We start from the raw sequence: 288358 nt of genomic DNA, 5'->3' as shown, positions 1-288358 counted from the left end.
TTTTAAAAAACTAAGTTTACGTTGAAAGCCGTATTTCCTTACGTAATTAAACGTATTGTGTTCATTAATTTCATGAGCCCCTCTCACACCTAAATATCTGCGAAAGCAGTTTTCAATATATATTGTTGTTTACGAAATATTTCCGGTGGTAATTTTAGGTGACTCACCCTTAACATAAAAATGGATGTATGTGTGTTTGTTCCAGCATAACTCTCGAACGCCTGAAGCAATTTCAACAAAACTTGGTACACATATCACTTGCAATTTGGAAAGAAATACTGTGGGGGTAAGACACCCTGGCATCCCTAGGAGTGTGGGTGGGAAGAGGGTGACATGGAAAAGAACCGATATTCGTTTGGAATCCATAGTTTTCGGGGCCGCTAAGATGAATGGTGACACTCCCAATGCCGTTCAACTCCAAGTTCATTTTACACTATACTTAGAATTCATTATTTTCCTGTCTAATAGAAGATTGGGATAAATAAATACCCGGGCAACACCGGGCAATCAGCTAGCATAGAATAAATTCGCAACTTACGTTTCTTCGGAATAAGTTTAAAAAATAGTCATATTTATCAATCGATAGCATCTCATCTAATCTGGCGACCAAAGTATATAAATCTCGTGAGGAGTGAATACAGGATTGGCCTTTATTTGCACAGGATGCAATAATTTGAAGTAGACCTTTCCTTCACACCTAAAGCTCTTACAAACTAAAGTTAAGTAGTCTTCTAAAATAAAATTGAAATAAAAAGTTTATTTTATACATGCTAATTTAGTTGAGGTAATGTAAAAGAATAATAAGCGACTCTGAAAATCGATATCGAATTTTAGTTGCAATGCTAGGCCATCTATGAAGTGAATATTCAATTTTAATATAAGCCAAGAATAATGGGCTTCTCTGCTGTTGTTTTTATTCGTATTTCTGAGAAGGGCGGAAATGTTAAAAAGAAACTTCTTGGAATGATTACAAAAACTGGGTACGATGCTGAATGCAGAAACTTTTCGGAGTCCATGTTTACGTCCATTCAACCTGTCATGTTGCTTGAAACAAAATGTGGAAAATTTTCATAAAATTTTCATGTTTGTAAAAGGAGGAAAATAATAGCAACCTCTTTTATTATTATTTCTCCGGAATCAGCTTTCCTTTCCATCCTGGAAACAAGTTAACGAATATTCTTCGAAAAGGGGAAACTGATAAATTTTTAATTGCTCTTCATGGTAATAATTCAGAGGATGATGCAACACCATTTGCCTTTCCACGCTGTTGCTTATTTAATCTTTTCTTCTTCCAAGTGAAACGCAATATTACAACCCTCGGTTCTTTCAGTGACGTCAGCCATGTGAAAATTATCCTCAGAATTTCCATCCTTTTCAACTTCGTGTCTGTTTCCTCTCAGCGCGAAACAATCCGGAACACAGTAATTGTGAATGTAAAGGTTCCATTATTTCCCTCCTGCCGGTGCAATCCAATTCATTTTAAGCACAATAACAACGGGTTGAATCACTGAACAAGGCAATAAGACTCGCCAAGTTTACAAGTTATGCCACTAGAGACCACTAGCTTCCTTACAGGATATGTGACGCCATTATCAAGGACTTGATGTTGAAACTTCGATGTACGTAGTGTGATAATATTGCAGGGCCAGGTCCGGATTAAGGTGGGTGCTATTGATGCTGCAGCATTAGGCCCATTCCTGAAATAGGCCGAGATGAAAACAGACGAGAATATTCCGAAAGCTCAACAGTTTTCTTTTGCTACATTAAACTGAAAAGAAATCTTAGAATGAAACTTGGAGCCACAATTTCGGACGCCTAGATACAGCGTTACTTATCATACAGTTACTAATATTCTTTGCGCTGTGACGTAACTATAACGTCGTTGTGTTTATTGTTCACCGAAGATTTCAAGCATCAGACCCAATTTCGTCTTATTCCGGCCCTGTGCAGGGCCCCACATTTTGACTCTCGAGCACCCACTATACAGTCTTGACCTGTCACAGTAAATCGCTGTCTCTTCGTATGTCTGTGGAAGCTGCTCTGAAAAATATTTCTTCTACAATGTAACTGGTGTATTTGTCTATCTATGGAACAAATACGTGAGGCAGGCCCGTACCCAGAGGGGGGTGCAAGGGTGCCATGCCCCCTGGAACCGAAATATCGTAATATTAATTTATAGAAACCTACGAGAACGATAGCAACGATTTTTTTAGATTTTGCAAGAATTTCTGGTTTTGTCATTGCTTAAATGAGTGGGTTGTTTCTGAAAAGAGGCAGGCTCCAGGAGCCTGCAGTCTACAATATTCTATTTTCTAAACATAGAATCATCATGGCTATTCAATGCTGCTGGTTACAAAACAATAAAGAAAATTTGAAAGCATTGTCAATTTAAGAAATGCAGTACTGTTCAAATACTTAAGAGATTTGAATGTAAACAATAAGCACCAAGCTCTACTCCGTGTGACAAAGAATCATGATAAAGGATTTGTTTATATGATAGCCTTGTCTGTAGGCGACTGTGTGGCTGATTCTCGGGTCAGGCAGGTCTATTGGTAAGAGTTTTCTATTTACTTTGAACCATGATACAGTAAAACCTCGTCAATCCGGACTAATGGGGGGATAAGTTGACCGATTTTACGAAAGTCCGGATTAACTTAAATAACCTAAAAGAACAGTAGAAAGTGGATTAAAACTCCGTTTATAGTAAAAACACACGTTTATTATGGTGCATTTAAAGGGCATAGGCCTAAATGCACTATACAGTACAGTACAAACTCTGCGGGAAACATAATTTCATCAGTGGTTGACTGCCTTTTCTTTGGGAAGTTCTCTTGTTGACTTCTAGCCACATTCAAAACCTTGCATTCTGCTTCTTTTTTTTTGCGTTTTACCTGTCCGTATTAAGCGAAGTCCGGCTTATCGGGGTTCGGAATAACGAGGTTTTACTGTATTGCAAATCTACAATAGTAGTCTAGCTGTAATACTGGCTTAGCCTTGGTGGTTACAACGAGGGTGCAAAATCCCGGGGGACGGAGGGATTCCCCTTCCACCAACAATCTTGTTCTAATATTTCCCCCACCAAAATTTTCCAGGGGTAGAGTTTTTGTTATAACAACAAAGATAAACAATTTGTTTATACTTTGCTATGAATAATATAAAAAAATCACATGAAGAACAGAAAACAATGCCATTCTCTGTGTGAGCGTTGCATGCATTTCCCTCCCCCCCTCTCTCCCTTTCTTTCTTTCGTTAGGCGTCTCCTGAACGCATGCGTCAATTGTGGGAAAAAGGACAGCTTGCTCTGCTACGACATTAATGAGCATTTATACATTCTAATTTCTTCATATAGGAGAAGTATTTATTTTACACAAGAGCGCTGAACTAAGCTTATTGGATCTGAAGTGAAAGAAAGTAATAATTATTTTCCCACAATTGACGCATGCGTCACTTCAGATCCAAGAAATGTAATATAATCTTAGTTGAGCGCTCTCGTGTAAAATAAATGCTTCTCCTATATGAAGAAATTAGAATGTAGAAATGCTCATTAACGTGGACCCAGAGCAAGCGGTCCTTTTTCCCACAATTGACGCATGCGTCCAGGAGACGCCTCTGGTAGCACTATAGTCATAGATTAGATTTTAAAGTTATATCAAATTGGACTAATAACAAACGGAGCAGTAGTTGCGAATGGGGCTTGGAATGGTCAGGGGGTGGTCGCCCCAGGCACTCTAACACTGAACCCTTCAATCTCAGGAACACAGAAATTAGCCCCACCTGTTATTTCTTCTCCATTTCTCTTCTTATTTCGTCATCTAGCGCAAAGTATATAAATATGTAAATACAAACATATAATAGTATTTATATCGTAACATACCCCATCGGTACGAGTAGAATCCTGCCCAGACTTGTCAGAACTTGTTTCTAGATTTTGTTGAGAAAGAGGTTTTTACACAGGAAGCGGCCGAAGCTCACCCTAGGGGAAGGTGAATGAAGTTCGGGGCAACAGGAACAAAACCAGGTAATGTAGGAAGCAAGGGGTCTTTTGATGGTCATCGCTGAGAGGAGAAACACTGCTAGGAGAGGAGAAAGTCTATTCGTACCGAACGGGGTAAGTTATCCCTTTTCCTGTAACATGCCATTCTCAGTCAGAAGGATTGGGACTTAAACATCTGTTATGTCATTTACACGTCACATCTGGCCCTTTAAAGGCCATCGCAGCCAGCAAGTGTTGTAATTCAAGGATGAGCTACAACCCCATTGGTTCGATCCCCAGTTCTACAGGGTAGAACGCTACGATATGCTAATTTTCTAAAGAAAACTTATATCTCTTAATGTCTTTGTCCCCCACCTAGTTACATATACAGGGAGGTTATTTCAGTCGTTTACCGTCAGAGCGTCGGCCGCCGAGCGCCCCCTTCATGCAACAGTTCCCGGCAAATTGACTTGCAGGAAGTCCGTAACAGAAACCGCTTGTTTTGTAATGTTTCCTCTTTTCACAATTACAGTTACAATTACAATTGAAATAAGCACGTACCTTGTCGCAAGGATGCTGGAAAAGGTGTCCTCCCAAATACAAATATTTCTGGCACCTTATTTCTGACATCTAATCTTAGATTAGACATCGCTACTTTATCCTCAGTTGTCGCGACAGCGCCGGCATCTTATCGGGGAGTTGTCAGCCGCGAGAGGGCGCTTCATACTGAACGAACGCGACACCTGTCGCCAGTGATGCCAACCGTAGGGACATCTCCCTACGCATAGGAACTTTTCACTATATTTTGCCCCGCGTAGGGACAGATTTTACCAAATAAGGGAAAACGTAAGGACTTTTTTCAATCTTGGAAAACAACATTTTATTGTGCACATAGTTTATCTGGATACTTTAGCGAGGAGGAGAAAAAAGAACTAATCAACAAATCTCCATCAGAATTTTGAAACATGTTATCGGTTACCAAGAACTTTCAAGGCAAGTTATTTTTTGAAAACATTTCCACTCTCGCGAAAATAGTGCTAACATTGCCACATTCTAACGCGGAAACGGAAAGAATATTTTCAATGTTAAGTGATATAACAACAAAAAAGACAAATAAAATGGGACAAGAATTGTTCAAGACTGCAAGAAATACAGCATCACCAACCAACATCTATCTCTTCACAGCAGCAGCATGTATGACTTAAAATAACATAATCAACAGTAAACGACTCAACGTTATTCATTAGGGGTGTGCGGGATCCCGAAAAGTCAGGACCGGGATCGGGAAAAAAATTTCCCGTCCCGATCCCGACTTTTCGGAAAATACCGAATGGTCACTTTAAAAAGTCGTTAATGCTCGACGTTTTCTGCATTGTAAGTTTCTGGAACTTATCGGAAATTGTAAGTTTTTATTCTAGAAATGAAAAAACAATCACTTAAAGTGAAAAGCAAATTTTTTCGTCCCGAATGTCGGGATTTACAAAAATTCCCGTCCTGACCAAAAAATTCTGTCCTGCACACCCCTATTATTCATTAAGGCAAGAATTTACAATACCGGACCATTCTGTAATTTCTATGCTACGTCTTATACTCACGAAATAATTAGTCCTGATGATTTATCTCAAGTTAACATGTTGGGGTGAGGTGAAAAAATTGTTCACTAACGTGTAGAAGTTATAAAATAAGCTTTTCAATTCTCGCAATGATTCTCCGTATACAAGTATGGTAGCCATATTTGTTGATATGAACAATTGACGACGTTCGCAATTAGTTACGCTGTCTACAGCGTTGCCACACTGTTGATTTCCTACTTGGAGATCATGGATTGTGTAAGAATGGCGGAAGAGAGCAGTAAAAATGTTGTTAATGTTGTACAGATTGTTAGGTGGAGTGTGCAGGAGGATGGCCGTGGGCTAATTAATAAACTTATATTGCCCAAAGAAGGTGCCTAAATGTGACATCGACAATCACGATGTAGAAGAACATGTGGAGTGTGGACTGATTTGATTACAGATAAGTTTGGCAATAGTGCATCGATCGTAAAATTGCAGGATACAAAAATGGCGTCTTTGATGATGAACGTTTGCCGTTAAAGTGCTACGAAAATAAGATTTTTTCTCGGTTCATAATCACAATTAACGCAAAACTATTCACGGATAGCCCCACTGACTATTCTAGGTAAGGTTAGGTTAAGTTAGGTTAGGCAAGGAAAACATAGTTAAAATTTGGGGTCGAAAAACCATGAACGGGTAGCCCCACAAACCATTGACGAATAGCCCCACGAACCATTCAGGTAAGGTTAGGTTAGGTTAGGAAAGGATAGGCAAACATAGTTAAAATTTGGGGTCGTAGTAATATCAGGAATGTATATTTTGTTTTTAAGTATTGGAAACACAAAATCTTCCAGTAAATAATGAGCAATCGTGCCGATCGCGGACCACTCAATTTCACTTATTTTGCAATTTCTACACGTGACCCCCAAATTTTAACTTCAAATTCGTGATTAGGAGGCCTCAATTAGTGAGTATGCGAAATATTACAAAAATCGGGGAGGGGTCCTGTATTGTAAATTCGCTCCTTCATTAATTGTGGAAGCACCGAGCAGAAAGATTTGGTAAGTAAATGTGTATATTTTATCTTCTGTTTTCCATCCTCATGAGGTGTTGTTTTTTTTTAGTCGCTTTACTTGGCTTAGGGACATTTGGTCAGTTGTAGGGACATTGCCGAAAAATGGTTAGCAACACTGTCGGCTACCAGACGTAGTGAGTGTACCGTACCTTCATGCTAACTTCTGTTTGCGTTTATCAGTACACGTGTTTTTTATACTGTGTTATTGAGTTAGTGATATTCAGTGCAAGTGCTTTATTGTGTTTTAATTGTTTTTCATTCATTAGTTATGCCGCTACACAAATATAGTCTTGAACAAAGAGTTTTTATGTACGATAATTACGTGAAAACGAATTCTTGCAGAAAAGTGGTCAGGCAATTACGAGAGACAGGATGTCTTGAACCTGAGAAATGTGTTGTATTGCTTTTAAAGGAGGTCATTTTCAACATCTCTTATAACACAGGATGTTAGTGATCATTATTATTACTTTTAAATATCATTTTACGCTTTCGGTTTGCTTTATGCGCCGGGATGCTGTCTTCCCTTTCTGTCAACTGAGGATAGAGTAGCGATGTCTAATCTAAGATTAGATGTCAGAATTAAGGTGCCAGAAATATTTGTATTTGGGAGGACACCTTTTCCAGCATCCTTGCGACAAGGTACGTGCTTATTTCAATTGTAATTGTAACTGTAATTGTGAAAAGTGGAAACATTACAAAGCAAGCGGTTTCTGTTACGGACTTCCTGCAAGTCAATTTGCCGGGAACTGTTGCATGAAGGGGGCGCTCGGCGGCCGACGCTCTGACGGTAAACGACTGAAATAACCTCCCTGTATTTCAAAGCATTAGTACGTTAGAATCTTCAAATTGCAATAGAATTTGCAGATAGCAATACCACGCAACTCTTGAATGAAGATGAAGTGAGCTGCACAACCGACTGTCCTATCAAAGTTTTCTTTTCATCGGCTTCAAAGTAAAATAGAACATTCGCACGTAACATTTCTGTAATATATAAATATGCCAGCTACATCTAGGTGGAGGAGGTGCAAATTCAGTGTGAAAATCAGTTCTCGTCCTGTGCGCTGAAATCTCTAGCTACAGCTTTGATAAGGCAATATTTCCTTTCGAGAGACCATTATTATAGATATACACCGTGATTAAAAATATTAATCCGATTTCAAAGTCATTTAACTCAGTAACCGTTAGCTAAAACAGATCGAACGACGTACTGTTAGGAAGAGGATATTCGTGAGTTTCACATGATTGCCGCCAGGTAGCAGTAGCGCCCCTCCCCGCGCTCCCTTCAGATTCAAGCAAGATGGCGACGTCGCAACAAGAAGCTTTGTGCGTACTGCGCTTTGAAGTGTGTGAATCTGTTACAACAGTGCAGCGTGAATTTCGGCGACGTCTGATGTTTAAACATTATAAGATTCAACTACTTCCGACTACTATGGATGAACTGCGAAATCGGATCACAGTAGCAGTCGCAGCAGTGACTCCAGACATGCTCGCATCTGTATAGGACGAATTCTCCTACCGTATGGACATATGCCGAGCGTCCAAGTGAAGTCACATTGAACACTTATGAACATTTTTTATATAAAAATGTATGTATAGCCGTGTAGTTTAAAAGCAATCCCAAGTTCCTGGTTTGATAAATAAAAATATATACAGCCTTTTGAAATCGGGTGATTCTTTTTTGAACACCCTGTATTAATGTGTAAACCCATTTTTGGATCTGGCCCCTCCCCCAAAAAAATCCTGGTACGGGCCTGACTTGAGGAACGTGCTGCCCCTAGAAAACATTCCGCTCCTGTCTTCTCCCTCATTTTCGTCTGGCGTCGTCACTGCCCTTGCTTTTCAGCGTCGTCAAGGTCACATTCGTCTGGAAAGAACAGGAATTACAATATGAAAGACGTTCCTGTAAACATTTCCCTCGTAAAAACAAAGGAGTGCATCGAAATCTCTGCTTTTATCTCGCATGACGTATATCTTTTGTTTGAAAACAATGGAAATAGAAAAAAACTGGACGACTCCCCCTCCCCCCCCCCACTCCTTCTCCGTGGCGACAACATGGCAGCCCTCCAAGATTTCTCTTGAAAGTTGCGGTACCGAAACTACCATTTTTCCGCCCCAAAGATTGAAGCGAAGGGATGGGGAAGACATGTCCTTAACTCACGACTAACCCAGGCCATCTTTCGGGAAGATTTAGAACCAAAGTAAGAAACTGCAAGCAGCCGGTAAATCTTCGAACGTATATACCCGCAGCTTTAAATAACCACCTTCCACCCAGGAACGAAAAAAGGGAAACTAGATGGCAGCAGTTGCCGGTTAAAGATGGCGGAGATGTATCGCAGCGGCTAAACTCGTTGGCTGGCTCCCTCTGCAGAAGTTGGGCCCCTTTTATCTGGAGGTAACGTGAGTCATGGGTTTCATTTGCGAAACGCAACACGGTACCTGAGTTTCTCGTTAAGATGCAACAGATGTTCCAAATAGATGGCGTATTTTTTAAAGCTGCATGCCGAAATAATAAGATGCCCCATTTTGTATTATAAAGCATCTCTTGAACAGGTTTCTTTCCTGGAAAATATAACGGCATAAAACTTCATTTTATTAGCATCGTCTGATGCTCGGTAGATGGTGCTTGAGAGCTGAGGTAATGAAAAGTGATGTCACTCTTTCATCAATGACTTGATGGGAACAAAGTTTCCTTATTTTTCTCCTTGAAAAATCCTACTTCAAAGGAGGCTTTTCGCTTTTACAGACATCGTTTACTGTTTCTGAAAAGTTCTTTTCTGCGTGGAAACCTAAGGTGAAACCATACAGATGGGATGATTTACTCTGGTACACGTAGCCCAAAGCACGATCATGAGAAGTGAACGTGAGTTTTGTTGGGACAATCTTTTTGAGGAATTTAGGGTATCTCACCAACCCAGCGGTCTGCAGTACTAATAAACAATCCATATCTCTTAGAACAGTAGTTTCCAACTTCAAAAGGTCCGAGGGCCAAAATTATATCCAGCAGTTGATTGGCGGGCCGCATTTTTTTTGGAGGGGGGGGGGGGGATTAAAAATTACAAAAATTGTAAGTACTGAACTGAAAATATAGTACTTTCGCATGATCTAAATTTCTAAAACTGAGGCAATAAAAACAATGGAATCACAAATCAAAATTGTATAATTACAATTTATTTCACAAAAACCCAATACTTATGGATGAATTGAAAGAATTGAAAAACACACCATACAAATAAGAATCCTCCATAGTAAGTGTTCAATGTGAAAATTGAGGCCGATCTGCTTCTTTTATTAAAGTTGGAATGTCCACTTCAATTTCTGTATTTGAAAGTCTCAGAAGGTGAAGCAGTGAAGAATCTGCCAGTCGACTTCTGTAGCGGTTCTTGATGAACTTCATTGAAGAAAAAACTCTTTCACACGTGTATGTGCTGCCGAACATCGATGTCATTTTTGTCCAAAACTACGAAGGTTTGCAAAGCGTTCCTTTGAAAGGTATTTGAAAACCTCTGGCCCCTTTTCCTGCCTAGTTTGAAGGAACACATCGCCTTGCAAATCACACAATTCAAGTTGGAGAGAAGCTATTTTCATTTTCAATCTTACGTTTTTTGGAGATATTGCTCATTTCGATATTTGCACAAACTTGAACAATCAGTCGCAGTACAATCCGAGTTGGAACACTGGAAATCTCTTCGTACTTCGTGCGTAATAAAACAGATCTCTATAGCGCCGCTCTGCAGTTTGTTTCTAAACACAAAGAGTGAATGAAGCATTCGCGGAAGCTGTGGAGTTCATTCCGCATAGCAAAGGGGTGGAATGCATGGTGTGAAGACAAAGTTACGTCACTTCAGATTCTTCTGATGATCATTATTGACTGCCAAATCAATTCTACCTGTGATATTGTCTTTCTTCACAGAGCTTTCGTTCCTTCAGTAAAAATAGAACGTATTTTAATAAAAATAAATAAAATTAATGTTTTTTGCAAACTGGTTTCGCCGGCCGCAAAAAAGACAACGGGGGCCGCCAGTTGGAAACCCCTGTCTTAGAACATGGAGTGTCCAGGCCACATTAACGAGGGTGATTCAAAAAGTAAGGTAGGAAGAGCTCTCATGGGTATCTCTCCCTCCTGTTCTTCGAATTTACCGCCAGGTTGGCAACAGAAGAGCACAGCTTTATTACACAGTCCTTAGATGGTGCATATTTCAAGTTCGATGAACGACATGAAACGCCATTAACGGTATTTGAGGATAGTAATCAATCCCCCCAAAAACACGACACTAATTCTAACATGTCACTAATCAAAGCCAGGTCATCAAGATGACATGGATGAAAAGCGGGCATCTTCCACCACGTAACGTAACCCTCGGGTACGCCACTCGCTTAGCACGTGTCACCCAAAAGGGACTGCGATGAGGTACACACTTGACCAGATTAAATAAACGAAATGAAATATGTTTATGAACCCATATACGTCATGATTGAGAATGACAGACACACAAGGGAAGATGGAACTTACCCTGTTCCGGCAAGCAGAGTCTCTAACCCCTCTCTCTCAAAACCTCCAGTTCTTCTCTCTCTCAAAGCGATCTGACCCCCTTTCCGGACATTTACCTGAAAAACTTCTGTCTCATCATCTTTGAGTTGCGAGACTCATACCTGCACCGATAGACATTCCACGATATGTTGCGTCAGACCCTCGAAATTGTTGGAAGATGGCTGCACTCACGGAAACATGGTCAAGCGTGGAAGTGCGTAGCGTGATTAGGTTTTTGCGTCTAAAGGGCACCTCACCAGCACAGTATCGTTACAGGGGAAGAAACGGGGTGCATCACCGGACACGAAGCAAGCATCCATGTCATGGAAACCCACATCGTCCCCACCTTACAAGAAATTCAGAACAGCTCTATCCGCAAAGAAAGTTATGACGACGGTCTTTTGGGACCTCAAGTGCGTGCTTTAGGTTGATATCCTCACCAGGAGAGCAACAGTTAATGCTGCCAGTTATTGTCACACACTGAGGCGGTTGCGGGAGGAAATTCTCAGAAAACGACCTGGACTTCTCTCAACACGACCACACTCAGCCAACAGCACGCGTGAATTGTTACGGCGCTTCCGGTGGAGATACTGGACTATCCTTCCTATATCCCCGACCTGGCACTAAGTGATTTCCATCTCTTCGGACCATTGAAGATGCAGCTGGGTGGTAGGCGATTCACAAGCGATAAGGAAGTTCAGCATGCCGTCGTGACGTGGCTTCAAGGACTTGACGCATCAATGCCCTCTTGTACTGTGCTAACAATTTGTTTGGAAAAACATGGTGACTATGTTGAAAAGTAATGTGTATCAGTGCAATACTACTGTGTATCAGTATGTCTGCCTGTGGACTAAAGTTTGTCCATGAGAGCTCTTGTTACCTTACTTTTTGGATCACCCTCGTATTTTCTGACATCTCTCCTTAGAATATCGATATCTTGCGTAAATATTCTCAGAGACCAGCATTCCACTAGGACAGCACTCTGCTCACAGCAAAGTTTCCATACCACTTCAAGAATGATGTCTTCAGCATAAGGACCTGACCACGATACAATGAGAACAAGTTATAAGACATTGAAATCAGCCAGGGCAGAATTCTCGCAATCTGTCCTAATTTTTATAACTATCACATCTTAATTCGTGTTTCGTGTCCTTCTCCCTTTTCCTTTCTTTTTCGTTTCTGTCTTCTCTCCCTCACTTCTTCATATCATTCTCTCTCCCTCGCTTATTTTTCCTTTATTTATATCTTCCCTTCTTCTCCTCTTCTCCTCTCTGTATTTGGATGCTAACACTGTTAAGCCTTGTTTCCATGTTTAATAAAATACTCCAACGCCGACCAAGGCATAATTTATTGTACAGGGTGGCTCAATAAGTCACTTAACACCCCCAGTACAACGCCACTGCGGCATGGAACGTGAAAATGGCGATGACCAATCGTTATCAGGCCAAGGGGTAAGCACATTGACGTCACATGCATGGTCGGCAGCCATCTTGATGTCCGCCATCTTGAATTCAACTTCAGAAATTTAAATGGGAAGGGGGTCGTGCGACATATCAAAATGGGCTAGAATTTCACCAGGAAAACAACTGTGACATTTGTTTTCACCTAACTTTAAATTTAAGGGCGATTTACGCATGGGAGAGTGACACGTCCTTTCCTTTTTGCTTAAATGTTTATTGTTCAAATAATCGTTAGTATGTGATTGTGTGGTATTTATTGTTAGACCAATCACTGAAAATGTCCGGATATTGACTTACCGGTATGTACATATCCTGTAGTATTGGTTGGCATGGGAATTACGATTGTGTTTTGTCTTTACATAAAAGTTTAAAAGAGTGATGATGTAAATTGATCGTGTCAAGAGTAGCATATTTCCTTTTTCACTGATCTGAACGAAAATGCCACTAACACGTGAGGAACGGATTGCCATCATATTGATGTCAGGGGAGAGAAGTACGCGTGACATTGCCGCAGACTTCAATAACCGCAATCCTGCAAGACAACCGGTGTCACATGTGGCCGTCAGCCAGTTGCTGGCAAAGTTCCAAGATACTGGATCTGTGGATGACAAGCCGCGACATGGACGTCCGAAAACAGCCACGGATGAGGGTACTGCTGTAGCGGTGATGGCATCATTTGCAAAGTCCCCAACCCGTAGCACACGGAGACTGGCGCTGGAAAGCGGTGTCAGCAGGGGTTCAATTCAAAGGATTGTACGTGACCACCACTGGCATCCGTATAAGATACAGCTGCAGCAGCACCTTAGTGAGGACGATCCAGACAGGCGTTTGCAGTTTTGTGAGTGGGCTATAGCACAACTGCAACGTGACCGTCGGTAGCAAGATTCTGTTTAGTGATGAGGCTAATTTTTATGTGTCGGGAGAGGTGAATAAGCAAAATCTGCGGTACTGGTCACCCGAAAATCCGCATTGGACAGATCCCAGCAAGGTGACGGGAGGCGGGAAGCTAATGGTGTGGTGTGGTACTTGGGGTTCCCGAGTTGTTGGTCCATTTTTCATTGAGGGCAACTTAAATGCAGAGGGCTACTTGCTTCTGCTACGGGAGCAGATCTTACCATCCTTACTGTCCGAGGATGGGAGCTATCCTGAATGGTTCCAGCAAGATGGTGCTCCACCGCACTATGGGATGATAGTCCGTCGGTACCTGGATCAACAATTCCCTCACCACTGGATTGGTCGCCGAGGGACTGTGGAATGGCCTGCACGCTCACCTGACCTGACACCATTGGACTTTTACCTCTAGGGACACCTGAAAGCCATGGTGTATGCTACGAAAATCAGGGATCTGGCCCACTTGCGCACACGCATTGTGGATGCCTGTACTGCAATAACTCCTGAGGTTCTTCAGAATGTGGTAAGGTCATGGGAGAGACGATTACATGTGTGTGTTGCGCAAGAGGGACGTCATATTGAGCATATGTTATAACTTTGTGCATGGGCGTCCGGAAGGGGGGCAAGGGGGGGCCGTGGCCCCCCCTGGAAAATGAAAGTCAACCAAAAAATATGTATTTCACACATATAATTTCATTTTAGCCACAATAATTTGTGTTAATTATTGCATGAACACCACAAATTCATATAAGTAATGTTTCTTAGAGAACAACACTATTTTTGGGGAAATTTTGCCTTCGTTTGCCCCCCCTGGAAAAAATATCTTCCTTGCCCCTCCCTGGAAAAAATCCTGCGGACGTCCATGACTTTGTGGTATTGTTAACTCTGCAACAATTAAAGTTAGGTGAAAACAAATGTCACAGTTGTTTTCCTGGTGAAATTCTAGCCCATTTTGATATGTCGCACGACCCCCTTCCCATTTAAATTTCTGAAGTTGAATTCAAGATGGCGGACATCAAGATGGCTGCCGACCATGCGGGTGACGTCAATGTGGTTCCCCCTTGGCCAGGAACGATTAGTCATCGCCATTTTCACGTTCCATGCCGCAGTGGCCTTGTACTGGGGGTGTTGTTACCCTGCCCCCGTGTCAGGGCAACAGTGTTTTTTTCCTTATTTAAAAATTTATTCATATGTTAATTAATTGGGTAATTACGTGTATAAACATATATATGTGTTATTAGTGTAAATCAATTTATTATGCATTTTTAGGTTCATATTATTCCATGTATAAATACCATGTAGCTCTCTGTTCTTGCTCAGTGTTTTGAACGTTCAGAAGAAAGGCGGGCAGTTTAGCTGTTAAAGATTAAAAATTTTGAAAGAAGGGCGGTTGGCAACAGACGCCAACCAAACGTATATAAACTCCCAGATGAGAGTAGAGGGGTCGGCTGTTGGATCTGAGACTTGGAAGGGAGAGGCTGTTTTTGCTTCGGTTGGCTAGGACCGGAGGACAGATCTCCCAAAACGGATGCTGTAAGAGATTGGATTGCCGGGCAAGCTAGTGCCTTGGTGTCCGATTTACAGGTAAAAAGGTAGTTTGTACTGGATGTTATTTTGAAATAATTACGGTGCGCCGGGCAGCCTAGTGCCTTGTCACCGTGGAGGTTGAGAAATGTACACGTCGGGCGGCCTAGCGCCTGTTAAGACGTTTTCTTGGAGTAACGCGAGTCTACCTTGTGACAAGCGTACTCCTGATGTAATTCATGAAATGTAAAGCATCCAGGTACAAACAATAGAGATTCCAACATCAAAATTAGAGTTTTGGCCCGATAAATAATTAGAGAAATGAACGTTCGGATACGACTTGTATATACTTTAAATTTTACGTTAATTAAACTATAGAAATTAAACAAAATTTCCGTTTTTAATTTCACACATGCTGGACAAGGTAATTTATCCCCCTGATCATAAAGGTTTCGCAAAGGTTATCCGTTGTCTCTTGTAGTTAATTATATAATTATGTTGACTTGTAGCAACCCACGTGCATTGTCGTACAAAGAAAGATACCCCTAGACAAATCTGAGCCCAGTACGAAGTGCACAGAACCTCGAGTGCGGAGGTAAAGTGGGGGGGGGGGGCAGGCAAGTAACATATTTATTTGTGGGCTCTGTCCGGGATTGAACTTATTTATTTGGGGGCTCTGTCCGCGATTGAACTTAGTTATATGAGGGCTTGTCGTAGGATATTGAACTAGATTTTTGCTTTGAAAGTTAAGGAGAGAAACGGACGAGGATCGAACCGATGATCTTGCGAAACAGAAAAGGGGAAGTTACAAGAATGTCGCTTGGTAACTCGAGCAGGTCCAGCCCGACCGAGTCAGAACTTTCTGTTGTTGAGGAACAGAGGTGCGTTCCAAGAGTGACAATGGAGGAAATTCGTTTGCCGCTTCCGACATTTGAGGGAAATGTAGGGAAGGAAGATGCTTTTTCGTATCTGGATAGGATTCAAGATTACGCGAGAACGTTGAAAATTTCTGAAGATGATCTTCTGAAGGAGTTTATTCCTCTTTCGTTACGAAATGAAGCGAGGGAGTGGTTTTTGTTCACGGAACCGTTCGGTGATTTTTCACAATTCAGGCATAAATTCTTGCAGGCTTTTCACGGATTGGATTATCAGAGAGAAGCAGAGATATTTTTGTCGCAAAGGTTTCAACTTGCTAACGAGGGATTGGCGGAATACGTTCGCAAAGTTGACAGGCATTTTAGTAGGATAAGGAATTCGGCTTCTGCGCAGGAGAGAATTGACTTTGTGAAATCGCACTGCAATCCGGTATTTAGGGATTATTTGTACAACAAGACATTCACTTCTATGAGAGAATTGAGCGAGTACGCCCTGGAACTACAAACGGAGTTTTTGGAAAGGCAGAGATTCAAGTCTTTCGTTTCTGAAGACGAAATTCGCAGCTGGTCGCTGAGGCAGGAATTCGAAGAGGAGAGGGGGAGAAAGAAATCTGATATTTTCTTGGACCCTGTGAGCATTGGTTTTGACCGCCCGAAAGTCGAGCGCCTGAGGGCTGAACATGTGGTTTCACGCCCTCCACCCTCGCGGCTTGCGGTGAGGGATGAAAACAAACAGAACCGCTTTTCGAAGGAAAATTGCCAGAGAAATAAATTATGCTACACTTGTGGACAGAAAGGTTGCAGAGCTTCAAATCACAAATCAAATCAAAACAAGATTAATGACCGTGGGAATGTAATAACAAAAAACGCGTAGAGTCGCCACGAATTTGTCAAGTTCGTGGCGTGGAAACTGCAAATTTTACACAGAAGGAAAATTTTTCACCTCACAATTTAAATGTAAAAGACGTAAGGGAACCTATCGTTTTATGCAACGTGGCTAATGTGGAAGTGCACGCATGTATTGATACGGCGTCGTCCAATAACTTTGTGTCTTTGGAGGTCTTCGAGAAGATGAAGACAAATAGAGTAAAATTGAAGGGTTGTAAAACAAAAGTAATACTTGCGGAAGGAAATGTGGAATCTTTGGGGAGCGCTTACGTGAATATTAAGTTTCACGGACACAAGGCTCGGGATCAGATATTTGTGTTATCTAATGCTAATCATGAAATGTTAATGGGAAGGACATTAATGGCTAAGCTGGGAGTTATACCCATGATTCATCGTAACGGGTGGGCAATTGAGCCTGATCTTTCGAAAATCGTGCCTTTTGATTCGCCGCCGACACGTGACAGCGTTGATGCTGTCGGTTCTAGGGGACTGGGTTCGACCACGGATGGAGTCGAAGGAGTCCGAGAGAACGTTTCTGCTTGCGGAGCGGAGACAGGTAGCAGCGACATCAAAGGGGAGGGGGTTGACGAAGAGAGAAGGATTGCCATGTTGATGGAGGGTACCGATATCTCAGAGGAAAACAAGCCGAAATTGATTGCCGTACTGAGAAGGCATATTGATGTTTTTCAAGATAAACCGGGATTAGCAAAGGATTACGAGGTTCGTTTGGATGTGAATAACGAGAAGCCGGACCGAGCGAAACCTAGGCCACTTTCTGAGCAAAAGAAGAAATTCGACCGGAAACGGAAAAGGAAAACGGAAGCGATGTTTACAGATGCAGCTGGCAACACTGTAAACGGAAGACAGAGGGACGGACAGACAGAAACTTCGCCGCCCGTAGATCTTAACGATAAAGAAATGTGGAAAGGAGAACAACAGAGTGATCCTCATTTGTCGAAATTAATTGAATGTTTAAATGGAGAAGAAGTTGAAATAAAGGATGCTCGAGAGAAGAGAAAATTTGACTTTTATCTGCAACATTCCTGTCTCGACGATGATGGACTGCTTTACCGTTTCGTTGACGAAAACACTGGACTTTATCCACCGTTTAGCTCCAGATGGAAGCTGTGGGTACCAGAAAAGTTAAAGAATGAAGTACTTAAGTCTTCGCATGATGATTTATTATCTGCGCACTTAGGACATGGAAAGACATTGTTTAAGGTCCTAGAGAATTATACTTGGGACGGAGTAGTCAAAGATGTCAGTAACTATTGCAAAAGTTGTATCACTTGTCTTCAGTATAATCCTGACAACAGCAGAAAGATGGGCTTTATGAACTCGAGAAAAGCTACTGCGCCTGGATACAAAGTGTTTCTGGACATTTTTGGACCACTGCCTACAAGTACGAAGGGGAGATACAAGTACTGTTTAGTCATTCAAGATGAGTTCTCAAGGCACATTAGTTTGACACCGCTTAGAACTACAACGGCGAGGACGATCTCGCAAGCATTCTTGAAGTACTGTTTTCAATCAGGATTTCCGAAATACGTTGTCAGTGACAACCAGAGTGTATTTCGAAGCAAACTGTATTCACAGACGTTGCGTTCTGTGAATTGCAAGCCTGTCTATATTACGCCATATAGACCGAAGGGAAATAAATCAGAAGCAGCTATTAAGATAATCAAGCAAGCACTTGGGAAGTTCTGCAAGGAACACTCGTCGTGGGCTGAAAATTTGGACGCGATAGGTTTCGCTATCAATAATGCAACGAATTCGATGACTGGATTGAAACCGTCATTCTTGTTCTTTGGACGTGATTTGTACACACCGCATGACACTCGGAAAATAGAGCTTCAGAGGGAAGATGCAACCGAGGAAGACGTCACGGCGGAGAGACAGATGGATTACGTCATGCAGTTAAAGGAAAGAATGGGCGTGGCTTTCGAATTTGCAAGAGAAAAAGAAGAAAAGACGAGGCAAAAGGCGTCAAGGGCCTACAATAAGGGCAGAAGAAGGGTTAATCTTCGTGTCGGAGATCGAGTATTGCTTCAAGAGCATAGAATTTCGTCTGCTTTTAACAAGCAAACTGCGTGCTTTTTCCCGAAATTCAAAGGGATCTACAGAATTCTGAATTTCACTACTCCAAATAATGTTGTTTTGGAAAGGGAAGGTGAGGGGAAGAGAGTTCTGGCTAACGTTGACCAGCTGAAGGTCATTCCGAGAAGAAATTTGAGAAGTGTGAGGGAAAGCACTCGTCCCTAAATTCTACCCTGAGAATCCATCTCAAGGGGAGGGGGTAGAAGGGCTGAGAAAAATGATGAAAAAGAAGCCGAAAAGTCGACTTCTAGTTTTTACAGTTAATTAAGTTCCTGATTTATTGTCTCTACACATTTGAGTTCTGGTAAATTTATTTCATGTGAATGTAAGATTTAAAATTACGGACTGTTGGATTTTATGTCAACCTTTTGCCGATAAAGGGTGGTGACAATTGTGAACATGAAGACATGAGATTTTCATCGCTAAGAGAATGCTGAGGATGGCAGTTCGATGCCCGGAAAAGGAAGGGAAAGAAAGTTTTCTTATAAATGAAAAATGTGAAAGCCATTTTAAAGTCGGGTCGTGTGATCGAACGATAGAACCTTGGAAAGCATTTGAAGCTGAAATTCGGCTGGAGTCGAACCGAGTACAGAGTACCAGACGCAAGGACTAGGGGAGTAAGGAGCCGGGGGTTCTTCGAATGGACCGAGGGGGAGGCTGAGTCGACCCTAGAGCGGGAGCCGGACGTGTTCTTTGGGAGGTGGAGGAGCTGAATCTGTCTACACCTGGGAGCAGTCCTGATGACCAGATGACCGAGATGTCCAGGAGGTTTCCAGGATTCCAGGAGGAAGAATCCGTGTGGAAGTTGGATATTTAGTGCAGTGAAATCGAGACTTTTCTTTTTCAGAGAGACGGTTGTGATGTGTAGTGAAAGAAACGTTATCAGTGAACTTTTCTTTTTCAGATACAGTGCTTAACTTTTCTCAGTGACTTTAAGACAATTCACACAGACTGAAATTTAAATTTCAGATTGAATTGTAACGCTGGGGAGGGGGAATCTGTTACCCTGCCCCCGTGTCAGGGCAACAGTGTTTTTTTCCTTATTTAAAAATTTATTCATATGTTAATTAATTGGGTAATTACGTGTATAAACATATATATGTGTTATTAGTGTAAATCAATTTATTATGCATTTTTAGGTTCATATTATTCCATGTATAAATACCATGTAGCTCTCTGTTCTTGCTTAGTGTTTTGAACGTTCAGAAGAAAGGCGGGCAGTTTAGCTGTTAAAGATTAAAAATTTTGAAAGAAGGGCGGTTGGCAACAGACGCCAACCAAACGTATATAAACTCCCAGATGAGAGTAGAGGGGTCGGCTGTTGGATCTGAGACTTGGAAGGGAGAGGCTGTTTTTGCTTCGGTTGGCTAGGACCGGAGGACAGATCTCCCAAAACGGATGCTGTAAGAGATTGGATTGCCGGGCAAGCTAGTGCCTTGGTGTCCGATTTACAGGTAAAAAGGTAGTTTGTACTGGATGTTATTTTGAAATAATTACGGTGCGCCGGGCAGCCTAGTGCCTTGTCACCGTGGAGGTTGAGAAATGTACACGTCGGGCGGCCTAGCGCCTGTTAAGACGTTTTCTTGGAGTAACGCGAGTCTACCTTGTGACAAGCGTACTCCTGATGTAATTCATGAAATGTAAAGCATCCAGGTACAAACAATAGAGATTCCAACATCAAAATTAGAGTTTTGGCCCGATAAATAATTAGAGAAATGAACGTTCGGATACGACTTGTATATACTTTAAATTTTACGTTAATTAAACTATAGAAATTAAACAAAATTTCCGTTTTTAATTTCACACATGCTGGACAAGGTAATTTATCCCCCTGATCATAAAGGTTTCGCAAAGGTTATCCGTTGTCTCTTGTAGTTAATTATATAATTATGTTGACTTGTAGCAACCCACGTGCATTGTCGTACAAAGAAAGATACCCCTAGACAAATCTGAGCCCAGTACGAAGTGCACAGAACCTCGAGTGCGGAGGTAAAGTGGGGGGGCCAGGCAAGTAACAGTGTTAAGTGACTTATTGAGCCATAACTTTGTGGTATTGTTAACTCTGCAACAATTAAAGTTAGGTGAAAACAAATGTCACTGTTGTTTTCCTGGTGAAATTCTAGCCCATTTTGATATGTCGCACGACCCCCTTCCCATTTAAATTTCTGAAGTTGAATTCAAGATGGCGGACATCAAGATGGCTGCCGACCATGCGGGTGACGTCAATGTGGTTTCCCCCTTGGCCTGATAACGATTGGTCATCGCCATTTTCACGTCCCATGCCGCAGTGGCCTTGTACTGGTGGTGTTAAGTGACTTATTGAGCCACCCTGTACATAAGAAATACAGTATAAACGTAACCTTTCCACACTCTAACAAGGTCTTCTTCAGACAAAGATTCACATTAATTGAATTTATTGTGAATCTTTGTCTGAAGAAGACTTACGTTTATACTGTATTTCTTATACAATAAATTTTGCCTTGGTAAGCGTTTGAGTGTTGTATTTGGAGGTCTTGTTTTTCGGATACCACTAAACGTAATCCCCTTGGAAGATGTTTTGTAGGCTTCTTTACATACGTAACACAAAACAAGTGAAAATCAAGTGGACAAGTTACACCACTGGCAATCCCTTAGAGTGGCAATCTGCTTGAACAGAGCTGGACAAGATCCGTTTCATTTCATTCAATGGATTCTGTAGGTTTACCCAGATGTGATAAAATCCTGAAAGGTGATTCCTGGCCGTGCCTTAGATAAAGAAGATTCATGCATAAAATTAGTTCGTCACTACCTGATGAATTGTGCCGTAAACTGCTTCGTTCATACGTTATTTAAAAGTGACTATTAAACTAAATGAAAGGGATGATATGAATTTTTCCAACATTATACACAGTGTTCATATTTGCGATGTAAGATATAGAAATATCGTCCCCATAACTTTTTGAACAGTCTGTTTAATATTGATTAATGCATAGTGTTGAACTTCTCATGAACTGTGGAAAAATGTTGCAAGAATGCTCACGTCTCCATGAATACATAGTAAGAAGACAAACTTACTTAAATGATGCAAGTGACTATTCAGATAAAGATAATACGCTTGAGAATCACCAATGATGCTAACATGTAGATTATATGGAACCAACTGATGTTTCAAGTTCAAATCAAACGTGAATTGAATTTGCGGTGACATCAGGTGTTGGTGCAAGAGCTAATTGCTCTTTAGTTTCTGAACGTTCCTCGTAGGTTTTAGGGAATCACTGCACCATTGAAGGCAAAAATTGGCCAACTTATTTCTGAATTTTGAAAATTTATCCTAACCACACTCATATGCAGCAGCTCTGAAAACTCGAAGGACTCTAGCGAATTATCGATATTCCTTTAGTCGTTTATTTTAACCACTGTGCAGTGGCGGAGATTAGGGGGGCGAGGAGGGCAGTTGCTCCCGCACTATGCTAAACCTTATATACAAAGGGAAATATACCGTCTTTGCCCCTCCCTCAGTTTTGGCACCTTGCCCCCCCTTGGTTTTGGAACCCAATCCCCGCCACTGCGGCTTTAAAAATCATAGAAAAATCTTTCTTACGTATTATAGTGCATGTTATAATGTATTATTAGCTTAGAAGTTCTAATGGAACCTTCAAAACTCAACTCTGCTTTGTTCGCACAGACTACTGACGTTCTTGCAAATTTATATTCAACCTTCCTCCAAATTCGGTGTCTTATATTTTTAATTTTCAGACATAAATGTGGTGTATGGTACTGGACAATTCGCACAATACTTTGATGGCGCAAATTACTGTCGTTCCTGCTACTCGAACTCCATTATTTTTTTAACTTTAGGATGTTCAATTACCCGTTCATCTGGGTGAATGTTTACGCTATAATGTTCAATTATTAGTTCATCCGGGTTGATTATGCGGAAGGTTGTTCAAGTATCCATTCATGTGGATGCTAGAATGTCAATTCTCGGTGAACTCGGATGTTTTTTTTTAATCTAAAGAGTTCCATTGTTCCTTCATCCAGGTTCATCCAGCATGTAATCAGGGACGGCGCCAAACAAGTCCATACTCAATAAAAAACCCAGTAAAGCCCAGTGACAGCATTGTGACATGGCGAGGAAGTGCCGCCATTAAATAAGCACTGCCCCTACTGCCTTGTAGGGAGGGGAGGGATCCCCAAAGGCTAAGGGAAGGAACACTAACAGAAAACCGGCCAACGGCTCTAGAGATGGAAAAGACTGTAGAGTCCCAACATCCTAAGAGGCGGAAGAGCTACAACCCCACTGCCTTGCGGTAAGGGTTTTGACCCGAAGGCTATGGGAGCAAACCCAGAAAGAAAACCAAGCAAGGGCAGAGGCTTAAAGGGAGCACTCCTCCCACTGCCCTAGCTTCATCGTAGGGCTAATAACCCACATGAAGTGGAATAATACATATTCAGAGAAACACAGGAATAGAAGCCGAACAGAGTAAACAACGACGCCAATGCAAGGTAAAACGGACTATGAGATTTGGAACCTGGAACATCGCCTCCCTCTCAGGAAAGGAAGTGGAGATTGTAAAGGAAATGGAGAATTACAAACTAGAAATATTAGGAATTAGTGAAATCAAAAAGAAAGGATCAGGAGAGGTTGATATGGAAAAAGGATATGTTCTCAGGTATTCAGGAGTAGAAAGAAGGAGCAGAGCAAAAGAAGGTGTGGGAATTATTGTTAGCGAAACACTGACCACTAGAGTAACTGACTGGAAAGCAGTTAACTCTAGGATAATAAGACTGGATTTGGAATTGGAATTAAACCGTAGGATTGCCATTATACAAGTATACGCTCCTACAGAGGATAAAGATGAACTAGAAAAAGAACTATATTACAACTCCCTCCAGCAAATATTAGATGAGGCTAGAAATGTAACGGAAAACGTTATTATAATGAGAGATTGGAATGCTAGAGTGGGAAATGAAATTAGACGAGGGCATGGAAGTTTGGGAAGGTATGGTGCTGAAAAGACCCGAAACAGCAATGGAGATAAAATGCTGGAGTTCTGTATTGATAACGAGCTCCGCATCGGAAACTCCTTCTTCCCGCATAAAAGAATACATCAAATTACCTTTGAAGCAATTAGCAGAGGAGCACAGAGCACAATAGATTACTGCGTATATACAAAAAACACCCATTATGATGTAATGGATGTAAGAGTTTTTGAGCTCAGTACTCAACATAGACTACTAGTAATGACGACCCGATTCAAACCACTACCTGCACCAATTAAGATAAACCTTACTAAACTTAAAATATCAACATTAGAAACCCAAAATAAAAGAAAGGAGTTTCAGAGGAAACTGAAAGAAAAACTTAGAGAAAAAGAACAAAACCATGGACAAGAATGGAATGTGGAAAATAAATGGAAAGTAATGAAAGAAAGCCTCAATGAAGTTCCAACAGAAATATGTGGAATAGTAAAGATAACAAATAAAAAGAAGCAGACAAGATGGTGGAGCGATAATGTGAAAGAAAAAGTTGCAATTAAAAAGAAAGCATGGCTAAAATACTTAAAGACCAAAATAATGGAGGACAAAGAAGCTTATATACAGGCAAGAGATACAGCAAAACGGATAGTGAGAACAGCGAAGAAGGAAACCTGGGAACAATTTTGAAAGGAAATTGAAGAAAATCATAAATATAATCCAAGAAAATTTTGGCATGTGTTGAAAAATCTGAAAGGAAAACGAGGAAAGAAAATAAGGAATATCAAAAACAAGAATAACGAGGTGAAAACCAATATGAAGGGAATTTTAGATACGTGGAATGAATATTATGCGGAAACCTTTAGAGAAGAAGAAGAGGAATTGTATGAGGAAAGACCCATGAGGGAAGAAAATGAGAACGTGGAAGCTGAGGAAGAAATCAAACTAAAAGAAGTACAAGAGGCAATTAAATCCTTAAAAACTGGTAAAGCACCCAAACATGTACAATTCTTAATATCTATATATCATATCAGTATATTTCGGAATTGTCTAACAGGTGTGTCAAATGATTTTTTATGGAAGACGTCCAAAATCTAAAGAAGCTTTATTTTACTTTCCTGTTTGTTAGTTCCGCATTCGATTACCGACAATTGCATGAGTGTTAGTGATGTTCTCTCATTTGTTTCAACGCTACAGCTATCCTTATCGTTGCAAATATTCGAGAAAGAGAAATAAGATGATACAGAATCAAAGAGTACACAAACTACTTATTCGCCAGGGGTTTCGGATTCGAATTCCGGCCTAGGCATGGGTATTTGTGAGTTTCCCTTCATCAATTCCATTGTATCATCACTCATCCATCTTCGCGATTAGCCAAAAGTGGTACAAAAGCGAAGTAAAATAAATCAAATAACAAACTACCTATTCTTTTAAATGCTAAGAATTGGAAAGATTAAAATTAGGCTCCCATGCCTGATAGGCTAGAGATAAAACTGCTGCCTTGATATCAAGGGACCCCGTGTTCGATCCCGGTGGAGGTAAACATTTCATTAAGTGGTTCGGATTCTGCTAGGCTCTCGTCCCGATTAGCCTCTGTGCATATAGTGAACCTTCATATAAATCCAATCAACTAATTATTCCAATACCGTGCGAGAATCAGCTCGCTTGGGCAAATTTATTTCTCGCATTCCTAGTCCTACATGTTAATTAATTAAAATTTGCGAAGTTAAAAAATAATTTCTGCAATACCGTCATAGTGATCAAATTTGATTCTGTGCAGGAGAATCAATCTTTGAAGCACATCTAAAACTATTGATCCAATTCTGATCAGTAGTGCGTAATATATTCTGAAATAAAATTGTTACCTTCGTACGTGAATTGGTGACGAGAGGTTGAATGCTCTATCTATTCTGTACCTTGAGAAAGAGCTTGAAAAATCCTTGTACGTATTTAAACAAAGCTCATAAAGACAGACGTATCTTATCGTAATTTCTTGCCATTGTTTATTTACTTATTTTAGCAAAAATGTACTCACACTCTTCACACAGAAATCGTCTTACGTATAGCATTTACACGTATATCCAGCTAGTTGATAATGAGTGTATTTTTATGGTATATTTCGTACTGTTCACATGAATAGTAAGTATGTAATATAATTCCACTCAATAATAGCTTAGGAAAATAAAACAATATAAGTATTGGATTTTACTTGACATAAAAGATTCGTGCCTAAAAGTATTTTTTTTATATGATGGAACAAAATGCAACATCTGTGATTTATCTTTGGCTCTGACTGTAAAATATGTCACTGGTAAAATTATACCGTAGTAAAGAATTACGTAATTACCTTTTAACCGGTATTAGTTACCCCCCCCCCCGAGAATTTGACTCCGAAATCTGTATGCCCCCCACTTTTTTCAGGCTGGGGCCGTCACTGCTTGTAATGGATTAAGGTTCACTAGCACAGATTATTGTCACTTTTCTCCTTCCACTTTTTGGCTAATCACGACGATACAGATTACTGTGATTTCAGCTGCTCCAATCTTAGTAGTGTAATTGATGCTACTATTGGCGCGATAAATGATGAACCCCCCTCAGGCAGATTTGGCTACACTTAAAACTTGCTCAACATGCCCATATGAGCTTTTTGCTCAAGTGTGGTACTCCGTCTAATCCAAGATTTTTGTAAAAATGCCCTCGGGAAGTTCCTGTGAAATCACGAGCCCCCTCAGATTGATTTGTCCACACTTACAAAAGGCACTTCTGTCAGATTGTTGTCCATAAGCTTGTTAAAAATATGCCCCTCTTGATATTTTTTTTGCCCACACCTAAAACTAAGCTCTTGCATCATGTTATGCATCAAATTATGATGCAAGAGCTTTTGTATTATGCAACAAATTATGATGCAAGAGCTTTGGCATTGTGCAACAAATTATGATGCAAGAGCTTTTGTATTATGTTGTGCAACAAATTATGATGCAAGAGCTTTTTGTATTACATATCAGTTAGTATTGTGAGAGTGGCTGAGGAGTACAGATGTGTTGTTGCAGTGCTCCTCTTATTTTTTTTAAATATAGCAGATTTGTATAAATTGAATTATAGGTTTGTTTGATTCAATATATAGAATTTTCTAATATATTGAACAAAGGGTTTATATTTGCCCTAGTTTGTTATACAAGATCAATACATGACACATGGTATCAATGCCTTTCCATGCACATCACGACATGCCTGTGCAGACATGCAATTGTGAAAGGTCAGTGCTTCAGTGGATCAATACTTATTCTATCTTTGTGCATGTAGGCTATCCTGTACAACCTGTCATAGGTTTATTAAGTATAGAGTTTTGATTTGAACCCCAAGAAATTTTATATAAATACCAAAGCCAAAAATATTAACACACATACACACATACACACACACACTAAATATACAAAACACACTGCTGAACCCAACTGATATTTTTTATTAAGCATAGAATTTTGATTTGAACCCCAGGAAATCTTATATAATAAACAACAACAAAAATGCCAAATCAAAAATATTGTAATCAATGCAATAAGAATATAACCAGCCCCAATTGGGCCAGGCATCAAAGGAATTGTAATCCAGACAAATGCAGAACTCCCACAAAAATATGCCCTAAATGCCATAGAAAATATAGCATGGAATACTTCACTTATAAACATAAAGGTACTTGCTCTGCACAGTCATCAACATTGCCCTCTCAACCATCTACATCTGGTCTGAAAAGGAAGCATGAAGCACCTGTTAATGCTAGAGCAGCAAAGCAGCCACGCTATGAACCCATCCATAGCAGTTTTAACGGCCAATTAAGGGATCACCGTTTTGTATCAGAGCCAAGATGTGACATTAAGAATTTTTTGAACAGTATAAATCCAGATGTGCAGGCAATTCTAAATGCACAAAATGGCTCTTATAAGCTGTCCCTCAAATTGTTTACACAATATAAGAAGCCAAATGGCACAAAATTTACACAGCCCCACATAACAGAAACTGTACCGGTATATTCAAATGCAAATTCAGACAAAATAATAAGCAGTTTGATAGATCAATTGAATATTAAACACTCTGAATTTGCTGGAAAAGAGTCTGGATGGAGCCTATGCGGATCTTCACACAAGTTATATATTAATATTTCTGAATTCAACCCATTACAAGGATCTACATATTTGCCTTTACCTGCCAATATTAAAAACAAAAGAGCCGTGGTTAACATAGAAAATAATGATGAGAAATGCTTTTTGTGGTGTATTTTAGCTGCTTTGTATCCAGTTTTAAGGGATCCTGAGAGAATAAGTTATTATATACAGCATGAACATGATTTTGATGAAGCAATGGAGGGTTTAGAATATCCAATGTCTGTTCAGAATATTGATAAATTTGAAAAAAAGGCCAGGGATATTAATGGTAAACAATTATCTATTAATGTATTTATTTGTTCTACTGGCCGTGGCAATTGCTTGATAGCACCTCTCAGAATCAGTACATTTGATGATGATTCTGCTGTTCCGATTGATCTGCTCTTAATTGAAGGGGATGATACACACCATTATACTCTGATACATAATCTTGAAGCTTTAGTCAGAAAACAACTAGACAAAACTCATAGAATATTCAAGTTGTGCAGAAGATGTTTGACTGTATTTGATGGTCAAAAAATGGTAAATGGGGTTCGGGAAAAAAATGCAGAAATTGCTAAAAACAAGTTAATTGAACATTTAAAATACTGTGGGAATCATAAACCTGTTCATATGCTTATGCCTAACCCAAGTGAAAATGCCAAATTCAAAAAGTTTGAAACCTTGTTGGAACACCCAGCATATATAGTGTGTGATTTTGAATCAAACCTCAAACCCCTTGCATTCTGCAGCCCAGATCCTGATGAATCCTCAATTACATCATACCAGTTACATGAACCTTCTAGTTTTTATTATGTGATTGTACAGGATGGTGTTGTTAGTAAAGAATATTTATACATGGGAGCAGATGCCATCAAAAAATTTGCACATTGAATAGAAAATGAGTGCCATGACATAGCATCTAATATCTTATTAAAATCAAAACCCATGTTGCCTTTAACAGAGAAACAGATTGAAGATTTCAACAATGCAGAAAAATGCCCGGTATGTGATTCTGAATTTTCAGATACAAATATCAAGGTGAAACACCATTCTCATATAGATGGTAAATTCTTAATGGCCCTGTGTAATAGCTGTAATATTAAGATCCAGAGACCAAAATTTGTCCCTATATTTTGCCAAGGTGCATCCAATTATGATTTTCATCATTTGATCAGGTACGAGGGGTTTGACAAGCAGAATTTAAATATTTTAGCTGAAAATAATGAAAAATATATTGCCATTAGCAAAATAATTAAAGTTAATAGTGTTCCTATTCACTTAAGATTTCTTGATTCATACAGCATTCTGTCTGCTAGCCTGGCTACACTGGCCACTCAATTATCTGATGATCAATTCAAAATCACATGTGCTTTGTTTCCAAATCAGGAGCTGAAATTAATTAGGCGGAAGGGTGTATATCCATATGATTATGTTACAGATTTTTCTAAATTTGATGAGTGTTCTCTGCCACCACAACAAGAGTTTTACAGCAAAATCAGAGCATCTGGAATCACTGATGATGATTATCACCATGCCCAATTGATGTGGAACAATTTAAAATGCCAGACATTTGGTGATTATCACAAGGCTTATTTAAAACTTGATGTGACCCTCTTAGCTGATATACTGCAGGCATTCAGAAAATCTTCCATGGAAAATTATAAGCTGGATCCAATGTATTTTTACAGTGCTCCGGGCCTAGCATGGTCTGCAATGTTTTTAAACACTAAAATGCAATTGGATCTGATCCAGGATCAAGATATGTATCTGTTTATGGAACAATGTATAAGAGGAGGCATGGTGCAATGTTCTCAGAGATATGCCAGAGCAAATAACAAATATATTCCTGATTATGATCCAGCACTGCCATCAAATTATATACTGTATGTAGATGCCAACAGCCTCTATGGTTATGTCATGATGAAAAAACTGCCATATGCAGGGCTTGAGTGGGTCGAAGATTTCAATATTGAAGATCTTCAGGATTTTGATGACAATGACTATGGGCTGTTCTTAGAAGTTGATCTGACAATTCCTGATGATTTACACAACACATTTTCTGATCTGCGCCCAATTCCTGAGGTTAAGTGTTCACCTGGCTCTAAACAGAAGAAATTGATGATGTCTCTAGAGCCAAAACAGGATTATGTCATATATTACAAAAACCTCCAGTTCCTGATGAATCATGGTGTTCAAGTGACCAAAGTTGGCAAAGTTTTGAGGTTCAGGCACTCAAGATGGTTGAATCCATATATTGATACAAACACAGTGCTTCGAACATCTGCAATGAGCCAATTTGATAAATCTTTGTTTAAATTGATGGTCAATTCTGTGTATGGCAAAACCATAGAAAATGTTAGAAAACATACTGATGTTAAATTAATTACTGACCCCAGCCGGAGCAAAAAATTGATAGCAAAGCCCAACTTCAATTACAGAAGAATTTATGATGAGAATATGGCACTTTTCAACATGAAAAAACAAAGATTAAGTTTGATAAGCCTATTTATGTAGGGGCTGTGATTACACATGTTAAAATTGTATTATGATGTGTTGAAGCCTTTTTATAAGGATCGTGTAAAACTGATGTACATGGACACAGATAGTTTTGTTCTTGATATTGAAACAGAAGATGTTTATCAAGATATAACACAGCCTGAATTGTTTAAATATTTTGATACCACTGAACATTCAAAAATTAAACACCACAACAAAAAGGTGCCTGGCAAGTTAAAAGATGAGACACTTGGTGATGTTATTGTGGCATTTGCTGGGTTAAGGGCCAAGATGTACAGTTTTGAAACATGTAGTGGCGCTGTTGCCAAAAAGGCCAAGGGCATTGGCAGAGTAACTGTTGACAAAGAGCTTGAATTTGAAGATTACAAAAATTGCCTCAAATTATGTAGCACAATCAGAACATCAGAATCCAGAATTCAGAGTGTGGATCACTTGTTGACTACAAATATTGTAAGAAAAGTGGCTCTGGACCCACATGATGATAAGAGATGCATTTTATCATGTGGCATACATACTCTACCATGGGGTCATTGTGATTTGAAAAGTGGTAATCAATGCCCAATTACAGAGCATGATTTGAAATAAATAAACATGCCTATGAACTTATTTGGGTTCAAAAAACAGGCTATTATGGACTTGCCAACACCAGCACCCTCTTCTGATATAATATCTAAACTAAGTGCTTTGTTAATTATTCATCTGAACAGCATACTTACAGATGTTGATGATGAAACAGGTAAAACATTGTACATATTTAACAATAATTTAAATCATTACCAATTACCTGTAGGTGGGCAATTACAATTTATTACAACCCCTGAGGATAATGTCAAGATTTCAGTAGGGAGAAATATTTATAGAATTAAGCACTCAAACATGGTTTCTGGCACTGTATATACTGTTTATGCTGGTGACTGCTTATATATTGAGGTCCCGGGATCCTATGACAAGCTTATACCTTTTTTTATAGAATTAAGAATTAGATATTCAATAATAAATAACCACTAAAACAAAAATGCCTAATGATATATTTGGCCATACAAGACATGAAGATCACAGTGATGAGATTCTGATGCTTGATGTCAGAGTCAAGAAATTAAGAAGTGATTTACAAGCTTTACAAACCACACTCAATGCCAGTCTTCAATTAGAAATTACAAATTTACAATCACAATGCATGGACCCTCTTCTTAAAATTGATTCTGAACTCAAATTGCTGCTTCAAAAATATACTGACTTGGCCACATTAGATAATTTTCAAAGTTTAGAAGAGGCTGTAGCAGCTCTTCAAGCCAAATTTAAGACCCAGGCCACCAACTCTGAGCAATTGAAACAACAATTGGAAGAGCAGATAAATAATGTCCAGACACAGCTCCAAACAATTGTCAAAAGCATAAAATCACAAGAAGATTTTGATCTAGTGATTTCCACTCTAAAGGAACAGATTCAATCACTCCAGATACCTAATCTGGACCCCTTGAACAATGCCATAGGCGAGGTTAAAGAAAAAATTGAGACACTTGAAAATTTTATGAACAACTTGCCATCTTCTGATGCTTTGAGTGCAATAACTCGGAGTGTTGCCAATATTAAGCTGCAACTTGAAACATATGAAGATTTTGGAAAAATTCAAAGTACCATAACCCATCTTGAGGGTACAATAGCAGCAGTGCAAAGTGATTTGACAAATGTACAAGAATCTCTAGAATCTCGCCTGCCTGGTATTGTAGACACCCTTGCCAGTGTCCAGCAACAGATCACAAAGCTTGAAAACCTCAACACTCAATCTGAGCTATCTCATTTTCATCACTTGATCGATGATATCCAAACAAAGCTTGAAATTTTACAACAATCAACACCCACTCAGGCTGATATAGCCCTGCTCCAAAATGCTATGCAAAATGTGGCTCATGCTTCTGAATTAAACAATGTGAAATTGGCACTTGAATCTTTGCAAAATACTGTATCAAATCTGCCTACATCACAGGAACTTAAAAATATTAAGAGAGCTGTGAATCGCATATTGAAATCAGAAGATATCAAGAATATCCAGACAGAGATCAAACAACTTACTCAGACAGTGGCCACTCTACCAACTAATCAACATATTAATGAACTGCATGCCCTGTTTGAGGATATCAGAAGACAGGTCCATGATCTTACTGCTCAAAATTCAAAATTGGCAGTTGTTGAAAATTTACAGCAAATTGTAGCTAATGTCAAGCAACAGCTAGGGACCATGGAATCCAATCAAGCAAATGCTTTGTCTGTTTTTTCCACCCAGCTACAAGAAATTGTGCAACAATACAAGAAACTTGTTGTGGACATAAAAATCAAGCCAGGCCATGATGATGTTGTTAGGACTATCAATGAGCACCTTGAATCTGTAACAAGCAGATTGCTTACAGCAGAAAAAGAAATAACAGGCATAATCGAGAATCCTAAACATACAGTAATTCTTGAATTGTACAGCATCCCCAACAAAGAATATGATTCACCATTTACACCAGGTGGCAAAATATATATGCTGTCCCCTGCACAATTTTATTACCAGTTTTTTGTTGGGGGCACACTGAGACCAATCAAGATCAAATATTGGCTTCAACCACAGGCACACCACTACCCTACCTTATCAATAACAAATGCTGATAACAAAGCAAAAATCACCAGTGTAGAGTTAGAGGATTTTACAGATCCCGATACATTAGAAACATCTTATGCTGAAGATGAAGGCTCTCTGGAATTTCATATACAAATAGGAGACAAACTGTAGTTAGAAAATCCTGTAGTATCAGCTGCTGAACACCCTATAGTTGCAATATTCTTGTTTACATATTATGTCTAGACAAATTATTGTTGATGAATTACACAGACAAGCCAGACATAATTATAAGAGACTGCCAGTAGTCACAAAAGGCATAGATGATTTATGGCAGTGCGACTTGATTGAGATGGCAAGTGGACAGCTGAAAAACTTAGACAAAATCAACAAGGGCTACAAGTATCTACTCACTGTCATAGATACATTTTCAAAATTTGCTGGGCTGTGCCACTCAAATCCAAGACTGGAAAATGTGTTACAGAAGCCTTCAGGACAATCATCAATCAGAGTGGAAGATCACCGCGCTATTTGCAAACAGATAATGACAAAGAATTTTATAATTCTGTGTTCCAACAATTTATTAAAAGCCAGTCAATACAACATTATTCGAGTTACAGTGATCTCAAGGCCTCAATTGTAGAGAGATTTAACAAAACTCTAAAAAATCTTATGTATAAACAATTTACACTTCAAGGTAATTATAAATGGCTTAATATTCTTCCAGAACTTCTACATAAATATAACAACTCGGTCCATTCCACAATCAACATGAAACCCTCTGAAGTAACTTCATCTGATGAGCAAAAATTGATCAGGACTGTTTATTATCCTAGATACCAGCCAACAACAAGAAAAGCCAAATACAAGGTGGGTGATCAAGTAAGAATCACCAAATATAAGCACTTATTCAAAAGAGGCTTTACAAGAAACTGGAGCACTGAATTATTTACAGTGGTTCAAGTTAAACCTGGGACCCTTAACACATATATAATAAAAGACCACCGAGGAGAAATTCTCAAAGGCCGGTTCTATGAAGAAGAACTCAACAAAACTAAACAGCCTGACACATATCTCATAGAAAAAATCATCCGCAGAAAAGGCAACAAGTTATTTGTCAAATGGCTAGGACTTCCAGAACACAGCTGGATCGATGCAGACAAAGTGATAATATGAGCACCTGGGATGTTATAAAAAGGCTGCCAGAACCTGAACAGCAGATTAAGAGAAATGGCAAGTTGCTGCCTGAAAATATTAGATGTCTTATTGTTGGGCCATCGGCTTGTGGTAAAACTACACTAATGATTGATAATTTTTTATTGGCACCCAACTGGTTAGATTGGAAAAATAGGCACTTGTATGTCTTCTCTAAGAGCTTGGAACAATTAAAATATCAGCAGCTGATGAAGCTATATGATGGATTGGATATAGCCACTTTTGAACCAGATGTTAAGCCACTCCATGAATGTCTTGATAACTCTGTTGTTGTGTTTGATGACATTATACTGGATAATCAAAACAAGGTTAGAAATTTCTTTACACAGGGGCGACACAAAAACATTGATTGTTTCTACCTGGCACAGACTTTTTCTAAAATACCGAAGCAGCTGATCCGAGACAACAGCAATTTTATATGTGTGTTTCATCAAGATCATACCAACCTCAAACACATACATGATGAATATGTAGGTGGGGACTTGAGCTACAATGATTTTTCCAAGTTTTCCAGTAGGTGCTGGAACCAGGACAGTTATGGGTTTGTCACAATTGATATGACAAGAAAACCCAATAGTGGCAAATACAGAAATAAAATCAACAATTTTCTAGACATTGAAACATATATAAATAACCATGAAAAGGCCAATTATTGATGATCTTAAATTAAAAGATTATCTTGTAAAAAGATTTAAAGGATGGAAATCAGAGAAGCGAGGAATCTATGAACAACACAAGCAAACAGAACAGCTTATTATTGATGCTATTAGTGAATTAGGTAAAAATATCAAAACTGTTACAGAGCAAAATCAAAATTTGATCACAGAGCTTGTACCTGTAGCTGCTAGGAACATATTAGATTATCCAATCACCCCACTTTCTAGTATTCATACACCTAGTCCTGTTGCTCCTCGAAGAGTTGAAGCTACTCAGGATCCTATTGAATTGGGTCTTCTTGCTCAAAAATATTTAAGCACACCTAAAGACAACAAAGATGAGGTATTTGGCTTATATGCTGACACAGAGCGTGATGGTAGCATCATACATAGAATTGGCAATTTCAGAGTAACATTTATGGGAGATGATCTCATTGTATATTCAGAATCTCATCTTGGAGAAAGAGGTGCTTTTGTTAAATATCCCGGCACACCTGGATTGTGGGAACTGATGACTAGGAAAAGGCCTGGCAGCTATACGGATCAAGATTATGAGCATTACAAAGAAATATTAATAAAATCAGATGCTCTATACCAGAACAATGATCCCACACAAAAAAGAGTCAAGTCTAGCAGTGGAGCAAAATACAACAATTTAATCAAGCCCATATGGTCACAAATTAAGACAGTCAGTGGAATCAAACAATACAACACCCTGCCTAAAGAATTTGTCTGGGTTGATGATGTCAGGAAACTTGTAGATAGGTTATTGGTGATAGCTGGGGAGGAAAATGCTGGCAACCACAATTTTTACAATGAAAAGGTTGGAATTATGGACATGATAAGCACAAAATTGTCTAATTTTATAGTGAATGACACTAAGGGGATTGGATATCTTATAAAAATTATTAATACTCTACCACCTAAATTTTGGAATATTTCTGAGGGTCGGGGGTTGGTTAATGACATTATAAACAAGCTGCCATTTGAACTACATATTCCAGGCTATCAGTATTGTGGTCCCGGTACAAAATTGGACCATAGATTAAACAGAGGGGACCCTGGTGTTAATCCCCTAGATGCTGCTTGTAGAGACCATTACATAGCATACAACACACATTCTGATCTTGACAAGAGACATGTTGCAGACAAGAAATAAGAAGAGGCTGCATTTGGTAGATTTGTAAGCAAAGATGCTTCTTTGAGTGAGAGAATAGCAGCATTGGGGACCACCATAGCTATGAACACCAAACAAAAACTGGGGGCTGTGAATATATATATATAAAATAAACCTAGAATGAAGGCCAAGGGTGTTATGTATCAAATACCTTATGCAGGTCTTAAATCTCTTAAAACTATTGATAGTATTTTAACCAAAAAGCAGCGCAAGAAAAAAAGCTCTTGTCTTGCAAAGGGCCATGGTATGAAATTGTTGCTTAGTACCCCCCAATTAAAAAAATTACAACAATCTAGAAAAAAATTGCATACAGGGGGTTTCATATTTACTATCCCGGCCATCTTAGCAACACTTGGGGCTGTTGGGAGCTTGGCTGGGGGATCAGCTGCCATAGCAAAAACAGTAATAGATGCCAAGAAGAATAGGGCAGAATTAGATGAATTGAAGCGCCATAACCTGGCCATGGAGAAACAAGGCAAAGGTGTTAAGAGAGCCATGAATAAGTTTAAAAAAAACAAGAGCCGCTTACAAACCAAGATATTGAAGCTTTAATCAAGCCACTGGGCATCAAAAATTTTAGAGGTGTGTACATGTCTGATTCTTTACCAGAACAACCACTCAACAAAGAGTGTGGCATTGTTAATTTGGATAAGTACAAAAATCAGGGCACTCACTGGATTTGTTATCTTAAATATTTAAACGATGAGGCATTTGTGTTTGATTCATTTGGAGGTGTTCCACCTGAAAATTTAATAAAATATCTAAAATCAGCTAATCTTTATTACAATAATGCCCGTGTTCAAAATTTCAAAGATGTTAATTGTGGACATCTGTGTTTATCTGTTCTTAGATATCTGTCTCAAATAAATAAACCATCAATTGAAGATTTTCAAAAAGCCTTGTGGTATTTAAAACTTCATGGGGGTATTCCATCTCACCAGCCAAAATTCAATATTGAAACTTAGATTACATGATGATATAGTGTATCCCAAAACAATAGCTCTCAGAGCATTTTATGGCATGTACTTGATCCCTAATATTACACACCACAACAACACAATTGCAGTTGGTGATCAAAAAATTGTCATTACTCCAGGGCAATATAATCTATCTACTCTAAATGCTCAGTTACCCAGAGGTATAGTTTTAACTCAAAATTCTGTCACTCACAGAGTAGAGATTGTATCTGCTACAGAAACAGTGGATCTGGGTAGTATAGGAGAGCTGTTAGGCTTTGAGAACAACACAAAACTTGAACCAGCCATCAAACACACTGCTATTAATATACCTAAATTCTTAGCCATAGAGACTCTGAATATTCACTGTAATGTGGCCGAGGGTATGATCACCAAATCAAATGGCATAGGCACTCACAAACAAACTGGCATCATTGCAACATTCAAACCTAACTCTGAATTTATGGAGCCCATCATCTACACTCCATCCCCAACATTATATTTTCCTGTGTGCCATAATAGAATAGATAACATTGAATTGATGGTCACTAATGAAAAAGAAGAATTAGTTGATTTTGCTGGAGCCACAACAACTGCAATCATAGAAATTAATATTTAAATAAAAATACATACAAAAAAATGGAAAATATTGAGAGTTATGAGCTACAATCATTCCCCCCAAACAGGAGGACATTTGCAAATTTAAATCAACCCAACACAGAGATTGAGGTTGATCTTGATGTAGGGGATGGCTTTATACACCCCCACAGAGCAGATCTATACATCAAATTTGATGTTGTAAAGCTCGATGGTACAGATTATCCGGCAAATTCAAATATAAGATTGGTGGACAATTTTGTGCCACATCTGTTCTCTGAAATTGAGATCAGAAAACATGGTGTTGTTATAAACAGAGTAGATTATCCCGGCATTACCTCCACAGCTTTGGCCACACTAGAATTATCCAAAACCGAAGCTTCTTACTACAAAATAGGTGGATTTGAGGCTGGTGATAAAATTATATCTAAGAGCCACACAGTGCTGTTCCCTATGCGCCTGTTGCCAGGATTCTTCTCAGCTTACAAAGATATTATGTGGAAGGGTGGTTTAATAATTACATTTAGAAGAGCTGCCAATGATAATAATGCTTTGATGAGGTACAGTACATTAAACTCTACAGGGGAAGCTATGCCTAATACCCTACCTGATGAAGGCAAGTGCATTATTCAGACTATGGAGCTAAGAATCCCAGTTGTTGAATATGAAGCCAGTTATGCTCTTAAATACAAAGCAGATATAATAAAAAATCCACAAGTACCTTTACAATTTTATACATATCAATGTGTACAGAAGCCTGCCACTGGTACCTATTATGAGTTTGATGCTACAAATTCATTCTCCAGTATACAATATGATATGCCGGATTTTGTGGTGGTACTGTTTCAGACTGGAAGACACAATAACCAGGAAAAAAATTCAAGTAGATTTGATAACTGCAACATCAAGAACATATATCTTAAAAATGGCAGAAATTAGGTTTTCCCCAGAGAAAATTATAATTTAGACATGTCCAAGGATGATTTCCTTAAATTATATGAAGCATTTACAGCATACAAAAGAGTCACTACTGGCAATACTGACATGTATTACACACCAGATGAATTCAAAGCACAGAGACCCATGTTTGTCATCAACACTTCAAAAAGGAAACAAGGTGTGGTTAATGACAGGACAAACATTAAAATTATCTGTGAATTCCACAATACACTCCCTGATGACACCATATGTAGTGTTATTCTCATAGGTGAAAAATCATATGTTTATGATGTAAGAAATGAGAGAGTCACAGAGCAATTCTAGAAGATTTCTGCATATTGCACAAGTTGAGCCTGGTGTATAATTAAACTTAAACCGGAAGTAAATATGTGTGTGTGTGTGTGTGTGTGTGTGTGTGTGTGTGTGTGTGTGTGTGTGTGAGGGGTGTGTGTGGGTGTGTATGTGGGTGGGTGTGGGTGAGGGTGGCTTAATTTTAGGTGTGGGCAAAAAAAATATCAAGAGGGGCATATTTTCAACAAGCTTATGGACAACAATCTGACAGAAGTGCCTTTTGTAAGTGTGGACAAATCAATCTGACGGGGCTCATCATTTCACAGGAACTTCCCGAGGGCATTTTTACAAAAATCTTGGATTAGACGGAGTACCACACTTGAGCAAAAAGCTCATATGGGCATGTTGAGCAAGTTTTAAGTGTAGCCAAATCTGCCTGAGGGTGGTTCATCATTTATCGCGCCAATAGTAGCATCAATTACACTACTAATCTTATTAACTGTTTGCTCAAAATGTTCAATTATGTGTTCATCCGGATGAATTGTAAAGCTAGAAAGTTCGATTAATTGTTCATTCTGGTTGCTTTTATGTGTGATGTTCAATTATCCGTTCATTTTAGTGAATTTACGCTTGGGTGTTCAATTATCCGTTCATCCGGGTGAATTTTAACGCTAGAATGTTCGATGGTTTGTTCATCCGAGCTGCTTGTTCTTGTGGTTTTTGGGTGAATTTACGCTACAATGTTTAATTATCCGTTCATCCGGGTTAATTTTAACGCTAGAATGTTTGATTATTTGTTCATTCTGGTTGTTTTTATGTGTGATGTTCAATTATCCGTTCATTTTAGTGAATTTACGCTTGGTTGTTCAATTGTCCGTTCATCCGGGTGAATTTTAACTCTAGAATGTTTAATTGTTCATCCGGGTTGCTTTTACGGTGGGATGTTCAATTATCCGTTCATCCGGGTGAACATTTCGAGTTTTTTGCTCTAAGACGTTCAATTGTTCCGGGTTCATCCAGCATGCGATGGTTCACCAATGTCGTCTGTTGATCCAGTGTTCATTTACAAGCTCTTTGCTTTATCCTCGGCAAAGAAGTGAAGGTGTGGCTCTGAACGAATGGGTAAGAAAGGAAAGAGGGAAAATAAACCCCACCACCGTCAAGATTTCGAATTCACAAGCAGAAGGGTGAGGTGGAGGAAAAATCGAAAGTCTGACAGAGCGCAAATTTGCTCCTCGTCTCCCTCCCATCTCCACCACCACTCTTTCCCCACCTTCGTTCAATCTTCCTGTCCATCTCCTGCTTCTCTTCTCAATTGGCAATTCACGACCGGACCTCCACCGTTCTCATCTCTTGCCCGAAGAGCACCGTAATATACCGTCGACCGGTGAATGAATACTGCCCCCCAACCCCCACCCCCTTGCTTCCGAGGGAGGTATATAGCTTGCTGCGTCGTGAGGAGACAAATGAGGCTCTCACCTTCCGCTGTCCTCAAAAGATCCACAGAGGTCATCCGAAGGTCGCATCTCCGTCCCTCCTTCCCTCGGAGGAGCCATTTTGAAAAAGGACGCGACGGAATTACCTGGTTTCTTCGTTCTCTTTCTTCGCCGTTGGGGGAGTGCAGAACGAGCTTTATTTGCACAGTTCTCCATTCCGCTTGCCGGCTTATCGGGGTATTCCGTGTCCATCCCTCGGCTATTCTTTACTGGGAATACTTGAACGAGCGTTTGGGGTGGTCAAGTGGTCAGATTCGACTAAGCAATCGTTGGATTTTAGAACGTTGCTGACGTGAAGGGTGTACTCCAGTTAGGAATTTCCAGGTGAATTATGGACACAAGCATTATCTATTTATCATTCTTTCTCTATCTATTCTCTTTCCCCGATGGCGTAGTGGTAACTTCGTAGCCTTGTAATCAAGGGGTGCTGGGTTCGATACCCGGTAAAGGCACATGGAACAGTGGTTCGGATCCCACTTTAAATTGTAGGTCCAGTCCCGATTAGTCTTTCTGTGCATAATGTGGACTTAAAACAACAATTAAATCAATCTATCTACCTCTGTCTTTCCTCTCTTTCGTTTCCTCGATTTCTTTCTTCTCTCTCTATCCTGTTTTTTTGCTCTTTATCTTCTCTATTTCTCTTTTCTTCCTCTCTTTCTCCACCTCAATTTCTGTCATATTCCATTCTCTTTTATATTTTCCTCTCTCCTCTTTGTCTCACTTATTTGCATCTTTCTATCTTCTTTCTTCCCCTACGTTTCTCCCTCTATCTCTATCCCTGTCTTACAATCTTCCTCTTTCTTTCTCTTCCTCTATATATTTTTCTATATTTCTTACTCTTTCTTCCTTACTTTCTATTTATCTGTTTCTCTCCCTTTTCTCGCATTCATATCCGACCAACTTGAATAATTCCTGCTCTACCATGCAAAACGTGATTCTGAAGATTTCTTGTATAGACTGTTTGGTTTGGCAGAAGGAGTTAGAGCCAAGAGCAGTTATCGGAATAGACATTGCAGCAAAATATTTATCCACATGACAAGCATGGAGATATTGTATTTTAGTTAATATTTCTATTAAAACTAATACCTGAATCCAACACAAACAACTTTGGTAAATCTTAGTTAGCCTTTGCCCGCCACCCTGCCACCTATGGTCAATTATAAGAAAAATAACATATTGTGCACTTACTTCAAAAATACCTAACTGCATTCCGCTAACTGTAATCATGAGCGTCGCCAGAAATTTTTGTACGGTGGTCACATCATTCATAAAAGTTTATTATTATTACTATTATTATATTTCTAGCAAGACTCTTGTACTCACCAGATGAATGAATATTTAGCACAACTGTTGTTCATTGCTTTCGTTACGTTTCATTCAGTTAATGTAACGAAATGCATAGTTACCCTATTTTGTTACTAACATTTACACACAAAAGTTAAGGAAAACTTTTAGTCATAAAGTTTATATTGTGTGTCTACACATATAAATGTAATTGTGGGAATTTTGAAAACTGTGGAACTCTTGATTCTTTGAACTAAATGGTTCCTGTATTGTACACTATTTTTTTTCGATCTAATGCAATTTTTACTTATTTTATTTTGTTTGAGTACTAACTAACTGAACCTTATTTATGTTATTAACAAAAGAATAACAAGCTTTATTCTTTTTTTGCAACTTGAAAAGAACGATGTCAATTTCGTGGGGTGGAGGTTGACGCCCTTACAGATGTCCATGACTGTGCAACGTCCCCCGGTTGTACACCAGTCGTCAGAAAGTTAGTCCGCTACTCCTTTAGTCGGGAACATGAGAATCTTTGCAAATCATCAGGGCTTGTTGGGTACAAAAGAAACACAACATTGTTTTCAAAGTTAAACGCAGTTTTATAATCACTTATCTCTCATAATCACTTATATTTCCTATCGTATGTGGACTTACAAGAAAGGTACAAATTTGCTTACGTTTCTGCCTCAAGAGACGTAAAGAACAATTCTATAGCATATTAAATCACATCACAATCACTAAACATACTTGCATATAGAATTAACGTTGGACAAGACAAACGTAAATACACGAAAGTTTTTGTACCTAATTATTATTTCCGAGTATCACCAGAATGAAACGAAAATAATTACCAATTACACTATTCGGGCATTCCATTAACCGTTACCACGTTTCTGTTGATTTCTCAACTTCACCTGTTTTCTAACTGAGTCTGTCGTCAGGTGAAAAACATTCAGGTGGGTTCACTTCCTCTGCTGAGATGAGAAAGTGACGTCAACACGAACAGATTATGACGTATTTATAAACATATATACAAGTTCCAAACACAACTGTATCAATCTAACTATAGTTGTCTGTGACAACTTTCACATTATTTGAAGTAACAAACATTTTAAAAATCTTAACTTCTTACAAATATAAAACCTTAAACGATCAGGTTCCTTACAACTGAAATCCATTATTTCACAGATGGATATTAATTCTCAACGTTGATTCTTCTGTGGCTGTTTAATTGTAGCTGGTTTAAAGAATCGTTTAAGAAATGAACATGTTTGAACGAATATTGTTCATGCACCTGCAACACTGCAAAATAATCTGAAAGAAAAAAAAACTCTCATGCCGCCGACCGTCGATCATTTCTTACAGAAGAAACGAATTGCGTAGGGAACCACGAAGTTGAGTTAATGGATTGCAAAGAAGAGAAGAGTCAGACGACGGATGGAGAGGGATCAGGCAGACAAATGACAAGCGACAGTCGTTTTCCTCTCCTGGCGCCAGAAAGTAGATCCGCGGATGGACCCTTTTGTTGATTGGTGAGCGTTATCTGGCTTTTGCAGATCTGGTTGCTACCGGAACATGACTCTATTTTTACCCGCCGAGAATGTAATTCGAGAATGATTTATTCTACTCGTAGAAATCTCGCAGCGATGAGACAACAGCAGCGGTCTTCAACTTGAATTCATGAATACAAACTTGCTTTGAGTTCTTTCAGCTTGTGATCCTTGTAAAAATTAACATTGGTTCCCGTAAACCTATTGTTTTGTACAATATGGTAAAATTTAGATTAAAAATACCTACCGTGATGAATTCGAAGGCTTTTCTTTGCCTAAACTTACTGTCATAATCCTCTTTAAAGCGAATTGTTATCGCCAGCATTGGATGACCTTGAAGGTACCTTAAATTCAAGATGGCAGTCAACACGGCTGCCATAAATTTTTAATAGCTCAAAGTTCACTGAGTTCGTACGTATTTCTGTTCGTTGAATGCAAAAATAATATCTTAATTAGTGTAAAATATTCACACAACGATATACTCAACATGATGGCCAATGAACCCATCAAAAATGGACCAGAACAATTCGAATGACTCACTCTAGTTCTTGGGGACACTGAGGAAAAAAATTATCTATAATGTTTTATGTGGATTTGATGATATTGGTAATACATTTTGCAAGGTTAGAAAACTACAGACCTGAATTATGTATTTTATCTTCGTTAATGCTTTAAGGTAATTTATTAACTATATATATATATATATATATATATATATATATATATATATATATATATATATAATGTATTCTAGACACAGTGCAGAGATGACGTCATAAGTGCACCTGCGATCACAAAGACATTGGATGCACAGAAATGCCGTAGCAGAAAAACGGGTTTATGAATGAAGGCAATCATAACACCGTGCGCTTCAATATGGTGATGGCGGTGATGGTATGAAGCAATTGAAAGTAGATATTGGTGAAGATTATAGTGTATATTAGAATGAATCACGACTAAACGTGGAGTGATCTATTTTATATTTTCCGTGCGTGCATATACAAATGAAATAATTAAATTTAAGTTACTTTAGTTAGGCCTACTTCTTTGCCTTCGTTTACTTACAATATTTATTTATTTATTTATTTATTTATTAAGAAAATTTCAGATACAGCACAGGTGGCAATTTTATTAAATTGTCAACAATGAGAAAGCAATAATTATAATAAGCATAAAAATTAAAAAATAATAAAAAAAAAAAATAAATAAAAAAATAATTAAGAGTAACAAAACAACATAAAAGTGAATAGCAGAACAGAAAAATAAGTAAAAGATGGCACTATGTGATATTAATTACAAGCATTTCTTCTGACAGAAGACCGAAAGACAAACTCGGAGGAAAATATATCAATATTTGAGGGGAGATCATTATATTGTGCTGCAAGTCTGTAAAAGAGAGATCTTTTTTTAATTTCTAGTCTAGGTTTTTTTGTATAAAATAATCTTGTGTTGCGTGTTGTGCGCATAGGTACTCGAAAGTGGAATTCCTCAAGAAGTGTGTTGCAGCGGATTTTGCCATTCACAATTTTGTTTAAATAACTGAAATCATTCTGCAAACGTCGCTGATAATCAGTTTGTAAGTTTAGAAAAGACAAGAGATGCGGAGATGAAAAATTGCGTAATGAGGGAACCCTGTGATGGACTATAGCTAGGAAGAAGTGAAGGACTGAATCGATTCTAGAGAGATGAGTGGGACACGCCGTGGACCAGACGGGAGAGCAGTATTCTATTATTGGGGAGATGAATGATTTGAAGTACACGGTGAGGGCTGAGATGTCACTAATTTCAGTGAAACGGTAGAGTAAACCTAAGAGACGCATGGCCTTTTTTGTGGTGAATAAAATATGCTCCTCAAATGTGAGCTTTTGGTCGAAAACAATGCCTAGGTCTTTGTGAGAGGATGCTGCTTTGATGTTATTGCCAGCGATGGAGTAAGATGACTAACAGATTCTTCTTGAGAGAGATAGTGAGAGTAGTACACTTGTCAGGATGTAATGTAAGGTCCCATGTCAGGCACCAGGAAGTAAATGTTGCTATGTCATTCTGAAGAAGATGAGTATCGTCGGAAGTGGAGATTTCTCTGAAAATTTTACAGTCATCTGCGAAAAGAAGGTAATTGCTAGAGGGAGCTGTGAGATGGTCGGCAAGGTCATCGACGAAAAATATGAACAAGAGAGATCCTAGAACACTACCCTGCGGAACTCCAGAGAGGACAGGAAGAAAGTTAGAAACAGTTCCTGGAAGAACGACACATTGTTGGCGATCGGTAAGGTAATCTGTGAGAAGGGTTAGAACTTACGGACATTTCGAAAAATATTGAAATTTGAGTACATAAATAACGTATTTTTTTCATATTTTACCAGTTTTACGGCATGTGAATCCGAAAGAGAATATGTTACTTATGTGCAATGTCAAATTCATTTGAATATTAGTTTCATGTTCAGTTCAAATATATAGCCTACGTTCACATCTGGTTCTAACAATTCACTATGACAATTAAGTGGAACAATGCATCAAACGACAATGTTCATTACTTCCAGAGAAATAGCATTGCATCAGAATGGAAAACAATCGTGAATTCTCTAAGTAAACACGGAACAAGCGGTTAAAAATTGCATGAAAATTACGAAGACATTCTTATCAACCTAATAGGTAAGTGAGACAATCCTATAAATTATACTCAATGACAAACTTAGAATACTAATTTTCAAAATCTACTGGCTACGTGAAGACCTACGTGACTTCCCAGCGTTGCCAATTCTTATACATAACAAGATGGAACTATTAAGGTATTATCCATATATTGTACTTCCTGGAAAGAAGTATGCGAGGTATTATCAGGAATTTTCGGAACTGGTGCTGCCATCTGAACATAAGGTGTAGGTAGTAGAGTATCTTGAAAGTTAGTGCAGAAAATTTCATGTAGGTGGGAGAAAACGCTGATCATTGTCGCCCTTTTATTTGGGTTGCGTATATGTATATGATATGTGGCGATTTCGCTAAGGGCCCGGGAAAGGAGCAGCGAGTGTACATAGCATTTTGTGCAAATCTCGGGAACAGTGCTAAGGAAACTCTGGAAGTGATAACACAAGTGTTCGGGGAAGAGGGCATGAGCCGAAAACTGGTGTTTAAATGACCTGCTCGGTTCAGGATATCGGACATCTGAACGATAAAAGTAAGCCAGGTGGAGAGCAAAGTCAAGAGCATGCTCTTCATTTTCTGTGACTTCAAGGTGACTATGCACAAAGAATTCGTCCCTGCGCGACAAACAGTCAATTTCACCTATTGCATGAAAATGTTCGAAGACGTCACCCCAAACATCGGCAACAAAAGACTGGCTTTTGCATCACACTTCCTCGTTCACCAGGGACATTTTGATCAAAAATAAAATGACAATCGTCATCCACCCACCCTACTCGCCTGACTTAACCTCTTGCGAATTTTCTCTTCCCTAACTGCTCGCCACTCGCTTAGCACATGTCCCCTAAAAAGGACTGCGTAGAGGTACACACTTGACCAGATTAAATAAACGAAATGAAATATGTTTATGAACCCATATACGTCGGGATTGAGAATGGCAGACACACAAGGAAAGATGGAACTTACCCTCTACTCTCTCTCAAAGAGATGTGATCTGCCCCCTTTTTCGATCCCTGCCGGCCCTTTTTGTCCTCGTACTTAGTAATTGCATTCCGTTAACCCCGGCAGTGACCGGAAATTTACCTGAGAAACTCCTGTCTCATCATCTTCGAGTTGCGAGACTCATACCTGCAACGACAGACATTCCACGAAACTGTTGGCCCAGTTCCGATTAGTCTTCCTGTGCTGGGCTTAAAACAGCAAATCAATCCAATCCGACTGAAGATTAAGTTGAAAGACTGTGGGTTTGACACGATTGAGATGGTCCAAACAGAAACGCAGAATAGCAGAATCGTTGGGACCGGTGTATAGGTGCGGAGGAGGGTGCTTCGAGGAATGGGCCCAAGGTGAGATTTTACCAGATGATAGCACCAGTCCAGAAAATTTTGGATACCATCTCGTATTTACAGTTAGCAAGGGAGAAGCTGATATACATGAAGATATAACCGTTGGATACTTTCCTTGGTTTCTTGAATTCTCGTGTGAGCCCCCAAAAATTTGCATAAAACATTCCGGGTACCAAGTTATGGGATACGTAAAGCGTATTTTCTTGTGTGTGTTCTAACCATTCTGCAAAAATATATAAGCTTTATAAACAATAACGAATGTGACATGAAATGATGTGAGAAAAACAACACATTCTCCAAAGAATATATTTTGTATAGTACTCCTTTTATTTCTTAGTGCAACCAGAGCAACTGCCAAACTAGCAACTTCAAGATTCCCAAAAGTGGTCAACTACAAGTGAACTACAAATTCAATCAGACTTTCTGATTTAAATACATTCACAGAGAACGCTTTTCAAATCGTTTCCTTCTAGAAATTCATAATGTCTAAGGTCCAACCAAATGTACCTATTGATTCACAATGCACACAGCAAAATATTTTGGGTACCGTCAAGTAGTTCAAGAGGAAAATTAACAGGTATACCTATCAACATATTTATAACGATATCTTTGAACTAATTTTTTTTTAAAGAAAATTAAAGTAAAGCACATAAAATTCTATTTGAATCTAACAGAAAATATTGATTTGAATGTCACGAAAGAATAGTTCCTAAAATCACGTTGTTAATTTTAAACAGGCAAAGGCGCTACTTTGAAACTGTAGCGACGGATCGAAACAAGAACAAGAAAAAAATAAGTCCACCACCCTGTATTTACGAACGTCATGGAATGAAGGCAAGTCAGAAAACGCACCATTCCGCGTTTACGAAGGTCGTGTAATGTCCACGGAGCATAAAACGCACCATTCTACGTTTGCGAAAGTCATGCAATGTCCACGGAGCAGAAAACGCACCATTCTACGTTTACGAATGTCATGTAATGTCCACGGAGCAGAAAACGTACCATTTTACGTTTACGAATGTCATGCAATGTCCACGGAGCAGAAAACGCACCATTTTACGTTTGCGAATGTCATGCAATGTCCACGGAGCAGAAAACACACCATTCTACCTTTACGAATGTCATGTAATGTCCACGGAGTAGAAAACGTACCATTTTACGTTTACGAATGTCATGCAATGTCCACGGAGCAGAAAACGCACCATTCTAAGTTTGCGAATGTCATGCAATGTCCACGGAGTAGAAAACGCACCATTTTACGTTTATGAATGTCATGCAATATCCACGGAGCAGAGAACGCACCAGTTTACGTTTACGAATGTCATGCAATGTTCATGGAGTAGAAAACGTGCCATTTTACGTTTACGAATGTCATGCAATGTCCACGGAGCAGAAAACGCATCATTTTACGTTTATGAATGTCATGCAATATCCACGGAGCAGAGAACGCACCAGTTTACGTTTACGAATGTCATGCAATGTCCACGGAGAAGAAAATGCACCATTTTACGTTTACGAATGTCATGTAATGTCCACGGACCAGAAAACGTACCATTTTACGTTTACGAATGTCATGTAATGTCCACGGAGCAGAAAACGCACCATTTTACGTTTACGAATGTCATGCAATGTCCATGGAGTAGAAAACGTGACATTTTACGTTTACGAATGTCATGCAATGTCCACGGAGCAGAAAACGCACCATTTTACGTTTGCGAATGTCATGCAATGTCCACGGAGCAGAAAACACACCATTCTACCTTTACGAATGTCATGTAATGTCCACGGAGTAGAAAACGTACCATTTTACGTTTACGAATGTCATGCAATGTCCACGGAGCAGAAAACGCACCATTCTAAGTTTGCGAATGTCATGCAATGTCCACGGAGTAGAAAACGCACCATTTTACGTTTATGAATGTCATGCAATATCCACGGAGCAGAGAACGCACCAGTTTACGTTTACGAATGTCATGCAATGTTCATGGAGTAGAAAACGTGCCATTTTACGTTTACGAATGTCATGCAATGTCCACGGAGCAGAAAACGCATCATTTTACGTTTATGAATGTCATGCAATATCCACGGAGCAGAGAACGCACCAGTTTACGTTTACGAATGTCATGCAATGTCCACGGAGAAGAAAATGCACCATTTTACGTTTACGAATGTCATGTAATGTCCACGGACCAGAAAACGTACCATTTTACGTTTACGAATGTCATGTAATGTCCACGGAGCAGAAAACGTGCCATTTTACGTTTACGAATGTCATGCAATGTCCATGGAGTAGAAAACGTGACATTTTACGTTTACGAATGTCATGCAATGTGCACGGAGCAGAAAACGCATCATTTTACGTTTACGTTTATGAATGTCATGGAATATCCACGGAGCAGAGAACGCACCAGTTTACGTTTACGAATGTCACGCAATGTCCACGGAGCAGAAAACGCACCATTTTACGTTTACGAATGTCATGCAATGTTCACGGAGCAGAAAACGCACCATTTTACGTTTACGAATGTCATGCAATGTCCATGGAGTAAAAAACGTGCCATTTTACGTTTACGAATGTCATGCAATGTCCACGGAGCAGAAAACGCATCATTTTACGTTTATGAATGTCATGCAATGTCCACGGAGCAGAAAACGCACCAGTTTACGTTTATGAATGTCATGCAATATCCACGGAGCAGAGAACGTGCCATTTTACGTTTACGAATGTCATGCAATGTCCATGGAGTAGGAAACGTGCCATTTTACGTTTACGAATGTCATGCAATGTCCACGGAGCAGAAAACGCACCATTTTACGTTTACGAATGTCATGCAATGTCCACGGAGCAGAAAACGCACCATTTTACGTTTACGAATGTCATGCAATGTTCATGGAGTAGAAAACGTGCCATTTTACGTTTACGAATGTCATGCAATGTCCTTGGAGTAGAAAAAGTGCCATTTTACGTTTACGAATGTCATGCAATGTCCACGGAGCAGAAAACGGATCATTTTACGTTTATGAATGTCATGCAATATCCACGGAGCAGAGAACGCACCAGTTTACGTTTTCGAATGTCATGCAATGTCCACGGAGCAGACAACGTGCCATTTTACGTTTACGAATGTCATGCAATGTCCACGGAGCAGAAAACGAACCATTTTACGTTTACGAATGTCATGCAATGTTCATGGAGTAGAAAACGTGCCATTTTACGTTTACGAATGTCATGCAATGTCCACGGAGCAAAAAACGCATCATTTTACGTTTATGAATGTCATGCAATATCCACGGAGCAGAAAACGCACCAGTTTACGTTTACGAATGTCATGCAATGTCCACGGAGAAGAAAATGCACCATTTTACGTTTACGAATGTCATGCAATGTCCACGGAGCAGAAAACGCACCAGTTTACGTTTTCGAATGTCATGCAATGTCCACGGAGCAGAAAATGTGCCATTTTACGTTTACGAATGTCATGTAATGTCCACGGAGCAGAAAACGTACCATTTTATGTTTACGAATGTCATGCAATGCGCTTTCTTAAATTTCTTACAAATGTAATAAAATATTATTTTATACAACCTGTTTATTTGTGTGCTTTAAATAATGGAAACAAATTTTACATTTATAACTGTCATGCAAGTCTTGCAAATGATTAATAGATATATTTACTTTTGTATCAACGCCATATTATCTTTATCTTTTGTAAGAATTGTGTCAATCGTAATGCTATTGTTTGAATTTTCCACCTCTGAGAAATATTATTTTCTTTCGTAGTCAAGTGCTTTTCTTCTTCGGACATCTTAATTGCTTTTCTTTTAATATATAAAAGTATTTGCAAAAAAATTAAAGAACAACAATAGCTACTGCAGTTCCATCTTTATGTGAGTTTTTAAATTTTAATAACTGGATTTCAATCAATTTACTTGTGACAATGATAAATAATAATTTTGGTAGAATTAAGATTAAAAATAGTCCATAATAATGTGTACAGTGTAAATTAAAGTATGGGGCTTTTCAATTTGATCCAGCCTAATGATATTGAAATTGTAATAAATATTACAATTTTAATATGTTTGGGCTAGTATAAATTTGAAAAAACCCATACTTTATATATTGGGTTGATGCATAAGTTCTTAGCGTTTTTTCACTGTGGCAAAATAATTTTTATTTTATACTAATTTGAGATGAACAAAGGAAGTAAATTAATCAGTAATATATTTTCCTTCATTGTCTATGACTGTCTACCAACGCTGGAGCAGTTTTTCAATTCATCGCCTGAAGAAATTGGCTGTTTCGGGGTTAAATGCATGGTATAGGCAAGTTTGAAGGGCATTTTCGTCAACGAAGATTGAAGATTGATGGATTGAGAGCTGAAAAGGTAGCAATCTGAGGGTGCAAGATCGGGGGAGTAAGGAAGATGTGGAATAACTACCCAACCAAGCTCCTGGATAGCAGCTTTTGTCATGTTAGCGGAGTGTGGGTGTGCATTATCGTGTCGCAGCACTTGATGCTGTCTTCTGGCTTACTTGCTGATTTGGTTGTTTTCATTTAAAGCGTGTGGTATCGTGAACCTTACCCACGGAATGCAAATATCTCACGATGGTTGAATGGTCACAGTTCAAAATATTTGCTAATTCTATAGTCGACTGATGTCGATCCTCCAATGAGTAATCACAAGCGCAACAATGCCACTCCAATTGATGAACATTAAGCGATAAAAAAAACTCCTAACACCGCAGTGTTGCCATATCAAACACAAACGCTACAAACTTATGCAAGAACCCAATATATTATAATCAATCAGCTTGCTCAGGTTCCTATAGTATCATCATTCTAGGCCTAATGGCCCGGCCCATAGTCAGTGGCGCAACATACAGGTCGACAATGAGGGCGGGCCCCAAAAAGGGTACGCATTATTCTCGTATTTCTCATGTACAGTCTCGGCAATAAAAATGGGACACCTGTATCCTGTAAGGCGTTATGTGTGTTGCCTAACTCTACGGGATAAGTAAATTTTAATAGAAAATTTTCATTGGCAACTTCTACCACCACCGTATAGTTAGACAACACACACAACGCCTTGCAGTGAAGCGAGTATTTCAGGATGTGTGTGTCCCATTTTTATTGTCTGTCACTGTACAACATCTACGCAAAATTATCACGGTAACTTGCTTGGACATTTTTACCCATTTTCCTTGTATTTTCTTTTTAATTTGTTAACAAGAAAGGAGATTTATAGTGTTCTAAAAACGCGGGAAAATAGAAAACTGTGAATTACGTTCACTGTGTAACCCAATAACTGAAGTACGACAGTTTTAAGAAACCTTAAAACAATTTATACCAGTTTTTTTGTCAAACGTTGTAACGATGGCAGATACACTGAAGAATCTTTGTCCAACCCGATGGTTTTTCGAGATTTCAATAATGTTATGCTTATGCTTGCATCGATATTATGGAGGTTATTTCGCGAATAATAATATAATCTTAAAAAGCGACTAAAATGCTAAGATTTATCATTGAAAAGACTACATTAATTTGAATTTATTATTCTGATAAGTAGAGCCCGGAAGTTCAGGCATTTATTTTCGTTAAAATAGGCAGGCAAAAAGTCATTTATAATGTGGAAAATAGGCACTAAAAATGAAAAAAAGGCAAAATAAATCGAAAAAAGGCACATTTGGAAGTCGCTTACTTTTATCTATAATTTCTGGCAAAATGCTAAAATCTAAATTGGGAAGAGCATTTCAATTTTCTCCATCTTCATTGCACATAACTACAAGGTGCTTTTTAAGTTCTGAACATTCATTGATAGTCGTCTGTCAGAGAGAATGTTTTTCATAATAGAAAATGATATTTCTACTTCGACAGAAGTTATTGGAGCATACATAAAACAAGCTAATGTAGCTGGACTCATTTCGGTAACAGCATTTTCACCTTTTATAATATCACATTGTTTTCAATTGTTTCAGGTCCTCATTTGCACTCTCTACCCGTTTGCACTTTTCCGCAACAGCTGACCCCTTTTCTCCTGGCACTTCCATCATCTGCTGCATAGATTCCTCGAACATTTTCATGGATGCTATAATTGTAATTGTCTCTGGCAATGCACCATAATGTGCAAAAATAAATTTGAATAGCACAGGGTTTTTTTTCACTTCAGGAATTGAAGCCGCTTCATTTTCTGGAATAGCATCGATCATCTCACTGATTTTTTCAAGGTTGTTAGCATAATATATAGATCCAGGTTCCCCATCTCGTCAAGACTGGTTGCTGAGGTAAACTAAGCTCAATCGCAACTTCCTGAAATTTTCGGGTTCGAGAGGGAGATTTCAGAAATATCTTCTTTGTGTTCGAAATCAACCTGTCCACTTCAGTAGTCAATCATGCACAAGAAATGTTAACCGAAAGGCAATATCCTAACTCAGCATGAAATACTTTTTTCTCACACTTTTCTCCTTCAGCGATGTTGAAACATGCGTGAGTTCAATATTACTTAAATAAGGCGAAAATTATTCACATAATAAACGAAAGAAAAATAAATGCCAAAAACGTTTTTTGGGAGAAAAATAATTTATATACACATTTTTTTAAAAAAATTGTCAAATTTCATTGAAAAAGGCAAAAAAAGGCATTATAATTAAAAAATAGGCAGTGGGGTCCCAAATAGGCAAAATTAAAAGGCTTCCAAAACATTCGAAACAACATAAGAAACGTATATCCGGAAAATGTTTATCAATATATGCAGTAGATAAAAAGAGGCATTTTGCCAAACTTCCGGGCTCTACTGATAAGGCTACAAACAAACAGTTGAAACAGTGAATTTGGAATTTCAAGTTCTGGAATCAGAAAATGCGGACTTGGAAAAAGTTTAGAAACTCGTAATACTCGTAATACAGACAGATTTCAGAAAGCATTGCCGTCGACTAAGACGGTAGCTAATACGAAGGCGTGCTGAAAAGTAATGCCTTCTATTTTTTTGTGACGGTGTAAAGACATTTTGGATTTTGAGCAACCACGCATTGTACTCTTCAAACTTTCCCCCTTCTCCATTCCAAGTTTCAAACTTACATGGTTGCTCAAAATCCAAAATGTCTTTACACCGTCACCAAAAAAAAGAAGGCATTACTTTTCAGCACGCCCTCGTATATGTGGAGTTAAACCAAATTTTAAAAATATAGAGTTTGGTATGTAAACCGTCATTTCGATGAACTACGAATTGATTAAAGATTTAGTAAATCCCAAGACATATTTTAGAAAAGCAGTATTTAATGTTTGTCCGTAAAGAGTTATAACTCAACTTCAAAACAGTTTTGTGGACCATGTACGATATTAGTCGGCTTTTCACAGTTCTTGTTCCGAACTTTCTGCAGCTTCAGACGAGTAATTTTACAGAGCACTGTTTGCCCTTTTCAGCGAGTACGAAAGTAATTTATCCTCCGAATTTCTTGAGTAATATTTAAGTTTCAGGAATGTGCTTAAATCTGAAGTAACTTCAACACCTGTCGTAATAGTTTTCCCAAATTTTCTTTTTGTTGATAACTCTACAATAGCTTGCAGTGTTTTCGATCTCTGCACCGCCTTCTGTTTGTTTCTTACGCTCCCCATGACTGCCGCTACAGCAGAACGATCTTCCTCAAAAATAAAACTTATAAAGGACTACCTCTGGAGTAGTATGACTTAGCCCAGACTTAGCAGACTCAGTATTCTCACTATTGAATTTGGAAAGGAAAGACATATTGATATGTGGTATTCTGTATAAAGTATAAAACCTACCCATGCTTTAAAAGTAGAAATTTTCAGACCTGTGTCGTGTCTAGTTTTACTGCCATAGAACTGAAATAATAAATCAAAGACAATGCCACAGTTCACACGTCTAACTGGGACTCACTTCCCTGATCACGAGACACTACAACAGAGTAATGACCAAAATCACGACTTTACAAAAACAACATTTCTCGTCTCCTCCTCCATCGATGGGAAAGATGTGTAAATCGGCACAGTGGCTATGTTGGAAGGGAGTAAAACTGCTGCCAAGACTCAACAGCACCGCTGCAAGCGTATCAAGCAATTATTTATTGAACAACCCTCGTATGTAAGATTCAACAATGAGATCGTACGTATAGAAATATGAGGAGGGCCTTCTCCTTTCAGGAATTCCTTATTTTGGTTTCGAAACAGGATCTTGCACCTTCCTTCTGGAAGTCCTCAGATATCTTTTTACGCAGATCTTTCTCTCTGGATTCTCCAGCTACCATTAGTCTCTCTTCCCCATAATTCTTTGCGAAGGAGTTTCGTTATTAATTCCTTGTTACGGTGGTCTGATTTTTTTCTCTTGGGGTCCTCGCAAATTAGATTTCCTTCTCTTCTTCTTTCGCCTGCTTATTTCACGGGGAACAGCTTAAAGCGAGGCAGAAATCGCAGTGAGGTAAAAAGGAAGAAGGGATTTATGTAAAGCATTCGACATGGTTACTAATCTTTAAACTACAATGATATATATGATGGTGATAACATAAATGTCTGCATGGTCTTACTTCTTGTCTTGCATTAAATTACAGTCACGGAAAAGCATAGATATACCATGTTAGGATTTACAGGTCCGGCATTATCAACATCGTTGTATCAACAGGTACGATATGCCACATAAATAAAAATTTTACAATACAATAACGACCTCATCGCCGAGTGACTTGTTCACTGCAGTTAGTCAACCAACAGAGTGAAATGGTCAACATTTTGCTCTGTTGGGATTTACAGAGCTGTTCTGTCATGGCTCTCTGAGCGTCCCACAATCGGCAGAAGTGAGGTATGGTTGGTGGACTACAATGTGATCCTCCCAGCTAGATCCGAGGGATCCGCTGACCAACAACAGGTGCGATCCTCCATTCATATTGGGGATTAGGCCTAGAGCTGACAACTCTGCACTGTAAAAAGACATGTCAAGAAACAGCAATATGAGGCCATGCATGTTCCCAAGGTAAAATATTCCGGAATGTTCTGAGCCTTTACCGGCCTGGGGCATTTCAGTGTACAGTTAATGAGATAGTTAAGTATAAATTAGATGTAGTAGCTGTCCAGGAAGTTAGGTGGCCAGGAGAAGGGAATTGTAAAACTAAAAATCATACTTTTTTCTATGGTGGTACTGAAAATCATAATTTTGGAACAGGCTTTTTCATAAATAATAGAATTATCTCGGCTCTTAAAACAGTAGAATTTATTAATGATAGGATATAATATGCAGTTTTACAGGGTAGGTGGTGTAAAATTATTTTAATAAACATACATGCACCAACGGAAGATAAAGATGATAATACTAAAGATGATTTTTATGCAGAGTTAGAACAGGTCTTTGATAAATTTTCTCAGTATGATATGTAAATTCTGTTAGGTGACTGTAATGCACAGATTGGGAAAGAAGAGACATTTAAACCCACGATTGGTAAAGAAAGTCTTCATGAATTAAGTAATGATAATGGTATAAGATTGATTACTTTTGCAACCTCAAAGAATTTAATTGTGAAAAGTACCACTTTTAAACATAAAGATATCCATAAATATACCTGGTCTTCTCCAGATGGTAAAACTCATAATCAGATAGATCATATTCTCATTGATAAGAGAAGGCATACTAGTATAATTGACGTTCGTACACATAGAGGTGCTGACTGTGCCAGTGGCCATTATTAGTAATTGCTAAATTAAGAGAAAGACTCTCAGTGATAAATCATAAGCAACAAAATCTAAAAGTTATAAAATTTAATACAGGAAAATTTGCTGATGAAAGAATTAAGAAAGATTATCAAATTAAACTGTCAAATAGATTTGATGTTTTGTAGGATTTAAATGATGATGGAAATATAAATGAAACAGACGTAAGAAAGAATTGAGAGCACATACGTAATGCAATAGAATCAGCAGCTAAAGAAAGTATAGGATTCCATAAACCAAGAAAAAGTAAGCCATGGTTTGATAATGAATGTCATAATCTAATAGAAATAAGAAATCAGGCTAGACTTAGGTGGTTAAATAACTCTGATGATACAAATCTAAGCAATTATAATAGAATAAAGCGAGAAGTTAACCGCACGTTTAGAAGTAAAAAAAAAGAGATTACTTGAAAAGCAAAATTAACGAAATTGAAACAAACAGCAAAAACAAAAATATCAGAGATTTATATAAAGGTGTAAATGAATTTAGAAAGGGGTGGCAACCTAAAGTAAACTTGATAAAAGATAAAGACGGTGATTTTCTAGCTGACCCAAGCGATATTCTAAATAGATGGAAGAACTACTTTAATGACCTTTTAAATGTACATGTAGGAGATAAATTAGAAGTAAATGGAGTACACACAGCAGAACCTTTAGTTCCAGAACCTAACTTGACTGAAGTTAAAGATGCTATTAAAAGGCTAAAGAATAACAAAGCACCTGGCATTGATTTAATACCAGCTGAGTTAATTAAATATGGTGGAAATTCATTAATATGTCAAATTCATAAATTAATTGATTTAATATGGAATAAAGAAGAAATCCCTCAACAGTGGAAAGAATCCATAATTGTTCCTGTGTTTAAAAAGGGTGATAAAATGAACTGCAATAATTACCGTGGAATTTCTCTACTCTCAACAACATATAAAATATTATCTAACATTCTTTTAACAAGACTAACCCCATATGCTAATGAAATTATAGGTGATTATCAATGTAGATTTAAACGTAACAGATCAACTACAAATCAAATTTTTCACATCAGACAGATACTTGAAAAAAAGTGGGAATATAATCAAAATGTCCATCAGCTATTCATTGATTTCAAAAAAGCATATGATTCAGTCAAAAGAGATAAATTATATAATATATTAGTCGAGTTTGGAATACCTAAAAAGCTTGTTAGTATGATAAAAGTATGCACCAGTGAAACAGAAAGTAAAATTCGTGTGGGTATGAATGTGTCTGACAAATTTACAATTCATGATGGGTTAAAACAAGGAGATGCATTATCTCCATTGATCTTTAATTTTGCCTTAGAATATGCTGTTAGGAAGGTAAGAGAAACTAACGAAGGACTAAAATTAAATGGTGTGACTCAGTTGTTAGCATATGCAGATGATGTAGACTTATTAGGGGATGATATAAATGCAATCAAGAATAATGCTAAAATATTTTTCAAAACTGCTAAAGAGATAGGTTTGGAAGTTAACAAAGAGAAAACTAAATATATGCTTACAGGCCGAAACCAAGTGTTAGGTAATAATCAAAATCTAATTATTGATAACAACTCGTTTGAACCAGTTTCCAAATTCAAATACTTAGGAGTAATACTAACAAATGAAACTTATAATAAAGAGGAAACAAAAAGTAGGCTTAATTCAGGAAATGCATGTTATTTCTCTCTTCATAAACTTTTGTCTTCTAGTTTAATATCTAAGAAAGTAAAAGTTAAAATATACAAAACAGTAATTTTACTTGTAGTATTATATGGGTGTGAAACTTGGTCTCTTACATTGAAAGAGGAACATAAATTGAGAGTATTTGAAAATAAGATCCTTAGGAAAATCTTTGGACCTAAAAGGGATGAGAAGACAGGTGAGTGGAGAAGGTTACATAATTTAGAACTACATAATTTGTATTGATGTCCAGATATTATTAGAATAATTAAATCAAGAAGACTTAGGTGGGCAGGCCATGTGGCACGAATGGGGGAGGAAAGAGGAGTTTACAGGATTCTTGTTGGGAAACCTGATGGTAAGAGACCTGTAGGAAGGCCATGACGAAGATGGAGGGATAACGTTGAGATGGACCTAAAGGAAATTGGTAGGGATGGAAAAGAGTATATAGATCTTGCTCAGGATAGGGACAGATGGAAGGCCTGTGTTGCTGCACCCATGAACCTTCGAGTATAAGAAGGCTAGAGATTTAGTTAGTTATACAATAACACACACCAAAAAAGAAGGTTTCATAAAATCGGACTTCATCATCTATATTCATCCATTGATATTATTAAAGCAATAAAGACTTGTTGGGCAGATCATGGGAGAGAATACAGTAGATCTTTGTTTGGGTAACATGATGGTAAGAGACCTACAGAACGTTCAAGACGAAGATAATGACAATCTTAATATGGGCGGAAAAGAAATTGGTCAAGAAGGATTTGATCGAAAACTTATGCTTTTGCAGCAGTAGACCTTCAGGTTTAGGGGTGCCAGAAACTTAGATTTAACACACGTGAATACAAGTAACCTATTTCTAGTTATGTTTACACAGAGAGAGAGAGACAAATATATGTACATGTGTGTGGGTGTGGGGGTTTGTGTGTGTGGGGGGGGTCTGTGTGTGTAAATATATATGTGTATAATGATAGAAAGAAATTAATTTAAAGGCAAATTGAAACGTCCATAAGTGACAAGATAGTAAAAATGTTGTTAGTTCAGGATGTGAATATATATAAAAAATTGATCCTCATAATACCATTATCTGTCAGTAGGTACGGTAAACATAAAAGAAAAACTCGTGTAAGTATTTTACTTATTTGCTTTTAGTATTTGGCAACACTTTCCAATGGGGTTGACCCCCACCCCCAGACCAGTTCTAAAGCTCTAAATACGACCTTGTGTCTGTCATGGTTAAAGGAAAGAAAATTTCAGATTCACTAAACTGATATCCAAAACGAAAGTTCAACTTCGACAGTATTAAACAAAAAAAGTGTTAGATTTTTATCCTTTGAAATTATAAGCAGTTTGACTGTTATTGATCGGCCCATTAGTCCAAATGGGTCCTCTCACTCTAAATTCCTGAGGACAAGTCATCCCGACGCTGTGCGACGCGTGCATTCACAATTTTTGGATCCTCCACCCACGCAAGTTTCCTTGCCCACACTCGTTCGATGCCAGCGCCTCTGGTGATCGAGGATGGAAGTGTAGGCGTGGGAAGGTGATATCTGCCGAAGACGTATACCCCTCTGAAGAATGTTTTTTTTTATATTAAATTACCCTCGCGTGGGTGATATCGTAAAGTTTATCTGTGTATTCCGTGTATCTAAAAACACGAAATGAATGTCAAAATACGTATTTTGTATACGTATGTCGTATTTTGTTCCTGAGTTCAAGTTGTACATCCTCGGACACTTCTGGGATGTATTCATCCCATAGAGAGTCAATGGAAGGTTGCAACCCAGAAATGTCCGTTACTGTACATAGGGGGGATGTGGAAGCAGACCACCCCCCATATTTTCGATCTCGGCAATTTTTTCGGAGGTAATGTGATCAGCACCACGCTACTGTTACTTTTAACCACCAGATGCTCATTTATTTGAGGCTGGGTGAACCCCTGACCCAGTTTGTAAAGGGGAAAGGCCTGAATAATTCCGACCTTGGATCACCTGCCCCGGGAATTAAACCAGGAGCTCCCGCTTGTCAGTCAGACGCCATGTCGGCTGGTTATTGGTTAGTAAGAATTGGTTAGGACGATTAGTTACTATCACTAGTAATGTCAGCAGAGCATTGTCAATATCTCCTGTTGTCTCTGTGGACTGTAGTTTGTCTCTCTCTCTCTCTCTCTCTCTCTCTCTCTCTCTCTCTCTCTCTCTCTCTCTCACTAACATAAATATAATCTGTCTAAAAGGAAACATTCATTTGTCTCCGCCTCTTGGAACCATTCTTTTTCCTTTTGAAATGTATCCATACCTTCTGTAAAGTTCCCCGTGCATTTAGCACCGAGCCAAGAAAGCACATTTAGAGGATGCGGGTGTAGAGCCCCACACGTTCCCGATCCCCATCCACGCTTCGGCCGCCTTTACCTTCAGGTAGCCATTGATTTGAGGCTGGGTGAGCCCCAGAACCGATTTATGCCGGGACAAGGCAGAAAAGATTGCGACCTAAGATCACAGATCCTGGGAATCGAACCCGGGTCTCCCGCATGGCAGTCAGACGCCCTTCTGACTAGACCACCGCGGCTCTCATATCTATGCAGAGATATTAAATTTACGGCCTTTGACTATAATATTAATTTATGCAATTGGATGTTTTTTTGCAGTAAGAAACATGCTTTGCTTTTGTAAGATCATTTTTTGCAATAATGGAAAAACACCTAACTTTTCTGACACTTTTCATTTGAATTTGCACATTTTGCACATTTTGATTGAATGGAGCTACGAAGTTTGCAAGCTGAAATATAATTATTTTATTAATGTACTTCACTCCTGCAACGAAGAGCCAGGAGCGAAATACCGGGTGATCTGTTTGAGATGTCATAAAAGTAATCCTTTATACACCAGAGGTACCTATCTCCGAGCAGCTTGTTGTAATATAAGTGGAGGTTTACTGACTTCAGCTCACCACCTTTGTTACCATGCACAGTAGCGCCGCCATGTGGCTGAAGTCTGTACACCTCCACTCATTCGAAACTTACATCCTTTCTGCTTATATTACAACAAGCTGCTCGGAGATACGTACGTTAACCTCTTGTTTATTGCAACGTACTCCAGTTTGACACTAGTCGCTACAAAGTTAGTCCGCTGTTTTTGTGTCGGTAACATGAGACTCTTTATCACTCATCAGGGCTTGCTGGGTAGAAAAGAAACACAACACGATATTCAAAGTTATACGCAATTTTATAATCACTTATCTCTCATAATCACTTATATTTCCTATCGTATGTGGACTTACAAGCAAGGTACAGATTTGCTTACGTTTCTGCCTGAAGAGCGTAAAGAACAATTCTATAGCATATCAAATCACATCACAATCACTAAACACACTTGCATATAGAATTAACGTTGGACAAGACAAACGTAAATACACGAAAGTTTCTGTACTTAATTATTATTTCCGAGTATAGCTAGAATGAAACGAAAATAATTACCAATTACACTATTCGGGTATTCCATTAACCGTTACCACGTTTCTGTTGATTTCTCACCTTCACCTGTTTTCTAACTGAGTCTGTCGTCAGGTGAAAAACATTCAGGTGGGTTCACTTCCTCTGCTGAGATGAGAAAGTGACGTCAACACGAACAGATTATGACGTATTTCTAAACATATACACAAGTTCCAACCACAACTGCATCAATCTAACAATAGTTGTCTGTGATAGCTTGCACATTATTTGAAGTAACAAACATTTAAAAAAAACTTCTTACAAATATAAAATCTTAAACGCTCAGGTTCGTTACAGTATAAAGGTTTACTTTTCTGACGTAAGTCAAAGCTACAAGTGTACAAAATTTCGTTGAAATCTGTGTCGGTGGGTAACATTTCAATTGTCTATCTATATTGTCCGTCTATCTATCCATCTATCTGGGTGAATTGACAGGGGGTGACCCATTATCAATGTGAAATAATATTTTATATGTATACTCACATTCACTGCAACGAGTTGCCTATGCTGCATTATTTAACAGCGCCAATGTTATTCTTTTATTCTCTTTTTGGGAACCTTATTTTTCCTTTTCTTCAACAATTATTAGCATCTAAACTTGTGAAGTGATATATCGTGTTTTCTCAGTCGCCATATTTAAGGCTGGGAATTTCAAGGTCCATGCTGCCTTCCTGAACTGACATGAGAACACAAAAAAAATATGGAAAATTCAATTAGATATATCATAGAGAATATTCAGGACTGAGGTAATACCATGCGAAACTGACTTTACGAATGGTGATAATTCAAGCGTCTAATATGACAATGGAGTTGACAACACTGTTTTGCATTCGAGATGATAATGTTATTAGCTCGTGCGCTGCTCTTTCCGTATCTTGTCCCAGAACGTTGCGCACGGTTCTGTGGCCGCAAATACTGAACTTTAACTCGCGAACTCGGAGTTTTGCATTTTTCAGCCGGTTCGTAACGTTCGCTCGTAGGATCTCGACAAGCTGGTAGAACATTCACGTCAGTCATGTGACAACATAATTTGGACGCTGACAATGCGCCAACCGCAAAATGGAAATTGTGGGAATACATGTCAGTCGCGAGAAGGCAATTATCCCAGCACGCTTATCTTCCAACGTGTGTGTGTGTGTGTGTGTATGTCCAGGATTCCCGTTTCGGGGGCATGACGTCAGTGGACAAGTAGACCCGTGTGATTCCTATAGACTGCAGTTTTCAAATGTGGTGTAGTACTTTACAATCCCCTTAGATGGCGTGATGTACGCTCCAACGGCATTTATGGCTTGCTTTCTTCTCTAATTCTTATAAATAAATAGTCATGCGTAAATATTTAAGAATTATATTACTAGTTCATCGTGTTGCCCGTTGAGTTCATGTCTTAAGTCTACTTTATGCACAGGGAGGCTAATAGGGAGTGGACCTACAGTTTAAAGTGGGGCCCGAACCTGTATGGACCTCCATCGAGTTTCAAATGTTGACATAAATTGATGGTTCTGTATGTTAAAACGTTCAGAAGGGAACTTCGACTTCGGTTAAAATACAAGTATTTTTACAAACTAGATAAATTTTAAATTCACCCCCCAAAAAAAAATAGTTTGCAATACTAGCGTGTGTTATGTATACAGGGTGTACCAGAAGTGATAGCGCAAACTGAAACGGTGAAAAGTACACGATAATAGAAGCAAGAAAGTCTCACTAAACATGGGAACCGTTTGCGAGATAATTGCGAATATATGGTTACTATCCACCACTGACTTGATTGTTTGTGCACATTCACCGTCCAAGATGGCGATGATAATCTTTGGGCCCTCCTTAAAAATTGTTTCTATCCCTGAGTAGCGTAGATAAAATTAAAAAATTTCAAGTCATACTTGCCTCTGCTATCAACTTATGCAAGTAATATTCTTGGAAAGGCTAATAGAAAACTTGTTAAAGTCGAAAGATTACCGAAACAAAAGTGACAAGCTGATGGAAAATGGATGGAAGACGTTGAACCATCCCTGAAGTAACAAGTGTCTCGTCTTGTGAGGCAATTTTCTCTCGACAAGAAACGCTAATGGTTCCAATTACACTCAAATTAATTGCAGGAAGCTTGGAACAAAAAAAAACAATGTTCCTTAATAATTCTATCCGTGCCATTAAGATCGAAAAGGCCTTTGTTCTAGACATTAATTCTCCCTGCTCTGAAAGAGTACACGGCAGACGGAAAGGCCTGACATTATGAAAAGATAGCAAAGTAATCAAGGCAAAGTGGATAAGATGTTGAATTTCTTTCCTAGTCTTACTGCCTTTAAAAATGTATGAGAGATGTCGCTACCATTAGTATTTCGTCTTTTCGAAAATATCTGTTAAAGAAATTCACGATTTTGTTAATAATAGTGTCGTATATAGACTTTTTCTCAGGGTAACTGATATAAATGTTTAATCTCAAGAATACACTAGTAACGCTGTCAACAAAAGCAGATTTTCTTATCTATTGTGTGTAATAATATTTTCCATAAGAGTATATTGGTGTGAAATTTCGGTGAAAAGTGAGATGGGTGTTATATTGTTTGGAGTAATATCCTACTATGTAATGCACACAAGAATAAGCCAGTAAATTCTAGTTCGATCGATAGGCGATATGTTATATCTGATGGAGACTGGAGAGATCATGTCAATGCTACTTCTCAAAGTTGCACAACTTACGTTTAAATCGCCATGGTAAATAGGGAAATTTCATACCGAAGCGACAGGCGACACGCGTGGCTTGAGGATTTCACTACTTGAACACAGGCTTGGGCGACTATGCCGCTAAGGTGTGCAATGTTGCTGTTAATTGCCTCGTTCCCAAGCGACACGTGTCTCCTGTCGCTTCGCTGTGAATTCTCCCTTAATGCCGTAAGCGTCACTAAACCTCAAATAACACACATATATATTATAACGTTGTACACATATTCTGTGTAACAATTGTGTGTGTGTTTGTGTGTAACTTACACAGTGGTCTATATATGATGTTTAACAGATCATATTTACATTAACTTCTCATTTATATTGTATCATAGTCACTGTAATTAGATATTTTCTCCTCTGTAGATAGCAAAGAAATAAATAATAATTATGCATACGGCAACACCCTTCGACTATGTTTCCTTGTACGTCTCTTGAGAGATGTGGGAGAGGTCCTGCTATTAGTTTAAGATCTTTTCCAGAAAAAAGTTTATTTCACCTTTAATTTTATCGGACTTGAATAGTTGTGTTCCATAATACAATAACAATTCGTTAAAAAATAAAAGAATCCAATCGGTATTAACAGTGGAAAATTGAACGCTCGGTGAAGATATTTGTATCAGGAAGTCAATAATATATTGTGTAGTTTGTATCTCATTTTGATGCTTTGATAGAATTAGTGTTAATAGTAATAATAAATAAATAATTTATCTCAAAGCAAATTGGATTTTGAATGTACACTTGAATCTAGTAGTGCATCGCCCCCTCCCCCAACGAAGCAAATTGCTTCATTCGCGCAATGTCTTCCCACATATGCACTGGCGTACGTAGAGGGGGGCTAATGGGGTTACAGCCCCTCCGAAAATTTCAGAAAAAATTAACATTTTCAAATACAAGCAGAGAGGAACTCTGGAAAAGTAGAGTGGTAAGTGAAAAAAATTCTTCAAATGACCCCCAATTGCTATTGTTGAGTAGAAATTCTAAATATACGAAATATTTTATTCTTATTGAATAAAAGCACCTATGTACTATCAACCTTTACAGTTCCAGCCCCTCCTGAAAAAATCCTGTGTACGCCAGTGTACATAAGAACTTAAGTTTCTAAAACTTGTAACGTGTAATACACACACAGTCAGTGACGACTCGTGACTTTTTCGGAGTGTAGGAAGAAGTTATGGTAAACCAAGAAAGGTTTGAAAAATGCGTTCAATTACATTCACGCGCATCGCTTGTACTATCCTTTGAATTTAGAATGTTAGCTGCAGGCCATGCTCAAGGTAGGGCAAGGGGCCCTTGCTCCTCACTTTGAACTATGAAATATTTAAATGTGAACCTATAAAATACGACGAAAATATCATTAAGGATATTTCAGATTTTCCAAGAATTTCGATTTTCTTCTCCCTCTCTGTCGTCGAGTGGATTCACGATAACAAAAAATGCTGCTAAAACTTCGAAATTATTCTAAATGTTTCTAAATTGTGCTAAGATTTATTATTAATTACTTTTTCGGATAATTGTAATTCTGCATCTACTTTTCTATAGTTTTGAACTTGCGTTACTTATTCTTAACAGTTATGTAATAGTATAAATTTTCCCCCAAAATTGTTTAAAATTGTGCAATAAACAACATGAGTTCAACATAGAACTTGAAAAGGTTTGAGAAAATTGTTTACCTCCAAATTTCCACCGATTTCCTACCACAAAATCTCCTGACGAACTAAATCGAGCAGCATGAAGAAAATATAGAAGACGGATCGTGACATGGTTGTAAAAAAGCTTGCCGCTGGATCGGCATACTCCCTTTCGTTTGAAACATGTCCGCTGGTGAAGTAGAAATAATATTTGGAAATAATATTTTTTCTATTTCCTGAAAACATATTCCATTGAATTCGATTTTTCCTCTCCCAGGGACTGGCGTTTGCAGATTTTACCATTATGTCAAAAGCAGGGTGCTAAGTGCCAACAAATATCAAACTGTGCTTGGTTTAGTACCATTTTGCTGGGATTGGCAACGCTGATTGAGGAACAACTTGCTGGTTCCTCAGTCCTCGCCGATCTTCGCAACCTCGACGACCCTCCCTTCACTGCCCCTTCCACCCCTCACCCATCTGTCTGTAGGATGACCGCCGTGGTTCTTCAGCGAGCGTCAGAAAGCCTGTGGCCATCGTCTTTCGGCTGCTGGTGGTGGTTGCGAAAGCAGTCAACTCTTGACAGTAGCTAATCTAGTCAATTGTACGTACATTGCGCTCATAATTTTATATCGCATTAAACTCCTATACCCCATGAGGCCTTAAAAAGATCGCTTCGCGGACTTGCAGCAGACAACAATAAGGGGGTGTGTCTGCGAGAACCAATCAGGTCCGCGAATGAGGGAGTCCGGTTGCCACAGCTAGCTCGCTGCACCCTTCTGGAAGTGTGAGTGACCTCTGACTCTTGCTACCTCGGCCTGTTTGTTCGGCTGAGGAGCAGACGACACGAGAGTATCGGCAATAGTGTGCGAGCGACGTCTACTGTTTGCCCGTGAAGTGCTCTTTCTAAGGCCTCCTGCAGTATAAAAAGTAGATAACTCGAAATAGGTACAAATGAACTGTAGGAAGTTCCTCACTTCCTACACAGTGGCGTAGCAACATATCGCCAGGTTCTGGGCGAGATTAGAATCGATACAAAATATTCAGGAATACGTCACCAATTTACGAATCATATTTAAATAATGATAATAAATTATTGACGAAAATTAGATTTAATAATTTCACTCACCCTAAAAGTGTCTTTCTCTGTTTTCCGGGAGCAGAAATAAGCAGGGAGTCGTAACGTACCGAATTTGCGTTACACGGTACGTTCCATTTTGTAGGAGGAAGAGTATGGTTCAACTGCTGGTACCCATGTAACGTAACGAAATGCAATATGTTATAGACTGACGTTACAGAGAACGTAACAAAATGTATTATGGTAGATATTAATGTTATAAAGGAACGGAACGAAATGAGCACATTGGAACATAACGTAATATGCAATATGGTATATACTACCGTTACAAGGAACGTAGTAACGAAATGCAATATGGTATATACTAGCGTTACAAAAACGTAACGAAATGCAACATGGTAGTAAATAACGGTATATAGGAACGTAATGAATGCAACCGTAACGGAATGAAGTGAAGGGCAAAATGTTAATTAACGTTACATAGGAATGTAGCAACATGTAAACCACTGTAGCGGAACGGAACAAAATGCAGTTGGGTACATACCATCTGCATAAGGAACGTAAATAAATTCAGTATGGTTGTTGTTAACGTTACAAGGAAAGAACAATTCACAAATGTTAGCTAGTAACGTTTTAGGCGCGTGACGAATATGATCTATTTAACATCAAGGAAGAAAAAGGAATAGCCCAAATATCTTACCTTTCATTGGAACATTGCGAAAAATAACTCAGTATATCGTATGGGATTAATGTGAAATAGCCGTGAAAAATATGGTTGTTTGTAAAAAAATGAATTTCAACCAGGGTTGTTAAAGGGTCAGAAATTTTAAATCAATTCAATTCCGGTTCAGCAGGGAATATTAGCAAGCATAAATGGATCTGGACTGTAAAGAGCCTTTTTATGTATTTCAATTCGTTCCAGGGACCTTTTCTCCTGATCAATTGAAATACGGCCCAGGGACCTTCTTTCCGGATCAATTTAAAGACGGTCTAATTTCCATGTTGAAATGAAAGAATACGCAACTTGGGACCGGTCTTGTTGCGGAAACCAATAGAACCCATTAGAATTTATGGGTTCGTGGACGTTTAACAACCCTGATTTGATATTAAATTACATTTTTGGCTCGAAATTGAATAAAGCTTCCAACTAGTTTAGAAATGAGTAGCAATAGGCGTGCGCACGGGGTGCAAGGGGGGGGGGGGGGCAAGAAGCACCACTTGAATTCGAAATTATCGCATTCCTGCATCCCCATTACAATAATTAATGTAAATTACTATGACAAATCAAATTATACGCGTGAAATATATACTTTTAGCTGACATTCGTTTTCTAAAGGGGAGAGGTGGCCATCCTCGCCCCCCTTCCAGATTTCCATGCCCCTATATTATTATACTTTATTCCAGAAATTTAGGGTAGAGGAATCATATCGCCGGTTATTAAACGATATTATTAATTGATTGATTGATTTAGTTTATTTTACTTCGCGTTTTGTGCCTCTAGGCTAATTTGCGAAGATGGGGATGAGTGATGAAATGATGAAATTGATGAATGGACATTCACAAACAACCAAGCCCGACCGGGATTCGAACCCGGGACCCTTGGCGTCGCAGCGCGATGTGCTAACCACTCGGCATTAAACGATATTATGCTCTTGAAGAAAATGAAGTATTTTGAAGCCGATGAAAGTTCACAAAGGAACAACGGCGGAAGAAGGTGCAGTGGCACAACCACGGGGGGCAGGGGAGATTAGCCCTCAAACATGTACAGAAATCAATTCTAGGAGGTAAGGAAGGCAAACATTGGACTATAGAAAGAAAGGTTGCAGAATCTAAGAGTAGCAAGACAAAAGGATACTCAAGATGGATTTAATTTTCACGTCTTTCGTGCACTATTTCTTCCAGACGGCCAAGAGCACCTGCAAGAGGGCACAGAGGGGCAATTGCCCCCTCTCGATTTCTATCTTTATACCAATTTAAAAATAGTTATATAAACTTGGACAGTTGCTGCTGATTACGGTGTAAGTTTTGCCCGTGTAAGGTAATAAATAGATTTATTATTAATTTTTGAAGCCACACCGTTCATTTATAAACACACTGTATATTGAGTAATTGTGAATTCGAGTCAATTTAAACATTTTGCGTTGTTGCGAGATTATCTATTAGGATAACATTTGGACATAAATAATCTAAGTTGAAAAAATGCAACTTGTATATCAAAATTGCCATGTCCATCTGATCTCCGAAAGTAGTGTTTAGCACGTCACATTTCAAGTATATGATTGATTGATTTGGTGTTATGAGTCCACTTTATGCACAGTAAGGCTAATCGGGACTGGGCCTACAGTTTGAAGTGGAATCCGAACCACTTGTGCCTCCACCGGGTATCGAACCCGGGACCCCTTGATTACTAGGCGACGACGCAACAACTGCGGCATCGGGGAGGCCATTCCAAGTATAGTCCATGATTGTATCTAGTATAGGAACGAGATGTGTCCCTCCTCTCAAACAATATGTGGCTTGTCCAACGAACGAAGTGTGTCACTTTTAAATTAAGTTTCCGAAAGCAGGCATTATGCATGAACAGAACAAAAAATACTCCTGAGAAATTACAAAAATTATAAGCCAGTTCGTGGCCGGAAGTTATTGACGTTCTCCCCCCCCCCCCCCAAACCTATCCGCTTTAGGTTCCGGGTTCGAGTCCTGGTCTGTAAATATCTTTTTTAGGTGTCTCTTCATCAATTTAATCTAATTATCATCCATCTTCATAGTTTCGATTAATTATAAAAGTGGCATAAAAGCAAAGCAAAATAAGAACAAATAAAAATAATTGCAAAATGACTACAATGTCAGAACTACATTTGAAAAATAAAATGCGAGCAGAAGATTCATTTTCAAACAGGTATTTGGGTAGAATTGTGTAGACAGACAGCATGCTCCCGAAAGTTGCCAATCCACGTGTAGCATGACCTTCGATACTGGGGTTGCGCTTTTTCAGGAAAGTTTTCTCGACCCTCCTCAAGCGTCTTATCAAGAATGCCTCGGTGTTCGCAGCATTGCCAACTTATTTTCCGTCGGAAAAAATCTTTTTCCTCCTATTTAATCTGCGGTTGCTCTACAATACATCATATTAAACAAGATACAGCAACTGAATTACGGCGAAGTAGGTTAGAAACCCTGCGTGCTCAAGAGCAGCTTCGATAAGGCACCTGAATTGTTTCAAGCTGAACCAGGAAATAGGCGATCTTTATTCCCGAAGGCCATTCCGTAAAACTAATGCCACAAGAAGTTTTCTGTGTGGATTTGAGAGCATGAAATTGTAGGTTGATGATAGTACTACAAGACGTCAAGTGGATTTTTTTTTTCTGTTTCGTTATTTTATATAGCTTTCCTACCTATATAGTTTGAATAACTAATCAATCATTTGATGAGTAGACAAACAAATTAGTTAGCGTAATACACTGCGAAGTCTAATGTCGGATGAGAAAATATGGATGGGTCATTTGTCTTTATACCACTTCCATCACCTATCACATCATTTATCATCGCGATTAACCGAAAGTGGTAGACGCGAAATAAAAATAGAACTTTTGCATGAATGTCCGAAAGAGAGGCAAGGGCACGACCCACCTGGAAAAGGAAAGTCAACCAAAAATTATATATATCGCGCAATTGCATTTTAGCTATAATAATATATGTTAATTATTGCATGAACATGATAACTTCAAATTAAAGCAATGGTTTTTGAGGAGACAACACTGTTATGGGGGAACATGCACCTTGTTTGCCCCCCCCTGGAAAAAAAAACTACCTTGCTTGCCCCTCCCTGGAAAAAAAATCCTGCAGACGTCCATGAACCTTTGGTATCGACTTCGGAGTATAAAGCTGCAACGTGCCACCACTCGTAACTCCAGGGTATGGAGATCCAAATTGGCAACACACCGCTCCTTGCTCCGGCTGGTCAGTTGGGAGCACCAGTTCTCACCCAGGGATCGGGATTAAGACGATCCACCCTTCCTCCAGGAAGGAAACCACCGAATTGCGACACGTGACAGTAAATAAAATTCCAAATACTTTATAATTAAAATGTCCAAAATCTTTAATCACGAATCGCGCGCGTACTTACTGATTCGCACAAGTTAAAAGTTATAATTTATTGGGTCATGCACGCTCGCAGGCAGTCATAAGCAATTTATTTAACACGCGAGTCCGCGCACCGTCTTCACAGTTAATAGCAAGACCTCAACTGCTACCTCAAGCGCGAGGCGCAGCATAACAAATTGTTCTAACTTACAATACAAACTCATAACATAAAATAACACAAGAAAAACTGATAATTTATATAACACATCAATGTTAATTAGCGATAGTAAGCTAAAGTTAAGGTTGGCAACAATTAAAAATGCCAACGTGGAAGTTTTTACATCGCCAAGAACACGAAGCGTGGTTCCCCCACTCCTAACATAAACAGCCAATAGGAATACGATATTTTATTGAAAACGAGGGAGAAATACTTTGCTATAATATTACAATATTAAACTATATAGAAATAACTAAACTGATTTTATCAAATAAATCATATTTGCCCTTGTACATAAAAAAAATGATTAAATAAAGATTTAGTTTATAACAAAGACAAATTACTTCAATCTTGTACATTGTTGAACAAAAATCGATATTAAGAAGAAATGTATTTAACTTGTGCTTCAAAAACAATGAAAACGTTGCATATATTATTTGGGAAAATCATTAGCCTATAAATTCTGAATAAATGTTGCAAAAATACGCGAATAATATTATAAAATATAAAAAAACGTAATATATACATGAATTATAAAAAGAATTAACTATAAATAATTTAATCCAAGTTCTTGAAAATATACGAATAAGATAAATGCCAATATACAATTGAAATCTTCCTAACATGGCGGTCGTTAGAAAGCATTGTTTCTTCAATGTATAGCGCGGCAATAGACCGCGACAGCCTCTTATTTGCCAGGAAATATCAACACGAGAACAGGGATAGGAATTCCTCTTATTTTAGATTTTCTCAAACTAATTTCAAGTATGTGGTGAAAATGCCTTCTATTTAGTATGAAAATCGTGGTTTTTAGTTTGAATGGTTTTTCCTAGAGACGATATGAGACATTGCGGATACGAAGGGCGAACTCAACAAACTTACATTGTGAGGGAAATGGGTTTCAAGTTGTCAGGCACAGTTCTAGCTCCACAAAAACTTGGTAACAGTATATCGGAATGTTTCATGCGTGATTTTCAAAGTTTTTTATGGAGTTCGTACTGTGTCTGGCAACTTGAAACGCATTTCCCTCACAATGAACTTTTTTGAGTTCGCCCTTCGTATCCGCAACACCTCATATTTTAAATTACTTTGAAGCACTTTGGACCATTCTTATTTCTATAAGCAACTGCATTAATTATACATATGATAGAATGATCTTAAACATGAAACTCATTGTTTCTTCCAATGATTAACTGTTTTCTTTGCCTTTCATTACGCATGGTCACTCAGCCGCTATCTTTGTTGTGAGCCTAGATTAAGTGTGATTGGAGCTTATCCTCTATGCTTTCTTCATACAGCATGGCTGTGGGCTACATGTTTGACATCTTAACACAACTTCTTTCAAACATCACATATGAAATGTATTTCACCTATCGTCCTACGGGAATCAGAGGAACGTAACTACAGTAATGCTGTTTTCAGTTTTGTTAGAAAAAATCCTCTGAAGAGTATTTGGAGTAAATCGACATTTTTCCACTTCTAATTCTTATCTGTAAGGCGGAGTCACGTTTAAGAGTCATATTCCTAAGAATACATTATTTCCTCTCCTATAAATTTGATAAATTGGAGTTAAGTCCCTCTGGTTCTCACACACGCTATCAGCTCCTATTTTCCAAAATTTGGCATGTTAGGTATTACGCCAGATGTGTCATTTGGGTATGATACATTCTTATTGTATGCCTGTGGAGATTCGAACAGTGTTCTCGGCTTGCGAGCCAGGTTATATCGGCGTTAGCGTCCAACGTTTGGAGCGCATACATTGCTCTAAGCAGGATGCTCTCTACCTTATGATGGGAGCAATGTATGCGCTCGAAACATTGAACGCTAACGCCGATTTCAGCTGGCTCGCAAGCCGAGAACACTTCGCCAGGAAAGCTACACTTTTTTACGCATGAAGATTATTGTCCGTGGCCTGCAAGCAAGGTTCTTGTATGTGTGACTTTTCTGTTTCTCAGACTACGTGTGACTACCTACAAATTATGTGAAACAATAACAAACAACTTCCCGACCGATTTCCAAGGCTCGTTTCACACTAGCTACAAACTACCACTTCGATCACTGCATGCACGAGTGAGTAGTGGTATTCGCGTGTCTTCCCTTTAATGCAAAACCACAATTTGCTCCACAGCATGCAAAGATTTTCGAAAGCAATACTTGTGTGTTAATTTAAATTTTGCCCTGTTTATTCATCTATACAGTATTTACTACTTCCAAATTTGTGTGCCTGTCTTGAGTTTGCATTCTCGTGGCTGCTGCCATATTGCGTAGATGAACGAAAACACACACTCAATATACCAAAATTGCTTGTATGTAGACATCAGACGATAAGAGATGAAACAATTGCAGCCTACAATTTCCCTCAATCAACTACAATTGCCATCTGAGTATGAGAAACCACTTACATTCTAGCCGGGTTCGATTCCTGGTGGAGGCACAGTGGTTCATTTCCGACTTTAAACTGTAGGTCCACTCCCAATTAGCCTATCTGTGCATACAAGTGAACTTAAAACAAGACAAGCTTCCATTCTAGCCTCAGTCACTTGTGGGAGCTGCTTAGAAGTAGTAGCGTTGCTTGCATGGTGGACTTCGGTTCTTACTTTTGCTTTTAACAGATAGATACATTTTGAATAATAGTGAAATCAAAGTAATCGATTAAAGTTATAATGGAATTGTGTTATCTCCATTACAGAACAACTACCTAATCTCATTCAATTACAGTGTTCTATCTGGTAGATAGATATATCAACCTTTGCAATGATGTAAACTTTCAGTGCAATGGCGACAAAGGTTCAATAACTATAATGTCAAACTTTAAAGGTTTCCTGACAAAATGAAAAATGGACAGATCATTTACATTCTCAATGGACATGTTGAAAAAAAGACTAATATTCATTTTTTAATTTCTTTTTTTAGCGTAGGTAAAAGGCAGTCACTTGAAAAAAGTGGGAATATAATCAAAATGTCCATCAGCTATTCATTGATTTAAAAAAAGCATATGATTCGGTCAAAAGAGATAAATTATATAATATATTAGTCGAGTTTAGATTACCTAAGAAGCTTGTTAATATGATAAAAGTATGCACCAGTGAAACAGAAAGTAAAATTCGTGTGGGTATGAATGTGTCTGACAAATTTACAATTCATAATGGGTTAAAACAAGGAGATGCATTATATCCATTGCTCTTTAATTTTGCCTTGGAATATGCTGTTAGGAAGGTAAAAGAAACTAAAGAAGGACTAAAATTAAATGGTGTGACTCAGTTGTTAGCATATGCAGATGATGTAGACTTATTAGGGGATGATATAAATACAATTAAGAATAATGCTAAAATACTTTTCGAAACTGCTAAAGACATAGGTTTGGAAGTTAACAAAGAGAAAACTAAATATATGCTTACAGGCCGAAACCAAGTATTAGGTAATAATCAAAATCTAATTATTGATAACAACTCGTTTGAATCAGTTTCCAAATTCAAATACTTAGGAGTAATATTAACAAATGAAAATTATATTAAAGAGGAAATAAAAAGTAGGCTTAATTCAGGAAATGCATGTTACTTCTCTCTTCATAAACTTTTGTCTTCTACACGTAGTTTAATAACTAAGAAACTAAAAGTTAAAATATACAAAACAGTAATTTTGTATGTAGTGCTCGTATTATATGGGTGTGAAACTTGGTCCCTTACATTGAAAGAGGAACATAAATTGAGAGTATTTGAAAATAAGGTTCTTAGGAAAATATTTGGACCTAAAAGGGATGAGGAGAGAGGTAAGTGGAGAAGGTTACATAATTTAGAACTACATAATTTGTATTCATGTCCAGATGTTATTAGACTAATTAAATCAAGAAGACAGGTGGGCAGGCCATATGACACGAATGGGAGAGGAAAGAGGAGTTTATAGGATTCTTGTTGGGAAACCTGATGGTAAGAGGCCTATAGGAAGGCCAAGACGAAGATGGAGGGACAACGTTGAGATGGACCTAAAGGAAATCGGTAGGGATGGAAAAGAGTATATAGATCTTGCTCAAGATAGGGACAGATGGAAGGCCTGTGTTGCTGCAGCCATGAACCTTCGGGTTTAAGAAAGCTTGATATGATCCATATTTTTGTGTGACGTCACAACTTTAAAATATGTCACTGATATATTATACTTTTATGAAAGGACGCGTAAATGTTGTGTTATTATATGTAATGTTGCACCCTGTTTGTAATATATTTCTTTTGTTAATGTTTATTGTATTTTATGCTCTGTTATGTATCTTCATGTTTGCAAGAGTGCACTATACGAATTTGTATTTCTAAAGATGTATAGATGTCATTTTTGTTGATAGTATCCTTTTGTAGATAGTGAGTTATTCATCTGTACTTTAATCTGTGTTCTCGAAAATAGTATAAAAGCGAGGATATCGCGTAAGAAATCATCATACTTTTTCGCCACGGATCAACGAAGCTTTTAAAATTAAAAAGAACTCCTCGGTGTTGTGCATGCGTCTTGGTATGGTAGTTCGGGGCGCAAGCTAGGCCTATGTGATCATAGGTACGCCGATAGCCATGCATTGATGCTGTGCACAATACTGCAACCATTCTACGTTAAATAGTAAAGCTAGCCTAAGGATTAATTTGGAAATAAAAGGCTAAAGAGCAAATATTGGCTCAGTTATCATTGCATATCTCTTGGTGTGGTAGTTCGGGGCGCAAGCTAGGTCTATGTGATCAGTGGCGTGCCCAGGGGGGGGGGGTTGGTGGGGGTTAAAACCCCCCCATTGGTTTCGTCATTTAAAAAAATTCAAAGCAGAAATACATTTTATTTCATAAATCGCCAATATTGTAAAATGTTTACATTTGGCAATGAGAAATGTATTTGCTTCTTCAATTACTTTTGATAATATTGGAGTTGAGTTACAGCAATGCACAAGCATTCATTCATTCCTTAGTCACTGAAAAGGAAGTAGAATTTCCTTCTCAGTATGGTCAAGAAAAGAGCCGCAACCCTTGGAATGCGAACTGAAGGAATCCCTCCTCCCCTTTCTTTCACCCACGATGACCCTCTTAGGAGAATGACCCTCCCTTTCCTGTTACGACAGTGCTGCTAACTTCCCTTTTCTTTCTTTCCCCTTCTTATACCATTTATGCCAGCAGAGCAAAGTTCTGTGAGATTTGAATCACTACAACTAGTAGGCAAAGTAAGTCAAAATCTTATTTCGCACCTGGATGCATATTTATTTCAAAATATCAATAATAATAATAATAATTGTTGCAGGCAGTAGCGAGGTATGGTTTTATGAAGGAGGCAAGCGATGTTTTGTACAATAGCATGCCGGGAGGGAGGGAGGGAGGGATGCGTTATATAGCGCAACTGGCCCAGTCAGTTTCATAAACAAAATAAAAGCAATTAATATGCCAAAATATTATACGTTTTACTCTTGTGCTCTTTACAAATTAGATATTTTTTTCTCAACCAATTTCCAGCCTTCAGTTTATTGAATTTTCTTGTAACATGTGTGAAAGATCTCACTTGAATTTGTGCGTAAATAATTTAGCAGTTGCCAACACTACTGACACTGACACTACTGGTTGCTGTCAACACTGGTGACGTAATTTGAGCTGGACCAAGTTGGATGCATGTTTCAGACATTCGACCGCCCGGTATCTTTGTCCCAAGTCCTGGTGTTCTCTGGGGTTGTAGCGAGTTGCAGTCTGCAAGGTAGCAAGTTGAAGTGGTTGTGTTGTGTGTTACGTTTCTGCGTGTGTAATAGATTTTTGACGTGGAACTAAAGATGGATAGAGAAAAGAGTAGAAATACGTATTAGATTATTTCCAAAAGAAACAAAAAATGGAAGTTGAAGCTTCACCTTCCACAAATAGAACGTCAGAAAAGGTCGATTTAAGTTCAGAGGAATTCCATCCGAATTGCGAGAGTGAAACGTGCGAACTTTCAGACTCTTGATATTCAACAAGAAGGCATAACAGAAGATATTGCAAACCTTGTTGCAACATTATGTCAAGGAACTGTCGAGGTAAGTGACGTTCATTATTTGATAGCAGATATATCCATAGACGGATTTAGAATTGTTTTTCTGGGAGGGCACAGCATGTGCTGTAAGCATACAATCGTGTGTGTGCAGGGGAGGGGGGTGCCCGCGTGTGTATGTCTGGAAGACGTGTGTAGGATGTCACCATATATCACCAATAAACTTTCGCAGGGCGAGAGAACATGAAGATGAACAAGTTCCCTCAATGATTTCAGGGGCCTCACCGATGGTGGTGTAATCAAAGAGGTCCTGGGTTTGATCCCCTGTGAAGGTGCATTGCACAGTGGTACGTATCCCGATTTAAACTTTAAGTCCAGTCCCGATTAACGTATCTGAATATAAAATGGACTTTACAATCATTTACTTTTTGTTTTGTTCACGAACCCTCGAAAAACGATAGATCCACCAAGGCATTTGAAACCCTGGCGTCGGAGCAGTGGCACTAGTGTCGCTAGTTAAAGCCACGGGGAAGCCTGTGGTTCACGTATTTTCCGAGGTCCCAGAAAGCTTGGTGCTACTATACAGTGTATATGTATGCAACCACATTATAAAATCAGTTTTATTATTTTGTAGGAAAGGGATAAAATTTGTATTACGACACGGGATAGACTAGATAGGCATCCTATTAACTGTAAATATTCCTTACAAATCTTCTGAATATTTCTCTTATACAAACGCAACAAATACAATAAGTAATATACGTGTGCAGTAATAAATTCATTTTCTGAAAGCATCTTTTCTGGCATCAGTGGTCGAAGTAGGTGATGCTGCCTCCAGTTAAGAAAGTTTCACAAATCATACCCCCAATTAGAATAATTTTCATATTGAGCATCCTCCACCTACTGTATTGTCTCCATGTTGATCCATACAAGGATGTACCCCATCGTATTTCCAAAATCGATCAAATATCCCCTCCCTTTTCGGCTACGAATTTCTATTTCGAGCACTGTCTGGCAAGATTTTGACGGGCTCAGTGACAGATCCTGTGGTGCGGTACTGGGCTTCGGAGGGGAAGGGGGGAGTGGCCCCTTCAACAGTTGGTTTCGCAGTTCCATAACGTTAACATTATACACAATTCCTCTCCATAGACCTAATATGAAAATGAATATGACACATTAATGACACTGTAGTAGAAAATGTTAATTACTGAAGGGGTTCGTATTTGTTTATCGACTGTCAAACAAATGTTTTGACCAATAATATAATAATACAATGCCAAAAATGTACACAATATTTAGCAAATCCATCTCCACAACAAGTACAATGTTGATTGAATTGATGTTTTAAATCCACTTTATGCACAGTAAGGCTAATAGGGACTGGGCCTAAAGTTTAAAGTGAGATCCGAACCACTATTAGCCTCCACCGGGTGGGTATTGAACCCGGAACACCTTGATTACAAGGCGACGACGCTCACACTGAAATGAAACTGTGGTATCGTCATCTTGCAGCAATGCAAAGACGTCCAGTAAATGCTCTTGAAGCAATTGATATATGCATTGAAGTAATATTTCCCTGGGTAAACACACGTTTGCGCATATTATGTACAATCCCGGTAACAACAACATCAAATGAGAAATCATTCTCAACTTTGAGACGGTGAAGACCTATCTTCGAAATACCATTTGCGAAGAAAGATTAAATGGGTTAGCTGCTCTGAACATTCACTGGGATATAAAAGTTTCTTGTGACGACATATTGTCAGAACTCGCACAGAAACCTCGATGCCTAAATTTCAGAATTTAAATTGTTGAACTGTGGTACCTTATTTATTACTGTCTTTAAGACATCAAGTAGTCTTAATCTCTTTAATGTTGTTACAATGTTGAGTGTACATTTTTTGTTTAAAAATTATATTTGAGCAATTAAATATAAAATATTAATAATTTGGAAATATTCAAGCAGGTGCTTTTATATGATGCAATAAAAACATGAAGCATCCATAGCAAATACATTGATTGCGTTCATTGGGGTAAAATCCAAGTATATTAATTATCTAATTTATTACAAGAAATTTGACCTGTGAACTGGAAAATGTATTGGATTCATAACCCCCCCCTTACGAAAATCCTAGGCACGCGCCTGTATGTGATCATAGGCTTGCCGATAGCCACGCATTGAGTTTATGCGTTTTAGTTGAGTCAATTCATCGACAAAGCGAAGTCCTCGCCTTCGTCTCAAGTACATTTGCATTATAATTGCAATAAATAAAGAATAAAACCTTTCAGTTTATACATACTGCAGTAATGTAGTTTTATTTCTCTGTGCTGTGAATATTGTCTTTGCCTAACTATCCCTGTACCTGAGAGAAGTCTGTGTACTTCACCGAGTCTCATCGTTCACCGCTGAGTATTATTAAGTTAATATTAATAGTATAATAATACGACGCGTGAAGTAATTGCAAGAACGTGTCAAGCTAGAGAGTTAGTTAGTTAGTTAGTTTAAAAGGAAGTAGCTAAAAATGAGTAAATAAAAAAAATATTACGTGGCAGAGTGGTTAGCACAGCGCGCTACGACGCCAGGGGTCCCGGTTTCGAATCCCAACCTGCGCATGAGTGTTCTCTGTGAGTGTCCCTTCATCAGTTTCAGCATTCGTCGCTCATACTCATCTTCACTTTCTGAACCGCCAGGTGTACAGCACGTGGCGTAGCGTTTTGCGTCCGAATTCCAGGAACAGGCAACTTACGGTTACCTGACCAAGTAGCGTTTCGTCCGAGGGCTACCATCCTAATAGTGTTTAATGAAGCAAACTCTTGCTAACACTCTTAAATGCTCCATCCAAGAAAATATTTTTTTGTTGTTTTAATATTTTTTCCCCTCTGGAAATTGCAAATCTCACCTTCATAGTTGTCAGATAGTAAGAAAGTGTTGCCATCTGCCATGACTAAAATTTCTAGATCCAAGTTCACTTCCTCTCGACGATTTGTTTTGATTTGATTTGTTGTTTTAAGTCCACTTTATGCACATTAAGGCTAATCGGGATTGGACCTACAGTTTAAAGTGGTATCCGAACCACTTGTGCCTCCACCGGGTATCGAACCCGGGACCTCTCTCTCGACAATTTGTCTGAGTCTGCACTCCCTGTGCTGCACTCCGCTGTCTATGCAATGTAGTTTTAAAAGTTGTAAACCGAGGTATACTAGTCACCAATTCCATCGCTGCCAGTGGTTAGTCAAGGTGTGACTCATCAACAGCCAGGCTCGGACGAAACGCAACTCATTAAACCGTCGCAGACGAACTGTAGCATTTTTCTAGAAATTTCGCTTTCGGACGAAACGCTGCTGAACCGTACAGCAGTCCCAATGCCTGATCCAAGTTGCACAGCTGCTTTCGGAGCCCTTGGTTTGGAAAGGGGTGGGGATGAGGAAAGGGTCTTGATTTTTATACTGAAGCTCGTTCATTTCGTTCTCCTATTTCTCTTGGTTGAATTTTCTGAGATACGGAATCCACCTCATTTTGCTTTTCATTACGTTTTATTGCGTCACCCACGGTATGCTTACATGTACTTAACATTTTCAATTTCCCTGTACCCTTTGGTTAGGTACGGTAAAAATAAATAGCTGCCGTTCGTCAAATGTTGTATTTTTGTTTTTGTTACCCATTTTTCTCGTACTGGTAACAAATGTAGTCAGGAAGTAGCATCAATTGTTCCTTCCCCGCACTGTAGTTGACCAGTAAAAAAAAAAAAACTATGTAAAGCCTCGTTTCTATTACCACAAATTTGCTGCGCAACATGACGCGCGGCATGCGACGCTGCATGTGCCAAGCATTTGTTGAAATGGAAACTGTCTGCAACATGCCGCGGCGCAAGTGCCGGGGACAAAATTCCCCCAAACGATTAAGACGCACAACATGCGCAGCGGACAATGGAAACAGCCTGCAGCAAGTTCCTGCGTACTAGAGTAGAAACAGACGACGCGACTACAATCTGTGGTCCAACAAGATTTAATAACAATGCAAAATCACTTGCAGTCATTCTTACAAAGTTTTCGTATTCACTTTGAAGACGTAAGTCTCTCATCAACGAGTTATACGCTCCTTCCGAATTTCTTTTCGCTAGAAAATTTCTAATCCACCATCTAGCTCGTTTTCGCCTCTTTTTTTTACAAGTTCATGGTACGCGCCTGCCATAACCACAAAACCCGCCATAGTTGTATTGTTCATCTTTACACAAGTTAAATCACTACCAAATTACTACAATACAAGAGAATTGATTGATTGATTGATTTAGTTTATTTTACTTCGCGTTTTGTGCCTCTTGGCTAATTTGCGAAGATGGGGATGAGTGATGAAAGGATGAAATTGATGAATGGACATTCACAAACAACCAAGCCCGACCAGGATTCGAACCCGGGACCCTTGGCGTCGCAGCGCGATGTGCTAACCATTCGGCCACAGGGTCGGGCACAATACAAGAGAAGAAACACTGACTACTCTAAAGCACAAAGGAACAACGCTATACTCAAGTCCTGCACTCCGGTGTTGTTGCGGGCGTATTTTGCAGAAGTAGTTTTGAATTGGAAACAGTGCACTAAATGACGCGCAACATGCGCCGGCACATGTTGCGCGTCATGGGTCTGGAACTTGTCAGAATGGAAACGTAGCTTAACAGAAACAGAAGGCTTTCACGATTTATCTGAATATTAAAGATATCTTTTTTCACACCCAAACATAAATAACTATTTTCATATTTGAAAACGTAACAGGGGTGTAAGGGGTGACCTTCCACGTATTACATCCAATCCTCAACTTCATTCCACGTAGTACACCCTGGACTGCTCTTTGCAGACTAACGAGACTCTGGCGACTGGCCCTATGGCCAGTATAATTCTGTGTGTTCTCCTGCTTTCTGTCATGTCTGCTGAGTGCCTCTTTACAGCCTCAGCTTTTAACCTAAGTCAGAATATTTTAATATTTCAGTTATGCGACATTACAGTCATGTTATTTGTTATGGTAAGGGGCTGCACCCCGTATAACGTTGCGGGTGCAAAATAGCCTAAGTGCTGACGCACCCAAAATTTTAAAAGAAAGTTACATATAACTTTAAGAAATGCGTATAAATAGCCTATTTCACCATCGTTTATATTTATGTACATGTTGTTAATTTTCAAATATTGTGAAGAAATGCAGCAAAATGCTACGTATTTGATTACTAATGTGAGCCACTGTATATGAACGATGTATGGTCAAACATTACTTTGCAGAGCTCCGTGGCGGAGTGGTTAGCACAGTGCAATACGACGCCACAGGTCCCGAGTTCGGATCCCAGCCTGTGCATTATTTTCTTTGTGATGTTCTTTCATCAATTTTGTCATTTCATCACCCATCCTCGTCTTCGCGATTAGCCAAAAGTGGCATAAAACCAAAGTTAAATGTAACAAATAAAAATCAAACATTACTTGGCATGACAAGAATGGATAGGTTATTTTGAAGCTGCTGTCATTAAAAGCAAATTGTATGTAGCTTTCCTAGACAGAAGTTTCACACACAGAAACTGATTGATTGGATAACGGCTGCGGATTCCTACTCGAGCAGAAAATATATATATATATTTCCATTTATTACTTACAACAATAGCAGACTGATTTCCTGCTAAATCAAAGAAAACGTACATTCACAGTTACAAATTCACGTGTTGAATGAACTTAACTAAAGATTTCTCTCACTCCAATTCTGATTAATCGAACAGCACACCACAACGTGGGTCATTATATATTTCCAACTTACTCTCGAGTTCCTCAACTAAAAATAAATTGACTGTGAGACAAAAACTCCTCTCCGATAACACATTATATGCAGAGTATATTTAAGTTGAAATTCCATCATAATAATAATTTGAATTCTTCAAGTAGTAGCTACAAATATAATTTTTCATACATATTTTCTTAACAAAATATGACGTTCCTCACTTCACAAGGATAGCATATACACAGTATTTCACAAGAGTTTTTAGTTCGAGCTAGTCGTAGGCCTAATATGAATATAAACGTCACTTCATTACTTACTTAAAAAAAGTGCCAGGCAATCAGAATTCGAGGGTATGCCTGAAATTATTTGCAGTATCTCATGTATCAAGGGGGCTTTTTAAGTAAAATGAAGGATACATACCACATTCTTTGATCAATTCAGAGTAGTAGAAACGTAATTATACTGCATGTTGCAACTGAAAGCGTAGCCTCGAAGGCCGTAGTCGTTTAGTGATCCACTCATACACTCGGTACCAAACATTTCAAGATCGAGTAGACATCTGGGCATGGCTGTTTTTTTTGTAAGCATCCCTTCATAGATTTAATATGATCATCATTCATCTTCATCGTCGCGATTATCTACAAGTGGCAGAAAAGCGATATAAAACATGAATAATAAAAAAGTATAACAAACAAAACAGGATAAAAGGATGAACTGAGTAAATGATAGGAAGTTTTATAAAATTACTGTTTCTTGAATAATCTTGTCCTTTGTTCCGATTGTATTTCTCAGTCACACGTTGCTCAATGTCCATGTCGACTGCCGTTCTTGCGTTCTTGAAAATTACTTTCTTGTCTGTCTATGCCTTTCTTTCAAACGTGGTAGGTAGGCGGGGGTTCTGTCTGTTTCTACACCAAAAAGTTTAATGCACCTCCTGTCCAAGAAGACAAGAATTACTGAAAGTAATTTTCAAAATTGTAAGCGGATGAGGGCCCTTGTAAATGATAAAATATACTGTCCTTTTATTCGCTTAGTTTTGAGAATCACTTTCCATACAATTCTTGCCTTCTTGAGAGTCCAATGGCCCTGTCTAGCTACAGACCAGTTGCACAAACGCGGTTTCGTTTGTTTCGTACAACAATTCCATCTAACATTTCGTTTCTACGTATTTTCTACTTGCCAATAGTGCCTTTCATATCGCCCCAAGGCGTTGTCTACTCGGATGCTTCGTGATCGAAAGTCACGTGTACAAAGTTTCAGGATTCAGATTTTCCGATTTTGCGTGGTGCAGCTGCTATCAGTTCGGTTCGCCTTCTCAAGGTCGCGCAACAAGCAATTATTTTTCGTCTTCCGATAGGAGAAAGCTTGCCTCTCGCTTAGGTGGACGAACGCGTGGCACGGATGATTTTTTGGCTCGACCATGGTTGGTCCTTTATGTTTCGTCCTTCAGCAACTTAATCTAAGCACGAATCATTCCCATCGCCAAACCACTGTATTTAAAAAAAATAATAAAAAAAATGATGTAACACATGTAAACAGAAAGACGGAGAGAGAGATAGATAGATAGATATAAACGTTTCCCCTCAACAATCGTATAAAGTGAACGTACATGTTAAAATTCATCTTGCATAAATAATCAAATTAGAACAAATTCACATAAAGCGATTAAGTATGCAGAAAAGAAATATATTTGTGATAAATACATAGTTAATAAGTAAATTCCAATAACCAGAACTTTTGTCACGCCGAATCTTGTTTACGGATGTTTTCAAACGTTTTGTTTTACAATTTAATTTTTTCACTGACATCCAGAACGAAAATACGTATTATAACTTAGTGACTTTCAAGGGGTCAAAGTACTGTAATGTTAGTATGCTGACGATCATAATTATGAGGCTTCTTCGAAAATGCCTTCGATAACGGTATTTGCTATTCGTAACGGATATGTGTATCACTTTTTCGAAACAGACTTTTGTGGAGGAAAAGAACTGTAACGTTACAAAAGTAACGAGCACAATTATACGAGAGACCTATGTTATTCTCTCCGGAACACGGCATCGGACACGGTATTGCACATCGGAACGTCTGTATGATACCAGCTATAAATAACGTTGTTGCTTTGAAAAAAGGAGTGTAACGTTTTTTCAGTCGTGACCTCAATTAAGTTACTGGTTAATTGTAACGTTACTATCACTTTCCACATACACTAAAGTTAATAGTCAATACGTGACGAATCTCTTTCTTACCCTGTAACGTTACTGGTTGCCGGCAATGGATGTAACGTTAAAGCGTCACCTAACGACCTACTGCTTTACAAATCAGTTATGGTTCGGTACCGTTATGCACACCTGTAACGTAATGTTTATATACCTGAGGTAACGTTTCTGTTCACGAAAAAAGTTATTCTGTTTCTGGTTGTAACATAACGGAAACCGTAATTGAAAATACCGTTCCATTTCGTTACGTTACGACTCCCTGGAAATAAGATTGTTTAAATGCCTCACACTTGCCTCCTGGCAGTTTGAGGTGCTTTGTTGTTAACATATTAAAATTCGGAGTGCAAGGTCAAGAGAAAGGTGAAAAGACAAGACAGAGTGCTTTTTGTTGGTAAAAATGGCCAAGTATGATCGTTTTTGCGTAAATGTTTCACATAACAACGATAATTTTTATTCTTTCCTGGCTTCCTTAGATCGGCGTGTATGTCGCATTCATTCAAATTATAACGTTCAACTAGAATTTAAAGACAGGTAAAAAAACAATGTTTTAATTTTATAGCCCACAAAAATTAGCCTTTTTAATATTTTTTTTCTCCTGTTTATCATATTTTTCGTATCAACCCCAAGGGACGTGACCCCCCGGGCGGTCATCCACTTCGCCAAACCCTTGCTCCGCCACTGTACACACACATCAAAACTTAAGCATGAACATCTGCACAGATAGCACATGCATACGTACAGTACGGATGATTAAATACAGTAATACCTGTCACTGACTAACACAACATATCAACTATATTGAGTACTATAGTAACTAATCATTGTCAGTGTGTGTGACATTTCCAGTATGGGGCATGCCCTCCTCTAACAGATGTGCACAATTGGCATTCGTTTGAAATGCAGGATCAGGAACAAGGTTGTCTAGCAGTTGCAACGACTGAGCAATGCTCTGGAATTGTCCGAGTTGATGAACTGTTTTCCGCTAGATGTCTCTCCAAGCATGCTCTATTGGGTTTAGATCAGGAGTGTGTTCTGCCCACTCCATTCGATAGATATATTTTCTCACAAAGTTATCTATAGCCACTGCATGATGAGTGTGAAGATTACCGTCCGTAACAAAGAAATCTGGTCTGATTTCTGCACTGATCAGGCGAACACCATGGAAGAAGACGTTGCTTGAGTTTTTAATTGCATTTACTACTAGCTTGATATTTACTTGATTTTGCAATTGTATCTTAAGGAGTATATTTGGTCAATCTATAAATTACAGCGCCTTGAATAACGTAGTGTGGAAAACGACCCAAGAAACTGGTTCCCCGAGACGATGACAAGTAGATGGCAGTGCGATCGACCCAGGTGCTAATTTTGTTATGAAAGTAATGCGGCTTAGTTAGTTTTTGGAATATATTGTGTAGATTTGTTTCTCTAGAAAGGCGGTAAGTGAATTGATGGAAACAGTTATATTTGTGGAGTGATTTGCAGTCACGAAATGGCATTAATTTGGAAAGAAAAGTAAAATAAAATTAATAAATAAATAGCATGCGTAACACAAGAAGAAACATCGCAATGTGATTCCGGACGTCAGGTCTTGGACTGTGTATTAGAGTTTACTTTTCTATGTTATTAGAATATAAATAGTATCCTGAGAGATATTTCATACCGAGGCGACAAACCACAAATGTCGCTTGAAAGCGAGCAGTCGGAAATGAATGCAGCCTTTCGAACCGTAGGGACAAAAGCTCTGACTGCACCGTTTCCTCAAGGAGATTTTACACCAAAGCGACACGCGACAAACGATACGAGGATTTCACACCAAAGCGACACGGGTACTTCGGTCCAAGGCAACTTTCATACCGAAGTGACACATGTTGCTTGGAAAGGAGCCAATCAAGAGCAACATTTCACATCGTAGCGGCATGACGGGCAACACAGGCCAGCGTTCGGTTGGTGAAATCCTCAAGCGATAAGTGTCGCGTGCCGCTTGTCGCTTTGGTGCGCAATCTCACTAAAGCAAGACACTCATTGCATCGCGTATGCGCGAACAAAAAACCACGGCAACATGTTGCAAGCTATTGAGGAAATGGCCCAGTTTGAGCGACGCAGAAGCGACAAGGCGACACGTGTGGCTTATCGTGTCGCCTAGATCTGTTGTTGTAATGTGCGGTTTATCGTGTCGCCTATCTGTTGTTCGCAAGCAACGCTTGCTAATAGACTGAAGGTCTAGCACCGGGGTCAACACCAGCGCCTCTAGCGGATCATTTTCGAGTGGAACCAACCAGAGAGCGCAGAAGCATGCCGTTTTCCACACTACGTTATTCTAGGCGCTGTAGTATAAATAATCACCTAGGCATGACTTAATATATCGCGAAGTAATGTATTTTCGTTGGTAAAAGTTTCAAGAATTGTCAACAAAATTCTCTAACGAGATAGAGTGTCTCTATCTCGGTCTTGTCTCGACAAATTCTAGTATCGATTGTTTACAAAGCAGTCTCGATCTCGCACTCGTCTGAATAGAAAGGCTTGCCTTGTATCCTTGATAATGCGCCTTGCTATTAATACATAGTCTTGTCACCGGATGTCTCTGAAACATTCCTTTCTGCCCACATAGAAGATGAAAGCTCGGTTGGTAGAGTAATGGCATGGTATATCAGAGATCCGGGTGCGAATCCTGTTCGAACCTGCATTCTTTTCTCGCTAAGATCCGAACTGTCTGGCAGAATACCCCTTGGAGTTGACGACTTGGGAAGAACAGCTGAATAGGCAGATTTTTCTCGAGAACTTCTCCATTCGAGAAATCTCAACATCGCCCTCTTGAGATAACGACAGGAAACGAAAGGATATCACGAGCAGTGTTGCCAATCGCAGCAACAGTCAACTAAGAGTACTATGATTTACTGAGGACCAGTGGCGCGTACCTCAAATAAATTGAAAGGGGAGCAGGATGAGCTGAGCTTACAGTGGCGGAGATTGGGTTCCAAAGGGGGGGGGGCAAGGTGCTAATGATGATGTGATGATAATTTGAGAGAAATAATTATCGAGACAAGACAGAGAATGTTCTATAACCCTGTTATTGTTAATAGCACATATCCAAGGTGGGGATCAGGGGGCTGGAGCCTTCTTCAGGATTTTTTTCTGTTTACATTAGATAAAATTAGGTTTTTGTCGTCTTGAGTAATGTAGCGATAATTTAAGGAGATAAATAATTATCGAGGCAAGACGGATAATGTTCTATAACCCTGTTACTGTTAATAGCACGTATCCAAGGTGGGGATCAGGGGGTTCGTGCCCCCTTCAGGAAATGTTTCTGCTTACACTAGATAAAATTAGGTTTTTGGCTTCTTGAATGATGTGATGATAATTTGAGCGAAATAATTATCGAGACAAGACGGAAAATTTTCTATAACCCTATTATTGTTAATAGCACGTATGCAAGGTAGGGATCAGGGGGCTCGAGCTCCCTTCAGGAAATTTTTCTGTTTACACTAGCTAAAATTAGGTTTTTGGCTTCTTCAATAATGTGATGATAATTTGAGAGAAATAATTATAGAGACAAGACAGAGAATTTTCTATAACCCTGTTATTGTTAATAGCACGTATGCAAGGTAGGGATCAGGGGGCTTGAGCCCCCTTCAGGAAATGGTTTTTGAACAAACCTCTGATCCACCCCTGAGCCGGCTTTCCCGCTTTTCATTACATGTTAATTCTATTGATAGTTAATCTTCAGCGACACAGCTCACTAGATATACTCTGCTCTATACATATACATTTACTTACACACACACGTCACAACATTCATTCGATTTTTAAAATAAATTTATTTCCGAAAACACGGATGAAGTGTGAATTCCTATGCCGTTGCTGGTGCTCGTTTTTGAGATGCCCCGTGGCTGACGTCATCCGTGGAGGTTTACGAATGATTCCGAACTTTTTCGAACGCCAGACTGCACCTCCCTGAGTGAAAGTGCCTGAGAATGGTGTGCAGAAAGCTTCTTGCTGACAATATAATAACTAGTGCTATCAGCGAAAAATTATGAGAGAAAAAACTTAGGTTGATAGATTGTAGTGAGGGAAGAACCCACAATTAATATGAAAGGTAAAGTTGTACATGTGAGGACATAAGGAGAGGTGATATTGGGGCAAGAAATCTTCATTGATGTATGGAAATGTGTGTACACCCGCAAAGGCTCATACTGAAATAAACCTATATTATATTATATTTATTATGCCAAGTTACGGTAACACCTAAGCTTCCATTGTTTATTTTGTATTCTTTATAACATCTGGAGTTGTTTTATACTTTATTCTAAAAATGATAGCGTTAATGGGTTATGTGGCAGAGCAGCCATTGGCTGAACCTCGACCTCTTAATAAAGAAAATTTAATTATTATTATTATTATTATCAAAAAATGTATTCTAATTCTGTACAAGCAAACGTGAGCGTCGGGAGAGGTGTCGAACCAGCCCATCACCACTCCCCTCCCCCAATATTGATATCGTTTATTTCAAGTCACAAAAAATTAGAAAACTTGTTATTTTTATTGTTAATAACCGAAATAAAGTTAAGTCAGTTAGTATTCGAACACAATAAGCAAAGTAAAAACTGCGTTTCAATAGAAAAAAAATATGTTTTCATATTCACCCTTTTTCTGAAAAGAATAAATGGTTATGCACAAATAAACTCTAAAATTTCCCAGTAGCTTTTAATTTTTTCCATGAACGAGATACATGTGAAAGTTAATAAAACAGTGACAATGCATTTCAGCATCAACAGTGTAATTTTTTTCAAATATAATGAAAATGATGAAATTTGGAAGTGTGAAACGGGTTGCAGAGCCACACAAGGGGTGCACAAATCCCCTCGTCCAATCCCCCTCCCCGTGCGCCGCCTTCGCCTTCTCTGGTAACAAAGTTGATTCTTACTTGGCAACACTGGTCGTGGTGTAGTGCACGCTGGGAAATCTGCTAACCACCGTAGCATGGATTTCTCAAGGGTCGTTGTTATATCTCTAATGGTTGCCTCTTAGCGGCAGAAATATCACGCCTTAATGGGTGACGTTATTTGGGAGGAAAATTCCCCTTTGGAAGATTGAAATTTGTCTCTTTTTCATGAAATGTTGCATTTATTCCCTCGTGCCTACCCGGTTCGTCGGGTTCTTTTTCCTATAAGGATACTTGAACGTGTGTTTATTAGGCTACTAATAATGACGTCACAATTTATGAAACATCAAGTGATCCTTGAATGTGTCAAGGCTCTCAAGTTAAATGTAGTGTTAAATTACTGTACATACGTAAGAGGTGGGTGAGTTAGAGTTTCAGAAAGTTAATTATAGCACGGTGAATTCGTGGTTGTAGACACAATTAGTTTTTAGGCAAATTTGGGTTTGACAATATTTGCTTTTTTTTTCATTCATAATGCCTTTATGTTAATTGTTAGAATTAATATTGCTGGAACGGAAAATACGAGGTGCGGCTAGAAAAAACCGGACTGTTGCTACAAAGTCTTTTATTGGTTATTTTCTACAATACGAACATTATCCCCTTCAAATTACTCCCCTGAACTATCAATACACTACTTCATACGAATTTTCCATTGTTGGAAGCAGTGATGGAAATAATTTTCTGAAACCATGTTCATGACCTCCGTCGCTTTTGTTTGCACAGATTCTACGGTCATAAATCTGGTTCCTTTCAGTGCTGATTTAACCTTTGGGAATAAAAAAAAGTCGCACGGAGCGAGATCCGGCAAATAAGGTGGATGTTCTAACACTGGGATCCCATGCTTGCCCAAAAAAGCCTTGACTGACAATGCCGTGTGGACAGAAGCATTGCCCTGATGAAGAATCCATGAGTTGCTTTTCCACAAATCAGGTCGTCATCTTCTTACTCGCTCACGAAGGATCGTCAGCACCGTAATTTAATAATGTTCGTTGTTTGGCAATAGCTCGAATACTCAAGGACGATCTTTTCAAATCAATTCACCGACATTTGCAATGTTTGACTCCATTTTTGAAGTGCAAGGCCATCCAGGACGCTAGTCGTCCGCGATCACTTCTCGTCCCTTTTTAAACCTTTGAAACCACTCAAACACTTGCGTGCGTGATAAACACTTATCTCCGTATACTTCCTTCAACAAACCATTAGTTTCTGTGGCGGATTTTACGAGTTTCATAAGAAACTTCACATTGATACGCTGTTCCACTATCACACTTAACATTTTTCCGACAGAGCACAGATGTACGGTTCACTTCGTCCGCAAGCTACAGTAGAACTGATTGTCGCGCACCCTGGGAAATCACACAGTCGATAGGCAGCGCATCACGTTATACACTCGTGCACCGCTTGACCTTGATGCGCTTGCCGTTTGTCGACAGCAACATCAATCTGGTTTTTTTCTAGCCACACTGCTACGCCCTTTGGGGGGTACGTACAAAAATGTTATTTACCACTGCTACAGAAATATCTTAATCTCAGGGGATAGGTTCTTTATTCGAGAATTGCAAATAAGAAAGCGTTTTATAGCCAAGAGGATATAGTTAAATGCGGATCTATATTCTGGAAACTATACAGAGAACATATATAGCGAAGCTTGTATATACATTGAAATATATATATATATATATATATATATATATATATATATATATATATATATATATATATATATATATATATGCTGATTACGTCGGTTATATTCTTCTTAAAAGGAAATCTTCTTCTTCTTTCTTCTCGTAATTTCTGGAAAAAAGGCTTCTTCTTCCTTCCTATTTTTGATTTGGGAAAAGGCTTCTTCTTCTTTTCTTCCTTCTATTTTGGAAAAGACTTCTTCTTCTTTCCTTCTTTCTGTTTTTGGAAAAGACTTCTTCTTCTTTTTGATTTGGGAAAAGGCTTCTTCTCCTTTTCTTCCTTCTATTTTGGGAAAAGGCTTCTTCTTCTTTCCGTTTTTAGAAAAGACTTCTTCTTCTTTTTCTTCTCTTTGATTTGGGAAAAGGCTTCTTCTTCTTTTCTTCCTTCTATTTTGGGAAAAGGCTTCTTCTTCTTTTCCTTCTTCTAATTTATTTCTTCCCTTTTAAATCGTAATCTTATTTATTACATATATGCGCTCGCTTTCCCCGTTTCTTTGGCAAACGATACAAGCTATACTTATAGAAAGAGTAGGGTCGACTAAACTGACAATAGCGCCACCTCCTATGTAACGACCAAAAGGGGAATAGCCCAGGATCGCTAACAGCAAGCGCTGCCTATGGCCCAGTGCGTCTAATAAGAAGCACAACAGTAAGTGCTTCGGGGCGTCTAATGTGGACACAGTGCCACCGAGGGACTGACAAATACAAAAGCTGACGATGTTCTCGTCAGAGGATCAAAAAAGGAGAAAGATACATTTCTGAATTCATTTGCTCACTTATTAACTTTTCTAATTGTTTCATATATGACGATTTTCTTAATTATCTTAATTGGCTACATACAACATTTTATTCACTTCTTCTATAATTTTTATACTCTTCCTTTATATATTTTTCATTTACTATAATATATATAATCGCTCTTCTCCGCTTCTAGTTTCTACAATGAACTCTGCTTTTCTTCATATGGCGTGCTGCCATCTATCGTCGCTCTCGGGAAACATTTCTTCCTTGCATTTTTCATTGTGTCGTCGGAAACTGGCACGTGACAACACCTCGTAATTCTCAGCAACTGCCAGTTACTGTGCGATATCGATTTGTCGATAGTGAAGTTCGATTTGGTTTGAATATCGATATCGAATATCATAAATATCGATCGAAGTTTATATCGATGTAACTAAATATATTTCAGTCTGACGTTTGAATTGTAATTTTAACTAGGAAAAAGAGAGAATTGAGTTGATCGTTGACTAAATCTAAATTGGAGTCCCACAACGCAATGGAGTGTAGTGGTTTGTTCTGTAGTCTAGTGGGCCAAGTCCCAAATATTATGACAAAAAAAATATCAGCTCTAAATTCAATACAATTGAGACAACTGCTAGATATCACGGAGTATTCATATAATTTTGTACGTGAGCAAAATTGGTGCACAGGTTTCAAGATGGTGGACAAAAAAAACACATCCCCTAAATGTTCCTAAAAAAATGCCAAATGTAGTTTATTATTATTATTATTATACAGGGTGGCCCAAAAAAAGGTAACCGAAATGTAGAACTTAATCCACCAGATTAGTAACTATCCAGATGTTCTTTCATGATTTTTTAACATTTCTTACAATGAGTTCACTGAAATGCAAGGCTATTCTATTTTATTGTTAAGTTTTACACATCTTGTTCAAGAGAAAGCTTTAAAAGGTGTGGGGAAAGCTTACAGTCAGGCCGCGATAAGAAGCGGTGTGCAATCAGAACGCAAAACGGTAGAACGTGACCAAATTCTGTCTCCTCGTTGGCTGCCATGTGGCTGGGGGTTTTCTGCGTTGCTACGTACGCACAAATAGGCGGACAGGCTAATCAGCTGTTCCGTTGGCAAGCTCGGGAAAAAATAAAACGTCACGCGAAATTAAGCACGTACGCATCAGATGCTAATATATGTTATTTCCGTCGCAAAATGAGAAATTAACGAATCTAGAAGCTTGAATCTGAAGTTTCTTGTAGGTTAACGTTAACTTCCCGTGTGAAGTTTACTTTCTGGCAAACATGAAACATTTTCTCTTCCTGCTCTACACAGCAACCGAAAACCTTCACTGAAAGAACCTATGTTGTGTTTTTATTATGGTAAATTGCAAGAATCAGCTACCGGCATCTTTTTACTTGTGTTGTATCGTATCACAATTACCAACAAAAGAAAATGCTTCTTGTGTTATGAACAACTGTGGCAAATCGTCCTCCTTTGATTTCATGCCGCCTCTCTTTGCCTTCTTTGTCACGCCGCGGCGTTCGTCTTTTTCGCAACTCGATACCGACCACAGCTATACCCGCCTATTGTTTTTATGTATACGAAACTCTCCCTTTATTTTGTAAAGACATGGCATTTATACTTCTGTAACATTGTTGAAGCTTCAGAACGTACAAATGAAATGTATTTCTTGAAAAATTATGGCGAATTACGTATAAACAAATTACGTACAACTTGGTTTCGTTAACACGTTTTTAAATTATATTTTGCGAAACCTACAATAAATTCACCTCTAAAACAGAATTTCACAGAATTGAGTTACTGTATTACGGAGAAGAATGTATCAATTGTGTGAATTGATTGATTGAGTTGGTGTTTTAAAGTCCACTTTATGCACACTACAGCTAATCTGGAATGGACCTACAGTTGGAAGTGGGATCCGAACCACTATGTGCCTTGACAGGGTATCGAACCCAGGACTACGTGATTACAAGGCGACGACGCTTACCCTACCACTGTACCATCGGGGGTGTGTGAAGTGAGATAAATTGGGAAGCTACATGAGAATACATTTCTGGCAATACAGAGTTCAATAAATTACAACGAAACGCTTGGCAATTGCTCGATTTTAGTAACATTAATGATACATTTGGTACATGTGTTTTCGAGCTACCTGTAGGCTATGTAAAAACATAAAAAATGAATGAAAGAACAGAAGTAGTTAACGTTGTTCCTTCAAATATGAACAGAGTCGGAATGAGCAAGGAATATAAAGATAAGGTAAAGCCATCCGAAGTTTGCCGATCTTGCACGAACGCGTGACGTCACCGGAGAAGCAGTGAGCTCGGCTGAAGCAGACGGCCCCTAGCATTTATATGGGAGATTCAGAGAGCGAAAGTATATTATTACTTTTAGGAGGGGGAAAATAATAATCGTCATCCTCCAAGATGGTATTGAGGCATCCTTTTAATGATTAGTAACATAATTGAAAACGCGCTACTTTTAAAAGGGGGCAAAGTACATGTGAAAAAATGTATTTTGAAAATCCATATTCCTGAAACTTTCTGACCGATGCACTACAAAGAAAGTTGCGTGTTCTCCTTTAGAATTTCGTCATTTTACAAATCGTAATATAATTTTAACGAAAACGTGGCATGCTAAAGAAGAATTAAAGTGTTTAAAAAATAATTCATTAATAGACTTAGTTTATTTTACTTCGCTATCTGTCACTTATGGCTAATCGCAAAGATGAGGATGCGTGATGATATGATGAAATTGAAGAAAGGAAAGTAGACCCATGCCCGGGCGGGGATTCGAACCTGGGGGCCCTTGGCATCGTAAAGCGTTTTGTTAACCACTTCGCCACGGAGGTCAGCATTACAAGGAAATAAACAGAAATTGGCATCTATGTTTTAATATGCGAGAAACATTTGCGAGGAGGTTATTGAAGTAACAAATAATTATTACAAGACGTTGTGATGAAAATTATTAATATATCTGAAATATCGAGAGTTGACCTTGCAGTCTCTAAATGTACTTTTAGGGTTACGCAAAACCTTTACTCAAAATTACTAGTTTAAATTTATAAGGTATTAAAATTTAAAACTTATTCCTGTTCGAAAAGAGAAACTGCCAAGTCAAATTAATATTTCGTAGAAATACATATATTTGTCTTTCATGAGGCCAAGAGAGTATTTTGAGGGGACGGTGGCTTAGGAAGGCTATAGCCTCGGATCTCGATCTGCAAAGGGACTTCCAGTGGGAAAACATTGCTATGAAATAGTCCAGAAGAAGGGGCGAAATGATTTTATTTTTAAATGGCTCAAGAATACAAAGATATAAGTGGATATTTGACAAGCTGAGTCTAAAACTTACAACTGAAGTCGTACGTGTGTGTGTGTGTGGGGGGGTGGCTACGTGAGGTAACACAGTGGAATATGATTCACAATACTAAAATTAAAATAAATATGTGGGAACAATAGAAATCAAAATATGTTGTAGCTAGTGACGGCGCAATAGTAAAGATGAGGGGTAAATCATATTTTCTCGGAGCAATCATTTTTATTATTCCGTTACATACGACACAAAAATGCACATTTTGGCTAAAAGAGCATTCATTCATTTATTTATTTTGTCGTTTTACTGGGGGCAGATAAGAGAGAGAGAGAAATTGTCGAATGAGAATTGGGGGGCGTTCCTGCCACCCCCCCGTAGTGTGGTCACTGCCTATGGCTATGCTGGATAAGAATGCATCAATTAATACGCTATTAAATAAAACAGATACTTTTAAAACTTTTAATCAAATTATTTGTGAACTATAGTTTAAATTTAGAGAGAGCACATTTAATTTGGATGAGTTAACTTCTGAAGCCTGCCATTTCCGAGCCTTCTTCCGGTGTAACTGCACTGCACTTTGAGCCGTAGCTGCTGCGTTCAGGTGGCGGAACGAGCAGAATACTAATTAAAACAAATATGTGACAAATATATATAAAAAAAACAACGTGTTGAAGCTATTGACGGCGCCAAAGAAAAGACAGAAGAAGAAGAACGTGGAGAGTGCAGTGATATTTTACGGGAAGCAACAGGCATCTATCCAGGAATTCCTTTCGGGACGGCGGCTGAACACCATTTTTTAAAGGGGTATCACAATTGTATGTTTAAGGCCAGTTGTGGCAATTGGGTTTCCAAAATGTGGGTGGGGGGGTGGACAAGGAGACAAGCATTAAGCGGTGACAGTGTGGAGGAAAAAGAATGGGGAGGAACTATCTCCTAAATCGTCGCCACTGTTTAAGGCTGTCATTTTAATCAGAACGTGAAATCGGGACATTTTCTACCACTCAACTCCTATGTTTCCATGCATTAATATTGTGTGCCGGAACCATCTCAGTATGTATGTTTGTCCATTTCTTCTCATCAGGCATCAAAACATCTATGTACCAGAAGTGTTTTGCGAAGGTGTTACACATGCACGGAATGCACAATCCACTCGACAACGCAAGATTCAAACTGTGTGCAGGGAACTGGAATCAGACAGTTCACGAATATTTCTCTCTCATTCGAGCCTGAACACCACTAATGTGTATTCTCCTCCCATGTTTGCAGCTCTTATAAAAGCCGAAACCCACCAAATTGTTCATATTCATGCCTAAGCACTCGCAAGTGTCTAAAATTGTCTGTTGAGTGTGTGTCGAACCCAGTAGCCTTAAACAAAAGTATTTTTTTATGCCATGAAATTCTCGGACTGCATACACAAAATTTGGTCCTGGCACAACCAAATCATCACTCAAAACTTTGATTTTCAGTTGATCTGTGCAGCTTATTTCTTTTTTAATAAATCGCTCCAAGGCCTAGCCCGATACTGCCGAAATATTCACTTTAGAGAGAGATACCTTCGATCTCTTCGTCTTTCGACCCGAACTACTCGTAGCACTACTCGAAGTTCCGCTGTCGTACATGTCTTTAGCTTTGGGACCGAACTGGAACTAGTGGTAGACTTCGTTACTTTACGGTATTTAGTCCATTTCATTTTCGAATCACTAGATCTTATAAAGCAACCAATGGACACTGACTGATCACTAATCGACTGTATGAATTGTCACACTTACCTCTGAAGTCTCCACCTATTCTGTTGTACAGATCAACCGGGAAATTGAAGCCGCGTATTAATATCCTCATTATATTCTAGAACGTTTCGCAGATATCACGATTCGTAAATATTGCCAGTAGTTCGACTCCTTCTCCTTTTCAAGAACGTTCCCTCTCACGCTTTCCAGAGATTAAAAAATTACAATGAATCCGAATCACCCTACCTGCGGCGCTACCTTTGTTGTGCAGCTTCCAAATGTTGACAAGTCTCTTCTACATAGTGTTCAAGTTCGCTACGACAACACCGAAAGCGTAAGAAAAGTTTACGTGCAATATTATCAACAACAGGGTTATAGAACATTATCCGTCTTGCCTTGATAAGTATTTCTCTCCTAAAATTATCGTCACATTATTCAAGAAGACAAAAACCTAATTTTATCTAGTGTAAAATGAAAACTTTCCTGGTGGGGGGAGTCCACGAGTTACGATCCCCACCTTGGATACGCGCTATAAACAATAACAGGGTCCGTAGAAAATTCTCCGTCTTGCCTCGATAATTATTTATCTCCTTAAATTATTGTCACATTATTGAAGAAGACAAAAACCTAATTTTATCTCGTGTAAACTGAAAAATTTCCTGGGGGAGGGGGCTCGAGACACCTGATGCCCACTTTGGATACGCACTATTAACAATAACAGGGTTATAGAACATTCTCCGTCTTGTCTCGATAATTATTCCTCTCCTTAAATTATCGTCACATTATTCAAGAAGTCAAAAACCTAATTTTATCAGTGTAAATTGAAAAATTTCCTTGGGGAGCGGGGGGGGTCTCGAACCACCTGATCCCTACCTTGGATACGCGCTATTAACAATAACAGGCTTATAGAACATTCTCCGTCTTGCCTAGATAATTATCTCTCTCAAATTATCACCATATTATTCAAGAAGCCAAAAACCTAATTTTATCTAGCGTAAACTGAAAATTTTCTGAAGGGGGGCTTGAGCCCCCTGATTTCCACCTTGGATACGAGCTGTTACCAATAACAGGGTTATAGAATATTCTCCGTCTTGCCTCGATAATTATTTCTCTCCTTAAATTAACGTCACATTATTTTATTTGACACCACAAGAAACAAAAAATCTCATTTTATCTAGTGTAAACCGAAACCTTTCGGGGGGGGGGCTTGAGGCCCTAAGCCCCCCCCTTGGATACGTGCCTGGGAAGCAGTCACGTTTATTACACCCTTACATTTACATACAATATTATAAAGTTCTGCTTTTAGATCTCGCACAATGCCTTTTTCACAAAAATGGGCAATCTCGCATTTTTTATATCAATCAAGCTGTGATATTTTAGTTTTCTTCCGTTAGTTTTCTGATAATAGTTTTCACAGCTTTCCATAGCATTTAGGCATGATTTCAGTTGACAAGAACAAAATAATCTTATTTCAAAACATAGAGCAAAAAGAAATCCAACGCGCTTAAGTTAAAACTTCCTTACATTGGAAGCCTGGAGAGAACAAAACAGGGGTTCCTTTGTAACACGATTTCTTGAAAACCATTTTACACATTTGAATCAACTTTGTGATAAATTGATTAGAAAGGATGAATCTTAACAGTAAAAGTTGTAACTTTTCCCTTGCTACTATATTTTAGAAGATATTCGTTGTCAAATTTCTCAATATTTGCATAAGGAACCAGCCTTTTCCGTGCCGAGTGTTTCGATGGTGACGTCATGCATCCACGGACAACTGCGCATACGATCTGCGCCGCCGAACGAGCACCCCCTGGGAATGAGAACAATGGAAGGGTCCCGTTGTTGACTGTTTAACCAGATGTTTAATCCTACACGTGTTTCTGTGGGCTCGCGAAAATCCTGGACGGTGCGTCACTTCCAGGGCGGGTGGTTCGACGCCTGTTGTTAGCGCGTATCGACTGTAGTTCTAGTTGCGTGACCTCTTACATAAAAATGTATTAAGTTTCAAAATTGTGAAACCATTTTTTCTTTAGTTTAAATGGTAGAATGTGAAAATATAAACCTGCTCCTGTATTTTAAACTCAATATTTTCGATTTATTCTGATCGAATACGAATTAATTGATCTTTATTTCTATCAACAATAAAAAAAACAAGCTTTCTGATTTTTTGTAACTTGAAATATTCGATGCCAATTTCCAGAGGGGCGGGCCCCTATAACCGCAACAAAACTTTGGAAAAAAGCAGGTGATGATCGGAAGGTAAAGAGTTCCAGTACTGTAGGCAACAACTTCCCTATTCTAGGTGTGGCTAGCTAGTTCATACTATGCCCGACAGGTGGCAGGAATGCACAGAGCCAGGCATGTAGTTTTCCAACAATCCAATAGGTGGCACTACGATCTTGATCGTGAGCAGTTATTCGACTCTTCTTGGTGCGTAAATTGAAAATACAATAAATTGAAACAATATTTTTAAACCGTCGAGCATTGATCGTAATTTTAAAATGCAATATATTTGTTCTTCTTGATTTCAATAAATCGCAGAATTCATTTGAGAATATTTGTGTATGAAATACCAAGCACTGTCATAACCATACTTTGGAATTATAGGCTATAGGCTACACTAATTCTGAAACTTCTCTCCACAAATTACTGCGTGAATTAGTTTGCTTTATGCTATTAGTAGAATTATTAATAATATTTTGTAACGTCAACAATTCCTCTGTACAAACGAAACCTCTGTCTGTTTCAGATTAGACGTCGACCTCCGTGGCGTAATGGTTATAGCCCGCTACAACGCCAGGGGTGTAAGATTTGATTCTTTATGATTGTCCCTCCAGCAATTGCATCAGATCATCACTCATCCTCATCGTCGCGATTAGCCAAAAGTGAATAAAAGCGACGTAAAATGACCTAATTAAATAAATCAATTTACGTGGAAAGTAAAATAAATGTTGTTCCCTCTTCAAAAAAATCTAAATAAAGCATTGCTCTCCCTGCGAAAGTGTTATTCGCCCCTTGAAAAAAAGTCTGAATACAACCATGCTTCGATGTCCCAGAAAAAAACTACAATATTGGTTAGGACTCCAATGTAAAAATTACAATCTCGTCAGGTCTTCATAGTTTTAAAAAGGTGCTAGGAACCGCCGCCAGTGATCAGTGGATCTAATGTGAATGCTCCAGGCCCGTACCCAGGGGAAGGGCCATGGTGGCCATGCCCCCCTCGAATTATGAAATATTCAAATGTGAACCTAAATAATTTATGAAGTTTACAACGATGATTTTTCAAATTTGTAAAAATTTTGATTTTTCATAAATGAATGGGTTTGTTGTGGAGAGCAACACTATTCGAACACTTCTGAGAATTGAATGTACACAATAGGCACTAAGCTGCACGCCGTGTGACAGCCTTTGTCTACAAGCGACTTTGTTTCCGATTGTTGGTTTGGGCGCGGGGTATCGGTGAGTTGAATTTTTTCCGCTACATTGGACCATAATATTGTAACTCTGCAATTGTAGGTTTAGCTCTGGCTGTAATATTGCCATTGTATTGTATTCCTTCATCAAATTCATCATATATCATCAATGATTCTCATCGTCACGATTATACAAACTTGGTAGAAAGGCGACGTAAAATACATTATAACTATTATGCAAATATATATTGATATAATAAACTCCCTAAAATCAATTCAATCAACCCTCAAAACATTTCGGATCTTCTCTTTCTTCCACATTTTCGGATATGCCCCTCATCCCCCAAAAAAAATTTTGGGTGCGGGTCTGGACTGCTTCCTTGTGTCCATATTTACCCGTATAAGTTCCCTCTTTTTGTTCCTTGTCAAAAAGATCAACGACGTTTAATATTACCTGCTTTCGCTGTGTGTAGTTAAGTTTTATCCTTCGAGATGATAAAATCACTTGGCCTTGAATAGACTAAAGTGACGACTGTGTGTTTAAGAACGCCGCACGCAGGGATAGGATTACAAGGCAAGTAGCTGATTGCATCACCCACATCTCCCTTCGCTCGCTGAAAATTCGACGACATTGTTAGAGGATTTTTCTCTTGTTGGTCGAGCTGCAAAGCCTGTAGTATTTCCTACTTAAGAGTTTTACTGTTCCCTGAAGAGTTTCTGTATAGATATTATCTGTGGCCAGGGGCGGCTTAATACATACCCCTACTTTCAAACCCCCTCCTCCATTTTTTTTTGCCCTGGTCCTTCTACTTTACATCTTCCTTCAATAAAAAATAACCATATTATAAATTTACGGTTTTAATGACAAAAATAATAGCCTTATTTATAAAGTGCTTTAAGTGTTACTGTTAAAGAACACGTTTATTGTAGGTATGTGTTTATTTAATACCTCCATACATGGACGTCCGCAGGATATTTTCCAGGGAGGGGCAAGCAAGGTATATTTCCCGTGGAGGGGGGGGCAAACGAGGTACATTTTCTTTCATAATAGTATTGTCAACTTTAAGAAAATTGCTTCAGTTTGAAGTTTTCATTTTCCTGCAACGCCCTTTCAATAATTAACATATTTTACTGCGACTGAAATTAAATTCCGTGTGCTGAAATATGCACTTTTAGGTCGACTTTCATTTTTCAAGACGTCCATGGATCTATAATGACATCAAAATAACCGTAATTTATTTTTTAATATGCTTATTATGTTGAGAAGCAGTGTCTTCAATTAATTCTTGTCAACAATAAATCCAACTAATTAAAAACAAGTAGCCACGCACCTAGTGGACTTTAAACTGTAGGCTCAGTGCTGATTGGTCATTCCACGCATAAACTGGACTTAAAAATATATATATATAAACGAAGAAATAGCCATGCTTATGTAATCAGAAATAAGGTTTTGGCGCTAATCAAGGTACTGTCTGTGACTCTGTGGCTGAGGTAATATTAGGAAAGTAGTGGGCAGGGAATCTAATGGGGCTGTTCATTTCCAAACTTTTCCGGTGGCGGCGCCACTCCTGTTGTGTCCCTAAATAATTTCGTTCGTCATTTGGTTGCCCTAAGCTTTTCATTGGAGCGCGATGGGATGGCTATTCAAACGTTATTGCCGGCCCCCGTGGCAGAGTGGTTAGCACATCGCGCTAAGACGCCAGGGGTCCCGGGTTCGAATCCTGGCCTGGGCATGGATGTTTGTGAGTGTCCATTCATCAATTTCATCATGTCATCACTCATCCCCCATCTTCGCAAATTAGCCAAAAGTGGCACAAAAGGCGAAGTAAAATAAATCAAATCAAACGTTATTCTCAACAAAAGTAAGAATTTCTCGTGTAAATCGATAATTAAAATGGGTTTATTAAAGTTCTAAGATTATGTAGCAAGTCATAAGTTTCCGAAAATTACATTCTCCTTAAACTAAGAATTAATACATGAAAGCGCAATGGCAGGGTAGCTCAAACGGGCAAATTTTAGCATGTTTATGTACAAAGAGCACAAAACTAGACGTCATTTGGGTTGTCCGTACCTGCCACGGGTCGATAATACAAAAATTAAGATTTTTACACTACACTACGCAATATGTTTTTTTCTGGTTGCGCGTATGTGTAATTGAACGTCGGGAGTTGGAATCTGAGAAAGCACGAGATACTCCCAAAATTATATATATATATATTTTGCGTAAGCACATGATATTTATTATTATACACTATGACACATGCCCTATCCGATAACTTAATACTAAAGTATTAGAAATGAAACAGAAGATAAAACATTTTTTGTAATAATTATTATTCTCGATAAATGTGTATATATAAAACAGAGGACCATATTTACTAGTCATGCGGAAAAGTATGATATCACATCACATTAAAAAGAAAAGAGGATCTGTTATTAAGAAAAACTATAAAAATAAAAGTAGAGTCGCGCGGTATTATTATGTATTATTCCTTACTGGGTTCACAATAATAAAGCACATAAATTGTGAATATTGCAAGTGACGTAAACAAGTGCTGTGCAAATTTTAAGGCTTTTTTGAGTTCCGATATCTTTCCTGTTGTTGACCATCGTCTTTTCAAAAATCTTATTTTTCAACTATCATGTTCAGATACAATTTCTGAGGTTAAGATGAAATTAAACTTGAAATTTAATGTAATAGCAGCACATTCAGCATTAAATTCCCCATGTATTTAAATGGGAGAACAATTGCCCATCAAAAGCGTGGGGGTCAACAGGAGTGCTGCCACCTACAATAGTTTGCTTTGACCAGGCCAATTTCGCAACTTACGCCTGGTAAAAGAACTTGCCCAAGTAAACGCCATATAAAAATATGTTGCGTGAAAACTTCTGACATCTATCGGTGGCGGCCGCATTCTAAGTATATCATGTAGTCTGTGCTGCCATCTGTAGGTAGGAACGGATGGAACTAAATTGTAAAATCGACGTCACTGTGACAACGTTTTCATTAGTCAAGTATATGTTGTACTGTATACTTTTACGAGGTTGAGAAATGATCGTGTGTTTGTCCATAAGTGGTGATGAGTTTACGTATGCATAGTGTGAATTTTAATATCGGTGTATTTGGTGTAACGGTTCCAAAAAACAGCTGCTCAGTACAGCAAATTTCTGTGGGATCTCACCTAACTACGTGTGCGAGTGTTACTCGATGTGAAACCAGAATCTGACGTATAGAAATTAATTATTTTAGGCGACAATGCAATGGTTCTCAAGTTAAAACCCTGTGTGCATTGCAGTCAATTTGTGAGTGGAAAGTTTGTGTTTAAAAATGGCATCCGGTGATAACATTGATGGGATAACAGAATTAGAAAGTTTGGAAGATCCAAGTAATCTAAAGTATGCTGGGGACAACAGACGTATCGCTGAAGAAGACGAAGAAGAAGAAGGTGAGTAAAAAATTCGTCAATAGCATATTTTGATTCTTGAATTTGATTACACCCAACAGCTTTGAGGATTGTGCAAACTAAACTGTCCACTATCCTCACGCCGAAATTGAAAACACCCTGATTGCACAATTTATAGTTCCTCCCACCTAACTCCAGAGAAGTATTTGAATTATAGTCATTTTGTACAAATGTAAGCATTTAGATCTGTTGTTTTCATGTAATTTAAAAATTTCCTAGCAGCCGCTCCTTATTTTATGAATAACATTTTATGGCTGTCTTTCATGTTGAACTGGCTGCTTTTTATTTACGGTAATCTGAATTAATGGTGGTAAGAGAAATCCATTCCCTATTTATGTAATTTTCCATGAATTTTTCGGTATGTTTTGAAGTTATTTGGGTACCTATTACTTTACTATACCGGAGACACCTATCCATGATTTATTTCGCAATTTTTTACATTGCTAACGTACTATTCTGCATTGCGGAACATTTCTTTAGGTGAAATAATTAATTTCTAACGAAAATAATGTATATTTCTTACATTAACGAGTACTTACTGTTGTTCCTTATTTCCCACAAACCATCCACGGGTAGCCCCAAAAACCATTGACGTTAGCCCAAAAATTCACGATAGCCCCACGAACCATCACGGGGACGAGGTATGCCTACTAGGTTAGGTTAGGCCTGCTAGGTTAGGTTCCATTAGCACTCCTTTCGTTCAGTTTAGCATATATGGACAACATCGGCTTGTAGCAGCAGCAATAGTGCGTCGGGAATAGATTTTCGTAGAAAACCACATGCATTCGCATTAAAATGGATCAAAACTACATTCCCAAACATCAAAAACGCTACAGAAAATGATTTGCGTAAGTACTTTCTCCTGTAAATTTGAAGAAATCCGTCTCCAGTATAGTAAAGTGTTACCGTTATTTGCTTGATACTATACATTCTGCATGTACAAATCCATGTTGAAAATTATCTGTAGCTATAATTCGATTAATTATAGTCATTCCATATTTTATCCTGAAATCAGTAAAATCTAATTAACTTCGTGACATAAGGAAATTAATAGTTTCTTCAGGCAGTTCACAAACGATTGAGTGTTCTGAACCACAACACAGTTTTGCTGTGATTTCAAGCTCTCATGGTGAAGCACAGGGAAGTTTCAGTAAAACAGTTAACCTTAGTGAGCGTCATAAAGGTAGTTAGCATAGGGCAACTGCTGAGAAAGAATAACTTTTGGAGTACATAAAAGTTGTTGTTGCTTCAGCAACATTGGTACATGATGAAAAACAGGATTAAATTTCAAACTAAGGTAAATGTCTGTTATATCGGAGACACATTTCTATCAGACATTTTCAGTTTTAAATGGTTCGTACTTACCAATTGTGTATTGCAGAACATAGTTGAAGGTGCCATTATGCTTTTTACACTAAAATAACTTTGATTTTTCACATTACGAGTAATTCTTTTGGGTCCTTTCTTCCGTTGCGGAACATACAATATGGCGTGCACAGCTGTGGATCGTGGTCGTGCTTGTGTTTTGTCGATTTGGAGTGGTATGCAGTGTTGCAACCTTCTTAACCGAAAAATACCTACTTTCGTGTTCATTATGTCATCACAAACCATTGACGGATATCCCCAAAAACCATTCACGATAGCCCCACAAACTAAAAAATTCTGGTTAAAAAAAGGCACGTTTGGAAACACTGGCGAGACCGCGTGACTTTCGATGCTTGCGCCATCTGCAGGTACATAATGGAAACAACGGCATAATGTTGTCGCTTTGCACAAAATGCAAGTTTATTATATCAAAAGTGCTATTTCTTGTTGTGCAGCATTCTACGGTGGGAAAATACCTCCACGAACTTTCAAAATACTACAGAAACTCATTTCCGTAAGTGGTTTCTTCTGTAAAAATGAAGAAATGTGTCTCCGATATAACAGACATTTACCCAAACTAATACATGTTAAAAAGACTTTCGTATATATATATTATCAATATATCGATAATTGTAATAAAATATATATTTTCTTTACAAAGGTTGTCAAGTTCTGTTTATCAACCTTCCCTGGCACCATGTATAACAGGTCCTTGTGGCCAGGAGACGAGGTGGAGCCTTGGCCACTGAGAATAATACTCCAAGCCAACAATTATTCACTCTCCAAAATAGACGCCGTTCCCAAACACTTTGTAGATGTTGTTACTTCACTTTTCTGCCACTTTCGTCTAATCGCAAAGATGAGGATTAGTGATGATATGATGAAATTGATGAAGAGACACTTACAGAGAACACCCATGCCATTGCCAGGATTCAGATCCAGGACCCCAGGTGTCGTAGCATACTGTGCTAAGCACTCCACCACAGAGGTCCGCAGGTCTTCTGCAGACGTTCAATAATAGGTGTAGTTTTTTCTTTCAATGATATTGCCATAAGCACACACTTTTGACCGATTCAATGGCTGTTGTTAAGTTTTTGAGCCTCAGAGAACTACAGCTGGTGTAGCTGAACAATAAATTAAAATGTTGAATATAACATGACGACGTGGAGCTTAAGCCAACGCAAATATAATCTTCACTGTCATTTTACACTTAGAAACAGGTCGTAATGACTACCAGATAAGGTGGAGCCTCGGCCGCCGAAGAATTATCCTCCTAGGCAGTGTATTTTATATTCTATCATATAGATGTTGGCCCCAAACACATCACGTGTCCGGGGACTGAACACAGCACACTATTCTGAGGACAGAGACAGAATTAGTCTCTGAAACATATTTATATGAAAATTTAAAACTGTGGTTAAAAGTAAAAACAAATTAACATGAATGAATCGCCACTGATATGCTTTGTTCCGATGTTTTACATTGTTGGGATGTAGACAACAATGTGTGTTTCACGAGCTTTAGTATGCTACAAGTATTTAAATTGGTATAGCTCAATAGGTGGTTGGAAAAGCCTCAAATATTGAAGTGCACAATTTTTAAACTGCATTTCAACTTCTTGTGTTGAGAGAAAAATATTCCAAGTGGAAGACAATTTCTGCAGCGCAGCAACCTACCATGCTGTTCTCTTTTCAAAACAGTTAGATGGGGACGGATTGTTTTTGATGTGTACTATGCACTGTAGTTTCCTAACTGGTCTCAATGTAAAATAACATCTGCATATTATTTAACTGCAGAAAGACATGCCAAGTTTGAGCACATCATTCCCCTATTTGGCCACATTCAGTTAACCCCTCCATACTTGGGCCAATTCTTGCAATCTGTAATTCTTTACATGGGAGTATAGCCAAATGCTTTGGCCCCAGTCTGGTATGGATGTTTTTGTGAATCACTTTTATCATACACTTATCCTCATCTTCGCGATTGGCCAAAAGTGGCTGAAAAGTGAAGTAAAATAAACAATGTTTTGGCGCAGATTTCAAATTAGAAATAATAATAATAAAACTAGGTATGATTTGTAACTCCAGAAAGTAGGGACGTTCGGGATTGGAAAATTTCACTTCCCGACTATGTCAAGAAATTTTTAATGCGGAAAATGTTCTGAATTTTTTGATGCTCTGGAAATTTCAAATTCTACGTCATTTTCACCTTGAGTGTATGTTTTATAATTCTGTAATAAAAACTAACAATTTCCAAGAAGTTCCCAACACTTGATTAGAATGTAGAAAACATCGAGAATTAACTACTTATAAAAATGACCATTTTGAATTTCCCTACTGTTCAGGATTCCGAAAAGTTAAATGTAGAGTAGGATTGCATTCACAGAAATATAATATATTCTAGGAAATGTTAACGAACAATGTGAAAATGATTTCCCAAAGTCTGGATTGGGCAGGAAGATTTTTTTCCCCAATGTTCCAGTAAGAACAACACACTCAAACACAACTAGGTCCCGGGTTTGAATCCTGGACTGGAATTGCATGTTTGTGAATGTCCATTCATCAATTTCATCATGTCATCACTCATCCTCATCTTCGCAAATTAACCAAAAGTGGAACAAAAAGCGAAGTAAAATAAAGCAAATAACTCAAACACACCTAGTTTCAAACATGGGCTTACTTCTCCCATGCCCCATTTCTCTCATTTATTTTCGGTTTCTCCAATGAAAGGCATGTTTTATTAATGCGAGTTAACTGATGTCCGAGATGTTGGGCATTCACAATTTCTTTGCAATTCCTTCCAAGACGTAAGTCGAAATTGAGAGAAATTTCCATGGAAAAAATACATTTCATAGCTCTATCCACCAGTGAAAGAGCAAGGGCTCCATTTTTCATGTGTTGAATTCCTCTCTCTTGCTTAGTTTTCAATCTTTAGAATCATCAGATATTATACATATATAAGGTCACATTGTTAAAAGTGGGATCAAAATTTATGCCATGTGCCTCCACTGGGTATCAAACGTGGGACCTTTTGATTACAAGGCAATGATATTAAGGCTCGACTGGACCTTCGGCAGCCCTAAGGGCCAATTTTTAAAAATTTTCCTCTTCATTTGAAAAGCCACTGTGATATTCCAAAATATGAAACATTACATACGCGTAGAAGTCCTTCTCGAGCATTGACGTGAATTTTTGTGTAGTTTGCTTTTGCTGTTTTCTAGATATTCTCAAAAGTTTTGCAATTACAGAAGTCTGTTAAATGCAAACTACACGAAAATTCTCACATCCTCTAGAATGAATTCTAAGCGTATGTAATTTTTCATATTTTGGAATATCACAGCAGTTTCGAGTGAAGAGGAATTTTTAAAAAAATTCACCCTTACGGCTGCCAAAAGTCCAGTCGAGCCTTAAAACTATGCCATCGGGGAGCGAGTGTGTTATGTAACATCGTCCTTACTATTTGAACAGATACTCAAAGACAGATTAAGTACTCCAATGAGAAATGTGTGGGTCCTCAGTTTCATTGCAATATGGCCCTTTTTCCTCCATGCACTGATGAGCTGTAAGGTCTCATTTTCTATGATCGTAGGTTCCGTTAAGATTTTTGAATTGTAACCCATACCATGAAATGCAATTATCAGGAGACCGACCACCCTTATTAGTTTTCCCCAGTCTGAGTTCTGTGATTTTAGAAGTTAAGAGGAGGAGAAAGCAGCATTCAAAATTAGCAGTGGCACGTCTCAAAATATGACTAAGTTTTGGTTTAGTAACTGTCTAATTCTGATCCTTATGCACATGGTGGAAACTTTATGTATGGTCCTGGTTTTTAAATGCATGAGCTTGATAATCAATTTTGCACTTCAGGGTCAGTATGAATGTAAATCAATGCTAATTAAATCGATGCTAGAAATATGCAAGAGATTCGCTAAGTTTAGTGCATCGAAAGGAGAGACCAGTTCTACACCCCCTCCCCCTATGCCCAACCGTCCTGCTGCATTTCCGTTGAGTGCAATGGTGTCAGGCAGCTCAGTTCATCGCAGCTGGTCTGCGAATCCAAGGTCCTTCGATCGCTTTTCCCCCACTTTTGAAGGTCTGGTCATAAGAGACCTTTTTTTTTTCAGCCTCCTTGTTTACAAACATGGCAGAGTTTCTGTGACATGAAGATGAAACTTCTCAGAATGTAAAGCATGCAACGCTCTTTTTTTTTGAGAGAAAAAACATATTGAAGAGCATCGCAACGCAACTTACGCAGAATACATAGAAAAAAATATAAGTAAGCAAAAGTATAAATTTCCCCACGGTTACTGCTTGAAAAAACTGAAAAGAAAAGCAGTTCTGGATCCATTCTATTTACTTCATATTATTTATTTTAATTTTTTTAAATCTTGCGGTTCAAATATCGATTTCTGGAGGAAATCTTGGTTTACAAAACACAAAGTACTTCCTGCTGTTTTGTGTTTACTATGCTTACAAATGACAAGATTGATCAAGATTTTTGTTCTCGAGGTGATACACATACTTACTCAAACAGAACCTTTTCCCTAACATAGCCTATGTTTCTTTCACACCAGGGATGGCCAAAAATATCTGGATTCCGGAAAATCTAAAAATCTTGATTCAAAAATTCTACTACCTGGATTTCGGAAGCAATCCAAATTTCGGAGAGAGAAGTTTAACAATTTTTCCATTTTTTTAAATAGATTTAGCCATCTCTACTTCTCACGTCATGTACGAACACTGTTATCATCGTTATCAATGTAGGAATGTCCCCTCCCCCTTCCTGGGTTGAAAGATTGACCCTGACATTTCGCAAGTCTTGCGATGAATACCTAAAAATGTCACGCTTCGCCACTGACTAAGGCAAGTAAGCATACAGGAACATGAAGCCAGTAACAAAAAAAGACAGATGCCAAAACCAGTGTAGGCTATATGTATACATTTCTAAGAAATTTAAGACTACAAAACATTTTCGTGCATTGTAGTGTATCCTGTAAAGTGAAACCTTTTTTTTTATTTTTATTATTAAAAAATACCCACTTCAATGTCTTGACAGGAAATCAAGGTGACTGGTGCTGCAAAGCTAAGAGGTTCTCAATTCGAATGAACTGGGTTTGATTTCTCATTTTCATATATTGTTATGTATTGGTAAGATAGACTAAACTAATTAAATCTTAACATAGAGATGATGACTATGTTCACTTAAGTTTCAATTTCACTTTCAATTCATGATTCATATTTGAGGGCCCACTACCACAGGCAAATTAAGATTATACGTGAACTACTAGGCTTTCAATGTATACCCATCGTTTTGCCTGTTCAAGCATTATTTGCTTCAGCAAAGAAGCTGTCAATTTCATATGCTATCTAGCATCGCCTGTGTGAATTATTAGACTCTTGAGCACAAAGACCTCGCTGCAGCATTCTACTGTGCATGTATACATTTTCCATGTGAAATGAAAATGCTTGTAAAACATACTTTTTGCAGCATAGCTTCAGTTGCATTTTGCAAAGATTTTTACAAGTTTTACAGGAGATTAGAAAATGCATTTAGACCTACTTGAAATGCTGTCTGATGCATTCATTTTGTATGAAAAATATATAGACATTCAGGATATGAAGAAAAGTGTGAAACTACTAAGGCCAAAGGGTCATCGGGAGATGTGGCGATGACAAAGCAAAATAATAAAAAGATTACTTTTTAAATATTTTAGAGAAGAAGAAAAAATAAATCAGAATATTCGCATATTTGAGCGAAATATACAGCATATCAAGAAAAGTGCATTGTTTACCAACAGAGAAACAATTTTTAAAAACAAAATGTACTCCTTTGTCACAGCCCACCCCAAACATTTAGTCAGCTATAAAAAATAGATACTAGCAGTTGTAATTTGGCCAACCTTAATGTTGTCTAATCAATAACTTCAGAATAAACTTTTCATGATTTTTTTTTACCATTTATTAATATTATTATTGTCATGATCCCGTGTCAGAGCAGTCCTTTATTTTGATTTAATTTGGAATTTGTTGGTTGTATTAAACAGAAATGAAAGCATTCTGGGATGGGCACTTCATAAAGGCCGGTGAAAATTCCAGGTTTTCCAATAATAAGTACCAACTATTTGTTTTATATTAATTGCAATGTAGCTGGGAGTACCAGCCAACAAGGGCACCTATTTATGTATTTATTTATTGAAATTTCCAGTACAGCGAAGCCTTTTTTAAACAGCTAATTTCTTGTATCGTGTATTTTTTTTCAAATCTTTTTATTAATTGTGACATTTAAATGAAAGACGGGAAGGAGTATGTTGTCCTCTTTTTTTTGGGGGGGGGCGTATAATCTTTTCTGGCTCCCTTGCTTTGATGAAAGGGAAGTGTTATGCAAACTTTCACGTATATTGGAACGACAGCAATAATTTTCCACTTAAATCCAAATACGTTCCATTCATAACGTAAAGAAATAAATTACAATCTGAGCTGCTTGCGTGCTCTGATGCTCAACTTTTTGATCGAGTGCTCAGGCGCAATCAGTGTCGGCTGTGCTTCCGGATGCGGTGTATGACCCGAGGCAAAATGGTGATATTGATATTGTAAAGGGTGGTATAGTGATGAACGTTCATGTGTGTGTAACGTAAAGCGTGTAACATGTTGTGAAAAACATGAACTCTCAGTTGGAGATGTTTGAATGTTGTAGTTTTCAAAGGACTTTTTCATTGAACAAATGTATCGATGAAGTAAGGGAGTAACAAGATGGCTTCTGGCAAGCAGGCTACAGTTACTAGGAGCAGCCCTCGAGATAGTGGTGGTAGCGGCACATACTATGAATCAGATGACGGTGAGTGTTATATTGCAGTGTAAACAAACTGTTTTTAGTTGTTTATTTTGCCCGTGTATCGGTAGACGTTCTGTACGACAATTCTCGATTTATCGTCTGAAATACGGCAAATGTCAGACCGTAATTATGCTTGTCTTTCGTGCATTAAGACGTGAATGTATAAGCAAAGTAGAAAATCTCGCTTGTAGCAAAATGCATGTAGCAAGTGAGCGAGACGCTTGTGTAAGACAGTATTCCCTTTTCGAACATTTATTTTAAGACTTTATTCCCCTATTCATCCGCGAGAAAATTCATGATTTTTTTCATGGTGTTATTCTTTCATTTGCTTGATTTTCTTTAACGAGAGCAGCAAGTATCCTAGTAATTGAAGTGTCATATTTTGCAGATTACAGAAAGTGTAGCCTACTGTTATTCTTTTGAAAACATACAGTAGTGATGATCTTCCATGATGAGATCCTGTCACCTTCCTTTGTGACATCATTACTTATAATGATTTTGGAATATGTTCTTTGCATTAGATGCATAACTGCACATCTGCCATCGAGTAGGAAATTAAACTATTTGCATATATTAGGCATTATACAAATGGGTGCTTTTTTGTTTGATATATCTAATTTCTGGTTTTGTTTTGATATACACACACACTTTTACTGGACCAACTTTCAACTACTGAAATCATGCACCTAATCTACATCATATGGAATCGCTACATGTCTAAATGCACATGCTCAAGAAGTGTAATGAATGCTGACTACATCTTTCATGCGGCTTGATTTTTGTATGCTAGTACGTGAGGCTGGTGTGTGTGTATGTTAACGTTTGGCAAAGAACTGTTATTCAGAAATGCTTATACATGAGTAGGTTAGACAATATATAACTTGTGTTTGATTACTTCATTAAATTATGGGAGTATGATATCACTTATTGGAAATGGAAAGAAAGAAGGCCAAGAATTGCCAGTTTTTGAACATGACACAACAACCTTCATCATGCGGAATTTTCTAGTTGAGTGGTTCTCAAACTTCTAAGACCATGGAGCCCTCCTTTTTTCTCAAAGACTAGGCTACTGAGTTCTGTTTTTTCTTCTGTACCCATCAGTGCAAAATTGTACATATGCAGCCACTGACAATTGAGGAATTTCTTTTTAGCCTGCTGCACACGTTCATTCTCAGTGTTTCTGATATTTTATATATCTAATTTAAAAAAAAAACATACTCTTGTACAAACCTAACGTTGCTTCATGAGCAAGATTCCATTTGATAAATATTTGTTGCAAATCATGATCATTGTTTGTGGAGTGAAACTTTTGTCTACATTGTTAGTGAAAATTTTGTCTTGGTGGGGGCAGGGGAGATATTCTCGGTATCCTCCATTAATTTTGCATGTACAGGGCATATACTTGACTTCACCATTACAGTAGCTTACCTGGCAAAATATATCGGACGTTGCAGTACATTTTGAGGAAAATGTGTTTCAAGTTGTGGGGCAGAGAGTAAGCTCAACAAAAAAAGTCACATAGGATAAATTTCCGATCTACTGTTACCAAGTTTTTGTGGAGTTTGCACTGTGCCTGACAACTTGAAACACATTTCCCTCACAATGTATATGTTTGTTGAATTTGCCCTTCGTATCTGCAACACCTCATATGTACATTAGGGGGTAGAAAAATACACGGCCATATATTAGAATGTATTGCATGTTTTTTTATGCCGTTACCAGTTTAGCCTACGGTACTTGTTTACTATGTCGGACGGATTTCTTCATTTCTACAGAAGAAACTACTTACCGTAATAAGTTCTTGTAGTATTGTCTAAGATCGGGAAGGTGTTTTGTGTGAAATTCAGGTAAGTTTTCTGTATCCTGGAAACGGATTTCTTCAAATTTTAAAGTTTGGGGCTCATTTGGGGGAAGGTGACTCCGGCCAATTTCTAACATGCCTTTAACAGGGTGTCTATAGAAAAAGCCGGGGAGTCTGAGTGGAGGCGGGGCCGCGTTAGTGGTTGGGGGCGGTAAGTCAATTACATCAGGGGCGGAGCCCAGAATCGGTGGGAAATTTGGGTCGAAAATTTCAAACGAAAGTAATTTTTTTGTTTAAATTTCGCACCGATTCCGGGATGGATAGCCCCAAAAACCATTCACGGAATGTTCCGCGAAGCATATAGGTAAGTACGAATGTCAAAAATTGACTAAACTCAGAAGTTATAGGTGTCCGACGGATAGTAAACTTTTACCAGTTGTAAAAGAATATTTTTAATATTTTATTTTTCTTAATTTATTTTAAACAATGATTAAGCTTCATTCATTTGTTTCGGATGCAGAGTTGAAGACAAAATGTATATATTAGCATGCTAAACCATTATAAAGTGGTCTGGAAAGGTGCTTGAAAATTCATGTAGATGCACACAGCAATTCGGATCCCACTTTAAACTGTAGGCACAAGAAGAAACTCGAGCAAGCAAATACTTCTAATCCAGAATATTGTGATAAAGTAGAAATGGCCTCTCTGTATGCATTCTTGGTTTCACCTGTCTACCATGTTTTTTGACTTTCTTGTGCTCCGTTCCCTCTGTACTGATATCGCAAGAGATCATCGAACATGCTTTGCTTACAGGGATGTAGTGTTGCCAGCTACAACAAATTTACCAACAAAAGTAAACTTTTAGATCAAAGTTTTGTTACTTCTGATTTTCCGTATGATTGGTGACAAAATTCTGGACTGTGGTGTTGCTTAGCTGCCACTTCTTCAGTTCACCCATATAATGCACATTCCTAAACTCACGAGGTGTTGCACATGACTGATATTGGTCACAACCCACAGATTAGTACAATATCAGTCATATTATCACAGCGAAAAAAGTTTCATGTTTTCCCTCAACATTGATAATGTGGAAAAAATCTCTGCCTTGCCTCACTAAGCAATTTCTGGAACTTACTGTACAGAATAAGTTGACAATAAAAAGTACTAAAAGATATGTTTTCAAGTTACTATTAATGGAACTTAGTGTTGTACAACTTTTTAATCAATTTGTAATTATTTTCTTATGCTAAGTAAATAAAACTACATTAACATTACATATTTTGTTCCATTTTGCATGTATGATGTATATTTTTGAGAATTTGTCAGGTTTGTTCATTTCTACTGCTAACTGCCGTGCATCCATTTCCTTGCGAGGCCGAGAGATCTGAAGAAGTATGGCGTACGGTGCTAGAAGAGATGCCGACATTTTTGACCAGTAATGTACCGCTTATTTTTATGGACATAACAGTGAATTTTTGTGCAAATTTCCTACACTCGTCTCGACATGAGTCTCTTTTCACGTAAGTGTCATACATAAAAAATCTTTGGTGAACTTTGCAGCTGGCATTTAAATTGCCTCACCTACACACACTGCAATTACACAAAGAAGTAGCACAGGAAGTAACGAAAAATGACCTTCTTTCACACAGTACGAAATTAACACTCTTGGTTCAAGGTCTGTTCCTCACTCCATTCGCAGCTCTGACCAGGGCACCTGTAGTCGCGATGGAAAGTACAACACAAGCTCGTAGCTTTCAGATTGCAAACAATGTTCCCGAAAACTATTGACTTTTAACGGTTTAGTCTGTATCGTAATCTTGATACAGTGTTACACATTCGAAACCTCCAAATGCTTTCGAGGGTAGACTTCAGCTTGACGTTACTGGCCGAAAATGTCGGCATCTTCGCTAGCGCCGCCTGCCACAGTTCTCCCGATCTCTTTGCCTCGTAAGGAAATGGACACACTGTATATGCTGTATCAAATTGGACTATAGTTGGTGTAACTATTTAATCAAAATTGTGTTTTCTCAATTAACACCTAGCATCCACCATGTGGATGCAATGAAGATCACTGTCTCTTAGTTTTGAGAGAAATGTCTTGCTGGGTGACATGACACTGCCAGTTTTGGTTATTCGGTACTACTTCCGTTTAGTCAAAACCCCTATAACTCATTAATTTCGTCCTCTTTAAGATTGCTACTTACTTATTCTGCATTGCAGAACATTCTATAAGGTGTAATTATGAATTTCTCACGAAAATAATTTCAATTTTTCATATTACGAGTAATTATTGTTGTTTTCTTCGCTTGTGTGAGACACAATATGGCGCGAGCATTCTGGAGCGTCGTGCTTGTGTTTGTCGAGTGATGCAGTGTTTCCAACCTTCTAAATAAAAAATATGCCTACTTCCGTGTTATTAATTTTCTATTTTTTCCCGGGTAGCCCCACGAACCATTCACGGGAAGAAAATGCCTACTTCCTTGTTATTAATTTTCTATTTTTTCCTGGGTAGCCCTACAAACCATTCACGGATAGCCCCACGAACCATTCACGGGAAGGTTACGTTAGGCAAGCATAGCTAAAATTTGGGGTCACGTCATCTTCTTGAAAAAAACATGGGGGTGGTTGGAAACAGTGACAGGAGGTTACGTCATCAAGCGCATGGAACATCCGGTTCGTACATGGAAGCAACGGAAATTGTGATATTTTTATACATAAAAACATGAATTATTGCTAAAAAAAGATGAAACTATGACAGAAAATACATTCAGGAACTTCAACAATCCTACAGAAGTGTTACCGGGTATTCTTTTTGTTCATTATTTGTTATTTATTCATGTGATTTTTTTCTTGAATGAATGAAAATGTCAGAGTTCAAATATATGAAAGTGAATGGGCTTGAATTAATGACTTCAGAAGAACATGAATATGCTGTCAGAGAATGCAGGAATATTTTGTAGCGGCAGTATAATTTAATTTATACTTAAATATGCATTGTGTGTGTAATATTTGAAGTAACAGTTCATTCAAAATCATTTCCTTGTTAGGGAAAGGGAAGGTGTGTGGACTGTTTGAGCCAGGTGATGGACATTCAGTCCTGTTAATGAATACTGGAAGAAGTACTCGGGAAAGGTGTATTTTATTGTATTTGTAAGTACAGGGTGGGCCATGAGTAATAGTAGAATACAATCACATGGCCATTTTGAATACACCAAACACTATGCCTGTACACCCAACACATATACCAATATGATGCACCTTATCTATACTTTGAAAATAATGTCGGTGTAACCTAATGTCTTCGCCGTAGCCGGTGCTCAAATTGCAATTCGTGTGGGCAGAACTGTAAATCACACTCCATAATCCAATACAGTGAACCACATTTTATATGCAGTTTCCTTGTTTGCATCATGACAGAGCAGAGCAAACTCTGTGGACATTTTCAGGGTGTACATACTGTCGTCTGGAGCCACGCGTGCTTTCTATACATGAATCAACCTGATTGAAGCCACTGTGTCACCCACCTGGATATCGTTCTTCTGTCTGGAATGGAGAATGGCAATCCATGGTGCAGCTCAAGATGTATGACTCCACAGCCTGAATATGCCCCTGCACTGGCCAATGACGCATGGTAAAATAAATCTAAAACTTTTGTGTTGCACTTGGCACCACTGCACTTTGCTTTGTAGAGGATTGCTACTTGTTGTTATACTATTTCCTGTGGCCCACCCTGTATTTTCCAGCTGAAATAAGGGAATCACATCTAAAGTGTGTGCAACATGAATTTTGATCCATTTACATCATGCAATGCTAGAGATATTTTTTCAGCATGACCTCAATTGTGTAGTGGTAACATCATCACATTGTAATCAAGGGACCCTGGGTTTGATACGTGGTGGAGGAACATAGAGGTTCGGATTCCACTCTACACTGGGGGTCCAATCCCACTTAGTCTTACCTGTGGACTTGAAGACAAAATCTCTACAACTTGGGTCTTCCTCAGTCTGCAGACTACTGCATACAGATAAATGTGGCAGATTTTAACAGTTTCCTACGTTTATATGTACATGCAGTTCTAGGTTGAGAAACATCTCCAACAGGATCAAATTTCTTCTACTTTGGCTGGAAATTTAAGTAAAGAAGGAATCTTATCTCCAAACACATATTACAAAATACAACTTTTGATAATGAAGCACTTACTACCACATCGTTTAACAGTAAAGATACCACCAGAAGTGAACACAAGGATTAGTCATCTCTTCTTACTCCACCCCCAACAGACAAGACAACTTTTAAATGGTTTAACCCTCATAAAATATTCTCATCTCATTTCCACACCTGCCTGATTTTTTTTTCTGAAATTATTTCCAGTTAGTTGTTTCTTCATATACTTGAACTCAACTTTTCTTTAGTTATATTGGAGCTCAAGAATAGAAAATCACGACTAAATAGCCTAACAAAAAGATTGTCCTAAAAGTGTAAGGTGCCTTAGTTCCTTGATTTCATCCACATGGTCTTGCTTTGTTTCAGGTTATTTGAGGAAGCCCATTTTTGAATAGCTATACAAACAGGTTTACTGGGACCTGGATAGCATAGTGGTAACTTAATCATATTGTAATCAAGGGTTCCATGTTTGATACCTCCATTGAGGCACATGGTGGTTGGGATCCCACTTTAAATTATAGGTCCAGTCCTGGTTAGCCTTTCTGTGCATAAATTGCACTTAAAAATATACTCAAACAAGCAAACAGGTTAGAAAAACCTTACATTTTGAAGTAATCAAATTCTCAAATATATGCCACATAAATGGGGTTTCATTTACTTATATTCTTGTTAAAAGGAGTAAGATAACAATTATTTTCAAATATATCTTAAAAGAAATGCATTTGCATATAAATCCTAAGTCTAGTAATGACATTGCTCTGGTTCTGATTGAACCCAGGAACACATCACCTTTGAAGGAATTGTGCATGTAAATAAAGCAGATGTACTGTCTACTGGTCAGTGTCGTCTCCTTACCCAACTGACACAGACTGATACATGACAGACATGCCAAAGGGCACCCCTATCAGATACAGATAGTCTTCTCACTTTGGCTGTTTCTTGTCTTATAAATTAGAACACAAAAAAGTCAGCTATGGAAATTATTTCAATTTTTTTGGATGCATGGTAAGTGCATTTTGATCTTATGCATTTCACTTAATGATATAGCAATCCACAATATCTTCACCGAAAATAGTCTGGAAGACAGATTTTTTTATGCTGTCGTAAGGGTTTTCACATTTTAAAGCCGACTGAGGCGATTAACATAAAGAGGTAGAAAGCGACAGTAAATGAGAAAAAAATACAAATATGCAATAGTAATAATAACAACCACCAAGGTTAGGACTGAATTTTTTCTATTTCATGTAGATGAGTATATACGAGACAGGTCCGATTGATTAGCTATATCAGAAATGGAAAGAAGTGTAGCAACACTGTATTAATGCTTACGTACATATCGACTTTATTTTTCAACATGGTCACCATTATTTCCCAAGCAACTTTGAACATGCTCTTTATATACACAGGGTGATTGGTAATTCGACCTATTCCTGGAAAGGGGTAATACTAGAGCACATTTGCAACAAATTTGACCCTATGCACCGGCGGTCGGAAATCAATGGGTTTCGAGTTATTGCAGTTTGTAGATTTTCGTGACATATTCCGACTTGCGACCAAAAAACTACTAATTGTGAAAAAAATACTACACCCTGGGCACTTAATCGACATGTTGCTAACAGCTGACGAATGAGTGACTACTGGGGAAAAAATTCATGCCCAAAATTCCCATACCCACAGAAAGAAACCGTCGTTGAAGCACACGTTATGAAGAAATTTGGAAATTATCGTTTAAATCGAAGAGGATTACTCAAGAAAATAAAAAAATGGTAACACACTTAGCTTAAAACTTACGGAAAATTCACAATTAGTAGTTTTTTGGTCGCAAGTCGGAATATGTCACGAAAATCTACAAACTGCAATAACTCGAAACCCATTGATTTCCGACCCCAGGTGCATAGGGTCAAATTTTTTTGCAAATGTGCTCTAGTATTACCCCTTTCGAGGAATAGGTCGAATTACCAATCACCCTGTGTGTGTGTGTGTGTATATATATATATATAATAACTTCTTCATAGGAGTTCTCCCCCTGGGAGTTCAACCAATCCAACATTGCCTTTTTCAAGTTCTCGGTTTCTTCAAATTCGTTTGGACTCAAGTCACACTTTTTAAGGTGTAGGAAAGAAAAGAGATCTGAAAGTTCCCATCCGAATCTCTGAATCGTCTGGAGGGCGAGGGCATCAGTGTGTGGTCTAGCGTTGTTGTGGAAAAAAAGAAACTGTTCCTGAGTGCAGCATTTCACTTCGTCGGTTTTGTATAGCACGTTTTAGTTTTAATAGTGTTTTACAGTACGTCTACCATGTGATTGTTTTCCCCGCCTCCATGGAATACATCAAAAGCACATCTTGTTGGTCCCTGAAACCAGTTACCATGACTTTTCGTGCAGACTGTGTTCGCTAACTTTTTCGACTTTGGTGGGTGTGAACGCACGACTCCATGCCATACTTTTCCTTCACTCATTACACTCGGACCATAGACTTCACACAATTCTCGGTGAATTTCGGTTCGAATCATAGACCGTGCTTCTCAGTGTTCTGAATTGCGTAATCGCGCAGCCATTTTCATTTGCAGCATAACCAACAGTTTACCATTCTTGTAATCAAGGGGTACCTGGTTCGATACCCGGTAGAGGCACAAGTGGTTCGGATCCCACTTTAAACTGTATGTCCAGTCCCGATTAGCCTTACTGTCCATAAAGTGGACTTAAAACACCAACTCAATCCATCAGAAACAGCTGACCAGCGAAAATATGATTGCTGGGTCGCCAATAGACCAGTTGATGATACTGCGCAGGCACGAACCAATCACTTTTTGGACATTATAATCGGCCTTATTTTTTAATGCGTATCGTACTTCCAGTACCCTCAGAGACCAAAAACAATCGTCGCTTCTGACTCCAATTAACTAATATTAGTAAATTGTGTTGGTCTTTTATGCGTTTTGCTTTTGAGATTAAGCTCGTGTATTCAGGTCCTTTATACTCCAAAGGCTCAACATACAAAAAGTATGCGAGCCCTATTTTGTGTGTGCGTGTGTGCGCAGGATAGTAACGTTTCCCTCGGCTAGTGGGTAACATGCTGTTAAGCTGTTGTGTATGTGATGAGTTTACATTAATCTTGACAGTTTGTGATGGATGTGCGTTCCGGCTGGACGCAGCTTTCTACCTTGACTCGGAAGCTGCTCGAAGTAAGAAAATTCTTTCTGGAATGTTGGTCTTGATAGTGAATCTCTTCACTGGAACACGAGAGTCCTTCTATAATTAATGGAGATTGTAGTAGCTCCATTCAGGAGCAGCGAAGGCGAAGCCACGCTTTCTGCCAAGTGAAAACTGGCTACATTGTTGAACATCGTGTGGCTTTAAGTGTAATAAACAACTCGCATGGAAGGCAGCGAAGTGGCTACCTAGCATCGAGATGACTGTTGCACATGGTATTCTGGATTATGAACGGAGAAACACTGTTCTGTATCGCATCTATAAGATTTTCGCAAGGAAGCTTATGTCTGATATATACTGCTGGACAAAAAAAAAATACCGGACACCTTAATATTTGACATCTGAATGGGAATTACTTATGAATTACGCTCTCAGTTAAGTATTGAACAATTGGACATTTGCGATTTCTTATTTCCAATAATTTCTGCAACATTTAGAGCCTTCGAATCAGAATTTATGCGTTATCACAAAAAAATGCAAGTGTCCGGTTTTATTTTTCTTCTTCCAGCAGTGTATATTGTAGTAGAAAACATGTTGGGACAAACCGATACTCGAAGTAAGGTGACGACGCCAGGGGTCTCGGGTTCGAGTTCCGGCCTGAACATGGATGTTTGTGAGTGCCCATTCATCAATTTCATATGTCATCACTAGACCTCGGATTTTTAGGTTCTAAAAAGTGTGCTTTTAGATTCCTAAAATAGGTTCTAAAAATCCTAAAATAGGTCCTAAGTTAGGCTCGAAAAATCTTGAAGTAGGTTCAAAAATAGTTCAGAATTCCTGAAAAATGCTGATTAGGTATAGTCACCGGCAATGAAAATGGGACATCTATATCCTGAATATATCATAACGTTATGTGTGTTGCCTAACCCTATGGCGATCGATGACAGAACTTATCATTGGAAATTTGCTATTAAAATCCAATCTTCGTCGTATAGTTGGGCAAAATGTTATCCACAGTCAAACTCCGCAATTTTGTCTGTGAGGATCATCTTACATGCTGAAAATAATCTTTCAACAAAAACACATTCAGTGGTGCAAACTTGAATGATGAAATGTTAGTTTGGAAGGCGTGAATGCCACAAAGCACCGAAGTGACGCGAAAGTGAGCAAGGCCACACAGATCAGACCACATTGGATTGAACAGATAACAGTGGCACCAGACATTTTGCTTTGCTTAGAACTTTGAAAAATCACCATGGACTTGGAGGAAGGGAAATCAACAGAGAGTACGTTTCAAACACGTTCGTCATTGAATTTGTTCGTGACCAAACGAAGCAAATGCCTCTGTGAGACATAAAAATCCTGTAAAACCTTTAAAAATATATAAAACATAATAAAAGGCTCATAAACCTAAAATAGGTTCTAAGAAGCAAAATAGGTTTTTAGGCACTAGAAAACTTCATCAGTTGTTTCGTTTCTTAACAAAACACTGACATAACTTATTATTTCTTACATACCTGTAAAGGAAGAAATAGATTAGAAACCTAAAATCCTAAGTCTAGTCATCACTCATCCCTATCTTCGCAAATTAGCCAAAAGTGGCACAAAAAGCTAAGTAAAATAAAGCAAATCAATCAATCAATCTAAGTATTGGGGATGGTATCCCCCAGCTAGCAAAATGTTCGCATTGCCCAGCTGTCTTATCGTCCCCACCCCCGCTAATCCAAAGGCTCGACCAAACATCTCCCTCGGCTAGGATATTCCACTTAAAGCGTGGGGAAAAGATGCATTGTCCCCGGATTCGAATCCCGGCATGTTTTTTTTTTCGTGTTTTAAATTTCATCATATCTTCATTCATCCTGATTTTCACGATTAGCCGAAAGTGGCAGAAAAGCAAAGTAAAATAAAGCAATCAACGATGCAGTGTCATACTGGCCTTTTCTACCTCTATGTTTTTGATTGATTGATTTGCGAATGAATGGACACTCACAAGCAGCATCCATGTCGAGGCCGCGATTCGAACCCGGGACCCCTGGCGTCGTGGCGCGATTTGCTAACTACTCTCTACCTCCATGTTCTATGTAACAATGTATTCGGGCTTTTCGTTGCATTGTTTTCTTTCGTTAGAATTAGAAAGGTTTTTTATTCAGTAAGAATATACATATACAGGGTGCAGCATTTTCGACTACCTGTTTTATAATGAAGACAGATGATTTGCGGATTACATTTACTTTTATTTTTCATTTCTAGAACAAACATTGTACCTTTGGATTACATAAAATGTATACATGAACAATGTGCACACAATTATTTTTTGAAAATAACATCTTTCAAATGACGAACGCCGAGGACTGCGAACCACAGCAACGCGCGCACGTTTAATGTTCTCTGGTGTTCTGACTGTTCTTTTTCTCCCATGCGGTTTATTTTGAACACTTCCAACTTCACGCCATTGTTGATCACCATACTCCCTGCGGAATGCACCCTGCACCGCTACAATTGACTTCGTCAACACAAACTGCTCCACACAAAATATACATTGCTGTAGAGGCCAACGCTCCATTGCTACTGAAATAAGGTCACAGTGTACACGAGGAAACCGCCCTCCCAATGCATTTGTTTTGCACTGTTGCCAACCTCAAACTGTGCAGTCGAAAATGCTTCACCCTGTACATACACAAGAATGCAATAAACACACAAAATGAATAAAAGAGTGGGGGAGTGAGGTTGAAATACAGCCGAAGCATGGTTCTGGTCATGTCACCTCCATATGGTGCAATGCACAGGGGATTTCTTTACCTTTTTAATTTAGGGAATAAGATCTTGCTCTTGTCTCTTCAATGTTTCACCTTTCGTCTATGCTAGACAGGTCTAAATCCGTAGTAAACTAATATGCTCTTACACTAAAATAATAGTCTGCAGTAGTCCTAGTCAATATGACGTTTGGCATCCATGTGCAAGGACCGCGTTTGATTTCTAGCTGGGTGATCTCAGGCAGGAAATCACCTCGATCTTACTGCATAAGCGGCACAGGGAGAAGCTCAGCGTGTCAGCATGTATACAGTAGGTAAGCCGTGCTGATTGTGTTGGGGTGTGGGTGCTATTCTTTTCAATGGGTTCACAATCCTTTCATTGACGTAATGAACTTCAGATATAAAAGCGACATAAAATACCACAAATACTTTCTGAGATAAAGGTACGAATAAAGTATAACGTACCGTTATATCAGTTTTTTTCCAGTTCTCATTTGATTCGTCATACTAAAGTGTATTCTGAATTATGTGGAATGCAGTAAACACCCTTAGTTTCCTTTAATTATGATAGAAACTTACATGTTGTGTCTGTGTTCAATTCTCTGTGACGGAATTTTATGAGATACTGTATTCATCATTCTAAAAGAATGCCTGTTCGGATTTGTAGAGAAAGTTCTCTCGTGTGCACATTCTTGTATTTGTTATTGTTTGTTGCCAGTTTTATACGTCATCCATCTTCGTGTGCCATATTTAGGATTTACTAGCTTTATCATCAGTACCAAGGAACGAAATTATTACACTAGTGGACCAAAGAAGCAATTTAGTCTTTCATTTAAACAATCCTTTCCCCCAAAATGATACATATTAATTTTGTGTGTGGGAGGGTCCCAAGTATATCTTGAGAATCTTATCTGTGTGGAAGAATATCACGCTTCATTAGCAAGGATACCAGTTTTTATACCCGTTCTCCGGTAGAGGTACAGTGATTCGAATCCAGCTTTAAACTGTAGATCCAGTCCCGATTAACCTTACTGTGCATAAAGTGAACTTAAAACACCAAGTCAATCAATCCAACTTTAAACTGTAGATCCATTTATAATTGCCCTATTTCAGCATAAAGTGAACTTTAAACAATCTTGTAGAAAGGGACAACACTGATTGCCCCCTCCCTCTTTGAATCGTAAACGTGACCCTTCTTAAGTAATGTAGGGAACGGATTTTAAGGTGCAGCACCTTTCCAAAAACATAGCTCATTTTATACCGATCGTGAGAGATATGTATTTTAGGGCATGAAGTCAAGTAAAATGAGCACACTTTGTTGCACCTTTTCGTGAGATTTGCACATTTATCCCCCTCTTTGATGCTTCACCACATTTTCCTTCCTTTTCTTTCATGTTTTGTTGAAAACTTGTACAAAAAAAATGATTTTCACTCTTGAGCAGCTACATAAAATCTTAGTCTCATTTTTTAAGGCAGAGCTATACAGGGTGACCTGTAATTAGATGTATTCCCTGAAAGTGGTTAAAGTAGAGGCAATTTGCAATAAATTTGACCATATGATACCCCGTCCGAAAATTAGTAGTTTTCAAGATAATCGAATTTCTATTTTTTTTAAAAATGACAATATTCCACATAAAAATACGAATTGAGAAAAAAACAGCTCATTGTATGGCACATATTTCAGCGTTTTCTGATAGCTAACAAATAAGTGGTTCGTTGAAAAAAAAAGTTTATCCCAAATAACAATCACATGTAAGTAACGGGTGGGTCTAAACTTACAAGTGATGATTAAAAAATGCACTTTTAGTTTACTTGGCAACATATTAATAACAAAAATGGCATGACACTTAGCGTACAAATTACTTAAATTACTTCCTTGTGTCATCAGTAGAGCCCGGAAGTTCGCATTTATTTTCGTTAAAATAGGCAGGCAAAAAGTATTTTATAATGTGGAAAATAGGCACTAAAATGAAAAAAAGGCAAAATAAACAAGTTCTCAACATTCATTGATAGTCGTCTTGTCAGAGAATGTTTTTCATAATAGAAAATGATCTTTCTACTTCGACATAAGTTATTGGAGCATACATAAAACAAGCTAATGTATCTGGACTCATTTTGGTAACAGCATTTTCACCTTTAAGAATATCACAAATTGTTTTCAATTGTTTCAAGTCATCATTCGCACTCACTACCCGTTTGCACTTTTCCGCAACAGCTGACCCCTTTTCTCCTGGCACTTCCATCATCTGATGCATAGATTCCTCGTAGATTTTCATGGATGCTATAATTGTAATTGTCTCTGGCAATGCACCATAATGTGCAAAAATAAACTTGAATAGCACGAGTTTTTTCACTTCACGAATTGAAGCTGCTTCATTTTCTGGAAGAGCATCTATCACCTCACTGATTTTTTCAAGGTTGTTAGCATAATATATAGCTGCTGATATCCAGGTTCCCCATCTCGTCAAGACTGTTTGCGGAGGTATACTAAGCTCAGGCGCAACTTCCTGAAATTTTCGGGTTCGAGAGGGAGATTTCAGAAATATCTTCTTTGTGTTCGAAATCAACCTGTCCACTTCAGCAGTCAATCATGCACAAGAAATGTTAACCGAAAGGCAATATCGTAACTCAGCATGAAATACTTTTTTCTCACACTTTTCTCCTTCAGCAATGTTGAAAAATGCGTGAGTTCAATATTACGTAAATAAGGCGAAAATTATTCACATAATAAACAGAAGAAAAATAAATGCCAACAGCGTTTTTTGGGAGAAAAATAATTTATATACATTTTTTAAAAAAAAATTGTCAAATTTTATTGAAAAAGGCATTATAATTAAAAATAGGCAGTGAGGTCCCAAATAGGCAAAATGAAAAGTCTTCTAAAACATTCGAAACAACATAAAAAACGTATATCCGGAAAAAATTTATCAATATATGCAGTAGATAAAAAGAGGCATTTTGCCAAACTTCCGGGCTCTAGTCATCAGCTATCCAACAACAACATTGCCATCCCGTTCCTCAAAAAATGTTCGTAAGTGATGCCATTTAAGATTTGGCGCAGGAAAAATGGTTCGATCAAATGATTGTTGATCACGCCCATCCATACTTCTTCCTGGGCGTGCGACAGTGGCTGGATGAAAATTACCCAGAGAAATGGATTGGCCGAGGCGGCCCGATTCCCTGGCCGGCACGATCCCCCGAATTGACGCTTTGCTACTTCTACATTTGGAGCCTCATGAAATACTTAGTTTATAAGACACCGGTAAACTCGCAAGAAGAGCTCAGGGAGAGGATCTTGAACAGCTGGTCAACACATCCAGGACACCATCACATCACGAGTTACGAGAACAAATGTCTGTAAAAACCTGCGTGTCTGCATTCGTAACGGAGGTGCCCACTTTGAGCAAGACGTATAATGTTCTTTAATTGTATTGTTCATTGATTCCATTCACATGAAGATGAATGAAGTATTATTTCTTGTACACAAATGTGAATGTTAGCAACATTTGTACCTTGTTGGATAGCTCATGACACAAGGAAGTAATTTTTACACTTCGTGTCATACAATTTTTGTTATTAATACGTTGCCAAGTAAACTAAGAGTGCATTTTTTTTATCATCACTTGTAAGTTTAGACCCACCCGTTACTTACATGTGATTGTTATTTAGGACAAACTTTTTTCCAACCAACCACTTATTTGTTAGCTATCAGAAAACGCTGAAATATGTGCCATACAATGAGCTGTTTTTTTTCTCAATTCGCATTTTTATGTGGAAAATTGACATTTAAAAGAAACAATAGAAATTCGATTATCTCGGAAACTACTAATTTTCGGACGGGATATCATATGGTCAAATTTATTGCAAATTGACTCTACTTTAACCCCTTTCAGGGAATACATCTAATTACAGGTCACCCTGTATAATGGTACAATATAAATTAAACCGTGTTTAGTATTAGTTTTATTATTTGCTACAATGTTGAATAAAGAATGTTAATGTAACTGGTTTAGACCTGAATAAAGGCATTTTATCAGCACCTTTTTGAAAACATTTTCGGAACCTTTTTTCCTCGTTCCCGACCATAAGTTTGCACCTTAAAATCCGTTCCCTAGTAATAAGGCATATCATTGACTTTCATTTCCTGAAATTTTCGAATTAAAATAAATTCTTGACTCGTGCATTGTGTGAGGATCCTTGTAATTCCCCTACTCTGTCAGAAAAGACTTTTTTTTTTTAAGGGAAGATTAGAATTACCTCTTTGGTGGTCGAATGTTGTGTGTTTCAGTCCCAGCCCGGGCACAGTTCTTCCATTGTTTCTAAATAAATTCAAGAAATGTTTACAGAATTATTAATTCTATAATTTAATAATATATAAACATTATCCATAGGATAATCTATAGAACGAATACCATTATTTGTGTGATCAGTAGTAATCACCGCAGTAACATTATTAACATTATATATAATAATATATTTAATATTATCAAATCATCATCCATTCTCATACTTACAATTAGCATAAAGAGCCGGGAAAGGCGACGTAAAATATGAAAAATATAAGAACACCAGAGAAGATAAATAATGAAAGTAGTTGTTTTCCAGAGGCAAGTGGATTCTTCATTCGCAAAGGATTGGATTAACAGATTACCCCTTCACCTCAGATGAAGTTACATCACCGTGTTGTTCAACGTAGAAACCTGTTACTTGTAAAGTGTCTTTATTTTCTTTTCCCCTGACAGAACTATGCAAAACGAATCAGCGCGCTTTTACAGCGCCAGTTGCAAAGTTTCTTGTCGTTCATTGCTACAACGAATACGAGACACGAGTATTGCTTCATTGGCAGACGCAGCAGATACCAGCAACGCCTCCCCAATGGTGTAGTGGTAACGTCGTCACCTTGTGTTTATGGGGGCCCGGATTCGTTGCCTGATGGAGGTACATAGTGGTTCCGATCCCTCTTTTAAACTGTAGTCCAGTCCCGATGAGCCTTTTTGTGCCAGAAGTGGACTTAAAGTAAGGAGCATATGCCTGCAGAATGTGAGAGAACTCTTAAGCTTAAGCAACAACTCAACACACCCGCTTCCAGCGTCTCAGTGGGCGATAACCCTTAAGATGACCATCAGACTTCTGGCACGGAAATTCCGGCTTCCTTTCCACGCTTTTCCCTACAGTGGTCGTTACACCATTTGATTTCAATTGAAATTCTGTTGTCGGATATTTGTGTTTCGCCGCGTCTTAGTGGGCGTCAACCTTAAGTCTGCTCTCTTGCTCGCCCAAATAGTCACTATACGTTTTAACTCCACGATTACTATTTTTGTTAAATCTAGAAGCACCTGGGAAGAGAAAGAAGAAACGAGAGGATCTTTAGCACTCTCTCTCTTGAGTTGGTTGAATTGATATTCTAATGTTGACACCACTGTCCTGTTGGTAAAATGTGCCATAATGGCGCCTTCGGATCATTTAGGAAACCCCGACTCGTTATGCCTTTTACGGGACAGATTTCCTAGATGCCTCTTTGATAAGTATCGATATTGTTAATGCACAGCACGCGTTGCGGCCAATCATTATATTGATGGCGCGTATAGGGCTTGTGCAAGTAGCGATCGAAAGTAAGAATTGTCCTGGCACGTGTCGTAATAAATGCGTGGGTTGAGGGAAAACGGGTCGTCGAAGATCTTTGTGTACACACTGCTACATATGCAACTCTCGTGTGCCTGGTAGGCCGTGTTCTTTACGTACTTTGGATGATTGCATGCGTGCGTAAAGTTGGCTGCTGAGATTAACACAAGGGAATTTATTCATCGTTATTTTTGTATTCTGAATCATATGTTGTCCTCTGCATATTGGAGTTCTTATTTCACTTCATGGCCTCACATTGCGTAAAGCAGTGAACTTGAGTTTTTTTTTTTATGTACGAATAGGCTACTCCGGACATATAAAGTTTAAAGTGGCATCCATGCTTTGAAAATAACTGATTTTGAAAACTGTAGATATTTAATATAAATACGAATAAAACAAATGTGTATTTTACGTGCCGACGGTTTCATCTTTCTTGCACCATTCTCTCTCTCTCAGAAAGAGAGAGAATGACCAGTGCAAGGAAAAATGAAAGCAATACAGTAACTTGTAATGAGGGCTTTGTCCCCTCTGGAAACACCCTTCCCCGTTATTTTGTTGAAAGTCTCAAATACCCTATTTTCTCATTTATACTGTTTTAACTCCCATGAAATTGTGTAAAAATATCTGGTTTATTTAGTCTTGATTGGCTTATTTTAAATGCCTGTTTAAAATAGAACATCAGAACTCTCCCAGGTCCTCTGATGGTGTGAATTTGCGAGGCATATTCAGTGGCGACCTTGCTTGTAACCCCCCCCCCCAATAAAACCAGCTACATTTTGAAGATAATTGATTTAATTCTTTTATTGCAACAATAACATTCCACAAGATATACTTAGAATCGTAAATTCCATTCTTATCACAACACTAGAAATGCTATCTTACATTCTTTTGTTAGATTAACCACACATACTCGGTAAATTATCTGTATGATCTTGATGCGGATTTTAACATAATATCCTTACAGCTGATCAGACAGCAAAAAATGAGAAGTACAAGAGTAATGTTCCCTGTCGTACATAAGAAAAATTGTGTTGAACCTTCAATTTAATTACTCTTTAAAGAGAGCAAATTTTAGGGACATGATGGATTGAAGTGGTGTTTATATAATTTACTTAAGTTGATAAATTTGTATTTTACACTATAAGTATGGAGCCTTATGGAGTCATTATTATTATTTTTATTTCGTTAAGTATATTTCATGTTTGGTAGCTGCAATTCAATCATTTATGATACGAACTATTTTGCATTGCACGTTCGATCTTGTTCAGTGTGATTGTTGGTATTTTATAAGCGAGAGCATAATTTTCGGACATGTGTGTATTAAGCCGTTTGATGAAAGAAAAAGTATTTAGATCACTGGATGAGTTTTTAAAAAAACACAACCCCCGTTATAGAACTCCACGTTAATTAATAATTATATCGTGGATAATGAACATTCTATAGCAATAGTTTTAACTGTATGCCTCCCCTCCTCGTCGCCGCCATGTGATCAAATGATCCTGGGTTCAATACTCGGTGGAGGCACAAAGTGGTTCAGGCCCCAATTTAAACTGTCTCCAGTCCTGATTAGCTTATCTGCATGTAAAGCGCACTTTAAAGAAACTCAATTGCCAACCGCATAGATATCCTTTTAATGTGTTCTTTTTTTCATCATGAATGCATATAATTACTTTCGAAATTAACTCAGTGTATTTGTGTACAAATAATAAACCGAATTCATGAAATACATGGTAAAACGGTCATGTCAACTCAGCCTGCCTAAGGGGAGGGGGGTACAGAATCGATTCCTGGTATGATTTTGTCCCCTGTATAAAGACTAAGCTGTAAGTTTAGTCCTCATTTTGCACTGTGCATCAATTTGGCGTGAACTTGGCTCTTACTCTCGTAGTGTCCGACACATGACAAGACAAGAATGGTGTGAAAAAGTGATGTGATGGCCCCAAATAACCCGGTGAGTTGATTTTGGGTGCATTGGTATATTCTGATTACACGGAAGGGCGAACTGCTCTGTCCTTGAACTCGGCTAGAGATAGGAATGGTGAATCACTAGGAAATGGTGAAGAACATGTTTGCGTAATTGAAAAGTCTTGGTAATTCTGACTGGATTGGCTTTTAATCTTCATAACAAAATGTTATTTTTTGAGAATATCTAAACAACAGCAAAAGCAAACCGCATGAAGATTTATGTGAATGCTGTAGAAAAATTCTAAGCAGATGTAATTTTTCGGTTTCTGGAATATCATACTGTTTTTTCGAAAGGAAAGGAAATTCTTAAAAAAGCTGCCCTCGCGTCGGGCATATGTCAAGCCGAGCTTAACCGCAGAAGGCGGCAGCAAGTTGTCCACAGCTCTTTTCATCCATTTTGTTTTGATGCAGTTCGAATCTCAGGAATTGAAACAAAAACACCACCTATACAGTTCGGTGCTGTTGAAAGTTCCATGTTCAAGTCCTGGCTGTGTTTCGTTGTAAGTATCCCTTCCTTTATTCATTTTCATCGTCGCGATTAGCTGACTAAAGGGTCAGATAAGCGACATAATGCTAAACAGCGATGGACGAATCGTGTGGTAATATATATGCATCCAACTGTACGTGTGTGGAAATATCCTTGGTGCAAAGTTCGTTTTTGTGATTATTGTTGATTGGGTGAAGGCTGGCCAAGCGCTACTGTCTTAAAAACGCTTGAATTTTAATCATCTTTATTTACTAAGCAGCAAGTCATAATCGTTATTGTGAAATATGGAGGGGGAGAGGAGAAGAATTAGGATAATGACCTTGGCCTCCCAACACAATCATCTTCACATCCTCCTTGTTTACGTCCATCTAATGTCCAGTTTCTCCTTTTTCGCCCTCAAAATCCAGAACATCATCATCCAACCATCCACCCCAGTAGGGATGGTACCAAGAGGAGACAGACCTCTGCAAAGTCGAGACTATTATGTATGGCATTTGAAAAGTAGTTATCTAAAGTAAGTTCGCTTTACTATGCAACTTCAGGTATCTAGCTGGTTACAGACAAATCATATATGTTGTTCATAATAATAATAATCCGTGGCTCTACAGCCCTGGATGGGCCTTGGCCTATCTCCCGACTGCCAGTCTCCCTCCCACAATCCTACCTACAGGTGTGGAGATCTTGAACTAGTAATGGGGTGATGTGGGGTCAGCACGTGAAACCCCCAGCCGTTATAGGAGATATCCGTGACCGGCTTACGCCACTCGCACGTAGCTCCCCAATTTCCTCACGATGGTGGGTTGCCACCGGTCCTATACACAGGTCGAGAACCCAGCAGACTCGAACCTATGCCGTCCCGCCGTCTTGAGTTCAAAGCACAGTGCCTTAGACCGCACGGCTACGGAGGAGGACATATGTTGTTCATAGTAATTACAAAATCACCCCATTAATGGCCACTGTAAGCCTGTGCTGCCTTGTTGCATATATTTAGGATAAAATTACTTCTGGGGGTAGTAGCGTTTAGTAGCAAAGCGTACCGAGAAGAGCTATTTTCCTTAATGACCTTTATTCAATGTAAAAATGTATACGTTGTGTATGTTCATAATATGCATTTCGCGGTCGGCGTTACGTAACTAGAGGTTCCGGTTTCGAACCATGGTTAAGACATGGATATACCATTTGATTATCATCGTCGCGATTAACCCAAGAGGTTGAAAAGAGACGTGAAATAACCGAGAGAACGGGACAGGAGTTGACGACTCGAGACAAGCCAGGCTGCCAAGTTTCGTCTCGTCACAATACCCCCCTTCTTAAATTTTCTTTCTTAATCTGTCTTTTTTAGTATTCTTGTATGTCACCTGAAAATTTCTACGTATCGTAAACATCATGACCGCTGTGTCGGCAGAGTGCTTAGCGTAGTGCGCTACAAAGTCAGTTCCTCCGGTTTCGAATCCCAGTAAGACATTTACTTTTCATTGTGTTGGTTGCTCAGACACATGTGTGTCATCTGTTTTCTGCCATTTATCGACATCAGTGCACTCTTTTCACGAATTCAGTTCCTCCCCGATGGTGCTGTGGTAGCGTCGTAGTCTTGTAATCGAGGGGTCCCGGGTTCGATACATGGTGGAGGCACATAGTAGTTCGGATCCCACTTAGTCCCAATTAGCCTTACTGTGCATAAAAAGGCCTTAAAACACCAACCAACCAACTCTTTTCACGAATTCGAAGAGCAAGCATCGGTTGAAGCCTCATGGATAGTTGTGAGTGTCCATTAACCATATCATCACTCATCCCCATCTTCGCAAGTTAGCCAAAAGTGGCACAAAAGCTAAATACAACGAAGCCAATCAATCAATCTTTTCTGTCTGTGATGATAATAGCACAGTGCTCTTATTGAATTGGAAATCACGAAAAAGTCCGTGATTTTCACAAAAATATGCAAAAACTGCAAACTAATTTCATGCATTTGTTTATAAGTAAAAATAAATCCTTGAAAATATGTTTGTCCAAACAGGAAGTGGCCTCAGTGTGATTGTAATGTAATCGCCTTGTTAATCTAGGCGCCCGGGGTTCGATACGAGGCGCATGTTGGTTCGGATCCCACTTTAAACTGGAGGTACTGCTTTCATATTTAAGTTTAAACATTGCAGAAAGGTGCGGAAATGAATTTTAAATGCCTGAAATTATTGTAAAAGTTAGGGAATTTGTTTTGACAAAATGAGTGGGAACTTTTTAACAATAATTTTCATGATGTAAAGTGTATATTTGTGGTTAGAATGGACACCTCGTGTTCCAAATAAATCTCTGACCTTGCTATTACGTGCTTTAAAGGATACTTGGAGAAGGAATTTGTCTCCACCGCACTGTAACTGCTGTTGCGTTCGCGTGTTTCGCTTCGCACCAAGATTAAAATCTCCAACGTAACATTTTTTCCTGCAACATTGTTTAATAACGTGGCGTGGAATCGATGTGCTTCGGTTTTTTGTTCTTTTTAACAACTGTCTTGCACTGGGAACCAGGCCATGCATGATAATAAAGAGGTTTTCTGCTGATCCACTGATCACCTCAAGTAGGTTTCTTGGGTAATGCGCCCTTGTACGAGAATATGGTTCTGCCATGCCGAAATCTAGTTTATTTTCGACATTAAATCACGCTGTTCCATTTTTTAGAAAAAATATTTAATTGAATAGTGAAGTGTTGCTAGGTGGGTCTCTATGGAGAGTGTTTCCACTGGCTGTGAAATCTGAAAAAATCTAGGAAATTTGCATTTATAGTTCCTACAAAAATATATGTGAGTAAATAAACAATAATGTTTGTTTTTTCTAGTTGATCCATAGAAAGACTGCATTTATATCCTGTATATATGCGACGACGCAGCACACATTCAACGTTGCCACTATCATTATTTTTTGTCGGAATGTACTTAAGGGCGATGGTACGCTCTTTGTTTGAGTTTTGAGACAACTTTTGTGCACAGATATAGGTTAATCGGGACTGGACCTACAGTTTAAAGTAAGATGCGAACTACTATGGGCCTCTAGAGGGTATCTGACCCGTGATTACAAGGAGACGACCGTACCACTTCATCGTGGAGCCCTTGATAGTTCGCTGCTTAGAATTGTATATTGCCAGCATATAACGTCACGGTGAAATCACAGGGTTATTATCCAGAATGTTACCGCCGCAGATAATCACCACACCACAAGCTGAGAATGTCAAGAGACCCACGTTCGAGTCCTCGTCCCTTGACTTAATTTGTACCAATAGTGCCATTTAAAGAAATAATTACCCGTACAATAAACACAACAATTTCAGAGCGATTATTCAAAAGTACGCAATCATCCTCAGATCTATAAATAACCCACGATTACTTTAATGCGCAAAGTGTTCGTTCAGAGGTATAACGTCAGAGATACGACTTTGTGCACTCAGATGCTAAATTTTGAACATACAACACTCTCACTCGTTGAAGCCCTGGAATTGTTCCTTCTATCCTGGCCTCGAAAACGGGAAGAGGAAATGTATGAGCGAGTTCAAATTGCATGCATTCGTTTTTTATTTCCGTTGCGAAATGTTGGGAACCTCTGATTTCATTGTGGGAACGTCGAGTGGTTGGTTGTAAATGAAGCAAACGTAATTTTCACAGCCGAATACAATGCCACTTTCTCCCAGACGTTGTTAGGTTTCAGTTCTGCCTGGTTGCCGTGTCTTGAGCTGTGCAGGGTTCCAAAAATTGCGCTCAAGAAAAGTTTCAAATCAAGTTGTCGGAGTTGATTTTTAACCCCTAGCAATTATTATTTTTGTATCCTATATATTTTCGAAGAACTAACGCTAATTTTTTAAAAATATGACTTTAGGGTATCGCATCCCGGCTAATCGTACCCTATTCTTTGTAGATGACGTGTAAAAACTAGGTCCAGTAGAGACAATTTACCTGCAAATGGATTGTCGATGGGGGTAAAGTGCATTGGTTCGGATTCCACTTCAAACTGCCCGATTGCCTGCAAGTCCAGTCCGACCACGGGAGACGAGACTAGCTCAGGTGGACGAATCTAATTGCAAAAGGGGAGTAGGCTTTAGGCCAATATTTCGTTTATATGCTTTTAGCTGTTCGTTATCGCTCGCATATTCACTAAATTGACGTAACTATATTTGAAATTTAAATTTGTCAGGAACGAACTATTTTCTCGTAATCTGATTTTCTTTTTGTTCCACTTACAAGCATTTCCCCTATTTTTCAATGGACTTGTCCAGTTTGCGCATGTGTAATTTCATCGATGATCCTGACTAACGCAGGTGGACAGTAGTCGCCTAGTGCGTTGTTTTCCCACTGACTGAAGAGCCTGAAATATCTTGATAAGTTATGGAATTCTATAAAAATCAGAAAGCTGGAAATGTCAGGGGAATTAATTTTTTCTTGTACTTGCCAAGATTAGAAGAGAATGAAGGAATTTAACTTTTTTGTTTGACAGTTTTTTTAGTGGGGAATTTTCCATATAAAATTGTTTTATATTTTATTTGTGGTCAGTTATTTTCAGTTTTGTTCAACAAATTTAATTCTTTTGTGATTAGAATGCAAAGTTGAAGACTTTTAAAACTTATTTGTATGGTAAAGTATTGGAGAAGATGCATGGACGTCCTTGGATTTTCCATGGAGGGGCAAGCAAGATAATTTTTGCCAGGGGGGGGGGGGCATACAACGCATATTTCCACAAATAATACTGTTGCCTCTTTAAACGTTTCCGATTGTATCAAGTTTCTAGATGTGGAAAGTGACATAATACAGGGTAAATCAGAATGAATGGTGCAACTTTACACAGTTATTATGACGTAACAATTTATGATAGGAAATCAGACAAGGCATCAATATAAAGAAAATCTGAAAGTTTTATTCCCACTTAGCGGGCTTATTCTGCTTAACCGATGCTCCACCAGGAACGCCAGTGTCGCAAAAAGGCTAATGACCAGTAGAAGGCGTATTGTGTGTTGGAGCTATCGAGAACTGATTCAGTCGCAATGGTGCAAAGACATTTCCGCAAGCTTTTCGGTAGTAATGCATATGTTTCACCCTTTCGAAAGATTTGCCAGAGTTACAACTGCGAATTGTTAGCGCCTTCGTAACCGTTGACAGACTTGCTGTCTCGTGCATAGCAAGTACTTGATTATCGTTAGGACCTTTTCCACGTTACACGTTGTTCCTATGTTGAATCTTTATAATATGAGTCATATGAGTAAAACTCCCAGAGTGCTTTTCTTTATATTGATGCCTTGTCTGATTTTCTATCATAAATAGAAACATTATAATAACTGTAAAGTTGCACCATTCATTTTGAATTCCTTGTATATCTGGAAAAGTCATGATTCGTTTTTGCGAAATGTGTGATGGGTGAGAACCTGGAATGAGCAGTCGACACACCAAATGTCTGCTAAATGTTCCACGTTCAGGTCCTCTCATGCGTTTTCCTTTCTTGACTGCTCCTTGATCAATTTCATCTTGAAGGTCGCAACTGAGCAGAAAAGTGGACCTGAATCATTGTAATCAAGGGTCGAAAGGGCTCAATTTAATTTCTGGTGTTACTTTCAGTTGTAAAATCAGCTTTTACGTGCAACAAATACTTCTTAACTTCTTGCACATAATTCCTATTTTGACATGTAAGAAAAAAAACGGCGTAGCCCTTATGCAGCAGTGCTTGTAAACGTCATGTAACCTTAACGATAATTTACCAGATTTGGCCGACAGGTGATAATACTGTTTCCTTGTCGAGGTTTACAAGGCTGCGTTCGGACAGTGTCTTGCCTCTGTCGACAGGAAGTGTTGTGCGATACTTTGTGCACCTTAAATTATAGTTCTAATTATTCTGGTGTACCCGTTTTGATTGTTCCACGGAAATTAAATCCGCGGTCTAATAGTGAAACCATTAGTACTTCATGAGTGTCAATTGTAACAACAGGAAAGCTACTTTTGTCATTTCCATTCACTATCGTCCAGTTACTTCTGGTTATGTATTCACGTGCCAAGGCAAGTAGAAAATGTTAATTGTAATTTCAGTCGTTCCGTGTGATTTTCCCTTTACGGTACCAGCCAGTGAAACCGACGAGAGTACCCCTTTACCAAGGTCGTGTACCTTTGTGCATGATAAGTATACAGGGTGACCAAAATACTACGGTGTTTTTTTTTTACGCCTGATGAAAGAAGTTTGCGTACTCGTCCACACACGTTAATATGTGTGTTATGAAATAGTAACGTGGTTCATCATCGTCATCACTATTATTATTATGAGGGCTACCAGTAGTGTATATTTTTTTTCGAAAATCTTCCGTTTACATTATAAGGAGTGTGTTTTGGGCTTTTCGTAATCGATAGAAAAATAACAAGATTAAGGAATATTACTACAGTGTGTCCAAAAGTCACGCAACCGAGACTAAATGTACGTAACTTTTATACAGAAAGCGATAGAGACATAAAACTTACACTGGGGTATTAACTTTGTCTATACGCTGTCCCAGCTAACTGTGGAGCAATTCCGCGCATTGCGTCAGAGAAGCGAGGCAAATGGAGTGGCCAGAGCGAAACAGTACACGCTGCTGGGTAACTGCAGTCGCTTTCCACTACTCCGCGCAATTCCGCACAGTTAGCTGGGACAGAGTATAGTGGATAGGTAGGTAATTTTTTTGTACGATAACTTTCAACTTTTTTCTTTCATCTGGGCATTAATTGACTAACATAACCAGATGTCGGGCACACCTGGTACTGCCCTCTGGCATGACTAATGTTGGCAGTACACCTCGTTTTTTTTAAATATATATATATATATATTTTATTAATATGCCATAATTAATCCCATCTGTAATACATAAAATGCTGTGAAAATTTTCCGTTCTTTTATCAGTTCGATAAATACCCACAGACACCATCGATACATAATTTTTGCGAGCGACTGTATTTTATCCATGTTTATCGTGCAAAATCTTTTTACACATGTGCCACACATTCCTTGGGTGTTCACAGCCGTCCTGACATCCAAAAACAAAACTAGGTACGTCAGGTGACCTTAAATTTATCGTATTGTTGTTATGCTCTGCTCACGACCTTCTTAATGGTTACGTTTAATATGTTCTTCCTTTGCGAAATTTTACCATGTGACCTCACTTACGGGAATTATGTAAGGAAAGAATTAGATATTTTGAAGACGCTAACAAGTACTGGTTTATTTCAACATGCCTTATTCCGGATTACTTTTTGTGCCTATGAAACGCAGAGATCCTGTAAACGAATAAACTGTAGTGTGCCAATTGATGTCAGGAGCTCTACAACTAGGAATAAATATTAGTGTGCATTAATATTTCCATTTTGTAATACTGCATACCTTAAATACCACTGTCAAAAGATACGTGGAACCAAATTGTCTTATCAGGGTTGTTGAAGGTCCAGGAATTTTAAATAAGTTCAATTCCGGTCCAGGAGAGAAAATCAGCAAGCGTAAATGGGTTCTGGACCGTAAAGAACCTTTTTATATGTAAAGTATTTCAATTCGGTCCAGGAACCTTTTTTCCGGCTGAATTTAAGTACGGTCCGGAGCAATTTATTTTTTCCAGTCAACTTGTGAATGCTGTTTCATTTCTTGCTCTCTGATTGGCTGTTGGAAAGTTACGGTGCTGTGAATGTGAGAATGTCTTATATCCTATTTTTTAGCGCAAATTTGCTGCTTTCTAATCTAACCTAACCTAACGTACAGCGCAAACAAGATATTCTCACAGTCACAGCACCGTAACTTTCCAACAGCCAATCAGAGAGCAAGAAATTAAACTGCATTCACAAGTTGACTGGAAAAAAATGCGCGTCCACGTCCAGGAACCTTTTTCAATGAAATACGCAACTTGGGTCGAATTTAAATTTTGCGAGAAAGAAGGTTCCCGTCCTGTTACGGAACCAAATAGAACCCATTAGAATGTATGGGTTGCTGGACCTTAACAACCCTGCTTATCAGTATTTTGGACCTTTTTAATACTTTTCACTCCATGGACCTCAAGGCAATATTCTCTACCCACCTCACATTCCTCAAAACAAGTGGGAAGATATCCATATCTTTAAACATGGCCGTTCTTGGGATATTTTCTGTCAACCAATATTGCACACCTGGTATCGTAGCCGTAACTCCGTCTACTATTTTCCAAATCACAAAGCTGCAGCGCTTTATGGATCTGGGATTGTGAAGTTGAACAGGATTGCGATGTGGTGAATCACTTCGTTTGCCGTAACGGGAAAAGCCGGCTTCGTAATACAAGGTCCCTCTGCCAAGTGTTTCATGCCAGCCTTGCAGGGAAAGTGTAGGCCTGTGTGGTAGTCGGTACTCTAGTTACTTAATAAAGCAAATATACAGAACCAATTATAGTTTACTTCCAGTTGTTACAAATTGAGCTGTGTAAGATTTAAGCAATTTCGAAATCTGAATCATCCTTTTCTTTCTAGAGAACCTGGGTAGCTTTTACATGTTGTCTACACTGGTTTACATCTAGCGTAACCAGAGTAAACATCGTGCACCCAGTAGTTTCAAGAAGACGAGTATCATCCTGTTTGTTTTACAACAGAAATGATCATTTAAGTGTTTTGTTTAGAGTGAGAGAATGGTAATCCTACCTAAAGGGATTTCCATTCATGTTGGCAAGGTGGCACTGAGGATGTTCCCGCTAGGTGTCAGCACGTGCAATGTCGAAGAATCGCATACAGTGTGTGTGTGTATATATGGATCCGATAGTGACATGGGGAAAGCACATATAATTAATCATTATGCGTAACCGTTTAACGAATAGAAAAAAAAGAAGAATGCAGGGGGATGTGACACGTGATCACACTCATCAAGGATTTACGAGAACCTATGCCCGGAAGTGTCTTGCGTGTCCTTTGCTGTGACCTTGACGTAAACTTGGCTGTCTAGAAGCTTCGTGAAGCGTGAACCGTGTTGAAATAAAATACTCTACATTCAGTGACCGGGCTTTTAAAGTTCTATTGTTTTCGTTTTTTAAAAGAAATCGAATCGGTTGATGCAGAACTGAGCAATTATTTCCTGTCATAAGAATCTGCAAAGTCACCGTGTGAAAAATAACTATATTATTAATTCTGTTTTTAGGTGTCTCAATATCCATGCTTATACCTCTTTACAGAGAATCAGTGCATTTAAAAGAATCTTGTACTCGGTGGCTTTACAAACCAGGCAAGTCGCTGCTAGGTCTTTTAGGTCGTCGGCCTGTGCATGGTGTTGATGTGTCTCAGCAAATACTACAAGCCATAATTGTACAGGGTGTCCGGATTGGAATACCTCAATTTGATTTTTTTATGATGAATATGATACCATTTTATTTCGTATGCCAGGTGGTAGCATAACTGAAAATTTGAAATAGTTTTAAAGAAAGGAAGACGACTTTTATTATTATTATTATTCCAGGTGGTGAAATAAATTGAAGTAATAATTTGTCTAAGTTTGCAACCAATGGTGGGGGGGGGATATGTCAGGGACATGGTGTATTCAACCAAAGTGTCAACTATGGAACCGCTTCATGAAATTATGACAGTTGCCATTGGGACAGTTACACCACACATGCATGCTACAGGCCACCTGGCGGGAAATAGTGTCGGCTGGTCATCCTCCATGCGACTCGTGGGGCGCATGCAGAAATTGTACTAAATGTACTAATTACTACTTTGCTCACCGAAACTTCATGACTGTGCATATTCATTGATGTATAATTCATTTGGATACATCAAATACATGTGGCTTTACAGACAGTTGCCATTAGGGCGTTTCCATTCGAACACTCTGTATATTATACGTGAGATGACATTGTTTATAAAGACATGGCAGTGTTCTAAATTAGCAGTCTCCAGTTTCACGTCGAAACGAATCTATCCGTCATTCTTGGTGACCCTGTACTTCTGTTCTTTCTAATATCTCGAGTCTTTCGAGTGCACGAATATGGACTGTATCATATTTTCATATTATTGGACAATTGATATAATTTTATTTGCATGTTATCGGCTGGCTTTATCGCGATGTTCACGAGAGAACCCCCACAATGGGATCTAAATCCTCTAGCCTTGCAGCACCAATCAATTTGTCTTTCGCCCGACCCTGTGGCCGAGTGGTTAGCACATCGCGCTGCGACGCCAAGGGTCCCGGGTTCGAATTCCGGTCGGTCTTGGTTGTTTGTGAATGTCCATTCATCAATTTCATCATTTCATCACTCATCCCCATCTTCGCAAATTAACCAAGCGGCACAAAACGCGAAGTAAAATAAACTAAATCAATTAATCAATCAATGAATTTGTCTTTCTTACAATGGAAAACATTGAAACCGGACGTAACCTAACATATTGGCACGAGACCGTCTCGAGTCTCGAAATATATAAGCATATACACATCATAACCCTGCACAAACATCCACAACGTATAGAGGTTAAGGCTTATTAACGTTCTCCTCCCCCCTGTTTGAAGCCTCGTTTTACGCTACGAGTTCTCGGAAAACAAAATGATGTCGTGAATGTATACAACCACGCAGCACATGCTCACAATTTGTCACAAACAGTTTGATTTCATAATTGTTATAAAGAAAATATATCCTTATGTAATACGGTAGATATCCTTTTTGTTTGTCTGATGAAGAAATGGGATACTAAACTAAATTTTGTTGTTTTTTTTTTTTTCAAATAGTAGTTAACCTACCTACCTCATTTACACACTAGACATATTCCGAATTTTTTTATTTTTAGAAAAAGAGAGATGAAAAATAACTGCCTGACCTAACAAGCAGCGCAAAAAGAAAAGAAAGAGTTACAGGAGAATATAGTTTTATGAAAGAAATGCTCACACACTAAGGGATCATGAGGCCTGGTAAAAATAGCACAAAAGCTGAGTTCACCGCCTGGCGAAGGTAGTCACTATTTAAAATCATTTCAGGTATACATACGTTTTTAACCTTTCGATTTTTTGCGTTTGGGTTGCACTTTGGCGACTAAGTTGCCGGTTTTGGCGCTTACCTTAAATAACGAAGTCGGAACCCTGAGGGTGCAAATAGCCTTAGTGCTGACGCATTTAAATTCCAGCCAATGAAATCGTGAGTTTTATGGAGAGAAAAGTAGGTCAAAATCCATCCGCTGAAAGTATTCTGCAACCATGTAATCTTCAAAAGTTTAATCTGTTGCTGAAGTAGCCTTCAGCTTTTTTTGTGGCTTCTAGGGAAATTCTGTTGGGGCTAGAACGAGGGATGAGATTGTCTCGATCAATACGGGGTCCACCAACGTCCTCCACCACCCACAGACACGCCGACACGACGTAGCGCAATCCCCGTAGGGTGAGGAGTTCTATGTGTGTCAATTATCTAGAAAAAGGGATTCGGTGAACTATAGCGTTGCCTGTTTTCACGACTAAATTGACTTAATTTGTGCTTCTAGTGGATTAGTGTGGCTTGTTTGGACAGTTTTGCAGGTATAAATTGGGTGTTTGTAATCCAACACGTGGTAATTGGATCTCGTTTGCATCGCGAGAATGTTTGTCAAGCTAGGTAGATTTGCATGAAACGTAGTGTTTGAATTTTCTTCGTCCCCTTGTGATCGCAACCCTTTGTCGCTTTGTGATCATGCCAACCTATCTTTTCCCCAGTAATAACGTTGCTTTATTTTTTTTAATGCTCTTTGAAAGGTATAAATGTCAATTTTAATCAAGGGTAAGTACCGCTCAGACCATAAAACAGGCTTGAAAATTATTTTACGTTTTTGTCCCCGTCAGCCCTTGTATCTTTCTGTTCAGGGTTCATCAAAACTCATCATCTGAAGTGCTTCGAGTATCCATGTTTCTGCTCCTGGGACAACAATTGAGAAACACAAAATACAATAAACCGACCTCCGTGGCGGAGTGGTTATCACAGCGCGCTACGACGCCAGGGGTCCCGGGTTCGAATCCCGGCTTGGATATTGGTGTTCTTTGTGATTAGCCAAAAGTGGAAGAAAAGCGACGCTAAATATAAAAAATGAGAAATGCAACAAAATGCAATAGCCACATGGGCATCGCCAGAGTTTTTTTTTTGTAAAAGGGTGGGGGGGTCAGGCCGTCGATTAAAATTGAATAGTAGTAGTTATTATTATTATATCCTGTAGTATACTCTTCTAGTCGACCCATCAGGTGAGTGACTATCCAGCACAACCCCCCCCCTCCCAACCATTATATATATATATATATATATATATATATATATATATATATATATTATGTCGTTAATGAATAGTTATTCTACCATGCGACTCAAAAGTCCCGTAATACAAATGTAAGGGAGTTATGCTGGGTACAATTGGATAGAAACCGGTTAGGTCAAAGTGTAACCATAGTTGTGTGTGTCAAGAAGAAGTCCGCCATATCGAATCAACTCGGCGGTGTAAGGGGTTGACCTTCCACGTAGTACACCCAATTGTCAGCCTCATTTCCACGTAGTACACCCTGGATTGTTTTGTGCAGACTAACGAGGCTCTGGCGACTGGCCCTATGGCCAGTATAATTCTGTGTGTTGTCCTGTCTTGTGTCCGTGTGTCTGCTGAGTGCCCCTTTACAGCCTCAGCTTTTAACCTAAGTCAGAATATTTTAAGATTTCAGTTATGCAACGTTACAACTATGTTATTTGTTATGCTAAGGGGCTGGAACCCGTGTAACGTGACGGGTGCAAAATAGCCTTGGTGCCGACTGCCCTGATTAGCTTATATTTGAAATTACGAACTGTATCGCTTGATATCTCATTTGAAAGATCCATTCGAACGAAAACTAACTGTGCCACGGGTGGCTTATGGTACACACTTTCAGCGAAATTGTAGCTGTGTGTGTGATCAGTAGGGAACGGAACTTTATGTGCTAAAAAACACAGAAATATTTATTTTTTATGTGTCATAAATGTTGAGAATATGTGATAAAAACAGGAAAATATGTGACAAAAATAAAAACATTTGGTAACAAAAACAAACTATAACATGCATTTTAAACACCTGAAATTAGTTTCTAAATTATTACCTCTTAGCGAGCAATTTTTTGGAAGAGTTGCAGTGGATCACCATAGTTTTTTCCAAATTCTCCATTGTAAATCTGTGACGATTATCTCTAAAAAGCATCTTATATTGTGTGAAAGATCGCTCCACGTCACAAGAAACAATTCTTGCATATTTGAATCACGAAATGTCACTAACGCTTAAGTTTTCCAAAGCTTCCTCTTCCTCTACTTCACTTTCCAAAACACATGCAATTTGGCACAAAGTTTGAAAACCTTGTTTTTTCCCAAAAAATTCTGTACATTTAGACACTTAGATCCAGTGAGTTCTTTCAGTTTCGTTTCTACTATACGGACTTTAACAATGGAAGCTGCCAAAGTGTTCGCGGACGATTCAAGCTTTCATATGGAATTAGAGAGAATGGACAGGTTTGTTGAGATGTATGCCAATTCGACTTTTAGGGAGGGCTCCATCAACAGTTCTTGCAGAATTCTTCTTTGTCGAGATCATTTACAACAGATACAATTTTTTCAAACTTCTGGGCATAACATCTGCATACAACCAAGTGCCCCATCGCGTAACTACAGGTGTAGGGGGAAGGGGAACCTCAGGACATTTTTGTTTAAAATTGTCTATTCTTGTAGCCAACTTGATAAAAACTTTCTTGCCATTTGAAACCAGTTTATCGACATTGGGATAAAGAGCTCCTATCTTTTCACATATTCTATGCAACGCATGGGCCACACATTTAACGTGCACCATTTTGGGGTAGCTAACGGCAAGGCCTACTGCAGCTTTTTTCATGTAAGCTGCAGCATCTGTCACGAGGAGAAGAACATTGTCAAATGTTATGCCTTCCGGCCACAATAGCTGCATTGCTTCATTAAAAAGCCTTGCTATCATTACGTGTAGCCAGCCCCAGCTACTACTTACAGCTATTTTCTCCCAATAGGATCGTAGGCGAGGTGCCAGAAGTCTGCCAGCGAGGGTGTTCAAAGACAAAACAAACCTAGCACTCTCGATATGAAAGAGGTGCAGAGTAGCCTATAAACATTTTTCCTTCGAGGATTTCGAGGTGGATGAAGTCAATGAGCGATTTTATGTATTTAAAATGAAAATTCGCAAAATATGTATTTACATACGGAAAACTGGAAAATATGTGTTTTTATGTAAAATAAAATTTGCTGTGTTGACATATAAGGCTATAATCAGAATTTTGGCAAAAATGAGGGTCTGTATCTTATCGCAGAAAAAACATTTAATTACCTAAAGTTCCTTTCCCTAGTGATCAGTCAGTATCGTTGAGGTTCCACAGTTCTGCGAGAAAATAATAGATCGTGTTTCAGATGTCGCTCAACCCTAACTTTGCGTGTTTATAACATATTACCGATTTTCACGCTAGGGCCTTAGGTAATGAAAGGGTCCCTGCTTGAATCCCGGGTGTGACATTTTAGGAGCATATAATCTTGGTTAGCAACACTGTCAAACCAGAATTTGTCGGACGCGGGCAACATGTGCCCAAGCAATGACCGACCATACGTGTGCATGAAAATTCACAAATCATTATTTCCAATTTTCCACATTATTTACATATACAGGGTGGACCAAAAGTAGGTGTACATTATCCCATCACAAAAATACTGTATACCTTCTTTTGACCCACGTCTTATATAGCATTAACAGGGTTCCCTGACTAGGAAAATCAGCTTTTGATGTCAGAATATTTTATAAAACCGTTCATGTGGAAGAATCTGCGAATAACCGAATCCCCGGCCTCGACATGAATTTCATCATAAATCACTCATTCTTATATTTGCGAGTACCCAAAAGTAGCAGAAAAGCGAAGTAAAATAAACCAAACCAATCAGTCAATCGAGTGTGCGAATACTAAATATAATTGTTGCTTCTTCCAAGATTAGACTTAAAACGCTGTAACATTTTCCGTCTAACCGGTATCTTGGTTGTTATTTCGTAGAAAGATCATATACTTTTGTTCACTTCTTTACACTACCGTTGAATAAACTTTATTCGTTTGAATATCATATAAAGTTAAAGGCTTTAACGCTTATTTACCTGGAAATTACAATACCTGGAAAAGCAGGGAATTTAATGAATGAAAACACTGCTTTCCGGATTTTATGTTTGTTGTTCAAATATTTCCTGAGTCATTCGCAGCATTATTAATTGGGTACGAAGTTAACTCGATCATCAGGATACTCTTTCCATCACTGCCGCTTAGATAACCTTTGCCATTTAATCCGTTATTATCTACTTTCGAACAGATGCATTGTCTCAGAGTTGAATGTCTTGTTTGTCCGGAACGGTGTAAGACGTACAATTCTGCATTAATAACGAGGCAAATAGTCAGAAAATGTTTTTTGTATTCTAGTGCGCAGTGCTTCACTTCGATGTGGAACGTAGCGTACTCCAGGAGTGACAATTTTCATGTCTGGAAAGTTTCGCAGCAATAAAAGTGATTGCTCATTCAAGCGTTAATGTACAGGGCTACTGTAAATGATTCATTCGATTTCAAAACACTGTATTTTCCAAAGTATTGCACATACAGATATGAATGATACATGAAAACTGTAAACTCACCAAGTTTTCCTCACATTCTACATAAATGGCACACACTCCACTGTTTCAGCTAACACGCTTGATCGACCCGTACTTTTCTGTTTACATGGTGGTTCTTTTCTGAACTCTCTTCTGAATGCACGCTGCACTGCAATAACTGCATATTCCAACACACGCAAACTCTTTTCTCGGTTTGTCACTGCACTCGTGCTGCCAACTGGTGTGTCACGATGCAAACTTGGCGAGTTTACAGATATTTTCATGTATCATTCATATCTGCATGTATAATACTTTGAAAAATACAGTGTTTTCAAATCGAATGGAATAATTTATAGTAGCCCTGTATTAGATCCATCTGCTTCTGTTTTCATCGTCATTGCAATGTGGTGCACAGAGATTAGTGTTGCCCACGAGACGAGACTTTGGCCTGTCTCGTCTCGTGGAAATGCTGTGAAATGCTGTCTCGTCTCGAAAATATTCGTTTGCCAAAGGGACACATGATCAATCTCGTCTCGTCTCGAATTTTTAAAAGCCTGTCCCGTCTCGTCCCGTGGGCAACACTAACAGAGATACAGTTTATAAAATAACATTTTTCTGACAATTCTCGTTTTTCTTTATTTGATTAGAGAAACATAATGATGCCCGTACGCTGTACACAGGCTTCGAACCTGAGACCTTATACTTTGTAGCGCTTTACTCTCCAGCCGACCTCTGTGTCGGAGTGATTAGCACAGCGCACTATGACGGCACGGGTCCTCCGCATGTAAGTGCCTCTTTATCAGTTTCATCATATCACTCATCCTCATCATCGCGATTAACCAAAAGTGGCAGAAAAGCGACTAAATAACAAAAATCAAATCAAATCTCACTACTTCTCAGAGGCCGGCAGAGAATAGAATTCATAATCCTAAACTCGCAAATGTTCCAACCGTCTCACTTTAGTTATAATCTGCATTGCACTTCCAGCACGTAACACGAGACTTTTCTTGACATTTCCTGTTTACTATCTTATCAGCATGCCCCTATGTCTAACTGCTGAATGCCCTCGTTTTTGCTTCTTGCTTATTTAATACTATGATGCATGGCCGTTACTCGTGTTAGTTGTTTCCTATTCCTGTTGTCAAGTAACGTACATTTAACCTCACACTCAAACCCAGTAAAGTGACGTAGTAAGTTTACGTCAGTTGATTACAAAAATTAAACTGAGTAAAAGCTAAAATTCTGTGGAGCAACAACCTCTTAGGACCAAGGCCTGCCAAGCAGATTTCCATTAGCCGACGCGTGGTCATCACATAGAGTCCCTTCGGCGCTGTTTCTGGCTTTCGAGGCAAGAGTCTGCAACAGGAGCTCATGTTGGTCGCCATCTTTTCGTATTCCTTCTGTTGGGGTAATAACAACTGGCCCAAGTTTGCTATTTATTTATTTAATAAATGCAGTTTGTATTTTTTCATGTTTTACGCTGAATTCCTGCTACTCTTCTGTGAACACAATAGCGAAGAAGAATGGTTAATTATGAAATTGATTGAGGGACGCTCACAAAGGAGCGAGTACCCATTCCCAGCTTGGAACTCGAAATTGGAACCTTCTGGATGGATATAATAATATTAATTATTATATTATTATTATAAAATTTTTAACCTGCAGAGTTGCTAGTTTCTTCCATAGATTTCGTATGACATCAAAAGCCTGTACCAGTCGAAGAAAACTGTTTTTACGGCAGTACCATTGGGGTCGGCTTGGGCGAAAACAAGGTCGTCGGTTTGAGTGCTGGATCGGTCGTAGTTTTCTTTTTCTTTTCCAGATCTCTTATTTCTCAGTGCATGGAGCTTGTCTTTCATCAGTTACTCCGAAAGTGTGTTTAACAAAGATCAGAAACTGCTCCCATATCCTTGCCCCTATTCTCCAGCCACCCTCTCGTCACGACAAACTCGCGCTACGACGCCAGGGGTCCCTGGTTTCGAATCCTGGCCTGGCCATGGCTGTTTGTGAGTGTCCATTCATCATATCATCACTCATCCCCCATCTGCGCAGATTAGCCAAAAGTGGCACAAAAGACGAAGTAAAATAAAGCAAATCAAAATAAAAAACCGTCACTGCAAACCTAATAATGCAGCTACATGGATGTCCCGAAGGAGGGGCGTGGAGGACACGCCCTGTCCCTGGAAAATGAATGTCCACCTAAAAGTTATATATTTCACACACAATTTTATTTGTCACAGTAATTTATGTTAAAGGGGCGTTGAAGGAACATGATAGTTTCAGACTTAAACAGTGTTTTTTGAGGTTTTGCATCACAATTATGGGGAAAAATATGCACCCCCCCCCCTTGGAAAAAATGCCTTGCTTAATCCTCCCTGGAAAAAAAATCCTAGGACATCCATGGCAGCAGTTATTAAAACAATCCATCTATCTACGCAACCAACCACTTGGATCTTGCAAACGCTCCCAGAATACTGTTATCATTGCTTTCTTTCTACAGACTACATCTATTACTTCACAATCATCAAGAATTCAAAGAGCTGCCTGCACGAGCAGCACGAGAATGTCTGCCATGATAACGGGCCGACAGGTCTTTATCTCTCGTTTTTGTCCTGCCTGAATCCTAACCGGAAGAAAGGAAAAGCTGGTATAAACTACAGAGATCTGTATGCATGTGCTTAAAACTGGCATTGCAAGGTGCATCTGCTGTGTACTCGGCATTGTTTGCAGACACTGTTGTTGCAAGCTCGTAGCTGCGATTTGCTCTAACGGGGTGCGCGATAATCGTTGAGAAAACACGCCTAACTTCCATATTGTTTGCACTGGATCGTGTCTTCTTTTTCTGTAAATATCTGGGAGTACAGTGTATTCCGAAACATTTGTTCTAACTGGCCTCACAACGTTCGTCAGCTGTTTCTCGACTAAGAAACCTAATCTCCCATCGACTTTCAGATGTTCATATTTCTTTGCACTTGGTAAGTAAAACTGTAAAATATTGAAGCGAACTAACGAAGGGAAGAGCCAGAATTTCTCGCATTAAGATGCATATGTGGCAACACTGATCTGTGCCACGTGGCTACATACAGAGGATAGAAAATTCCGCTTTTGAAGGCCCGTTGTGTCGAAAGTAGACCTCGGTGGGGAAAAATGATTGCGAAAATTTGTTACATAGTCGTGATGTTCCGTACGCGTTGTGAAATTTTGTGATTGTTGTACGGCAACACCCTGTATGTGTGCATCAGGCAATACTATTGGCGAATCTCAGTTAAGAGTACAGTGTCAGGCTTATGGCAACATTGTTGCCGCATGGCGCGCAGATCAAGAACGTACCAATGCGCATGCATGTCTGCTTTAGTACGCACTGAAACTAAAGTTGGTGATCCAACGTTAATGTTTAATATGAACGAAGAGTGCACGATAAATCAATGACGCTAAGAAACACTGCTTTAAAAGCAATTAAGAGGTAGGAACTGGAAAATTAAGCATGAAGATTTTGCGTACTTAAAAATACTACTAAAAAGGAGAAAACCCGTCTATTGCCTCGATCCAAATTCAAGAACCACGCACAACAAGAAAGCGCGGGCACACACACACACCCCAAGGAAGCCTATTGACGAACTTTTGCCTGGACATTTCCAACCTCTTCCCTCTTCCCAACCTGTCTCCCGATAAGAAAAAGTTTAATCTGTGAAATTATGCGAGATGCTGATAAATTGTTCTAGGATCTATGTAATAATAATAATGAATTATTACTATTACTAATAATATATTGATATTAGTAATAGTACTTTACTATTATCATTATTTTCGGGATGATTGTAATTTTAAGTTATGCATCTACTTTTCCATATGAGTTCAACATCGAAATAGAGAAAATTTGAAATGATTCGTCGACAAAGCGGAACGTTTGTTTTATTTGTGTTCCACAACTTTCTACCTATTTCTTGCCATAAAATGTTTCTCGATAGGTAAACTGTGGAGAATAAAGATAAGAAAGAGTGTGTGGTTGGGAAACATGTCCCTGAACCGGAAATAAGATCTGAATTTAATTATATTTTTAATTTCTCAAATTTTCGTCCTTTGAAGTGAATTTCTCCCTCCCAGGGAAGGAAGTGCTCAATTTATGCTAGATTTTCCAATTATGCAAACATAGGGTGCTAGGTGCCAACAAAGCTCAAATTGTGCTAGGTTTAGAATAATTATGATTGGGTTGACATCTCTGCTGTTTCCAACACGTGCATGCAACTAGTAACAACAACAACCAGGAGGCTTTTCCATACAACCTCTTAAATCGTCGAAAACACAAGAAACGAATATGTTTTTGTAAGATGATCTGGATTGTAAATTATAACATTACATTTCCCTATATAGTGCATATTTATACCTTTCTCTTCAAATGTTTGCCACTTTCCTTTTTATTTGAGGATGGTGATCTCAAACATAAAAGCTTACATAAGGCCCCATACTGAACTCTCAACTTGGGATCATTTATGGTAGAGCATGTAAAAAAAGAAAATGGGCGCCGATCCTGCATTTAGACATCTGTTGATCATGTCAATCAAACCATTAAAGCGGCCACCTTTCGAACTCTGGAACCCACAACACGACTAATGTCCCCATTGCATGTTGAAGACTAACTTTGAAACACATCGGTTTTACCTCTGGTTTGAATATCACGTGTTTGTATTTTGAATGCATTTACATTGGATTGACGCAAGACGCTTGGATGTTGATGTTCTTATCACCTTTTCAGTTGCGGATAACCAAACCCCGAGACACCGTTTGTGAAATGTGAAATTGCTTCAGTTTTCTTTCCTGTCCGTGTTTCTCTTCGGCAAGATGGAAATATGAGTTTCGACCACCATTAAATCGTGGATCAAATATTATCTCTGATGCGAAAGCGGTGGATATTGACATACTTATTTCCGTGTATAGTAAAAGCTAGATTTTGATATAAACTTGTTTTTTAGATTGTTGCAATCTGGTGGCGCATTTGATAAATGAATCGATCATATTGTATAAATGCTAATTTTCATAAGGGATTTTCACCATGTACCTCGTTCTCACCCACCTGTGTTTCATTCACGATTAAATCGAGGAACCAATCACATGTTTGCTGTTTTGCAATGATTTTCTCTCTGTATTAATGACAACTGCGAGTGGATGCAATAGACGAAATTCCCATTCTTAACGATTTGACCCCAGAACTCCGTGCGTTAACCACTAGATCACAGAGGTCGACGAGGGAATGGCCGGTTGCTTAATCAACTTTACTGAAATGTTAGAATCGCCTTAACCAGTGGCGGCGATTGGGTGTCAAAAGTGGTAAGTACTTTCTCTTGATACGCAAAACTTAGCATTAAGATCTCATAGTGCGAGGGCAAAGAGTGGGGGGCAACTGCGCCCCCTAATCCCCACCACTGGCCATAACGTAAATAAGAAACAATACAGTGTATGTAGTTGTGAATAATCTTAAAGAAAGCAAGAGTTTGTCTTCCTCACAATCTTGAGGTGTGTGGCAACTACATGTTCCTTAGATGTTGCCAATTCTTGTAAGGGAGTCCGTTGGAAATGCATGAAATATCATCATCCTACATACAGTGTGTCTACAACGTCTAAGACTGGCTTAATAAAAAGTGAAAATATGTGATACTGGCCATAAGCCTTGGTTAGTTTTCGATGCACATCCCTCCTAAGTCTACACACTTAGTGACATGGCTGTACAATTGCTGGATACCCCTGCGGATATCTTCTTTTAGGTGCCTCGTCACAGCTTCTTCAATTTCCAAAATGGTGTCAAAACGTTGCCCACTCAGGTGGGATTTGGGAATAAAATGTAGTCAGCCAATGCCAATTCTGGTGAATAAAGTGGATGGTTTAACACAATCACTTGTTTCCGTGCCAGAAACTGTTGGACAATAATCGCCGTGCTGCGGGAACCAATCACCAGATTCAAACAGCTCTGGTTTCACTCGTCGTAATCTCTCTAGCAAGCGCTCCAAAATGGATCTACAGACATCTGCAATAATCAATCATCACCAGTCACTGTGCCCGGTTTTCATTCGAACTTTATCGACATTACCGCCAGTCCGACTGGTGGAGGGACTTCCCTCACTGGGATCATCCGCCACATCTTCCTGACCCATCACGGAATCGACGATGCCAAATAAAAACATTGGATTGACAAAAGGTGTCATTGCCGTAATCAGTTTTCAGCATTTCAACGGTTTCTGAAGGAGTTTTACACAAAACTTAATCGCCACTCGTTGTTCTGTTTTCAAATGCACTACGAGGGTACAAAACACTGCGTTAGTATAAAAGCTGTAACTCACTCAATATTGCACTGAATCAGACGCAAATTTCACTACACACTCACTACATGTGACACTACGAAATATATGTACCCAATGGCACATTGCAGCATTTATCTTGTTACAATGTTGCCAGTCCTAAAACTTAGTAGACACACTGTGTATCAATATTCGCCAGTCGAGATTTTTGATGTATATTTGTGGGCACCCTATTTATATGTTACGCATTTTCATGTTGAGTGGTAAGTGTGGATTTCAGCCCTTTTCTTTGTTACTGCACCACTCACCAATTACTACCTGAGGACTAGTGTCGCTTCCAATATGGCCGCTCTACGTAGGATAAATCTTTGTTTACATTCAGTAGTAGTACGTAAGAACACCGTGTTGTCGTGGCTGGTATGAAAGAAACGTTTAAATTACGCGATATTTTTAAATATTGCGAATGCTATGTGAATTCCAGGAACTATAACGAAGGTGAAGCTGTGCTGTGCTGTGCTGAGAACGAAGCATTTAATTATGATAGGCAAAAAATACACTGAAAACGCAGACGAAACTAATGTATACGCACTGGTTCTTCAAAGCAGTGCTGTTCCATCTGCATCTCAGATAACTGGGCGCTCTGAAATGATTTGAAAATGAAGCAATTCACCTGTATTTGCAAAGCTTGGACAGGAGAAAAATGTAAACATATCATTGCAGTTCTTCCCCCAAAGATGCAAGCTGGCTTAATAATAACACAGGATAATGGTAATAGAATTCACAATTTTATCGAGGCTCTCTTCATAGCATGTCGATTTTCTTTTTCTGGTTACCTTTGTGATTACAGGCATTAATTAATTCTCAAGCTATTTTCATCTTCACACTTAATCGACTTGCACCTGTTCCAAATTTCATACATAACACATTGTTTTCGAAAAAAAGTTTTATTCATAAAGAACAATTTAAAACTTTACTTTCATGGTAATAGAATCATCTTTCGGAAAATAAAGTGAACAGACTCGTGCATTCTTCCTAATTCCCTTGCCGCAAATCAATGTTGTCCCCCATGCCAAACTTCGGTCAATCAATTTTGTTTTCTATGATTTATTTACAAATTTCATTTTGTTTTGTTGATTCTACGGGGTGGAAACATATGAACTTTCCACTTGTCCTAACCCACAAAACGATTTAGAGCAAAGAACTGGACAGTAGACATTATTCTTTCGAACATTTCCCATGCTTTGAACGACTTCTATCCTGCATAGAGTAGTTCCGGAAAATCCCACTAGATGGCATATCGGATAATTGTAATCGCGAATAGTAGCGGACAGAAAAGTGGGTTTTTTTTGTTGTTGTTTTTTTGTGGAGGACGGATGATTTTTTGAGCTAGGGGGAGTGGCGAAGCCAGTCTTCATAATGCGACCATGCTCATGGAATGCTTTAGCAATATTTCAGTAGATCGAAATTTCCCCTTTTTTTCACCACGCGCGAAAATGAGTGTGGAAAACGATGATTTTGCAACGGTACAACGCTGTTTACTATTTTGTTCGTTTTTTTTTTCCTTCGAAAATTCATGGTGTCAAAAATGTTCATATTTTATCGTTCGCCCGGTGAACAACAAGTTTGACCGTTATTTCTGAAGAACTCAAGAAGCGAAATTTCCGAATGGTTAACACTGGCAAAGGGGGCGCGGGGGTTACGAACAGGGGTTCATTGACCTGTTCTCATGGCGTGTCTGCAAGTTTCGTTGAAGGTTTATTCTTTAGGTGTAGGGCTGATCACCGTTGCTCTTTGACGCTTATGTTAATGACACTAAGAGGGTGGGTTGATCGCTAAATTTCTGATATGTTTGAAGTTTCTGGGGTGGCATTAAATTTGAAGTGAAGAGGGCCGATCGCTATTTAATATTTTATTAATTGTCAAACTCATCTTGGTTTTAGGGGACGATTGATTCATTTTAGGGAGCTTTCTGACCGAGGTGACACTCTACAAGCTGTGCTTGTCGCTCGGACGGGCCGTTTTCTCAATATCGTGCATCAGTCAGGAAAACACTTGATTTCTTCATGATTGCTTGTAGATTCAAATCGTGTTCCATGGTCTTTTCTTTCCTTCTTTTTCGGGGGGAGGATACGTTTCTGTGAGGTAAGGCGGTCCAATTCATGTTCAAGGTTGTCACGAATGAGGTTTTCTTCCACTCGTTCGGTGGCTCACATACAAATTTCCGATTAGCATGTCTAGGGTTGCAGAATGCCTGATTTAAACTACCTGCCGAGACGGCGTAGGGAGGCAAACGAACCATTAGATTTTTATAGATTAAGGTTGGCACTCACGCGAAAACTTTTTCGAGCGTAATGAGTTTTTTGTGCAATTTTTGCGCCGTTGCAGAGAACATTGGACGCAAAGCACTTTTTTTTATGGCTAGCCAACCAGCATTTTAAAAATTTGTTTACTTGGTTTTTACTCTCTCAAAGTGCCTACAGTTGGGTTAATCTCGTAACGTCCCTGCTCATATATTATACCCATACTTGACTCGAGTCTTGCCGGCCTCCGTGGCGGAGTGGTTAGCACAGCGCGCTTCGACGCCAGAGGTCCCGGGTTCGAATCCCGGCCTGGGTGTTCTTTCTGATTGTCCCTTCATCACTTTCATCATATCATTGCTCATCTTTGCTATTAGCCTCCCCAATGTCGCCATGGTCGCCTTGTAATCAAGGGGTCCCGGGATCGATACCCGGTGGAGGCACATAGTGGTTCGGATCCCATTTTAAACTGTATGCCCAGTCCCGATTATCCTTACTGTGCATAAAGTGGACTTAAAACACCAACTCAATCAATCAATGTGAATCTTAAACCATGAGGTTTCAGGGAAAGCTGGGCCCATTGTTTGTGTGCATTGTAGGAAGGTCTCAATGCACCAGACACATATCTAGGACTACATTTTGGGTGGGTTCCGAACCAAGTGCTGTCCATGTTATAATAATGAAGTTCATAATTAATAGGTGAATTATAATAGTATGTATTAATAATAATATTCAAATTGGTCAATTATTATTATTATTATTATTATTGAGATCACTGAAATTTGTATACAAACAGCTATCCTACCACAGAAAATACTGTAAAAAAAATTAAATGAATTATTTGTAGAATACCAAAAAGGTTGTTAGGTACAGGTGATAAAAAGTAAAGTCCCTGATTATTATTTACATGTATATTATTATTAGTAGTGGAATGCCTAAATTTTGCAGGTACTGTCAACACAAAGCTTTAAATCACAGTTATCTTTGTGTTAGTTCTGCAGAAATCAACTTATATTATGCAACAGAAAACAAAGATTATGCTTATTTTAATTTTGGACTTCTTGAGTCTTTCAAGGGGTTTGGAACACCCCGTCCCCTAAATATATTCTTGCATTGCGCCTAACTGTGCACCCTCTTATAAAACAGACTGACTGCACACATTAATTGATCTGCTTCTACTGATCCACTGATCTGATTCTACTGAATCTACTTGTGCCCTGAACTTGTAGGGCCTCTACCTGTGTTACCTTAAACTGCTGGTCATAATTTCCCTTTAGTACACCCAAAGGCGAAAGAAACAGTAGGCGAATTGTCCACCACCATTTTCATTTGGTTTGAATTACACAATGTGATGACAATGAATTGAAATGAAGACGTCAATAAGCAGAGAATAATGACTGCTCCGAACCAACATAGTTTCATTCCTTAAAACAACACAGGATGTAGAATAAAAAAGTAATGAAAATAGTGGTGGACAATTTGCTTACCATTATCATTGCCGTTGACTGTACGAGGGCTGCTGGAAAAGTTTCTGCAATCAATATGAAAAAAAGACGTGAAATTCTGGGAATGGCTGTATTGTTTTTCAAAGTATTTACCCTTAAGTCAGAAACCGCTGTTCGGAATGCATCAACAGATGCTTCAGGCGTCACAAATCTTATTTTTCATGTGTGGGAACAAAAAGAAGTCATTAGGTGATATGTCAGGTGAGTACGGACAATGAGTCATTAATTCGACAGTTTTACTGAACCAAAAATCAACAGTTTGGTGTGCTGAGAGGGAACTGGTGAAGTGGTGAAGAATGATGCAACGATTTGGGTTTTGTTTTACGCAATTCATTGATGACCACTGGCAAACAAATTGTTGTATACCAGTCAGCATTTACAGTCCTTCGATCTTCTAAATCTATTGTTGCGACATGTCCGGTATAACCGAAGAAACAAGCAATCATTTGCTTGGTAGCACTCCTCGAACGAACAACTTTTGTTGGTTTCGGCTCACTTTGAAACACCCAAACAGTAGATTGCTGTTTAGTTTCCGGTTCGGATAAATAGATCCAAGTTTCGTCCCCTGTAACGATGTAGTACACCAAAAATGTGACTTGCCTCGGTTGAATTTTTTGAGCATTCCTTTACACAAATTTACACGAGCCTGTTTTCGAGCTTCGATCAAGTTGTGTGGGATCCAATGGCTTGAAAGTTTCCGTACGTTCAGATGACCATGCAAAATCGTATGTATCGCTTTCATGTCAATGTTCAAGGATGTCTGAATGTCACGGTATGTCACATGCCGATCTCTCTCAATCATTTCATGCACAGCATCAACATTACTGGCAACAACAGACGTGGATGGACTACCTTCATGAAATTCATCACTGAGAAATGTGCAACCACACTGGAAATCGGAAAACCAATTGTACACAGTCCTATTGGATGGTGCTTCATCTCCGAAAGCCAAATGAAGTCTTTCGATGCATTGTTTCAGTGTAAACTACATTTGAAAAATAATTGCCCAAAAGTGTTCACAAGACATTTCCCTTTCTCACACGAAACTACTTCACACTGCTGTGAAAATTAAACGAATAGGATTAAACAAACAATGAAAGATAATTGAAACATAAAAAAGGTATATTCCTCCGATTTTTATAATTGCGGAACACTAGCGCCACTGTTGCTGGTAGTTTGCAGAAACTTTTCCAGCAGCCCTCGTATGTAAAATATTCCTCCATTTTTATCTGATTTTCCTTTTAATTGTAATAAATTTTCCTTGACCCCACCTAACCTGCAGGAAAGTCATGATAGTCAAAAAAATCCTAATGTGCTTATAAAGTGTGTTCGTTTAAGCGCTGGACTGAAATAGCACGTGACATGGTGCAGTAGCCGACATTTTCGTCCCGTAACGTCTCACTTATTTACGCACATATCTTTAGCATGTAGACAGTTATATTTATATTGCATAGCAAGTACTAATCTGTGTTATAAGAGTTGTTCAAAAGTTTTTTACATGCTCGGCCCAGAGCCAAAACGAACGCACTGTATGTTTGAAAACATACATGCATGTTCAACTGGCATTACAGTAGTCAAATTGAAGTTCCAGAATTATTTGAACATAAGTTCCCTTAATTCTTGAGGCTTTCCTGGTGGGAGATGATGAAAAGGTTTTATCTGGATGTCAACCAGGTCATTTCTAAATGTGCTTCCGAGCTTTCGAGAACTAGCATCACTGAAGATGAGAGCGACGTTAACTCTTTAAGCTCGGAAGCCTATCTCGAAATTACCTGGTTTATGTCCTGAGAGAACCTCTTCATAAGCTCCCTTGTTTCTCAAGTTGACATTTTGCTCAGATAGCCTAATTGAAACAGAACCTTGTGTTCACTGGGAAATGAACCTGGTACTCCTTGATTGCAGGTGACAAGAAGTTCCACACTATTCTACTGGGAGGTTAATTTTGTTTTTGGTCACATGCAGGGGTGCCCATCCCCTCCAAGACCATGAAGACAGTCCCGCACCAAAATCTTTCATCATAATTCCCCCCTCCCAAATCATTTGGATAAACTCTGAATAAAAAATTTACTTTTATTTAAATGTTTTTAAAATGGACAATATCTATATGTATTTTTTTTTAAATAATGGAAATATGGAAAACTATCACATTGCTTGGTTAGATACTTGTAATTTGAAAGATCAGAAAAATTATATAGGCCTGTGTGTGTACGCGGGTATGCATCTAATCTGTGTTTATGGCACTTTCTGCCTCCCCCCCCCCCCAATCCTCAAGAAGTACATATATTATACATAAAAAAATTATTGTTGTCTTGCCTCTCCAATACTTATATGAAGTTGCCACCTCCCCCCCCCCCAACAATACTTATTAACTGTTATAATTCTCTTGACAGTCTACAAATTGCTATTTACATAGCAGTTATACTTAAACAATGTATGTCTACTTCCGTACAATACTATATTGTTTATTCAGTCTTAATTTCTATCACAAAAAAATCCCCCACCCTCACCCCCAAAGTTTGGTGGGCGCAGCCTGCATCCATAAACCTGTGGACACCCATGGTCACCTGCAACGAACTCAAATTTCTCTCTTCAGAGCTCCCAAAACAAGAAAGTTGTAAGCTGATAGGTTTGGGTTGTAGGGAGGATATTTTGGCATCAATTTCAGTTGGTGTGGGACACATGTAGAGGAGCATTGTTGTGCATGAAGATAATTTCAGAGAGGATGTGTGTTCTTGATCTTCCCTGGATGGTCAGAAAACACACACTGTCAGTCTGCCACTATCATCAGATAATCTCAGATGTCTAACACAAGTGTGTATTTTGAAAAATGAAAATGTCACTTTAGGATTTGCTAGTCTCTTCGGCTGTTATCTGCTCCTGGAAACTAATGTTAATTTTTTCTTTCTTTACAGAAAAGGAAAAGATGCCAGCACAGGAAAAGATGCAGGCACAAGATAAAGATAGAACTTCCTTGGATGTAAGTATATGGTTTTCATGTGAGCAAGTCATTTGAAATTTTTTTTAGTTCCCACAACTGACTAATGGTTAGAGCCGCATTTTTTTTTATTGTGAATTCAGTTATATATATATATTTTTTTCATGTTGATGTGGCATTGGGTGTACAACCTGGGATCTGCTTGTCTGGGGTAAAATCGCTGACTAAGGGTAGAAATAAATAAATAATAAATGGTGTTACTTCATGCGATAAAAACTATTATGCATTGCTTCTGATATGGCCTCTTGTTTATAGGACTTGGGCCTCCCCGATGGCATAGTGGTAATGTTGTTGCCTTGTAATCAAAGGGTCCGGGGTTAGATACTCAGTGGAGGCATGTAGTGGTTCAGATTCCACTTTAAACTTTAGGCCCAGTCTCAATTAAGTCTTTCTGTGCATAAAGTGGGCTTCAAACAACAATCGTTTAAGTTTATATGACTTATTATATTTGACCTACTGTGGACCAACATTTTTTTGTCTGCCCATTTTTCAGGAATAATAATAAGAAGAAAAGAACAACATTAAAACCCTCTGTAGTTTCATTGAACACCTGCGACATCATCACTGAATAACACTGAGTTCGAGTTGATGTTTTAACTCCACTTTGTGCACAGTAAGGCTAATCGGGACTGGACCTACAGTTCAAAGTGGAATCCGAACCACTATGTGCCTCCACCAGGTATCAAACCCGGGACCCCTTGATTATGAGCCGACGACGCTACCACTGCGCCATCGGGAGGCCCTAAAACTGGTCTTAGCAACGGTGATAAGTTATCGCTAAGGCCCACATTCTTATGTAATTATATAAACATCAGCAAAACAGTGCTAGGAATACATTTTACATATTTCGAGGTATATTACATTTTCCTATTTGATATTCTTTTAATTTGAGAGACAAGCATTGAAAATATTGTTTGGCTAAAATTTCTGAAATTTTTAGCTGATTGTGGCAGAATCATCACCTTTTATTGAGTTAATCTTGTTTCAAGCCATGAAAATCACACTGCAAAAATCAAAGCCCCATGGGTACTTTGTTCTTTGCCACTGTCATATTTTTCAAATATTCCTTTTATTATTCTGAGAACAGACTGCTGGTCAGCCATTCAAGTAGTCGCCGAGACAGAATTTCTGCTAAATTGACTTTAACTTAAAAAAATAGGACGACAATGAAGGAAACAATTAATAACTATGTATTATGAAAAATATTATTATATATTTTAATATACTTACACATTTTATGCAGAATTCAGTGATTTATTCTACATATTTATGTGCATATTTCATATGTTTTGAGTATGTACAGGCCAAATTGAGGGGTCTAGTGAGAGAGGGAGCTATGCCACAAATCTTGAAAATTTTATTTTTTGCCATTTTCAGTCTTCTCCTACCATCTGTCATCTATCATGTGAACTACAATCATGTGGCATAGCTCCCGCTTGTTCTGCAACAGATTTTCTGAGTTCTTGAATACGTCCTCATCAACATTTTCAGTGAGAGAAGGAGCTATGCCACTTACTGATGGTGTCTGCAATAGGAGTGACAGAGGTTGTGTTGCAGTAACCGGTGCTAGATTTAATATCAGCCCTGAAGTTAAAAGATCTCATGGCAATAATGCCTTACATTCCTCCAGTTTTTCATGGTGTTTTCCAAAAGAGTCATTCCATGCCAAATCAACACAGATATGTGCAATTTCCAACCTGACCATCTCCGATTTTCATGAAATTTGGGGAGTTGAAACTATGCATGGAACTTAGTAACTCTGAAAATTTTTAGTCTCGTGCTTCTTGTAATTGTTAAATTATTCAAGGTCAAAGTTAGCAGAAATTGCCCTTTTTGAGCCCGCTTAGCTATACTAAATGTGGTGTAACTCCGCCACTATTTTGCCTAGAAAGCTCAAATAAAGCTTATTGTACAGGAAATTGAACAAGCTTTCCAGTGATAATTAACAAGCCCACCTTTCGATAACAATATAATTTTATCACGTGACCTTGACTTTTGACCTTGAATATCTCAAAATATGTCATCACCAAAAATCGTGAAAAAAATATATTTGGTCCCTCATGCCATACTCTAAAACATATCAAAAAATCATTCTGGGACTGCCATGGGATCAGAAGATACAAAATAATATGTTTAACTATGTGACTGATAAAAGCCTCATTACATGAACTATGACGAGTCAAAAGTCCTTTAACACCCCCTACAAAATGTAAAGGAGTTATCCTGGTCATGAAAGAAATAGGTTAGGCACAGGGAGATCTCTAGCTGTGTGTGTCAAGCGCAGGTCTGCAATATTGTTGACCGCCATATTGAATTCAACGCAAACATTTCAAAGGAAAGTGGGTGATGTGAAATATCAAATCAGGCTAGAATTTCACGAGAAATGAAGCAGCGAAGGTTTTCCCAACTTATTTTTTTGGCAGCAAAACGTTATACGCATATCTTTCACTTACGATATATATGCACATTATAGTGTTGTCAATATTCCTGTGAGCACACTCTTTGACGTCTGTCACACTCACATAGAACATTTGGCAATGTAGCAGGTGCAACAACATCGCAAGTAGCAACTATGCCTTCTCTCAGATGGTCAATATCAGGGACTTTTAGTGCATTCACCATTCTCTTCAAATGTTTCTGAAGGTAAAAGTCCTCCTAAGATGTTAGATCTGGGGAATGTGCAGGCCTTTTAATAGATCCCCATCTGCCCATCAATCTACCTAGAAATTTACCATGAAGAATGTTCACATAGTGTGGTCACACACTGTCCTCTTTCAAAACTCTGGAAAAGTGCCATACCCCGTAAGCAAGGATGAAAAACCTGTTCACTTAACATAACACATCCAAGAAGCCCTCACCATTTAAGGTTTCGTTGTTGAATATGGACCAACCATTCCAGTTCTCCATACACTATACCACATCATTAGCTTACCAGCAATATCCATTGGGCTGGGATCTGTCTACTGTAGATTATCAAATCACAGGTATTGCATATAATTTTTATTAACTTTACCAGGAACATAAAAATTAGCATCGTCACTGAAGAATTTTTCATTCCAAAGGAAGTGTCACGTAATTGTTTGAGATACTTTTCCCAATATTCTCCACTATTCAAGTATTTGGTGAATGTTGCTGATTAAAATCATATGCAATGGTGCGTATACTTCTTTCTGTCCGAAGATGTCGGTGTGATCTCGCCAAGTTCCTGACACGTTAGGAGCATTCTTAATACTTTGTTTTTAACACCTCAAAAAGGAGAAAATGATTACAAGCATTCACTAATAATTTTTTGCTGGTTAAGTATACTTTGGAAAAACCTTCGCTGCTTCATTTCTCGTGGAATTCTAGCCTGATTTGATATTTCACATCACCCACTTTCCTTTGAAATGTTTGCGTTGAATTCAATATGGCGGTCAACAATATGCCGGACCTGCGCTTGACACACACAGCTAGAGATCTCCCTGTGCCTAACCTATTTCTTTCATGACCAGGATAACTCCTTTACATTTTGTAGGGGGTGTTAAAGGACTTTTGACTTGTCATAGTTCATGTAATGAGGCTTTTATCAGTCACATAGTTAAAACATATTATTTTGTATCTTCTGATCCCATGGCAGTCCCAGAATGATTTTTTGATATGTTTTAGAGTATGGCATGAGGGACCAAATATATTTTTTTCACGATTTTTGGTGATGACATGTTTTGAGATATTCAAGGTCAAAAGTCAAGGTCATGTGACAAAATTATATTGTTATCGAAAGGTGAGCTTGTTATATATCACTGGAAAGCTTGTTCAATTTCCTGTACAATAAGTTTTATTTGAGCTTTCTAGGCGAAATAGTGGCGGAGTTACACCACATTTAGTATAGCTAAGCGGGCTCAAAAAGGGCAATTTCTGCCAACTTTGACCTTGAATAATTTAACAATTACAAGATGCATGAGACTAAAAATTTTCATAGTTACTAAGTTCCATGCATAGTTTCAACTCCCCAAATTTCATGAAAATCGGAGATGGTCAAGTTGGAGGCTGTGTTGATTTCGCATGGAATGACTCAAAAACTAAAATCCACAGAAACAATGGACAGTGAAGATCCTCCAGAAGACATATGAAGTTGTCTTTATGTAGATCATATGTAACCCTGTGAACATGATTTACACTCAGGCAAAAGTATTTAAGCCTTGTTCAAAGTATTTGATGTGCTAGATTGATTTTTCCACATGGGTATACTACAACAATATACCATACATGTTCATAATAAATGGTATTTATATTGAAATTCATATTTTTTCCTTTTGAATAATTTACCTAACAATATGTTCAGAAAAAAAATTACCCTTGTTATACAAATTATGACAACGCAATGCTTTAGAAAATTCAATTTATTTCCATTTCTTGTCAAAGTGGCATAGCTCCCTCTGTCACTAGACCCCTCAATTCATCACAGTAGGGAAGTCACATTACATCAACAACTTCCTGTAGTAATACACAATTCCACAAAAGCTTTCTGGATCTCATAGTAATATAAAAACAAACCCACTTCCATATGTCTGTTTCCAAAATAGCTTAATTATGCATTCTGGGAGTATACAACCAGAAGTGCTGTTATATAGAAACAAAGTGTATTATCACCAGGTATTGGAAGTTGATGAAGAGTGATTTCTTTTTGAAGCCTTGAAGACAATGCAAAATATTATTCCAATCTGTTCCTTTTTGGTAGAGAGAGAGAAGAGAACATTGCTTTTATTTTTAATTTGCTTACCTTTTTTGAATTATTGGTCATTTTTCAGCATTTTTACAGACTTTTATTACACTTCTATAATTTGTTTTAGATTTTCAAACTGTATTTTTCTCCTTCAACCAAATCCAATTTTTTACTTCTGCTCAAGTGCAAAGAAAGAGATAAGGCAATAGTTTTAGCACATGATTACGGAGATTGGCAGAGAAATGAAGGGATTCATGACTTAACGTCACATACCTGAATAAGAATTGCAATTGCATTTAATTGTTACTTGTTTGCTTGTAGCCCAATGTTTCAAACCAAATATTCAATTGTCGAATTATGCAAATATCAGTGATTTTATCCACATAAGCACCCAACATTCCCTTAATACTCCCAACATTTTTCTCAACACCCCACCAATTTTCTTCACGAAAGCCATGTAGTACATAGTATGCCATTTTGGTTTTAAATTTACTTATACCCAACCTCTTCCCAGATTAAAAATTCTCGATTGAAATTTGGGTTAGTACTGTTACAAGACTGTCTCTACCACTTATGAAAAATTAGCATGATTGTTGTTATCTAAAGCAGACCTTTATTAACTTTTGAGGGGACAAGATTAACAAACCGTTACATATAAAATGACACAAAAGTTTAATGAAAACAGTACTGTGAGGCTCGCCTAGTTTCTAATCAATGGATACAACCAGAGTGTAGTTCTGTTCACATCATCTCTATTACAGCCAAGATCAAGAATGTGTGGATCCCTATCCTCACACCCTATATGAACCTATAATGCACCATGTAATTTGAGGTTGATATTAGCCTCTTATTATATTTTTGTCATCAGTGAGGACAATATTTTATTTCAGTAAATGTTGTTTATGAGTGTTACTTTATTACAAAAATAATGTAATCTTTCACAATTATGTTAATGCAATGCATTGTTTTTTTCCAGATCGAGACAGGGCAAGGGATGAATTCAGCAGGACAGAGGCATACAGGAACAAGCATACAACGGAACAAGTCCGAAAGGGAACGGAAGATAGGCCATCGGAGAGTTGGAGTGGGAGGGGAAATAACATATAAAAAAGTAAGTATCTCTTAGCAGTTTTCTTCTCACATTTGTAATTTCTTTGCACAAATTAATCACTGCATAATTGTCCAGATTAAATACAATACTTCAAAAATTGTACACAGTTGGAAGTGACTGTGAGATAAATTCTTACTAAACTTTTGTAAAGAGAGTGTATTTTACCTGGTGTACTTCCAGTAAACTAACCTTGTTAGGAATAGGGTCAGAAAAGGTGCCAGAAGGGCAGATAAATACAAATGATAAAGGAGACAGTAAACACTTACCACACAAAGAGAAATGATTCTATATTTCGCGATCTGAGTTGCATTTTCAAGATAGAAGATAAAAGATCGACGACACTTAGAGAAGAGGCACAGAATACTGTGCGTGTGGTAAGTGTTTACTGTCTCCTTCACCATTTGTGTGTGTGTGTATATATATATATATATAAAAATAAATTGCGGGAAAATTTGAAGTGTCTGACTTCCAGAATGTTTTATTTTCACTGGAAGAAAATTTACTAAAATTATTATAGTTTCATTAACACACCAAACAAACATTTTCATAGTAGGTTCATATATACAGTATCAGAAACAGAAAAATGTACATTTACATATATTTTTGTATTTACTTAATGAAACTGTTCAAATATTTTACAGGACAGTTTACTAGAAACAGCCTTTCTGTAAGAAAATCATATCTGTACGTATGGTGCCAAAAATCATACAAGCAATTTTAAGAGTTTTTTAAAAAATCAAAGAAATCTGATTTAAATAATGAAAATCAACAAAAATTATTTTTATCCACCTGACACACGTCAAATTCTTTTTGCAATCTCAGGGTTGCTACACATCTGGAAAACTGGGAAATGTCAGGAAATTTGGCTTGTCAGGGAATTTTGCAGATCATTGGAATTCACATGCATTTTGGAGTCGGCAAGAGAAAAAGTTGCAAAATGAACAAGCACTTCCACTTCTTTATTCGGTTCTTGTGATTCCACTCCCAATAAAGATTCAGTTTAGAAACTTGTTTCTTTCGTTCTTATGATTCTCAGTCTTGTACAAAATTATGCTTCTTTCAACTTTCTGTAATAAATTTTCACTTTTATAATACTAGATATTAAAAAAAATATATCAAAGTAAAACTTGCAGTCCAGATATCTGATTGATAACTAATGTACACTGACAATATGATCATAATTATCGGAAAGGTTTGTGAAGATTGGGTTATCGTCTATTATTTATTATTTTATAGATCTTAGTCTTGTTGGTAGTTCCTATAGAATTCCTATATGCAAAAAAAGTTCCTCCAGATGATGTGTACTTATAAATGTAAGCAAAAAAAGCAGCATTTTCTCCGGCACTACAAATCCGCCAGAAAATAAAAAATTGTTTATGGTTTATGAATTTTCTCTATTGTTTTTATATTGTGGAGATCTGTTATGGTGAAATAATGTACCTCTGTTATCTGTCAGGTAACCTGAAGGCTAGATGCACGTGATTGTAGCAACCGATTGTAATTTTACATTTTACTCTTAGAATTTTCAGGTGTTCTTGTGTGTGTGTGGGGGGGGGGAATGAAATTTGCTAAAAAAAAAGTTTTGAAAGAGATTATTCATAATAATAACGGATTATATATTTAATTGAAAAGCACAAGGTTTAAAAGCAAAAATCATGATGATAAACATGTCTGTAAAAAAATCATTTTTGGACCGGAAAACCTGGAAATGTCGGGGAATTTCATAATAAAAAAATCGTAACAACCCCGAATCTTATTCTGTAGAAATTGTAACTTCAGTTTTTTTTGTTTTTTTGTTGAGTATATTCTAGGTACAGTACAACAAATATTCATTGTTCTTGTAATCCCTAGATCCAAACATCACAAATTATGGGCTCAATCCAGTTGGGCATCCAACATGCAATAGGCAGTCTAGCGTCAAAGCCAGAGAGAGACCTTCTCATGCAAGATTTCATGACTGTGGAAACGACGAACTTCCCTTCTGAGGGCTCCAACCACACTCCAGCTCATCACTACTCAGACTTCAAGTTCAAGACATATGCGCCTATTGCATTCCGCTATTTTAGGGACCTTTTTGTAATTCAACCTGATGATTTTTTGGTAAGTTTGTCTGTTTAATTGTGTGTAAGTCACACTGATAAATCTACTGTTAAATGAATTATGTTAATGTAATTGTGTTATGTTCTTAGTATGGACACTGCAGAAAGTGCCATAAGGTCATGTTGACTTTGTTTTGGGACCACAAGGGGCCAATTCTTGAACATTACATGCCCAGAGGTCATAATATAAACAGTACCATCTACTCCAACCTTTTGCGCGAAAAACTGAAACCAGCCATTCTGCAGAGACTAGGTGGTCTGGTGTCCACTGGCGTGCTTTTGCTCCATGACAATGCGAGACCACACACTGCAAATGTCACATTGTCTACCATCAAGACCTAAAGTTTGAGTGCTTACCCCACCCTCCATATTTGCCCGATATCGAACCTTCCGATTTCCATACTTTTGGCCCACTGAAAGATGCACTAAGTGGATCGAGGTTCCATAATGATGAGGAAGTCCAGTAAGCGGTGCATGTGTGGTTACGCACACGTACAAAAGAATGTTTTCGTGGAATCAGTGCATTGAAACATAGTACTGTAGTTATTTTGGTTCTTGTAATAAATATTTGTTACAAACGTATTTCCTGTTATATATTGAATGAGCCTTGTATGTGCAAAATAAAGAACATGGATTCCTGTTTGAGTTGCAGATGTAAGCATATTTCTAAGTTTATTATCAGTAGGTCCTGGATAGTTATGCATTTTGCATATATGCAAGTACATATTTTAAACATTTTTTGATAAATGTATATTGTATATGCAAATCCATATATGAATCGTATACATAAACTTCTTGCATATTTTAGAGCCAAGAATCACTACTAAAAGTGTATTTTAAGTCTGTGTGTTGGGCATATTGTCTTCTTTATAAAGAACTTCTATTCCCTTTAGTCACTGCTGTTTTTAGATTATACTTTACTTCCTTTTACAAAACAATGTGATAAGACTTCTTTACTCATCCTCGCAGGAACACTTCAACAACTACTCTTTTTGTGAGAGAAACGACAGTGCAATAGACAGTCTGTAGATGATCTTGAATTTGACGTGTCTGATACTGTTGTCTTAAAATGTTGTCCAACTGTATCTTGGGAAGTAGAATGCGTTTTTCTGGGTAAACAAATATTCTTGCAGAACACAGAAGGGTTTCAAGATTGAAAATTTGAGATGATATGTTGTACAACCTTAGTGACAATGAAGTTCAACCAGTCACAAATATAGAAGTGCGTTATGAAAGAAGGAGAACACATGCATATGCTGAACATACTTTATTCAGCAGCCTACATGGAACAAAGGAAAACATAAATTTCCGCTGCAACGCAGCAATGTATGGTGTCCACACAAAATAAAACATTTTCGTCCATCTACACGTGACATTGAAGTTCGACCACTGTTAGAGGGGATCCTGTTTACCATGGTGTGACGCCGCCCCGTCGGCGAATAACTGTGGCAATGCGTCGGGGCATGCTGCGGACAAGTCGTTCAAGGTATTCCACATCGATGCGGTGCCATTCCTCCTGCATGCAGGCGATAAGAGCAGCCACTGTCGTGGGTCCCCTCTGTTGCACACGTCGCTTAAGAACACGCCACACATTCTCAATGGGCGAGAGGTCGGGACTCGATGGTGACCATGGCAGAGTTCGCACGTGATGGCGAGTCAACCATTCTCTTGTCAGCCACGCTGTATGAGGCCTGGCATTGTCGTGTTGAAGATGAGATGCCGCCTGTGGAACAGGTGCCTTCGCACTGTGGGAAGATGCCGCTCCAGTATGCATGTATAGGCGTGTGCATTCACAATGCCCTCACAGACGTGTAGTGGGCCAACCCCAGATGCCGTCATGCATCCCCATACCATCACTGACGCAGGTATCTGTACCCGATGTGCATAACATTTTGCTTCATTCTGTTCCTCCTTCCGACAAATGACTGTTTTCCGTATTTTCCCGTATGCAACATTGAAAATGGATTCGTCTGTCCACAAAACCCTGTTCCACTGCCGAAATGTCCATCCCCGGTACATTCGTGCCCACCGTAGTCGATTGCCTTTGTTCAACATGGAAAGGAAGGGTTTACGTATCGCCTTGTACACTCGGTAACCGCATCGCTGTAGGTAACGGCGAATGGTTCTGGTTGACACTTCAATGTGAAAGCGTTCTCGAGTCCACAGTCGTAATTCGGCCACAGAAACATGATTGTTGGTCTGGATATAGCGCCTAAATATCCGTAGGTCACGCACGCTCAGCAGGCATTTTCGACCGGGGGCCTTACCTGGCTCTGTAGTACCCGTATTTTGGTGGTGTTTGATGATGCAGTGGACGGTTGACTTGGGTAAGTTCAGTTGGTGCCCTATTTCCCGTTCACTGAGTCCATCCCGTTGCAACTCCACCACTCTTCTCCTCACGGTGTTGTCAATAGGTTTGCCCCTGGCCATGGTGATGATGCACTGCGGTTCCTCGGTGCACAGCACGCTCTTATATACGGCAGACTCCCTTATCGTGTCCGTAACGTCATGCTTCCGTCGAATGCACCACTATCTGGAATTTTCCGTATGGGTCTGGTGCCTGGTCGAAGTTCAATATCACGCGTATAGTTCCCCGTTTTCGTTCTTTACGTGACCTTGGGTGCAACATGCTGGATCACGATTCTTGCCTGCTCACATGCATCCTCTTACACACATGCGTCACTTCTGTGGGTCACCCATTCCACCGCCAATGCCTCTGTGCATTTAATCACGTATTCCTTTCTGGTCGAACTTCATTGTCACCAAGGTTGTAAACAAGTGCAATCATGATATGTAAGGAAAGTAATTTTTTCTTTCATTTGTAAAACAAGAGTGTGTGCAAGAATTCAGAACTACAACTTTACACATGTCAAATGGTATGAGCTGAAAAAGAACAAATATCTGTTTACATTTAAAAATGGTAAAGTGTTATTTTCTAAAGTGCATATTTATTTACATATATTACAACTTTTTAGTGCATATTTGCATGCATAGCTATTCAGGCCCTAATTATCAGTAAACATCATTGATAGGCCATCAGTCTAATTCCATGTACTCAAGTGTAGCTTTGTAAATTGAAAGTATTGGTTGTAAATTTCATGTTTCCTGGTTATGGGTATCCATTGTGAATCAGTTTCTCCCTCTGTGGTGTTCACTTACTAGTCCATAGCTGAATGTATGATGGATGCTCAACACTTACGTAAATAATAATAATAAGATACAAAAGTTCAAACTTGAAGCAAAAATGTTGTTCGTTTGAGCATCATGTATGTTGTGATGTTTTTGGTATGAACTTCCTTTTAGTCAAATGGTTGGTGCTCTCAGTTTTGGTGAAAATGGTTCCAGCTGAAGTTTATTTTGTTCTTGGATTTTAGAAATCAAAAGAAGAATGTGTACATAACTTTAGGTGGTCATATTGAACAGACTTTTCAGCTTATTACTACATGATTTTTCTTTTTCTTATTTATTTTTATTATGAGAGCTTTCCTGCTCATGACTTACTAGGAATAAATATTTGAGAAAATCATAAGTGCTTACCTTTGTCTCAACTGACTGTAAAAAATTTTCTTCTTTACAGATATCCATGTGTAGTGCGCGACTTCGAGAATTATCAAACCCAGGAGCTAGTGGTAGTATATTTTATCTCACTGATGATGATGAATTTATAATAAAAACTGTGCAACATAAAGAAGGAGAGTTTCTTCAGAAACTATTGCCAGGGTATTATATGGTAAGAACAAATATCTGATTAATGTTTATGATACTCCTTGGTTAAGGGGACACAAGTGATTCTTTCACGCATCAATTAATGAAAATACATTGTGGAGCATGCAATGCAAACTGTTTAATAAGGTTCTTCTTGTTGAAAACTAGTAGAAAATCTTCCCTTAACACCAAAAACTTATTTTCTCCCAACTACTATCCGCGTGAAAAATATGGAGCCCTCTATTTATGTGTGTAAAATTGTACTCGATGAGAGAAAAACAGTCAATTATAGCTCATTTGGAAAACCACAAGTATATGCTTTTAGAAATAGCAAGACAAAGGGATTTTAAGTCTTATCTTTTCTCTATTTGGACAAAAATATTCGTAAAAGTGTAGTTTTATTTTCTTGTGTTTAATAACAATGCAGGTGCATTATTAATGTATACAGAGAAGACTGCGAAACCACAGGTCATGGGTTCAAATGATACTGAGAGAATGACGCCCCTCTAAAGATATTTTTTAAAAAAATCAACAAAACCTGCAGCAAAGCATGAATATGGCTTCCATGTGCAATATGAGTAATATTTTATTCATTATTTAATGCTGCAACAATACTTCTACGGAATGCACTTCCACGATTCCTGGACACTATGTAGGAAAGTGGCAGTGCTGTTGAAGTTGCCTGCAATGCACAGAGGCTGAGACTGACCACACCACACCATTCATCATGCACCCATTTACCATATTAGGAGCACAAAATAATAACATTGGTCAACATTTTGAGAAAGAAAGTTCCGATGTTTTCAAATCAGTGAGTGTTTCTGGAATATTTTGAATGCTGATCACTGAAATAACATCCATTTGTTCCCATCACATCAGAATAATTCACAATTTCACATTCAGAATTCTCATATTTGCCATTACATTGCATTTATTACATAAGGCAACAAAGGGAAATTTCGGTTGTTTCAAAATCAATAAGTGATTCTGGAAGTATTTTTAATCCTGATGCTGGAAATGACATCCATTTTTTTCGCATCACATCAAGATTTTTCATAATTTTACAATCAACATTCTCATATTCGCCATTACATCAGATTTATTACATAACGCAACAAAGTACATTTATACTAGGAAAATTTCGGTTGTTTCGAAACCAATGGGTGATTCTGGAAGTATTTTGAATGCTGATCACTGAAATTACATCAATTTCTACCCATCACGTCAGGATTTTTCGCCACGTCACTAAGTTCAATCAACCCACCATATTATAACATTGAGTATTGGACATTTTGTGAAGGAAATTTTCATGAGGGATTTCGAAAATAAAACTACATAATTAAAGTCAATGCAATTTTAATTTTCATGCTATTGTGTCATGTGAAGGTGGATTAAATGCACACAATTTTACATGCATTTGTGGTTCAAAATTGGATGATTTGTATTGTAGAAAATCAATATTTTACCATCAAAACAGGAAATAATTATTGAGAAAATAATGGAACATTTTATTGTGAAATTGTGAAAAATCCTGACGGATGGGAAAAAATGGATGTCATTTCCGTGATCAGCATTGAAAATACTTCCAGAATCAGTTATTGATTAGGAAATGACCGAAATTTCTCTTTTGTTATGTTATGTAATAAATGTACTGTAATGGCTAATTTCATAATTTGTGAAATTGTGAAAAATTCTTACGTGATGGGAAAAAATGGATTTCATTTTTGGAATCAGCATGCTAAAATTATTCAGAGACAAGAGTCATCTACGAAACATCAAAACCCATGTTAACCAGTGTAATTAATATCTCTGGCCATACTCAAGGTACATATGTCAAACTTCTGGATTTGGACCAAATGTGTTACGTAAATGGTGTTTTGCAAATTTCATTGAATTTACAATTATGCATTTCAAGTTTGCACGTTTCCCTATAATATCTATTTTAAAATTATAAACTAAAGATCTGCATTTAATTTTCTCTACACAGGTGCAAAAATAATCCAACTTCAAGTACATAAAATCTCAATACGAGGGTCACTATTTATATTTTGAGCCTTGGCAACACTGATTGAAGTTAGGCACGATTTGACGTTTGCACGGAATCATCTGGCATTATTGACCATAACGTACTTCAAATGTTTTGTCAATAGCTTGATTTGTGTTGTTTATGTTGCCTTGGAGATTGCGCGACAACAATAAAATGGAATTAACTCGTGAACATTTTCGTGCGATGATTTTTTACGATTTTCGACGTGGATTATCAAGACAAGAGTGCATCGATCAACTTACTTTCACATTTGGCGATGAAGCCCCATCCTTTGCCACTGTGAAATGCTGGTATAACGAATTTAATCGTGGCCGCCATTCGCTCACCGACGAGAATCGCGAAGGTCGTCCAAAATCAGTTGTTGTTCAAGAAAACATTGATGCTGTGCAAAACCTAATACTGCAAGATCGTCATGTGACATACTGTGAGATTGAGGCAACCATAGGCATTAGTTGCACCAGCGTATATAAAATATTACATGATCATTTAGCTGTGAGAAAGGTATGTTCTCGTTGGATACCACACAATTTGACAAAAACTCAAAAAGACGCTCGCGTCAATTGGTGCAAACAAATGCTCAATAAATACAATTGTGGTGTAACAGGTGACGAATCATGGATATATGCATATGAGCCGGAACGTAAACAGCAGTCGACTGTATGGGTGTTTCAAGATGAAGCCAATCCAACAAAAGTTGTTCGCACTCGAAGCACATCGAAACAAATGGTCGCCTGTTTTTTTGGGAAAATTGGTCATGTGGCAACTGTGCCTTTAGAGGAACGTAGAACGGTCAACTCTGAATGGTACACAACAATTTGTTTGCCAGAGGTCTTCGGTCAAATACGGAAAACAAACAAACGCCGTTGGATCATTCTTCATCAAGACAATGCCAGCTGTCACACATCTCGTCTAACAACCGACTTTATGAACACTCAAAAAATCGAATTGATGGGTCATCTGCCGTACAGTCCTGATTTGGCACCCAATGACTTCTTGTTCCCAAATGTCAAGAGTAAATTGCGTGGACAACGATTTTTGTCGGCGGAAGATGCCGTTGATGCGTTCAAAAACCATATTATGGAGGTGTCTCAAGAAGATTGGAAAAACTGCTTTGACAAATGGTTCAAACGAATGCAAAAGTGTATTGACCATAAAGGAGAATACTTCGAAAAACAATAAAGCAGTTTTCAATGCCAAATTCCTGTTTTTTCATTGTTAGGCTCAAAATATAAATAGTGACCCTCGTATTATATTTAAAATAGTTAAGATTAATTTTGATGTAATACTTATTAAGAAATAGATGCTTGAAGCTTTTCAATGAGGTACATGTGAATTTTTTCCTCCCATGGCGTTCGTTCAATTTTAGAAGCAAATAAACAGAGGGCTCAATATTTTGTATTTTTTTTTTAATCATCAGTAGGTACTTACTGTGTGCTTCGTTAGGTTTTTTGTGTAATGTTTATGCATAGGATCTGCAATATAATATAAACTGTATTATACAAGTTAGTTCAAAATGAATGATGCAACTTTACACAGTTATTATGATGTTACTATTTATGATAGAAAATCAGACAAGGCATCAACATAAAGAAAAACTCTGAAAGTTTTATTTCCACTTAGCGGGCTTATTCTGCTTAGCCGATGCTCCACCAGGAACGCCAGTGTTGCAAAATGGCTAATGACCCGTAGAAGGCGTATTGTGTGTTGGAGCTATTGAGAACTGATTCAGTCGCAATGGTGCAAAGACATTTCCGCATGCTTTTCAGTAGTAATGAATATGTTTCACCCTTCTGAAAGATTTGCCAAAGTTACAACTGTGAATTGTTAGTGCTTTCGAAACAGTTGACAACGACTTGCTGTGTTGTGCATAGCAAGTACTTGATTATCGTTTGGACCTTTTCCGCGTTACACATGGTTCCTGTGTTGAATCTTTATAAAGTGTCATGTGAGTAAAACTTCCAGAGCTGATTTTCTATCATAAATAGTAATGTTATAATAACTGTAAAGTTGCACCATTCATTTTGAATTACCCTGTATTGTTTTGTTACTTTGCATCTACAAATAATGGTTACCTTTGTTCAAACCTGTAACCTTCTGTTGGTATATGTGTGTTCCAGAGTAATGTGGTTGGTATAAGGTGAGCGTGGTGCTCACATTTTTTGTTATTGTTCGAATATTTTTTAGATTAATCATGTTGAAAACAGTTTATAAATATGTATTGCCCAATATATATCACTGATAAGTTAAAATATTTCTTATTTATTGTAACAAAATTATATTCTTGCAACTGATTTCCTATTATGAGAGGCAAGTTATCAAGAAAAACAACAATCTTTATAATTTTATTTAGAATTTACTTTTGATATTAACTAATTAACTGAAAGAACCTGTAAAAGTATGTTTATCAATCATCATCATCATTAGGAGATTGATCTGTGTCACTTTCATTATCACATTTCAATGACTTATCAGCAAACATTGTCTTCTGGGCCCTGAATCAAACATTCTACCCAGGTCTTCTCTTTCCTCATTATTTGATTCAGCAAGACTTGCTTGGAACTGCTGTTCTTTATTCATGATGAATACCATATTCCAAAGTTCATTTAGCCAGAAATAGTAGCTGTAATAAGTGATTTGAGTCAAATAAAATAACTATTGAGGAATCAAAACAGAAAACAGTGTCGCAACATGAATTTAGTGAGCACAGAAATCAAATATGTTTCCAGAAAATGGTTATGCAGTTGGAATATGTGTGAGCGCTGCACTCACAAAACACGAACTGTCATGAAAATGACATATCTTCACAGGCTGAGAACAATGCCGTAATCTATAACTGGTATCATCTGACCATAGACATTCCAAAATACAGCTACGCAAGACCAGAAATGGATATCATTATTTGGGCCTGAAAAAATTACAATTTAAGGTGAGCACTGCGCTCACACTAATACCAACGAAGGGTTAAGAAGAACGTATATACATATGCAAAGGATGTATTTTGAAGTAGTAACCAGCAACTTAGGTTTGGAAAATAAAGAAAAAGTTATTTTAGGTTAATTCCAGAATTGAAACCCAGAAACATTATTTCAGTATTTCACTTCACAAGTCTAGGAGATGGAGGAATATTTTGGGGGAAAAGAGCCATTTGCAAGATATTGTCCACCCAGTGTCAGGTGTAGGGTAGCATAGGAGTAATTTAAGTAGTAACCCAGTAACCTAAAATAATTCGAAATAACACATTTTGCTACGTTGTAAATGTGTTTATATGTGATTTCTATGAATTTACAACACAAACTAACAGCTTCATTGGGATTAATTTTACAATTATGTTGATGTTTTATTTTATTTTGCTTTTCTGTCGTTTTTGGTTAATCTCGAACACAATTTAAAATTTGTGATGAGATAAAAATTTATACAAACACAATCACAAATACAATGGACAGGGGTACACACAACCCCACAGAGGATTATACTGGCTGTGGTTCCAGGTGCTAGGGCTTTGTTAGGCTACAAATAATATTTTGGGGTCCAAACTTCATGTATAATTTGAACAGGTTTGTATTAAATTTTAAAGATATGTATTTATATTTTTTATCCACATGTCATTACATTATGTATATGTGTGCATTACTTTTTACATCTTAATTATTCATAGTTGTTACTGATATTATTTTCTGTTTTCAGAACTTGAATCAGAACCCTCGGACGTTATTACCAAAGTTCTTTGGTTTATATTGTTATCAGGTGAGTTATAATTTAATTCTTCCAGCTTCAACTCTCGCACACATTTCCATTAACCTTGAATTGGTCACCCACGGTCTGTAGTTCCAGGTGTGTAGTTTTAATGCTGCCATTTAGTAATGATTATTTTGTCAACTCTGTCTAGCTTTTACACCACGTTTTTGTTTTCAGTGTTGGTAAGGACCGCTCGGGAGGGTTCGTTGAAGCCCCCCTCCTGTCAAGAGTCCATACGTGACTATAGGCGTACCAAGTTTGTAATGAAAATCCAGTCTGCTATTACGTGCTCGACTAACGAAGAGTGCCTTTTATAATTTTACAGAATTTCAAATTTTATCGTGTTACAGAATATCCAATTGTAGAAAGAAAAGTAAGGAATTGGCATTTTAGACCATTAATTTAGCTATTTTAAAAACCCGGTCTCTGGCACCGTGCACAACCATCGCTGTAACTTGTCTCATGTGCCCCACGAGGGGTTAAGGAAGATAGCACATGTTGCATCTTGGTTGGTACCTTTTTCAAACCAGATCTTTTTATGCTGTAACTTTTCCTTAGATGGGTGGTTTTCAAGCATGTACTATGAAGTGATGTACAAAGAAATATGAAGTCACATTTTTTTTTCTGGGAAAGATCATCCTCTTGTGAGAAGTGTCAAATTTTTACATCCTCTCTTGTAACAGGTATAGTTCGAAGAATAAATAAAAAGAAATGAAATTTTGCCTGATTATATGCATTGTCGACTCAGTATGACTCTGCTTGTCACAACTACTAAAAATATTGCTCTGATCAGGACATCACCTGGAGGGTATGGATATTGGCTGAGAATTTCTTTTATTTCAAAAGATTGCATGAATTATTGGCATTGGGAATTCTGCATGAATTCTGTGATTTTTCCTTACCAAAAAAAATGCAGCACCCTGTTATCCAAAATGTATGAAATTACACATTCATAAGTGTTTTGATGTATATTTATCATGACTGTTGTTCTTTTTATTTTTACCTGGGATATTGATTTTAAAACCTCTTATATTATTTATAAGAACAAAACAAGAGAACCCACCAATCCTTATGTTGACATCATTTGCAGACCAATGAGTTTATAGTGTCTAGCTGATGCTGCAAACTACAAATGATGTCAACTTTACTGACTTGTAAGCTATATACTGCTGTGTGATAAAAATTAAACTGGGCTTTTTGTGGTGTTTATTACTCACCTGTTATTGTGGAAGTTATCCATTTTATGTGTAAAGGTTAGGGACAGATGTTTTAATTTATTTAAATATTTGTGTGTGCTTTACTTGGATAAACATAATCATTCATTCTCTCAAGGTTAGTAACAGTGTTTCTTTATCAATGTTCAATATTAATTCAACATCATCCATTGTCTAGTGCTTTCATCTGTACTTATTCTAACACTATGTTTGGAGAGAGCATATCTTCTCTCATCTTCAGGGGAACAAATTTCTCTTTGGAGGTGGTGGGGATTGTACCTATGGCAGACCTGCGATTTTACTACAAATCCAGTTTACAAACTATGTAGTTGGTTAGGGTTAGAGTAAATATAAATAAAAGCACTAGACAATGAATGATACCAAATTAACATTGCACGCTAATAAAGAGCCACATAGCCAAATGGTTAGCGCTCTCGCCTTTGGTGCAATCAATCATGGGTTTGATTCGTGGTGGGAACCCCCAAACTTTCAGTATTGAGCCTGCATCATGAGGACAATTGGGGAGCTTCTTGAAAAGAAGTAGCAAACTGCAGTATCAAAAGCCAGAAAACTGCAGTGATGGGACTCGATGAGTTGACCATGTGCCACTCAGAGGGCTGTTTGGCAAAGGATAGGGGCATGCATATTTCGTTTTTGACGAAAAAATGAAATGTCAAAAAACACATTTTGGTGTTAATTTTTCATGTTTTTGAAAGGTGAGAGATGCATTTTGATACCATGTTTTGTCACGGAATAATGCGAAATAGACTCTTAAACACGAAATCTGGGGTTTATTAACAGGCGGGTGACCTTCCAGTGTCTGAATTATCCTGTGAGTTATGCAATTCATGGAAAATTGATTAATTCTGCTGTTAATATTAAAGAAGCAAAAATGGACCCCTTTACACAGAAATAAACTTAATACTCTCATAACTACATAAATATCCTATTAGAAGTTAAATGTTAATTTTGTGTAATAAGTGTAGTTTCTAAATCAAATTTAAGATTATATTCACAATTTTAAAAACAAAATGTCCTTTTATATACCACTTTCCATCTGATTTTTCACCGCTATGACACAGAAATTTTATTTTATTTACTGCTTTTGAACCCGAAATTGACTGTTTTTGTACCGAAATTTTGCTTTTTTATTTACCAAAATTATATGCCTCTAGCATATAGATCACTAAACTATAGATAATGTCCAATTAACATTGCATGCAAGCGTTAAAATTCACTATTGCGTATCTTTTTTGCTATGAACAAATCAGCACAGATAGCAATGTATTGTTCTACCTGTGAAATAGTATTTTAAATTTAATTCTTTTTTTTTTTAAATCATAATTTGATCTGGATTTTTTCTTCAGAAATATAGCTTTTACAACCTGAAATTATACTTGGGATTTTATCTAGGTGTTAAGAGTAGTCATCCTGTCTCTGCTCATCCAATTGTTCTCAACATGAAATACCTATATATTTCAAGTAACTGTTAAATTTGAGAATTGTTTCCATTTTATGTATTTTATTTAATGTAATGTAATTGTATCATGTAATAAATAATATGAATGTATGATTTTTTTGTATTTGTGTTTCAATGTTATTTTTTGTCTTTCAGTGTAACTCAAAAAATATTAGGTTATGTGCGATGAACAATTTACTCCCCTCATCTATCAGAATGCACCAAAAATATGATCTGAAAGGATCAACATATAAAAGAAAGGTAAAGTAATTTTTTTGTATTTTTACTCATTTCTGTGGGTACTACTAGTAGGATAATCCCATGAAAATAGGGAGAAATGTCTTATTAAAGTTAATGTTTCACGTAATGAAAAAGATAGCAAGTTGATCTACCTGAATAAAGCACTTACTTATCTGCAAATGTGTGAAATTGGAAATATTGGTGGTCAGTGCCACCACTCTCTCTGGAACTTGTACTATTGCCTGGTGTGTTGTCTCCTGTTGTAGCTTCTGCACTGCCCAAAAGCAGCAGACGACACTGAAAACAAACAAATGACATCAGCGCACGTAGTGGGAACAATACACAATGGAAAGTCACAAGCAATATACAACTAGTTGCCAATAGAATGGTTGTAATGACCACCAAAAATTAGTAGGACTTTGAAAAATCAATTTTGTGAATAATTAGGTACTTTATTTTTATGTATGAATTATAAAAAAGTGGCTAGTAAAATAGACCCCAGGTTTAGAAAATCACGATGTCTGGTTGTTGTTCCCAAACTTTTTTGTTTCACGGCACCCTTAGTGTTTCAAGATTTTTCCGCATTGCCCAAGTCAGAATATAGGCCTATCTAGCACTTGCAACACTCAGTTAGTGTTGTTAGGTTACTTGCCTTAAGTTAAAAAATAAACACACATTTCAAATTCAGAAACATTTTATGTGTAAAAAGTACTAAATAAACACATATTTGGAATAAGTGTATTTGACTGAATATATTGGAACATTCCACGGTGAAAGCCTGCCACGGTGCACACTTTGTGAACCACTGATGTATGTGGAACTAGTAAATATCTGGACAGAAAAGTGTACAGAAATCTAATCTGAAATTACAGTAAAATTCTGTGATTGTGTATGTCTTGTACATCATAAACTGCTTGCAATTCTCACAAGGCTACAAGCAAATGAAATGTGTGTGTGTGTGGGTAATTGGAAGAGTATTTTGTTCATATTATTTGATTTATATTAAAATCTGAATAAATAAAATAAAACAGTACAAAAAGTAAATGCCTCGTGGTGCAATTGATATTTCAGCAATACCAAAATATCTATAGCTACTGCAGGATTTTTATTTTTATGCTATATTATTTGTTGTGTTTGCAGGTGAGAGTGTATTTATTCACATACATCTTCTTGCATTTAGAGTGAATGTGTTGGGTGTGTATAAAATAGGGATGAGCCGATATGAAATTTTGGCCGATACCGATAAAGTACCGATATAAAATTTGCCGATACCGATAACCGATCCGATATAAAATTAGAAATGGTCCTTGAAGAACCTGAAATGATCATTGATCTCCTTAATAAATGTGTTTTTCAAGGTGACTGCAGTGCAAAATAAGTTGAATATTTACACATTTACTTTTTTAGAAAGAAGGGCGTGGAGATTATCCATAAAAATTACAACAAAATGGCAGAATTTTGCACTAAATTATAAGATATTTATCAATATATCGGATCGGTAAAATAATCGGTAATTTTACCGATACACCGATATGCCTATATCGGCTGATACCGATAGAGTACCGATTAATTTGTCCCATCCCTAGTATAAAATCTAAGCATGGAGTGAGCTCTGTAACAGTAGGCAAATATAATAAGAATACAAGAAAACTAGCAGTGCAACATTCATTCACTGTAATTAATTAATGTGGTAAATCACGCACGCTTACACATCTGTAACTGTACGTATCTGAAACGTGTATATCATCTGCAAAATGTGCTTCAGCTCTGTTAGGTGGCAAATATTTTGGTAATAAAAATATATTGTTTTGTCTCGTGCAGGCCTCAAAATCCGAAAGGATTAAAAAGTCTCCAACATATAAGGATCTAGATTTTATGGAACATCACACAGAAGGAATTTTTTTAGAAGCTGATACCTACAGTGCCCTCATCAAAACCATACAGAGGGATTGCCGTGTAAGTATTTTTATTTATTTATTTTTTTAATTTATCGTTCATTTTTGTTTTTGTCACATTTATGATTTAGCAAGTGAAAGTAAGTTTTAAGGGAAATACGTTTACAATAAAAAATGCATGATGACAAATTGTGAATAAAGTTATAAGTGTAACAAATAAGAAATTTTCCAGCTTGATGGGAATACTAGCAGACTTCGTTCTTGATGTGCTGACCACATGTCACCATTGAAAATTCCCTACGCAGACATTTGCAGTTACAGGCCTATTACACCATGCATATTAGTTTGGTTTATTCTTCCAGTATCGAGCCTCCTCGATGGCATAGCGGTATCGTCGCCGCTTTGTAATCAAGGGGTCCCAGGTTCGATACCTGGTGGAGGCACACACTGGTTCCGATCCCACTTTAAACTGTAGGTCCACTCCCAATTAGAGTTACTGTGCATAAAGTGGACTTAAAACACCAACTCAATCAATAACTGAATTCTTCCAGTATAACGGTACTGTCTCCTGAAGGACAAAGGGTATTTCTCTGCACACCATAGAATAAACAGTTAGGGAATACTAGTATGTTCTGGACCAAATCAATGGGTTATGTAGATAATCAGTGTGAGTTATTTTTTGTGATAATTAGAGCTACACATTTGTGGTGAATAAATGATCAAGATTCTGGTACAACTGGACATATCTCGGAATCAAAAGTGGTATATGAAATAGTGATTGACAACCTTAAAAACTACATTTATTACAAAAAATAACATTTCTAATAGCACATGTATATACTTATCAGAGTTCATTTTTGCTTCTCAAATATTTACAGCAGAATTAATCAATTTTTCATTATTTGCACTTTATTTGATAACTCACAGGATAATTCAGACCTGAAGAAGGTGTCGCATTGGTAAATATACTATAAATTTCATGTTCGAGTTTATTTTGCATTTCGCATAGTTTTGTGACAAAACAAATGTTTGCAAAATGCACCTCACACATTTCATATTTCCATCAAAAACGAAATATGCATGTTTCTGGTGATTCATTTCCTCTGCTTGTTTAGATGTGGTAATTACTTGTCCTTATTTTTCTTCCATGTAGGTGCTAGAAAGTTTCAAAATCATGGACTATAGTTTATTAGTAGGAATTCACAATCTAGATCAAGCAGCACGAGAAAAAGCAGTGAGTATTCAAAAAGGATTTTATTTGTTATGTGGTAATGTTATTTTTTAGGAAAAAAGATAAAAAGTTCTATGTGGAAAGAGAGAGCCTCTCCTTACCCATCTTTTCTTCACTGTAGCTATCCACTTCATTACTGGTCTTTTCTCAACCTCAATTCAGTTGTTTCCCTGGGTAGTTTTTTTATTCTAGGGTTGAGCTAATACCTGTGCTCTTACTTAATATCACAAATACTGATGGTAGGCAATACTTAAAAATAGTAAACATTCAAAGTTGTCTAGAATATTCATAAATTTTAATGTTTCTTTGGAACTTTTCCATAGCAATCTACCAGGGCTTTGCTTTGAAATATTCCTATTATCACATGAGACTATCAATTAATCGCAAAATCTGTTTCTCCCCACAATGTCATTGAAAAAAATAAAGAAAAGAAATTTCATTTTTCAAAATTCCAAAATATATAACTCTGCAAAATGTCGTGTGACATTTTTGTGGATCCCAATAGCACTCTGTTTTATTTTTATTTCAGATAAAAATTTTGATCTCATTATTTTTATTAAAAAAATATTATGAATCCCAAATATCATCAGGCAATTCAAAATCATCATTGCTTTCATAGAGTTTCTTGATGTTTTCTGTTACATTACATTTTAAAGATGGTGGCTTACTCCACTTATGAAAAAGAAAACTCCATAGTGGGTCTATGTTACCATTTTTATTAATTTATTCCAGTGTTCTTCTGCAATGAACGAAGCTTCCCAGACATTCATGTCAATGTTTCCCATTACTCTTTTTATAACCCTTTTCTTTTTAATCAAATGCTTCTCTTCGATGATGTCAGCTGTAAAAACACAGTTTTTGGTTGTGACGTTTCAGGAGAACACATGCTCCCTTCATCAGACTGCTTGTTTTTTTCACAGTTATGTTGCTCTATTACAACAATGTAACATTGACAACATCCATTGTATAACGGATTCTCTTTTTATTTAAAAATTTCTTAACCATTGTTATAACTGTATCTTTAGTGAAACTAAAAATAAATGTCTGATGAAGGGAGCGAAAAACTGTGTTTTAATGCTTGTAATAACGTAGACTACAAGAGAAATAATTCTAAAATGCAAGCAATACGTACATACAAGAAAAACTATAATAATAGTTGTTGTTATTACCAATATCACATATTCCTAATTTATTGCATGGGATTTTGTTACATTCTTTTTCTATTCACATGCTGAAATGGTTCCTTTTTCATCTCTGAATTGTCAGTCTGTATGTAAAGAACCTGTATGCTTCTTGAAACCTGATTTATTTTTGCTTCCATTAACCGTGATTATTTTTACCTTGTTTTCAGGAACGACGTTCTGCTATAGAGCAACAAAAGACAGGAGCATCGGGGGAAGGAGAAGGTTCAGATGCCTCGTCGAAACTCAATAGGAGTAGGTCGATCAATCGGCAGAGGCTAGTTGCGCATTCCACTGCCATGGAGAGCATCCAAGCGGAAAGCGAGCCAATTGATGAGGAAGAGGATTTGCCGTGAGTTTCAAGGCTGTGTTTTGTGGGTGTAGGTGTGTGTTTAGCATGTGGTTCCGTGTCGGAAAAAGAGAGGTGATCGTTGCTTCCCTTCCATGTGTTTCCTGTGAGTTAGTGTCGTAATGCCATCATTAGTGACAGATATAGAAAAAAAATATGCATGCGTTAAAGATTAGAATTAATGTTTATGAATATAAAGGATTTTTCTACATTTACAGGTGAAATATTTCTGGGTTTGTTTTGATATTGTTGTAGTTTATCTGTGATAAGGTATGTAGCCAGAGGCCTGTGTCCATTGTTCACAATGTTGTCCTCTAATAATGGGGTTCCAGGTGGTGAACACGCAGTCGTTAAGATCCCAATTTAACTGTAGGTAGTACTCACTTTATCCGTAAAACTGTTCCTTCTTCATTCTATTAATTTAAGTGGCCACTGCCACCATCCTCATTGGAGCTTGCTGTACTGTTGCTTGGCGTGCATCTTTTTTTTTTTTTTTTGTAGTTCTCCAGCTGCCGCTAGGTGCACTTCCCGCACGAGATAAACATTGATAGCGGACAGGCACACCACACTTGGATTCCCCTACTACAACAGTTAACGCTGGGGAAATAGCAGATGACACAGACGCAGACGTACAGTTAACAACAGCGCACCTAGCAGCAGCCGGAGAAATACAAACAAAAGATGCACGCCAAGCAACAGTGGAGCAAGCTCCAATGAGGATGGTGGCAGTGGCCACTGAAATTAATAGAACTAAGAAGAAAAAACAGTTTCGCAGATAAAGTGAGTACTAGTTTCTCCGTATTTATGTACTACTGCGTGTCTCTTTTCCCAATTATGAAATTAACTGTAGACCTAGTCCCTATTACCGATAGGGAGTTGAAAGGTCCCGGAGTAGAATCCTCATAGGTGTGTGACCACAAGGTAACTTGAAATCCATCAGGTTTATAAGACAGCAAGACTAAAAAATTACATATCAAGCAAATTGTTGGTACCTTATTAAACAGTGAATATTTCAAGAATGTCTCCTATCATTTCCCATGCTCTACATATACTACAGTTTTCAATTTAATATGCCTGAGACTTTCCACAGACTGTTTTTCTACTCCCCTGGTGGTGAAGAGATTCAGAATGTGTGATCGCCACACATCTTGTTCCGAGTAAAACAAGGGCCAAGCCAATACCACACTAACCTGGTATTGATACCAATGGTATACTACCAGTGGGATACCAACCGATACCAATGCTTGAAAATTTTTACAAGTGTTTCAAAATGTTTATACAGTGGAACCCCGATTTTACGTTTTTCAGGGGCCTGTAAATAAAAAAAACGTAAAAAGCGGAAAAGCATAGGGGAGGGGTGAATCTCAAGTGCCAGTAAGACACTACTTTACAATCGACTTTTAGGGGTTATATTGTGTCAAAAATAATTCAACAACGGAAAAGAAGTATGATTATGAATTTGTAAGGGGAAAAAAGCAAGACCTGCTGTGAAAATCTGTGACGGATTAACGTGACCCACTTTATAGGGTAGGGACAGTGGATGACTGCTTCTATCTGCCGCCTATTATGTTCTATTTATGCTTTTGATTGTGTGGGATCTTCATTCGCTCTGTAAACTGGTAATTAGTTGCTAGTTTTATAAGTATCGGGTAATTGGAGGGGGTGATCATTTATAGTTGGATGTCTGGCATCTCTATATGCGGTAATCAAAGTGCCCTGGATTCAGTTCACAGTGGAGACATGTAGAATGATTCAGATCCCACTTTAGCTGCATGCGTGTCCAGTTCCGATCAGCCCAACTGCATAAACTGAACTGAAAACAAGCTTTGTCAAAGTTACGCATATTTTGACGTCACAATACAAGGAACGTCACTGACATGTCCCATGAAAGTGGGAAGGGTGTGGCGAGGGTGGTTACGTATATATTTTTTAATAGCCAGCCCTCATTTTGCATCTTTCACTGCCTTTGAGGACACCATCAACCCCTCCTTTGGGAATGCCACTGATTGGTTTTTACGTCCATATTAATCTATGATTTATTGTTAGATTTAGCAGTGTTGTTTCTGTTTTTTTCCCCTCCCCCTTTAAGTTTAATATTTCGCGATTTATTTTCAACAACACGTGAATGGTTCCCAAGAAAGTATCGAGTATATTGAATTATTATTAGCATCGTGTGCATTTCTTCCTGCACTGTTCTGCGAGTTCATCAGAAGGCAAACCAAGAAAAAAAATAGCTTGCCTTTTAACTCGTCACTTTGTGTCTGGTGTTTCGTATTAATCTTCAAAAGCAAAACAATCTTCCCAGGGGAGATTCAAAACAATGCAGTTTTTCTTTCCTTTACGATGGATGAGTCATTGCTCTGGAGCCAGGAGACAAAATGAAAACTCTTTGGTGCCGGCTGCCAGCTGGAGGAGGGAGGGAAGGAAAGTCAAACATGTGCTGGAGCGGCGCTAATGCAGTTGTTGAAGAAAAGTCAGTGTGTGATCATTCCTGGCCAAGTTGCAGAAGGAAAGAAAGGGGGGAGGGAGGATCACTGCTTTAAGCTCTCCCATGGTGTCACCTCAATGCTACTGACATGCGAGCAACATTAGAGGCATTTTAAAAAAGAAAAGAGAAAGGGGCTGAATCGTGCACACCAGTGGCAGATTAATGAGCTCGCGGGGGTGTGGGGATGAAGATGGGTGACTTTTCTTTTTACTTGTAGTACGCTATGTTCGTAGAATGTACGTATCCAGCAGGGACTGCCTAATTGTAAACCGCAGAGAAAAGAAGATGGAACAATAGTTTTTCGTCTTTATGCTAATTGATTCTCTCTTCCACACGAGCAAGAAAATCTGGGCAGAAAGGGCAAATGTCCCCCCCCCCCAAAGGAAACTAGAAAAAGTGAAGGTAAAGTTCCCCGTGTAATTTGCACCATGCCGGGATGCATATATAGGGGTGTGTGGGAGATGATGTGATCAGCACCATGCTCTGGCCACCTTTACCCCCTCTTGTTCGATCTCTGCCAATTGGGAGGTGATGTGATCAGCACCATGCTTGGGCAGCCTTTACACCCCAGGGTTGCCCCAAGGTACCCATTTGTTTGAGGCTAGGTGAGCTCCAGAGCTGCTTTATGAGGCAGCTTACGTCACCCACTCCGGGAATGAAACCCAGGTTTCCAGTGCGGCAGTCGGATGCCCTACTAACTAGGCGACCATGGCTTCCCAGCGAATAAGAAAAAGTAAATAAATATGTGCTCTTTTGGCCCAAATAAGCATTTTAATGGTATTTAGATGTGCACTAAATTTTACTGCTCCCAGAGAATATTGCCACACCCCTCATTTTTCCTGACTCCGTCACTGTACAACACGCCAGTCACATAATCTGTATAAAAGAAACCGTTCTCTGCCCCATGCAGAATAATACATGTGTCCGAACTTCACCTCCCCCTTCTCCCAAACAATTGATTTGACAATAATATTTTCGGTGAGTAAAATATCGCTCATCTGCCCATAGAAACAAATAATCACTTTCGCTTATGCATTTTCAGCTTCATTCTGATGAGCAAATGGCATAGCATTCCCGAAAAAACTTCAGATTAGAAATAATTTACAGTGAAATATAGACTAGATCCAATTGTATTTCCTTAGGAATCTAAACGACTTCCCATTAAAGAAGTAGTGCAGTTCTTATTCAGTATCGGATAGCGGAGGTTGGCAAACCCTTCTTATTAACACTGCAGACAAGAAAAAGGAAAAAAATTCAGAGAGAAGCCCCCTCCCCACTTTTTTTTTTCGTTCCCGTCAACTACGAAGGATTCCGTAAATCTGTGCGAGCAAAGAAGTAAATGGTGATCAAATCCTGTTGTCAATTTTCCACTCAGAGGGGGGAAGGTGAACTTCTGTTTTGTCCAAATTCTAAGGAAGGCACCATTTAGCGAGAATCGGTTTGGCAACAGTGTGCTTCTTGTCTGATCCTGAGGCAGAAGAATCGGCCCATTCTATCTTTACTGGGAATGCAAAAAGTGCCATTTTACCTTCCTGTCCATCAAGGAAGGTGCAACAAATGCAAGTTGTATGAGGCAACACCTAGCCATCTCATGTAGGGTTGGTTGATTTTCCTGTCATGCCATTTGCCAAATCTCTCTGAGCACAACAGGTGATGCTTTCACTGGTGTTTTCTTGTGGGTGCCTTTTGTGGGCGAATGTTTACGAACAGGCCCCTGTTGTGTGAACTGGGACACCCATCTCTTGCACAGTGGTTTTTCAGATGACCAAACCATTCTCCCGACATTGTTGTACTATTCAGTCATATGAGAAATGTGCATGAAAAAGGGCCATAATGTACCCTTCTGAATAATGTTTCACTTTTGGTGCCATATGACAGTTTTGTGCACAACACTCCAGCACCTGCGAGGTGCAAATACACAACTGATAACAACAGCTGAATCCCACAGATGGCAGTTGCATAACAAAGTGGTTCGGATATATCCCAATCAACCTTATATAAATATGGTACCTCCATTCAAAGAACTGTAGCTACACATCATTTCAATGCAACTGCTTCCCACGTATTGAAATGATAGTAGTTTGTTAATGAGTAAATGAGTACTTGTAGCATGTGAATACTGCCATCTATTCATAACTTTTCATTCATCCTCGCAGTATAATTTGGTTCCATTTACTAGTGCTTCAAATCATTTTTAAATTTGTTTAGATTTACACACAATCATATTGGCAGAAAGGTGTAAGATTTTCAGCATTTGCATATATCTACAGTGAATTCGACTCAACCCTACATTAAGTATGGCCTTTTGTTTTTAAGGAGCTGAAATTAAATATTTTCCTACTTTTTAGATGATTTAGGTAGGTTTGCACTGGACGACCAGGTCGTGGCGACCATTAAATTCTCAGGCTTAAACTGGCAGAGGGTGCACTAGCAGTTGAAAATAGAGTGATCAATCTCTAAGGGAAATTTCACACCAAAATGACAAGTGACATGAGGCACATGTCACTTGGGAATGAAACAGTCAACACCATAGCAGCACAAGGCATGACAACTGCACAAGCCTGCATTTGTTGAAAACTTGCTACTTAGATGTGACATCTGCCTAATGCATGCTCTGGTGCATATTTTCAGTTGAAAATGGACAAAAAAAACTTTGACACAGAACTACAGTGGAACCTCGATTTTACGATTTTCAGAGGACCAAACTGAATAAACATAAAATGCAGGGAAATGTAAAATCGAGGAAAATTTTATAACATTTTGCTATGTTGGGATCATCAAGATTGAATGTATAATGCGGGAAAATGTAAAATCAGGGTTCCACTGTATTAGGTAAGCTAAAGCAACACATGTTAATGTATGTTATGAAAATGCTTTGATAATTTAAAGGATATTAAGTCAATACACTCAAGTTTTAAAGTAATTAAATACAGCTATGGCATTGTAGCCAAATTGGTTGCACCACAGCCTCGTTGGTCAGTGTGGGCCGCCCCTTCAAGCCAATAAATCAGCTCTCTCTCTCTCTCTCTCTTTATTTAGGTGTCGGAGATTGTTACTTTCAGAATATTTGGCTGCTGTTACTTCAATAGATTTGCTTTGTAAGGGTCCTTTTGTGGAGGAAGTAATTGAAGTTTTATTAGTGCCTTTCTTTCTAGTCCTGGGGGCATCCCTGCCAGAAATGCAAAGGGTGAGAGATTATTGTTGTTCCTCGGTATAATTGACATCCTGCAGAGCTACAGGTTGAAGAAAAAATTGGAGCATACCTGGAAGTCTATGATACATGATGGGGTATGTATTTAGATGCATTTGCATGTACTATTTCAAGAACTGTGTATTTTTTAGATTGTACTAATGAAGACAGGCCTATAATGAAAATTTTTCGTATGACATGCACACACTGTGGATGAAAGACGTTCAGTCTTACCTCTTGATCTTTGTTCACATGGTTCTACGTTTGTGCCCCATACAATGTGTGGGTGTTCCTTTGTAGCTATCCTGTTTCATCTATTCATCATTCATTTTTAGGAGCCTGCATACGTTATTTTTGAACAAAATGTGAGATTACACACGGTTATGTTCATTTTTTATGTTTTTGAAAGGGGTGTTAATTTTTTTATCTTTTTGAAAAGTGTGAAGTACATTTTCCTGTCATATTTTGTAAGGAAATCATGCGAAATCGAAGTATAAAATGCAAAATACACTCTTCAGATTATCACCTGGTTAGATACCGGAAATGCACCACCCCAAACCTCCAAGTAGAAAATTCCTTGTGCCTTTCCAAGGGTAGTCCGCCCATGTACTGTGCCACCACGCGTCGAACCACGATACTGAATGGAATATTTTCCATGATTGGCTACAGTGTGGCCAATCATGATGCTTGCCAGAGCTAAACGAAGAGACGTGGAATTACATGCGAGTGCATTTGGAGATGCTGCCAACGGAAATTTTCTACCGTAGAAACCTGCAGACTTCTGTCACGGAAATTCCACACTTCAGATCTGCGTGTTTTGCTGTAGTGTGCGTCACATCATTTGATTGCAATAGAGAGCAGACAACACATTTCTCTGCATTTCCCCCACATCTCAGTGGGCGTTAAAGTTTAAACACAACATTTTGTTTAGTTAACACCATTTTCTAAGTCTGAGTTAGGCAAATATGGGATAAAAAAATACTTTCTTACACAGGAGTAATACTCCAATAATTACATATATGAATTTAAATATATATTATAATAAAACTCTTCTTCTATTGGTATCATAAGTACCGTGCTTTCTAACATATGTAACTAATTAGCTTGATTTAAGTTGCCGAGAAATATCGGAAGTATGCATGTTAGCAGGAATAAAAAAATAAGAATTGGTATCAGCTTAATTCTAGAAATTATTCTGATTTGTTTTGTCATTGTAAATACAAGAATTTTCTTTCTGTCCTAGTATTTGTAGAGAATGTCCAAGAGGTCTGCCTATAGTCTGATATCTTTTTGGAGCCCTCCATTCAACATACCTTTTCAATAGGGATATGCCGAAGCCGATTACAGATGTATGAAAATCGGCCGAAATTGACACATCGGCATCGGCAAAAATCCGATATTTAAACCGGTACAGATTATACTAGAGTTTTTACCTTCTAATAAGTTTTATATTCTAGTTTTGTAAGATTTATTGAAAATTTGGTTATGATTCGTCATTATTGTAGAGTTTTTGTAATTATTGCAAACTCATTTAGAGGATCAACCTAACTATAAATCGGAAATAAAACAGTACATTGCTGAACCAGGATCTGCGGTTGTATTGGAAATTCAAAAATGAATATTCAAACCTGAAGCAAGTCCTGAGAAAATACTTGGGCATACCTGCTGCATCAGTATTCAGTGATTGAGTGTTCAGTGTCGCTGAACAGATTTGTGATAAGAGAAGAAGTAGGTTACTTCCTGAAGTGCTTCCAAATCTCGTGTTTCTGAAGTTGAATCTGGCAGAACAGGAATTCATTTTGCATTTCAAGGAACTGCTTGTGTACTAATGTTTAATCTCTTGAGAATCAATGTTCTTCTTAAAGGTTCACATAACATTTTGTAGATGCAAATGTACATTCGCATCTCTTGAGAATAAATATGTATATGCAATAGAAATGTACATAGCAAATTTATTTTTGTCATGCTGAAAATAACATCCCATTTCTTTTTAATAATCTTATGTACCGGAATCGGTTAAATATCGGCATCGGTATCGGTTCCAAAAATTATCGGTGAGTACATCGGCATCGGTAAATTTTCAGCTTCGTCACATCCCTACTTTTCAATATAGATTTTCTGCTTTCTGTACTGTACCGTCAGACACCATGAAACCAGAGAATCTTGAATTTGACATGAGTGATGGTTAGGAATCTCATGTTATAATGGAAAAAAAATTTATTTTCTTCAATAAGTATAGCTCTTATATAAAATTTGTGATTTTAATCATCATTTTTAACACTGAAATGGTATGTTATGCAGTACTTCCAATCCTGAAATGTGCTCAGCTTTTGTATCAAAATTTTGATAATTTATTCACCGTAAATGTGTTTCCTAGAAGTATGGAATCGAGTCAGACTTGTAGTCACATACTTTCGTTTACATTTATTTCGTTCTTACAGTGGATGTAGAATGGCACACACCAGTGTAGTATTATTAAATATTTCCAGGCTGGGAGGCGATGTTCCACTAAATTCTTTACAAGCATAAACATATATTTTTAGCATCCCCCAAGGGATGAACAGTTGCAACTAGAAGGGAAAATGTCCCCTTTATCCTATCCCCCCAACAAGTACCACTCAGACATAGGCATGCATGCAGATTTACAAAGATTACATATCAACAGCTAACCAACAAATATTGCCACACTGCTGCTGGCACTACTGGTTTTTTTTCTTTCGTCGTCGTTGTCTGCGATTGTTGGGGAGGGTAGTTTTTCTTGATCTTTGCAACAACTGCAGTTTCCATTTACTGGATGTCCTTGACTCAGCTAGGGCAATAAAGGTTACTCTTGACATAAATTGAAGAGGCACACTTGAAACAAGTGATAGCATTTAAATTACTTTCAATATATGCAAATAATATGTACATTAAGCTCAAATATGCATTTATATGCACTATTAAACTTTACCAGAGTGTTTCCAATCAAGGAAAATGAACGAGTCTGTTGAAAGCATATGTATTTTCCCCAAGGAAAAAGGTGCAAAAATCAGCCTCCTATTTATCAGTGTTGCAAGATTTTTTGCACAAGTTCAGCATAATACAAACTCAGAAAAATGGATTGTTTTCAGATAAACTACAAATTTTCCATTTGTGTTTTTCTCATATTTTTTGGGGGGACAAAATGTGGAAGCGCACACTTCCCAGCCTTTGAAATTGTCTAAAATCAATGTTTCAATGGATTAATCTCACATTTTGTGTTGTCAAAAACGAAATATGAATGTCCTACAAATGATGTACCCAGGAGTTGAAAATGGTCACTAATATAAGTGAAAGTATTTTTTGTCGTCTTACTGTGTAATTTCATCATTTCATGACTGCAGCTACACTTTTGGGGGTACACGATGTGTTCTGAGTGAATTGAAGATGTGGCAATTGTATATAGTATTAATGACTATGATTGTACTGATAACCCAGTTACAAAAGTGCTTCTTCAAGTTGCTGAAAGGTTTAAATATCGCAGGTTGGGAGTTATGTTTTCTTCCATGTTTCCTGACATGTTATGCTAAAAAGGCACTTTTGTTTACACCGCGTTAATCATAATATTTAGTACAAGATTAAAACGTACAGTACTGTAATGAAAACATTGTGTTTGCTTCAGAAAAATATTAATTTTGTGCCCAATAAAAAGGTGTGATGACTGCCACAGTGAAAGTGGATGGCAGTAATTTTTTTAATTGAAATCAAGAGTTCCACTTTGAAAATGCAGTGGGCTGTAACTAAATTATAGATCCATCACTGCATTTGAAACATTGGCATGAAAGTAGTGGTGTTAGTGTGCCTAGTTTAGGTCATGGAGAAGCCTGTAATTAAAACATTTTCGGAGGTTTATAGAAGTCTTGGCACTAGTATAGTCAATTTGTGTGTGTGTCATTTAAGTCTGTTGTTTCAACTAGTTTCCAGTCTTGAGTATTTATATCTTAGAAGCAGGTAACCATTGCAGTGCAAGTGCATTTTACTATAAAGCACACTAGCGTGCTGCATCAAGGGCTTTTTGCGAGCCACAGATGACGCTAGATAGCATACGTAATTGACAGCTTCTTCGCTTGAGTGAATAATGATTGATTCGTTTGGTGTTTTAAGTCCACTTTATGCTCAGTAAGGCTAATCGGGACTGGAACTACAGTTTAAAGTGTGATCCGAACCACTATGTGCCTCCACCGGGTATCGAACACAGGACCCCTTGATTACAAGGCGAAGACACTACCACTGCACCATCGGGGAGGCCGTCAAGCAAATAATGCTCGAACAGGCAAAACGAGTGATATAAGCTCGAAGTCCAGTTTACATATGTACGTAATTTGTCTGGTAGTGAACCCTCAAATATGGATCATGCAGTGAGAGTGATACGTTCTTGTAAATTCACGCGTTGTATTATTATACTATTAATATTAACTTAATAATACTCAACGGTGAACGATGAGAGACTGTGATGTACACAGACTCCTCTCAGGTACAGGGATAGTGTTAGGCAAGGACAATATTCACAGCACAGAGAAATAAAACCACATTACTGCAGTATGTATAAACTGAAAGGTTTTATTCTTTATTTATTGCAATTATAATGCAAATGTACTTGAGACGAAGGCGAGGATTTCGCTTTGTCGATGAATTGACTCAACTCAAACGCATAAACTCAATGCGTGGCTATCGGCAAGCCTATGATCACATAGACCTAGCTTGCGCCCCAAACTACCACACCAAGAGTTATGCAATGATAACTGAGCCAATATTTGCTCTTTTAGCCTTTTATTTTCAAATTAATCCTTAGGCTAGCTTTATTATTTAACGTAGAATGGTTGCAGTATTGTGCATAGCGTCAATGCATGGCTATCGGCGTACCTATGATCACATAGGCCTAGCTTCCGCCCCGAACTACCATACCAAGATGTATGCACAACACCGAGGAGTTCCTTTTAAGTTTAAAAGCTTTGTCGATCCGTGGCGAAAGTGTGATATTTCTTACGCGATATCCTCACTTTTATACTATTTTCGAGAACACAGATTCAAGTACAAATGAATCGCTCACTATCTACAAAAGGATACTATCAACAAAACTGACATCTACACATGTATAGAAATACAAATTCCCATAGTGCACTCTCGCAAACATGAAGATACATTAAACTACTCATAATAGAGCATAAAATACAATAAACATTAAACAAAATATATACATTACAAACAGGGTGCAATGTTACATATAATAACACAACATTTAAGTGTCCTTTCATAAAAGTATATTATATCAGTAACATATTTTAAAGTTGTGATGTCACATATAAATATGGATCATATCAAGAGATGCAGCGAAATTGAAACTTATGTGAGCAAAGTCATATTCTTCATGTTAAGATGTAGTTTAGTCTATCTTACCAATACATAGTGATATATGAAAATGAATGGATGATTATGGGCTGAAACTACCAATGTGGATTTTTACACATATATTTCTATGATTATTGTCACATTGAAATAATATTTGATTCTATACACTAGAGAGTGGGAGACTCGAACGAGTATGATAGAGCGAAAGTGGTCCCATGAAATACTCTGAAGCACACACATGTGGAAACGACTGTGAAACCGAAGGTGTGTTTGGTAACTTAGTAAAGTGATGGCACCAAATGAAAAGGTCCAAGGTTTTATCCCTTGTCGGGCTGCGATTTTCATCAACTTTTCAATAAGTTATGCTGAAGATAGTTTGTATTTCAATATGGGCATGGTAGATGTAAACCCAAACTTGCATGTTGTTGATAAAGTGGAAACTCGTTTTTATGTGTTTGGTGAAACGCAGTTAAAAAACTTAAAATGTGCGAGCATGAGTATTTAATGCAAACTCCAGGAACATAAAATTGAAGTTCCACTGTGCATATATATGTTTTTTCACATTGAAATGGCATTCTCACATTCTGATATTTATCGAAATAAAGTTATTTTTAGGCTAGTATACCAGAAAAAGTATGGGGTACATGTTAGTTATGTTATACTACGCTGGACCCATTCGTACATATCATGTAGCTTTTCGGAGTAAATTTCATGAACTGAGAAAAAATGTCTATACAAACTTTAACGTAATTTTCCTACTCCAAATGCATAAGAGTTGCACGATTTTTATAAAAAAGTGCTTTCCCTTTCACAGCTTTGATCATGTCAATTTTGTGGCATTCACTGAGGTAAGACCACCCTTAATGGGACATTACAATGCAAGATCAATAGTTAGTTTCTCAGTCCTATCTACTTTTTTGTACTATAAAACTTTCTCTTCATTTTCTTTCTTAACCCTTTTTCTCCCAGTCTTCTCAGCTTCCGATCTGACCTTTTCACCTGCAAAACACTTCTGCTGACCACACGGTCCAAATCATATGAGCCAAGGGAGCCTAAACGATCTTTCAGACAGAAATACAACTTTTTGTGCTGAAGTGACATGACAGTCTACACTTGTCACTTGGTCTTTTCTCAGTAGTGTGCGTTATTGCACCTCGATCTGCAATGGTCAAGGGTTTTGTTGTGTCCTGATTGCATAGTGTCACTGCTTTGTTTTTGTCGTTGTTTTTTTTTTTACATGCACTTAGCACATTTTAATTCTAATAATGCATAAGTAATTTTTCTTTAGTTACTACAATAGAGTAAAGCTGTAGTACTTATTGGCAGTTTGTTATTGTATCTAACTTGTTTTGAGTATTTCAAGATTTTTAAGTTGCTGTACTCCTGATTTCAGGACACTGTTTCGGTTCATAGACCTGGTTTTTATGCACAAAGGTTCCAAGACTTCATGGCCAAAACAGTATTCAAGAAGATACCTTCACGTGAGTTGAGAAAATTGACTGTTTCTCTGTACATATTTGTGTTATATGTAAGGATATCTACTTATATCCACAGGTTTTGTCCACATAGCATTAAGATGCAAATGCTTTAAAAACTGGGTAATACCTAGCCAACTTGGATAGATATCTTAAGGCTTGGCTGGACCTCTGGTCAACTCCAGGACAGCCGTTTTTGAATTTTATGCTCCCTTCACAAGACCTCTCAAGATATTCCAAAATCTGAAAAAGTACATATGCTTAGAATTTCTTCTAGAGCATTGATGTGAATCTTCGTGTGGTTAGCTTTTGCTGTTGTCTAGATATTATCAATAGTTAGTGGCTATGTAAGTGTTATTAAACTATTGCTATCTAAGTGGTTTTTTGATAGGAATGGGAAATTCGTAAACGGCTGCCCTGCCATCGGCCAAAGTCCAGCCGAGCCTTAAGTTGTAGTTGGTTGCTCACAATCAGCCATTAGTAGTTGCAGTTATTATCAACTGTCTTGTCCTAAATACACAAGATAATACATGCAATTATTCATTCTCAAAATAAGTACTCACGCTTGATGTGCAAAACACTTCAATACAAATTACTTGTATTTGTAGCAGCAGCTGCTGAAACAAATAATAATCAGTTTTTTGGATGATGTGAGTACTTGTTTTGTGCATATCAATGCATTACTACATTTTTCATTCCTGAAACATGAAAATTTGAGCTTAACCGATACTAACTCTAATACCCTTACCGAATTGCACCAATACCGATGCTTGAAAATTGTAACAAATCAAAATAGTTCAGAATAATTATAAATTGTAAAATATAAGTTTCCATTGGAACTATATCCTAATAGTCTACCAAAGTGTTGCTTTAAAATATTCAGAATTTCATATGATAGAAACATTTTTATCACAGAATCTATTTCTCCCCACATTGCTGTTGCAAAAATTATGAATATTATTATACATGGTGCATAATTTGATTGCAGGAGTGTCACACAGCATTTTTATGGATGCTGTAAGACTAATACTCCAGAAAAGCATCAGCTGGTAATGACGATTAAATTACAACCAATCTGTATCGGCTCAGCTCTATAAACAATTTGTTTATGTAAGTTAGCAACTGAAGAAAGCACTCTGTAGGAAATGCAGAAGTAGCATTAACTAGAAATGTAGTACACTGCATTACAAATGTAATTGTGTGTATTACCTTTTCAGTAAGAAAGTAACCAGTAGTTCTTGCAATGATGCAAACCTATTTTCTATGATATTTTTGTCTAATGTTGCAATACAGGAGCAAGAATTTGCAATTGAAATCCTGTTTTGTTTTGTTATTATTATTTGTAAGTTGGCTGTTTGGCATTTCTTCAGTTTAAGCACTGAAATTGAGGCATTTTCTATTGCTAGACACTTGCAAATTCTCTCAGTGAGTTTAGTGTTGATGTTATTTTCATATTAATTTTCAGTTGAAGGATGTACTTACTCATCTATGAAACTTTTTTATTTTTTTTATTTTTTTATTTCTTTAAATTTCGTTGACCATTGCCACCATCTTCTCGGGAACTTGTACAGTCACAAACACTTCTGGGTTGTATCAATCTCTTTGACTTACAATGGGATCGTTACAACCCAGAAGTGTCCAGTATATTAATTTCTACCGTGTCTTTCATTCCCTGACACATGGATCAGGCTTCAAGCTGCAGGTATAAAGTATGGCCTCTGGAATTATGCTGACTAGAACATCTCATGTGCGTGTTCTGTCACTAACTATTGTTTATGAAGTGGCTGGGCATAACAGCCTAAAAAGTAGTTTGTAGGGAAGTATCAAGAGATACAATTTGAATGAAATGAAACTATGTTTGTACAACTAATAAGCAATCAGTGTGGAAGATAAACAGTTAATTGTCAATAGTGAATGCATTGGGCTATTGGTAGAGTGGAGGTTGTAATTTAATCAGGTGAAACTTTGGTTGCATGCTCTTGAATATTTTGTGTAGTATTCTTCAAAGATTCTATATTCAAACTGTTTCTTCTGTTGTGTTGAAGTATCATATTATAACTTGTCTATTATCAGTGTAATTCATCTGAGAGTCGGAAGTTTCAGTTTCTTGTGAAATGTGATTGTGAATATGTGATGTTTTAGTGTACATTTCTAAAACTTCAGACTTCATAAAATTTACATGTGTGGTTATTATTAACCATGAGTGTGTTTTTGAGAATATTTTCCTCAATGTAGTGTATTCTTCTAGCATACTTTGGGCTTGGAGCATCAAAATTACTTCTATATTGAAAATTAGTTATATTGTGATGTACAGTGTAAGAGTACCTATTTAATGCTTCATAACACTATAAATACCACCTTTCAAGCTTCTTACCACTTTTTAGGTGCTACATTCAACATTTGCAAAAAATTGTTATCTGGATATTCATGTGGTGAAGAAGGATGCACTTCTTACATGCTACCTGTCCCTCCCCTCCCCCCAATCGGGGTGTTGTTAAGGACCAGTGCAATTTTTCTGGTTAATAATAATAATAATAACCCATGGCGCGACAGCCCTCAAAGGGTCTTGGCCTATCTCACTACTGCCAGTCTCCCTCCCACAATCCTACCTAGAGGTGTGGAGATCTTCAACTAGTAATGGGAAGGCATGGGGTCAGCACATCCAACTCTCAGCCGTTTATAGGATGATGCATGTAATCCTTCGACTCCTTAAATCCAGTCATCTCCACAGAGCAGTCTGAGATAGACACTTTAAAATGATGTATTAGACTTCCTTAAACGTCCCCTCCAGTCACTGGCTGATGTTGAAACTGATAGAGATGGAAATTGTAAATACGTTGAACAATGCATAATTTGTGGTTTACTGTATTGTGAGTGCAATTGGCATTAAAACATCATAATACTGTCCAATATTGTGTTCCTTCCCTAAAATGATTGAATATGTGGAAAAAATCTGCATTCTGAGGACATAGATCAAAAAATGATTTTTGACCAGATTTTCCATGCATCTGGACCACTGTGCACACATATTTATTAAAATGGTGACTAATTACAAGATACATTTAGTCATTTACACTATGTAGTCAAATGTCACCAGACACTCCTTGCTGTTGGTTCCGAAGGCACCAGCCATGTTATTAATAAGATGTCGAATCTCCCTTTGCTGTTATAGTGTTTATCCTTCAGGATAGGCTTGCCACTAAGTTCTTGGAAACTTCTGGCAGAATTTGTTTCCCTTTTTCCTGTAGCATGGTGAACAATTGACGTGTGTTTGTTGGTCGAATGGCACACAACAGATGCTCCAGCTTATTCCAAAGATGTTTGATTGGGTTCAAGTTGGGGTTTGGGGTGGACCAGGTAAACACTTCCACCTGATTTCCTTCAAACCATGACACACACGACCTTGCTGTGTGGGCAAGAGCATTATCGTGTTGATACAGAAATTGGCCTATACCAAACTGTTGCCACAGTGTGGGAAGCATGTTATTGTCTAAAATATCTTGGCACACACCAGAGGTGATCAACCCATGGATTAAAACTAAAGGCCCAAGTCTAAACCTAAAAAAATTGCCCCAGACCATTACCCCACCACCACCAATTTCACTTTCGACGCAACACACTTTGGCAAATGCCAGTCGCAAGGCATCCTCCAGGTTCACTCACGTCCATCCAAATGCCAGATCATGTGACATTACTCATCACTCCATAAGACGTTCTTCCATTGCTCCATACTCCAATGATGGTGTTGTTTGCACCACTCAAAATGACGTCGGGCACTGGTGCATGTGATCATTGCTTCCTGACAGCATCACAACCACAAAAACCAAGTTCTCTCACCTCCCGACGGATAGTTCTCATCACTTGCCTCTGACCTGCGCTGTAACGGAAATCCTCGTTTGTGCAACGGAAATCGTTGATAAGGCTGTCTGATGATTGGTCTGCACAACATGCTTCAGTGTTTGCCGGTCCCGATTGGTTAGTGTCTTGGACCTGCTAGAACAGTGATTGGGTTTAGTGCTTCTATGACTTTTCCACTTGCAAATGACATCTCTTACAACTGGAGTAGGGCACATTCAATTGCCAAGATACCTCTCTGATGGAATGCCTGATTTTGTGGGCTCCAATGATGATGCCCAATTCAAAAGCACACAAATTTCTCTTGCTACTTATTGTGATAGCAAAGGCATTTGTGTTTTTGCTTTACTCATGTGTGTTGATGTCATACTTGGCAGTTCACTTGAAACACAGGTGTGTCTGATGACTTCTTGCTATGTAGTGTATATTGGATTGGTTGTTGGCACATGTAACTAAATTTCGTATTATAATCTTATCAATTTTGTTAACCATTCTTAAAGCTAATATGCTGTTACAGAGTTATATTCATTATAAATTATATATTCCACCATTACTTCATTAATTGTACACTCCTCACAATAAGTTTGGAATATTGTTATATTAGAAAATAGGTGATACGTATGGCCTTGGAATTCAACAAATGGTATCTGTCTGTTGGAAGTTCTTGTCTTTTCACCGCCATATGCCCCTGTGCCTATCACCTATTGCCTAATATAATAATATTCCAAACTTGTTGTGCCTAATAAAACAATATTCGAAACTTTTTGTGAGGAGTGTGTATTCCATCTCTACGTGCTCTTACTGTTGCACTCTTACTCAAAGTGAAGTAATACTATGTATTGCATATAGATGTGAGTGGTGATAGATATCCAGATAACAAATTCAAATTAATGGTATTGGGCATTAACACGCTAGATAAAGTTTGCCTTAGTATTTATAATTAGTAATAACTTGAGATATACATTGTGGTGTAGCTGAGTAGTGGTTATGAAATACAGGTTGTTCACAAGAGCATTTACATTTCAAAACTTGCATTTAGTTAATTTTTTGTGTGTTGTCTATAATTTGAGGTTATTGTCTAAATTTAATACACACATCAATGTGTTTTTCTATTTAACATTAGTAATATGTGGCTAACTAGCAGTTATGGCACTTATTTTTGAGATGTGGACACTTTGTGGGGGGTGATTGAAAATTGTGTTAGGCTAATGATAATCACTTGCTCTTGCCTGGTCAGCATTAGGGCTGAGTGGATACTGATGCAGATCGGGATTGAGAAATATAATTTTTAATTTAATTGGTGATAATAGACCACACTCACTTCACTTTCACAGTTAAGTCGTAATATCTAGGAAATTATGCATAATATTAATTAATTCCTCGTCATTATAATGTGTGATTTCCTAATTACATGACAGTTTCTTTTTTAATTGAAAACATATAAAGTGGCTCTGGGACTCGCCAACCTTGTACAGAGTTTCCACTGACAGGAAATCTTTAAAAACAGGGAAATGTTGGAGAATTTCACAGCATTTTGCTTGCCGAAATTAGGCACTGTAAAAAACACATTTTTCACCAACAACCTTTTTATATGTAGATCTTTTATGTGAAAGTAATGTCATGTATTATTTTATTTAGATAGTTTGAGAACGTTAATTTTACATCATACATTTAATTAACATGCAAAATTTGCTGACCTCTGTTTTGGTGGTAGTAGCACAACACACTAAGACACCAGGTGTCCCCAGGTTTGAATCCTGGTTTGGGCATGTGTGTTCTTTGTGAGTGTGTCTTCATCAATTACATCACATAATCACTCATTCTCAATGTCGAGATTAGCCAAAAGGTCCCGAGAAGTGACACTAAACTGAAATAAAAACAAAAATAGATTCAAATTTTAGGACAAGCATTTGTAAATACCTGAAAAAACTAGAAAAGTCAGAGAATTTGTTTTTTCAGAATGAGTCTGAACTTGGGGGGGGGGGGGGGTGGAGGGGGGGCAACTGCAGGGTAATGGCAGTTGGAGCAAGGTGCTGATCCAGGGTGGTTACTCAACGGGAATTCTGCGTAAATTCTACTTCAATTTGTCTCCTTAGACGTGAAAAATTGCAACTTTTATTAATCCAAGTCCCATTGAATTTACATATTTATAAATGCTCGGAGGCAAGTTTTCATGGTATAGGTTTTATATTTATCGAGGGTGGAAAGGAAAGCTGCAGGGAGAATAAAACAGAATTCTCTCAATCCGTTTACTTTTTTAGTGTCTTTTGCAGAACAGTCTACCTGCCAGATGAAATAATATTGTAAGATAAGATATCCTAAAGTTGAATAGACAAATTCGAGTTTGAAGTTCTTGTACAATTAACAAATTTTTGTAGATTAGTATATCCCATACCATCCGTCACTTGTGTTTGAAGATGTATTTCGGTCTGAATATATGGAATTGCAAATGTAAACTTCGTACCTTAAATTAAATATTTTAAATATATGAACCGTTTAATTGAATTGATTTAGAATTTTTGGATACATTGGAATCACACAGACACTATATTGTTAATATATTTGTGTGTGCATATGTGTTAATGGTGAGATTCGTAATACATTGATGTAGAGAAAACATCTGCTTGTATACCCTTGAATTTTTGGAAAGTTCACCTTGAAAACCGGGAATTATACTTGAATTTTATCACGGTCCTAGAATGACCACCCTGTGATCACACTTTCTCAAGTCTGATCAAGATTGGGAATATTTGACCCCCTACATACACCTCTCTCCTTCTCCCATGTATCTTCATGGCATGATGTAATGCACAGAGGGTACTTTTACCTTCTTTTATGTACAGTACCATTAGTTGGAATGAAATACTTTGAAACATCTGTATCAGTCGCTCCGAATTCGACAAGACAGTCAGCATTCATATCAGTATCACCTCAGCCCTTTCGCATGTTACATATCCACATGTACATATGCAGACACATGCTGCTTGTTACGTTTATTGGCAATTAATTTCTCGTCAAAAAAATTGTGTGCACCCTGTATAAATATATTAACATATCCTTTAGCAATTCTGTCCACAATTATTTCTTGCTTCTGCTGTATACTTTTTACAACTTGTTGACTAACCTCTCTGTTCATCTGCTTCATTCCTTACGCTCCGTTTAGTGGATTTGCCTGAAATTAAAGGCAACCATCGCAAATTCCGCACGCTGGTCACAAGCTATATAGGTAGGAAAATTGCTAATCATATACCTTAATCATATACTGCAAGACATTTGATAACAAATCCAGTCATGTACTATGTAAATTCTTTTAAGTTTTTAAACTAAATATATTTTCGTTGTGTGCATTTTTGTACCTTTTTTCTTTACATTTGACATTGACTTGAAAACTTGCATTCTGAAAGGGTTTTTATTATTATTATTTTTTACCCCCTCTTGAATGCTCCATATCCTTTACATTTAATTTTTGTAAATGATTGTTGAGACTGATATTGTATCTATTGCATCTGCTGTTTTGTGCTGAAAAAAAAGTACTGAGTTGTCATTAACGTACAGTTTTACAAAAAGTCCATTTTTCAGATTTTTTTCACTATTTAATGTGTACTAAAAAAAATGGTTGTCTTGAAGTGCATCTTTTTTAAAAATAAAATCCTGTTGTTTCCAGCTTTTAAGGACATCTTAGGTACAGTATGTCACTATCACAGAGTGAAGCACCCAATAGAATTGTTCCTTTATATGATTGCACTACGATAATCACATTTAGTTTACAGAACCAGTAATTTTAGAAAGTGGAAGTAGTCTCTTTTGGCCCCCTTGTTTTGGTAGAGAGCAGGCCCAGGATGATAACCCATGTTTTCTTGTAGCTAACTGGTATTGCATATTGGTGTGTGTGTGTTGCATTTTAGAACAGTGTGTGTTCGTTTCGATTCTGTAAAGATTGGCGATTTTTCTTTATGGATTTAGTAGCATGGTGGGTGTTTGTCTTATTGTTTGCATGCTACAAATTTCATGACTACTGCATTTTTCTTGAACAGTTGTTTTGTTTGGAACTGTTTATCTTTTAAAGTGAAAATTTCCAGGATTCCTTGAGTTTTTTTTGTATATAAATTGCTAATTTCTTGTTAATTAAGGTGTTTTGTAGTATTGTAATGTGAGACCTGATCTTTTGGCTTTAAGATAAAGGAGTTTTACATTTAGAGCTTTACACAAAATATTTGATATATTGGTAATATTTGGGAGCTCCTGCTCTCACCTTTGGGGCAAGTTTGCATGGGTTTGGTCCCTACCGGGAGCTGAAAGAGTTTGGTATTGACCCGTCATCATGAGGACAATTGTGGAGTTAGTTGAAAGCAACATAGCAGACTCCTGTCTCAAAAGCTAAAGTACTGCGGAGATGGGACTTGACACCCTGACCACATGTCACCCAATGAAGGGTTCCGTGGCAACCCTTTGCTTTCAAAGGGCTATTCTGTAATGGAGTTTAGTTCAGGAGGTAATATTTGGAACTTATATGCTAAATTATTGTTGTAAAGAACTTAATTGTTAGAATTTACAATGGCCCAAGTTGAACACTTTTGTTATGATAAATTTACAAACGGTGGTTGACTCACAATCTCACCAGTGAAGGTGCTAGGCTGTAGTCAGTCCTGGACAAGTGTGTACCTTTTTAAGTTTCCCTTCCCCTAATTGTATTTTAATCTCATCATCATGATTGGGTAAAAGTTGCAGAAAATCGAATACCACTTTATGCCAATATTTTTGTTGGTGTTGATATTTACACGAGGGGGTCTCATTCACTTCTTATCCAGTCTCATTATTAGGGCTCGGAAGTTGAGGAAAAATCTTTTTTTCCTAGTGTCCAAAGACGAGGCCCAACATAATATATGTTCATTTTGGGTCATTGTAGGGCAGAAAAAGGTGGGTTTTATTTGTCCTTTTTTTGCTTTTTTCGGCATTTTTTTGGCTTATTGGTCATTTTTAGCCTTTTTTTTTTAGGTCTTAACGGCTTTTTTTTGCAACTTCACCTTCTTTCGACTACGTTTTTACTGCCCATTCTCAATTCGAATCATCATCAGTTCATCACCTCTTAAACATTCTTTCTGTAGTAAAGAAATAAATATATATATTTGAACCATCCCTGAAAGAGAGAAAAACATTTTTGGACTGAAAGAAGATGCATTTCATTTTTTTTATTCATTAAATATGTAATTAAAACTGAAGTTATTAATTATTTTGGATCACATTTACACGTCCTTTTATCAGTTTTTAGGTCCTTTTTTTATTTTTATAGTTCTTTTTTTGGCAATTTATAGGTCTTCAACTCCGAGCCCTACTCATTATCATTTACCCACAGAGGTAATAAATAGTACGTAGAGGGTTGGCTTTTAATTTTATACATTGATATTGGAACTTAAGGTAAAAGTCAACTATCCTTGGCCTTTTAGGCTAAGCATTGTTTATTGGGTAGATTTAGTAAGAAGCAACGTAATACTTTATTTTTTCTCTCTGAGCCAACTCCGATTCTGATGCATGGTATCAGCCTATACCAGTGGCATTGGTCAGATAGTATCTGTTGGAATTTATTTACTAGTACATCTCCAGCATTTTAATCTTTCAGAGGGTTTGCAACACTACCATGTAGTCTAATTTTCCCGGACGTTATGAATAATTTGAAGTCACTTTTTATTTTGCACCAGTTTTGTGAGAAGAACTGGGTTTTGTGATTACATAAAATGTATTATAATTATTCTGATGTAATTCTTGTACGTTTCAAAGCAAAAATTTTGGAAAATTGATGCATATTGGAGTACTGACAAGTAATCAATATTTCGAACAATTTTAATTCTTACAATTTTCATGCATCAGTATCTGTGGGAATTGATAAGCATATGGTTGAAAGTGGTATTAGGTCGGCTCTATTTTTTTTGTTCATAACAATTGCTACAGTTCCAAGGATGGATAAGAAAAATGTGTGCCACAATGCACATCACACTCTTTTTCGAAGCATCATTTTGAATGATCATTAATTATTTGCTTTGTACATAAATAAATTTAATTGCCAAAAAGTTTGGTGTCTTTGAATTACAAAACTCATAGGTAGCTAATATTATACTGTGTATATAAATGTAGTATAGTGTTATGATTTCTGTTTTTGGCAGGTTGATTTATATTACAGGCTATTTTTATGTATTTAGGAATACATTGTACAGGGTGGCCCAAATAAAAGGTAACCGAAATTTAGAACCGTTTTATTGTGTTTGGTTACCTTTTTCTGGGCCACCTTGTATATTAACTACTGAAGTGTATTTGTCTGTTATTTTCAAGCAATATTACAGGGTGCGTATGAAGTTTGTTTACAATTTCACATTTGTAATTGACATACAGAAGCATACTTTGGTTCATGTGGTGTACCAACTCAAAAAGTCTTTTTGGCTTTCACCTCTGGTTGCACATACATCCAAACCATATTCCAACTCTGTCCATGCTCGCCATAAGTGGCACAGGCTATTCTATTCGAATCAACTCGCTACTCATTCTTCCTCATAGTTTTTGCAGTGTGATCGATTTTTGCCACCTTTCTGGCAGCTTTATCAGGTATGTACTGCCAGAATGAAGTGTGGGAATGGCGACAAAGTTGCCAGAAAGGTGGCAAAAGCAATCGCTGTCCAAAAACTGCATTGAAAAAATGAATATGAAATTGATTTGAATAGAATAACCAATGCCATTCCCATACTACAGAGAATATGGACAGAGTTGGTTCCAAAAACTACATGGAGAAATTAGTTTATTTGTATAGATTGTTGTTGTTGATTTGTTGTTTTAAGTCCACTTTATGCACAGTAAGTCTAATCGGGACTGGACCTACAGTTTAAAGTGGGATCCGAACCACTTGTGCCTCCCCCATTTATCGAACCCGGGACACCTTGATTACAAGGCAACAACGCTACCACTGCTCCATCGGGGAGGCCCTATTTGGATAGATTTATCTTCCTCCACATACTTGCCAGAGACATGTCTTTGAATAAAACTGAAATCATCGAGATTAATCACATTAGTTTGGTACACTTTGCCCTACAAATAAAATGACAGGGATGTAAAATCAAGACATAAAGAGTCCAGCAATTGGACCATGTCTACCAATCTAACATGCTGGAAAAAAAAAATGTGTTCGTGATATCTCTTACAATCCTGCCGCAATGTGGTGTGCACCATCTTGCTTGGAAAAGTGTTGAATTGGTGCATCATGTGAACAACAGTATGCTCTTGTATGTCATTTGCAATTTGCGTTATTGGGGCATGAAGTTATCAACATTATGGACACCCTACATAATGACTTTTTTTTTTTTTTAGTTATAGGAGTGATAGACTGCATGCTGTAAACCCACTCTGAGCTATTGAGTGGGTTTAAAAGCCTCATGTCTTATGGTAGCACATCAAAGTCCAATCCCTTGTAACATAATTATACAAATTCATATAGTAAAAGTGTAGCTGTATATCAGTGTTTACAATAGAGTTGGTTTTATTTAACTCAGCACTATATTTCTTGCATGCAAATTCCCTATTAAAGCATTTATTAGTTATTGTTAGTCTTTACGAATTATCGAAAATGATTTTGTATTGTTTCATTCCCTTCTATAAGAAGTTGGTTTGTAAAATTATTAGATAGTAGCTGTAAGATTTATATCTATGTTCATCATAGACCCTTTGTATATTTGTTTGTGTAGAATAAGTATAAAAACATAAAATGTGAGCATGTTCCTTCCAATAATAATAATAAAATATATAGTATTGGTAGTGAGTGCATGCCACTATTACTAAGGTAAACCATGTATGCTAATAATTACTTTCTCATTCTCCAGCTTTGAAGCATTCGCCTTCCAAACGAAAAAGCATATCCCGTGTGAGACAAGGTACTGGTATGTCCGAGTCGGAAGGAGTAGACTTACAGAGTTCAGGTTAGTTTCCACATTTTGATTACGAGCTGTAATGATTCTTGTTTGTATTTTTTTAATGTTTAAGCAGTATGTAATATCACAGTACTATGGTAAATTTCGAAAATGACGTATAGTAAGAAGGTTTTACTACATTTCAGTGCCTCTGGCAAGGTTGTTCATTTCTATTTTTTTAATATTTTTAACAAGATATTAGGGTTGAGGCACGTTAATTGGTATTTATTGGTGTTGCACGATATAGGCATATTGGCTTATTTATCAGTCCAATAGCCTGAAATAGAGTGCACAATTCTTCCATTTTCAATGTTCACACTGACCAGGAAAATCAGCTTAGAAGCAAAAATTCAGGGAAATTGGATGTTGCGAAAATTGGAGACTGATGTTTGTCCCCACAACTTTTCCTGATTGTAGTGTAATATTATTTTTATATGTTCCTTTTTTTCTGTGTTTAATGGAATAAAAAAGCACCGTAGCAAATTAATATACCAGAATAAAGTGCTTACTTATCCATGAAACTAACACAATTTACCAATAACTGATATAAAACTACAAAATGTTCCATGAAAACCCTGAAGGTTTCATTTATCTCTTTCATTTAGGTATGTAACAAAGTGATGCTCTTGGGTTTTGTGTTTTAAAACAAACTTTTATTTGGACATTTACCTTACAGAACCAGAGTATACAAATTTTTAAATTGATATTCATAAAAATATCATCATGGAAGAATTTTGCACTAAATTGCACTTCTTTGTTGAAATATCGGATCAATAAAATTATCAGAAATTTTCCAATACTTTGATGTGCCTATATCAATCGATACTATAGAGCACCAATTAGTCTGCTGTATCCTTAATACAAACACTTTCTCTTTCTCACTTGTTAAATCATTGGCCACTTTACTAACTACTAAAGAATGCTTTACTGACTGCTGATTCTGCAACAATAAATGAGGTTAATTTTTAGCAAATACACGTTTTCTTAGTGGTGTAAGTGAAATATATACAGGGTGATTGGTAATTCGACCTATTCCTGGAAAGGGGTAATACTAGAGCACATTTGCAACAAATTTGACCCTATGCACGGGGGGTCGGAAATCAATGGGTTTCGAGTTATTGCAGTTTGTAGATTTCCGTGACATATTCAGACTTTCAACCAAAAAACTACTTAATTGTGAAAAAACTACTACAACCTGGGCACTTAATTGCCACGTTGCTAACAGCTGACGAATGATTGACTACTGGGAAAAAAAAAATCATGCCCAAAATTCCCATACCCACAGAAAGAAACAGTCATTGGAGCACACGCCATGAAGAAATTTGGAAATTATCGTTTAAATCTAAGAGGATTACGCAAAAAAAATGGTAACACACTTAGCGTAAAAATTACGGAAAAAACTTCCTCGTTTCATAAGCTCTCCAAAAAGATATAAATGTTGTCAACTGGCACACGGGTTGGTGAAAAATCTGAATAAAAAGCGGAGAAGGCACGTTGTAGACCTCTTTGTAAAATGAAAAAAAAATTGTCGGTTGTGAGAAATAAAGGAACAAAAATGAGTGAAGTAATAATGTTATTTACCATTCTAATGATTCCAGGTTGTCAGAATTAACTGTTACAAAAACTACAAATCCTGTTAAAATTGCCTCCCCCGGTTACGTATGCAAGCACGCAGCCTGCGGCGTACTTCAGACACAGTCACTCTGTCTGTCATGTATTGGGCAGCTGCTACAATTCTCTCTCTCAACTTTTCTTGGGAATCCATTGGTGTAGTGTAAACTAACTCTTTCATGTGACCCCAAATGTAAAAGTCGCATGGTGTCAAATCCAGACTCCTCGCCGGCCAGGGGGTCGGGCCACCTAGACTAATCCATTGCATGGGATAATTGTCGTCCAGCCACTGTCGCACACCCCGGGAATAGTGGGCTGGGCAGCCGACATGTTGGTAAATCATACCCCTTCTTGTGGCGAGCGGCACATCCTCCAGCAGCGTTGTCAATTCTTCCCTTAGGAAGTTTTCGTAGGTAATGCCGTGTAGGTTTTGTGGCAGAAAGAATGGCCCGATCACATGATTATGGATGATTTCCATCCACACATTTAGTGAGAATTTTCTCTGGTGAGCTTTTTCTTTAGATTTTCTTGGGATGACCCTTAGGGGCCCAAAAATGTGCATTATGAAAATTCGTAATACCATAGCGGTCGAATATGGATTCTTCCATCCACAGAATTCTTGTCAGGTAATGGGGGTCTTCAGTGTCGGTATTTAGTAAAAATCGACAAAAATCCATCCTTCTAACAGGATCTTCCTCCTCAATAGCATGCACTGGCGTGTAATGGTATGGATACAGTCGTGCTGTATGCACAGTGAACCAGACTTTCCATTGAGTCAAGCCAAGTCACCTCGTCACAGTTCTTGTTGAAGTATTGCCGTCTGCTCGAAAACACTGTAAGATTTCCTCCTCTTCGACAGGATCATGAACTTAGGGTCTGCCAGCATCGCCTTGGCGTCGTTGAACTGACCCCGTTTCTCGAATGCGTCGATATGTCATACCAAACACGCTCACGTCTGGTAAACTCATTTTCGTTCCTTTATTTCTCACAACCGACAACTTCTTTTCACTTTACAAAGAGGTCTACAACGCAACGTGCCTTCTCCGCTTTTTATTCAGATTTTCCCCCCAACCTGCGTGCCAGTTGACAACATTTGTATCTTTTGGAGAGCTTATGAAACGAGGAAGTTTTTTCTGTAATTTTTACGCTAAGTGTGTTACCATTTTTTTGCGTAATCCTCTTCGATTTAAACTATAATTTCCAAATTTCTTCATGACGTGTGCTCCAATGACTTGTTTCTTTCTGTGGGTATGGGAATTTTGGGCATGAATTTTTTTCCCAGTAGTCACTCATTCGCAGTGGTCAGAAGTAGCGAGCTACTTGTAGCGTCGCTACTGTAGCTAGCTACAAAGTTTGTAGCTGTAGCTGTAGCGATGCTACATTTAGAAAATTGTAGTTGTAGCGGTAGCGAAGCTACAAAATTCCTGTAGTTGTAGCGAAAATTTCGCTACAGCTACATTTTTTCTCAGCATTTTGAGGTGAATTTTGAATGTGGCAACAGCGTCAGAAAAAATCGACAATAACCCTTAATTTTGCAGGAGGTTCATAAAGACAGTCTATTACATGGAGATACAGATTATCTAGATTGTAGATTATATATATATGTGTGTAATTTATATAATTAGTATCTGAATAATTCAGATATCCAGATAACTAACTGACATATATGAATATATTCCTGCTAGCAGCTCGAAAAAAGTGCCTCGTTTGCGTCACCACCGGAACAAATCCTGTGGATATTCATGGTGTAAGAGACACCAAAATGTCATTAATTGCTGTGTAAGACAGAACTTTCAGTGCAAAAAACGAGCGATGGATTTTCCACTGACAAGGGAATAGTGCCAGTAATAAATGGCTCAGTACATTAACAGCATTGATCATCGTCAGTATATAGGATCTCACCAGCAAGAAATTATTGTTACAAGAATGATAGAGTTTCTGGAATTACAATTATTTTCACGATAGTATTTGTTCACAAATTTTATAATTACAATACGTTTAGAACACTCAGGTTTACACGACAGTTTCCTCAATAATTTCATCATATTGCAAAAAGTATGTACGAGTCATTGACTTTCCTGCAGAAACGACAATTTCCTTTAGTTAATATACATAGTTTTTAAATTTATGTATTTCTCCTACCTTTGCGTCACTTTTCTGTAACTTTTGCTAATCATGACATCATCATCCTTCGCTGTTTCCTGGCTCTGGCTGGGTCGGCATAAAAGTAAAGCCTCTCCATTTTTTCCTAGTCTTTCACCACTCCTCTCTTTTCAAGGTGTTCCAATCTTGTCCTCTTCTCCTAACACTCTCCACTATCTGCTCTTTCCACTGACATCTTGGTCTCCCCCTTGGCCTTATTCCCGCTCCTTGTGCATTTTAAGCTCTTACTGGTAGTCTTTCTGCATCCATCCTCTTCATGTGTCCGAACCATCTCATCTGTGCCTGATCTATCTGTCCTGGAGCTTCACTACACCCACTGTCTGTCGGATCTCCTCATTTCTTATTCTATCCCTTCTAGTCTTCCTCAAAAGACTCCTTAAAAATTTAATCTCCACTGCCTGCATCTTTACTTTGTCTCTCTCTGTCATTGTCCAAGACTCTGCTCCATACGTAATTATTGGCACATAGTATGTGTTGTGTACTACCTTCTTGAATTTCATAGGTACATCAATGTTCCATATTAATCTTCGAATGCTTTGATATAGTCCACCAACCATTTGTCCTCTTCTGCATACCTCCTCATCTAATCTTCCACTTCTCTCAATCATAACAATGAGGATGAATGGTTTACTTAATTATTCTCTTATCTATAGTAGCTTTCTGCCACTTTCGGCTAATTGTGAGAACGAGGAAGAATGATGAATGATGAGCAGTGTGGGGAATGGAGGAGCAGCAGGATCTCATCCTCCCAGCTTGGTGTCTTTCCTAGTTTTTGTATTTGAGTCCATTTTATGCATAGATAAGCTGATCGAGACAAGATCCTAACCACTATGTGCCTCCGCTGGGTATCGAACCTGGGGCCCTTTTGTAGTCGAAGGGCTACAGGTACTTTTCATTCAAAATGCTGACTTTATATCAGTCTATAAAAATTAAATATTTATTCTCAAGGAAAATATGTTGATGTGAATATAAATACGTAATCCTACCAAATTTTATTTGTGTATAGTTGTAATAATTAATTTGGGTAACACCCTAATTGCAATATCCATATATCAAATTTGAATTGATATGCCACTTGCATAGGTATGGTATTCTCAAAAACTATAGTAAAAATAAGTAACAAAAGTAACATTGCTATCAACATTATCGAATGACTGGAATCATGATAATAAATAACAGAATCTATTTACCAGTAGAAGGGGATTTTTTTAATACCCATATGGTTGTTTTCTTTTTTTTTAGCAGAAGTAGCGAGTAGCGAACAGGAGTAGCGTAGCGAGCTACTTCTTGGAAAATGTAGCTGTAGCTGTAGCGAAGCTACATTTTGGAAGAGTAGCAGTAACTGTAGCGAAGCTACTTTTAAAATGTAGCGTTCTGATCACTGCTCATTCGTCAGCTGTTAGCAACGTGTCAATTAAGTGCCCAGGTTGTAGTAGTTTTTTCACAATTAGTAGTTTTTTGGTCGAAAGTCGGAATATGTCGCGAAAATCTACAAACTGCAATAACTCGAAACCCATTGATTTCCGACCCCCGGTGCATAGGTTCAAATTTGTTGCAAATGTGCTCTAGTATTACCCATTTCCAGGAATAGGTCGAATTACCAATCACCCTGTATATATAAGCCTCTCCAACAAGTAAAGATTGTATATTTTGTTGTAGCAATCCTTAGCCATTGCAGAGAAAAAAGGGCAGAAGCTGTTGTACTCGTATGGAGGCATAGATTCTAAAACATAAATAGATCGTAATTGCTGGTGTTCTGAGCAGTGTGGCCAGTAATTTGTTGGTGGGTGTATGTATGTTCCTGGGTTGCTTGCTAGGGTAAAATGTAAATAGGTTGGGTGTACACCCGTGTATTGAATCCACGATCGTTAGCAGATAAATTAATACTCGGTTGTTGCTTTAGTATTGACTCTGTGGTAGAATGGTTGTTAGAACTCCCAAGGTTTGAATTGTAGGTAAGGCATTGTGTTTGTTCCTTAATTTATTCTCAGTTTAATCAAACGAATAGAAGAAACAGCATCAAATACAACTGAATTCTGTTCACTTTTTAATGTTAGAATTTGGTATTTCGAGGGTGTATTTGGGGAGAGAGTGACTCTTACTTTATAATTTTGCAAATAAGACCAGGTTTTAAGTGCAGTGTAATTTAAAAAAAGAAAACATGCAGTAATTAGCTTTTCAAATGAATGGTATGATTTTACAGCAGGCTATTCTGAAACTGTCTGTCGTTTAATTTCAACCTTACAGTTTTTAATGTGGCTAAGCATGCACTTGTTTCATGTCTTCTGTCACCACAAATCTCATGATTGAAGACTTTGGAATGTCTTTTGACACATGTGGTATATATAGTTGGACACACATTACAGGACCAGGTAGGAACAGTGCAAGGTCTATAGGGTAAGAACAAAGTTTGTTCTTACCCGATTGCATTTCAAAATTGTTAGATGCATACAACAAAAAAAACTTGTACATATTGCATGAATGTATAAAGAGTATGAAACCTGGTCTTTCTTTTAGCATTTTCTTAGCTCCCCTCCCGTTTATTTGAAATTGCGTTAAACATTGTTACTTGCACAAAACAGGTTAGAGCATAACATGGTAACATTTTTTGTGATGAACTGCTTTGGGAATTAATTCTGTTAATATGCTAACAAATAGATATTTAACACTTGTAAGACAAGGAACGAAACTTTCTTTTTTCAGGCCGCTTTAAGCGGGGTTCGCGATTCTCTTACACAAGTAGGTAGATGTTCTATATTTAGACATAACTTGCACCATTGACATGCAGTGGCTTTTCTGCTTAGTTCTTCCCAAGCACAAAAGAAGCATCGTGTATAATAACCAACTTATATTTAACCAATTTAACTGTACATAAAAAATAAAAAAATTAAACGTAGCAGCAAGACAATAACCCTGGACAATAAGGTAATGCATGTTCTAACATGCTGAAGCAACTTTTTACTCTCTCTGCCCGAAAGGCATTGAATGACATTGAAAAAAGCATTGAGACTTGGATTTTTACCATCTTGCCTGGCATTTGCCTTTTCTTTACTTCACTTACCTGAATAGATAAACAAGAAACATGCTGTTCCCTATTATTTTCCCCACTACTGTTACAGTTAATTTTGGATGAACAAAATGTATATGACCCTCACATTATGGATTGCTTTCATTTGCTCCTAGTTTGCTTGCATGTTGTTTGAAAATACTTTTTACAAGTTTTGTAAGAAAGACAACGTTACTAGTTAGAATTAACTTTTCTTCTTCATTAATTTGTAGCACAAGATCGTAGATTGTAACGCAAAAGAAACAAGCCACTAATTGCCATATATTTTTTTGCAAAATGTAGGCATGCTTTAAGTTTCAAAAAATAATCTTACATATAAAACTATTAAAAGTTTTCTGCACAGTATTCAGATTTAGAAATAGTTAAAAAATAATTAGTGTGTAATTATCAAGTTGTCAAAAATGTAAGAGAATATTGATTTTTTGGGTTGGCAATATTTCAACACTTTATTTGGTACTTTTTTTGGCCAAATGAAATGGTAGAATCCTGAATTTACGTTCTGGATTTTCCATTATACATTCAATCTTCATAGTCCCAACATAGCAAAATGTTACAAAATTTTCCCCACTCTTATGTCGTCATGTGAGAACAAGAAAAACATAACTCCAAAAATTGTTTTCCTAATGTACGAGGGTGGTTTGAAAAGTTCTCGGAATGGAATAGAAAGAAACGACTTACAACAGTGATTTTTTTTTATTTTTCAATGTAGTCTCCCTGTACACTAATGCACTTGGTCCAGCTATGTTCCAATGCCTTGATCCCATCTCGAAAATTAGATTCCTCCAGGCCTGTGAAATACGTGTCAACTTCAGCTATTAGTTCTTCCTTTGAAGAGAGTCTCCATCCACCAAGGAAACTTTTGAGTTTGGGGAAAAGATGGAAGTCTGAGGGAGCCAAATCAGGCGAATAAGGCGGATGTGGCAACAATTCGTAACCAAAGTTCATGAATTTTTGCCATGGCAACGACACTTGTGTGAGGGCGTGCATTGTCCTGATGCAAGATGATTTTCTTTCTTGCCAAACCTGGCCTCTTTTCCCGTATCTTATGCTTTAGTTGGTCGAGGAGATTAGCGTAGTATTGTCCCGTAATTGTTTGACCAGTGGTAAGATAATCGATCAACAGAATCCCTTTCGCATCCCAAAACACTGACGCCATTACCTTTCCGGCCGACCGTATTGCCTTTGCTTTCTTTAGTGGTGGTGAATCAACATGTTTCCACTGCTTTGACTGTTGTTTTGTATCTGGGGTATAGTAGTGGACCCACGTTTCATCTGTCGTCACAAACCGGCGCAAAAAATCTGTTTGGTTTCTCTTAAAACGAGTCAAACATTGTTCGGAAATGTCCACTCTGATGCGTTTATGGATCTGTGTTAAAAGTCGCGGCACCCATCTTGCAGATAATTTTCTCATATCCAATTCAACTGTTAAAATGTGATACGCCCGTTCGGATGACATTCCTATAGCTTCAGCAATTTCACGCACTTTCAGTCAGCGATCCTCCATGACCAATTTATGCACTTTTTCATTAATTTCTGGGGTAGTAGCACATTTTGGGCAACCACTACGTGGATCATCTTCTAAGCTGTCCCGACCAAATTTAAACTCGTTTGTCCACTTTGCAACAGTTGAATAAGAAGGAGCAGAGTCCCCCAGTGTGTTCAGAAAATCAGCATGAATTTCCTTTGCTTTCATACCTTTCTTTACGAAGTACTTAATCACCGCTCAAATCTCGATTTTTTCCATCTTCACAAAGCACTGCACGGGAACAACTACAAAGTGACGTCTGCACCACAGATCTCTACCCAGAACACTGACGTGCCACGCATTTATTAATAAAGGATGGCCTATTACTATGCGGGAACCTCATTGTCCTAGCACTGACATCTGGTGGTGATTCCGAGAACTTTTCAAACCACCCTCATAACAACCGCTCACTTTGAAAAGCTCTAATTGGAATCAAATTGACATATCTCCCTCCAAAGAAATCGGCAAATTGAAGTCTTTCTTGAATGCAGTCTTGCATTTTAAGTCCTGGTAGCTTGTTCCGGTGTAGAAAACCAGATGTGGTGGCTGTAGGCCTCATTGTACTGACAATGCAACTGGCAACAAAAAGGTATTTAGCAAACCATGACCCTAAAAGGACTGTTGAGTCTAGCTCTTCTGCTCTTCCCCATGGGTTACAACCTGCCATGAAAACACACAAAAGGTGTGGAGGTAGGACCTTACTGTCGGATTAAAAATTATAGATACTCAAGTTTGGACTCCAATTACAAATAAACCAGTAGACCTGCATAAAAATGGGTTACATCAAAATTAACTTATTCGATTCTGCGTTAATCTATTCTAACATTTTTTTTAGTATGCCTTCTATTTTTTATTGTCCTGAGAACCAAAAAATGCCTTTTGTTATTTTTGCAAACGATTGATTTCTTTGAAATTCTACAAATTAGGGATGGGTCGATATGAAATTTTGGCCGATACCGATAAAGTACCGATAACCGATATTCTACCGATCCGATATAAAATTAGAAATGGTCCTTGAAGAGCCTGAGAGGCTCATTGACCTTAATAAATGTGTGTTTCAAGGTGACTGCAGTGAAAAAGAAATTGCATATTTAGACATTTACTTTTTTAAAAAGTAGGGCATTGAGATTATTCATAAAATTTACAACAAAATAGCAGAATTTTGCACTAAATTATCAGATATTTATTGATATATCGGATCGGTAATTTTATCGATAAACTGATACATCGATATGCCTATATCGGCTGATACCGATAGAGTACCGATTAATCGGTCCCATCCCTACTATAAATCAAAAACAGGTGGTCTGATTGTGATAAAATAGTGTATGGTGCAGGCAAAAATGTTTTTAAACACACTTCTTCATTTTCAGATTTTAAAATTTGTCAAAAAAACAGTTATCAATTTCGCGAAACATATTTTATACAGATTTTTATTCAACTGAGTCAAGATATATGTAGAACATGGCAACACTGCACACTGCGATGTCCGTTGAATCGTGGAAACTGTGGACTGTCACTGTATCATGAGGTGTTGCCACGTTCCACGTACATCTTTACTTCATTGAGTAAAAATCTGTTTCGCAATGTGAATTGACAATGATAGTGGATTTTGAAAACAGTTGCAAAGAACTTCAAAACAAGACCAATATTGTATTTGTAGGGCTACCCAGTACTAAGAAAAACTTGTTTTGCAAAATTGATGATACGTAACTGTTTTTTGCCAAATTTTAAAAATCTGAAAATCAGGAATTGTGTTTAAAAATCTTTCTGGCTGCACCGTACTAAAATTTCATAATGATCGGACCACCCGTTTTTTATTTATAGATTTTCAAAGAGAGCGATAGTTTGCAAAACTAAGAAAACCGGCACTTTTTTGGTTCCTATGACGATAAGAAATAGAAGGTATACTCGAAGAAAAATTTCTTTAGCATAGATTAACGCAGAATTGAATAAGGTAAATTTTGATGTAATCCGTTTTTATGTAGCCCCACTGGTTAATTTTTAATTGGAGTCCGAACTCGAGTATCTACTTTTTAATCCGATATTACACATTCTCAATCTCGGCCATACTGGAGGTGAGGTGATCTCAATGTTCCAACTGCCTTTACCTTCAGTGTTGCCCCCATGTACCCATATGATAGAGGCTGGGTGAGCTGCAGAGCTACTTTAGGTAGATACTTTGTGAGAAAACTTCACACCTTTGAATTCAACCAAGGTCTCCTGTGTGGCAGGCAGATAACATACTAACAGGGACTCACAACAACGAAGAGATATCTAAGAGGTTATTGAGCATCTGAGTTGTGGAATGGTTCATGAGCTTTCAAGAACTAGTATCATTATCATCTTCATTACTTCTAAAGATCCTGAAGATGAAGATTGACAATAGCTCTTGAAAGCAAGGAAAACTTTCCACCTTTGCTAAATACCCTGGAATATTTCATCATTCATCACAGCAAATGTTACACATATTTTTCAACACATATTTTTCAGGACATTTTACTTTGTGACCATGATGCATATTTTTGCTAAAGTCCGAAACAATCTTGCATATTTTTTAATTCAAGATGGTATTTTTTTATCATCATTCTTAGAGAGGAAAATTTAGCCTCAGAGAAACACTGTATGAAGTGTTGCCAACTTAGTAATTATATTGTTCTTTTTCTCACTTGATTATGGCCATCTTCTAACCATAGTTTCAAGTAGAGCATCGCATAAATTGAGGGTTGGACTTTATTTTCAGTAGTTTCCAAACAATGTCACAGACACTAGTATAAAGAACACTAAATATGTAGGAAAGTAAAGCAAAATAATAGTAACAATCAAAATATGCTTCTAGTGGTAGGTAATCATTGTAGGTAAAAAATTTCTATTCTTAACTGCGCATGAAAGGTATTTTGTGAAACTAAAAAATATATCCTGTCTTTTGATCCATGTAATGGAGGCATACTTATGTGAAGTTAATTTTTTGCTCATTTTATTCAAGCATGCTGGTAACCTAACTTTTCATAACAGAATTAATGAGTCTTTGCAAAAATAGCAATTTCAGTCCCTGTTTTTAAAAGTTGTGCATGTCCAATTTAGCATTGTTCAAATATTTTTTGAAACATTCTAATTTAATCTTGGATTATAGATTGACTCAAAAGTAATTTGTTGTGGGAATCTTGTATGGATTCTAAATTTCTCGTTTTACATAGAGTATGTTTAGAGTACATATATAAAGAAGTGATATGCATTTATTAGGTGAATATATACATTTTTTTTACACACTTCAATTCATTGCAAATTAAATTCATTTATTATTATTCCATAAGAATATAGATTGGAAATAATTTTAAGTTAATTTACAGAAGTGATAATTGCACATCAAAAATATAAATTAATGAACTCTATTATTCATTCAAATATTCTGTGAATTAATATAAGCATGAAGATAAAAGAAGGATAGTATTATTCCCTGACATACTTATCCAGATACAATCTGTTGTTACGCTAATTGAGAACAGTTCTGTGTCACTTTATATGTGGTGTTGATGAATATTGTGAAATTGACAATTATTATTCAATATTGCTTTAATAGTATCAAAATTGATAACTATGAAGGGAAGAATATGCATCTCTTTGAGCACCTTCATCAGTTAGTTTTCTTTTTAATAAATATGGGGATATCATGCCTTATCTTTATTCTTCATCACTTCCAGTATTTCCTTATTCATCTTCATCAACACAATTAACCTGGAAATGGTGTAAAATAAGATACAAATGTTGTTCATGTTTGGAAAAAAAACTTGTGGCTATAATTGTTTTATGGGATTTGTTAAATGCCACCATAATGAAGTGCATGATACTATGTACTCTCTCACAAACGCACACATGAGATTCAATATTTTATACTCTGCTACAACATATTAATCCTACAAATGCCATTTTAATCCATTTGTTGCCCTTCGACTCTCTGCTAGGTGCTTCTTATAATACTTGACATTAGAAATAAGACCTCAAATCTTGCGTTTATTGAAACAGGGTGGCTACTCTCTGGGAATTCCTTGAATTCCAAGAATTATGCTTGAATTATTGACTCCGGGAATTCTACGTGAATTTTAACATTTTTATTTATCGACGAAGGAGGAAAAGATGCGTGGAAAATACCAGGTATCCAAAAAAGTTCATGCCGTATTTTGCAGTGAGACATAAAGACACTGTAATTTCTGGCAAATGTATTTTATTCAGAAAAAGAAGCTCCTTCAGCTTCAATTACATTATCCCAACGAGATACAAGCTTATAAATCCCGCATTTGCAAAAGTTCTGGTCCCTAGGAGCAAAACAATTGTCCTATGACCTGCGTGACATCATCTCTGTTTAGGAACTGTTGCTCACGCAAATGGTTATCCATGGCCAAAAACAAGTGAAAATCAGATGAGGCAATGTCCGGGTAATAAGGAGGAAGAGGTAAAATTTCCCAACCAAGTGTGTTCATTACCTCCTTGGTCGCTTTCTCCGTATAAGGTCTAGCGTTGTCTTGAAGAAGGATTACTCCTTTCCTGTTGACTAGTGCTGGCTGCTTCGGACGCAGTGCAGCTGCAACCCTTTGCAACTGGGACGAGTACACCTCGTATGTGATGGTTTTGCCATGCTCTAGCAATTCAAAGTGCACAACACCAGCGCTGGTCCATCAAACAAAGAGCAGAACCTTCTGTTGATGAATGTTTTCTTTGGGGGTCAATGCAACACAACCAGGGGACGACCAATGATGTTTTCTTTTGCGGTTACTGTATAACACCCATTTCTCGTCACATGTCAATATCTGGTCCAGGAATGGGGCTTTCTTGTGGCGTGACAGCAATGATGCGCAAATGGTGAGCCGCTGGCGTTGGTTTTCCTCGGACAAAACGTGAGGAACCCACTTACTGAGCTTCCAAGACTTCCCAAGGTTGTGCAGAAGAAATCGAATGGTTTCCTCTGACACTCCAAACCCTTGTGCAAGTTCTTTGCACGTTTGCTGTGGATCGCGCTCGATGATCTCCTTCAGCAGGGCTTCGTCGATAGTGGCGGGGCGTCCAGCTCGAGGCTTGTTCTGGAGGCTCTCATCGCCCGATGCAAAGCGACTGAACCACTTTCGCGCTGTGCGCTCACTCACTGATGCCTCTCCAAACGCGGAGCATATCTTTCGAGCAGCGGCTGCAGCATTGCTGCCAAATTTGAACTCATACAGTAAACACGGCCGTAAAACGTCCTTTGACACTGACATGTTCCCTTCAGGATTGTAGTTTCTACAGACCTGCTGCTTATGCGACCGACACGCCTCCCAACTCTGCACTGACTGACGATTGCCGGGAATGTAAACTTCTGATGTCGTCCAGACAGGGTTGCCGACACATGCCGTTTGACTTTCACTTTTCGTTCCAGCGGCACGAACTTTTTTGGATACCTGGTAAAACAGAATTTTCTTTATTCGTTCACTTTGTTAGTGATCTTTGCAGAACAATCTATGTAACACATGAAAGATTATTTATTGTTACAAATAACAATTTTTTGTAGATTAGTGTATCCCGTAACATTTGTGTCTTGTATTTGGAGATGTATTACGAGTCTTGAGTATGAAATGGCAAACGTAAACTCCACATCTTGAACTAAATATTTTAAATATATATAATATATTGTTAATCGAACTGAATTAGAATTTTTGGATACGTTGGAATCATTGTATTGTTAATATATTTCTGCGTTTGTGTGTGTGGTGAGAGAGGGTAATACGTAAGGTTGAAATAGAGAAAATACCTTCTTGTACCCTTGCATTTTTGGAAAGTTCACCTTGAAAACTGGGTATTATGCTTGAATTTCATCATGGTCCTCGAGTGGCCACCCTGTGAAATAAATTTCTGCTCTTGGTCAGTCACACACCAGATCCGATACGATACAATGCTATGAGTCATTCTTGTTGCAAACCATCTCGGGGAGGTTTAAAAGTCTCTTATGGGTGGCCGCACATCGGAACACTTGATTCTAATCACTTTGTGACAGTTTGCGACAAAAGAATGAAAGTCTGTGGAATTTGGTCTCGTGTGGAGTGACTTGCAACAAAATGATCTGCACGTGCGAATCCATTCTCTTCAGCCACACACCTCTAATTGCAGAATGGAAACAAAGACAAAAGAGTCCTGTTTGAATAGTTCCTGTAGCCCAGATTTTAGTTATCAAACCGATTGATTCTTCATGTCGTGTTGTGCCTGATCCGTTGTGCGACTGGCCTTACACAACTTAAAATTGCAAAAAGGCATTTGATTGGTTCACATCTCATCTCTTTCACTGCCATCTTGTATTCAGTGGATATATTCTTGATTATCTGCCACGTTACGATGCAGTGCAATACTCGTACTAGTATTTGTAACTACAAGGCACGTCCAGAAAGTCATACCTGTTTGGTAATAAAATAAGTTAGTTGAACAAAACCGTTTTACCCTTGAGCTATTTTTGTGCATAGGCACCCATGACATTAAGGCACTTATCATACCAGGTAGGGATGTTCCGAAACCGATTATCGATGTATGAATATCGGCAAAAATGAGATATTTAAATCTGTACCGATAATACTAGAGTTTTACCTTCTAACAATTTTTATTTTTAAATATTTTGATTTTGTAAGAGTTATTGAAAATTAGATTATTGGATCTTCATCACTGTGGAGTTGTGATAAAATTATTGCAAACGCCTATTCAGAGGCTCAACCTACCTCAGAATCAGAAATAGAACAGTAGTGCTGAACTGACTATTCCATGTGACCAGGATCTGCTGTTGTATTGGAAATTCAAAAATCAGTATCGAAACCTGAAGCAAGTGGCGAGAAAATACTTGGGCATACCTGCTGCATCAGTATTCAGTGAAAGAGTGCTCAGTGCTGCTAGACAGATTTGCGATAAGAGAAGAAGTAGGTTACTTCCAGAAGTGCTTAAAAAAATCGTGTTTCTGATGTTGTATCGGCCAGCATTAAATTTACAATATTAAGAACAAAAAGAATTCATTTTGCATTTCAAAGAACTGCTTGTGCACTAATCTTAAATCTCTGAGAATATTCATCTATAATATGCAATAGAAATGTATTTTTGTCGCACTGATAATACATTCCATTTCTGTTAAATAATCTTATGTATCGGAATTGGTTAAATATCGGCATCGGTTCCAAAAATTACCAGAGAGTACATCAGCATCAGCATCGGTAAATTTTCAGCTTCGTCATATCACTAATACCAGGAGACAAGTTTTTGTTTATCCTCGTCGACCATTGGCGGTAGGATATTGTGACAGTCAGATTTACCGTCATTATTATTATCATTATTATTCATGTATGTAGCGGTAAAAAGACGTGTTGATTGAAAGTGTTAAGTGTTTTAATTTGTAAGATTACATATTTGATTTTTGCCAAGCCGACGGGAGGAACGAGAGATTCGCTTGTGTTAAGGGTAAGCACCTGAAGGGTCACGCTATGCGTCTAAAGCTTAGGAAATTCGACCGTAATGACAAACATTTAAATATCTCGGTTTCCAACGGTCAGATTCATGTGAAACTTATACCAGCGCAGCGGCATGTGTGCAAGGACGGATGTGTGGAGTTTCGTCACGATCAAGCGACAATTACGGACGCCAGATCAAATCGGTTCTAATTGATCAGTTTGTGGACAGCGATTGCAATTGAGCTATGGGCGACAGCCAGGCGGAAGCTTAATCCGCACAAGTCAACTTCGGACACGGTACGTCCTAGTTTGGAGACAATAGAGCAAAGTGGACTGACCCCTTCGGAAGCGTCACTCCAACGTGCGCATAGCGTCGTTTTTCAAAATCTAAATAAAACGAAGGACATGGTTTTTCGATACACAGTCTTACCGCGATCCTTGTAACGAGAGAAGCTCCGTGCTACCTCTCCATATACAGTCTTACCGCGATCCTTGTAGGGAGAGCAGCTCCGTGCTACCTCTCCATATACAGTTTTGCCGCGATTCTTGGAACGAGAGCACCTTCGTGCTACCTTTCGTGTACAGTGGACTTTGTTGTGTTGTGCGAACACCAGTGTGTGAGATAGGCAGTAAGTCTACACGAGTGCGCCTACCTCAACCGCTGGGGGAAGTTGAAGCGAAACCGTTTCCGTGATTACCTTACGCCATTTATAATTTTTGAGAAACGAGGAACACCGGAAACTATGGCGGGCTAGAGAGAGAAGAGAGATGAGGGCGTTACGTCGATTCGCCTGATGTCAGAAGAAACTACGCCGATGATGCCTATCCGCCGCCATGGAGAGAGAGAGAGAACGTCGAACGCCGCCCTATTGATACGCCGACGACGCCTACCATCCGCCACGTTGACGCCCCGACGACGCCTACCATCCGCCATGTTGACGCCCCGACGACGCCTACCATCCGCCACGTTGACGCCCCGACGACGCCGACGACGCCTACCAGCCGCGACAGAGAGACGCAGAGAGAGATGTTGACGCCCCGACGACGCCTACAACGACCGCTCAGATGCGACGTCCGAACCGCGCCATACCACGGAGACCCACCGATCCCGAGAGGAAGAGGAGCCGGGAAACTAGGTGTTTGAATCCTTCTCGCATCTTCATCGTCGCGACCAAAGGAACCTTTCGCGTGGATACTATGTGTTTCAATCGCCCATAAAGACGCCTGGATGCACCCCGGAAGCTGAGAGATGGTAAAGTATTCATCTGTGTGAACCTTAACACGTGACGGCCCGATTGATTTAGAGAACGCCCTTGAAATTCATCGACATTTGGAAAACGCTCACTCAACTCGAAATTTTGTATCGAACTCCCGTCGCGCTTGTCATTTGTAATCTATTCGTCTCAGGTCAATTTTTCTTATTCCTTGTGATATTTTTTTATGATCTTAAATTCATTGTTGTTTGTGCTCCTTTGTATTTGTTTAAAGTGCGTACTATTAGAGTAAAGCGCCGCCCGCTTAGTTGCATATTCTACTTGAGGTTTGTTCATTTTTATGTGTCAGCGCTGTGTCGCTGCTAGCTATGTCCGGTTGCATATGTGATTATTTGTTAAAGTATTTGCCTGGTAATGTGAATTGCTCGTCGCGGCGAAGTGTTTAAGTCCCGCCTGCTAGAGAGTATATTGTTTGCGCCACTCAACGGAGGTTATTTGTTATGTTTGGAACCACGTGAGGTCTTGTAAAAGGAAAACGTCCGCCCACGTGAATGTAATTGCCGTTGAGACGCCTTTGTTTATACTGGTCAAGTAATGTATTGTCACCGCGCCGACTAGTTTCTTTTAAAAAAAAACAAAAGGTGAACTTAAGTAAGGGCTGGCTAGGATTTAAGTAGCACTGGAGCAAAATCACAAATGACCTGATTAGACAAAAAGTAAGATAAAACTAATTGAGAATGCAATAATTAGGGCTTGTCGTCATAAAACCTGTACATGTCATGTATAATTTCTTGTGTCGATGACCCCATGAGGATTGAATCTGAGAGAGAATGTGAGAGTGCAAGTGTGGGGACCTGTAATGATTCCATTTTTGTTGGTTACGAATAGAATATACTTTTTATTTTCATGTTAATTTTGGGCTATATCATTTTCGTATGCATGTCGCTACCCGTGATTTTCAGGTATGCAGCTAGCCGCTTCCCGGCTACAGGTAAAGAGGTGGTAATTTGAAAGTACATATGTCTTTGTTTTTTATTCGATATGGCTTATTACTATGCACTGTTGGTCACCGGTTCCTACACACGAACTTAACCTGGACCGTAACGCTATTTCGCTTGTCCGAGGGAGATTTTGCCACCTCTATCTAGGTAGTGGTAGCATTTGTTTTCCCGGGCAAGGGAGGGTGTTTCATTAACTCTTACAATATTATACAGACTGCATCCAAGCTTACCCGATATGAGTTTGTTGTGCGTGAGCTTTCATGTAAGTTGCATCATGGTAGTGGTTGTGTATGTCAATCTTGGATCTTGCTACCGGTCACCGCAAACACAACAGCTGCTTCAGATGTTTCAGTGGGAGGTGTGGGAGTACTTGGCGCACAGTCCTGATCTTTCCCTTAGTGATCATCATCTTTTTATAAATTAAAAGAGTTTTGGTGAACAATGAAGATCTCCTGCCAACTACATTTCTCAATGAACTGGCAGAAAAACGTGTCTCCTGGTACAGTAAGTACCTGAATGTGATGGGTGTGCATCTATGTAGAGAAATAGCTCAAGGTATGTACTTTCAGGGTGAAAAGGTTTTATTGAACTAACTAACTTTCATTCTTTTTTATTACCAAGGAAGGTGCTACTTTCTGAACGTGCCTTGTATTTAGAGGAATTTTAGTACGTATTGTAATGTACAGTACGGGCATTGGTATCAGGAAACCAATCATCCAATCCTTAATTTAGCTAGTTTCAATACAATCTTTTGTTTTAAAAAACAGCATATTTCAGATTATTTTTCCAGTATTTGATCACATGCTTATTGAAGTGTGCCAGTTCTCCTAACGTAGTGCAGTCTGGAGAAAGTTGGCATTTTTAGGGACATTTTGAAAAATATGCTAAAATTCCTACAGCTCTCACCCTATTCTGAAAAACATTGCATCATGTATTACCTCTTGTTTTTTGCCATTACCATTACCAAAAAGAAAGTATAACTTATTAGAATTCTAGAATGTGTTTCAACAATCAATTTTCTCCTGGCAGTACGAGGAATTTTGAAAAGTGTGCATTGTGTAGGTAAGCAAGGATATGTAAGATATTTCAGATCACAAGTGCCAATCTCATAGCGTTGGATTTTTATAATAGTTAAGTATACATTTGAAACTGGCTCATCTTTTTAACAAGTAACTTTCTTTTGTGCTGTTGATGCAGGACAAGCAACTCTGCAATCAAGTAAGCCAGGTAAGTATTACAAGGTAACACTGTTGAACCAGTTGAGATTGTAGACATTTATTATTAATATTATGCTAGTGATCTGGCAGCTGAACATTGCAGTTGCACTGACACAGTGAATTTTTGCATGACCATGGCAGATAACAAGTAACAATTTCTTAGGGAAAGTTCAGTTAGAGATCACTATGATAACAGAAATGCAATAAGATTAGGAATATACATGTATTTGCTTCGACATAACCCAAATCCTGCTTGGAAATCATATTCCTCAATTCTTTTCAAGTATGTGTTGTGTATACTGAATGAACAAGGTAGCTTGATACTGTACATGAACATGACATTGCTTGGTATCTTAGAGTACCCAGAATGGATTCTCCATTTGCTGTAAAAATCCTCTTTTGTCTGTTGTACTTTCATGCATACCGAAGAAAGATCTTTCATTCTCTGATGCTGTAAATGGGTTCAATATATTGTCATGCCTTTTAAGATCGTAGTATTTGCAAATTAAATGTTGTAATCTTGCTGATCCTGTATCCGTCAAAGTTGTTAATGCAGATTTGTAGTGTAGGTTAACAAAACAGAAAAACATATTCTTGACTGATCTTTGCTGATATGGTAGTATATGTGGATTGGGAATGCCCTCTGATAGCCTTTATAACAATCTTTCTTTTCCAAATTTGAACTTTCTGACTTAACATAGCTTTGCTTTTTGACTATAGGGTGTATCTGCTTTCATGCTTGAAATTTGAAATACTCTACAGAAATTCTGCACTTAAAGTGGAAACACTATCTACTTGAGCTAAACAACTCTCTTTAATTCTAACCCATAAATGTTCTACATTACTGTGTCTGAAATGTTCTCTAATGCATGAGAAAATTACATATTTTATTTCCTTCAAATCTTACCGAGACTCAAATACAGGAAAAAAGATGCTGCATTCATTAAGATATCACAAATTAACCCAAAAAAATGTGCCATAAAACAACCGAAACAAAAAGTTAGACATTGGTAGAAACATTATGAAATGTTTTTATTTTTCTTTTATTTTTTCAAAGAAAAAAAATTCTATGCTGTGTGCTGTAAGGAATATTATTTGAATAATTTTTATATCCACATACATAGCACGGAAATTGAAACTACATTATTTTTCCAAAATATTAGTTTGACAGAATTTGTTTTCCATTCAGCATTAGAACATACCTAGTATCAAAACAGCTGCATATATTATAATTTGAAATTTCTTGTTCTGGTTTTATATTACATAATCACATGGCAATGATATATTTTTTTCTTTTTTAAGGATAACAGTGTGTCATTTATTAAAACCTTATGACCACTGCTTTTTCAGTGCTTCAAAATCATGAAGTAAACATTTGATTGAGGAAATTTTTCTGTGATGTATCCCTATTTAACAGAAACTGATAACAACTTATTTTTCGGCCACCTGAAAATTAGGAAATGTTGAAGGAAATTGAAAAAAGCTCTCTTTAAATACAGAATTTTGAAGATACCTTAATTGAATTATTAAAGTACATAGTGCACTTTGCAGTGGCCACAGCAAGAAGCCAGAAGTCAGAGATTTGAATCCATATAGACATTGATGTGCAATGCGTTCATTTAATCACTGTCAATTAACCTAAGAAGGTAGAAAAATGGCATAAAAAAAGAAGAATAGGAACTGTTGTGCAAAAAAGTTTTCAAGAAAGCTTCTATTCTGTTCCATCTCCCAAACAATAGCTGACAGAATGAATCAGTTTCGTATCGCACACTTGTTTATGTACATTATTGTTATGGTCCTGTATTAAATTAGTCAGAATCTGAGTTTTTATACCAGTGATCATTGGGCATTCCTAATGCAGATGTCAATAATCCTGATATAATGTTCTTATCGCCTTCAGCTGCTGTTGTCTTTGCTTAGATGTATTTGGTATGTGCTGACTCTCTGCTCTTTTTTGTTCTGATGTGGTTGCAGGAAGTCCGATCACTACTTCACCACCACCTGTCTCCACTTCTACTCCTGCTGTCGCTGTCAGCAGTACAGTAACCTCTGTTGCCGCCACTTCTACCATCCCATCCACCACTTTAGCCAGGGCAACCGTCGAACCCACCACTGCCAGTTCCGCTTCGGCTGTTGGTCCGAGTGCCACGGCGGTGTCTTCACCTCCACCCGCATCCCAGACTGTCAATTACCCGGCCGTGCTAAAGGACAGGCCTCCCAGCTTCACTCAGAAATCGAAAGTCCCGCCACCCGTCCCTCCCCGATCGCCCAAGCGTGTACATGTTCCCCAAGGAGGAGGGGCTGCAGTGACAAGTTCCGGGGCTGTGCCAAGAGGTGGGAGGTCCTGCTTTACGCTTCCACCTAATTTCGTGCTTTCTGCTTTGTTTTTTCTTTCCGAGTTTTCATTTGCTTTTTTCTCGGCTGTCGATATCAGTGCTTCTCAAAGCTGCAATAGCCTTCATTGTGATCACAAGTGAGCCAGTGTGGGAACCACTGTCGTTACTGGAAAGTGTTCATACAAATGTACAGAATTCCAAAATTTTCTGTTTTTATACCAGAATTGTGTGGCAAAAATGAACAACGCCTGTTTTAATATTCTTTTACATACCAAGTAACACCTGTGAGAATTATGAAGGTATCCAGTGAAGGAACATAGTGGTTTGGATCCCACTTTAAACTGTAGGTCCAGTCCCGATTAGCCTTTCTGTGCACAATTTGAAAGATATTTTGTAGTAATTGTTTTAAGCAATGTCTTGTGTAGGAAATTAATAAATATGAAGGGCACCGGTGTTACTTTTGTAAGTGATCTTTCAATTTCATGTAATCATCATTTCATCCTCATCATCCTTGTTAGCTAAACTAGCAGAAGAGAGATGTAAAATAAGAAAACACATTATCTGACGTACTTCTTTGTTAACACTCTGTACATTGAAACTGCAAAAGTTTGAAACATGGGATGAAGAAAACATGTCAAGCTTAGTTTATTGCTGATAATAAGTGGTTAGTCTGTAGAAGTATGTACATAATAGATATCATAAAAACTATCACTGCCAGGGAGACAGTTTCACATTTATATCTTCCTCACTCTCTTCTTTGCATTCTTTAAACTAAACTCCTTTTAAGGAATTTCAAGATTTCATACATAACTTACTACTAGTGTATAGGGAGCCTATATAACTGAATGCTGTAAACGCTGCCCCAGATTTTCTTTTGAGATTTCCACCAAATACTTCCAACATGCTCAAACAACTCTTTGGGAAGCTCTGGTCTAGACGGTAACTTACTTGCATGCTTCTGTTTGTGTCAGCATGCGAACCCTAAAGTTTTTGCATCATAAATTGCATGCAACGTTCTCCCCTAAATTTGATGCTTGAGTGAACATCAATTTTGAGTGTTAGTGCTTGTTCTTTAAAGATCTTTGGAGACATATTTCTGCAGCATGTATAACATGTTAAGAAAATGTAACTTTTGTGGATGCTTTTTAATACTTTTTTATTTATGTATTGGTGATGGTCCCACGCGAAATCTTTGCCATTACCGACAAATTACAGATATGAAATTGCAAATGTTTTATGTCTGATTTTTCTCTTAATGTATGTAACCAGGCAACTACAATAGGTTTTGACAAGCAATTAGACCCCTTTTCCTTTATGAAACACGGGTATATGCTTATTTGTGTTCATAAAAATATCAAACAAGTAGAGAAACTAGTACTCGCTTTTTCTGCGAAACTTTTTAAAATAAAAAATATAAAAAGAAACAGTTTTGCTGAAAAAGTGAGTACTAGTTTCTCTGTATCTATCTATTACCACGTGCCTCATTTCCCAATTATGAAACACATCAAAGTTTCGAGATTTTGCACCAAGTTATAGGCTGTATATGGAAATAGTGGATCTAAAATTATCATCCAACCCTGATAGGGTACCAATTAATCTGCCCAGTAACATATTGATAGGTTACCAATTAATCTGTTCAGTAACATATATTAGGGATGGGGTAAACCAATCTATACTTCTTTTAATTGATTTGCAATATAGGGATATTGGTATAAAAAAAATGCTATCTTCACTGATCTAATATTTCTATGAACACCCTGTAAATCAGTGCAAAGTTCTGCCACTTCTATCGTTTTTATGCATCTTATACTTCGGTTATTGTAAGTAGAATAATAAGATTAATATCTAGACACATACCTTAAAAACAATCCAAATTTTCATACACATCTGGGTTCTTCTTGAGGGTTTGAGAAAGGAGTGATGCCACATTGGGTAAATTAGTTAACTTAAAAAGTCCCTCGACACATCAGGAAGTTATGTCCACCTGGTTCCTCTCTTACTGTCAGTGCAATCCAGCTGGTTTAAAAATTTGATCATTTTTATTAATGTTAGTGTTTGAACATTAGTCGTTTGTTCCACTTATGATGCTGACGATATGTATGTAAAGTTAGCCCCCCCCCCCCAATATTCTGGGTTTGTAAACTAAATATCTGCTTTTCTAAGGTAGCACTACAGTTATCTGCGTACTTACATTAATTAAAGACGTGAATGAACCATTCGGGTTCTTCATGGATGGAACATTTGCAATTTTATATCGGATCTGTAGAGAGCAGCATCTCCAAATCTTATTTATATCAGTACTTTATTTATATTGCCAACAATTTCATATTGTTCTTTCAATCAATAAACATGAGTTTTTAGTGGGAATAAAATATTTAAGACATGTATGAATTCCATTGTATATAATTCATAGAAGCAGGTCAGCACTTGATTTGCAATATTTCAGATCTCTGGGAAATTTAAATTTGACTTTGTCAAATACTGTAAAAATTTGATGGGATGATCTTGTAATTTGGAACATTACCAATTACATTAGGGTTGTTGTAAAGGCAAAGTTTCCTGTATATGTAGCACTATGCAATGAAGGTGCATTTAGGGGATGTGGAGGTACAGCCTCACATATTCCCGATCTCAGACATTTTGGATGTGATGTGAGCAGCACCACACTCGAGCCACCTTTACCCCCCAGGCTGGGTGAGGGCTGAGAGCCGCTGTGTACGGAGACACGGCTGGAAAAATTCCGATCTTAGATCACCCATCCTGGGAATCAAACCCATGTCTCCCACGTGGCAGTCACCTTGGCTACTTTATATGTATTTATACTTATAATATATAACATTGAAATCAGAGTGAGAGGCAATACATTCAGAAACTTCCCCCAATGTCACAATTTTATTTGTAAGTATTGGAATCTAAAGCTTCTGTTAAGGTACATGACAATGTGAATACATCTTTCAATTTGGAGAGATACTATTTAATCTGTTCCCATCCATGTCTTATTTTTTTTAAGCCTTGTTCTCATGTTAGAGTTGAAATTGAGTTATAAAGGAGCATTCGCAGAAGTTACGTAATGATCTTAACATGATTGTTACTTTTTCTTGAATATAATTTTGTTGAAGAGAGGAGGAAGATTTGTTTTGTGCTTGATCTCGAGTATTTTAAAATATGGCATTTTATGAAATAGTTGAGTTTTTGTGTTCTTTTGAGCACTTAAAAATCACCTGTAATGCAGTAGAGGTACAGAGCACACTAAGGGATTTTTAGAAAATATTATAGAACTAGTTCTTTAAGTTTTGAAATATCCATTGTTGAATATTAAGTTGCTATAGTGGAAATGCATTTGTGTGGTAAAACCCCAAACTCCAATTATTACGTAGTTTATTAATATTTTACTTCTGTAACTCATTGGAAAGTTGTGAAAATGTGGTTCTATAAGGGTTTGAACCAGGAACCATAGTGTGCTGTGCTAATACTGTATCAAGTGAGCCACCAATTAAGATTTTTTTCTCCACCACAATTTGAATGATTTTGTGATGCTTTCCAGGTAACTATATATTGAAGTAGACTGCAGTACAGGTAGACTGCAAAAAAATGTTACCACCGAAAGGGAAACATACACATTTAATATACCCCTTCAACCAGTGAACCAGAAATGTGAATGCATTTGAGCATTCTGTCAACCATTGAGTCCATGACCCTTGAACACATGTCATGCGGTATAGAGCGTATCACTGTCGAAATTCTTTGTTTAAGGTCTTGTATGTCCCGCAGTTTTGTTGCGTAAACACGCTCCTTTACCATCCCCCATAACCAGAAATCGCAATCTGGTGATCAATGGTAGTGGACCATACCGACCAATCCATCGTTGCCCCCACCGCAACACCACATAAGTGGTAACATTATTTTGCCCCACCGAAACACCATTTAAGTGGTAACATTATTTTGCCCCATCCTGTATTCTTAATTTCTTCTATCCAGTAGCAAATTTACAGTACATCCTGAATGGAACACACACCCTCACTCACTCTTCTCAAAATTTTTGAGCCTTGGAAATTTTTGTCAAACCAGAATTTGGCTTGGTGCATAAAATGCAAGGATTCCAGGTTCAAATCCACATTTAGTAACAACTTCCAGTTAACTTACAAAATGGTTTATTGCAAAATCCTCGTAATTTCTGATTTATTTTGAATTACAAGGGTCGTTCAAGGTTGACCAAGACTTTTATTTCTAGACAGGAAATATACATACATAGAAGCACCAAACTATGTCAGTTTTTCAAAGTATTCCCCCTGAGCATCCAGACACCGTTGCCATCGTTGTGGAAGTTCCGTGATGCTTTTGGCGTAGAAAGTAGTAGGTTGGTGTCGTAACCACTACAGGACAGCGTTCTTGAGTTCCTCATCTGTCTGGAAGTGGGCCCTGTAAGGACTGTGTGGTAAAACCTCCCAGTGCAAGTTGGCCAGTGTTGTTTGAGTCAAATGGGCCTGGCATTGTCATGGAGAAGAATGACATGTTTCGACAACATTCCAGGTCTTTTCTTCCGAATGGCCCCACGTATAGCACTGTGAAGCAGTGTTGAGTAATACTGGGCATTAATTGTGGCATCCTTCTCCACAAAATCCACATGGATAACACCTTTCATGTCCCAGAAGAGAGCCCCAAAATCTTGCCTACAGACGGCAGTGCTTTGCCAACTCCCACCCTTCACTGAACTGTTGACACCATTCGTACACTCTTGCCTGTGACAGCGTTTGTTCACCATACTGTGCTTGCAGTCTACACCAAATTTCAGCAGGTTTCACCTCCTTCATGAGAAATTTAATTATACACCGCTGTTCCACAGCAACAGATACACTACTTGCTGTCATCTTTGTTTTCTCTACTGCGCATGCGCCAAATGTGTCACAAAGGATCGTGGTTACTCACAAGAAATCGTGGTCTGTCCTGCCGAAGTAATGGAGCGCTACATTGATTCATTAATATTTTACGCTCGAAAGTCTTGGTCAACCTTGAATGACCCTTGCGAATGAGTGCGTGAAAATGAAGTAACTATTTAAGTTGGAGTACGTAGAAATAGTGAATGTTTGTTGGGGAATATATAAAATATGTTTCCACACAGTACTGGAAGATGTAAAGAATATGGCTATCTATTCACTTTATAGTACACATGCATTATGTAATCCTGAAGGTTAATTTTGAAGTTAGTATATTCTCCTGTAAGGTCAATGAATTTAATCTTCTATGCATTTCTTCTGAGGCCTTTCTAGATCCCTAGAGTATCATGTTTCAATGTAGAAGTATGAAAAACTTAAAATAGAGTTATCTTGAGATAATGTCCTCATATATTTCAATAAGCTTCCAGTTGATTGTGATTTGTATATTCTATGTTATTAACATTATTCTTTACTTGCATGAAATGAAAAAATCTCAAATTTGTTTTCACAGAACGATGACGAAGGGGTGTTAATGAAGAATTTTAATCAATACAGGGCTAAATGAAATCTAGTTCAATACATTGTTCGTTATTTAATATATTGCACCACCCTGTTTTGAATCCCATGTAAAACTTCGTGTTCCTCATCCATTTCACCCCACAGGCATTTTCAAAGTCAGAGTAATGTGACAAATGACAATATATCTGCAAATTGAATAGGAGTTTCAACAATGTATTTTTTTAGAAAGTGTAACGTAGTTGTGACCTCAAGTTGCCTTGCAGATATAACACAGTAATTGTATTCTGCGGGGTCAACTTTTAGTCCCTGTTATTAGGAACCTTCGATATCAAGGTTAAAGAAATCTTTCTTGGTGAAGTCTCATACGTTTTGCTTCCTTGACCTCCTCAAAGGACATGAATGAAGTACAAAGAAACAAAACCAAGGATTGACCCGACAGAAGTGGTTTCATTATTCTACCAAGATGCTCTATAATCTCTCCTAACCACCTTCCGAGCTGACATTAACTATAATGAATGAGCTGATTGACTCTCAATGTCCATTTAGCAGATAGCATGTTGGCTTCTTTGTAACATCATATAAACATTTTGTAGTGTCTTGGTCTTGTATTAATTGCGCATCTTATATTGTCTACTGTTACCTACAGATGACACAATTAATTGTACAGCCTTTTTAAATTTTTTACATGCACTTTTTGTTTGCCACTTGGCAATATACGTCACATATACTTGACTAATAGTATATGAATGAAGATAATGCAGAAATTGCTCTGATGTACATTTGATTACTAATGTTGAAAGCTTTTGCCTTGTATTGTCATCAGCTCTCATAAAAGTAAACTTAGAATCCATGTTAGTTAAGAACAGTTTTTTTTTTTTTACTCACTCACTCACTCACTCACTCACTCACTGCATCACAGAAAAGGCTGTCTTGTTTTTGGGGTTAGTGTATTGAGTGACAAATGTGTGAATTGTAGTGACAAATCTGTGAATTGTTGTGAATCATGCAAATGTGATTGCGTGGGTTCTCAAAATATCACTTGTGTTGTTCCAAATCCTTTGTTACAAGGTTCATTTTCTTTAAACTGCAAACTTGGAACAACAATGCAAGTGACAAAGTTGAGAACCATGTACTGTTCAAAGATTGTTACTCAATTGACTAGGTCTATGACAGATAGCTTTTATATGTGTGTGTGTGTGAATGTTAGCAGTGTATTTCTGAAATCAATTAGCAAAAAAATAAGTATATTTCTGAACTATTGTGAATTTTTTATGTTCATTTTTATACAAGAAGTGAACCTTAGCCATGTTTGTGATATGCATTTTTATTTGAATTCATTGCATCTGATTTGTTTTCATGTTGCAGTTTCGTTTGCATTGTATTTGCATTTTTCTATATTTATCATCTGTGTGTGTGTTTCTTTTAATGTTAAATGGTGTAAAACAGCAAAATTATTAAATTTTAATCTGCCTACCCACGTAAGAAGTAAAGTTGAATCATTGCTAAACATTCCTAAATGTTATATCTTAAGCTCATCGTTCACATATCATAATGCTATCATTTCCATCCAAGGACACTTTTTAATGTTTTTAAGTGGAACTTTTGATGAAAGTGAGGGAAGTAAGCTTGCAATGTATGGACCAAAGCTCAAACGTTAATTATTTAAATCTTCCAAGAACTTCACATGTGGGCACAGAATGGTAGGGGAAATATTCTGTTTATACAATAAACATCCTGTGTTTTGTAGGTGTTTGCGTACTTCTCCAAATTCACATGTTTGTGTGTTATGTGACACACACTGTATTCCAAAAATCACTGTCCTTGCGTCATTCCAAAAGCAGAATGTCAGCTTTTTTATGTTAGTTTTTAAACAGCCATGATTCTTTTAGTATACTTACCTTACCCAGTATGTGCTTGCATCGTGTGTTCGATGATACTAAAATAATCTTTGCTTTTTAGTCTTATTTTTTCTTCAACGTATGAGTAAAAGTGTTGTTGTTAGGTTTGAAACTTCAGCAGACAAATGTATTTCTAAGCTTAAATAGCCTCTCCCTTCCTACTTGTAGGGTTAATGGGCACTCCATCATCCTCCACCCCACCACCTGCCTTTGAGGATGCTATGAAGGGTGACTTCCTGGATGCTTCATCGCCTAAGCACAGAATCGGATCTGGTTCCAGTCATGTGGCTCATATGATAGTGACAAAATCAGGAAGAAGCGAAGCGTACAGAGATGATCGAGTGGAAACAGTCAGGTAACTAGCGTTCCTTTAATTTAAGGCTGTTTAACTGCTAGTAATAGATCAGAGAAGAAATTTTACTGGTTCTGGTATGCTCGCTGATATTTTTTTTGGAACCAATTCTGATAAACATAATTTAATAGAAAATATGAATGGAATCACATGAAATTTATCCCAGTCAATGTCAATCAAATACAAAATTTCGTTAATTAATCTCCTTAATTTACCAGAACATATAACGAGAATAATTGCAATGTGTTTTCTATTTGAAAAGGAAACTGCATATTTAGAAATTTACTTTACAAGACCAATGAATATAAATTCATAAAAATTACCACCAAATTGTTAAATTTCCACTAAATTATGTTCTATTTATGAATATATCACATCCATAATATTATTGATAATTTTAGATACACTGATATACCCATTAAAAACAAAATAGCTAAATATTATTTCGAATTATAATTTGGGTGTAAGTACATCACTTTTTTCCCCACTTTGTTGGGAACATTTGACCACAGCTAGCAGAAATTATTTGGTATGCAGGAATTTGTGGTAAACTTTAGTCTTGGCAAATGATAAGAATTTGTTCTTGCTATGCTGAAGCTTGGTGTTTACATTCTTGGATTTTGCATTATCTTCACATTATACTCTGCTCCCAATAAAGCAAAATATGAGAACCCTATCTCATCTTTTCATTTTCTTATGTTAAGATCTTTAAAAATAGACCCGTGAAGAGTTCATAATTAATGTTTTACTTTATAAGAAAAAGTCAAAGGCAATTTGTTCTCAAAGAACTAGTGAATGTGTACAGTGAATCGATATGGTTAGTGTATTATTTTTTCCCCGAAATAATTTTCAGAGCACCATCCATCTACATTTGAATAATAGTATATTTTCAGGTAAATGTGGAGTACATAGTATGTTTTCAGGTGAATGTGTAAAGAATGGTTGAGACAAAAAATAACTTGTTGTGGTTATTAGGACAATTATATAAATATAGCTCTTGAATGTGATACTTGTTTTCTCTTTTTCTATAGTCGTAGAACTCAGTTATATCATCAGTCCTCTATCTTTAAATATGGTGAGGTGGCATCATCAGTGTATAAGAAAAGGTAGTGTTTGAACTATTGAGAGTTAATCTTGGAGTTTTCTTTAGAATCCTCGCATTTAAAACCATTAACCTTCTGGTAATCTTTTATAACTTACCGGGAGCATTAACTGTACTTGCCAGAGTTAGAGTGCACCTTTGAGCAGCAACTTGTGTAGTATGTTTATTTTCTTGTCTGTGTAGCAAATGCCCACTTTTTTTAATTTGTTGTTAGTTAGTACCCTCTTTACAGTAGTGACAAGTGTGTGGTTTTTTTTAGCTAGTTTCCATCTTAATACAAAGTAAAATTTGGCAGAGGAAAAGTTTATTAATTGGACCTGTAGTACATGCAACCAACTAAATGATAGAACTGGTTTGAAGTTAGTTAAAGCATGTTCCCTCTTACATTGGACCCTATTGGTGTGTTTTCAACTCTGTTTGCTACATTTTCTGGAATTAAGACATAGCAGGACATGTAATATTTACATTTTATTAGCTATTTGAAACCACAACAGCACATACCTTCTATCAAAAGTGGTGATGTTTCACATATTTTTCATTTGTATTATCAGATTCAAGATAGTTGATTGCTGACTTGAATTATTTATGAAAAGATTCTCTCAGGCTATCGACCAGGTGAGTTGTGGTAAAGATTCCAAGCTTTTGAGAGGTAACGTCACTCTCATCTTCAGGGTAGAAGTGAAGTTTGCTCTCGAAAGCTTGGAATCTTTTCCACAACTCACCTGGTCGATAGCCCGAGAGAATCTTTTCATCATTCGTCCAGTAAAGCTTCAAGACTTACTTTGAATTATTTAGTTCATTAGTCTGATGATGGAGACAAGTGGTTTGTGAACCATTACTTCTTGTAATAAGGAGGAACCTGCTGGTGTGATTTCAAATAGTGAGCAACATGTACTTTCCAAAGACCTATAAGGTAGTATTTTATTCCCTCAATAAACACTCTCTTCTAATACATGAATATGACTGAAATACATGAAAAAGAAAGAATGAAAAAGAGGTTCCTGTATATCATGAAAGAAATGATAGACTGAAACAAAAAAGGAATATAAGTCGAATTACATGAATCGCATAATTAACCAATCCACTTGTGAAAATTTAGTTTGGGACTGTCAATTTATCCACTTCTGACTTATATTTACAACATTTTTATTCACGTTCTGCTTTCTCTAATATATTTCTAGCTTTGCATATTCATCTTGGTTTTCTTATCATTCCCTGTCTTTATAATTATCATGTCTTTCACCTGACATAATCAAGAATCAAAAGCAAAACATATTTCTTACTCACGGTACATTCTATGTAGACATAAGAGTATGTCACATAAAAGAGGAAAGTAAGTAGGATAGAGAAAAAGAAACCGAAATGTAACAATATAAGTTGATTTTTTAATGATTTTCATTTCTGAACTGATGGAAAAAGAACCCTGTTCTCACCTCAGTGATAATTGTTAGGCCTGCACATTGTTTCAATGAACTTAAAATGCATATGGTCAAAAAGATTCAAGTGTGGCATTGAAACATCGAACATACAGAGAACATGATTTTTATGTGGAAATCACAGTTCATGAAGTTGACACTGTGGTGACATGAACAATTGCCAAAAATTTTAACGAAACATAATTAATAACTGTATATTTCTCATATATAGAAGCTTTAAAGTAGACTGCTATGTACTCCAAAAGATAAAAAGAAGCATTAAACACACTCCTTTGGTAACTTGTTTGTATGTTCTTTTAGCATATCAGATGTTCGGTTGGAATCCAAACCTGAAAATAAATCGTCACTGAGTGTCGAGTCAAGTAGTTCTACATCTGGTTTCAGTTCGACAATACGAACGATGACGTGGACACCGCCAGCCTCCGTGGAAGGCAGCACGCCGACATGGACTGAGGGTACGCCTTCCTTCACCGAATCTTCGAGTAGCGGTGATTTAGGTATGCCTGAACTAACACATTAACCAAATTAATAAATAATCTAGCTTGCTTAATTAGGTAAAAAGTAATAAATTGTAGTCTGCATGGGGTGGGAGTGAGTTGCGTAGTATGTGAGTTTTAAACAAACTTATTTAATAGCATGAACTTAAAAAGGGACTTTCTGTATGCATGAGTATTGGAGGAAAGTCACAATAAGTATTGACACATACCATGTAGCAAACGTTTATGAATAGAAAGATTTATCCTTTGATTGTAGAGAATTACTTTTGATGAGGTGCATTTAATTTTCACACTGGATCCCTTGTAAAGTAACAACATAATGTTGATTATTATTCATCCATGTGCACATCAAACTTAATCTGATGGATGGCTTGTTAGTAAAGTAACGAAAGGAAGTGTGTGTTTAAATATACAGACAGTTCCTGGTTACATTTTTTGAGCCTTGTACATTGCCGGAAATGTATATGTGGATGTGATAGGGCTTAGTTGATAACTTTGGTTATATTGTTGCATTCTATATTATTTATAAATACATAAGTGCAGTAATCAGACGTGTAATACGGAATTGTTATCAACCATCTATCAAAATTCGGTAGCGAAAGTATAGAGTTGAAAATAAATTATGGTAGTTTTAGCATTTTGTTCATCACATGCTTGAATATATTTAAACAAAACTTTAGAGGATTAGCATAAAGTTAATGGGAAGACCACTCCATTGGCTGCAGACAACAGTTCTATTTAAGGCTCAGCTGGGCTTTGGCCGACAACAGGGAAGCTGTTTTTGAATATTTCTCTCCTTTTCAAAACCTGCTGTGATATTTCAAAATCTGAAAAATTACATATGGGTGATTCCATTGTGACGTGTGTGATGCTCAGACAAATTTACATTAATTTTATTAATTATTTTCTTAGAATCTTCAAATATGTAACTCTTATCAATTCATGTAATTTCATTTTCCTTGATGAAAGTTATTTGATTTCAGAATATACCTCCCCCATCTCAATTTTCAGCTACTGAAAATACATTATTTGTAATTGTGACACTTCTGAGACTTGACTTAAGACTATTCTCAGCCTTTCAGAAAACTGCAAAGTATATGGGTTTAATGAAGCAATTTTATTTTATTTTCACAAAGCATTATTTATATGACATTTAAATTCGTATAGTTTCTAAAAGTATTACTACGTACTTTTTTATAAATATATTTTGCCTGTGACGGGTATGACAAATTTTGTGACAGGTGTGACACCATGCATATTAGGATTATGGAACAATGGAAGGGCTATGAAATTTATCATAAATAGATTCTTCAAGTAAGGTTTGTTTCAGAAATGAAGTACGATACTTCAGAGCTTAAGATATAGAAACAACCAATGAGACAATTAGAAAGAAATTAGAGTTAATTTAATTTTTTTATGGTACAATGATATATCATAATTAAACTAAATTAATTGGAGACACCACGCATAAAATCCTATTTCCGTTATAAAAATTAATAGGTTTGAAACAATACGTGTTTTAATAGCCATGAATCTAATGTTTGTATTAGTTCCAAATTCTGCATAGTTTTTACTTTAATTTCATGTTAATAAGTGATACTGTGAATAAAAATAAAATTAACCTTGTTTGTCCATTTTAACATGGAATGGCTTATGCTTACAAATCCTTGTAAAGCGTTCATATGAATCTTTGTTTGGTTTGCTTTCGATATTGTCCAGATATTATCAATAGGCTTACGTAGCTACGAAACTATTGAGAATATCTGGGTAACAGCAAACGGAAAACCCCTTGAAGATTCATGTGAGTGCTCTAGAAGGAATTGTAAGCATATGTATTTTTTTAGATTTTCGAATATCATAGCGGTTTTTCGAAAGAAAAAAAATTCCAAGACAGTTGCCCTGGCATTGGCCAAATATCCAGTCGAGCCTTAATGACATAGTCCATCACTTTGGCAGTGTTGTCTGGCATCTGCTTCTTATTTTCACGCAAATAGCCAGCCATTCAGCTGTGCGCTACCCATGGTCAGTAACATGTCTCAGATAATTTACATATGAGTTAGAAAATCCATTCAGGAAAAGTCATACTAGTAAGACAATTGTTAATTATCAAGGTAATGTGAGAGATATGTAAATCATCATATCCATTGATGAACATTTACTGCTTGGTTACACTACACATGATAACGGGGCAGCAACCAACTGCCTGGTTCAGAGTACTCAGGTTGAACATAATCATCTTTCCAGATCATTACAGTAATGTAGAGTGACTAGCTATGTGAGGTTGTGTTATTGTATGTATATCAGAAGTGTTTACAATTTATTATTCCTTTTGACTGTGGCCATTCTGTCAACAAAAGTTTGCTTTGCTTTATTAACCAAGTGCTAACGACTAAAATTTATGAATGAGTGTGTTTCACAAGACTTGAAAACTGAAATCGCATCTTGTTTTATTTTTGTAAGTATGCACTTAGATGTGTTAATTTAAGCAGGATATACTCAAGAAGTATTTTTTTTAAAAATATACACATGTTGACTGATATTATTTGTTTCGAAAGCAAGAAACATGAATTTATTGTTGCAAATATTCTTTGGAAACTGTTTGCACACCCTCTCCAGTTTGCAATACACATTTTTATTGAATAGACCCTGTGGAAAATTGTGTTAAGGAGAATGATGCACACAATAGTAATCCTTTGAAAGCCTTTAAAATATATCTCATTATTTTGGTGTATGTATTGGTATGGAATGTAATAATCAAACCAACTAGTTGTTCTGTTGATGTGTAGGTTCTTAATGAATCTGTGCAGCATTCCTTGCAACAAACATTCCACTATACCTAGGCATCGGGAAGGGGGATCAAACGTGTCCCCATCCCTGGAAATTGACATTGTTTATTTCAAGCTACAAAAGAGCAGAAAACTTGTTACTTTTATTGTTAATAAACAAAACAAAGCTCGGTTAGTATTCGAACAGAATAACCAAACTGAAAACTGCATTAGATCGAAAAAAATTGAGTGTAAAATACAAGAATCAGGTTATATTTTCATATTCTACAATTTAACCCAAGAATAAATGGTTCCACAGTGTTCAATATTCGAGTTTTATGTGAAGATCAAGGAGGATTTGAATAACAACATTAATTAATACAGGGATCGTAGGTAGTAATGGATACAGTTCATTCCTGGTTTCAAAGTGATACGCGTTCCCCAGTCATTACAGAATTGGTTCTAGCCACATTGCCTCAAGGATTACAAGTCTGACGGGATATACACCACCATTTCTTCATCTTGTTGTCACTATTACAAAGCCATTCTCATCTAATACATGTGAATTACCTTATAAATTGTGGCTGTAGTTAGAAAATGCATGTATATTTGAGATAGTCTTCATTTATTTGGATTATATAGTTGATAGGTAAGTGGATTTAACATTAGTAAGACATTTGATTGTGTGTATAATATTATGGTTTCTCCATAGGAAAAGTAAGTGAATGCAAAACGTAATTTGTGTTCCATCAGATGGGTTTCTGTAATATAAAAGATGCATTTACTTTAGGTATAGGTTTGTATTATAATTAATATTCTTAACTTTAGAATAGCTAGTGCGACCTGGCACTCAGTACTATTAATTAATTTGCACTGATAATAGAAATTTCAAGTTTTGAAAGCTTTAGTAAATGAAAGACACTTCTTCTGTGCTGATTCTGTGATTGTTTGGTAATCTTTACCTCCAGAATATGAAATCATGCCTCTCTGTTCACCTCATCGATCTGATGTTGCTTTCATCTTGGTCTTTTTCTCAATCTTATACCCTTTTAAGGTTGTTGTGTACTGTTGGCTCACACTGCCTGTCTTTTGTGGTTTCTAGCCATCAGTACTGCTAATTTTGATCCTAGTTATCAGTGTCTTCTTGTCTCCGACATCATTGTTTCTCAAGGCACTTGTGCAATGCACTTTAACTTTCACTCTCACTCATGATTTGTGCTGTGGGTATGTTACACTTTTAGCCTCGATGTCTGTGTTTGTTGTTCACATGTAAATGTTATGTTTCCGAGTGAATCTGTACAATGTCCATATGGTGGATGTTCGGGGATTCATTTTTCCATAGTCTTTTCCTGGCAAGTGAGGTCTTCTCTCAATTATTGTTTATCGTTTATAACTGAATGAATTTTTCCAGCCTTGTCCCCACATAAAGCAGCACCGGGGCTCACCCAGCCTCAAATCAGTGTGTAGATGAGGCTAACCCTGAGGGGTAAAAGCAGGCGGAATGTGGTGATGATCACATCACCTCCAAAATGGCCGAGATCGAGAATGTGTAGGGCCTTACCCTCACATCCGCTAAATGCGCCTTCATGGCACGGTGCTATATGGGAACTTTACCTTACCATACCTTTATCTCACAGTTCACACAATTCCTGATTGTATATACTTATATTGTATATAAGTTACTAGTGCCTTCATCTCACTTTCTTGTTTCAATCACTGTTGGTCATCATGGTTAACCTCATACTACAAATGTGTTAACCACCTCCATTTAATTGGTCCTTCCAAATGTTCTTGCAGTTTGTGTGTGTGTTCATCTTACATTTATCCTATAAAATTTTTAACATTCTCATCACAGGTCCAGGTCTCCCAAAAGTATTCTTATTGTCACATCTTCAAAAGTGCTTCTCTACTCCACAATATTTACTTTCTGCATTTACGTGTATTTTTCTTTTCCATCCATTATTTCTTGTACCTTATATATACATCATTACATTAATATAATTAATTATGTACATAGGTACAATATATTAGTGCATCCAAACTACACATAATTAAATATATACTACTGGGTGCCTTCTTTAAAGAGTTGTATTATTAAACTGTAGCATGTAGTACTTGAGTTAGAAACTACTTATGAATGTATGAGTAGAGTATTCTAGGAAGTATTTTAGATTTAACCCTTTCTTGGTGTGGCTACTTCATCTTCTTGTGTGTGTGTTTTTTTTGCATGAAATTGCATTAAGATGTTTCTCTATTTAAACCTTTTAATTCGATGTTAATATTTGTGTGTGTGTGTGTGTGTGAGTGTGTGAGAGAGAGAGAGAGAACAAACTGGGATTTTGAAACTGAATATTAATAAAAACTGTTATAAAATAATGTGCAAATGTGACTGCAATATTAGCAGCTCAGGTTGTCATGTTCAACATATCTGGTAACATTGAAAGTCACATACGTGTATGGTTAAACTTTGTGTTACATGTGAGGGTGAGATTCCGTTACAATATTGCTACTCTGTGCAATACAGTTGAACATTCATTCTTTAGTTACGTAATTCTACTACACGATTCAGCTTTTTGGGTGACAGTGTCAACTGTGTACCTACACATGTAATATAAATGGATATTCAATAATTAGAAATTCTAGGTAAGAAATATGATGTATTCAGTGTAAAAGTGACCCTCCCTGTTTTTGCTACACAGTTTTTCTTCAGTAGTAATTTGTGTTTCATAAATCACAGCATTTTTAGGTGAACATAATGAATGAGTAACGGAACATTTACAGTTCCAGTTCCGAGATTTCCCGTGCAAGTACATCACAATACAACATAGAGAAAAACTTGATGCAAATTAGGATTTCATTGCTCTCCGTTTCTTGTCAGATCCAATCAAATTGGATAGTGTAAAAGTGGTATTAACATACTTATTGAAAAATCCAGCGCGATTCGAACAACTTGCATGTTGTTCCGTAGCAGCAAAAACTTTTCTTCTGATTACAAGTCATTCTCCTAATCGAGTCGGAGAAGAATAAAATTTTACGATTTTGTTTTTGTAAAATCAAAATTTTTTGCTTTCAAATCATTTGGATATTTTTTTATACTGTTTCTTCTTTTATATTCTTAATTTTTGTACTTTATTCCCCCTCTTTCCAACATAGTACAGCATGATAAATTTGAAGCCTAATGCCCTGAATATACCTTCGGATATATTAGTATTTGAATACTTACCTTGTAAGTTTGACCCCATTCTTTGTTGATATTCTACAAGTAGAATTATAGCATGCAGTGCTATGATATCTGGCTCTTTTGGTAAAGTAATCTCTTTGGCATTGAAATAGTATTGTCTTTTCAAACCCTTATTGTGTGTAATGTTTTCGTAGTGTTTATTGCATGTTACGTGTTGAAAGAAAAGAAAGTGGCTTTGCTGATTTGAAGTTTAGTCTGCATAGTTGTAGCTGATTGGTATTTTGCCTTGCTTTATTGCCATGCAGGTTGCCCGACTACTCCAGTGAGAAGTCTAAGTTCTAGCAGAGACACTGAGGGACCAAAGTCCGAAGAGATACTAACCAGTCAAGAATCGGAAATGGTGAGTTAAGAAAAAGCCTGCCCTGTGCATGTTTTTTTTACACTCACTCGTTGACATTCGTTCTCAACAATATAGTTCTCTTCCTGTTCATGTACTGTGTGTGTGCGTGTGTGTACCATGTCATGGGTGACTCTTTTTTCTATAACTTTTAAGTTCTTAACATTTGGAGTATTTACAATACTTGTGTGTGTATGTGTGTGTGTTTTTGCTGGAAAGCAGCAAAAACTGGCGGTTTTGTTCGAAAGCTTAGACCACGACACGGGCTTGCACGTTAAAAAAGTATTTTGTTCGGCAGATGCTTCTCGCGTGGGAAACTCTATGCAGAAATATGTGAGAATATGTTAGAGGTAATGATGCAGTTAAAGTGACTACGCTGTGTGAAAATTATGTACATCGGCTCTCTGTTTTTTAGCATCTTTTGTCAACAGGAATGCTCATTTGTTTTTAGGTGTGATCTGTTAAAAGGTTGAAACCAATGTGTAGGTGGTCTCGTGTGTTCATCTTCCATGTTTTATGAAATAATTTGCAGCATATAAGAAAAATGTTCAAATACAGTTGATTGTTGTAATTATCATTGTATACGTATATATACATAGATGCAGGCAAGTGTGAGGGTGTGTATGTATATATAGTATATATAAGGAAACAAGCGCATTTGTAAATAAATTTTAAAAAAGCAACATAATGTTAAAGTTAACTTGAAAATAAGTTAATAATTCATACATTCCATTTCTTTCTTTTCTTTTTAAAGAAAATTGCCAGGTTGCATTTAAGGTGAAAAACTGACATGCTTTATGTAGGTGGATGTAAATTATTTTCTTTCTCCATTGAGTACATATTTCTAAGAAGCTACTCTCATGTGACAATACTGTTTTTTCAGTCTTTATAGCTGCTATAATGTGTTGAGATAGGTATGTTTTCTATATTTATAGTGTAGAACTTATTGTTAGTGTGGAACCATGTGTTTGTGGTTCGATGTCTGTCTCTTTAACACAAATTAGTTGTATAATTTGTGTTTGAATGGTTTTAAACCAGTGTATTTGATTTTTGGAAGCTATAGCTTTTGAAATATTTGTATATATTGTTACAGGAATTACCCTTTGAGAAGTAAAAAAAAAAAAAAATACTTAAGCTGTTTTAGCAGAATAATAAAATGTATATTTTTTAACATAAAGTGCTCGCTTTCAACGTAGACAGTCAGTATTCCCACAAAAAAAATAGACTAACTGTGTGTAACAATGTCTTACATGTTTGTCAGGAATGGAGTATGAGTTCATTGTTACTTGATAGTCTCGTGCTCAGAAATTACATACTCTCATCGGTGGAATGTGTATGCACACTTGTAGATTTTTTGCCACTGATTAAAACCGCAATGCGAAACTAAAGGCTTCAGTAATGATTGACAAGATTCTAAAGATAGCTGTGAAAATAACTGTTGATTTTATCTTCTTTCATTCAGTTCATTATTTGTTGCAAATGTTATTGGATTATAAAGCCACTTTTGTTAATGTTACCTGTTTCTGAAACACGAGGCACTTTCAAAAAGTTACTAGCCTGCTTCACAGTTTACAATTCTTCTGTTTACTCCTCTGGGATATCACACACTGATCCAACATGCTTACATGGTAGTGTTCACACCTTATACCGGGTGTTTCAGAAATAATTTAGGGGTTACAAAAATGTTTGCAAATAATGAAACCAGTCTAGAGCAATCTAGGAATGCGAACAGTTTTTTTGTACACCTACAAATGTGTGCACCGTGGGTAACATGGCACACATCGACATGATAATCTAGTCTTGGTCACACTCGCATCAACAAGAGCCTGTCGATATTTTCTATCGCTGCGGTGATACTCTCCCTTATGTCCGCAACATCTGTGGGACGAATACCCTGTCTGATGAAACCCCACAAAAAGAAGTCACATGGTGTAAGGTCCAGTGTTCTTGGGACCAAAACACTGTGAGGGATGTGCGTAATGCGAGTATTGCCTAGCGGCAGGAATGTGAACTCTCAGCTTAACAAAACATACACACACAAACTGTTTGCATTTCTTGTTCGTTCTCGACTGGTTTCATTAACGTAAGTTCAATAGTTTACTCGCAATATTTTTTTGTAAACCCTCAATTATTTCTGAAACACCTGGTATTTGCAACTGTTGTTCCGTGAGTGCTTTTTTGGCTCTTAAGATGGACACCAAGAAAACAACAAATCCTATATTCACCTCATTCTTAAATGTTCTGTCTATAAAGGGTCAGCACTACTCATGTGAAAGAACTCTGTTGAAGTTGTTACGCAAGTCTGGATTTAAAGTGCTTGATGCCTTGGATACCAGATCCATGTTGTAATGTTTCAGAAGTAATAAATAAATACATTGTAACATCACAATTCAGGAGATGTAGTACAGTTTGCATTATAAATTAACAGTAGAAGAAATGGAATCAAGAAATATTTCCAACATCTCATTTATTTTTGCTTTGGCAGTTTGAATTACCAATTTCACTTGTACATTTTAAGATTGCTTCGATGTTTTTTTTTTTCATTCTTTTGACTTTAGTTTCTCAATTACTCTTTATGATGTGATCCTTCTGATATGAAAGTATATCTCTGTATAGTTCTAAGTACACAGATACTTTCCAGCAATCAAATTCTTGGTGCTGGCAAGGGATATCCTGGTCAATAGCAAAATATTACTACAGTATTTGTTGATAAAAACATTAGCTGTAGTGTTATATTATTTTGTGTTTGAAATAAATGAGCTGATTCGACATTTCTTTTTGCACTCTTACTTCATTCAGTTGAAGAACTGAGTGCAACCAGTCCATCAGATGTATGTGTGTGTGTGTTCAAAATTAATTTAGCCTCAGAAGTGCCTGCCCTTGTGTCACATGATACATGCTGATCGTGTTTCCCTCCACTATGACTTAGATTGAAAACGTATGGAGCCCTACCACCCCCACACACACCCTATGTGCCTCCATAGCAGGATACAGTGCACAGAGAATATGTTTACTTAATTCAAATTAAATGCCTAAGACAGCCTAGGTGTTTAGATTAAAGCAATGGAAATAGGCACAGTGTGTAAAAGTTAATCATGATGGAAGTTGATGATGTGCTATATGATATAATGGAGCCTAGTATGGCTTGAAATGTGCATACTTTTACCTATTCTGAGGCAATATGGACACTTTATCCAGCAGAGTCTTGGCATTCACAGTCCAAGCAGAAGACTACAACTGACACTTGTAATAAAGGGTGTGGCATAAAAATGGGCTTTTTTTAAATGCAATGAAACTAATACTACGTTTGTTTTATTTAAAATACAAACCCATCAACTACATGCCTGAACATTGCCATTTGCTAAATATGCACAGTCAAGTTCATATTTTGAAAATTTCGTCTACAGGTGAACAATTTCAGTGTTGACACTCGGACAATCTGTGACTGTAATTGTTCATGGCATGTTCCAATACCTGAAACCTGTTGATTTCTGCTTCAATGCAGTTCCTGTAGCTTCAAAGTTCTTTCATTGGCTGTTGGAATAAGATCATGTCTCGCAGAAGCAACAGTGTCACCATTTTTATAAAATGCCCTCGCAGCTACAGCGATTCATGTCTGTAAAATTATGTACATTGCTGATGCAAAAGACAATCAATAAGTGTTACCAACACCATTACAGAAACTCTCCCAACGAAAACAAAAAGACCCATTTTTATGGCACACCCTATACATACTTTACAAAATTGTATTTTCAAATTTATACTTTTGGTCCAGTTTCAGTATATGTAGATTTGCCATGTATGTAATATTTTCAGTATTTATTTTGCCTCTACTGTAGTATACGTGTGTTCATTCAGGAGTGAGCAAATGTAATTAAACGGCGTATGCTTTTAGAAGGAACATGAGTTCGGCCAATACCCAGCCAGTGCTACTGCGCTGTTGCCAAACTAACTGCTAGCGCAAGGGAAGGACAGAAAATTCGCGATGTGTCCATTATTTTGATAATGCATGCACAGTATATATGAGTACAGTGAAATCATATAGTGAATATTTCTGCACAGGATTATAATATCATATCACTGTAGCATATGCGAGAAACCCATACCTGAAAGAAGCTCTCATCTTCCTCGGTCTCCGTGTCACTGATTTCACTCATTTCCGAGTCACTCTCCTGAAGGTTACTGATTAGATTTTGCACTCTTGGTGCCTGTATTACTGGTGCTAGGTTTTGAGAGTGATATTATTTAAAATAAAAAGAACACACGGAACACACACTATTGCACGAAAGGGCTGTATTTAATCTTTTCACAAACTGTTCTTCGTGGCGCACGAGTGAACGATAAGCGAATAATTTTACACCGGCCTTGCTACGAAAACGCTGAACTCAAACTGACCCAGACTTTCAATGTTCGAGAACGCCCAGAACAATGAAGGGTCATTGTTTATGTCGAGACGAATTTCACACCCACAGTTTTTCCTAGACACAACAACTCAGCTGCATCAACACGGTGGCAACGAAAAACAGGCTGCAGGAAATGAAAGGTGTTGTTTCCCTTGTTTCTTCAAGGAACGATAACTCCGGCTGTAGGCGACGGAAATTCATGGGACTTGGACAGTCAGGTTCAAAATGTCTTTCCCCATCTTATGATGAACCTTAAAGTGGCAAGTTTTATGAAAACTTCTTGCGCGCAAGAAAAATACAGAACACCCCGCTCGATATCGCTTCTAAAAGCATGCATGGTATAGGTGTTTTTTGAACACAGTAAGCTAAATTTTGGTTGTGAATTATGCACAATGGCTCTACATTTCCAGCAAGCAACTTCAATGGTATATGAAATTTCAGCAATATTTTTGAACTTATATCTCAGGAAGCATCACAGATAATGCAGAGATGATACAAATCATATTTATGCAGCATGATGCTTAAGATGAATGAGCACATTTCATATCATAGTGAAACTATTCCTAAGGGCACCGGGGCTCCAACCGGGAAAGCCAGATAGGAGCAGCAATGAAACTGTATGCACTAGTTGTGCATCATACAAGAACAGTGCATGCTCAGAAATTTGTAAATGATGGGTGTGGCTTGTTTTTCTAGCAGTCCGTGCTATATTGTCTCATTTTATGTGTGTTCGACATTGTTTTTGTTTACAAAATTTGTGCATGCCACTGCACAAGGATACAAATCTTGCCCCTCAATGGGTTTTGAGTCCAACAGCTTAGTTGGTTGACAACAGTAACTTTAATTTACCATGGACCCCCCCCCCTTTTTTGGACATCTGTGATTGTTGCAGAAAACCTTTCAAGCAAGTCCAGGCAGAGTGAACTTTTCGTTGATGACCTTTAATGATCTGGAAATGTATAACAAGTGTTGTGTTATAAATAGTATCTAATATAATAAAGACAAATAAAGAAATCACCCTTTCATGTGTAGCAACCCATGCGACAAACTTTTCCAGTGGTTCATAGACAATAGGTTAACGCAGCTAATTTAGACCATTATATGAACAATTAAAATTTGTGTAATAATTGAATATACTGAAGCTTCACATAATTAGTAATATATCAGACCCCCACCCCTCAATTTTATTGTAAATTGCCTTATATCTACCAATTGTGGTTCTATCATTTTATACTAAGTAGGGATTTGAATCAAAACATATCAATTTAGTATTCTATCAACAAAATCAATCTTTTAACATTTTATTTTCTCAATTGGCTTATTAGGAAGATAGTTCAATAAATATGTTAATTTCTCCCAAAGGAATAAAATTGAAGAAAAATTTGCAAGTGTGCATATGTTGTGTATGTGCTAATAATACAAAATGTGCCTGTAAATGCTGTAAATACTTGATTGGTTGTTGCATATTACTGTTACTGTTTATAACGATAGATTTTAATGCAGACTTCAACAACGTATTGTCACAAACCTATATAAATTGCATTATGGGAATAAAAAATAACCGTAACTCTGTCTGTGTGTGTGCTAATGCAAATTTGAGAATATCAGAATTGTATAAAATGAAATAAGTGACTGTGGTATGTACATATTCATCCATAAATCTAAAAAAATCAATGTCAATTTATCAGAACGAGTAAGAAAAGATTGAATTGTATGTGAAAGTAAAGAATAATGCCTTTGAAGTGACCAATAGTAGAGCTATGTAGGATGTAAATAAATGCATACGATTTAAAAAAATGTATATCTTTATGTATTGGAAAAAAGAACCTGCATCACTTATTCCCCTGCTCAGAAAGATATTAGCATACACTTGAAAATTTCAACCAAGGTGTCTACTACTTATTGTTGAAAATGTTATTAAATTCCAAGAATTCAAGTAGAGTCAGCTCTAATATTTTGAAGTTGGCCAACAATACTGAAGCAACGTGCACATGTCCATAAGAACATAAAAAAAATCGTTCAAGCAACATAATAATTTGTTATGCACAGCCAAATTAATTGATTTGCAAGCTCGACCTCAGAGAAATACATTTTTCAGAAGTGTAATAGACACCTTGACTTGTTTTTTTTTTCTTACTTAAAATATTCCCTTTGTCAAGTTTGGCACATAGGCTAACTGGAACTATATCAACAATTGAAATTGGGATCTGAACCAGTAAAATGCAAACCTAGAACCTCCTGATTACCAACCGTTAACTGTTTGAATATACAAGACATCTGTCAGCTTCATATATTACTGGATTCACCCAGGCAGAACTGTGGATCATTAAACATTCTTTTTATTTCTAGGTTTAATAGTTCTCGAGATATCTAAAGTTGATACAAGTGGATCAGTAAATAAGGTAGTCATTTATTTAATTTTACTGACTAGTATACTGAATCTAGTATATTTTCACTTAAGTTGTTAATTATATCTCCCATCATAAAATACATTTTACAAGTGATGATGCCCTAATATTACACTCCCATGTTTTAAGTCGTCTTCCATTATTATTAATATTTAACTATAGATACTTGATAAATACAGGCCCTAGATTTCAATGTATTTGAAAAATCTTACTTTTCAAAGGAACTTTGCTACAGCAACAAAATGTGAATTTTAATTTAATTACTAATTAATGAAACACAGTATTCTTACTACATTGCAAGTTGATAGAATACCTTGTGTAGTTTTCACAAAGGAACACTGTTACACCACCATTTGCTGTTCAAGATTATAGTTTAAACTTTAATATCCATTGTGTTGCTTTTCTTGTTACTTCTTCAGTGGAGTGTGCTGTTGGCAGTGTGGACGATAGATTTGCTGATGGTGGAGTGTTTTGCCATGACAGTGCACACATGAAAGCACTAGACAAAACAAAAAGAAGCACTGACATATGGTGGCATTTAAGTCTTTCTGGTGGTATTAAAAGAACCACAATTGAATTTAGAAGATTAAAATAATTCATTATATTGCTTCTCACTTTTAACCGTGCGTATATATGAATTTAAATTATTTTGTAAGTGCAATTAGCTATAATTTATTATTATAATGAGAGAAAAGTTTATTCCTACAGACTTGCTTTCTGTGATGAATGTTTGGACCCACAACATATAAGAGTGTCGTGAAGAAACATAAACCTTGCATTAAATAGAAATGTGAGAAAGATTGTGTTGTTTGCTTCCTTTAGTGTAAATTGTTGAGTTGTTTAAAAATATAAATTCATACAAGTTTAATTTTATCTTACCCCCACTCCCTCTGAAAAATGTCACCCTCTTCTCTTCTGTGAAACATTATTTTTGTGTGAATATATGTATTTTCCTTGTAAGTCACAATATTTGTCTTTCAATAGTACACAATATGTACTTAAGTAGCAGATTGACCCACCATAACATATCCCAGCTGCTCAACATAGATTCATGTTTTTGGGTTCAAATGATATTGAAAATTTATTTGAAGCATATAATTTGTATGGGGTTACAGTGCCAAGAATTAAATGTTTGGTGTTTTCATTCTGTACTTTCTGCTATGTTTAAATGTTCTTTTTTTCCCCCTTGTGATAAAACCCTGATAACATATGGATGATGACACAAATTTTAACATCAGTTTCCATACAAACATGTAAGGAATGATGATTGCATATGTGTTAAAAAAAACTTCCCAATTCTACTATGTCGTTTTGACTATCCCCATAAGGTATTTGCAAAATGTATGTACATATGTAACCGTATGTATGTATGTATGCTAGTTGCAGAGTTTCACATTCAGACAAATTGATCAAGATTTGTAGTGTTCAGATATTTCCCAGTAGGCCGGCCACCTGTATGTTTAATCCCATCACTTGGAAAGGCTGAAGCTCACGGTGCAGATAATGGTAAATATGACATAGAAGACTCGTCATGGTTCGTCAGTCGGTAGTTGTGTTCTCCAGGCAATAAAGCAGAGGTAGGTAACAAAGCTTGGTAATTTACGAGCCTGCATTGTAGTTTGAAGCTTTAAGTAGTTTGTAGCTGCACCTTTGCACTTGCCTGTAACCTGCTTTCTGCAAGTTGTTCAGTGTAGATTTAGTTGATATGTACTATTGCTGTACTGGATATATACAACTGAAACTAACACTATGTATATTGTGCAAGTTACTAACTTTGTTGACTGTATTTTCTGCAAATTCGGCCTTTTCTTGTGACAGGTGAAGTAGTGGATGTAGCTTTTGCAATATGCCTTTGCCTGGTTAAATTGTTAGTGATATCATTGATAGGATTTTTTTTTACATGAAATTATCTTTAAGGCAACACTATAGTATACGTTTTATTGAATTTATTGCTCCTATCAACTTGCTGGAAAACTTGTCAGTACAGACTATTTGCACTAAATATATGAAATGTTTGTGTATATATTTGCACTTTTGTATCACATCCTGATATAAACTATTTATGTTAGTCTTGCTGGCTCAGTGGCTAAGTGTTTGACTCATAAAGCCTGGCATCGGCATGGCCATTCTTTGTGAGTGCCCTTTTGTCAATGTCATCATGTGATCGCTAATCGTCATCATTGTCATTAGCCGAAAGTGGCAGGAAAGCAGTGTGAAATAACAAAACAGACAAATCACGTGTTGCCAATAGAAAACACTTTACATGATATTTTGAAGCAGGAAAATGCATATGTTAATATTCATCAATTCTGTTTTTGTGAATAGTGAATTAACATTTCTGTGGTGTAACTCATTATTTTCTTGGCCTTAACCATAAACATGTTGTTTCAAGAATAGAACCAACAGTAAAACTTATTGTACATATTTAAAACAGAAAACCATTCAGCCATTTATAATGTGGGATTTAATTGAGAATTTTCTGTTTACTTCTCTCCCCCCCATTACTTGCTTCCTCCCTTCCTCTTATCTTTTTTACCCTGCAACCATTCACTGCCATCCGTACATAAGGATCATGGAAAGACCAGCCTAATTTTTGGTACTTGACAGTTGAGAAATAAAGAGTTACACCACAGTAGGAACATTATTCGATACATTCACAAAGTTACTACTACAGCAATGCTGACATTTGCAAAGAATTATAACTGGTGCTACATTTCATCATGAAAAGGATTTCCTTATTACGTGCATAATTCATTTTTGTGATTCCAAATTGGTGTTCTTGTATGGTGATTTGTGAATCTGTTCAGATTGTTTGGGCACAACCATCTAGTTATTGTGCGGTTATCTATCTTCTGCAGTGTTTCTCTCGCAGTAGATCAGAGGAGACTTCCTCTAACCTCTGTGATATAATGGTTAGCATTGTGGGCCATGAACCAAGGGTACTAGTTTGTATGGTAAGACATGAATATTTCCATACATTCTCTCTCTCTCATGTATTCCGTTGGTGGTTCATCATCTTTGCAATACTTTCTTCAAAAATTTAAACAAATCACTGTGAAACTATTTCTTTATTGCCTCTCAGTGTTGCTAACAATATATAAGTAATCTCTTGTTTCAATTTTGTAGTGATTGACAATATAATTCCCAGTAATTGAATTTACAAAGTAGTGCATACACTTAAGGCCATGCTGGACCCTTGGTCTGCGGCAGCAAAGTTATTTTTGAAAATTCTTCATTCTAAAAACCAGTATGATGATCCAAATTCTGAAAAATCTGCTTAGGATTTCTTCTAGAGTATTCAAGTGAAACTTCATGTTGTTTATAGCTAAACACTTTTGTAAGCCTCTCCACATATCTAGACAAAAGGAAACGCAACCCTCACAAAGACTCGTTTGAATATAATTTTCTGGAATTCGTCATATCAAAGCATCTTTTTGAAACAAGAGGAATTTTCAAAAATAGTTTTGGTGGGCCTAAAGTCCACCATGGCCTTAAGATGTATTATGTATCACAGTAGGCAGGCTTATTCTGGAGCAAAAGATGAAATGCATTTCACCCAAAAAGAAAAATTACTGGTAGGTACTTATTTTTACTGTGCACAGAGTTTTGTCACAACTTTTTTAAGTAATATAGTAATTCTTTGTTAGAAAAATCGTGGGACTGGAAGTATAAAAAATAAGATATTGAAGTTATCGGCTAATAGTCCTTGTCTCCAGCCCTTGACCTTGACAGTTAATACAACCCTGTCAGAATCTCCAGAAGTTTTTGTAAGAAGCTCATTTTGGAATAATTGTTGGCACATTTGCCAGTGTTTTGACTGCTGAAATTTAACCATGCTACTTTATTTTTTGTGCATTTTTTAACTGGGGAAACAAAGAAATCACGTGGAGTGCTTTCATTTGGTACTTAGCAAGATATTCTTGCACAGCAACAACAGTATGGGGCATGACATTATCATTCAACAGGAGCCAAAAACCAGATTCCCCAAATCAGGAATTTATTTTCCTCTTTCCAGATCTTCCCATAAAATGTGGTGCATGATAAGAAATAGTGATACACATGTTGAACAGACAACATGTGTACTCTCGTGCTGTCTTCTTGTAGCCTGTACTTTGCACAAACCACATTATCAGGAGGATGTGCACTTGAATCTTGAATCATTGTCCACTTGACACCCTGCTTTGAAGAAACCTGCCGTAAAAGTGTCAAAGGTTACAGTGACTGTCTTTTTCAAATGTAACAAAGTTAATAGCCACTCTGTCCCCCCCCCCCCTTTTCCATGTCCATGATCAACAAATAATCATCCAACATTGAAACATTTGTATTGCTAATGGCTCTTCTACCAACTGGAAGAATGTTTGAACAAGCTTTCAACTTTGGTGTTGTTATAAAATGGAATGTACCGAACCAATGCCTAGATCTTCTTCTTGGATGGTGACACGATGATCCTGCATCACCAAAGCCTGCACTTTGTCACCTTATCATTTCAGCTTATTTAGGGTCTACCGGAACATGCTCCACTCCAACACATGGCCATTTTCGAAGCACTTGTACCACTGGACATCACCAAGCTTTTGGCAACATGTAATGCAATGCCACTGCTCAAGTTGCTCTGTCATTTTGCAGTTAATGAAAATCCGATGGTCATTCCGTGCTTCATTTCTTTCCATGGAAAAATAGTGCGTAATTTTTGACTAGACTTCGTACGAGTCAGAAACATATTACATTACGATTTTTACTTTGTAGAACTTATAAGCGAAAAATTCAGGCTCGACCAGGACTGTAAATCTGGATCTAACAATTGAGCTACCAAGTTAATTCTGGATTTGCCTGATTTTACCATACAGCTCTGCACAGTAAAACAGGGAAGCAGAAAATATAAGGCACATGTTCTGAGAATTGTGTATTCAACACCTTGTTTTGAAATAAATGTGTAAGAATCGTTGAAATGAAACACAGACAGGAGTCGAGAAACAAGCTATCTATGCATCGGCCATCATACACTACATCATAAGTCAGAACAGTTCCGGTGAGGCTAAACATAGGCACTCCCCAGTGTTCAACAAGTTTCTGTATGCCCTCTGCAAAGGAGGACACTGGTTGCTGGCAGAACCACTCTTCCACAGTAGCACAAACCTCTCACTTGAAAGTGAAATGCGTTCCCTTCAAAAGCCTTCTTTGGTGGACCGAAGACATGGTAGTCACAGGGAGAGATATCCTGCCTGTAAGGCAGGTGGTTCGTAACCTCCCAACGGAAACAGTGCAGAGTATCCACTGTTGTGTGTAGTGTGTGTACAGTTGTGAATTGTAATGGAGCATAACCACGCCACACAACAGTTTTCCAACCATCTATTTTTCATGGCTGTGCGACTTTCAACAGGGTATCACAATAATGTGCATCTTTGATCGTGGCACCGGCCGGAAGCCACTTCCAACAGCAGAGGCCCATTCACATCAGAACACCATCAATATAGCCTTGGCAATGCGGATGAGTGTGCCTTCCTTGGTCTGGTGCTCCATTCCTGACTCATCCTCTTCATTGTTGGCTCGAAATGGTGATACCAGGTTTCATCAGTAGCAACAATTTGCTCCAAGAAAAAATATTCCTAATTGTTGTATCATGTGAGATGTTGCAGGGATATCTCCATACATAAGGCTGTTAGGCTGTGGATAGACTCGGGACCGAGTTTGACAACCATCCAAAGCTTGCATATGGTTACATGGTGATTTTCCTTTACCAATATGTCTGCAGCTTCAATTGTTTCTGGAGTGATTAGACACACCTGCCCAGCTCATGTAAGATCCACCACGTGTACCCCTCCTTCTCGGAACTCTGCACGTACTTAACCACAATACTACATTAAAAAGGTTCATCCTTGTAACCCGCTTGCATTCGACGAAAGATTTTGCTTGATGCAATACCTTCTTTGCACAGAAATTGGACCACAGCACGTTGTGCCTGCTTAGACATATCCATTACACACCACTTTAGCCAGAACGTCCTCCTCTACTCAGCATACACTTCGTATAGACTGACAACATTCTTTCCTGTTACCACATAAATCAATGCATGCAGTGCTGCCACCATCCAGACACCTCATCAAATATTTGCAATGTTGCCAGCTCTATGTTTCACTTGAACAGCACTCAGGCTACAAATAACGCATCAATGTGAATAAACATTTGGATCCTTATTTTCCTTACATCCTCATGATAGTTTTGAAAACTAATTTTGCTTTTCTATGTGGGATGACAATTACTAAGCTGCAAATTTTGTGTGTGTATAAATGTAAAAAGGGCTTGCGTTGTTGTTAACTGCAATGTTTTGCATGCAATGGGTATGGATATTGCGATCATCGGTGGAAGAAACTAGATATACTGTGATATTGACAAATCTCTGAAATAGCATGTATTCATTAGTGAGCATGACTAGTCATGACGATACTGGTCTGATAACTTAGCTTCAAGTATTGTGCTATGGCATTTAGCTATAAGTGTTCATTCCAGTCCTTAGGTGTGCATTGTAGGGATTAAAAAAATAAAAAAACTTTTAGTTGTGTGTAGACTTACTCAGTATCCAAACTCATTAATTTTGTAATAATTAGGAAATTACTGAAATTGCAAGAGATATACAGAATAGATGTGTGAAAGTTCCAATTTGCTTCATGCTGAGATGATTAATTGGGACCGGACCGGGGCCTCCGAGATACTTATATGCGGGCCTCACGCCAGTTTCCGTGACGTCACAGGACTAGTCAACTATAGTCAATTTATAGCATTTAACAAAGTGCAGTCATTATAAGAGTATAATATTTATTTTTCTAACTGAATCGTCCTTTCTTATTCATTCATGGATTGGATTGATTTGTTGTTTTAAGTCCACTTTATGCACAGTAAGGCTAATCGGGACTGGACCTACAGTTTAAAGTGGAATCCGAACCACTATGTGCCTCCACCGGGAATCGAACCCAGGACCCCTTGATTACAAGGTGACGACGCTACCACTGCACCATCGGGGAGGCCTCTTATTCATTCATAATGTTGCTTTCACATCAAGAACATTTCAAATATCATACGGCATTACAAAATACGTGAATAATGTTGATAAAAGTAAAATCCAATCTTTACCGTTCTGCATAATATACCTTTATTTTTCAAATTACCAAGGGCAAAAAATGCGATAGATAAAATTTGATCCTGAATTGATACTCTTAATTCGTAAAGAATTATCATTGTTAATATACGAGGGCAGATCGGAAAGTAATGCACAACAATTTTTTGTTTGTTGTGTGCAAAAAGTTTAATATGTAACAAAAACCAAACAAATCACAAATGAACTGACGTCTTTGACCTACTTGTCTACATAGTCACCAAGTTTCTCAACACATTTCTCCCATCGTGGTACCAGTTTCAATATGCCCTGTTCGTAGAAGTCCGTTTGGTTGGAGTATAGCCATCTGCGGACTGCTGATTTCACTTTCGCATCTGTCGCAAAGTGTTGGCCCACCAGGAATTTCTTCATGGGACCAAACAGAAGAGTGTCCGACGGTGCCAGGTCCAGACTGTATGGTGGATGCTGGAGCACCTCCCACCCAAATTCGGTGAGTTTCTCACGAACAGGAGCAGCAACATGGGGACGGGAATTGTCATGAAGAAGTTTGACACCATCAGCATGAATGTTGCGGCGTTTGTCACAAAGGGCACGATGCAACTTAACCAAAGTTTTAATGTAGGCTGCAGCATTCACAGTGGTCCAGTGTTCAGCAAAGTCCACCAATAACACACCAAACGTGTCCCAGAACACTGTCACAAGCACTTTCCTAGCAGAATGAGTCACTTTGAATTTTTTTTCGTACTGGGGAACCAGCATGTTTCCACTCCATAGAGGCCTGCTTGGTTTCGGGGCTGTAGTGGTACGCCCACGACTCATCACCAATGACGATTCCTTTCAGAAAGTCATGCCCTTCTGTGGCGTAATGAGTTAAGTGATCCATGCCTGTCATCATTCGCTGGCCTTTGTGGTGGTCTGTCAGGTTCTTAGGCACCCAGCGAGCACTAACTTTACGGAATTTCAACATGTCATGAACAATGTCGTACACCACACCATAGGAAATGTTGAACGTATGCGATAAGGTTCGCAGGTGCACATGCCGGTCGTTCACAATTGCTGCCTCAATGGCGCGGATATTCTGCGGAGTTGATGCTGTTACCGGCCGCCCGGAGCGTGGCGAATCACTAAGGTTCACACGGCCCTCTTGAAAGAATGCACACCACCTGGAGACATTGCTACGGTCCAGACAGTCGTCCCCATACATGCCACGCATGTCCCTGTGAATTTCACTCGGTGTATGCCCTTTGGCCCACAAAAATCGAACCACACTTCGCTGCTCTTCACACGTGGACGACAGTAACATCAGTGCCATATTTGTTTCGTAGTTCAGTCTTCTCTCGCTAGAGCTGCACAGGGAAAAAAAATACCCTCTGTGGTGCAAACTCGTCGTGCAATTTCAGCATTCCAGCTGCAATACCTGGGGAGAAAAAAAATATTGTGCGTTACTTTCCGATCTGCCCTTGTAACAGTTGGGCTGAAAAGTTCGTAGGCTAACATAGTAAAAAATATTTTTTTGACCAAATTCGATTTTATTATTCAATATAGTTGCCTTCGAGGACGATACAACGATTATAGAGGTCATACAATTTTTCGATGCCATTTTTATAGTACGATTTCTCTTTAGCCTCAAAATAGGCCTCAGTTTCGGCGATTACCTCTTCATCAGTGCTAAATTTCTTTCCAGCGAGCATTCTTTTAAGGTCTGCAAACAGGAAAAAGTCACTGGGGGCCAGATCTGGAGAATATGGTGGATGGGGAAGCAATTTTATTACGGTTGAATATCGCTAAACATTGCTCCGAATCATCAAAACGTTGTTGCTTTTGATCGATTGTGAGCACGCGCGGCACCCATTTTGCACACAGCTTTCGCATGTACAAATATTCATGCACAATATGTCCAACACGTTCCTTTGATATTTTTAAAGTCTCGGCTATCTCGATCAACTTCACTTTACGATCATTTAAAATTATTTTGTGGACTTTTTTGATGTTTTCATCGGTAACAGCCTCTTTGGGGCGTCCACTGCGTGCATCGTCTTCGATGCTCATTTCGCCTCGTTTAAATTTAGCAAACCACTTCTCAACGGTTGATCTTCCTGGTGCAGAGTCCGAATAATGTTTATCAAGCCAAGCCTTGGCTTCAACAGTATTTTTTTCGCCAAAAAGCAATGCTTTATTAACACACGAAATTCTTTTTTATCCATTTTTTCACAATAACAAAAGCTGCTTCACTCACAATGCTATATCTCACGAACTAATTATCGGGCAGCTGTGAAATTTATACCCGTATCTTTTGAAGGTTAGTACTAAGTAAAAATCACATGGATTTAATTCTAGTAACGCCATCTATGAGTCAGCCTACGAACTTTTCAGCCCAACTGTTATAATAGCTATTGAATTGCTGTGGAATAAACACTTACGATTCAATTTATGCATGCAAGATAATTTTGTAAAAGTTAGGTTGAGGAAAAAGCTTGTAAGATTGGAATTTGGTATTAAATAAACTTTCTAACTTTGGAAACTGAATTCCCATGTGTAACTTAAATACATTTTTAATTTTCTAGAAATCCGGTAAATATTTGGCTGCATAAGTTTGACTTGTTTGGTTGAAGGTTAAGCTTACAATTTTTGAAAATTATGTTTTTCGTATTAAAAAATTTACATCAACAAAAGATAGAAAGTGTACACATACTAATGCAGCAATCGTACTAGCCTAACCTATTCGAAATACCTGGATGCTAAGAACACTAACAAACGATTAGCAGTAATTAAAGCCTATGAAAATGGATTTACGATCACACGGAAAATGGGAATATTAATGCAAGCGACTTACTTTAATTGAGAAGTCAAAGCAAAAAGCAGGAGAACACAATAAACCTCATGATCTGTCATGAGAATATTGTTAGAAGAAATTCGTATTCTCAAATCCTTATAATTATATCCCTTTTTGGTAGACAAGCTAGATATGGTAAAAATCAAGAGACAAGTTGATCTTCAGGAACATGCATAAGTTTTAGGAATATCAGCTTGTATTTCATTCATCCCTAACAAGGACAATTTACTTGTAACTGTAGCTCGACATGTATTGAAATCGTACCATGCCTACATATAAGTTCATATTTATATTGCCCCTTGTACTTGGAATATTTAGAACAGGTTCAGATAGAATATCACTCCTACTTTTATACCGAGTGTAAATTTAAATAAAGCAAATAGGTTACATGAAATCACAATGACTGACTATGCAAGTGTACAAAACAAATCGTTGTTCAAATTCTTTATAAACTAGTAAATTTTCACTAGCAACTTGTCTACAGCTTTTCATTCTACATTTCCAATTACCTTAAATGCTGGTGACATAAGTACACATTTTTTAATAGTTCACTAACTACATCGCAATAATCATAAAGATTTCTTTTTGTGTTTAACATAAATAACCGACAAAGAGAAAATAACATCCATTACTGAGTACAAAGATATAAAGTTATCCACAATGTATTTGTGAAATAGGTTATTAGAATTGAACGAAGTAGTAAAATTCTATTGATGTATACAGATGGGGGACAAAATAATACGAACACCTGTAAATGTAGAGAAAATCTTTATTAATAGGGGGTTGGACCACCCTGTGACTGAAGTACACTTTGTATGCGACGTGGGATGGACGCATAGAGGTCATGCACAATGTTTAAGGGAATATGGAGCCATTCTTCCTCCAGAGCAGTCTCCAATTCCGAAAGTGTGGCTGGAGGTGGACTTCGAGCACGAAGTTTGGACTCCAAATATCCCCACAAATGTTCTATAATGTTCAGGTCAGGAGACTGTGGGGGCCATTCAAGATGTCCTACTTCATCGTCATGTTCTTCAAACCATGTTTGGACAGACCCAGCAGTGTGGATAGGAGCGTTGTCGTCTTGAAAAAGCGGTCGGTCCCCAGGAAATAAAGTCTGGACAAAAGGATGGAGATGATCCCCCAGAATGCTGCGATAGTGACTGGCATTGATCTTCCCATGCAGAAAAACAAGTGGTCTCACACCATGCCAAGATATCGCGCCCCATACCATAATGGACCCACCTCCATGCTTCACAGTCGGCAAGAGGCAGTCAGGATGAAATGCATCTCGAGGCGTTCTCCACACATAAACGCGCCCCGTGGTCTGAAATAACGTGAATGTTGATTCATCAGACCAGATGACTTGTTGCCACTGCTGTGGGGACCAACTTCTGTGAGCTCTGCACCATTGGCGTCGCTTGACAGCATTACGTGATGTCACCAATGGCTTACGAATTGCCACTCGGCCATGAATGTTTGCAGCATGGAGTTCCCTTTTGACAGATTTGGTTGAAATGGGGTCCTGGAGATGCTGGTTCATTTCAGATGTTATCTCGGATAACGATTGCTTGTGCTTTCGGGCCACTATGCGCTTCAACACCCTCCTATCCCGAGCAGCAAGCTTCGTCTTTCGTCCACTGTTGTGCTTTGAAGACGCCATCTTACCTTGTGTTGTGTACGCTGTCATAACGGCTGATACTGTGCTCCTTGCACACACAACAAGCTTTGAGGTTTCAGTCACCGTGGCTCCAGCTGAACGTGCTCCAACAATCATGCCTCTTTGGAACTCTGTCAGGTCTGACATTGCAGTGTCTCTTGAGAGCGTATGATAGACGAATGCACCACCAATGACTGCTGTTGGCAAACTAATACCTTCCCCTTCACAGCCACTAGGTGGCAGACTTCAGTGCCAGGTGGTGCTGCTGTACTGCCGATGTGAAATGTGGCATACTTTTTCACAGGTGTTCGTATTATTTTGTCCCCCATCTGTATATTTCTTTCACGTGATGTATATCATCAAGATCGTAAATTAGATGTTTAAGACATGACTTTTGAACTACACAATTTCAGACAACTTATGAGCAATAATACGGACATATGAATAACTATCAACATTTTTCGTGTTAAATAAAATAATATAATTATGGTAGTTAAAAGTTCGGCATCTGTGTAATTAATCTTACCATACGCCGGACCCTGTGGCTGAGTGATTAGCACATCGTGCTGCGACGCCAAGGGTCCCGGGTTCGAATCCTGCTCGGGCTTGGTTGTTTGTGAATGTCCATTCATCAATTTCATCACTCATCCTCATCTTCGCAAATTAGCCAAGAGGCACAATCAATCAATAATATTACCATACACAAATTCTTAAATGTATTTCGTGCTGGTTGAACATGCTTTTTTTTTTTATTTCGTGTAATTAAATCATGTATTACATATTATAAACGCATACATTTACTTGTAACTGATCAAGGCAACTATGTTTAATTTGTGCACCCCCACTCATGACCAGATCAAGAAAGTGTGGGGCGTTACCTCCACACCCCCTATATGCCTTCATGGTGTGGTGCTAAGCACAGGGGAGCACTTTACCTTTTTTTTTACCTTTAATTATTATTCTTACTGTGAAATAAATACATTTACAGGAACTCTTTTTAGAATAACTAGCTCATTCAAATACATGTATTTTGCCAAAACACACGACTAATCTTTTGACGTCATCAGTCCTTTGACATCAACAGGTTGCGGCCCGTATACGGTGTATAAACAAAGTATACACATCTCGGAGGCCCAGACCGGACCCACCATTTAAAGTGAGATTTGAAGCAACATATGATATGCCTACACTGGAAACCAAACCCAGAACCCCTTGATTACAAAGTGATGGAGGGGGAGGAACAAATTCCTGTGTGGTGCTTGCATTTCCAGGTATAAGGACATAGGTATGTCTTATCCTGTCTATAATGACATGCTAATGTGGAGATGCATTGAAAATATTATCAGGAAAATTTGAGAATACAGTTATCTAAGAACATTGGCACTAGTTGAACTCTATGGATATATTTGTATTTTTTTAAAGAAAAAAACTGGATACTGGATAAGTAAAAAAAATAATATTCACTCACATATTTTTATTAGCATGTTTGGCAATAACTAACACAGAAAGTAATGAGAAAAGAAAATGGTTGGAATAGAAGGAGAAGAACTGTATACAGTCACAGAATACAGTGTCTGTGGAGCTGGTATATGCTTTAATTTATTTAATTTTAATGCCGTGGAATAGGAAGTCAAAACATTTTGTAAATTCTAACACTGGCACCATTTGTAGCACTTTGGATGTTGCAGTACCCTTCCATTCCATGTTTAGTGTTTTCTGTCAATTCAGACATTGCAAGAACAATCAACAGTAAATGACCTTTTATGTTGTCCCCACCAACTGCATCAAGCGTAGTCTTTCCAAGTTACCTTTCAAAAATCGTTACCTTCAGCAGTTATCATATACAATATTTTGTAATTAACTCTCTGCACTTTGAAGGTAACTTTTTCAACGTTCCACCCCTTTTCACAAAATTATTCTGTAAATAATTGCCACCGTTTGTCAACAGTGCAGCTTCTTTTGTAGATGAATCTTATTTTATTTCTGGCACACTTAATTGTTTTACTTTTAAGCTATGCAAGTTTGTACAAAGTGTTGGAAGGTAATTGCATGTTTTTTAACAATTGTGTGTTCAGTATTTTGTTCCTGTTGCAGCAGCATAAGATGGGTGTTGTTTCAATTTTATTTGCGTTGCATATTGTAAAAAAATCTAATGTAAACATTGGAAAGTTCATATTAAATTGTCACTAATTTGGAAATGGTTACAGTTCCCTAAACAAGTTAATACATGGCATGGTTACGCACACACACTGTATTTTTTTTTTCTTAATGCTGTCTAATCATCATATCCAATTTACTTTCATTACAGACTAGTTGAAACATGAAATGGTGTCCTCATAAGGGCAGAGCTTTATTTTGTCTAGGGTATTTGATTTTTATGAATGCTTGTAGAAGATACTTGCATGTTTGATGTGCATTTTCCATTCTCTAATTGTAGCAGTTTGTGGAAATGTCATGCACATTGCATTCTGGAAAGTATAAGTTCAAGGGCACATGAGAATTTTTAACTCTGCATTTGTTGTGATTTAAAATACATAAAATGAAACAGCTGCATATAAATTATGCCAGACGTTATAATAATGTGACATGTCCATGCTGCTGAAAGGTGCACGTTTCTTGCTATCAGTGGCTACTGAAGGAACTTCATTCACTATTCGACAGCAACTGAACCCAATGTTAACTCAATTTTGAACCAACCAAGTGTGGGTTATCAAGTTTTACTCCCAAGCCACTCATTTACATCATTCATTATCACATGCAAACAAAATACATGTACTCATATGCCAAAGAGCATTAGAGTTGCAGGCAATTATGTATAAGTGGAACTTGTCACCACTATTCTTTTAGCATATTCTTTCTTCATTCTATTTTTGTTGTTCATGTGCACAACTATGCAATAATCTCAGACTTGATATTTCTTTTTTTGCTCAGAACGCAGTATTTAATAACTCTCTTGTGTCTGTTGTTCTAGTGTCGATCTACAAGGTAGAATCAAAAAGTTCAAAGAATCAAAGTGCTTCATTAAGTTGTTAGCTAATGTCACGTGTAATAACAAACTGTTGATTGCTATTTACACTTTATTTTACATTCTGTGTTTTTAACAATTTCATGCTTCACTATTCATATAACAAAGTGAATGAACATAGTGATGGATAGATTCAAGTGTCAAATCTCAATAGATGCACATAATGAAGATTCAAATGGGGGCCCAGAATTGGAGTTTGTTATCCAATACATTAGCCTCATTTCACCACATAATTGTCACAGGTTTTATGTTCATTTTTTTTAGTGGGGTGTGACTACTATGTGAAGCTTTTTTTTAAAAAAAAATGTGCTGGTGTTACTAGTACTTACTGTCTTTGGTGCAAGATTAAGATGAATGGGATACTTGTGAATATATGTTAAATTTGAATAGTTCAAATCAACACACAAGTTGTTCGTTACAGTGTAGCAAAGTTGTTGTTTTTTCTGATGGAAAAAAAATAGTTATTGATTTGTGCACTGTAGTCAAAATATCTCGCTTGAGAAAATTTACTACAATGTTGCAAAGTTTGGACTTGCAATACTATTTAATCTTCTGTGTCCAAAGATTCTGTGCTACTATCGTTGGTTTCATTTCTAACACCCTGGTGCAACAATTATGTGCTGAAAGGCTATAAACCATTTTTTTTGGGCTGAAGGAAACAGTGCGACAATGATGTGTAATAAAGTACACCCTGCAGGATTTGAGTTGCAGTTATCCATTCTAGGATTTCAATCCTGCTGAATTTAGATGGAATTAATATTCAAACCATCATTCTTAACACCTAGTACTTGTTTGTGTCGCAAAGAAGTATGTGTTGCCAGTCAGTACTAGGTAAGCAGGGTTGCTATACATATTCACTTTCCAATTACAGTGGTTTGATTCTTGGAATTCTTTTGTCTACCTTGTAGAAGTTCAACAAGATTTACATTGATGAATTCTTCACATGATTGTAATGTGACCAATGTTAAAAATGAATATTAGATAATGGAGTTATAATTACCTGTAGTACATTCATAATCAAAGACTTTATATCCCATACAGCACAGAAAAAACAATATAAAATTTGGAATAAGGTACACGGTGGTGAGCATATTCAATAGAGAATAATAGTATAGACACAAGTGAAAATGTCAGAATTAAATGAAGTGAAGATACAGTTGAGTTATCACATCAAAACTTTAGATCATGTATGAGGGGAGTTCAAAAAGTTTCCATATTCGCCTAGTTCAAAATGTCGGAGGAAGTTGAAACTGGCAGAAAGATGGTCTTTTCTACGTAGTCACCATCCAATGTTACACATTTTTCCCACCGTTGCAAACACTTGCGAGTACCATCTTTGTAAAACGCTGGAGATTGGGCATTTAGCCACGCCTCTGTCGCGGATATAATGTCATTGTCATCTTAAAAATGCTTGCCCCGCAAAAACTTCTTCATATTAGGGGAGAGGAAGAAATCCGAAGGTGCAATATCCGGGAAATATGGAGGATGGGGCAAAATATCATAGCCCCATTCACGTGCTTTGATGACAGCACGATGGGATGCATAGGCAGGTGCATTGTCATGCAGGATCACCGTTGGACAGCATTCCTATCCTGCAAATTTTAATTTTGTCACTCAATTTGGCCAGAAGGTCTGCGTAATAGTCCCCAGTAATGGTGTGGCCTTTCGGAAGGTAATCCGTGAGGAAAACACCACGTTAAGATCACCTTCTTAGCAGACACTTTGACCTTTGCCTTTTTAGGAGGTGGGAATCGCAAGACTTCCACTGTTTTGAACTTACTTTGCTTTCACCAACAACACTATAGGATGGACACACTTCACCATATACAGCAAACATTTTCTCATGGATTTGTTTGGGAGCTTCGCCTTGCAGAAAGAGGAATCGGATCATGGCTCTGTATTCCAATTTGTCCATTGTTGCACCTTCATTCATTGAAACACCTGACACGGAAACAGTAATTATTGAACTGCAGTCATATTTGGCACATAACATACAAAAGGTTGTACCTATTCATCTTATACAAGTTTGTGTTCCTACGTGAATTATTCCTATATGGATATGGAAACTTTTTTTTGAACCCCCCGCGTAGTGTTGATCTGAATGACATTGAGATACAAGGAGCGGTCAACAGAAATAAGTGTTTTTGTCTATATTTTGTATCACCTGCTTACAGTTTTATCCCAGTATTTTTTAACATGACAGACATGAGACACAGTAACACACTGTATATGATTAAAATTTCTCAGGTCTGCTTCTTGATCCATCAATTGTAATTTTTCTTCAGAGCTTTGGTCTTGCTCTATTAAATGTTTCATCTCTGCTTGGCCAAGTGGTGCTATTCTTTCGCAGTGCTTGTCGGTACTTTCTACTCAGGTTCCACCTCATATTGCATTTCTCACTAGATGGGTTATTTTAGTGAAAGTAGTATTCGGGAAGTCTGTAGCTGAAATCTTGCACCTGGCTTATGTTCTTCTTCATAAATCTTGCTTCACATCGCCACCAAGTCATAGGTAGTGTATTTATTCAGGCATTGAAAGGAATTTATAGTGTTGTTCAGATGTAGAAGATATTAGCCATGGCAGGCTGCTGCATAACCAAGTGGTAGCCCTCTCGCCTTTGGTGGATGTGGTCCTAGGTTCGATTCCTGGTGGGAGCTGGCATCAACCCAGCACCATGAGGACAATTGGGAAGCTACTTGAAAAGAAGAGGTGGCAGGCTCCAGTCTTGAAAGCAGAAAACAGTGGCAATGGGACTTTTATGCACTAGCCACCATTGGGTATCACCCAAAAGCCACTCTGGTAGACCCTGGCCTTAAAGGGCTCTTGTGGGATGGAGTTTAGTAATAGCCATGACAACTTACTTGTAACAAAATAACAACAAAGTTTTTGATAGTACATTTTCAACATTCTGATTTCAAAGTATATTTTTATTTGAACTTCCATTGTGAAAACCTTGAAACATTCCTTTATGGGTGTTTAGTGATGAAAGATAGTGCAACTGGGTAGGGCATAAGTGAGATAAACTGGCATTTGTGGTGGGGTGAATAATGCAATATACTATGAAGGAAAGGCTCCTAGATTCAAATTGTGGTTAAGTGCATGGATATGTCACTTTGCCCTATCTCTATTTGATCGTTTATCAGCATAATTACCCAGAGGAGATATGTAAGTTACATTAAATAACACAAAGAGAAATGCAAGTGGGATAAAAATATACTAATGACACCCACCACTTTAGTATGAGAAATTAGTCATGGTAAAAGTTTTTTTTTCTTAACAGGTTATATTATTGTCCTAATGAAGAAGTGTAAACATTGAAACTTTTAATGTCGCAAGTAGATAGTTTTGAACACCCATTGTCAAAGATTACAATGTAATTTATTCAAAATAACCTATATTTTTCAGACCCATCTGTAATAGCATCAAGAAATCTCACTAGGAGTGATGTGCATGGTGGAAAAGTGATAGTGCAGAAGTGATGGGTTTCTTACGCGTTCCGCTGTGTTTTTTCACTTGAAACACTGAAATGTTTCCCTGCCGTTTGTAAATAATGAAAGAAGCCAGCAAAGAAAATATACTGGTACTTCCAAGACATAAGTGAGGTAGGATTTCCGCTGCTGGAGATGGGGAGAGTGGGGGGGGATGTGAAGTTCGTTGTCAAGATACTTCAGGAGCATACAGATAATAATACCTAGAAGTAACATATGGCTGTGTTTAATCAGTTCTTGTTTAAATACTGCACTTTTTCATTTCAATCATATCTCAGTCATGTCATTGTGAAGGTGTACATGTGTATGTGTAAATATTGTTAAAAGAATTATTTCTATATGAACATAAGTTATGTAAAAGAGCCTAGAATGGATCTGATTAATAATATATACATAAAAAAGTACCTACATAAGGTTTGTTAAGTTCAGTTGTTGCATTTGATATTTCTTCAGAAGTGTCTTTTAGTCTTAAATTATTAATAGCGTAAGAAATAATTAACGTATGCTTTATTGTGTGTAATTTGTGTATAGTAGTAAGTGGCTACCTACAATGCTCAAACAGAAACTGGTAGATGTTTCTGGGTTTATTTACTTCGTGGCCCTTCCATTATTGACACCGAGCAGGAATTATTGATATTCACAAGAATGTAATCCTGAATTGCATATTAGCGTAACTGCAATAAACCCTTTACCATAGGAGATAAAACAAGAATATTCCATTATTTATTATAGGATAGGATGCATAACTCTGTTGTCCTCTTGTCACAGTTGCAGGAAATAGTACGGCAGGCAGAGAGAGAGAGAGAGAGAGAGAGAGAGAGAGAGAGAGAGAGAGAGAGAGAGAGAGAGAGAGAGAGAGAGAGAGAGAGAGAGAGAGAGAGAGAGAGAGAGAGAGAGAGAGAGAGAGAGAGAGAGAGAGAGAGAGTGTGAGTGAGTGAGTGAGTGAGAGAGAGAGTGAGAGAGAGTGTGAGTGAGTGAGTGAGTGAGTGAGTGAGTGAGTGAGTGAGTGAGTGAGTGAGTGAGTGAGTGAGTGAGTGAGTGTGTGTGTGTGTGTGTGTGTGTGTGTGTGTGTGTGTGTGTGTGTGTGTGTGTGTGTGTGTGTGTGTGTGTGTGTGTGTGTGAGTGAGAGAGTGAGAGTGTAAAATAAAGAAAACCTAGCGCAGCCGCCATTTAGCCATTGCTAAAGGTTGATTGGGTTAGTGCCTGCTTCACGTTACGATTTCTTTCCCTGCTAGTGCACCAGAGCTTCTCTGCTTGCTTCTGTGATGATGTAGAAGATGAGAGTGCAAAAGTATTCAAATGACAAAGCACTCAAGTGTCAGGAAGATCACAGAATTATGCCAAACAAGACCAAAGCAAGTACGAAATCTATAAATGTGTCATGATGAACCGTTAGCTACTTTCAGTTGTCACCATTACTCATAAAGAGTACCTATACTTGATCATTTTATCCATTTGAAAGTGATTTCCAATTTTATCGTGTTTGTGTGCAGGTGTTGTGCTCTGAAGATATAGCAAGGTATCAACTTAACTCCAAATTTGTTCAGTGTGCAAGTACTGCCTTCTGGTTTCAAAAATCTGCTACAGTACAAGATGGTGCATATTGTATCTACCATCTATCCAGTAGCATACATTCTTCAAGGACCATTTGGAATTTCATATCGGTTATTGTTATTTGTAAGTCGGGAATTTATTGCTGTCAGCCAAAATTTCATACTGGTCCGTCCCTAGTACACCAACCCATAGAATTATTGTTGCCAAGTAACCATGTCAATGGGGACAGTTCCTGATACAAATGTGTTCTCTGAATGTCCTGAATTTAAGCCTTTTTTTTTTTCAAATTTGATTCAAGTTGACCCCCTTGGCAGAGTGGTTAGCACAGCACAGGGGTTCTTGGTTTGAATCCCAGCATGAGTATGGGTGTTCTTTGTGAGTGTCGCTTCATCAATTTCATCATCTTCCCGATAAGCCAAAAGTGGTAAAAAGCAAAGTAAAATGAACCAAATCAATCATTCAAATGAATGTTCAGTACAATTTCCCATAAATTTTCATACAAAAATTTTATTTTACACAAAGTTATTGGTGGCAAGAAATTGAGTGAGTAGGCACAGAGAGATACAACTCTGGTTTTCCATTGATCTCGCAAATAGTTTGCGTTTCACTTTTAGGAAAAGCTTCTCAAGTATTTTGGATTGCGCTTTCAAAATGGCCTCCCCGATGGCGCAGTGGTCGCGTCGTTGCCTTGTCCCGGGTTCGATTCCCAGTGGAGAAACTTAGTGGTTCTGATCCCACTTTAAACTGTAGGTCCAGTCTCAATTAGCCTTACTTGTGCATAAAGTGGACTTAAAACACTTAAAACAATCAATGCTCTTTCAAAATCTAGGTGAGTCTAATGGTTGCAACACTTGACTGCTCTGCTGTCTACTGTGTTAGTGCAAGGTATGATCAGTCAAAATGGGATGTATTAAATACAATGTAATATAACTTCTTACCATGGAAGCAATATCTATGGAAATCTCTGCATTATGAAACCAAGATATCCTAGGTTTGAAACCTGAATAAAGCATGGTTGTTTCAGTGTGTTTGTTCATTAGTTGTCATGCATTCTCATCGTCATTTACCAAGAGAGAGAGAGAGTACAAAAAATTAGAGTAAATACAATTGCAAGCCTAAAATTTACACACATGCCTCAAAAATATTAATAGTACTCGCTATTTGTATGAACACAAACAAGTAAGGTACTCAGTTTCTTCAAAATAAATGCTGTGCCAGTTATTCAAAATTGTGTAAGGTTATATTTATCCATTGAGATAATTCTGAATTCGTACATGTACTGAACTGAGACAGATAAGAATGTGTAGAAATTAATGTCAAAGTAGTTGAATGAAGGAAAAATTAAGTGTAAATATTGATGCTATAATGAAATTTTGTGACTGCAGTTTCATATTCAAACACCTTATTTGAAATATTTGGTCAGTGTAAGTATCCTCCTTCACGAACCTGAGAATGGGTGAAAAACTAGGAATTAAAGTGTTTTTTTTTGTTTTGTTTTTTAAACTTACTGGCCCAAGGTAAGTCTGACAATGTAGTTTATTCAAAAATAAAAATCCACCATATAATGTAGGTTGGAAACACTGATATTTTTTTAAAAAGACTGAATACTCTTCAATTCCTGCTAATAGTGATAGAAGTATTGCTCACAAATATATTATTTTTAAGTTATTACAATAAAAAAGTATTTTGCTGTTTTTCTCATGGAATTAATGGGAAAATAATACATGCACACACACACACACAGTGTGCTGCAATATGGAATATTCTTGTCTCCTGGTAATACACGAGAACGGTGCATTTAAGAAACAATTGTATCACATTATATTCTTTATTCATTACTTGTAATTTATTATAAGCTACTGATGCCAAATATGCAGATATTTTGATGTCTTTGTTGATAAAATATCCTCGAAAGGATAGGTTTTTTATACTATTCTTTAACTTGATGGGTAAACATTTTTCCTATGTCATTATTTTATTTATTAAGTTTTTCCGTCTAACTTCCTTTTTAAAAATACTGTAATTTTTTGTACTCACCTAAGGAATGCATTTTTCTCTAGGTTTGAATGTGTAAATTGTGCCAAATAGGATTCATTCAAGTGTGAAGGATGAGTAATGAAGTGTAATTTTTTTTAATGTATGAATATGGTTTGTATGTGTGTGTGTGTGTATATATATTGTATGGAAGTGCACTAGTATCATGTGAATAGAAGACATCATCCCATTCCTTGCTGTAAGCTGCAAGACTTTTATATGTTCTATCAAATGTAAGAAATATTTGGAAGTATTATTAAATAGGGCACCTGTATAAATGTGGTAATATTAGTTATCTACGATGCACTAGACTGACTATGAAATCTCTCCTTAGTAATTTCCCATCCATTGTCGCAGTGTGGTTAGCGTAGTGTGTGAAGACAGGGGTCCTATGTCCAAATCCTCGGTAAGGTATTGTCACTTCATCAATTTTACATTGCTCTTGCGCCTCTTGGATTAATTGTGATGATGAGAATGGACGCAGGGATACATAGGGTTACAAGATGTCATCTTTTTCCGAACATGTCCTGCATTTTGAGCATCACGTAAGTCTATGAAGGTTTCCTCGATGGTGTAGTGGTAACATCGTCACCTTGTAACCATGCAACCTTGGACTGAAATGAGTTAAGGGGGGGGGGCAAGCATTGACAGCCAAGTGTACCTGCAGGGGGACAATTACCGCCCACAACATAAAATTTTATGCAAGTAAGAATACTTTTTGTAAAATTTTCTTGCTCGCTTGGCTCGCAATGTCTTCTTTTCTTGGTCTTATCAAGTTCAGAACCATAGCTAGGGGGCGTCGGGAGTCGGCCCTCGGTGCTGAATGATCTAAATGAAAGTAAGTTGTAAGATTGATGGAGATTTTTGGTTTGAAGTCCACTTTACGCACAGAAAACTAATCGGAACTGGACCTACAGAGTGGGATCCGAACCACTGTGCCATGTGCCTCCACCGGTCTTTGATTCTACCGCTACTACTTTAAATAATAATAATGTTGGTACCAGGTTCAAATCCTGGTTTGGGCATGGATATTTATGAGTGTCCATTCATCATATCATCACTCATCTCCATCTTCGCAAATTAGCCACAAGAAGCGAAGTAAAATAAAGCAAATCAATAATAACAATAATAATAGTAATGTTATATTATTATTTAAATTATTGTTATTGGTACATTTATCCTGGTATTTGCCCCCCCCCCCCCTTTCCCCCGACAAAAATTTGTGGTTGTGCCTCCGACCTGGAATTTGGGGAAAAAATGACTCCTCCGAGAAGTAGGACTGAAAACATCTAGTAATAAATGTATTGTTAAGTATTGATTACAAGTTCAGAAATTTTGTATTTAAGAAATCATTATTTTTTTAAAATTGAATATGGTTAATTTTACATCATTTGCTACGATGTTCTAAGTGTGTGCATTATTTACTGCTAATGATTAGTGTCCTACAAATTTAGATGGCATGTACTACTTTTCCCTTGTAGTATCTGGTAACCCTAGGAATAATTCAATGCCTTAACCAGGGTTAAAACTTGGAACCTCAGGCTTGTAGCATGTTATACTAACCACTATGCCACGGAGGCCAGCAGTGAAGCAATTAGATAATAATAACGATCACAGTTTTCTTAACTTCTGTTAATACCAAACATTCAGTTTGTTTAACATGCTATGTGATGAGTATGTTAGGTCTTTATATTCTCCAACCTGAAGCGTGTATAGATAAGTTTTCTAAGTTGTTTTTATGTAGTATGCATTTCTAATCTGACATGTATAATTAACAATGGCATCTTGGTATATAGGTAAAATTGATATTTATGTATTTTTTTCAAATTGAATCCATAATTCATGCACCCACCAATATCATAATATACAGGGTGCACCTAAAAGAAATACACAGATTAAACGCTTTATAAATCAAAAACATTTGTTTTATCAGGAAGCATTTGGTATTGTTTTATAGAAAAAGTCTTCAAGTTTACGACTCCACTTTTCATTTGCTTTCATGATGTCAGCAACTTTTGACTGCCCTTGACGTCAGTTGAGCAATATGGCCGCTAGCCAGGTAGAAAAGGCTTCCTGTGTGCTTGAATTTGCAAAAACAAATTCTGTTACTGTCATGCAGCGTCGTTTTTAGAACACTGTATGGCAAACAACCACCCACACGGCAGGCCAACTACGATTAGAGAAAGAAATTTGAGGAAACTGGTTGTCTGTGCAAGGGGAAAAGTCTTGTTTAGGGAGAACTGAACTGTCGCATTGATATCTGTCATGTTACAAAAGGGTCATGCATAGAAGATTAGTAACTTAGCCTTGTAAACTTCAGGACACACACTTCCAATAATGTAAGTATTTCAACCGTGTTATTGTTCAGTCTTGGTTTTGTAAAACTTTGAAACTGTCTATTTCTTTTAGACTCAACTTGTACGTTAATTTTTCTTCCTGATATGTTTGCTATTTTTTATTAATCACTAAAAATATGCAATTATGTGCACATCCATACTACCCATAATTTTCAGTATGCAGCCCAAATCATATAATATCCTGTTTTCATAAGATACTCAAGAAGTAGGGCCGAGTAAATACTGATATTTCAAGTTTAATCACAAACCCCCCAGAGTCCACAAAGTGTCGCATGTCATTTTCATGGAACCAAAATGTCCTGGGAATTAGGAATGAAATTTTGCAAATTAATTTGCACCAGTATTGTATGATAGTGAATTTTGTATTTAAATGGCAGATATTTTTCGCATTGCGATTATCTTGTGTGTCATGAATATTTAAAAATAAAACTGAAAGATTAATATGGTAGAGCTCCAGTGGAATAACAGGGTGGCTACAAACAAGCAGAAATGAAATTCCCTGACTTTTCCAGGTTTTCCAGGACAAAAATTTGCATTTTTCCCTGACAATTACAAACTAAACTAAATCGATGTTTTTGCAAATGGAAATAATAAACTCATATAGATCCAGGTATGCATTTGTTAAGTACCAATATTATCTTCTATAAAATTGACTCAATTTCTCTATTCTCTATGATTTGAATTCAAACTGCAAAATAGTGAATTTGGAAAATTATTACAACTCACAAGCTAGGGAAGGATTACAGAATTTTGTCATACGCAGTAAGTTTAAAATAAAATACTTGATTATTTTTAAAGTTACGACTAAATGAAATTAGAGTGATTGATTTAAGAAATACAATTTGTAATTTATCAGTCTCCTTATGCATTCCACTGAGGTTTGGAACCCTCTGCTTGCAAGAACCATGAGTGCGGACTCATTTTTCAATGCATAAAGCTCTCTTCTCTGTAAAGCAAACAACTTAACTCTTGCATGTAAGTGAAACAATTGAATCGAATAAAATAAAGTGTCATATTTCCTTACATTATCCATGGGATTTCTGCTTCAGTACAGTATATCCAAGTGAAGTACTGTGAAACTGACAACATGCAGTTATACCATTAATGCTGACGAAAAGGGTATGTAGGTATTAGAAATTTAACGCAAGCAATTTATAGAATTTCATTGTATACGTACCTGACTTAGCTAATCACACATTAAAACAGGAACACACTAATAATAAAAGCTTCTGAAAGTTCATATACGAGGGGCATCCTGAAAAAAGGTCCAATGGCCCCTATACGCAGCACTAGTGGTTCGGAGAGCGACACACACACATGCAGGCAGGAAGAAGTGGCATGTAGCTGTAATCTGGTACAGTTGCAATGCAGCCGTTTTAGGAAAGTTCTAGGTTAAAGATTGCACCTGTCATACAGTCTCCCATCGAGCCTAGCCTACAATGCACACTCAGAATTTGGCACAGAGCCACCAGCAATTGTGTGAGGTGTGCAGACAGGATGTCGTGTATGGTCAGACAATGGTGCAGACAATTCACGGAAGGCCAATCGAATGTGCACAACCCCATACAGCTGAGTACACACGGGCCCTTTGCATCACTTCAGGTGAGAGATCTTGGACCATTCCCTGTACAGCCCTGGCCTTGAATGTACCGACTTTCATCTCTTTGAACTAAAGAGGTTTCTGGCAGGGTAAGGATTTGACAGCTACACTGAGGTAGAGATAGTTCCAGTCTTTGCTGTCCGACACATATACCATGGGCATACAAAATTTAGTGCCATGCTACTACAAATCCCAGAATAACGGTGGTGATTATGCTGAAAATTAGGTTAAGATTCACTGTTACTAATGCAATAAATTACAACTGATATTCTTGTTTTATTTATGCCTAATCGGTAGGGACCTTGATATTTTGTTATTTTTTTTTCAAATTGGTGTATTTTCTTATTTTTTATTTTTTACTATACGGTGTTATTTTTCTCAAAATTCACATTTTCATTTTAGCGCATTTTCTGGCAAACATCTGAAATTATTCCTTCCTGGTATTTTTAAACTACTGTTTCAAATTGTAAGTCACATGGCTTACGCCTCTTCATGAGAGTTTGATATCTTGAAAGTTCTTTTGGGAAAGTTATTTTCGATACACCTTTTTTTAAATTTTAAGGTAAGGATTTTAGATAATGGAATTTCCCCCGTATATACTGAAGGGTGGATAATGACCATAAGTGGCGATGTACCCAAAAAATTAAAATCAATCAATCTCACGTGACAGATACCGATATATTATGGCACCAAAAATTGGCATTATCATTTTTTTGACTTGTCAGTATTACATTTCCCAAAATTCGCGTTTTTGTTTTAGAACATTTATCTGCCAAATATACCGAAACTTAATACTCAATTGTGCTTTTAAACGATTATTTAAAATTGTAGATCACATGGTCTATGTATTTTCGTGACAGTTTGATATGTTGGAACAGATTTTTGAGGAAGTAAAAGTAAAGTGGAGTTAGGGCCCCACACTTTCTTGATCATGGCTAAAGGTGGAGGTGATGTGACCAGCACCATGCTCCTGGCTACCTTTATCCCTAAAAGTTTCCTCAAGGTACCACCAGCTTCATACGATGCTGGGTGGGTGCCGAAGCAGTTTGAATAGGTGGAAAACATCCCGGTTCTCCCCCGCAGGAGATCGACATTGACATTGAAAACATATCTCGTGCGACAACTATGAGGATATGGATCCCGTGTGACAATAGATACGCACTTGATCTCCTGTTAGAACCCTGCCACTTTTCTCTGTGATGCAAATGGTTTTGATAGAAGTTGAAAAAATCGTGGGAAATACATGATTTAATGTGGCTGTCGGAATTATTCCATGTAAGTATAACTCAATAGTTTACTCTTGAGTAAAATGTTGGAAAACTTGCATGTTCTATGTACACAAACATGGCCTAGAAAAGACAAGAATGTTGGATTTCATGGATTTTTTTGTTGTTTTAGGTCATTTCTTTTAAAAAAAATCAACAAAAACGCCAACAATTCACGTTTTATGCCAAATTCGCATTATTTTGATATTTAGAAAGGGCGAAAAATGTGTCCAGACATCACTGCACATTCCTAAACATAACTTCGCAGCAATTACCATTTTTCATGGTTTTGGCGTTTGCGAAAAATCAATCTGAAATTACTTTCTGGCCACCCCTCGTATAAATCAGTAGATAGAAAGTGAAAATTTAGCAGGGCTGGCAGAAAAAAGTCATTTCTTGAAGAAAGTGATTTGCTTTCATGATTGAATGATTCGAGTAAATATCATATTAAAATATTTACGTATTATTTTATTTCATAATATTGGACATTAACCTTACTCAGTGAGAGATTAATGACCATCTCTCACGAGTTTAAACAGACAGGACAGAGAATGGTGTTAATTTCATTGCAATACTAGTGTTGCAGTAAATTTGAGGTTGGGAGCATGCACTTGCCAATTTTTATAACGTTCACCAATGCAGGTTTATGTTTCACTTTTTTGTGATAGTATTCAATTTATATCCAGTTTTGTTGGATTCTTCTTGATATCTAAGAATAGTGCAATGTCATTGCAAACGTATGTTAACTTGTGCGAAACCAGTAATACATCAGGATGATATAAGAAAACCTTTGTAAGCACTGCTACATTAAATAAGGTGAAGTAAGCCAGAAAAGTAATACAATTCCAGCAGCATATTTGCAGTCTAGAGCTCTTCTTGTCTATGCATACGATTTTTGTCAGTCTGAAGACATCGAACAAAAATCATAAGAGTACCATGCATGCAATTTCTGTCACATGTTGCAGTGAGATACTTTGTCGGGTGGCGATATTCGACAAAAATCGTATGTATCAATGGAACCTATTTGTTTCCATGTTCCTTCAGTTTGCCCAACAAAATGCTTACTACGACATCCGACAACTATCGGACGGCGCCACCCGCTCCCATCCCCTCCATCTGTTGACAGTTCCAGTTACTACTCCCATACGGACAAGAAAAAAATGATAATTCAATGCATTTTCCACGTAATATTTAGAGGCTTAACCTTTACTCCCCCGATGATATTATATGGTATCATCAGAGTAAGGTCGTTCTGGCCCGATGAAACCATATGGTATCATGGTGCAGATTACGAAATGAATGTGCTTTTTGGACCCTCAAACTCTTCTGTTTGAGTTGAAACTCTGACACAGGTCTGGAGCAAGCCTGGGTAAATTCATATTGATGACCAACCTCCCCCCTGCTCCGCAACATATCCATGACACATTTCCGAATAGTCTCACATTTTGGCTCATTATTCAACTTGTATGGCACCCAGGAACATAAAACAAGTTTCAATCTCTTTGGAATGGTCCATTCTTTGAAGAGAATACTAAGGTTTTGCGCCTTCTTCCGAAAATAGCGAGAGAAGAGGGGGGCAAACTAAAGATATTTTTTTTTAATTGAAATTCTATGGTCACGCCCCCAAACCCCCCTTCCTCGGTTCGGCGATTTTAATTGTACACGGTTGCATGCTATGATGTTTTAGCTGCAAAACAAAACTTATCCGAAGTAGATTGCTCACATAGTGCCCGAGTTATAACAATTTTCCTCCAAAAATGCTAATTACCTATTTTTCGTAAAAAAAAAAAGAAAAAAAAAAAGAAATCACATTTTGGCTTATTATTCAACTTGTATGACACCCAAGAACATGAAACATGTTTCATTCTCTTCAGAAATCTCCATTCTTTAAAAATAATACTAAAGTTCGAGCCTTCTTCCCAAATAGCGGGAGAAGAGGGGGCAAACTCCAGATGTTTATGGTTTTTTTCATTGAAATTCGGGGGTCGCGACTCCAACCCCCCCCCCCCTTCCTCGTTTGGCATTCTGAATTGTACTCGGTTGCATGGTACGATGTTTTAGCTGAAAAACAAAATTTATCCGAAGTAGATTGCTCCCATAGTGCCCGAGTTATAACAATTTTCCTCCAAAAATGCTAATTACCTATTTTTCGTAAAAAAAAAAAAAAAAGAAGAATAAAAGAAATCACATTTTGGCTTATTATTCAACTTGTATGACACCCAAGAACATGAAACATGTTTCATTCTCTTCAGAAATGTCCATTCTTTGAAAAGAATACTAAAGTTCACGCCTTCTTCCCAAATAGCGGGAGAAGAGGGGCAACCGCCAGATTTTTATGGTTTTTTCATTGAAATTCGGGGGTCGCGTCCCCCCAAACCCCCTTCCTCGGTACGGCGTTCTGAATTGTACACGGTTGCATGCTATGATGTTTTAGCTGCAAAACAAAACTTATCATAAGTAGATTGCTCCCATAGTGTCCGAGTTATAACAATTTTCCTCCAAAAATGCAAATTACCTATTTTTCGTTAAAAAAAAAATCACATTTTGGCTTATTATTCAACTTGTATGGAACCCAAGAACATGAAACATGTTTCATTCTCTTGAGAAATGTCCATTCTTTGAAAAGAATACTAAAGTTTGTGCCTTCTCCCCAAAATAACGGGAGAAGAGGGGGCAAACTTCAGATTTTTGTTTTTCCCATTGAAATTCAGGGGACGTGCCCCCCAAGCCCCCTTTCTCGGTCCGGTGTTCTAAATTGTACAAGATTGCATGCGCTGATGTTCTAGCTGCAAAACAAAAGTTATCCGAAGTAGATTGCTCCCATAGTGCCCGAGTTATAACAATTTTCGTCAAAAGAGTGTTCGAAGTCAATGAAGACGATATTCCCTGACATTTCCCTGACTTTTTTTGACACCTCAAATTCCCTGACTTTTCCCGGTTTTCCAGGTTTTCCAGGTCTGTCGCCACCCTGAATAATTGTATATTGATATTTATAAATATTGGGACACGTACGTATTCATAATCGCATACCAATTCAACTGTGAAAACTATTCAAGTTCTATAACAAGTTTCTGTCATTACAGCCACACTCACACAACACACTATATATAAACTTCCAAGGATTATTTTTTAAACATGCCACCTTGGTGGCCAACCACATTACATTGTCAACTCATGATTTCTCTTCCCAGCGTTCCAGGTTTGGGTCCTGGCATTTAGTAATCACCATTCATCCTCACATCATCACAATTAGCCAAAAGTGGACATACTACAACATAAGATAATTAAAAAGTTAAAGTTTTTATGGAACTCGTTCAATTGCATTGAAAAAGTTGTCCTTATTTTCCAAATTCACTGATCGAGAGCACATATTGTCAGATCTTCTGTCATTTAATGATGCTGAATAATCTTGTAATGAAATCCAAAAATATTTACCTATTATTTCATAGCTCATAAATTCGTCTATAGCTTTTTATTTCATATATATATGTATTACTTTTATATTCTTCCAAATACTTGTACATTTGTAAAAACTAAATTGTAAATAGTCTCTTCCAAATGGGTACGGAAAAGTTGTAAGATTTTGTGTGTATATAGGATTTGTTGTTACTGTACTGAAGTGAGAATAGTTTTCTTTGATGCATTAACGGTGACAATACATTACTAATACAAGTGAAATTAAAATGCATTTTGGAACAGCGATGTGTAATTTATGCATGATACATTTGGAAAATGAAGTTATTGCCGTTTCAAATTAAAAAAAAAAAAAGACAAGAAAAAGAAAACAACTAGTCAGAACATGGTTCAGCTCAATTTACTATACATTCATGGCTATGCATCAAACTGCCCATGGTTTGTTTACAAGATCTGTTACCACGATATACAGCCCACCTATTTGTATACAACTGAATTGGTAGTGCAGTAGTGTTGTTAATGTATTGCTGAATTTATTTTGATTTCTAAGAACTACGTAGGATGCAGTATTGTTGAGAAGGTGGTGATCAAGATAGGACATTCCAAGTTTGTGTAGGTATTGAATCCCCTCTCAAATCAACATTGCATGGAAATTTTTGATTGCAACTAAAGGTTAAATAAACTCAACTGGCATAAGTTTGGGCTACTATAGCATGAGCCAGCGAGTCTGTTTAGAGAAATATTCAGTAAGGTTGCCAAATTATCATAAAATGTAAAGCTAAATTGTTGATAGGATACAAATAAATGCAATTACATGTAAGTGGAAATTAGGGAACAGAAATTAACTTCATGGTACAATGCATTTTAAGGCCAGCTTATGATATATAGTTAGCATACTATTTCGCATTCGTGATCCTTACTATTCAAGTTACTTTGCAATTACCCTATGAAGGCTTAACTGAAATGTTGGAATTCCAGCATGCGTCAACCATTTGGCCGTACGAGTGCCCTAAAGCTTATGTATAATTTAGGGATGGTCCGATATTCGACCGATCTGTACGTTACCATATGAACCAAGCTTTTGCAATCGAAAAGAAGCTGCATTGGCCGATACCGATAGATACAAACCTCAACCTCACAAGAGAGAGATGAAATTGAAATTACTACAAACTTGACCTGCAAATGTTGTTGAAAACATCCCTTCTATTGAAACTATTCAACTACATGGTTTCTTCTATGTATGTGATGAACATCATTAAATATGATTGTAATGTAAACAACATTTTAAGATTATAATAAAGTGTGTCGGTACAAAGTCTTGTGATAATCTGGCAACCTTTACTGAGATTGGATATATCTGATCGTTTTAACTCCCTTCACCACGTGCCACTACCCTATAC

The 288358-nt window shown here is 37.7% G+C and overlaps 1 protein-coding gene across 16 annotated transcripts; it reads left to right on the top strand.

The window, feature by feature from the left end:
- Nucleotides 1-104566: 104566 nt before the first annotated feature.
- PIP5K59B (Phosphatidylinositol 4-phosphate 5-kinase 59B) lies at nucleotides 104567-275517 on the top strand. Of its 16 annotated transcripts, XR_014443894.1 has the most exons (24): nucleotides 104567-105039; nucleotides 161775-161839; nucleotides 167536-167670; nucleotides 169522-169770; nucleotides 173347-173499; nucleotides 179206-179265; nucleotides 182086-182190; nucleotides 183991-184125; nucleotides 185218-185298; nucleotides 186647-186828; nucleotides 192454-192601; nucleotides 199264-199351; nucleotides 206364-206426; nucleotides 206865-206882; nucleotides 211060-211155; nucleotides 217624-217659; nucleotides 230373-230402; nucleotides 232367-232726; nucleotides 240248-240434; nucleotides 243270-243466; nucleotides 249718-249812; nucleotides 256562-256614; nucleotides 258061-258197; nucleotides 274652-275517. XR_014443894.1 is itself a non-coding variant. In XM_083142753.1 (22 exons), the coding sequence occupies exons 1-22, from the start codon at nucleotides 104922-104924 to the stop codon at nucleotides 274661-274663; spliced, it is 2598 nt and encodes an 865-aa protein (XP_082998879.1). In that variant the 5' UTR covers nucleotides 104567-104921; the 3' UTR covers nucleotides 274664-275517. The 16 variants fall into 16 exon arrangements, 15 of the variants coding, with proteins under 15 accessions (XP_082998879.1, XP_082998889.1, XP_082998886.1 ...); XM_083142753.1 differs by lacking the exons at nucleotides 256562-256614; nucleotides 258061-258197 and having other exon boundaries at nucleotides 192469-192601; XM_083142763.1 differs by lacking the exons at nucleotides 256562-256614; nucleotides 258061-258197 and having other exon boundaries at nucleotides 243354-243424.
- The last annotated feature ends 12841 nt before the right edge of the window (nucleotides 275518-288358 follow it).

This window comes from Lepisma saccharinum, chromosome 21, assembly GCF_977018435.1.
Source record: "Lepisma saccharinum chromosome 21, izLepSacc3.1, whole genome shotgun sequence".
Lineage (NCBI taxonomy): Eukaryota > Metazoa > Arthropoda > Insecta > Zygentoma > Lepismatidae > Lepisma > Lepisma saccharinum.
Note: the sequence above shows the minus strand (reverse complement) of the source record. Positions and strands in the feature narration are given on the sequence as shown.

What these genes read in the sequence shown, in the direction of transcription:
- PIP5K59B (XM_083142752.1), top strand. Translation starts at nt 104,922, where the DNA reads ATGGCATCCGGTGATAACATTGATGGGATAACAGAATTAGAAAGTTTG. An exon ending in TATTGCCAGGGTATTATATG is followed by an intron (nt 173,500 to 179,205) that starts GTAAGAACAAAT and finishes TTCTGTTTTCAG; the next exon opens with AACTTGAATCAGAACCCTCG. An exon ending in CCATACAGAGGGATTGCCGT is followed by an intron (nt 184,126 to 185,217) that starts GTAAGTATTTTT and finishes TCTTCCATGTAG; the next exon opens with GTGCTAGAAAGTTTCAAAAT.